At 44.3% G+C, this 288358-nt stretch overlaps 1 protein-coding gene, 1 long non-coding RNA gene and 2 pseudogenes across 4 annotated transcripts; 1 reads left to right on the top strand and 3 right to left on the bottom strand.

Moving 5' to 3' along the window:
• Positions 1-49395: 49395 nt before the first annotated feature.
• Positions 49396-49563, bottom strand: LOC119818387 (annotated as a pseudogene).
• Positions 49564-92188: 42625 nt separating this feature from the next.
• LOC119819971 lies at positions 92189-92959 on the bottom strand. The gene is made up of 2 exons (XR_005286308.1): positions 92844-92959; positions 92189-92549 (listed from the first exon to the last, which is right to left on the bottom strand). It is a non-coding gene; the product is annotated as an uncharacterized LOC119819971 (long non-coding RNA).
• A 216-nt stretch (positions 92960-93175) lies between these two features.
• Daam1 (dishevelled associated activator of morphogenesis 1) lies at positions 93176-255388 on the top strand. Of its 3 annotated transcripts, none has more exons than XM_038336157.1 (25): positions 93176-93291; positions 157684-157904; positions 178747-178836; positions 203032-203103; positions 208533-208627; positions 210483-210816; positions 211658-211768; positions 211883-211986; positions 213334-213400; positions 213632-213749; positions 214101-214239; positions 214505-214563; positions 218101-218288; positions 218767-219066; positions 219352-219459; positions 225981-226087; positions 233399-233483; positions 237582-237688; positions 239206-239294; positions 240073-240241; positions 243352-243459; positions 245177-245237; positions 248293-248424; positions 251889-252059; positions 252687-255388. In XM_038336157.1, the coding sequence occupies exons 2-25, from the start codon at positions 157722-157724 to the stop codon at positions 252894-252896; spliced, it is 3207 nt and encodes a 1068-aa protein (XP_038192085.1). In that variant the 5' UTR covers positions 93176-93291; positions 157684-157721; the 3' UTR covers positions 252897-255388. The 3 variants fall into 3 exon arrangements, with proteins under 3 accessions (XP_038192085.1, XP_038192086.1, XP_038192087.1); XM_038336158.1 differs by having other exon boundaries at positions 93195-93427; XM_038336159.1 differs by lacking the exons at positions 93176-93291; positions 157684-157904 and adding an exon at positions 168485-168638.
• An 18636-nt stretch (positions 255389-274024) lies between these two features.
• On the bottom strand, positions 274025-284554 carry LOC119819915 (annotated as a pseudogene).
• Between the last annotated feature and the right edge of the window lie 3804 nt (positions 284555-288358).

Raw genomic sequence — 288358 nt, 5'->3', positions numbered from 1 at the left:
CCCAGTTGGTTCCCACCATGACATCTTCAGCCACCATGACTAAATCACGGTTGTCTTCTGTCCATGTGATCTCTGGTTCTCTCCAGCCAGCACCCAGTTCCCTCCTCCGACTCCACAGCCCTTTGCTCTTCAATACTGCACTTTCTTATTAGGATGCAGTGGCCACACTGAGATGACGGGAGCAGGTGATACAAGTCAGTGTTCTGTGCCTAGCAGGGCTTCAAAACGAAGATGCCAAGTTCATCTGCATTATCTTGTGCTTTTCTTACAATATTTACAGTAGTCATGGCTTAGAGACATTACTGTGTGAGCATTGAATATCCAATTTGCAAGTTACTTTTGTAAATTATTATGCTATTGCATGTCTACACAGTGGTACTATTCTAGTTCTTGTACCAGATTGATGAAATGGTGTGCACAGAGCACTTAGCCTGTGGTCAGTCAACTTTTGCTGTTCAAAATATTTCCAGTGCGGCACTGGCAAGGATTCTTTGCTTGACTAAACTTTAGTCGGCCTTCTGACCTTTCTCCTCTCACCTCTGCATTCCCTCATAAAATACAGCTTTAGCAAATAATCCTATGATGTGTTGAGCCAGACACCCTTTCCTGGGTGTCTAATCAGGCTCCTAATCCTCACCACAGCCAGGTGATTCTGATCAGTTTGCTCTCTCTTCAGGATCAACCCTGCTAGACAGATTTAGCCAGACTCCCCCTTAGCAATGTCCCACCCAAAGAAACCCACACAGGCTCCTTAGTTCTGCGCTGTCCTTGGCCATGCAATTGGGGCCATGGGTCCCACTCTCTTCCTGACTTTAGTCCCATTGCAGTGGCCCTTGTACCTTCTCAAGGGTCCTAAATGATGTCTTTCCTACTATGTTTGAACAATTACCCCTGGATGTTTTCAACAGTACAAAATAGGTATTCATTCATCTGCATCTAGTATCCATCACTGTGATTCATGGTCATTGATACATTGACTGTATTTCATTCATGTTACTCGCTGTGTTTGAAACAGTCACACAGCCTATGCTCTCAATTAATTAAGTCTATGAATCAAAAAATATTAAAATACTTAATATAGCTAAGAAAGATTTTTTAAAATAAAAATAAGTAAAGCAAAGGGCTGGAGCCCTGGATTAGCCTTCAAGAGTGCTTGCTTGCTGCTCTATAGAAGACCTAGGTCATTCCCAACGTCCACACTGGGTGGTTCCAGCTCTGGGACATCTGACACCCTCTCCTGACTTCCTTTGTATACGTGTACTCATAAACATCAATACAAAGAACTATTGAAAAGAAAACGCAAATTCAACCATGAGCTTCTGTTTAAGATAAAGTGAAAAGAGGAGCCATGACTGGCATTAGGATGTGACTTTACCACAGAAAGGCTTTGTCCCCAGCTGACAGAACCAGTCACTGAGAAGTGCTCAGATCATGGTACCTCTGCTTGAGTCTTAATAGGATGGCCTTATTGGGTGGTCTTGGTAACCAGTGTACGTTGTGGTAACTGTGCTAACTAGAGGCCATGGAGCTATTGGAAGGAAGAAAATCCCCAGAGATTTCCCTGGAAAGGTGTTTATCATCCCAGTCTCCTCTGTGTGCCTCTCTGCTTAATGGCTGCCCTGAGGTGAATAGCTTTTTCCTGCCATGACCCTTACCCATGGTGATTCTGCCTTCCCATGGGCCTGAAAGCAACAGAGCCAATCAACCATGGAATAATCCCTAAAACTATCCGTCAAATTAAACCCTTCTTCTTTGCAAGGTATTTGTCACACCCAAGAAAATTCTGCATGAGTGGGGAATGATATGTACAGCAAACCCAACAGATTACAATCCAGAATGTACTGAAAAGAATGCAGGTGGGCAGTGGCAGGACACGCCTTTAATCCCAGCACTCCAGAGGTGGAGGCAGGCGGATCTCTGAGTCTGTGGCCAGCCTGGTCTAATAAGAAGTCCCAAGCCTATGTGGTAAGACCCTGTCTAAAAAGAAAAGAGCAAGGGTGGGGTCCAGCATTTGCCTATAGTCATATTCCCAGATATTGAGGTTGAGGCAGGAGAATTGCTTAAGCCCAGGATCGCAAGGACTGCCTGGGAAACACACTGAGATGGCACCTCTTTAAAAATTAAAGGATGGCCTCATAATTACGGATATAATCTCAGTCCCTAGTGTCATCAATAGTAACCAGAGCTAAAACTACAGTTTGGTGTCATTTAATACGTAGCAGATGAACAAAAGTATGCAGAGCAGACAAAATCAAGCAAAAGTAGGGAGTTATGGAAACTCATATGTGCCTCTGTTAATGGTCAGAGCTGGGCAAGTTGTTTGGGAAATGAACTGGGGAGCTGTGCAGGATGCAGGATGCAGGATGCAGGATGCAGGACGCAGGATGGATGTGAGCCAGGAGGATGGAGCTGGGAGAGGCAAAGAGGTCACCTCCGTGTGCTTCTGTCAGCCTGACTTCGTCAGTCACACAGTGGGCTCAAGGAGAATATCACTTTAATTTGTATGACCACACAAATTATTTTTAATACATCACATATAACAACATGGGAAATTTTGAGAAAATGAAAGGTTTGATGAGGATGATTGAGATTTTGCATTTTCAATTATGTATTACATTGTAAAACAAAATATAATTGCAAAGCTTTGGAGCAGCTGTGGCTCTGCCTCCATGGCAGGCTAATGTAGGGGAGTTCCTTTTGCATTGTTGTGTTCCATAATCAAAAAATAATAAAATAAAATGATCCTGTTACTCTTTGATAGTTCATGTAGAATAAACCAAACTATGAAACTTCCCAGGTGAAACTTTCTCCCTGATATAACATTTGGAAAGCGATCGCTCTTTCGGGACATTTTTTTTTTTTAACTTCTGCAGGCAAACCCAACAGAAGAGCATCCCAAGCAAGACCAAAGACACAGCAGGCTGTGAAGGGGAGGACGGAAATTGGCAGGCAATTCCAAAGGAATTTATATGAAAATGCAAAATCTAAATCACATGAAGTCAGGGAGGGATGACTTTCCTTCTGCTCTCTGTCCATTTTCATACTGAGCACATCTGCATGAGCCGACAGAAAGGGCCCCATTTAAATTCCAGTCCCCGGTCACAACTGTTAAAGCCCAACTGGAAATTATCATGGGGCCCTTCTGAAATGACTATCATATTTAATAAAAAGAAAATATTCTTGTGGTTTATTATTAATTCAGTTTTTTAAAATATTTATTTATTATGTATACAATATTCTGTCTGTGTGTATGCCTGAAGGCCAGAAGAGGGCACCAGACCTCATTACAGATGGTTTTGAGCCACCATGTGGTTGCTGGAAATTGAACTCAGGACCTTTAGAAGAGCAGGTAATGCTCTTAACCACTGAGCCATCTCTCCAGCCCCTATTAATTCAGTTTTTGCCTGAGTTAGCAACTGATTAGGATTTTCAAAATATTTTTGGCCTCCATCCTTCTCCAGTAAATTACTGCAGTATTTATAGTTGTAATTGTAGTTAAAGAATCGTTGAACTGTTGGGAGGATCCTTGATAAAGGCACTGGCCACAGAGTCTGATAACCTCGGTTCAGTCCCCAGGACACAGGGAGTAGGAGGAGAACACTGACTCCCACAGTTTGTTCTTTGACTTCTGCATTTACGTCAGAGCGTCACATATGCACATGCGTGTGCACACACGACAGCTAAATAAATAGCTAAATGGAATAAAATGTTGATAAAACTGAATACTGTTGATTTTGTGACTGTGGGTGCTAGGTTTCTTCTCTGAGTAGTATCCGTAGACTTATCTGTATCACACAGCCCTCAAACCCCACAATGTTTAAGGTGATGAATATGAACTGAACCCTTCCTTGGACATCCATCCCTCTGTAGATGAAGATCTCTGCTAGCAGCAGAATGAAGAATAGGAACAGATAAATCTGAATTATTTCTAAAAAAAAATAATTAAAGTATAGAAGGAGGAGGGGAGAAGGAAAGTGGGGGAAGGTAGAGAGTTAAGAAGGGAGGGACAGTCAGTCTACTAACGTGACATTCACCCTTTACAGACCGTCCACATGAAGCTCTCACGGTGTTGCGGGAGCTCCTTCCGCTCCTTCAGCCAATAGCCGCTGAGATACCTGCTCATTGGGGCGTGGTCTCTCTTTAAAAATGCAGCCACTTCCCTCCACTCGCTCTCTGGCTTCCCTGGCTTCCGGCTCTGGCTTCCCGCAACTAGGCTCCCTTCCTGATTGCGCAGAGGGCTGTTGTCTGGGACGGTGATCTGTAAGTTTTTCCCCTTCAAATAAATAACCATTCCATTAATCATAATTCCAAACTGGTGTGGGATTGTTTGTGACTTACGCCTTCATCACGGTGCCTCCCTCCACTCTCAGAGTTACTTCCTAGTGCTTCCTGTTGATCCACCTCCACTGTGAAACTCCGTGGCTGACCTTCTTTCTTCCCTTCTCACTCTTCAAGCGTTTTGTCTTGTCTCATGTTTGAAGTGTTCCCTTCTGTTTTCTCTTCACTGTATCTGAAGCTTTATTATCTATTCCCCCTCCCTTAACGGTGAGTCCAGCTGGCTGTCTGAAAGGATGCAGCGGGCAAGTATAACCTGCAAGTTCAGAATACCAGTTCGTAAGCCAATCATCTTCGATCCCGGGACAGTCTGGTGCCTCCAGTGTCTGTGTTTCCTTTCTATTAGCCAAAAGTTCCATCCATAACTCTGTATTTTATTAACCGATCTCATGCTTTTTTATGACACACTCCAAGTCTTCACAACATCACACGCTCGCCCATCATTCATTCATTTAGCAGATGCCCCTATTAGCACCATGGGAGATGTTGATGATGCAGCAGAAGGATAAAAGACAATTTGTCCACGGAGGATGCAGTTACATAGGATCTGCCGGTGAGGGTCGGGGGGTAGATGACCAACCCAGTATTAGCAGTACCTAAGCTTTTCTCCATAGCACCTCACAGAAGACAGGCATTACGCCAAGGGCTTTTCATATAGGTTGTAGCTATTTAAGTGGGCATCTTGGTTTGAATATACTTTGTACACTGTTCTCAGCCTGTAGTACTACACTGAAGACTGTAGAACTTTTAGGAAGTGTGGTCTGGAACGTGGCGGTAGAGCACTGGGGGCAGACCTGGGAAGATCTGTATCCCTCTTTGGCTCTGATGGAAGTTCTCCCAGCTTCCTGGTCTGCTGTGACCTGGGCAAGACCACCTTTCACGCCTGCTACCACTGAGTTGCCACCTCTCCTCCCTGCAACAGTGGACTGGAATCTTCCTGAAGCCACGGCCAATGCTTGGTCTGTCGGATATTTCGCAGACATAACCAATATACAAAAACGTTACATAAATATTTCCTTAAATTGTAGCACTTATATCATGTGCCTATTATAATTATTATGCAGGACTATAGGAATCTCAGTAGTTTCTCAATTTCATGTGTTATATAGCTGATGGTTAAGTAACCTCGGTATAGAAAAAGCTTTAGCCTAGAAAGTCTCAATCTTTTGTCAGTTTTTTTTACTTGAAAACTATTTCAAACATAGAAGTTCTATATGCTTTGTTATTGCCCCAGAGTTTTGAACATAGAGACTTGTGATCAAGTTTGGAGATGGGGAAACCAGCTACCGACAAACACATCTGTGGCAGAATCAAGAAGAGTTGCAAAATAGTGGAAGAAATGGAAGGTTGGCATTTAGTATATATCTGGGAACTTCTAAGAAATGCTTAGAACAAGGGGAAGTTGATGCTGAGGCTTTTGTTCTGTGGTAACCGCTTTCTGTTTAAGTTTGTGGGTTGGTGGCAAATCCAGAAGTCTGTTTCCAGTAGGTTTTCTTTCTTTCTTTCTTTCTTTCTTTCTTTCTTTCTTTCTTTCTTTCTTTCTTTCCTTCCTTCCTTCCTTCTTTCTTTCTTTCGTTCTTTCTTTTCTGTTATCTGGCTCACTGACAGAACCCCATGAATCCCATGTGGGAAATTTGTTTAGACCCTACAGCGTATATCTCTAAAGTCTGTGATACACATGCAACTGTGACCACGTACAGACTTTGAAAGATAATCACCGTGAAACAGCTGAACCTTTGGCCCTAGACATAATTACAAAAGCTGATGGCTACAGACAGCAAACTAGTTGTGTACTATCACTCTCAAACCAGTCAGTGTGAATCCAGGAGAAGGGTCCTATCTCCGTCACCAGCATCCACTGAAAAAGTCATTGCCAAATACAACCTGGTCCTAAGCTCATGACAGACCCACTTCCTGGTGGCAGGAAGAACGAGGGTGTGGCTGGTCTTGTCTTTATAGAATCCCTTCCTGGGAGGACTGGATTGTCAGGAATGGGCTGCTCACCCCGTCATCTCTGTCTCATCTGGCCCCACTATGTGCTAATGACTTTCCAAACAGCTTCTTCTAATCTCACATGCTGGAGGAACGCCCTATAATCTGTGGCTTTAAATAGTTTCTTGCCCTTACCAGGGTCCAGAGCGCTGTGAGACAAGAGGGCCCAGGGTCTGCCATTAGAACTCTTGAATCCACAAAAAAGTTCCCCCAAGAGACCCCAGGTGCTCAGTTGTCTTAAACTTACCTTGTAGGTTGATTCAGAGAAGCAAATAAAATGCCTGTAAAACTGTACTTAAATTATAATATTCTGTAACTATTTTTTTTTTTATTGGGCAATCCTGCTGTTTTCCAAAGACAGCATTAGAGTTACTTCGGTCTGAATAGTCTACTCTTGACCTAAGAGTTTTAAAAATTCAACAACCACTTCAGCATGGTATTCTAACCCGCACCGTTTCATACAGAATTTATATTTGTTAATAAGGTTAAACAAGGCATTAGACTCAAGACTATATCTCAGGCACCAGAAGCAAGGTGCACATCAGAGTAGCGACGAACATATTAAATATACAGTAATACAGAAAGAACAAGATATATAATACCTACACTTAAACATGCATTGTACATACATGCTCATTTATAGATATGCATATAGATGTATGTGACACATACATACATTCCTTTGGTTATATGTTCAGCAAGAGTTTATTAAGGATGTGTACAAGGTAAACCAGTATACAGAAGAACAAAAACCATCACTTCTTCCAGTTCTGCATCCTAAAGGTGTTTCCAAAGTCCTGGAAATGGGCATGATGATGCATTATCTGCAAAGTTCAAGAATATCATCATTTGCATGATCCCTAGTCAAGTGTATATGACACAGACAATCTGGCCAGTTGGCATTTTGGGGGAAATTGTCCTGAAACCTGATGGACAACAAGACAGGAGTTTATTATCTCCATCCCATGACTGTTCCTTGTGTGCACTATCGATGGTTTTTTTTTTTTTTTCTTATTTGGGGAGGGATTACTATTTTGTTACAAAAACCCCAGCAGCACACAAAGTGAACTGTAAGATCCAATCAGTTTATACCCAGGAATTTTCTTCAAGAAAATGACAATGTGACCAGGAAAACGAGAAGTCTTTGAGAACGTCACGGCAATGCTCTGTCATATTGCGGGAGAATTGCTGGTAAGGACGACATAAGGAAATTCTCTGCTGTCTTCAGACACTGGGGAAGCATGAACCATGACGTGGAAAATTAAGCGTCACATATTAGAGTTTTAGAAATGGCTCTTGTGGATTTTGCTACAATGTTTATGAGGAAAAGGAAAAGAAATGGAGAAATTTGCCACTTAGCATAGATTTAAACTTGAATGATATTCTCTGTGTTGTCGAACAAGCCAATCCCGTCATGTCAATGTGTACTATCCTGTAGCACAAAATTATTTTTAAATTTTATCTTCCCAAGTGTGAATTAGGGTTGTGTTGTGAAAACATAAAACATGTGCACATATGTAACCCATAACTACTGACTTAAATAAATGTGGCTGTTCTACGTCCATTACTACTAAGTTCCAAAATACTCTATCATCCTCCAAAACATAAAGAACAAAAAGTAAAAGTAAAAGAGTGGAGGAAGGAGGGAGAGGGAGAAGAAAAGAAGACAAAGAAAGAGATGGGAGGAAGAAAGGTGAGAGGGAAGGGAGGAGAGTGGACAGAGAAATAAAGAAGGAAGGAAGGAAGGAGAGAGGGGGAGGGAGGGACGGAGGGGGAGGGAAGGAGGAGAAAAGGAGGAAGGAAGGAAAGAAGGAAGGAAGGAAGGAAGGAAGGAGGGAGGGAAGGAAGGAAGGAAGAGAGGAAGGGAGGAAGGTCTTACAGTTCTTCGTGGCATTAGCCCAAGTTCCCTTAGTTGCATACGGTTAATAATCATAACACCTTGACAAGTCAAGGCCACTCTGCCTGAGGAGTTCTTGCCCATTTGAAGTCAATACCTAAACTCACCATGTGAAATTCAGTTTCTCTTGACTCACAAGCAACTAAGAGAAAGGATTGCTTTAAGAAAATGCCTTACAGCTGAATTTTACGGAGGCATTTTCTCAATTGAGGTTCCCCTTTTAGATAATTCCAGCTTGTGTCAAGTTGGACTAGCCAGCGCATCCTTGTTAACTGGGCCACTGAATGGGGATCCATAGCCTGAAGGTAGGATCCTTTTGGTAAGCTGGTTGGACCCTCCGCCAGCTGGAGTTTCTCACTGGGCTCATGTGACAAGAAGCCAACCACCACCCGTCTACGTGTCCGTGACTCTGCAAGGCTGTGCACAAAAGTGATGGAAATCTGCTCTCTGCCTTTACCTTCTCCAGGGGAGAAAGCACAGGTCACAGTGGCATGCCAAGACTTTACTTCATGTGAGGCCCTGGAATTTACGATTCTTCCTGTTCTTTTACTGAAGTAATATAGCCGAGGATGGTTTCTTAACAGAAAGGACCACACTGTCTGGGAATTTGAAGGGTTCCATTTCTGGGGCTATGCAGCCTCCTTTGATTGACAGAAACAGATCTAAACATGCTGTGCTCGACAATACCTGTAATCACACATTAACCTCTTCTGTCTCCAGGAGACAGCATCCTGTGGCATTCTGGAGTCTCCCACAAGGAGCTGGAAAGACAGAGACTGGGACCCATGCCAGTGATTTATCTCCTCCAGTTCAGCCTGGCCTCTAGAGACTAAACTTTGAATGCATGAGTACTGAGAGACATTTAAGATCTATATCATAGAGATGTTAACACGTTTATCTGGAATTTAATTAGAACTTAGATTAAAAAAAATAAAAACCTCTGTGGTTCAAAGGCTCAAAGTCACCATAGACTTCCGAACATATACAGTTCTAAGATATTTTATCATCCACTGAGCCGTTGGGGTTTACAACGAGAATAAGCATAGCCTGGATTGCTGGTTGAGGAGGGTCCTTAGGATGCTCTTGGGATGGACACTCTAGAACTGGAAGTAGTAAAAGTGAGTTCAACATAGCTTATCACTGGAGAAATGTTTACTCTTGGGCTGAAAATATATCTGGTTAATTGGTTTGCTTAACTTAAGGTACTTGATGGACTATCCATCCACCTTGAGGTCCTTTCCAGTTCTCCCTCCTGGGTCCCACTGTGCTACTCAGTATGACTCAATCGAACTTTCTTTCTGAGAAGCTCTGTCTCTAACATTTCCACCAAGGAATCCGAAGGATGAGCTGGATTCCCAGGAAAGTTCTTCAGCAAGACTCTTGATTTTTCTTGAGATGTCCAATCAGAGCAGTGTTACCTGCCCATCAGTTTCTTCCATCATAAACTGAATCTCACTTTGATTACAGTCAAAATGATGAGAAACTCTTTTAAAAGTGCATAGTGGCCGGGCGGCGGTGGCGCACGCCTTTAATCCCAGCACTCGGGAGGCAGAGGCAGGCGGATCTCTGTGAGTTCGAGACCAGCCTGGTCTACAAGAGCTAGTTCCAGGACAGGCTCCAAAGCTACAGAGAAACCCTGTCTCGAAAAACCAAAAAAAAAAAAAAAAAAAAAAAAAGTGCATAGTGAAGTCATTATGCCAAGGATAATAAATGTACCAGTATGGAAATAGATTACAGCCAGGGGTTTCTTTATATGTTTTTCTTCAAATAAATATGTATTAGTTTCCTTAGCTATCTTTGTGATGCAGTCTATGTTTACTGCATCTGCAGCGGAGCCCATGTTCCAGGAAAATGCAGTTGCATAGAATTCTTCATACCGAGGCCAGCAGAACACACAATCAGAAGCAATGTTAGTGTTACTCGTATTTCCTTTTTGGGTGCAGTTTGCATCAATGTAGCATAGAAATTATAGACTCGGATGACAAACTAACTTTCTTAACTAATTTCACCCTTTATCTGAAATGTAATCAAATTGATAAAACCAGGAAATCTCTCACTAACGAATCTGTGAGAGGGGAGGTGATATTTAAACAGCATGTTCAAGATTGCGGACATATGATCAGAAGGCTGGGAAGTAAATAATTAGCAACTATGTATTTTGTGATTGTGCGCATGAGCCTTGATGTGTGTCTACTTAAAATTTTAGGTTTTCCAGGGTGACGTTTATAATAAAACTATTAACAGAAAATGAAAAAAATATCACACAGAAACAAATTGCAATCACAATTTTCCACTCCTCTGCCTGGCAAAGGCAATAGGAGAGCTAGTTCTGAGTCAAATAGAAGAGACTATGGCTTAGGAATGTGGATCCGGTATGTCCTGAATGGTGTGTTCTGCAGTGGAAACTGTTACAGGGACATCTATAATCACAAAGTAAAGGAAAGTCATAAATCAATGCAATTACTGAATACATCATAGAGGTGAGAATAAACAGAGGAAAATCTCTGCTATCGATTTCAGATGCTATCTAACGACATGCTTGTCTTTTGACTTAGTAGAAGCTAGTGGTCTAAGGTAATATATTACCAAATCGTCAAAAGGATGATAGCTCAGACATGGAGTGGGTGATGGATGATTACTAGGGGAACTGAATATAGCCTAAAGTAATTTTGGTTCTCTATTGGCAACATTTCAACTCTCCACAAATGGGGCATTCTAATCAGTCAATCCGTCTGCAGATTCTTCAACATGGGCGTGTCTTTCCCAAGAAGCTTCATTCACATTTCTGTCACATTTGTGCATGGTGGGGTCCAATATGGCTTTATGTCCCATGACTCTAAGAAGGATTATTTCTAGGATCCAGAAAAGATGGGTTCAATCAAAGCAGGAGTCTTTGATGTAGACAAGATCATTTGGTTTTAGCTCTTGTTCATTCTATTCTTCCTCTGGTAGAAGCCCATAACATCCACCTGAGGAGACACAAAAAGCCTTTTTTAGCATCTAGCATTGATCTAGGGGACTCTCTTAAAGAAAATAGATCACCTTTGGGGTCCCACACTAGGTCACCAACACAAATACATTGGCGAGGGTGTCACATAAGCAGGTGACTATAAAGTTAGGAGAGCTCTTGCATAGGTCCAGTGCTCTCTGATGACATTCTCAGCTTTGGATCTGGAACAAGCTAGCTGTTTTCCAAATGTATCTGGAAAGAACCAGACATGAGGATGATCTGAATGTGACACCTGTCGCCCCATTGATCGCTGGGATCGATTCAGCTGATCTGGATGGCTAGGGAGTTGTCCCCGGCCTCTCTCACCACTCCATCTGTCTGTCTCTCAAAGCTACATGCCAGGTTGAAGAGGATGGCCTTCCCTGAGTAGAGGAGGGCCAGCCTTTGGTAAGGTTCCGCTGGTGGGACCTCCAAACACGCTCACAAGAAAGAGCAGCTTATGTGTTAATTAAGTACTGATTGGAAATTTGGCCAATCTATCTGTGTGTAGGAAAGCTATGTGTCATGTAAAAGAGACGTGCGTGTGATTGTGTTCCCATTGGGATTACCTGTACTAACCAGTGTGCTTTGGTTTTGACCCTCCTTGATAACATCTGACAGAAGGAAAGAAGGCAGAACTCTCACTGATGTATCTTTTGCTGCTCATCTCCAAGATAAGAGACTTTTAAAAACACCTTTGGGTCAGAGGAGTGCCTGCCGCCTGTCTAACCCAGGTCTTAGGCTGTGCTGCTGTTTCTTTCAACCAAATCTGCTAGGCGTGATTTCAAATAAAGAAAAGATTGATGCAAAGGTGAAATACAAACATAGGTCGGGCTGGAGAGATGGCTCAGAATTAAGAGCACTGGCTGCTCTTCCAGAGACCTGAGTTCAATTCCCAGCAACCACGTGGTGGCTCACAACCATCTGTAATGAGATCTGGTGCCCTCTTCTGGAAAGTGTATATATAATAAATAAATTAATTTAAAAAAAAAACCCTATGATCTTTAAAAGAAAAGAAATATAAATGTAAAGATTTCAATCTATCTTACCATACAATGAAATACAATCACTTCTGTTTATGATCCTGGATAATTCCTATTAGGGCCGTATAATAAATAATGAATAATTTCTGAGTTCCTTTGGCCTGGTTGCCTGTCTACTACTGCTGACTCAGCTTCTCAAGCAGATCCAGAGGCTAGAAATGCTGCCTTAAGGGAGAACTTGATCTCTGTAGAGTGGAATCCTAACTGCATAGCCTGAATTTTGAAGACTTTCTTCTCATTTGACTGGTGACCTTGCCCTCTCTGCAAGACACCCAGGCTTCCAGTCTGAATCACTGTCTAACCGTTTTCCCACCCCTTTGTGAATGTGAAGGCAAAGGATTCTAGAAGACACCCTTCCATACCCCAGTGGACACGCTGTGCCTCCAAAGGTTATAGACCCTCTAGAAGACACCCTTCCATACCCCAGTGGACACGCTGTGCCTCCAAAGGTTATAGACCCTCTAGAAGACACCCTTCCATACCCCAGTGGACACGCTGTGCCTCTAAAGGTTATAGACCCCCAAGAATAAAAATTGGCGAAACAAAGGTCCTTTTGGCCGTTCGCTTTTGTGGGTAAACTTGAGATTAGCGGTAACAGTTGAAGCAGAACTCAGTGGGTTTCTAAGTCTTACCGTGTGACAAAAGCCACAAAGCCCTTGGTTTAAAAATCTCAGCTGAGAAGCTGGGGGTTCTTCCAGTGGAACCTGGGGGATCAGCCAAAGTTCTTCAGCAGAAAAGCGAAGCTGACCCAGCCTAATGCCAAGCAGCTGCCTCAGGCGTGCACTTGGCCTGGGGTCTGTTTGCACAAAACAAGTCAGAAGAGGGTTGATTTTTGAATTTTGGAGTTAAATAAGAAGAGCTTCATGCTTTTTATGTGCTATTGTTTCTAAGAATTTATATTTAACATTTGTTCGCTCTTGTTTGGTTTTCAAATTCATTCTTGAGCGTTCCAAAAGAACTCTCAACTTGGGACTCCAAATGTGTAGATTTAATATAAACCATTTGGTCTTTTAAATGGCATTTGAAGGTATCTGAATTTTGAAAAATAAATGTTTCTGTTTGGAAAAGATATATTCCAAGCCATCAGTTAAAGTGCTTGAGAAGTCAAACCTTGCATATATATATTAGAAATAAACTATTTTTTCAAATGCCTATTTGAAAGAATTTGTATAAAGGGTTTTCTTAAAACCTGTATAAATACATATTACATTTCTCACTTTGGGAATAAGTTCCTAATTAGCTCATTAAATTCATAATAATAACCTGCTTAAACCAATATATTTGTTTCACACCATACATTTACAGGAAAATTAATTTAATTCCTATGCATTTATAGACTCACGGCATGCCAATCTACATAAAGATATAATCTTACATGTGTAAATTGGAGTTCCTTTTCAGCTATCCATAATAGCAGTGCCATAAGTGAGTGAGGGAGAAAATGATTTACTCTTGTATGTCAGTCTGGAATAAGTGGTGCATGACGGTGTAGAAGACTTGATTTGTAGAGTTGAAAGGACTCAAGCGCCAATCTGGTTTTGACACCATCTCTAGAAGGCTTGTGTCATCCAACAGTCCAAGCCGGCCAGCATCCCACCCTCAGTGGAAGCCAGGTAGGACAAATGTGGAGTCAGGCACACTTGTTGCACTTGAAAGACACAAATTCAGGGGCTGAGGAGATGGCTCAGTGGCTAAGAACCCTTGTTCCTTCTCTGGAGGACCTGAGCTCAGCTCCTGGTACCCACATCAGAAAGTTCACGACCATGCGTAACTCCAGCTCCAGGGGATCCAACACCCTCTTTTAACCTCCAAGGGCACAAACGTACACACAGTACATAAACATAGATGTAGGCAAAACACTTCTACATGCAAGTGTTTAAGAAGTGGGCAGGAGTCTCATGGAGCCTCCACAACAGGCAACCAAGGAATTCTGAGGAGAGGGTAACTGGTCTTCCCTGGGAACTCATCCTCCAGTTGGTTATCCAATACCAACGGTCAGACCTGAAATCATATGCATACAAGTAATATTATGTGAGCTGATCAGGTTGTATTTATATACACATACACACACACACACACACAAAAAAAGAAGTAAAGTCATAAATTTGAGAGAGAGCAGGGAGATTGGAGGGAGAAAAGAGACGGGGGAAAGATGTAAATTATGAAATATGAAATTAAAATTATATTTTAATTTCAAAAATAGAAAAACTAAGGGACAAGAGAAAATGAAGTAAAAGTGACATGAGTCTAAAGTTGTGCACAGCAACATCACCCTGGGCCAGGACTTAGTCTCACAATCTCATCTAAGTACACAACAGGCTTCCTTTCATGGAGATCTGGTGAAAAGTCTAATAGCGCTAAGAATAGAGCTGATATTGGAGAAAGTTAATAGTGTCTTTCATAGACTGCCCTCATAACCACCCAAATAGCCAAGTACCCTTGACTTAACAAGCGCTTCTCCCTATAGAAACATTAATAAGTGCAAAGTCCAGGACATCTTGAGTGGGTCTGACAGTTCTTCCCCTTGTATGGCTTCCTGTGTTCCGATTACCCAGCATCTAAGAAAAGGTTCCTTTCCAGCCTGTGATGAGGAACTTGGAACAGAAAATGGAGGAAATATGCCAAAGTCACAATGGTTGTTACTGTTCCATGTGCTTTCTACGGAACTTTAAATGATAGGGGTTTTTGTTAATAAAATTTTATTGGAACTATTTTGTTTTACATGTGAGCATTTTGAGTTTCATTTTAAGGCACAGTGTTTACATGTTTCTATATCATTGTTTGAGAATTTCATACACGTATATAATATGTTCTGATCAAATCCACCACCCATTTTTTCCCCCTCCAATTTACTCCCCATCCTCCCACCACCCCTTTTCCTTCCCTATTTCATGTATTCTTTTAAAAAAACCAAAAGTCCGCGCTGTGCTCACGTAGTGCTATCTGTATGTGCACAGACGAGGACCAGGGTACGGGTAATCTCTCAGAAGCCACATCTGAGAAGAGAACTGACTTTTCCTCCACAGAGCCCGCAGTGGCCAACAGTTCCTCAGCTAGGATGAGACGCCATATGTCCCTCTCCCAACACTGCTAGAATTCTGTTTGCTTGACCTTGGCAGGTGTAGGCACACACATAGCTGTGAGTTCACAAATGTCACAGCACTGTTGTGTGGCTGGCAAATGCTAGCCTTCAATAGGCTTCCCAACTTAGAATGATCTAGAAGTAAATGCATGGACAAGATATCACCCACGTAGAAAACCAGGTCATGGCCGGTTCAGACTGGACCAAACTGGTCCAGAACAGACCAGGCTGGACCAGACCAGTCTCGACCAGTTCAGACCAGTACAGACCTGTTTAGACCAGTCTAGGCCAGTTCAGACTGGCTTTGACTGGACCAGACCAGTCCAGACACAGTTCAGAGCGGTTCAGGCTGGTCCCAGCTGGTTCAGACCAGTCTCGACTGGCTCAGACCAGCCTAGACCAGTTCTGACCTGTTCCGACCAGCTCTAACTAGATCAAACTGGATCAAACTGGTTCAAACCAGTTCTGACCGGTTCAGACCAGTCCTGGAGTTCTAGAAACCTAAGCAAGGAAGAAGTCTGGATGGAAATGAAACTTTCCTGCCACCCCTAAGTATGGCCATGAAGGCCAGCCAGAGTCTGCCAGTCCTGCAGAGTCTGTACAAGATTCCCTTGACTTCAAACAAAGCTTCAGCATTCTTGGTTCTGGGCTCCATTTGGCTGTTTTCAGGCCAGTCCAGTAAATCAAGTCTCAGAAGGAGAAGTAGCAAGGTATCAGCTGACACAGTGCTCAAGAAAAGAATCAGGAGCCCGAAAGCCGGGACTGCATGGCTCACTCTGCCTTTTCCTCACTAACTCTCTGCCTGGCTTTTATCATAATTGTCGCAGCTGTTCACATCAGCGAAAGTGGGCCACTAGCGCAGAGACCCACACCTCAGCTGAACTGGGTGGAGAGCAAGGGAGGCAAGAGATCTGTTTGTTTTAACTTATTTTAGTAACTTGGGGCCTGTTTCCTGTCTCTGGTGATGTTGCCTAGAAACCCGGTGATTCTGATTTGAATCCAAGTTACTAATGGAACATTTGGCAAACCCCGGGAAAATGCTCTTGGATCCCTGTCATCATGCAGGGAACTTTCTCTCCATGTTAACTCTGCGTGTGTCTCACACATATGTGCAACTGGAGAAATAAGAGATTGTGTCCTTTTGGTTGTCAGCTTGGGTGTCATAAGGGGGGAGGGATATTTCTTCTTTTCCCCAAGCCCCTGCCTCAGAACAAGGCAGCACTTCCACTAAATAGACAACGTTGGAAAGAAACCCTTTGCTTTTCTTGCCTTCATTTGCTGTCCCAGAGAGGAAGAATGATTAAAACTTGTAAGGGGACCTCACTTGTCTTGGTGAAGGCTCAGTGCGTCAGCAATCAATGCCCATGTATGATCTCATTCTTTCTCTCCCAGAGTTCTGGGTGAGGGCCTGCCATGCAGGGAAACGCCAGTGCTCATCGGTCTGCGTTGCCAAGATGAGGCCAGCACAGCTCAGAGCACGCAGGCCCAGGACACAGGCGCTGCTTTTCCAACTCTGCTCTAAGCCCGCAGCCTCCAGCCCAGCTTCGTCAGCAGCAAAGCTGTTGTCTTGGTTTCATGTTCCTATTTGACGGCCTGCCAAGAACTGGGGGGAGAGGTGTGGCAGACTCAGGCTGCAAAGGGTTACTATAACCAGATGGTGGAAGAGGGGCATCTTCTTACCTAGGGATTGGAGGAGCCTGGTCCAACAATTCCTTCTAAGGAATTCCCTATGAGCAAACAAACCTTGGAGGCAATTGGCATCTTGCCCGAGTTATAGGCGTAGTGACCGAGACAGGGACTTACTTACCTACGGAGCCTAATCCAGTGACTTCTCCATGACCGTTATTCAGTGCCAGCCTTGGTCACATCCTTGACATCTCTTTATCTGTCTACTACCATCATCTCAAGAGACTTCAATATCCAGAGAGACATCAGGTCTCTGAGTTCAGATTTTGCTAGCTCCCATCAACCTTTGCCACCACTCCCTCACTGGAGACAGTCACCACAAAAGTCTCGCACAGCATGGTGTCAACAGCTGAAAAGGTTCTACTTCCAAGACTTTCTTTCTCATTTACACTGGGGACATGTTCAGAAGGTAAGGTGCTTGCTGGGTAAGTGTGAGGATGAATTCACATTCCCAGAACCCACGCAAAGCTGGATACGCTAGTGTCCCAGTACTCCTACGGCAAACTGGACACAGAGACAGGAGACTCCCCAGAAACTGTCTGCCAGCTAGCCTGGTGTGTATGGCCGGTGAGTAAGATGCTCTGCCTCAGACAATGGGGAATGGTTCCAGAGGCTGTCTTCTGACCTCCACTCTTAAGCTGAGACATGTGTGTGCCCCTCACACATCCACACATCTATATTCTCTCTCTCCCTCTCTCCTTCTCTCTCTCCCTCTCTCTCCCCCTCATCCTCTCCCCTCTCTCTCCTTCTTCCTCTCCCCTTTCTCTCTCTCTCTCTCTCTCTCTCTCTCTCTCTCTCTCTCTCTCTCTCTCTCTCTCTCTCTCTCACACACATACACACACACAGAGGGATGTTTTAAAATCCATTAATTTAGAGACTTGTCTTTCTTCCTATCCCTCTCTCCTTCTCTACCTAAATCCCTGTTTCCTTGGTCGCCATTTTCTGCCCATTGTCTGCTTTCTTTCCATTGTCCAGCTCATGTCTGAATGTCAAGCTGGGATCCTAGGGCTCTTCATTTTCATTTCTCTTCTTAGGTATTTCCCGAAGTCTGCAAACTTTTTGTCCTTTCCTGTGACTTTAGCAAGAGCAGTTGGGAACCATTTTTAACTGACTTATAACCATTTTATATATTCCTAGGTTATGGTAGGATAATTCGTGTGTATTTAATATGTAATGAAAAATTCAGGAACATTGGTATTTCTTTCCTGAATACACATCATTTTCTGTGGCTGGAGAAATGGCTTATCAGCTGTGAGCCTGCTGCTCTGTCATGTAGACCAGAGTTACTAGGATCCCACTACCCACATCAGGTGGCTCACGTATACCTATGATTCCAGCCCCAAGGAACTGACTCCCTGTTCTGGCCTCCACAGTTAGGTACACACACACACACACACACACACACACACACACACACACACACACACACACACACACTAATGATGATGATGACGATGGTGGCGGTGATGATGATGATGATGATGATGATAAATTAGTTCTTTGATTTGGGAAGCTTCAAAGTTTTTGTTACTTTATAAAATAAGTGACCAAGTGTGGTGAACTCCAAGTCTCTTATTGACTGCACTGCAGAGAAACTGACTCTTATTGAAGAAAGTTGTATAAACAGGAATACCAGTACTGCAGGGCATCTCTAGGAAAGCAACATTACCTAATAATCCTTCTCACAACCAAGGAGCCCACTGTCATCCTAGATAGTTTGTCAAGGGATGCTGGTCCAGCAACACAATATGTACTGGGATATATGCACAAGTATGCTGTTCTACTGCTCATAAAGAGCCGACCTCTCTGTAGTAGATTATTTTAATAATAACTTAAATACACAATTTCTATACTTAACGTGAACACACCAGCATTCAAGCAAATGCTTTCTCCACCGCAGATTGCATCTCTCCCATCCTCCTTTCTCAAAAAGATGCTTACACCCTGTCTCTTCCCCATTTCCCTCTGCTCTGCACTGTGGCCCCTCGAAACAAGCAATCCTAGCTAACACTCCCTTTTTCTCCTTTTGCCTGGCCAGTCAGTAGGAGCTCCTAGTCAACCATGGCTCCCATTCTGAACATGAAGATGATGTGGCGCTGTCTTCGTTTTTCCTGACTGTCAGCTTCTCCATCCATCTTTCTTCTTGGTTCTGATAGATCAGTTGCAATTGTTTCTCCCAAATTCAGGCTACCTTATTTTGATACATTTCAACTGGTGTTGTTCAAATCTGTGGGCCTCAGGATTCACTGCCACAACCAATGGGCAATGAGGGACTAGACTCCTCTCTCCATATGTGTCAGTCAATATAATTTCATTCTGAGGATACCAAAATTGGAGTCAGATATGAGTATGTAGCCCAATTTTACCCAGCAAAAAAGAAAGAAAGAAAGGTTTTTCTTGGAACTTTTAAGAAAAAAATAAAACAGTTTCTGAGGAAATAATAAACAAATTCTTTTTTTTTTGTTGTTGTTCTATGTATCATGGAGAGTAAAGACAGCCACCTTATAGCTTCATAATGGAGTCAGCCTAAAAGGAAGCTTGTACCACATAAAAACAGTACCTGGATGTGGAAAGAAATGTGGAAATTGATGGCATTGCTCAACTACTGAATCTAATCAACCCTGAAGCCTGCACTCTCCTGGGCTAGCCCATCACATAAAGTGCCATTTTTCGGGCATCTTTATTTGAGACAGGGTCTCTCACTGGCCTGGAACCAACCGAGAAGACTATACCGCTTGACTGTTGAGTCCCAGAGTCTACCTCCCTAGAACTAGGATTTTAAGTATGTGCCACCATGCCTGGCTTTCTTTTTTTTTTAAAAAAAAAAAAATGGGTTCTGCAGATTGAACCTAGGTCCTCATGTTTGCAAGGCAAATGCTTTACCAGCTGAGCCATCCCCCAGTCCCTACTACATTACCTTTTGTTCTTCGAGGAAGTCTGGGTTTCCCTAATTATATATAACTAAAAGCCCACTGGCCTTTAACTTTTGGATTTAACGTAAACAACTCTAATCATTCTATTCCTCCTAATTATGATTCTCCTGGCCCTGGAAACCATTGTTAAAGGTAAAATTTCTATCTGTTGGCCTGACCTTTCTTCTAAAGGTTGAAAATGTATATGCAACTGTTGACTGACATTTTCTCCTATCTGCTGAATGTAGCTCCAAGTCCTCCCATTAAGTCTCCATATAATAAGTAATCTGTTCCTTCTATAGGGATCTCTGGCTCGATGAATGCACCAAGCAGAAATTCAGGAGTCTTTTTGTGTCTTCCTTTACCCACCCACCCCCATTCTCTCAATACCAAATCCTGCCATTTCTGTTGCATGATGCTGATAGATTAGTTCTTTATAGCTTTACCTTAACCCAAATCTATAGTTTTGCCTGCAATATGCAGTAGAAAAAAGAGCAAAAGAGGGGGGATTTAAAATGGTCTCAGCACAAAGAAACAATAGGTGATAGACTCAGCAGGTCCACGCACATACACATGTCAAAACAGCACACTAGGCCTCTCAAACTAAGTCTGTGCAGAAATAAAAACCCCAAAGCGTCTTGAATATTTCAGGAGCTTCCTCTGACAGCAGCTGCTGTCATTTATGGTGTTTTGCATAGAAAGAACTTAAACACAATAGATTTTAAGCAGCACTGGCAAAAACAAAACAAAACCAAACCTAGAGAATTGATGCCCTCATTTGAGAGCGGTGTGGTTTTTAGAGGAAATGATTCCTTGAGGTGAGAAATTTGGGGTGCTCCTTGCCTGAAACAGACTTCAGGAACCAGAAGGAAAGGTGCACATTAGTAGAGGCTCGACCAAGCTTTGAGGAGATGCAGAAGCGGCATCTAATGGAAATCAGAGATGAGCAGGTGTTTCCAGCAAGGGAACCATGCAGAGCTGGCGCAGTGCATGCTCCTGCCATAGTCAATCAAAGCGAACCCAGAACAGTTGCAGTCAGAATTGTCACCGAATGGAGGCAAAGAAGTATCATTTATCTTCCAAGGGGGGGGCGGGAGAGGACGGGGCATAAACGAAGTCTGTGTTAAACAGCTGATGTTGCCAGATGTTGCCCAGTTGGTGGATATTTACACCAGGTAGCTCTAGATTTTGTAGACCTGGAAACAATCCGGCTTGAAAGTGGGGAAAAGCTTAGATCTGAGCCCCAAACAGAAGCAAATCAAATACCTCCATCAGGTAATGGTTACAGTGTGGTACTTTCATTCCAGGAAGGACTACTCAGCAATATAAACAAGCAAACCCTGGTGAGTAGCACAACTGTCTCCAAAAGAACTAGCTGTATTTTGAAGGTTAATTATGAAAAGTTATGTACTGGATGACCTCTATACCCGTGGCATTCTTCAAATGACAGAATAGTACAATAGAAAATAAAAAATACTGCTGGAAGAAATTAAAGACTCAAATAAGTAGAAATCCTTCATTTGTGGATTGGAAGACTTAATAATGTTGAGACATCAATACTACTGAATTAATTCAAAGATTTAATGTAATCCCTGTCAAAATTCCAATGGCGTTAGCGCTCTCTCTCTCTCTCTCTCTCTCTCTCTCTCTCTCTCTCTCTGTAGATGGAAGCGAGCGGCAGGGCTGTGTCCCGCCACCCGGCTAGCTTTGCCCAAAATAATTACACGGAAACTGTATTCTTTTAAAACACTGCCTGGCCCATAGTTTCAGCCTCTTATTGGCTAATTCTCACATCTTCCTTTAACCCATATTTAGTAATCTGTGTAGCACCACGAGGTGTGGCTTACCAGGAGAGATCTTAACCTGCATCCATCTCGGAGAGGAGAAGCATGGCGGCTGCCTGAAGCGTCCCCCCAACTCCTGCTACCCAGCATTCTGTTCTGTCTACTCCGCCTACCTAATTTTCTGTTCTCTTAAAGGGCCAAGGCAGTTTTCTTTATTAATAATGAAAGTAACACATAGACACTCCTCCATCATCTCTCTCTCTCTCTCTCTCTCCTCTCCTCTCTCCTCTCTCTCTCTCTCTGTGTATGTGTGTGTGTGTGTGTGTGTGTGTGTGTGATTGCTAGGAGTCAAACTAAGGACCGTCCTTGTGTTAAATAAGCGATCTACTTTTGAACTCATCCCATCTTAAAATCCCTATGCACTCTCCAAGGATATCGACTAGCCACATGACCAAAGCTGGAAGTTACTCAACTTTTTATCTCAGAATTTCTCACAGAAACTGAAAGGATATAAACAGTATGGTACTGGCATAGAGATGTTATATAAATTGAACAGTTAAAGTGAATTGCTTCTCTCTCCTACATCGTACATAAAACAGACTCAAAATGATTGAAAGGCTGACAATAAGACTGAAATTGCGAACTTTCTAGAAGAAGACACGGGGAGAAAGTTCTTGACACTGGTCTCGTTTTCGCACATGACACCGGAAGCATGGGTAAGAAGAAAAACCTGGACAAATGGGATAAGCCAGGCAAGGACTATGAGGTCTCAGTACATGAAGAAAACAAGGTAAGCTATTCGTCTACCCTGAGATGGAAGCCATGCTCCCCGAGGCTTACTTCTGCAGCTCATAAATGTCTCAGCCACACCTCTCCCTACTGTCATTATTTGTTTATACGTCTGTTCCCCTTGTTGAACTGGAAGCCATTTAAGAACAGAGCCACCTTTTGTAGCCCCCTGGTCAGCTTGGGCTTTACTGCAAAGCTGCTTTCTGAACTAGTTACAATCGACCAACTGTCCTGCAGAAGGATTTTGTTTGTCCTTCCAGGGAATGTTTCCTGGCATAGGGACTCTTTAAAATGAAGCAAATGCATGTATTTTATTGACTGAGACTTAAGTAGGAGCCATGACCAGAACAAAGCCAAGTTCCCTGACAGGACTTTAAATCAAGGGTTCTGTTTCTGAGAAGCCATTCCGACCTCTGTTTTCTTGGTCCTGGTGATTGCTTAATGCTCTCCAGCTGTCTTCACGCCTTCACTTTTAACTTCTTCTTCCGCTGACCAAATGTCCTCAACAGCTACATTATAAGGAAGGAGCGTTCTGAGTGGAGCTATATTCTCACATCTACCTCCTGGTTCTACAGCCTTATCTCTATCTCCCTTAAAACTCACACTGTCTATCTGTGATTCTATCCCCTTAGACACCAACACGAGGAAGGGTTTCTGAGTAATGGACCAGCTCAGCACACATGTCCTTCCCAAGGCTTGTCGGTTGCTGAGGTTGTTTTTATTTTATCTTCTGTCTCATGCCTTCAGTGCAATCAATTGACTCACGTTTTCCATGAAAACACCCCCAAGGAAGAAAAGTCCAACCATTCTCTTCAGGATAAAGGCAAATAAATGAATTAGCCTGAAGGTAACATTGCTCAAGTCCTGATGTTCCAATAGAAAACATTCTCTTAGCATGATAGAACGTCTAACCATCCTGATCAAACTGTATTCTCTTTGAGTTTTCTTTATGTTGGGCCAAGGCTCACAGTCTGAAAACAAGAGCAGAGGGACAGAAGGAGAACTCAAGGTCAAGCCACCTCGTCCATCGTCATTGCACTTGGACTGAGGGGGAGAAGCCAGAATCTGCACTAAAAGCTCTTGTAGATAGTTTCAAGAACCGTGATAGGTCTGACGTTTGTCCTTCTTGACATCTAAACAGTTGGCTTGTCACAATGTCATGGATGCTGACAAGAGGCAGCCATCCTGATCAGAGACTAAAGACTTTGTTACAATAATCACATTGCAATCAACCGAAGTGTGGCATAGTGGCATGGGCTTCCCTTGCTGTCAAGTTGAATGGAGCAATGAATTGCTATTTAGAAGAAAAACTCTCTATTCAAGAATCGTAAATCTTATTGTGATGGATAGCACGCATGCTGCCTTTGTTCCGGAAGCAGACATGTTCTCCATTTTTTCCAAGTCAGATTGCTATGTGAACATGCTCCGAAGACAGAGGCCAGAACAAAAGTTAATTGATGCTTTGTGCCTACAACATGTGGAAGCACGAGGGATCCATGGAGAAATGTTGCCTGGCACTTGGCCACCCTTACAGCCATCTTTGTAGGGTGGATGTAGGATAGAAACTGTGTTTAAATAGAGAGAGTCGTGCATTGTAGACACCTGCTGGATGTTGCGCTATTGTGTGTGGGGCCCAAGATCACACCAAAAAAGAGGGAAAATAGACACATCTATTTAGATGTATAAATAGAAAACATGGACACGTGTATCTTGCCAGTTTTTTTACCTTGTAATGGCCAAGCCAGTCCTCAGCCACGCTTAGTCTCTAGGCTGATGGTGAAATCTTCTCAGCCTGCACCCTAAGCCTGACCAGAATCCCAGAGGATGGCGAGGTTCCACCAAGGGAAGAGCAACAGTTTGAAGGTTACCCCCAGAAGTGGGCACAATGGTGTGTGCCTATGTCCGTGTCTCTCCAGGTTTGTCCTTGTAGTGGTTGGAATGATGTGCCCACAGTCTCTAACATTTGAATACCAGATCCCCGGTGGGTGGTACTGCTGGGAAAACTTAGGAGGGTGGCTTTGTTGGAAGTAGCAGTCACTTCAGGCAGCCCTTGAGGATTTAAGGACTGGAGCCATTCCCCGTGTGTTTCCTGCTTGTGGTCTGAGATGTGAGTCCTCGGCTTCTGCTCCAAGTCTTCCATTTGATGCTTTGCTTTCCTGCCATGGCAGACTCCTATCCCTCTTAGCTTGTGAGAAGCGCTTTCTTCTAGGAGTCGCCTTGGTCATGGGGTTTTGTCACAGCAGCAGAACAAACACCAACACGGAGCCCAATCAACCTGCAAACAGGTCACTGATTTACTTAAAGCTGTCTTGTGTGTCTCATGAACTCATGTAAAGAGAACTCGCTCAGCCTGGTTATAGAGGGGAGGGCCTGGGTCCTTCCTTGGAGCAATGTGCCTTACCCTCCCTGAGGAGTGGGTGCAGGTTGGGGGATGGGTGGAAGGAATGGGAAGAGGGGAGGGAGTGGGAACTGGGATTGGTTTGCAAAATGAAAAAAGACAGTTTGTTTTCTTTTATAAATAAATAAATAAGAGGAATGAGCTGAGTGTTTTAAGCAAAGGCTAGAAATAAAAGAAGCAGCAAAAAATTGGAATATATTGCAAGTGAATGTTTGAAAGTAATTAGCTTTTTCCCCCGGTCTCAGAACTGGCAGAATTTGTGCATTCCCTTTTGCGGTCTCAGGGCTCAAGCCCTTCTGTAGTCTGTAGTAAGCCAAACAAAACCAGTTCCTTTCATGCCCTCTACTGGATATCGGAAGCTAAACATCAATAACAAAACAAAGTCAGGAAAACGAACACATTTAAAGCCTAGTTAAGACTTCTCAGCAACGGTGACATTCCAGGCATGATATGTATTAGTCTACGTGGTCCATCTTCACAGCAGCTCTACTTCGTCGTCAAGGAGACAGAAACCTCAACAGCATCACAAGAGCCCACAGGAGTCCTAGTCGGAGGAAAGCTGGAACGTGAAGCAGAACAGGCCCAATCTGAAGTCAAATGAGTACTGATGTTCACACAATAGTTCAGACTCAGAGACAGTCTAGGGTAATCTGTAGACCCCGAGGGTCCTTCCAGGAGGACAGTCCTATCGCTTGTGAAGAGGCAGGACCAGTAGGTAAGCATGGAGCCAGCCAAGGGGAGACCACCCTGAGAGACGTCCAGTCCTCAGTCTCATCTGCTCCTCTACTTCAGAGAGGGCCAAGGTTCTAGACATTGGATTGCTTCCGGTGTGACTTCTCAAAGCCCCAAATAGAACAAGGCTGCACGTTGACTCTCTTGGCTTCTTTTTACTATTGCTAAAGGGTCTTTGAGAGGAAAACAGTATAGTCGTGATTCACCTGTACGTGTTAAGCTTACATTAAACTCTTAAGCGAGAGAACAACGAAAACAACACCCTCAAATAAGATTTCATCCGGGGCCTACGAGACGACTCAGCAGACAAAGAAGCTTGGCCCCAGACTTGATGGTCATGCGTTCAGTCTTGTGTCCCACAAGGCAGGAGGGCAAGTTGTCCCGTGATCGCCTTTCGCCTCCACATGCAGCTCATGGCACATGTGCACTCACAAACACACAGGCACACACAGAGAGACACGCATATACACACGCATGCACACACGAGCGCGCGCGCATGCACACACACACAATAAATTAGTTCTAAAATGGTAATTTTAAAAACAGAGTCAAAGCCTATCCTAACCACTCAATGTAAAATCCCATTAAATAAATGTCAAGTGCTTCCATCCCAACAGATGGAGAACAGCAGAAGTCATATATAGGCAGTGGTAGCCTCTACAGACAAGGAATTCTGCAATGAGTGGGCAGATGGGAACAAAAGTGGTGCTTTTCTTGCAGCCAAAGTGGAAAGGAAGCTGGTTTACCCTTCCTTGACCCTCAGTTTATGTATAAGTCCATAGGCATGTTCCCACGGCTATCAGTTTTCCACATGCTAATGTTAATTAAACTAATTAAATTAATTAATAATTAATTAAAAATAGCCTAGTCGATGACTAAGATACATATTCTCATAGATAATCCTCAGAGGCCACAGCACGACTTTGGAAACATATTCATCTTGTGTGCTTATCCCAGTGTCTTCCAGGTCTCCCTACATGGATCAAATAGAGGAAAAGAAATATTATTGTCCCGTGAGCACTTCCGTTTCCTGAGGAGAGACTGTCACGGAGTTTGGATCAAGTGTGGTATGGGTGACAAATGGAAATTTACTTATAGGCCAGCAAGGTGTTTTAAATTTTAAATATTTTAAATGAAATATAATAAAACAAATATATTTTCATTTATTCCCATCTTTATTTCTTTTTAACTATATTTAGCGCTCATGTGTGTGTGTGTGGTGTTTACACAAATGTGCACACACCATGATCAAATGGCAGCTTGCACAAGTCTGTTCTTTCTTTCCACCATCTATGTCCTGAGGACTGAATTCACGTCGTCTGGCTTTGTGGCAAGCGTTTCTGCCTGCTGAACCTCTTTGCCAGTCCCCCAGTAGCTCCTTCCTCTGAAGCCTGACTGTGTGCCTGGATCTCTATGGAAGAATTCCCTGGGTGAAAACAATGGTCCCACGTGACTTTCCAGAAAACGAGTCACTTGGAATCAATGCCAACTGAAAGGAATTACATAAGAATAAAATTCCCATCCACCTGTTTGTTGCTTAAGCAGCTTTGTGACCAGCTGGCTTCGCTGTATTCTCCATCGCTGTATAATGTATCTGTGATGGTTTTTAAACCACACTGTCCCCCATTTTCCCATCATACCCAACGCTGAGAGACTATCCATTGTCCTTTTTAGTCCTACGGAAGCAGATTTTACTTATGTAGAGGAAACTGATTGGTATGCAGTTAACCCAGCTTGGTGGCTACTTTGCTGGCCTCTGCCCTTTCCAGCTTGGCAATGACAGCCAGAGACTTTGAACCCAAGACGTTGTCTCACAGGTGTCTTCGGTCCCCATCCTATCTGTAGTCGTGCGTGGCTCCTTGCAGCTTCTTCCAGTTCAGCCAGAACACCTTTGTCTTCTGAGCTAAGCCGTGAAAGTGATGGAGATGCATTTCTTCCTGAGAACCAGCCACTCCGGTCTGTCCTTCCTCCTAATGGCTCTGTAGAGGACCCCATCTTGTGAACGCAGGGCAGTCATGAAGACCAGCAGTGAGATGCATCTCTGTCACATGTCACCACCACTGCGAAGACCTCTTGTTTTCCACCATGGTAGTGACAGCATTGGCCCCTGCTTGAAAGCTAGGCAATCTCGGAGTGCAGAGAGACCCCGTCCAGCAGTTTTCTTCTCCCCGGGGCCAAGAGTCTCCACTCCTTCTGTCACCCTGTCTCTTGCAGGACCGTGCTTGGGCACGAGCTAAGGCAGCGCTTTGACAGTTCAAGCTGGCTGAACTGTTTATTGCGGGAGGCTCTTCCAGCCAATGGTAGAGGACGGCCCTTTACTGCTGTAGACAGAAGTAGCAGAGCTGTTCAACATGCTGGTGAGGTCTCATTTCAGCTGGATTTCCTGTTCAGTGTCGAGGTTCTTGGGCCTTAAAAAAAAAAAGAAAGAAAAACCAGAGGCTTCTGATCTCTCACAAGAGAAGGTTCAGAGCCACCTTCCTCCCCATGGCTTTCTCTTCTCTCCTCTGGACAGAAAAGGAAAACCCTGTCAGCGCCCCCACCAGCCTTGACTCACTTGGAGCAGTGTCCGGCAGTTAAAGTTCAAAAAAGTAAGGGACAGCCCTGGTGTCCTCTCAGCAATCTTAGTGACAGAATCCTCACCGTCTCCTAGGACATGGGCCATATTAAAAATCTATTTGAATGTTCTAAGAAAGTGGACTGGAGGTGTCTCTCAGTTGGCAGAGCACTTGCCTGGCTTACACAAATTTCAGGCTCAGTCCCAACTTCAAATAACCCGGGTGTGTGGAGCACACTTGCAATCCCAGACTGAGAGGAGCGAGCAGAAGAATCAAGTTCAAGGTCATCCTCAGGTACACAGTGAGTCCCAGACCTGCACAGGACATGATAAACAGAGTCTTGTGTATCTGGAAAGTACTAGATTTGAAAAACAACACCAAGAAGGCCTCAGCTAAGATCACTGATATCCAAATGACATCCCTCTCTAACAACAGAGCCAGCTAAGGGCCCTCTGTCTTCAACCTCTTGGTTGACTTTAACAAAATTCTCTGAGACATTGTCTAGACTTCACTTAAAGGTTTCTAAGTTTCAAATCAAATTACATCTGTTCTCACAGAAACACAAATTCCAGGGGAAGAGAGCGCCATCAACGGGCAAAGAGGACGATGACATGACTCTACCAGAAGGTGGCAGTATTGCTTTTCCAAATATCCCTCAGGGTGCCTGGACCGCGAAGCTGAGGTCGTTTTTTTGGAAAACTACTGGGCCAGGTTATTGACACTTCCGGTTCTGCATTCAGGGAAGGCCTTCTCCGATAAGGAGTGTAGCTTTGCTCTGTTGAACATTTCACCCATAGTAACCCTCAAAATATGAATATTGACCAAACCATTGTTCTTCTTTTAAAAGACATCAGTCAACGGTCTCGTAACAAGCTGTCCTTGCAAATTTTCCTGATGAAAGTTCTGAGCAGGAATCTGAAGTAAAGGGCCTGGGGCCTTAAGAAGACTTGGGTACAGATCAGAAAAAAAAAAAAAACTATTTATAAAAATCAACAGGATACCTGCACTTGGAACTCTGGTTCTAGTTTAATTGGATGTTTCTGAGTCGTTTTGCCTCTTGGACACCAAGTAGATCAATCCCATCCGACCCATAGATCTCTCTTCATCTTTAGTTTATTGTGCGAAGTTTACTTTGCTCTTTTGTTTGTTTGACTTGAACTGTCTCAACACCGTACGTTTGTGGTGATGATGACAAAGAATTAGCCCTTCTCCCTGGGACATTTTCCGTTAGTTTTTATTGTTGTTGTTGTTTGCTGAACAACCATGTAGCTCTGGACTCTGAGGCCCTGCTATGGCAGCGGCTAAGGCTTGCAGGTCTGCAGAGGTGTTTCTTAACAGGCTATTTCCTACAGAGAGCCCAGAATCCTATTCACAGGGAACAAAAACTGTGTAACCAACAATTTGAAAGGAAAAAAAGAAAAAGAACAAAAGGGGAGTGGGGCTCTCGTTCCCCACAGTTCTAGCCCCGTCGCAGACAGTATGTGGCATACTTACTAATGCATTATGAGAAAGGACAGAAAGTATTCTCTACCATCCTCAGCTTTCTGAGACATCACCGGCACTAATGACAATCAGTGGCCTGTCTCGGGTCTTTTTTTTCTCTACGAAGCAGAGGCTCTTGTTCAGTTACCATTCAGCCCAAGTCGCTTCTGGAGCACGGCATATGCTCGGGTCCAGGAAAGCCGCGGAGGCCCGCATCTCTGGCACACTCTCATCGACGGTGGAAACCACATTGCAGGAGTAGGAGGGGCGGCTGGCTGCCTGTCGTATCATTTTACTGTGTTTACAGGGCAAAGGGGAGCAGTCAGTCCACACCTTCCGCTCACTCCTCTCCGACGTCTCCGGTTTGAGATCCTTTTCCCAGAGTTCATTTCTGCGAGCACAGAGGGGGAACGCTGTTGAGAGAGACCCAAATCTGGACGGTAGCAGCTGCTGCCACCTGCACCTATCCCCCCAGATGCCTGCTTTTCAGCTTCAGTGGGCTTCAAAAGTTAACTGCTGAGACAGGGCTTGCCAAGAAAACTGACCACAAACAGAAACTACACCGTGGCTAAAATTAAAACTGCATACCAGTCATGCATTTTTAACGGGAGCGTTTATGGAAATTGAGCCCCAGTGTTTAGACAGCCTTTTACTTCATTGGTTATTTATGATGCTTTGGACACGGAAACAGGAGCTCGACAGGAAGGCCAGGAAGGGGAGGGGCCGAGCTACCAACAGCCTGTCCTCTTGTAAATGAAAATAAAATTCTTGCTTTCCCCAAACTGCAATCAAATTTAAAAAAAAAAAAATCTTCAAAAGAATAAATTACTAGGACTTCAGTACTCTTTTTCCATTTTTTTAAAAAAAGCCTTTTCGATGAACAAGAAAAGCTGATTGTTCAGTGCCTTTGGTGGGGCAAAACAGCTAACAGGGGAGATATATTATCATAAATAAACAGCAACAAAAACTTAATACAATGGATACACTGACAAATAGATTTTGTTTATATATTAAGGATTATTGCCGTTACAGGTTAATTTATTTAACTAATAAAATGGGTATTAGCATAGCGTTTGATTTGAGAAGTGGGGAAAATAAGGCTTAAGAACCCCAGAAATAGTTATCCCCAGAGATGTTCCGTTCCCCACTGCTGATGCAGGATTCCGCAGCTTTCAACTGACAGAGGAATCTTTATTTAAAACCTGCGTATGAGATTCGTATGAGATTCACTGGGGAGGGGGAATGTTACAAATTGCCTGGGCGTGGGTTTCTAGCAACAGATTCCCCTATACAACAGTGAGTGGCTGCACCTGGGGCTGAGTCTCAGCAGACGGCCATTACTCCTTTGATTGTAATCTCTGGAATTAAGACCTCAGTCCTAAACAAGCCTCCAAGATGACCAACTGGCTAGCCTGCTGTCTTCAGAGAAGCACAGAATGCTGGGCTATGGGTCCTGAAAGCATGAATTGGACTCCTCACTCACGTTTGAGACCGTATCTAGGAATATGGTAATCAAACTAAAGGTGCCTGGAACAGGTAGGGAAGCTGGAGCCTTCCGGCAAGAACCAATGGGACAGCCCATTTGTGTTTCAGGAGGAAGCCCCTTGAGTCACACATCACCATTCTGGAGCCTAAGGAAGCTGTTCCAATTTCTGTCTCAACAAAGTCAGATGACGGAGCTCCCAGGGTAACTGAAAGGCAGCAGTCAAGACACCAGCCCTGCCTTGATTGGCCTCACTGACCGGTTTGCCCCTGACAACACACAGGCTTCCCTCCAGTCAGTGGATACCCGAGGACATTGCAATACTCCAAGGAGATTTGCTGATAAAGGCCATCTTCACCTAGCCCAGACAGATTCAGGCCCTGTTGGCTCCTACCTTTCCCTGAGTCTGTTCTTTCAAAAGTGAAGCTGGGGCCCTGAACCAAGCTGAGGTCAAATTTGATAAGAAGAGGTGACAAGGTTGATGGAACTTACAGGAGCCATTGCATCCTTTGTCACATAGACTCATTAGGCTGGCCTGACGGGCAGGGCCGCTTGTCATGACAGACCTTCAAATACTGTGTGTACCTCTTTCCTAAGGACTCTGATAAGAGCAGTTAAAACATCTTCAAAGGGCTGGGGCCGTATCATGGTGGTAGAGTACTTACCTGGCAAGTGTCAGACCTTAGTTCCATCCCCAGCAACACACACACACACACACACACACACCAGACAAAACCCATTTTTGGAAGCGTACTATAATCACATACTTAGACTTGGTGCTAGCCACCTTCGGCTCAGCCTACTACCATGAATAAATGGTTGCATTTTCATAATATAAAGCTACAATGGCTTCTTATGGTATGAAAGTATCCACTTCAGATCATACACAATTTCATACACCTCAACCAAAGTTGCCTTATTTAAAAAGACAGGATAATTTTCTGTGTAAAGGGGCCAGCTAATTAAGGGCCAACTCCTGCCACATACTCTTTTTTTAAACAACTTATGAGCTGCAAATGATTTATATACTTTCAAATCATTGAAAGAATTTTGAAACCTCCAAAGAGAGATGGGGATGCAATTCAGTTAGTACAATTCTTGTCTGGCATGCATGAGTCTCTTGGTTCGATCCCCTGCCTCAGGCCTGTAATGCCAGCACTAATGAGGTAGAAGCAGAAGAGATCAGAAGTTCAAGGTCATCCTTGTCTACGTAGTGAATTCCTGGATTGTATAAAATTCTCTCTCAATCAAACCGACTAAACCCAAAAGAAAAATAATATTTTAAGGCATTTGAAAAGTTTATAAATTTGCTGAGGCTCAGTGGCATTCCTCCCTGCCTGTACTGTTTATGGCCTTGGAGCAGGGACTGCAACACACGTGAGCAGCTGAAACATACACAGCATCACTAGCAGAGCCTATAATATTTATGCTACTAGTATGTTATTATACATGTAAATATATGTATTTGTACCTGGCCCTTTATAGAAAATGTCAGCTCACCCCTTTTCTGGATTAAAGGGCAAAGATAAGGGCCAATCAAATGCAGTAGCGGCTCCGACTTGTTTGCTTTATTTCCTTGCTTTCTGTGAGATCTAAGGTTGGGACATTTTGAGTCACAGTTTTTGCTGTGTAGTCCAGACTGTCTTCTGGTTTGTCATTCCTTTGCCTCAGCCTCTCTATTATTGACATTACAAGCAAACATGCAGCATCACTATGCTTGGCCAGTATATGATTGGGGTTTTTCCCCTATAAATTTTATATCAAACAAAGATTTGAGCATTCTAGGTACTTAGCAACATCCCCAACTGGCGTGTGATTCCTGTTGGACCTAGGTTGGGGAGAAAGGGAAACTATAGAAAACCCTTTGGGAAATGTGTATTCTGTGCAATTAAAAAATGCTAAATCCCTGATGTAGTGATGGAATTGTGCCTACGTGGGAGGGCATCTTTTCACTTGGAAACTATATTCTGATGTATTTAGGGCAAAAGGGTTGAATAGCTGCAACTTTCTTACAAGCGATTTGTTCCTATTATTTTGACATTTCTATGGGGCCGAAAATGTTCAAAACAAAAAGTTGGAGGAAATAAAAGCAAACCTAAAAACACATAATTTGCACAGGAGTCCCCGGCGAGAATGTAAATGAGCCATTAATGGGCACCACACGCTGAGGGTCAGTCAGTGAATGCAGGCAGTTTGAGGTTTGCAGAGAAACCTCCTTGGCAAGTTGTACTTCAGAGTGTCATCCATTGGCCCACATCGCTCCTCTTTGTGGCTGTGTCTAAATTCTCCTTCCTATTTTTCCTGAGTCTGTTCCAGAGTGTGAGGGGTTGACCAAAGATTTACTTGTTTTCTGATCTCCACACTCAAAGTGAATATGATAGTCAGTGTTTAGCCTGTCTTTCAAGAAATAGTTTTCAAAATACCTCCCATGTAAATATATTTTGGGGACTTTCTTTCTTTGTTTTTCTAGTGAGGCCTTGAAATCTATCATTAACTGCCTCTTAACCTTTTGAAAATTAATTGCAGGGCTGAGGAGAGGTCTCAGCTGGTAAAAGTGATCGCTGAACAAGCATGGGACCTGAGGTTGATGCCAGGGTACGGGATCCTTGACCTATATTTAAGCTCTAGGGATCCAGAGACCAAAGGATCTCCAGGGTTCACTGGCCAGAACCAGCTTAGCCTTGTCAGAGAGCCCCACTAATCAGAAAGCCCTGTATTCCAGTGAAAAACTCTCCCAAAAGACAAGGTAAGTGGCTCTTGTAGAACAACACGCAAGGGTGATCCGGATCTGTGTGTGCTTCCACACACATTCCACACACTCACCTACACACTATCAGGAAAAAAAAATAATTTTCTAAGATGCACCATCTCTTTAACCAGAATAAACTCTTAACACACCCACAATGATCAGATCAATATGTACCCCTCGTTATTTTGCATTTTCTGCCGCTCTTTCATCCGTGTATTTTTTTTGTCTGTGGACAGTTGTTTTGGGGTTCAGGCACCAGCTGGGCTGTAAATTGTTTTCAAAGGCTGCTTGGAGGTCAGTAAGGGCTTTCAACTCAGCAGGCAGGACCCACGAAGCAGCATGCTGCCAACCCTGCCATCACTGTGACTCTTCAGAACCGTGACTCCCTGTCAGGTCGGCTCATTGTAAGATAAAATCTATGTCATAGCATTGGTTTTGTCTGATTGTCAAGGAGAGATTTTGCAGGCTGTCGCTCCTCGAGGGAAGCAAAATGGCATTTGTTTTATTAATGGAGCCAATGGTTTCTTCAAAGCAAAAAATGCAGATTAGAAACAAATTACTCTTTACCCACTGGCTGCGATTTAAAACAAACCCCCCCAATGGAGACAGAAGTGAACCGAGCCTAATTCAATGTAAAACGCATGAACCAGTTTCTAAAAATAAAATTGGAAGTGCTTTGGTTGTAACGAGCTTCGTTCCAGGAACCTGAGTTATATGAGTGTCATATATTGTTTTATGGAACTTGGAGATTAGAATGATTTTTGGTAGACATCGCGTCGGCTTCCTATTTGAACCAGTCCAACACAAAGCTGAATAGAATTATAGAGGAAAAAAATGAGTGATCGTTACTGGCAGTGAAACAGCCAGACGTTGCCAATATCTTTTAAAACACATATACATGCACTTTACCTCCCTTTCAGCTTTTATTGGCTGTGTCCGCACAGACGGCGAATTCTCCAGCAGCGGTACCTCTCAACCCTGATTCCTGGACTGTTGGAACTGCTCAATGGCAAGATCCACTCCTGGGTTTGGAGGAAGGGGAGAGTGTTAAGCGATTTGTGACCCTAGTATTCCCAACTGCCATTGGAGGCTAGCCTTAGCCTCTACTTCCAAAGACATTAAGGTCCGGGAGAAGCGAATGCTTGATGAGCCTTGCAAGTCTTTAGCAAAAAGGAGCCTGGAAGTTCAACAATCAGACATTTTGTATTTTATATCTTTCCCCTTTGGTAATTTCATTTTATTTCCCAGTCATTCTAACATTTATGCTGAATGTTAAGGCTGGGGCTGGGGCCCATTGCCCTATGAATGGGAAACATAAAAAAAAACAGGAAGAACAAAAGAATGTTCTAAGGGCAAAGCTCAGAAATTTGAATTGAACTTCAAAATGAGTTCTACCTATGATGGTGGGGTGGTAGGAGTGGGGTTGATTCTGGAGGAGTAAAAGAAAATATCGTTTCAGAATAAAGCAAAAGTCCCATTGGCTCCTCCTGCCCCACTATCCACCACCCCAAAAAATAAAACAGAAAATTCGAGGGTAGGAGCAAGAAAGAGCCGCAAGATACAATGGAGGCCCTGGTGAGAAGTTTCCAAACATTACTTGCTCTTGGTTCAAAACTCGAGGAAAAGATGATGGGAACTCAAAAGGAGAGATGAGAGGATAGGACATCAGGAGACTTCCAGTCTGCAGTGCTGAGAAAGTTGAGCTTCCATGGTCCCTCATAATAACCAGGAGTGATCTCCACAAAAATACTTCCAGGCAGGGGCTTGGGAACCGGGTATCACACCTAGGGAGCCTCCAAATGGCCCTGGGGTTTGAGAAAACGTGGAAAGAATTAAACTGCCCTTGCCGAAGAGAACAATTGTCTCCAACCGTAAAGTTGTGGAGGGTGGGACAGCCTTTGTCAGCAAAGGAGAAAATGTCTCAGGTCCCAGGGGCTCCTCAGGAAGCAGGCATCCCAGTCACAGTCTTGCAGGAGCCGGCGGCAAAGTAAGTATTTGCATACCGGAGGTTTCTCACAGGCTGCCAAGATTACACATAAAATCCCTGAAGCCTCAGCCACTCCACCGGAGGTGAAAGAAGGGGAAGACAAGAGAGAAAGCAGAGGGGAAACAGGAAACATAGAGACTAAGCACTCCTGAAGAGACAGTTTCCCCTAAATGCAGCCGTTCTCAACCAGACAGGAAAAAGCACATCTTCAGTCTTTCCTAGTTGGCATACCTAAAAGATGAGAGTGGCTGACATCTTGTGGGTGGAGGCCAAGGATGTTGCCTAGGACACTCAGGACGAAGAATTATCTAGCCCCAAATGTGAATGGGAAGGGTTAGCTTCAGGGAGAAGTCATGCCTCCTCAGCCAAACAGAGTGAACAGTATTGACACTGAGAAACCCTGTGCCAAATAGTCAAATTATTATTAACAGCAAAAATCAGAACAAGAAGTGTTTTAAAAAAAAATAACACTATCTATGCCTGCATACAGGGCACGCATCTGTCTTCCCAGTACCGAGGAGGCTGGGGCAGAAAGACTTCAAGTTCAAAGCCCGCGGAGTCACTAAAGTGAGGCTCTTGTCTCTGAAAGCGGTTTTTACACATGCGTGTTTCTGTAACAATTAATACTGATGCAGATGTATAAATGATAGTGCAATGTTGGCAGTAGGAGAGAACGAGGGGCCGGGAGATGGCTTGGTCAAAGAGTTTGCCATGCAAGCATGAAAATCTGAGCTCGGATCCTCCACGCGCACATAAAAAGCCTTGCACAGTGGAATACGCCTGCAGCCCCAGTGTGTAGGAGGTAGGAATAAGATTTGGGGGGCTCACTGGCAAGTTCCAGGTTCTGAAAGAGCCTATCTCAAAAAATAAGACGAAGGGAGATTGAGGAGGGCAGTCCATGTTGACCCCTGACCCTCACAAACATACACGAGTACATGTAGCTGCAGCAGCCAACAGTGTAAAATGAGCCAAATTCATCGAATAACAAAAGAATATAGATCTTTGAAATTCGAAATTGAACTTCCTGGATCAGGGAAGAAGAGATAAGAGCCAGAGAGCACAGGGAAGGGTGAGCTTCAGGTAGAAGTTGTGCCTCCTCAGCCAAACAGGGTGAGAAGAATGGACACCCCACAGGTAGGTTTGCGGACAGTATTGCAAAACGTGGAGAATTTCTATTCTATCATAAAAAATAAAACTGTGATGTGTCCCAGGACGAGGAAAACTCGCCTGTCCAAACTGAGAGGAAAGAGAAACCAGGACGCATGAAGGATTTGAAGTAATTCTGAAAGAGTGGGCAGGGTCAGTCAGTGAAGACACTTGGCAGACACATGGACGACATCCAGCTCCCAGCTGAGATAAGGGACCACAAAACTCTCGAGGTGACAGCAGCCTGTAGTGTGACAGCTCCCCAGCACTTCTCAGCCCATGCAGTCAGAGGAGAGAAACAACAAATAGGCAGACACGAGGTTAGGGTCTGAGCAGAGGCTCCCTAAGCAGAACCTCGGTCAGAGTCACAGGGGGAGCACTTCAGAAACTTTCTTTAAGGAAACTGAAACATCCACACACAACGGAGGACTCCGTCCCAGAGTGTCTCCACAATCTGGTGGTTGTCCCCATCAGAAGTTTCAGAGGGAGTTCCCCAGTGATGCCCAGCCTCCTTAGCCACCACTAGACACCACCAGAAGACCTCTGCCAAGGGGGAGCTGGAGCTGTGGGCTGGGCAGGAGGGTAACCACACTGCTGTCACAGACCTGGAACTACAAAGAGCGAAGCTGACAAGGTCAGGAAGTCAAACAGCATGTCCTGTGTGGAGAGAGCTGACAGCAGGCCTCAGGGAAACAGAGAGGTTTTATGGAAGGGGGTATCATTTCTGTAAAGCTGCTTTCTTCTAAACAATGGTCCAGAAATGCTTGCCATTTCTCGGATACTAATTAAACACTAATATTTCCAAACACCAATTGCATCGCTTAATGCTCCCTTACCCGCAGGAGTTCAAGGAACGGTAAACTTCCTCTGCTATTCAAAGATGCCACCCCATAGCGTGAGGAGTAAAGAAATGAGCCAACCTTGGGTGTTGAAAAAACGAGGCCCTGAAGGGAGAGGCTGCTCCTCACTGACAGCTCCCTTGGTTTTCCCACACCTCTGCTTCTTGTCATCTGGCCCCTAAGACACAGAAAAGGAGACAAAGCTGTGAGAGCAGTCACACAATTCATAATTTTCCAGTTTCCTGTAGGCTTATATTTTTAATTGTTTTTAAAGTAATTCTTCTAGGACGGAAGGAAGATTTTATTCCCAGTTCAGATATCAGTCTGTGTGTAGACTCAGTTTCACCCTCTATAAAATAAGACACTAGCAATGGAAAAGCTCTGTCCAATGGGTCTGATCTGGCCCTGGGCACATGAAGACATGCGTACTGTGTGTGTCCTGCTGTCCACCCACCCACCCCCTCTGCCTCTGTCTCTCTGTCTCTATCTCTGTCTGCCTCTCTCTTACACACACACACACACACACACACACGCACACACGCACACACACACACACACACGCACACACACACACACACACCCTGGTGCCTGGCTGTTTAAAACATATTAATTGCCACCAAAAGGCCAGATGATCTCTAAGGTTTCTTTCCGGTCTAATAAAATATGAAATAAATTAACTCTAAAAACACAGACTCAGGCAGATGGCAAATGTTGCAAGATAGGCATAAAAGCCCTCGGCCTCAGGTACCAGAGGCCCAGTCAGAGAGAACAAACTTGACACCATGGAGACCTTTGTTAAACAATCAGTTCCCTTGACTGCTCCCATCTGGCTGGCGAATTTGCTGCTGCCTTTTACACTGCATTTTAGAAGCCGTTAGCATCATCATTTTTCTAGAATGGCCTGCTTTCCCCCATGAAACCAGACTGATTTTCTCCACAGAACACTTGCTGCTTTTGAAGCTGTAACTCAATGGTCAATAGTCCTTATGTTCTTTCCTGAATGACAACGTACCTGAGAGAGAATGGAGTGCTAATCATTCCTGTTTGAACACAGACCAGCATCTGCAGAGAGGAAGCCTGGAGCCCATTTCTCTCAGTCACTTGATTCTGACAGGACCGTGAGTGGCTGGCATTCCAGCCCACCCTGGGGAATCTTGTCCAGACTCCATAGTCTCTGCACACCTACCCCTGGCATCCATTAGCTTTGACAGAACGTGCACGGCCTTCTCTTTGACTAAAGCCCATCCTATCTTGCTCTTCTATTGAGCCTTTTGTGCGCTAAACTATTCCCTACTCTGGTGTGGTGGAGACAGATCAATCATCCGGTTTGCTCAAAGAGAAAAGCTCGCGACAGCTGCGTGGAGGCAGGGGGATGGACGAGACATCCTCTAAAGATTCTAGCATTGTTGGTTTTTTTCTCTCTAAGTCGGATGCGTTAAAGGACTGTGCCTCATGCTATTCCACGAATAAAATATATTACTAAAAAAGAAACGCAATTGGTCTACAAAGACATTATAACCACCCCCACCCTGTGTCCAATGGAAACAAGGAATCATTGAGAATATACACAGGGAGACACCAGTTTCTGGACATCAAAGAAGAGGTCAAAGCAGCATAGGCTGGAGGAGTGGTGCCAGGAGCTTGGAGATTATGTTCAGGTGATGAACTGCACAGCTCCGGAGGCTCCAGGCCTGGGACACTTGAAATGATTAATGACTGAGAGCTATCTACAAGAGATCTTGGCAACAGAGTAAGAAAAGAAGAACTCGTGACTCAAAAACTACTTAGGGTTCTCTGCGAAACTGTGAAGGCTTGTTGAAATTTATAAATAATAATATGAATTTTTCTGACCTCCAGAAGTCTTCTGCAGTGCATATGCTCTGACCGGAAAGATGGGGTGGTGGTTCGCATAATCAGGATGATGGATGCTCTCTGCTCACTCCATTTATCTGAAAATGATTTTCTTCTCTACAAAGTATATTTGGTTGGGAAGTGTCTTAGCTAAAAGCTTTGTATCCCATCCTCGCACCTCAATAACCGATCATCTATACAGCAGACAAAACAGTCAACCTGTTGGCAAAATGTCAAGAGATTGAAATGAGGACCTGGAGAGAGAGCTTAGCGGTCAAGACCACCTGCCGCCCTAGCAGAAGACCCATTTTGCGTTCCCAGCACCCACATGGTGGTACCAATATGGCTGCAGCCTCCAGTTCTGGGGATTAGAAGCCCTCTTCTGGACTGTTTGGCACTGTACCAACGTGTTGCACTTACCTACAGAAAGACACAACACTTTTACACATAAAAAAAAGAAAAGAAAAAAACAGATAAAATAACATTTTAAAACATCAAAATGAAAAAAAACGCAACAAAAGGAAAGAGGAGGAGAAAAGGAGAAAACAAGGAAAAGGAAAAAAAGAGGAGGAAGAAGGGAAGGAGGAACAGAGAACTCTTCCAAGCGGGTGTTATGGAATGGTCTCAGGGAGGCAGACTTCCATCCCTCAGACTGGGGAGGCTGAACTAGCAAGTTGGAGAGAGGTGTGCTTAGCACCACATCACACACTTAGCACCACATCACACACATAGCTTGAGCCCTCCCACAATCCCATCATGTTTTGCTAGAGAAAATGACTTGCTGGGAGTGACTTTGAAAGGAAACCCTAGCTGGTGCATCCATTGTGAGACCCGCTGGTGGCCTACACACCAGGGAGGCTAGGAATGCAGTCCAGCACGGACCTGTAAGCTTGCCACCTTAGGAAGCTTTGGCTTTTAACTTGATTGCACAAGTGCCAAGCATGAACTTTGTAGATGACGGGGTTGGGCCACAAGGTGAGAAGGTTAGATCCACCTGCCAGGTGGCTGCTAAGACACCTTGGCAAAGCAAAGCTTACCATAGTTTCCTTTCTCACAGAGAGTGGTAAGATTGCTAAATTGATAAACTAGATTTACGAGGATGCTACTAAGACAAAAGGGAGAATTTTTGCGATATTCTAGCAGTGGCGACAGTACAATCAAATCTAAAATATATGTTTATACTATGATTGAAAAGGTGGACAGGGGAGGGTAGAGGGAAGATGAGTAAGCGTGGTTGAACTCATGTCTTCAAGTCTGCAGCCTGAGAAACACTACTGGTGGGGGAAGGAACCTGGGAAGGCGGAAAGGCCAAGGGCAGAGCAAGTAAGACATCTGCACTCCATCAGTTGGAAGTACAGAGCTAAAGATAATTATGGGAGTTAGTACCATATAGAGAGAGGCTGAGGTAAAAGAAGAAGGTTTGTAGAGTTAGGAGAAAATGATCAATAGCTAGAACCCTGTGAAACACGGGCAGTTAAGGCTTGGGTAGAAGGCGAGCAGCCAGCAAAAGCAGAGCTCTGAGAGTGATGGAGGGGGCCTGGAGAGAGCTGAACCTAGGACCAACGGGGAGGGGTTCCAGCAGAAAAACACAGGGAGACGCCAAGTAAGAGAGGTTCTGATGTAGCTCTTTGCACTTAGCCATTAAGAAGCTCTTAGCAAGGATACCAAGCAATGGAAGTCAATGTCACTTCGGAGTGAATATGGTGACTCCTCGTGTTATTCAGTCCTCTGGGACTTTCATAATGGAAAAAGGTTGTCGATGTCTTCCTATGGCTATTAAAAGATGTATGTAGGCTGGGAACGGAGCTCAGTCGTAGAGTGTTTGCCTAACTAAGCCTCGGTTTGATCCCCAGCATGGCATAAGCCAGGCAAGATGACACAGGCCTGTTGATGCCCCACCCTGGGGGTGCAAGCTGGGCAACCAGAAGGTTATACCCTTCTGTGTAGCAGGTTCCACACCGGCGTGGCCTAGGGACTATGGCTTGAAACAAAGCAAACAAAAGACTCATGCTAAAAGACATGGTTTTTGTACCTAAAAATCCAGCACTATTTACTTAGCTAGAGTCAAACTGTTGCTATTGCTTCACCCCATGTGGCTATTTAAGATTTATTCATTTATTATGTATACAGTGTTCTGCCTGCAGTCCAGAAGAACACACTAGATCTCATTACGGATGGTTGTGATCCATCATGTGGTTGCTGGGAATTGAACTCAGGACCTCTGGAAGAGCAGTCAATGCTCTTAACCTCTGAGCCATCTCCATAGCCCCCCTATGTGGTTATTTAAATTCAAAGTCCCAAAATAAGAGTTCTTCAGATAATGAGCAACTAACAGGACTTTGATATCCCCCGAACCACTCCTGTAAGACAAAAACACATTACATATGTTCTGAGACCTTGACTTTTCCATTCCTACATTGTTTTAAGACTCATGTCATTGAGAACCAACCCTGATGGGAGTGGGCAGAATATGTTCTTATTTACCAGCTGAAGTGAGCCTCTACATGCCCGGAGAGAGTGCCAATAACGCACAGGACTCAGAAGTTTTGAAACCATGTTATTTGTGACCAATTTTTAACGCAAATTTTATGCATCAAAGAACTTTTATTTAAGTAGAGGAACTTTTGCCAGCACCATTGGCTCCTAGTAACCCCCAAATTGCACCTGGCAGAGTTAAATGATCAACACTGGCAATGAAGTGCTGATTTACATAAATCTACTTTTTCAATAAACTTCAGATTTGCACATCCTTCATAGAGAGCCATTTCAATTTAAACATGTGTGCAACCTGTGTCATTAAGATATACTTTAATTCTTAAATTTAATTAAAACATTAATAGTCTTTAAAATTACAAACTCTATTTGTAAGCCATACTATTTTAGAGGCACATAACTTGAATTCACATCAAATGCGCCCATCTATCACATTAATGTCATTTTTCATGTTAATGCCTAAAAGGACTTTGGAGAAGTTAATAGCTGATTCATTTAATCAAGTGCACTTCATTTATTGTTCGGCCTCCAATATGAGTTTTATACAAATATAAGTTGTATCGTCTTTAATCAAAATATTAGTCATTTAATGACACCTTGCTGTTTAATATATTCCTATAAGAAACTGATTCAACTTGCAAGGTATCTGTATTACTTTGAGTTAGATTCACTTTGACTGGGCTTTTGACCCAATCATGTGTTTTATGTGGAAGGCACATATTATTCTGCTTAAAATTGAGATGCTGGATCTCTGAGAAAGTGAAAGGTACAACTTGAATTATGAGCAGGACAGAGATTAAATCAGACAAAGAATGAACAAAATGTCCCCACTTCCAACACTAATTCTTTCTTCTACCACAGATAGGATGTCTCCATATTTACTTGCTCTCACCGTGTGACAGAATTATGTTGTCTGAATTTTTTTAAGGAGGTCCTTGCTTTATCATTTTTATCCGAAGGAAGCACTAAATCAATAAATCTTACAATACCTCCAACTAGCAATATCTAGTCACCAGAAAATTACATAATCCAAAAATAGATAACAAAATGTGTAATGAGTCTGCATGAACAGGTTCACGAAGTTAACATCGACTGCAGATAGAGCAGCTACATGAAGAAAGCCCAGCCCCAAGCAGCTCACAGTCTCAGAAAGGGAGGAGGGCTCTTTAAAATTGGGAAAACATTTCATTTGGGGAGGTCTTAGAGAAGGCTTCAGCAACAGAGGCTGAGACAGCAGGGGAAACCAACTTTTCATTCGCGTTCCAATTATGCAAAGGCCAGATCCCAGCTGATGAAGACTTGTGACAGCCAAATGGGCTCGAACAATAGAGCAGAGTGCAGCGAAGGCGTTCAAGTTCGGGGCTTTAAAACCAGAGTCGAATTTTCTTTAAGGTCCTGCCAACAGCACATAGCCTGCTTTTGCCCTGCTTCTTCATTGCCTCTCCTTTCCCTGCAATGTTTCAACCCTTTGTCTATAGAAATCAGAGAGGAAAATCATTTGTAACATGCTTTGTGCAAGCGAGGTGGGAATAACTGCGTGTAATAAAGAACACTGGTCGGCCCTAGCTGGAGACAAGTGGACAGACCAGACCACCCAGAGGTAACAGGGTAAATTTCCAAGAACCGATTATCTTCTTTCTTTATTTCACATTTCAGCATGGGAAAAAAAAAAAAAAACTACGGAAAAAATTAAGATAAAGGAAATTCATTCATAAGTATAAAAATCATCTTTTGAAATTTGGTTTGTTTCCTTTCAGGGGTGCTATGTATATGTGTATGTGAAACATCACTGAAAAGCATATTCCAGAAAACAATTAGGAAATCGCAAGCATATTGCTCATGGTACTGTGAAACTACCACTATTCATTCACCAGAGATCATCAGCACTATCAAACAAATGACTGTTGAAGACTTTTGTCTTGATCATTATTCTGTTGAATGGTCATGATATTAGTTATTTAATCAGTCCTCTCTGGCTAAATGTTGAGATTATTTTCAACTTTTTTGCCATTATGAATCAAGCTATGTGAAACATCTTTAGAGCTAGGCACAATGCTCATGCCTACAATCACAGCATTCAGGAAGCTGAGACAGGAGGATGAAAAATTCAAAGACTGCCTGGCCTACATAATGAGATTTTGATACAAAAATACATTAGAATAATATTTTGGGTCTTTATACATAAATACACTTATATTTTAATATAAAGTTATATACATACGTTTAAACATAGATATTTATATTTTATTATGTCATTTAGATGAAAGAAACTATATTTATCGAATGAAAGGAGAAAAATCACGATGAGTCTTGGTGTGCATTCTTTATTAGTTTTTAAGAGCAATTATATCAAATTTCACTTTGGTCAATATCGAGTGAGAATGTACAGTTCTCTAAAATTTCTCAAGTAGTTTTCTTTTCGTTTTTCTTGCATCACTAGTAGTTGATAACAGGGATTGTTTAAGCTATTTGTTTTTCCTTTGCGATGCCAGGGGTTGAATCCAGGGCCTTATGCATGGTAGGAAGCACTATAGCTGAGGAGCTACACTCTTAGTCTCTAGTTTATTTTACGTATTAGATGGTGAACAGGAAATGCTAATGTACTAAGATATTAAATGCATGCAGCCTTACCTGCTTTCTTTCTTGCAGCTCACTTTCTCCTTTTTTAAAGAATATTTTTTTATTTATTATGTATACAATAGTCTGTGTATATGCCTGCAAGCCTGAAGAGGGCAGCAGACCTCATTACAGATGGTTGTGAGCCACCATGTGGTTTCTGGGAATTGAACGCAGGACCTTTGGAAGGGCAAGCAATGCTCTTAACCGCTGAGAGGTCTCTCCAGCCCCACTTTCTCCTTTCTTAAACTGTTTAGTTCTCCTTGCCTTGGGAAAGGTGCTGCCCATAGTAGGCTGGTCTTCCTACATCAAATAGTAATTAAGACAATCCCTTATTCCCTCAGGCCAACCTGATCTAGATAATTCCTCATTAAAACTTGCTTCCCAGGTAATTCTAGGTTGTGTTGCATTGACCATTAAAACTAATTGGCATAGTATTGAATCTCTTAATCTTCAATCTAGAAGATAAAATCCTCCATCCCATCAAAAGAATGTTTTTTTTGTTGTTTTGTTTTTTTATAAGGCAGACCTCTGACTTCTTAAGGAATATACAGAGGGACCAAAAAATCTCCTAGGGTTACACAGATATCTATCAATGATCTGGGGCAAGGATGCTAAATTCATGTATATTATCCTTTGTCCTCCACCTCCATTATTTGAGCAACCTATTAAGCCTTTGAAAATCCTCATGTCTCCATGTCTTCTTAATTTCAAACACTTCTTAAGGTATTTGGTGTTGTTGGTCATCTAGCAATGGACCTATCAGGAGTGTGCATTAATTAGTAAGCCTTCCTCTTCTTTCAAGATCAACAGAAATTCTTCCTCTAATATCATTCAGCTACATTTTCTCTCCCATCCAATCCTTTTCTAATTTAATGTTTTTTTAAAATTCAACTATGGTCATGTTGAAGGCCAATATACTTATAAAACACTTAAAAGCTTATACAGCATCTTTAGAGATCAATGAAATCCTTCCTCCACAGATTTCATCCTGGAGAAAGAAAGCAGCAGCTGGCGAAGAGTGAGTAGTGGCAGCTGTGGAGAACTGACACCAAAGGAAGATGAGAAGTAACTTGTCAGCCTTTCTTGTGGCAAAGCTAAGCATGGCTCCTGACTTTGCATCTTTCTACTTATAATAGTTGGGATTATTAACAAACCAAGCCTGATATTAGGAAGAAAGGATTTTAAGACGTTTCAGTTCCACTTGGGAGTCTTTACATTTGGCCTTGACCTTGGGCATAAAAACTGTTGGTAGCATCTCACATGTTCACTCATTTGCTTAGTCAGTATTTTGGGATGCATTTCATAGACCAGATACAGCAGAAATAATTCTTCTCTAAGGAAAGGCCAAGAAGAGTTTGGGAAGGTTTTGGCCTATGATCTATATTAGCACAAATAAACTTCCAACTTTATTTTATAAAGCATCTCTTACAGGAATTCTGGAGCAATGTCTAGTCTGATCTCTGTTCTCATGGAATCATGGAATTTACACATGCTTAAGACCAACAAGCAAGCTGGCAGTGACAGTCCAGCACTACGGGTGCTCTGACAGTAACACAAAACAATAGTGTGGATCAAAGAGAGGCATTAAATCCAAAAACTTTGCATCCATGATGAGTCCTGTATTGGTAAATTTTGTCTCAACATGATTGAGTTAAAAGATATCTAGGTAACTGATAAAAATATTTTTCTGAATTTGTCTGTTAGGGCATCTCTAGATGAGACCAACATTTGAATCAGTAGACTGCATACACAAAGATTCAACCTTACCACTGTGGGTGGGCATCATCAATCCTTTGAGATCCTGCCCAGATCCAGCAAACAGATGAAACAAGGGTAAATTTTTAATTGAGCTAGGACATTCATTACCTCCTATCCAAGAACATCAGAGCTCTTAACTCTTGGCCTGCAGACTCCAAGATTTACAGCAGCAGAGTTCACCCCCACCCTTCCTCGGGCCTTTAACCTTGAACTGCTGTTATAAAAGCAGTTTCCTTGGGTCCCAGGTCTTTGAACTTGAGCCAAACGATCCAATCAACTTTTTTAGTTCTCCAGTTCATTAATGGTCTTGAGGACACCACTCCACTCCTTAGCATCTCGAATGTCAAAAGGAAAGCATGCACGCCATAGCCCAATATCTTAATGTTAGTCTGGTAGGGCAGAATATGAGGACTGAAGAACAAGAAATGTAGGAGACAAGTAAATAGAGAGGAGGCTAGAGATATGGATAGGACCAGCTGAGAGAAGGCCACTGCCGTGAGGTGGGATTTGAACTCTCGTCTAAGAGAAATGGAAGCAAGAAAAAGACAGCTTGGGGAACAAGGAAGGCAGAGGAGGGAAGTAAAGCTGGAGAGAAAGACTTCATCTGTACACTTCATCTGACAGAGGGTCTTGGGCTGAAGTCCTGCTGGTGGCAATGGGAATGGAGGAAGTGTGTGAGCTAATTTGCCCTAATGTGTCCTAGTCTGAAACGCTGCAGTGACAAACTGCTATCAGCAGGATGGCTTAGCAACAAGGGGTTTATAGCCTCCCAAACTAATCCTTGAAAATGGAGGTCTTGACAGGACTTTGCTTCCTCCAACAACTTGAGCAAAGAACTTCTTTAGGCTTCCTGTAGCTTTTGGGTTTCTGTGGGAGAGGGGGTATGTGTGTGTTTGTTTTCATGAGTGTGTGTACATGTATGCAAATGTGTGGATACCAGGTGCTGATATCGGATGCTTTCCTCCAACACACTCCACAAGAGATATTGAGACAGGGAGGGATCACTACACCTACCCAGCATTTCAGGGCTCACTACACCTGCCCAGGGTTTTAGCACACTCCAGGGATCCAATCTCCAATCTTTGCTCTTGTACAGCAAGAACTTCACCCGTTTTTGGAATCTTCTAGTAGTCTTGATGCTCCACAGTTTTTGAGTACAGCATGACAATCCCAAACAATCTTCTTGCCTGTGCCTGCTCAGACTCTTCCCTCTGTACGGCTGTGTTTCTGTGTTCAAATGCCCTTTTGTACAATGCTGGTTAGATTGAATTCATGATAATGACTTTATTTTAATCTCAGCATCAACCATGCTTCCAAATAAGGCCATATTCTAAGATGCAGAGGCCTGGGAATTCAATATAGTTTTGGAAATAACATAATTCAATCCATAACAGGCGTTCTTCCATTCAGGCTCCAACCTCTGCCTGTTGCCCTGGATGCCTAGAGATTGTGGCCCAGAACACCAGGTCACTCCTGGTTCCTCCTCATCCTCCTCACCATGGCTAGACTAGCCTTGGCCTAGGAAATGAGATCATTGGACCCTTCCTGCAATCGCTCTCTAGGTTTGCTCTCATAATACTGTCTGCACAGTGTTCCAAGGTCATGGCATTGCTGTTGCTGGTGGTCATTCATAGCGTCACTGTGACCTATTTTTCAATCCACGAGACCAGGGTATCTCAAAGGGTTATGTATAGATCACTAGCACTATAGGTTATCAACAGATGTAAGTACATAAAGAGACTTTCAGAGTTCAGCTCCCAAACGAATTTTTACAATTGTCACTGGCAGAAGGAGCTTCTAACTCTGTTTAATCACAAGAGATCATGTGCAGGGCCCTGTGCAGAAGCAACACCTGCGGGGTCCAATAAATAATTGATGATGTTGATATATTCTTGTCCAAGGACATTGCCCACAGAGGTCTAGAGGAAGAGCTTTCAAACGGTTTGTTCTCAATTGTACTAGAACTTGCGTCAGAACTTTACTTGTAAATATGTAGTATGCTGCGGTGACAGAGCGTTTTCTAAGCACGGGTGCCTTCCAGCTATTTATAGGCAAATCCTCTGTAGAGCAGCCGTAGGTGGGAAACTCCAAGGGAATGTGTGGGTTGGCAGGATGACTAAGCTCGCACCTACAGTAACGGAAGAGCTAAAGTCATTGCAGTAGAGCGAGCCCAAATAAACCATTTCGTCTTCTGAAACAGTTACTGAAAATGTCCTATCAGGTGTTTTTGTCCATTTCATTTGCCACTTTATAAGGACGGGCCACCTTTGTGGCACTGCTCACAAAGACGATGCTTCTGCTCAGTTTCCTTAAGCCCGCTCTTGCGAACAGCAATGACAACTATTAGGAACAACGAGCCTGGGCTGGGGAAGGAGCTCAGTAGTGAAACTTAGCATGAATAAAGTTGTTCTGTCCCAACACATACACACACACTCACACAGTTATCACATACATATACATATATGTGCACAAATATACATACATGCACACATGAATTCACATGCACACATGTACAGTATACACATGGGTGTACCTGCACACACACACATACACAAAACACACACATTCACCAGATTGCATGAAGCCAACCTTTGCTCTGTCTTATTTACCTAATCATTTGTTTGTTTGCAGGGATGAGAATGGTGTTTAATGAGACAGGCATCAAGATATGTCAAGTGTCTGTCAACATAGAGCCTTCCCCCGGTGCTAAAGTGTCCATGCTACAGACCTGGGTATGCTGTTCCTCAGGTACCCTGTGGTGTGAAGCCACAGAGACTGGAGGAGGATTGGCTATTTAGTCATCCTTCTTAAACTTGCCACTGATGCAGGACACCCAGACTGGGATCAGCTGCCAGTCCATGACCCCCAACATCCCCATGGCATCTATAGAACCCTACATGGCTGTAGGGGTCCAGTTCCTGGGTGATTCACAGTAGCATGGGCCCAGGAACCTGCTCAGCATTGTGATCAGGTCTGAATACTAGGGTCACTCTGATCTGTGGCTCAACAGTAGCGTCTTAATAATCTGTTTTCACGCTATGTTCATAATTCCGAATGTAAACCCATCTCCTGATTTTTCTGCATTGTTACAGGTAGCTTGTTTTTCTTTGGGGGAGGGATGGCAGGTGCTAGGGTTGAACACAAGGCTTTGAGCAGGCTAAGCATATATTCTAGGGATACTAGTCTCCCAGCCCCCGCAGTCTGTTGATGATGCCAAGGTGAAGGTGTTTTGTAATGAGAGGCAAAGCCAGGAATTGTTGGACCTCTGGCTCTACCCGACACTGGATAAGATGATCTGGCTAAGGAGTCTTGACTGCTGCCATCTCGTCTGGCACATGCACAACACCACACTGAGCTTGGGTCCTCTGTGTGCAAAGCCTATTAAGGCTTCACCTAGAGTCTCAGGTCCTCACTGTCACCAAGTATCCATGAAGTTAGATGTATATAATGCTGCCATTATCACTGTTCCCACTCCACTTCAAAATACTTGCCTTACTTGGGAATTTAAATTTTGTGATTGATTAAAGTCATTCACTTTAATGTTACATTATAGAAGAGGAATGTGTTTGGTTAAATGCAAAAGGAAGAAAAAGCCAGACATAGTAGTATGGACCTGTAATAACAAAAATAGCAGCACTAGGCAGGTGGAGGCAAGAGGATCAGGAAGGAGTTCAAGATCATCCTCAGCTACATAGCAAAGCCAGCGTGTGCTATCTGAGACAGAGAGAGAGAGAGAGAGAGAGAGAGAGAGAGAGAGAGAGAGAGAGAGGCAGACACAGACAGAGTACAGAGAAAGAGAGAGAATATGAGTAAAGTTTTCAGCGGCCCTCTACATGGCTACTTCCACATGACGTATAAATAGGAGTATCTTTGTCATTTTTTGTTGTTGCTATTGCTTTTGCCAGTTACCCAAGACTAGGCAACTTACCTAGAAGAGAAGTTTATTTCCATAATGGTTTTGAGTCTAAGGAGTCCAAAGAAATGCCACTGGCAGTTGCTTAAATCTGGTGAAGTGAATTACGCTATAGTAGAAAATGGGAAGACAAGAAGGAGCCAGCAAGAGAGAGAGGAAGACAGGATGAGCTTCATTTTACGGACTCTAGCAGTAAGTGGCACTCTTTTGAGACAACATGATAAGCTGATTATCAGGATGGAGCTTCCATGCCCATTTATTTGTTTTCATTGGTTAATCAATAAAGAAACTACTTGGCCTGATAGGCAGAACTTAGGTAGGCGGAGAAGACAGAACTGAATTCTGGGAGGAAGAAAGCAGAGTCAGAGAGAGCCACCATGGAGCCACCAGGTCAGACATGCTGAATCTTTCCCAGTAAGCCATGACCTCGTGGTGATATACAGATTAATGGAAATGGGGTAAATCAAGATGTGAGAGTTAGCCAATAAGAGTCTAGAGATAATGGGCCAAGCAGTGATTTAATTAATACAATTTCTGTGTGGTTATTTCGGGTGTAAGGTAGCCAGGCAGCTGGGACAAACAAGGGGCTGCCTCTCCTTGTAACAATTTACTGTCTTTTAAGCCCCATCTCCCTCCAATGCTACACTGGGCACCAAGTTTCCAAAGCACAGGTGAATTTGTGGGTTGCCCACTTCAGTTTTGAAAAGATGCCTTTCCTCTTCTTGTTGATTACATACCTTCCAATCCACAGTTCTCTGGCTCTTTACTCTCAGCCTTGCAAATGTAAACACAGTGCTTTGATGGGCTTATGTGTGGACCCCAGGGAGACCCGGTCTTTCATCTCCCACCATGAAAGTGCTCTCCGAAACCCAAACAGAAGGTGAGAAAGCTTTGATCTTTAACTCCACTTCATCTTCTCTTACAAATATAAGAATTTTTGTTTTTTAAATATTACAGGTAGCTTGAGAGTCCCAGGCAATATAAATAACCACACTCGTCTCTAGGTTCCAAATAAACATACATTAAACCACTTCCTCAAAAGATTTCTTAAGGACTGGGGACATGACTCCATGGATAAAGCACTCACCACCTAATTGTGAGGACTGGAATTTAGATTCATAGCATCCCCAGAAAGCTGTTGGGAAGCCAGATTAGGCTACCCCAATCCCTGTATTCGGGAGGTGGGGATGGGGGGGGATCCAAAGCAAGCTGTTTAGTTCTGGGTTCAGCAGAAGACATTGTCTCAGTAAATAAAAGTGGAATATGACTGAGAAAGATACACAATGTCCACTTCTGTCCTCACACACACACATTTGCACACACACACCTGAACACACCTGCACACACATGCGAACAAGTGTGCACCATACACACAGGATTCCTTTTTAAAAAAATACTTCTTAATGTGTCTAGGTCTTCAGCTGTCAAAAAACAGCCCCACTGGAAAGACAGCTCAGTGCTTGCTATACAAGCATGGGGACCTGAGTTCAAACCTAAGCACTCACAAAATGCTGAGCTCAGCTGCACTCGTGCCCATAACCTTGGAGCTATTTGTGGGTTGGCAGCAGGAGGATCATAGGGCTTGCTGGTGGTTGGCCTAACTGCAGATTCTGGGAAGACCCTGTCTCAAGGGAATAATGCAAAGAATGATAGACCACCACACCTAATGTCTTCCTCTGGCCTCTATGAATGCATAGGTTTGAGCACTTGTACACACATGTGCACATATCAGCACATACATGCACACACACACACAGACACACACATGCAGCCATAACATGCCACTAAAATCTATATTGAATGCACAGAACTTCTGAGAGGCAAGCAGAATGTTGTTTAACTTCAAGATCAAAGCGCCTGTTTCTTGGTTGAAGAGTGAGTTGCTGTTGTCATTGCAGGCTTTGCAAGTATATGATTTCTTTTTTGAGACAGGGTTTCTCTGTAGCTTTGGAGTCTGTCCTGAAACTAGCTCTTGTAGACCAGACTGGCCTCGAACTCACAGAGATCCTCCTGCCTCTGACTCCCAAGTGCTGGGATTAAAGGTGCAAGTATATGATTTTAATCTGATGTCCATTCCATTTCTTTTGCTTCCAACAACATATTCACGCTGAGCTAAAGTCGAGTTTTAAACGTGCTTGAATCTATAGAAAATAGATAAAAGCAAAGGGACCTCGATGCTGATTCCAGGCAAACATCAACGCCAAGAACAAGACTCACAAAACTGGCTCAGCTCGGCTTCAGGTCAAGCTCAGTTCAAAGACATTCCATGAAACTGAGTGATCCAAGTACAAACTGTGTTCAGCGAGGCAGCCTTTTGAGTGTTAGTCTGAATTATTATAAGACAGGACAGTCTTATAATTTATGGCAGTCTCCCTAGCCCCCTGCCGTGACCTTTGTGGAAGAACTCAACTATCACTGACAGATGTCCAAGGTTATGGAAGAATAAGAACCTCACCTTATAGATGAGCAAGTCAGCATTTCAAGATGCAAAGAGAGGAGAACAGAAGCAGCAACCACTGTTACTCTAGAGCAGTGGTCCTCAACCTTCCTAATGCTGTGACCCTGTAATACAGTTCCTCATGTTGTGGTGACCCCCAACCATAAAATGACATTATTGCTACTTCCTGACTGCAATTTTGCTTGTGTTATAAATTGTAATGTAAATATCAGATATGTAAACCCCAAAGGGGATGCGACCCACAGGTTGAGAATCACTGCTCTAGAGACCGTGTTGATCCCGAATCTGGTTAAGGAGCGACACATAAAGCTGAACTAATAAGTGTCGTGCCTATAACTAGCCATGCTATTAGCCGACAGCAACATCTTCCCATTAGTAATAGTGGTGGTTAGAACACAGCCTTTGAGAAGGAGAGGTGAGTGTCCTGTGCTAAGTGGGTGGCTCTGTTCCAAAGCCGTATTGCTTTGGTTTTGCACTTGCCCACTCTGTGTAAACATACGTCACCTCAGGACTGATGGTATACCCACTACCGGCACCAGCTCCTATTCCAGCTTTAAGGAACAAGTAATGAGAAAGTAGAAGGCAGGATACTGTCTCATGAGCAAGGACATCTCTAGAAACTCCATGTGGCACATTTGCTCGTGCTTCTGGGAAATAGCATTCTAACAATGGATGGAGAGTACAACTTAACAGCATCCCTGGTCCAAGGGCAATGGATACTGGGCCTACCAACATTCTCTCCCATAGTAGTTAAGGATCAGAAGGTCCAGAACATATGCCCACATGTTGCACAAGTGCTCATGTATGAACATTTTTTAGAATCGTTGGGTGCTCACAAGTGAGATAATATTGCTGACTAAGACAGACCAAGCACAATCTTTGACGTTAAGAAAAGCTGAGTTTGAGTCTAGCTATCCCAATTATTATATCTCTAGATCCTGAAAGCACTAATTTTCTTAACTGTAAAAATTTTTTAACTTCATCGTATACTTTGAGGGGAAAATTAAAATAATATTTACTTTATGAAAATATAGGATTTGCCTTTGGAATTTCCCAAGAGTTTGAGGTATCTTTATATACATGAGCCCCTCCCCCGAGTCATACATGAGTTTATAGTAATGTAGAGGCCGATGATGAGGGATGGCTGTGAGGAGAGCTAGTCGTGTATTAGAGGGGAAACCTTTGAGTTCGGCGGTTATCAGCCCAACCTTCTGACCTCTTGGGAGGGGAGGGGGCTCAAGATTGAATTCAGTCATGGGTTCAGCTTCAGTGACTCAATAGGTAAAAGACACCAGAGCTCAGTGGTCTTCCTGGATGGTGAGTGCATTTATGTGCTGAGAGAATTCCACACCTGGTTCCATGGGGACTGTGTATGGGACCTCCACTCTTGAAACGCTCCCAGACAGTCCTGCATGTCTCTTCATTTGCTTAGTCCTGATTTCCTTCCTTTGTAATAAAATCATGGTCACAAACACAAGGCTTTTGTGAATTCTGTGAGCTGTTCTCGTGAATTATCAAACCAGAAGGGGTCATGGGAACCCCCAAGTTTATAGCAAGTCATTAAGAAGTGTGGGCAGCCTAGGTCCTCAAAAGTAAAGTTAGCATCTGAATTTGGAGGAACCTTTTAAAGAGGTGAACCGTCACCTTGTTAGTTTTGAACCATTTTTTGGTGACTGAAATGAGCTGCAGTGCCCCGATTGGGACCGGAATATTTTGATTAGGTCAATGAACCTAGGAAGACCATCTTTAACTGTGGGCAGCACCATTCCTTGGGTCTAACTAAGGCCCTGGGCTGAATGAAAAGGAAAAGTCAAATCGAGAACTGGTTTGCTCTGTTTGCCTCTGAGAGCAGACACAGTGTGATCACACTGCCTTGAGTCTCCTTCACCTTGATGGGTTGTACCCTTCTTTCCTTAAGGTGTTTAAGGTCAGGGAATTTCGTCACGGTAAGAAGCCATGTAACGCACATGATGAGAGCTAAGGAAAAGCTACGTTCTACGGCCATGTTCTGTTATTTCCTTCATCATTTTATCCATCAAGTTACCATCACTTGAGTAAAATTCTGGAATATGCATTTGATGTGGGATTCCCCTCAGTATGCTGTGAATACCATTGGTTAATAAAGAAACTGCGTTGAGCCTATAGCAGAGCAGGGCAGAATGGAGCTAGGTGGGGAAAATGAAACTGAATGCTGGGAAAAAGAAGGCGGAGTCAGAGAGAAGCCATGGACCTGCCAGAGACAGACATGCCGAATCTTTGCCAGTAAAGCACAGCCACATGGTGATACACAGATTAATGGAGATGGGTTCAATTACGATGCAAGAGTAAGCGAATAAGAAGCTAGAACTAATGGGCCAAGCAGTGATTTAATTAATACAGTTTCTGTGCGGTTATTTCAGTTCTGGGTGGCTGGTATGAAGAAGTAACCTCCTACTACATACATTGAAACAATATTTCACTATTATCTGACACCCTTTTTAACCAGAATTTTATGTAGCATCTCTCAGCTCTCTCTAGCAATAGAAAATGAGGGTCTGCCCTACCCAGTTATGGAACCATCCAAACCTACTATCCTTGCCTCAGCTGAGCAATAAACTGACTCTAGTTGAAGGATCCCACCTTACTCCCCTTCCAAAGTACAGAGGGGATGAGACCTGTCTTTGCAGTCACTGGTACAGGTGGATTTTCAGCCAAGCCAGGAATCCTAAACCTTGTGTTTAGAATCTGAGGATTGCTACCGAGACAAAGGGCAGGATTCCCCACTCACGAGCTCATACTTGCCTAGCTAGTCAAGGCATGCGCTTTATAGCAAAGAATAGTTATCCCCAGCTGGGCAATACAGTCCTAGGGAGGCTTTTTCAAATGTGTAAGTCTAGAAGAAAACATAAGGGATTTGAAGTCTGACAACACTGTGTTCATAGCCAGTCTGTCACTAGCGAATTACGTAATTAACAGTAAGGTTTTCTCATTCTCTGAAATGCAGTTTTCCTCTTCCGTAAAACTGGACACTAATGAGCCTTCCATGAGATTGGGAAGAAGCAATGAGACAACAGTAGGGGACTGCCCACTGCAGTGCCTGGGGTTCCCTTAGAAAGCAACCAAATGCATTTGCCATCTTCCTTCCCTTCCTGGAGAGAGGCCATGGGGGTGGGGGTGGGGACAACCCTTCTCCTCACTGTTTTAAAAGCCCAGAGCAGAAAGCTTTCTGGGGTCAGGTTACCGCTTATTCCTTTCCTGAAAGGAGAGTCTTGGGTTACAGTTACTGTAAACATCTCTGAAACACCGCAGGCAGAAAGATCAAGGAGATTTGCAGCTTTAAGAAGGACCTGAGGTGTCCCGCGAATGGTTGGATTTCAGGACCTGATGGCAGTCTCTCATGGGAAGGGCTTCCTTCTCCGTGTGCCTTCTTAGAAGATGATCTGACCTTGACACTTGACTCCCCCAATTCATCTTTTTGTACAAGTAGCATTTCTTTCTGTCACTTTGGTGCCTGGAGAACAGTTTTCTTGAGCATTCACCACAAGGAACAGGGCTGGACTTTTCCATTAATAAAAACATTTTATCCAGTCAGATCTTTAAGCTTTCTTCTCCCGTCTCTAGCAGAGGCTAAATTCCTAACTGCCGGGGAAACGAGGTGGCTGTAAAGAACAAGGTCGTGTTCAGCTCTCTGGGATGTACCACAGGGTAGAGAAAGGAAAGAGCCTCCAGAGTGTGACCCTGATGCTGTACAGTTTACTAGACTTAGAAACACCACTAGACTAACACTGGACAACCAATAACCATGTATTTGTATTTAAGAATGTGTGCAAATGTTGATAATAAAAACGCAATTTTCAACATTTCCACTACATAGAAAAATTAGACACAAAATGAGTATACAACCCACAAGGAACTAGTTAACCTGAGTTATTCAATTGCTTGCTGGGCAAACACCAGGACCTAAATTTAGATCTCCAGCACCCACTTAAAGAGTCTTATGTGGCTGCCTATGCCTCTAAGCTCAGTGCTGGGAGGTGGAGCCAAGAGACTCCCTGGGGCTCATTGGTCAGCCAGTCTATGGCTCACTGAGAGACCCTGTCTCAAAATATAAGGTGGAGAAGAAGTTGAAAAAGATACCCAAGAACATTCTCTAACCCTCGTATGCATGTGTGTCACACACACACACACACACACACACACACACGCAAGGACACACACACACAAAGAAAGAGAGAGAAAATTAGTTAGGTGTTGCGTTCAATGTTACAGATCACCATTTAGTCACTTAGTGTGAAGCTGTAGCCAGGAGTGTCTGTGCTCACTGGCCGCCTCAGCACTTGGGAGACAAAGGCAGGAGGAACTCAATTCAAGGCCTGCCTGAGACACATAGTGAGAGTCTGTTTCCAAACAGGCCACCTGAAATCATTTAAAAAAAAAAAAAAAGGGCTGCAGAAGGCCATTTACTAATACATTTACATATTAGCAATCTATATGTGTAAAACATAGAGTATAAAATTATATGTGGGACAGTCTCATTTTTATGAAAAGAATGAAACTACATGTTCGTTTTATGTACACTATGAATAGGGTAACAAAAATATCTAAAAGAGCATCATTAAGATGCAAATGAAAGGTGGGCATGGTAGCACATGTTTGTGCTCCCCAAAATGGGAAGTTGACACAGCAGGACAGTTCCAAGTTCAAGGTCAACCTGGGCAACATTGTGAAAATGGAATCCAGGGCTGCAGAGCAAGGCAGTTTCAAAATTAAAAATGGCAAATGATACAAATAGAGTTGGGTTTGTTTTCTTTCTTTTTTTTTCTGGAACATGGTTTCCGTTTTCCCGTCATTAGTACATATCCTTGCATGGATTTTAATTATTTGGAAAATAGTAACTTTTGATCATCATGATAGGCATGATGAGATGCAGGGAAACACGATAAGAGTTACCGTGGAAAAAGAAATAGTACACAGAGCAGCAAAACATGACAAGAGACAGAAGGGAGAACACGCCTCAGCTAGGATTCGTGTGCAACTCACCTCTGTCCAAGGAATCGCGGGCAAGCCACATGCTTTCCCGTGCAGTTCTTTTCTGTGGAAAAGCACGATGTCTTTCCACATCTCAATATGATGTCATTAAGATTGGGTGCATAGCTCGGACACGCTCTGGGTCACAGCAAATCTCAGATAGGGCCAGCACTGGATTTCCACTACTGATGTGGTAATGGGTTTGTTGGAGTATTTATTTAGAATTTCTATTTATTTTGCTATTATTAGATTATATTCTGGAAATCTTTCCATGCATCATGGAGAGCGGATTCTCTGTGGGAACTCCTAAATTGGTAATCATTTCCATCAGGGCCAGAGGGGCCTCTTGCCTTTTTGCTTCTCTGTGAAAGCTGAGGTCTTTGACAATTGCCCCTGTCATTCAGTTTTGCAGTATGGGTTTTATGAAAGCAAGAATATAGCTTTTGCAGCGTATGGCTTCTGGTCATAGAGCAGTGTAATTCACTGGAAAGAGAGCTAGGAGTTTGTGGTGGCTTTTAAGACAGTGTATTGGCCACAGAAGAGAAGTTATAAAATACAGATATACCCAAAGGTTGTATAGACTGCTTTTCAGCTTGTCTGGCCTTTGTTACTCTTCCCTGCTACTCCACAGCTTATGTTCAAACCCTTGCAATGTCTAATGACATGGAAGACTGTTCATCTAATCATTTAAGAGGTATAAAGGGTGATTGCTATCCATTGTTAATTCAAATTAATAAACCTGGCATGGAGCATCTGAGACTGAATAAGTGGCGATGCTAATAAGCTTACAGTGTGCTTCTGAGGTTCTCCTCCTGATTAGTTCTGCTCCGTGCACGCTTCCATGTCTGCGGAAAACTGGAAAGCTCAATCTGGGGCTCGTTCTGAGAATCATTGTCAGGTGCTTAATTAGGCTGCATTTTCAATCTCAGCTTAATCATGGGTTAAGTAGGTGGTCCTTGACTTGACATTCAGTGCAAGCAAAGCTAAAAAGAAAAAAAAGGTACACAGATCTCCGCAAAAGCCCCTGCCCAACGCCTTTGTAGTCATAGCTTGCAGTAGCTATAGTAACCAGCATTTAAGACACAAACACACAAAATCAAAGACCCGGGCTGATGCGACTGCTCTTGAGTGACTTTGTTCCACATCTAAGATTTCCCTTCCTCTTTCTGCATCCTATTTCACCCCAAAGCCTCAAGGGACAAGTGTGTAGCTCAAGGTGGACATATCAATATTTAGAGGAACAAAAAGACAGAGACAGGCTAGAGACAGGCTGCATTTAGGCCACCTGCCTGTGAGAGAAAATAAGAAGATGCTCAGGTCCATGGTGGCTCATGACACTCAGCTCACTCTGCATTCTGCGGGCAAAGAACGAGCCCAGCCTGCAGCTGAGGTGTGAGAAGTGCCCCTCCATAGGCGGGGATGGAGTCAAGTCTTGCCACTGACCGGTCACAAATTTAGCCTAACCTTTCTGAGGCAGGCAGGGGTGGAGTGTGACTTCTACATCTAGACTGAAAGAGAACAGATGAGTTTCCAAGTATCGACTTCTGCATGAACAGAGAGGATGAGAGCAACGTGGGAGGGGCGCCAAGCACGGGAAATGCACCGGGGCAGCAGTTTGTAAACATTCTACTTCATCTCGTTTATTTCGGCAGCAAACGAGTGCAGCGTGTTCAAATTGAAGAAGGGATCGGGGGAGGACGACCACATTCGGGCAGTGGCATTGCTCCAACATAAAGGGACCCTGGTAAACCCCATCCGAGACTCGCTCACAATCCTCATGGCACACTCTCAGCATACCAGCTGAGGGAGAATGAGTGGCTCGTCTCCCAGCTGAGGGAGATGGCAGATCACTCCTCCGGAAATTTCCTTCTTGAGACAATAGAGATGCAATTACATCACAGGGCATATTACCTAGGCTGGGATATTATTTTTAAATTTATTTATTTAACATCCCTATCACATTTTGCCCTCCCTCCTTTCCTCCCACTCCCCCCTCCTCCACTCCTCCTTTGTTTCTGTTCAGAAAGAAGCAGGCCTCCCCCATGGGTATCAACAAAGCATGACATATCAAGTTGTGGTAAGATTGAGCACTACCCCTCTGCTCCCCCATATTAAGGTTGGCCAAGGCAATCCAGTATGAGGAATAGGTTCCCAAGAGCTAGGTATAAGTGTTAGGGACAGACCCTGCTCCCGTTGATAGGTATCCCACAAGTAGACCAAGCTACACAACTCTCACATATATGCAGAGGGCCCAGGTCAGTCCCATGCAGGCTCCCTGGTTGTTGATTCAGATTCTGTGAGTTCCTATGAGCCAGGTTGGTTCTTTCTGTGGGTTTTCTTGTGATGTCCTTGACCCCTCTGGCTTTTACATTCCTTCCTCCCTCTCTTCAGCAGGATTCTCCTAGCTCGAGCTAATGTTTGGCTGTGGGTCTCTGCATCTGTTGGCATCAGTTAAGACTCTCTGGTGGCAATTGGGGTAGTCAACAATCTGATCACAGGAAATGGCCAGTTCAGTCTCTGTATCCACTATTATTAAGAGTCTTAGCTGGCCTCATCTTGTGAGAGTTTCCCTTGCATCAGGTTTCTACATAACCCTGAAATTCTCCCCCTTTCCAGCCATCTCTTTCAGTACCCTCCCCCCCGCTCCACCCACCCTCAACCGGATCCCCCTATCCCCACCTGCCCCCAGTCCACCCACGAGATCTCTTTTATTTCCCCTTCCCGGGGAGATCCATGTGTCCCCACCTTGGGCCCTCCTTGTTCCTTAGCCCCTCTGGGTCTGTAGATTATAGCATGGTTATCTTTTACTTTACCTGGGGTATGGTGTTTTTATACATGAACCCTCAGGTGGATGACAAGCTAGTCACTCTCAAAGCATTTCTTTAAAAAGGTAGTTTGGTGTTTTGGCTAGCATATGTGCCCAGAGGAAATATTATGTTCATAACACTTACTTTTAACATGTTCCCTTTCTTTATGAAGTCAGATGTTTTGTGGTGGATTAAATTCACAATTTGAAAAGGGAATGAATACATTTGAGTTTTTATGACTTACTCTGTCAAAAGAATACCTTTAAGAAGCCCTGAAATAAACCCTGTTTCATGCCTGAGGGAAAAGCTGAATAATTACTGGTTTGAGAAAAATTATTATGTATAATTTTTATAATGTATAAGGTAATAATTCATTAATTAAATGTGGGAACATGCATGATGTCACTTAGTTAGCAAAGATCTTAACTGCAATCCATTTAAAAATAAGTTGGATCCAAAGCCCTATAATGTGGGAATAAAAATTATTAAAAAAAAATATGACTCTCAAGACAAATGCTCCTGAGTTCCACTGCATCTATCGATGAGAGCTCTGGTCCAGCTACATGGAGATACAGTTTGGGAAAAAACCCAAGTTCTAGAACTTTCCTGCATGTGTTACTTATAACACTTAGGCCTGCAAAGCTGCATGTGAGTTTAGCTCTCTGGCCAATGCCCATGTAAGGCCCAGGTAAGGTGAGGCACTGAGGGGTCCCATTCTGCTTCCTTCATCTGCTATATTGGAATAAACTCAGGAAAACAGTATCTGCAGTTAAAGAGTTACAGCTACAGACAATGCTTCATCTTTTTTTTAATCTTTAGTCAGTCTGTAGACTAGTTCGATGGTACTACTCAGTGCGAATTAAGATGAGCACATGCCACTGAATGCAGCCTTAGACAAAAGAAGGTGTGTCTATTGGTCACTGCAGCTCAGAACTGTGCTCCTGAAGAACGAAGCTGGTGCTGGTTGTGAGCACTCCTTTAATCCCACGGAGGAGACAGACTGGTGAATTGCTGTGATTTTGAAGCCAGCCTGGCCCACACAGCAGTTTCAGGCCGTCTACAGCTACATAGTGAGACCTTGTCTTTAAAAAAGGGGGGGGGGGACTGGAGAGATGGCTCAGTGGTTAAGAGCATTGCTTGCTCTTCCAAAGGTCCTGAGTTCAATTCCCAGCAACCACATGGTGGCTCACAACCATCTGTAAAGAGGTCTGGCGCCCTCTTCTGGCCTTCAGGCATACACACAGACAGAATATTGTATACATAATAAGTAAATATTTTTTTTTTAAAAAAAGCAAAGTAAATAAATAAAAACGAAGTTGACATTATAAGTTACTATGCCCTGAACACTCAGACGCTTACCCGGGTGGAAATGAATCCATGGCAAGGAGTTCACTGAACAGTGGTTTACTGAAACTGGCTCTATAGAAAGCCTGGCCTCAAACATGAGCTTCTCACTACAAAGAAGGGGGAGTTGGTGAGTTGGGTAGCAACTGTCCTCTAGAATTGAATATTACTTTTTTTGGTGTTGTTGCTCTTTTCAGACAGGGTTTCTCTTTGTAAAAACCCTGGCTGTCTTGGAACTATTTGTAGACCAGGTTGGCCCATAACTCACAGAGTTCCACCTGGCTCTGCTTCCCAAGTGCTGGGATTAAAGGCGTGCATCATGACCACCTGGGGAATGCTAACTATTTGATCTTACAGAGAACGCCAAAGCACAAGGTTGGGGTTTGGAAAGACCTAATCCTAACACGAAATTGTGATCTTAGATGAATTACTTAATCTCTCTAGGGCTCAGTTTCTTATCTATAAATCAATGGATTTTTTTTTTTTGAAATGACTCTAAGGATAAAAAGTAGCTACTTAGCACTAGGCCAGGTACATGCTAAGCCTTCGTCCTTGCTAATCAATCTTGATCCCCTGCCATTCACCTTTCTGCTCTGGATGGACATATAAATATGAAGATTGTTCTTTGGCTTATCAATACTTGCTGAATATTTTATCAGTTTTTTCTGATCTTTGCACAAGAGAAAAAGAGCCATAAAAGAATGACATAGCATTATTGTGAGGATACAAATGCACCCATTCCTATAAGACAGTTAGTTGGCTGAGGTCTCTGACTACGTGGAGAAATGCAGATAAAGTACATACCATCTTTGTTTGTTTGTCTTCTGAGACAGGGTTTCTCTGTAGCTTTGGAGCCTGTCCCAGAACTAGCTCTTGTAGACCAGGCTGTCCTCGAACTCATAGAGATCCGCCTGCCTCTGCTTCTGCCTCCCAAGTGTTGGGATTAAAGGCGTGTGCCACCACCGCCCGGCTATGCAGTCATTCTTTACAAAGCTAATCATTAGGTGCCTTTAAAAAAATTATACCTTTAGGAAGTTAAAATTTTAGAATCACAGCTGCAAGAGCTGAGAAAGAGAAACAATCTAAAGAGAGAAAATAATCTTACATTAGGGCAAAACTGAATGAAGCCCATTCCAATGACATAGATCCCAATGTTTCCTTAAATATCTACAGGTGAGAACTATGCCCAAGGCCCAGACAGCTGACAGGGAGATAAGCAGGGAGATCCTATGGGAAAGGGGGTGGTAAGAGTGTAAAGATAAGACGACATTCCTTTTCATCAGTCGAGAGAGGAAAACTGCTGTCTCCCGTGCACAATGTTATATGACCAAGGAGTGCAGGGTTCTTTCTGGGGTGTGTGTGTGTGTGTGTGTGTGTATGTCTGTGTGTGTTTAAGAACAATCTTCAAGGACACAGAATCATAGCTCTCATATGAGTATAAAGTAAGCTCGTGAAAACATCTATTTAACTCATGGTTTAATGAGGGAACCAGCAAGATACTACAAGCAGTTACATAACATTCATACTACTTATAGTGAGTCTTAGGACTATGGAAATGATCATTTGGTGAAAGGCTGGATTCATTTATTTATTTGTTTTAAAGGATGCTTTTAGGTATTCTCTGAGAATTTCATCCACATAAAAATGTATTTTGTTCATATGCAGCCCCAACTCCCCACTCCCACTGTCTGAAGATACTCTCAACATTTCCCCTCCCCCTTTCATGTCCTCCCGTTTCCCCTCTTGGTCACCAATGAGTGCAGTTGACGCTGCCTATTGGAATGTCGACAGTGCTTATTGGTTTGATCTTATGCAGGTCTTAAGCAGTAATTGTAACTGTTCTGAGTTCCCGAATGCGATGGCCATGCCTTGTCCAGAAGACAGCATTGTGGAAATGATCTTGAAGGGCAAATCCAGAAAGCAGATTTTGTTTGTCTTGGTATATAGTACCTGAATCTGAACACTAAATAGCTATGGGCTATGTTAAAATTGTATTCTTGTTTTCATTTATGATATAGGCCTCTGGATCCTTTTAATCATGTTTCTATCTATGTCTGATTTAAATTTTGTCATTGCCTCTATCTTAGTGAGGCTTCCCAGGGAACTAGAACCAACAAGACACCCCCTCCCCCAACCACACATACACATTATAAAGAAATGAGTCACAGAATTCTAGAGTCTGAGCAGTCCCACGGGAAGAGAGTGTGAGCTCTGCCTCATTCAAACACTGTAGACGGCAATGTATTTTACTTCCTTTACCAAGTCAAACATGGACATTTTCTAAATATACCCTGTCAGATACACCCCTGACAGTATTTAACCAAGTAACTGAACCAGATAGCCTGGTCAAGTTGACACATAAAATAAGCCATTGTGTTCATTTTGATTAGATTGACAAGAAAGTATTTCTCAAGCACACAGTCTTATTTTAACTAAATAACCAAATCTCCTATAATGACTTTGGTTTTTGCCTGTTCCAAAGTGGCCTGGCCCTTGATAAAACTGGTAAATGGTGTCCCTCGCTCCTCCAACTCCTTCATCTATATTCTTATTTAGGCAAATGATTTTCAAGGATCTAACACCAGGAAGTGCTTGTGCATTGCTGCACACTTGTCCTGCATCCAATTGCTGAAGGTATTTCCTGCCCCCAATTCACCTACGAAAACTGCCTGTCTGCGTTTCCTTCCTTACAATTCCTATTACTTTTAATTGGGTAATCTGGTTTATGGTAACAAGTAATGATGTTCTTTTTCCAAAGATCATTTGCATTTGAACCTCAGAAAACAATGGAACACAAACGCCCCCGAGCTCCATTCTCTGGATGAGCATGCTCTGGTCCAGCTACATGGACATACACCCTGGGGAAAAACCCAAGTTCTAGAACTTTCCTGCATGTCAGAAGTGTTACTTCTAACATTTAGGCCTGCAAAGTTGCATGTGAGTTTAGCTCCATAATCAGTGCCCTAATAAGGCCCAGGCAAAGTGAGGTACCAAGGGGTCCCGTACTGCTTCCTTCTTCTGCCATATTGGAATAAACTCAGGAAAATAGCAGCTGCAGTTAAAGAGGTACAACTATGAAAACATGTTTGTATTGAGTACTGCTTTGTGTTGAGCATCACGCTCTTCCTTTCTCATCAGAAGGGTCCTATTCTGCAACCTGCCATGTTTATGTTGTACTAAATGAAGTGGGTGCGGTAAAAGCCGTGGTGACATTACATAGGAAAGTCCCGGAACTCCTTAACTCTGTGTTCAGTTGATTTTCAGAAAAGGTAACAAGTCAATTCAAGAATCGTCATCTGCTGGGCATCGCATCGAGTGCCTTTGATTTCAGCATTCATGAAGCAGAAGCAGGTGGAGCTCTATGAGTTTGAAGCCAGCCTGTTCTACATGGCAAGTTTCAGGACAGTCAGGACTATGCACTGAGACCCTGGCAAAAAACAAAAAAGTCATGTTAGCAAATGATATTGGAACAAATGCGTATTTACAAGCAAAGAATGAAATTGGACTTCTATCTCAAACCATACACAAAAATTAACTAAAAACTGATCAAAGATTTTAATGTAATACTCAAACTATAAAACTCCCAGAAGGCACGGGAGTAAAACTTCATTGCTTTGTGTTACCCCTGAAATCCCCCTAAAATCTCAGCCCAAGGGATAGCATCACTCTTCCCATGTCAATTAACTGAATCAGGATAACCCACAACAGGCGTGCTCAGAGGGCAACCTAAGCTAGCTAATCTCTCACAGGTGTGCCGGAGTCTTGTGTCCTACAGGATGCCAGAATCTGTCAGGTTGATAACTAACACTAACCATTACAAAGCTGTAATTCCTCCTCTGACTGCATTTGGAGTAGAGCCTTTAAGGAAAAAAAATGAAATCAATAAGCATGTAGGGTGGGGCCCATATCTGAAACTATTCTGTTTAAGAAAGAGCCTCCAGAGATAACTTTCTGCACACTTGGGCCACGTGAGAACAGAGTGAGGAGACAGCCAAGCCACCTAACTGCCACAAAGAAGGGTCATAGTCCAAACCCAGCTCCGTTCTAGCATCTTGACCTGGCCTTTAGAACCGAGGAAAAATACTTCTGTGTTGTTTAAGCCTCCAGTAGTTTGTTATGGCATCCCAGAAGACTAATGTCCTAGGTTAAGCAAGGCTTCAATAGTTACCACCACAGCAGCAAAACAACCAGAGAAAAAAATAGGTAAGTTTGACGTCATTGAAATGAAATAGCTTTGTGCTTCAAAGGATGTCATCAAGAGAGCGAAATGGCAAGCCATGCGATGAAAGAGGAGGGATTGTGAATCCTCTAGGGCTGACGAGGGACTTGTGTCTGGACTATGTAAAGAACTCTTGGATAGACATTTCTCCAGAGAAGACGTCTAAACGGTCAACAAGCACATGAAAAGACGTTTGACCTTCTCCAGTCATCAAGGAACTACAAATGAAAGCCATAACTCAATACCCCATCTCATGAAGTAGCATCGCTCTAATTTTAGAAACAGACAATAACAACTGTGGGGCAGGATGTGGAGACACTGGATTTTTTGTACACTGTTGGGGTGGGGGGGTGATGGAAACTGGTACAGCCGCTCTGGGGAGCTGTGCCAGTTCCTCCAACATTTCAATGGAGCTGCTATCTGACCCAGAAATTCCACTCCTAGGTATTTACACAACATAAATGAAAACATCTGTCTAGACGAAAACTGTACACAAGTGTTTATACTGACGACGTTCATTATAGTTCCGAAGTGGAAACCACCGTGATGTCCATCAACCGGTAAGAGGATAAACACATGCCAGAACATCTAAAGTGTTGAGACTTGGCACAGCACGGATGGTGGACCTTGAAGATACTATGTTGAGTAAATAAAGTCAGTCACAAAATGTCACATGTTGTAAGATCTCTCTTCCCGTAAAATGTCTACGATAGTCAAAGCCCAGAGAAAGAAAGTAGATTGGAGGTTGCTGTTGGGGTAAGGATAACAGAAAGTCAGCAGTCAGAGCTCATGGGGATGGGACTTACCAAATGCTGCCAAATTAGACCACAGCAATAAGCGCGTAGCTAAAAGCCACTTTAAACATGCAAATTTTAAGTTCTGTGTGGCATTTCTCAATAAAAGTGTATTGTCTGTGAGTACCGGAAACAAGAGGGCATGTTTGGATGAGATGTGGGTCCAGCTTTACAGAGAAACTGACATTTGATCTGTGTATTAAAGCGTGGAGAGAAGAGTTTCGCATAAAGAAAGATGAAAGGGCTTGGCCTGTGAACTCCCTGGTGTTTGGGAGACGCATGCCCAGCATGTGATGTAGCTGGAAGGTTAGTGCAAATGGGACCAGGAAGGAAAACGAAGGCCTGAATCAGCCAGAGTCTTAGGAGGAAGAGAAAAGCGACTGAAGAGGAGAAACTTGATTGACAATCTAATAAAGGATTGTCTACAGAGGTGTGAGTTGAGTTCTGTGGGCCCTTGCCTAGAACCAGTAACATCCTAGGTCATTATGATCCATTGGCCTGATAGAACTAATAAAAGAGAAAATGGCCAGAGATCAGTAAGTACTGTAACTGCAGGGAAGAGCCCAGTCTGTATGAACCTTAGGGATAACGCCATTGTGAAATACCAGAAGCAAGGAACCCAGGGAAAATAGATGATGGCATCTTTCTCGCCTACCATCCTCTTCTTGCCCTTCACAGAAGGCGAAGGACCCGTTGACAATGTGCAAACAGTTCAGCATCCTGCTTTAAAGAGCCAAGGAGTCAGCGGAATCCTCAAGAGTGGATCTGGAGAAAAACAGCTCAAGGTCAGAGCATAAAAGACTCGAGTGTCTTGCCAAGAAGTCTGGACTTTGTCCTGTAGACAGGAGGAAACCATAAAAGGACTTCAGCTGGGAAGTGACTGCAGTATGATGGTTTGCGGGGAGAAAATCTGAGCCACTGATTCTCAAAGCCTGGTCCCCAGGCCCAGCAGCATCTGCAGCATCTGGAAAGTCGTGAGCGAGGCAAACCCTCGGGTGCCACCAGGACCTGCTGGATCAGAAGTCATGGGGCTGGAACAGACGATCTGTGTTTTGGCTAGACCTTTCTGGTAATTCTTATGTGCCCTGGAGTTAGAACATTGTTCTCTGAATCACAGGATCAGAGAGATTACTGGAAGACAGAAAGCACATGTAATTTGATTATGACCCTTGGGTAGACTCGGATGGATGGTAACTGAGGACGTGGGGAAAGGGCAGCAAATGCTGCAGCCCCAAACCCTTAGCTTACTACTCAGGAGCACAAGGTTAGGCCATTCAATATGTCAGTAGTGAGGCACACTCTCAGTTTGGGGTGTGAAACTGGCACTTGTTGAAGACAGCCTACTTTCTCCCTTTGAGAAAGGACTATGTGCAAAATATTGCTTGCCCTGTCCAGGAACCAGGCATTGGCAAAAGTCATCATAGTTGAAAAGAATTTAGATGTTCAAAATTAAGAGATTGGCTAAACAAATCATGGAAAATTCTTAAAAGTAGTACCATGCAAATGTTATAATTAAGATTCATTAGAATGCTGTCAAACAATACATTAGCTTCTGTGTTACAAACTTTACAGGAGCCTGGACACAAACTGGGGAAACAGACATGACATGTTGATGATTATCTCTAGTTGACAAAACTACGTGACCATTATTTATTCTTTTAATTTATTTTTATTTTAAAGTTTTTCATAATGAACATTCTTTTTGAGGGAATAAATACGAGTTATTATTAAGCCAAGCATGCAAACACAGACCTACAATCCTAGCTACTGGAAGCTGATGGCAGAAGGATGTAAGCTGAAGGTCTTCCTGGGCTCCAGACCAGGCTCAAGGTCAGTCTGCGTGAATTAATCAGACCCTTTCTCAAAAGAATAAGTAAATGTGGGACAATAGTCAGGTTAGGTAAACCTGAGTTGGAAGCCCAGAATGCACAGTGGAAGGAGAGAGCCAACTCCTGAAGGTCAAATATGCCAAAATTTAAGTACTAAATGTGAATCTATGTGCTGATCACATATAATAAAATTGACATTAACAGAATTAAAAGAGGAATAAAATGGGAAAATATATGCAAATTACGCGACATACTAAGTAAGTAGAACAAAGTAGTATATAGAAGAAGGACATAGCAAGTAGAAAAAGGACTTCTCATCATAAGAGTTGTTAAGATTGGCTAAGGAGGTGGCGCACAGTGTAAAGGTGATTGCAGCCTCAACCAGACAACCTGAGTTGGAAGCCCAGAATGCACAGTGGAAGGAGAGAGCCAACTCCTGAAGGTTGTCTTCTAGCCTCCAATGCACACTCTCACACATGCGTTCACACCTGTACTCATACATGCATGCACACTAAAGATAAATTATTATTTGAAGTATTGCAGGCGCTCAGAAGTTAAGAGCACATACTGTTCTTGCATAGGTGGGCAGCACCCTTGCTAGCCAGCCCTCAAATGCCTATAGTTCTAGCTCCACATGATCCAGCACCCTCTTCTGGCCTCCACAGGTACTGCACTCACAGCTATACATAACCAGGCACAGACATGCACATGCAAACATAATTAAAGATGAAAATAAAACATTTTTAAAATGTTGCTAATATAAAGTATGATCTATAAAGAAAGTATGACTGTATTATAAATAAATAAAAAACTAAATTTGCCAGTAAATATGAAAAAAAATCAAACAGCATAAAGTTTTCACTTCTCTGATCAATTTGTAATAATAAGATTAAAATGAGTAATCAGAGATTTAGGATAACATGGAAAATAGGTTATTTTATCATGGTTTTACAGGATAAAAATAGTTACAAAAATTTTTAATGGAAAATTCTAAACATTTTCTGAAACCTTTAAAATGTAGTCTTTACCCACAAAGGAACTGTTTCTAAGATTAAAATTAGAAAATTAATATAGAAAGAAGTATATATTTAGTTAATAAAAATTGAGAAACTCACTTTGCCTCATTACGAATCCAATAGTGTAAAATAATATGGTATCTTTTATCTAGAAGTCAACAACTTTATTTTTCTAATAGCAAGCTTTGGAAATCTGGAAATGAGATATGGATAATTTATACTGCTGACAGAAAGCTACATACACAGATTGAAAGATAAATGTACTATCTAGTTTTCAATTGCCGTATTCAACTATTTTACCCAATATTTTTGTCCTGTTGTTGGGTGTTTAGGAAAACATGCATTCACAAAGAGAAAGACAAACGATGTGCACATTGAGGTTACAGAGATGTTTCAGTGGTGAAGAGCACTTGTTCTTGTAGATCTACAAGTTCATGGGGATTCAATGCCTTCTTCTGACGTTCAGGGACACCAAACACACATTCAGAACATAGACATAAAGGCAAACAAACTTTCATATACAAAAAATAAAATAAAGAAGGTTTTTTTTTTAAAGATATCTTTAAAAGGGCATGCATGTCTGCATATCACTTGTAATATATAAATCCATTGTGGAGGAGGGGCAGGTTAAATTTTCCATATGTAGGAAATTGGCAAATAAGAGATGGTAAAGTCATAACATCGGGGGCAGAGATTGACTTATAGATAACTGAATGAAGGTAGATTTAAGAACATCGCTTGTAGGAGGGGGCTGCTCATTCGTTTCCTGACTACTCAGACTGGAATAGTCACACAGAAACTATATTAATTACAACACTGCTTGGCCAATAGCTTATGTGTATTCCTAGCTAGCTAAATTAACCCATTTTTATTATTCTGTGTATTGCCACGAGGCTGTGGCTTACCGCATAAGGCTGCAGTGTCTGTCTCCTTCAGACATGGTGTCTCTTTGACTCCACCTGCTTTCTCTATGTATCTCTTCCCGCCTGGCTATATTCTGCTCTATCATAGGCTGAAGAAGTTTCTTTATTAATAAATGGTAATAAAACATACTTACAGCATTCAGAGGAGAATCCCAATCAATCAGCAATACGAAGAACAAATTACAGAATGGTGTAAGTAGAACAATATTATTTCTGTAAAACAGTACAAAGTGTTCCTGAATGTTTTAACACATATATTGTACAAACAGATAATATTAGGTTCTGGGCTCAGTGGTACTGAACACACTTTTAACATGTTCCAGGCCTTGGCTTAACTCAAAGCACCACCAAAGCAAGAAAAAGTCTTAAAAGTTCTAAAACGGAGGGTTATTTCAATTACACCTTAGGAAACCTGTAGCTAAACCAACATGGAGCAAGGGCTCTGGCTCAGTAGGTGTCCTGACTTCCCTGCTGTTGCTGTAATAAAGCCTCTGACCCAAAGCAGCTTAAGGGAGGAAAGGGTTTATTTGGCTTACACGTCAAGGTCATAGCACATTATGGAATGAAGTCAGTGCAGGAACTTAGTTAGGAGCCTACAGAAGAAAACCTGAAGTGCTGGCTCTCTAGGTGGCTTAGGCTCCTATTCAGAGTCTTCATTCGGCCCAGGACTACCTGTTATACCACCTACAGTAACATAGACCCTCCCACATTGCTTAACAACTAAAACAACCCTTCACGCACAGCCCAACAGCCAACAAGATAAAAAAAATAGTTATTCAATTGAGACTCTGCGGTGATTTTAGGCATTGCCAAGATGACAGGGGATGCTAATGAGGACAGCAGGTTACAAGAAAGCTACTTGCCTCTCAACCTGATGATCAGAGCTCACTCTCTGGAGCCCACATTACAACAACAAACAGAGGCAGTGGGATGCATCTGTAATCCCAGGGATCCAAAGGCAAGATGAGAAGTAGTGGCAGAGTCACCCAGAAGGTTCTAGGCCAGCTAGCCTGGAGCACACAGCACTGCAGCAGACAGCAAGATCACCCTGCCTCAGTGAGGTACAGAGTGCCAACCAGTCTGGAAAGCTGCCCTCTGACTTCCACATAAACGTGCCTACATACACACACGCATACACATGCACATGCCTACACACATGCACATGAACAATTTAAAAGGCAAAATAGAGACAGACATGTGTAAGCTTACAGTAAAGCTTGAGGTAATTATTAAAGCTTAAGAAAGGCAGATGCAAACAATGGTTATGTTAGGGAACATTCAAAAGTGAGCATTTCTGAGGAATTAGTTTATGGGCAACTTCCTGTTTCTCTGTATTTTCTAACTTACATAAAGAGAGTTTTAGCAATGAAAAATAAAGTTCAAGTTAATGAGCAAAATAAGAACTCGAGTATGCATAGAAAAGAAAGGTCAGGAGCAAAGCTCACCTCCCTGACTGGTGCTTCGTGTTTCCACTTAGTACACACGCTGCTCTCATTTCAGAAACACTTGCCAGAGGCTCTTCCTTCCCACAAGCAGACTGAATCTCATGCTGCCCAGGCAAATCCTCCAATGGGCAAAAGAAACTGAACACAAGTTTGTGGTAAAAATACAAGGCCAGGCGCAAAGTTACAGGCACCACGTGCGGGAACCCGGCCTCCAGTCCTCACCAGTATTTCTGAGCTGTAAATAGGGAGGCCGCTTGGCTCAGAATCAGCAGAAATCTGTGTTAAACATGAGTCTCCACGTCAGGTGTGTTGGCCAAACCTTTAATCCCAGGAGCCAGAGGCAGGAGGATCTCTAGGAGTCTGAGGGCAGGCTCTTCAGCACAGTGAATTCCAGGCCAACCTGGGCTACACAGTGAGACCCTGTTTCAAACAATTAATGCTGCTGTTGATGATAAGAAGAGGGAGATGAAGAAGAAAAGGAGGAGGAGAAGGAAAGTGGGAGAAGGAGAAAGAGGAGGAAGAGGAAGAGGAGGAAAAGGAAGAGAAGGAGAAGGAAGAGGAAGAGGAGGAGGAGGAAGAGGAGGGGGAGGAAGAGGAGGAGGAGGAAGAGGAGGAGAAGGAAGAGGAGGGGGAGGAAGAGGAGGAGAAGGAAGAGGAGGGGGAGGAAGAGGAGGAGGAGGAAGAGGAGGAAGAGGAGGAGGAGGAAGAGGAGAAGGAGGAGGAGGAGGAAGAGGAGGAGGAGGAAGAGGAGGAAGAAGAGGAAGAGGAAGAAGAGGAAGAGGAAGAAGAGGAGGAAGAGGAAGGAGGAGGAGGAGGAAGAGGAGGAGGAGGAGGAAGAGGAGGAGGAGGAGGAAGAGGAGGAAGAGCAAAAGGAGGAGAAGTTGCTCCAGAGGGCACAGCAGTACACACCTCCGATCCTAGCACTTGGGAAACTAAGGTAGGATGATCATAAATTCAAGGATGCCTGTGTTACACAGAATACAGTGTCCCGTTAGGTTTCTATTGCTGTGATAAAGACTTTAACAGGGAAAAGTTTATTTCATTTCCCAGCTGGCTGAGGGAAGCTAGGGCAGGAACTCAAGCCACAGGTGGGAACTGATGCAGAGGCCGCAGAGGAATGCCGCTCAAGGGCTTGCTCACTCAAGACCAATGCCCAGGAGCGGCACTGCCCACGGTGGTCTGGGCTCTCCCGCACCCATCATTAATCAAGAAAATGCCCAACAAACTTGTCTGCAGGCCAGTCTGATGGAGGCATTTGCGCAACTGAGTTTCCTCTTCCTGGACTGTGTTACATTCACAAACAAAACCCAAATTTACCAACAACAGCTGGGACTCGTGTTCAAGACTGCATGAACGCCCAAGATGCTGTCTCGGGAAATAGATGTGATGAATTAACTAACTGATTATTTTGAAAACTGGAGCTGCCCACAAGGCCTGGCCCAGGTCTCGGCACCCTCACAGATCCCTTCGTATCCGAAAATGTGGAAGCCTTTGTCAGAAAGTAGCCATCGGATACCTGCACTGTCTCATAAACGCGGGCTCTTCCTTACGGTGCCCATCTCAGCAGACCGCAAAGCGTGGTGCGCAATGGTGCCTGCGAGCTGTCTTGGCAATGGGAGAGATGGAGTCTACTGTTCTGGCTTCCACTCTTGAGGAAGAGCCTTGGCCTTTTAAAGAAGACCAGAGGGGAAGGAAAAGCTCCCAGAGCACATTATTTCAGGAGGTCCCATAGAGAAAGAGTAGCATGGATTAGAGAATTCCTCTCAATCCAAACCACAGAGGGGACGGTGCAGACAGCCAGGCCCAGGCCTCCCGAATGGATGATGAGCCTGAGAGAACATAAATCAGATTCCCCAGAATGCAAAGAATGCTTCTGATCCATCACAGAGAAAGCCTGCCTTTGACAAAGGACCCCTTTGAGTCCCTAAATTCCTTTGATGATAGCAAGTGTTGCCTGACCATTCCTTGGAAGACTGAAAACTTTTAGGAGTAAAGAAAGTGGTCCCTTCCTCTCTGCCACCAGTTTCTGGCTATGGCAGGTGGAAAAGGAACTGTGAAATACCTAATATCTTCAGTAAGTGTGAGTTGTAGTACACACAGTACCCTGAGTTGAATATTCTAGATTAGCCCCGCTCCTCATGGAATACTGGCCTCATGTATTTATTGATCCCCTAATAAGGTTAGTCTGGACTGAGATATGTTATAAGTGTAAAATATGTACTTATTTTGAAGACTTTGTATAAAAACTGCAAATTATCTACTTATTAATTCTTCAATTGTATGTTAAAATAATATCATGTATATGGCTAATTAAAATGTTAAAGTTGAATTCTCCTGTATGCATGCTTTCAAATTAAATTATTAGCTTAATTTAATCATGTTTATTTTAAAACAAAATCAGCTTAATATTAGGGCAAACTTTAGATATTTGTTGAGGCTAGAGAAATAATCTGCACTATTAACTTTGAAGATTTTTATTTATTTCTATTTTATGTGCATGAGTGCTTTTTCTGTGTGTATGTAAGTATATCAATATACCCAGTATGTGTGAAACCTAGAAGAAGGTGTTGGATCCACTGGAGCAGGAGCTGTGAGCTCAACAGACAGTTGTGAGCTGCTGTGTGGGCGCTGAGACCTGAGCTCAAAACCTCCGTAAAAGCAGCTAGTACTCTACTGAGCCATCTCTCTAGCCCCAACCTTAGCTTTTGAGAAAACCTAAATCTACAAACACATAAATTATTTGCACATTAATGGGCCACCACATAATGTTTGCCTGTATGTTCAGGCCCTGTTGGTATCTCCTCAAACATACATCAGTCCTTTCCTTTAAAGAGAAATTTCATGGTTGATCATTATGTATGCTTGATGTGTGTATGGGGTGGGTACATCAGAGATTTGGTCCTCTCTTTCCACCTCTATGTGGCTTAAACCCAAGCTGTCAGTCTTGTTGAGCAAGTCCTTTACCCTCTGAGCCATCTCCCCAGGCCCTGTGTGATCTCTTGGTAGTGAAAATTCTTCACTCATATGGTGACTCATAGCATGTAACTGTCGGTCTCCACTCTGCAGCGGTGCACTAGCTCTTCGCACCTAACCTCAGCCAAGTGTCCACTGTCCAACAACTCCCCCCTCGCCCCCTTTGCACCGTTTCAGATATGGCTCCTCCGAAGGCGTGAGTCCACAGGCATCGGCTTATCTTTCATTTCTAGATCAGAGAGTCATGCTTGAAGAATGGAACATAAGCAGGTGCTATTGTCTTTTGATCTATTTTAAACAGGACAGTTTCCATTTTCAAAATACCTCTCTCTAACTTTCCCTGAGGGGGCTAAGGAAGTTCTCTGTTGGAGTTCCTTGTGGCATAATGAGAGGGACTCTCATTTTGATCTTCTTAGTCTCTCAGTTCCTCAAGGTCAGGGCTACATTCCGTCCTATAATTTGCGTGGCGGCTTGACCACTGTGGAGCAAATACCTCTGGCTTCCTTCAGAGATGATCTGTAGCATTGCCCATCAATGCCAGCTCCCTTCTGCTGGCTACACCTGGTGGCTGTCCATGAGTGTTTATGTATTTTCATTAGTGTTTATGTTTGTAGGTGGGTTATCATCACTCATGGGTGAACACATTACTAAAGAGTGAAGGCTGACCTCGGGAAGACAATAGAGTTCTGGCTATCCCTGAACAATGATGCTAAAGGAAACACAGTATCAGAGGCGCTCTGCTTTGCAGAAAACTTCAAGAAGTGTATTTTCTTAAAGAAAAGGGAGCAATGGAGTTAGAATCATAAATAAAATATGCATTCAATATTCACCACAAGGAAAAAAACCTTTGTCTATGAAGGGAAATTTGGACAGAAAAAAATTGAGATGTGAATATAGACTTATTTTTTTCCTTATTTTAGATTTGGTCTCATATATCTCAGGCTTAGCCTCTAGCTTGCTATGCAGCTAGGAACGGCTGTGAACTTCAGACTCCCCTGCTCTTCCCCCAGAGTGCTGGGATAACAAATTCACATAACCACACCTGTTGTATGCACGGCTGGGGATTGTGCTCAGGCTCTATGCAACCTAGACAAGTATTCTGCTAACTGAATATAGATTGTAGAGCCCAGTAAGACAGAATCTGAACTGGGCAGTACTAGAACCTGTTAGGACTCTTGGTACGTTTAACTTCAAATTGAGCTTGCATGCATAAATCTGTAATCTACCTCCAGCGTTTGTATGTACATACACAATTTGATTTAATCCATCCTTTGTGGCCAGAAGCTTTCCAACGCCTACAAAAGAAAATCTTTGTGGGGAATATGGGGATTTTAACATATAAGCCTAAAAAGGCTTATGAGATTATAATATTTAATTTTGAAATACTTCTTCCTCTGTGGTTGCTTGTACCAGTGGGCTATTATCAAAACAAGGATTAGCTAAAATCCAGCTTTGGTCAGTTATAGAAAACCTTTGGGTCAAAGGAAGGAATTTGTTAAAAAAAAAAAAAAAAAAAAAAAAAAAAACCTCACAAACACATTTTGAAGGATTAAGCAAGTCTCTAAGAGTATGGCTCTAGGAATCCTTTACTTTTCTCTATTCCAATATTCTTTCCCCCCAAATGCTTTGTGAACTTTCATTTCATTTCCGTAAAACAAAATGTAATAAAAAGATAAACACCATTGTATAATATTCTGGGAAAATCACAATATTTCATTTGCAATGTTTAGCAAAGTCTCAGCATATTTCATTACAAAAGAACACTTAGAAGTCTAATGGCTGGATGAGAGAGGTACACGTCTACAATTCTGGGGCTCAGGAGTCTAAGACAGGGGCAGATCATCGAGTTCCAGGCCAGTCTGGCTTACACAGTGAGAGCTTGTTTCAAAAAAAATGAAGCTAAGGGCCAAAAAGATGACTCGTCAGTGATTGAGTCCTTATTGCCGACGACCCAATAGTTCTATCCCAGAATGTCGAGTCTTGAAAATGATACAGCCACAAGAAATATGAAAATGACATTCATATGGGGCTGAAGAAATGGAGTGTTTGTTCTTCCAGAGGACTGAGGTTCTGTCCCCAGCAACCACAAAGTAGTTTACAACCATTGGTAACTCCAGTTCCAGGGGATCCAACACTCTTATTGTGACCTCTGTGGACACCAAACACTTCTGGTATACATACATACTTGTAGGCAAAATGCCGAAGCACAATACAATTAGTACCAATAATAATAATAATTATTATTATTATTATTATTATTATAGTAGTAATAATGAACTTAAAGATCAAGGTTCCACTGGTGAAGGCGCCTGTCAAGCAAACCTGGCAACCTGAGCTCAATCTCCACAGCCCACGTAAAAGAGAAAGAAGTGAATCCACGCCACAAAGTGATGCTTTAACTGCCATGGCACACGTGCCCCCACACTTACATCACACGCACACACACACACACACACACACACACACGCACGCACACATGAACACAATATTAAACAAATAAAATCAGTAGCAAAGATGTGGACATTCCACGGAAGAGCAAAGGAAGGGACAGAAGAGAACGAAATAACACAGTGACGGCATAGATATGAAGAGGACCTGCCCTCACAGCTACGGAAGTCTTTGAAGGTTTGAAAATCTCCTGTCATATTGCCAGTTAAGAGCAATTTATGTCTGCAATATTCCTAAAATAATCAAATGGTTCTGGAAAACTAGGCATTTGTCATTCAAGCATTTGCATAAATTTGTTCAGTTGCACCTAAGGTGAGCTGTGTTGGAAGGGTGAGCTATGACTTGAAGGGAGGGAGCGAGCAATTTTGAAAACCTGGATGTGTACTGGCCTGCAGGCTGCTGTAGCGGAGGACGCCCAGTGCTATGACAGCGGGTCTCTAAGAGCGACAGGAATGGGGCTGTGAAGCAAAAACACGAGGACCAAGCCGCCATTTCCTTGGCTTTAATGTCAACCGTGCTGACATTACCAAGTGCTGAGAAAATGAGCCATAAGACAAGAGAGGTGATGAAGGCAAACGTCACCTGAGTGAAGTCCCCTGGGTGCCATCTATTGTCTCAAGTGAGGGTCAACCTAAAGTCTTCCCCTTGACCCCTCTTTCATTCCTTCAAGGACGGACCTGTTCCTGCCAACGGACTCCTAAGGTAGCCAAATCATCTCCATTCTGTTAGGGGATGTATTTGCTTTTCCGGTCTGGTCTGGGAACTTGACTGCCACTTATAACATTGATATTTTTTATTTTTAAAGAAAGAAGGGAAATAATACAAACGGGGGAAATGGGCTCAAAATGGATTTTGGGGAGACAATCAATTTTAGGATAGAAACTAAAATGGATAATAGATAAATTGATAGGTTCACCAATAGATAAATAGATGCTATAACTGCATCCTTTAAGAGACTACAGCTTCTTGTAAAGTTGTTTTATTCCTCAAGGTAATTAGCCTGCCCCAGGGTAAGCAACACTCCCTTATGTGGAAGCATTTTGCCTGATAAAACTCTTCACGCTCTTCTAAGTATGGCGTGGGGAGCCCTTTTCTAAGCTGCTCCGCGAGCACACAGCTCAGCGAGTTACAGTTAGTTCAGAATTTGTTCCATATTCAGTCTGATACCCACCTGCACCACGCCCAAGCTGATCTGCTTCTCGATGGCTGGTTTGAAATCTCAGCAGCCTCCGCTAACCTATCACTAGAGACTCCCCTTTCCTATAAGAAAATCCTGACCTTCCAAATGCAGTGAGGAACTGGGCTCTCTTGGTATGTAATCTAACACTACCCTTACTTTTGTCTACATGTGTCACGCACGGCGACACACTCTTGGAGTCTCCGTTTTTACACATCAACGGCAAAATGAAGTCATGAGAGAAAAATGCAGATAATGGCATAGCAGTAAGATGAGGTTTATACTCTTCATTAGAATCTTGGGGATGCAGAAGCCAGGAATGTTGAGCATTGGATCTGAGGGGAACTCTGACTTGTAACATTTACAGATTTCTGAGATGTAACTGTCCCAGTCATGATAGAGTCTGTACTACCAATGTAATGTCACTGAGCGTAGAGGTGACTGGCTCTGGGAGACTACCATCATTTCCGATTCAGAAGGAATGGCAAAAACATTTAATGCAGTAACAATGATCAAGCAGCAACTTTGGAGTATTCGTTACTTCTGATTTTGATAGATGGAATTGTTATCATCATTATTTGTGTGTGTGTGTATGCCTGTGTTCACATGCATGCAGATGTGTGTGTATGTGTGTGTGCAGGTGTGTGTGCAGGAGTGTATACATGTGTAAGGAGGCCAGTGGGCAATGTCTGGTGTTTTTCCTCAGGACCTTTCCACCTGGTGTTTGTTTGGTTTGCTTTTAGACAGTCTCCCTCTAGTCTGGAACTCACCAAGTAAACTAGACAGCCTGGCTAGCAAGACCCAGGAATGAGCATGATTTCACACCTCCCTAGGACTGGACTACAAGCCCATGCAATTTTTTTGTTGTTGTTTGTTTTGTTTTAAACGTAAGTCCTAAGGGTTATTTTTTGTTGTTGTTTGTTTTGTTTTAAACGTAAGTCCTAAGGGTTAAGCTTAAGTCTTTGTGCTTACAAGGGGTACTGGTTAGTTTTTATAGTCAACACAATGAAGACCTGGGAAAGAGAGAACATTAGTTGAGGGGTTGCCCGTGGCTATGACTGAGGAACTATCTTGACTGATTATTGATGTAAGGCCCAGTTCACTTGGGCAGTGCCATACCTGGGCAAGGGTCCTGAGCTATATAGGAGAGCTAGCCGAGTGGACACCCGACAGCAAGCCTAACAGTCTCCATGGTTTCTGCTCCATGTTCCTGCCTTAGCTGCTCTCCGTGAAGAATTGTAACTTGCAAACTGAAATGAAGTCTTTCCTTCCCGAGTTGCTTTGGGCCGTAGTGTTTATTTTTCACAGCAACAGGAAGCAAACTAGAACACAAGACTTAACTACTGAGCTTTCTCCTTGCTCGTTATTACCATCACCACCACCACCACCACCACCACCATCACCACCTCCACCACCACCACCACCACCATCTCTACCACCACCACCACCACCACCACCACCACCACCACCACCACCACCACCGTCCACATCACCACCACCACCGTCCACATCACCACCACCGCCCACCCCACCACCACCACCACCACCACCCACCACCACCACCACCACCACCCACCCCACCACCACCACCACCAGCACCACACCACACCACCACCAGCGCCATCACCACCACCACCACACCACCAGCGCCACCACCACCAGCACCGCCACCACCAGCGCCATCACCACCAGCACCGCCACCACCAGCGCCATCACCACCAGCACCGCCACCACCGCCGCCACCACACCACCGCCACACCACAAACCACCGCCAGCACCACCACCACACCGCCAGCACCACCACCACCACCACCACCACCGCCAGCGCCACCACCACCACCGCCACCACCGCCACCACCACCGCCACCACCACCACCACACCGCCACACACCACCAGCGCGACCACCACCAGCGCGACCACACCACCACCACCACCGCCAGCGCCACCACCACCACCACCGCCACCACAGCACCACCGCCACCACCACCAGCGACACCACCAAGCGCGACCACCACCACCACCACCACCGCCAGCGCCACCACCACCACCACCGCCACCACCACCACCACCACCGCCACCACCACCACCACCACCACCTCCACCACCACCACCACCACCACCACCACCGCCACCACCAGCACCACCGCCACCACACACCAGCGCGACCACCACCAGCGCGACCACCACCACCACCACCACCGCCAGCGCACCACCACCGCCACCCCACCACCACCACAACACCACCGCACACCACACCCACCACCAGCCACCACCACCAGCTCCCCCACCACCGCCAGCGCCACCACCACCACAGCATCACAGCACCACCACCAGCACCACCACGCCCACCACCACCACCACCGCCAGCGCCACACACCACCGCCACCACCACCAACCACCACCACCACCACCACACCACCACCACCTCCATCTCCACCACCACCACACCACCACCATCTCCACCACCACCACCATCTCCACCACCACAACCACCACCACCATCACCACCACCACCACCACCTCCATCTCCACCACCACCACCAACATCACCACCATCACCACCATCACCACCAACATCACCACCATCACCACCACCTCCACCACCACCACCACCACCTCCATCTCCACCACCACCACCTCCACCACCACCATCACCACCATCACCACCACCACCACCACCACCATCTCCATCTCCACCTCCACCACCACCATCACCACCATCACCACCACCACCACCACCATCACAAAACTGGGGATTTAATCCCAGGCCCATGCAAACATTCTACCAAAGAGATTTCACTTTCCTTCCATGATTTCCATTTAAGACGTGGTCTTACTATTTAGCACAAGCTGGGCTCAAACTTTCAATCTTCTTGCCTCTGCTTCTTGGGTACTGGGATTCCAGGTATGTGTTACTACTTGGTTATTTGTTTAATTTTCAATTTTGATTTTCCTTAGCGACTGATTCACAAACCTCCTGAAATCTGACAGCCGCTCTTCATGGGCCGGTGCCACGATAAACCAGTGGTCTTTTCACACCAATTTGATCTGAACGGGGGCTCTCTTACCATCACATCAACTAGGGATCTGTGTTTGGGAAAGATTTCCTGAAATGATAGCTGAATAGGATCTGTCACTACCGAATCCAGGACACAACCAAACTTTCTTTAAAACTCCGTCCTCATCTCTGAACCGTCTGGGTTTTCCTGGGAAATTCCCACCCTAGTGTTGACCTTACTCAAAGCTACCAGACTCTGCAATGCTGGTAGGCTCGTCGCCAAAGGTAGCATAGCTTCGGATGTAGTTAACGTACATGCAGAAGTCAAGAGGGAGATGACCCTGTTATTCCGAATCACCAGTTCACATATGCAAAAAGTAATGAGGTTGTATTTTGCTTGATTTAACCATGTTTAGATTTAAATGAGAGTAATTTTCTAAAACAATAACATAAATCCCAGAGAAGAAAACCTGTCACTTGCAGCAGACAGAGCCAGAATAAAGCATTCCAATGCCCGCCCCTTCCTCTTTCTCTGGATGGCTAGTCTTCTGACAATCCAAAATATTATTTTAGGAGTTTGAGACACAGGGAGAGGGCATAGACAATCCCAGGAGGAAAGGTTACAATCACAGTTTGGTGAAGAGAAAATACTCTCACAATGATAATATGCTGTGACATATTGTATTAAAGTGTGGCTTTTCCATGAGAAATTTCCTGTCATCGGGTTCTCATGTAGGACAGGACTAAAGTCGCCCCTAATCTTCAAATCCAGTGCCTAAATGCTAGTGTGACCCGCTGTGAAACATAGCTCTCATACAAATCCTGCACACTGTAATATTTCTGAACAAAGCTGAACACATCTGCCAGGATAATTCCCAGCAAAGAGAATTACAAAAACCAAAACAAAAGTAAACAGAATTCTTTCTCTCCTCTGGAAGCTCAGCCTATCTTCAACTTGATGCCAAGTTCTGCTTCACACAGACTGTCCACGTTAGGGTTAAAGAACCCCTGCGGAGGCTAGATGCTTAAAGAGAAAAAGAAAATGAAAACTGTATGACACCCTCGGCAGGGGATGTTTTGAAAGCTAACTTGGAATGGTTTGTTTAAAATGTACAGCCAGGGACTTTTCACCATTAGAAGCTCAGCTGAGCTTCATCTGAGGATTCCTGACCAGGGGTGGCAGGACTGTGTACCTGGAGGGGGAGACCCCCACCTTCAAACCCTTCACACTCAGCTTTCAGCTTCCACATCATCTGGGTGCGCTGTGCAAATATTTTCCCTTTCTGTTATTTATGAGAAATTTTAGGTGGCTGTTTTCTGATTTTCGATCGCATCATCATGATAAGACTCTACGGCTCGAATGTCTGTGTGATTATACCATTGTGATTTGGGTTTGTTGAAGGCTGCAGGTCAAATTCTGTCCCCGATCTTAGAAAAAAAAAATGACCTCATCTTATACAACTAGAGTCATTATAAAAGGAGTGAACTTGGCCACAGGGACAAAAACACACGCATAGAAGACAGTAGGATGAGACAAAGAGAGGATATAGCCAGCAACAAACTAATGAGAAAGGGTAAAACCTTAACCTTTCCCCACGCCCTCAGGAGCAGCTATCTGTAGACAGGCGTTGACTGTGTGTGGCAATATTACATGATGTTTTGTTTCCCACCGTAGCAGACTAATACACCCGCAGGGTCGAGAGGGCCATGAAGCGAGGCAGTATAAGGAGTTCTTCCCTTTCTCCTGGGCATCTGTTCCTTCCCAACTGTTCTCTCAGCTGCTCAACCACATTATAACTTGTCTCAGCTGATGTTTCTTCTGGGACATAACTCAGCTCTTTCAGAGAGGATGCCGAACCCACATGGAAGGTAATGGGGCAGAGCAACCTTAACATCCATAAGTAATGTTGCGAATATCTGAGTTTTGGGGCAACAGAGTTTTAAATGGAAATACTTTGCTGTTGCTACTCTGTATCTCTACTTCAGAGGACAAAGCATAGCTTGATACAGTGGACCATGTCTGTGACCCCTGCATTTAGGAGGTAGGAGAAGGAGGATCAGGAGTTCACCGTCATCCTTGGCTACATGTTGAGCTCAAGGCTACATGAGACCTTACCTTGAAAAACAAAACAAAAAAGACAAAAGAGTTGCTGTATGATACATACTGAAATTATTGATACTGCCTAAGAGTTAGAAATAGTTCATAAGAGATGACCCTCACATACTAAGATGTCATGTAGGGGGATCAAGGACTAATTATGTTAAATTCAATAAAAGGAATGGAGGGGAGAGGACATATTTCTTCCTGATTTGGAGGCTTAAAGCTTAAATAGCAGTGCTTTCTAAATTCTCTGCAAAGAACACAAGTAACTGTCATAATTAGGAAAACCCAATGAACATGGATCTCATAATACATAAAATATTTTTTGTGTACAGGCAATGGGTAATCGGCAATGTTTATTCCAAACATTTTCTAAAACACTATTGTTATCTCTAGGGACAACAACCGAGATCATCTGCAGAAACTTGGGAAATGTGCACAGAATTACGGCGACAGGAGTAATTAATTGAAGAGGATGAGTTTTGAGAGACTCAGAACCAACGGCATCTGGGCCAGGAAGGCCAGAGGCATCTGAGTAAGTCTCCGCTCCTGTAAGGGCAAGTCCTGTGGCGCTCACAGAACACCACAGGTGCTGGTTTTGGAAGGCTTAGGTACAGCACAAGGATTCTATCTGCCTACTTGGCTACCTCCCCTGGCTGAGGTCCCATCAGGCCAATGTCACTCAAGTCCTGAGTGTCCAAAGTTCTGCAGCAAAGAGTATGAAAGTGAGGATCAAGAGTCTTGAAAAATCATTCCTATACATGACAGTCCAGTAGATTTACCCGAGACAATCTCTCACACCGTCTGGAATTTGGGGGCCTTTATTTTCCTGGTGGCAAGACTTACAGGTTCTCGTGGACTCTGCACATGAAGTAATTTTCTTGTTTTTCTGTTCTTCCTGCTCTTGTCCCTCTTTATTCCCCTTGTTCCCCTCTCATTCTTCTCCTACTACCCCCTCCTCCTCCTCCTTGACAAGGTCTTGCTGTATCTCAGACAGGCTTTGAACCTGTGGCTCTGGTTGAGCCTTTCAAGGGCTGGGGTTACAGGCATGCCACTAGACCTATCTTTTCCACAGAGTAATTTCCTGAGGGAATAGCCTTAGAGTAATCTGGCATAGTTTTACTTTGTGCAACGTTTTATTTTCATATAAGGTACATACATTAATGTGGATAAGCCATAAGTGTACAGCGTGAGGAATTTTTACGAGACATAAACAGCACTCAAATGACAAGCTTGAAAAGTTTCAGCAACCCAGAGTCCTCCTTCATGGTCCCTGCTCTATGCACTCTCTGAAGATAGCTTTACTTCTTCATATTGTTTTATTTAAATCCAATCATATTAATATGTAGCCTTCATTCAGTATCACTTTAGAAGGTGGATCCATAATTTTCATATGAATATTGCTTGTTAATTTTCAATTTTATTTCTGAATAGCAGGGCTTGTAAGACAGCCTATTATTTTCAAATGAAGCTTTATGGGGCATATCTAAACTTGTTCCTTTATGATATCAGTTAGCCTTGTGTATTCTCCAATTTGGGTCTTTATAATTCCCAATAATCTTGAGTACCTCTGAATATGTATAGCATACAGGCATGCATGTGTGGCGTGTGTGTGTGTTTCCTGCACAAAGTCACTGGCCATTTTCCTTTGGAGTTCTGTGTCTTTTTAGTGGTTTACTAGCTAGTCACTTATACATGGTAAATCTTAAAATGATAAACTGGCTGTGCAGTGGTGGCGCATGCCTTTAATCCCAGCACTTGGGAGGCAGAGGCAGGCAGATCTCTGTGAGTTTGAGGCCAGCCTGGTCTACAGAATAAGTTCCAGGACAGGCTCCAAGGCTACAGAGAAACCCTGTCTCGAAAAACCAAAGGCGTGTGGGGGAGAAGATAAGCTGGATTTTTTTTCTTTTCTTCCCCTCTCCATTCCCTTCTGTGTATCAAAAAAGAGCAAGGTAAAGGTAAATTTTAGTGTGATAAGATTAAAAATTTGTGGGTAGAGGGCTGTAAAGCAGTGCTATCCACTTTAGAAACGATGAGAATACATGTTAGGTCCAGTAGAGTAGCCACCGGCCTCATGTGGTGATTGAGAACATGAAAGCATGGCTATTGTATGTATGTATGTATGTATGTATGTATGTATGTATGTATGTATGTATGTATGTATTTAACTGAGGAACAGTTTTTGTTTGTTTGTTTGTTTGTTTTGGTTTGTTTTTTGGTTTTTCGAGACAGGGTTTCTCTGTAGCTTTGGAGCCTGTCTTGGAACTAGCTCTTGTAGACCAGTCTGGCCTCAAACTCACAGGGATCCGTCTGCCTCTGTCTCCCAAGTGCTGGGATTAAAGGCTTGTGCCACCACTGCCCGGCTTCGAGGAACAGTCTTAACATTTATTTTATATGTACGTGTGTTTTGCCTCCATGTCTGTGCACCGCATGTATGCAATGCCTGTAGTGGCCAGAAGATGGCATCAGATCTCCTGGAACTGGAGTTTCAAAGGGTCTTCTATGTGGGTGCTGGGAATTGAACCTGAGTCCTCTGGAAAAGCAGTCAGCACTTGTAACCACTGAGGGGTCTCTCTAGTCCCTTTAGTCAATTTTAATTAATTTAAAGTAGTCATACGGGGTCAGTTGCCAAAAACTTAAGCAGTATTGGTTTTATAGATGGGTCAGCCATATAAGAAGCAGCTGGCTAAAGGGGGAAGCTGAGATATCGAGGGGGGGCAGGTGTCTCCCCAAATGTCCTGGGACCATCCAGAGACTGACCACGGGGTTTTGGCTGCCTAAGCTATTTTCTCCTCCCTCTTACTGTGCCTGGCGGTATCGCCACCACTGGTCTTGCCTTTCCACATGATTCCATTCCCCTTGTTCTGTCCTTCAGCCTTTCTAGTTCTCCATGCTCAGTGGGATGAATATTTTCCAAATGCCTTTGAGGAGGCTAAATTGAGTTTTTGGCTCAGAACATTACGAAGTCCTCTTCCCTCGAGAGGAAGCACATTTTACCATAAAGAGCCTGACAGGTTTACCAGCTTTATTACACAATGTCACCTGAAGTTATCACGAGGTTTATGGTGCTGCTGGCCTTCTCGGAAGGCTCCCAGACACGCAGAGACAGGCCCTGAGCTGTCACATCGGAGTCACACCATCTCCTCACTGTAGGCGAGGTGCGAGAGTAAAATCATGGATGCTTGTGAAGGGTGGTGGTGGCTGGTGGAGGTATTTCTACATCTCCTGAGCTCGGAGATGATGACAATGTTGTTGCTCTGAGGATCCACACCTTGAAAACCATGGCTGTGGGTAGTAAGCTAGGGATAACTGCCCTGAGACTGGGCAATCAGTCCCACTCAGGAATCCTACATGTGGGACAAAAAGGCACCAAGATGAGGGCTACTGGGGAAGGTCTGGAAACCCCCATTGCATAGCCCCAAGAAGGAGCTAGTCTGGTTCCTGTTCCTTTGGATAAACATCGCTATATGAGTTCTTCTTCTTCCATAAGCTACCCATAGAAAGTTTCTGTTGTCTGTTTCCGGAGGAACTTTAGCTAAGACGTGAGAACATTAGCCTTTCATTAGAACAATTGTCCTTCTAAAAACTAGAGCAATTATGGAAGAGCGAACTGTAACAAAAGACCTCAGAAGGCTAAAATGGAGCCAAGAAATCATCAGCAGGAGGCCCTCCTCATTCCTAGACTGGAGGAACAGAAGGAGAAAACTATCGTTAGTCCAGGCCAGGGTGACCTAGAAGAAGCTGGAACTTTAACAAGGGAAACACCATGACTTCCCACAGAAATGTCGTCCAGAGCTTCTTGGGGAGGAGGAGAAAGGATGAAGCTCTCCCTTCTTTCTGCCTCCAGTCTCAGAAGTGCCTCTCCAGCTGGGAGGCCTGGGAAAGGCTCCACTTGAGACTGAGGACAGCTGGGCCCTGTGGATGAAGAAGTCACAGATTTAAGAATGGGCCAAGGATCAGCGCAATTCCACTGTTGAGTTCTCTCTCTCTTCTTTGCCTACTTGTAACTGAGGGTAAGATAGGGGGTACATATAATATAATTCCTAATCATGTGTTATCATGAATAAGAACTGACTTAAACGAGTTTTTATTAACTATTTCAACATAAGGTACAGCATAGAAAATTGCAGTTGACTGTAAGAACTAAGTTTTTATAGTTCTCAGTTTCAGAAGTGTTTTTCTAGTGTCCCTCTCTTTTTTATAGAAAATAATTTATTTCATACATTATATTCTGATCAGTTTCCCTTCCCTCATCTCCTCCCATATCCTCCATGCCTTCCCACCCTTCCAATTCCATGAAGTCTCTCTTTAGAAAACAACCAACAACCAAACAAAAAATAACAAAGAAAAAATCACAAAAATTGATAAAATAGATATACATGTAGACAGGCAAACACACACACACCATAAAAACACAAATTTGGAAACCATAATATATAAGCAAAAGACCAGTAAGGTCAAAATGCCCAAACAAAGCCATATAAGACAGAAAGTATACAAATTACCACTGAATTTGTTTGGTCCTGGCCATCAACTACCGGGCAAGGGGTCTGCCCTTAAATGCGGTTTGTGTCCCCAGTGAGACCCTATGGGAGAAAACCAATTTTCCCTTGCAAGCTGGTGTCAAATAGAGAGTTTCTTGGTTAGAGATGGGAGGTCACGTCCACTTCTCCGTCTCATTCCTGGAGCTCGGCTTGGCTTGGACCTGTGCAGGGCCTGTCCATGCTGCCACAGTCCCTGAGAGTCCGTGTTTTCTTCAGTCCCCTTGTGTCTGGAAGACACTGTTTCCTTGGTGTCACCCATCCCCTCTGGCTCTAACAATCTTTCTGCTTCCTCTTTCCCAAAGCTTCCTGGGCCCTGAGGGGAGGGGTTTCAGAGAGGACAGCCCATTCTGGACAGAGTGTTCCAAGGTCTCTCACTCTCTTGTCCAGTTGTGGGTCTTTGCATTATTTTCTATCAACTGTAGGAGGAGGATAATGGCTGGGCGAGACACTGATCTGTAGGTATAGGACTCATTTATTGCTTTGTTCCTTTAACAGTATAACATTAGTCATTAGGAGTCATTTTATTGCTATGCGCCTTTAGCGGAATAACAGTTTGGTTTTCCTTTGGACTCTGGCCTATCTAGTTTCAAGCTCATGGCCACCTGAGCAGTTTCAGGCATGGGTTTCATCTCATGGTGTGGGCCTTAAATCCAATCAGACAGTGGTTGGTCACTCTGACAATGTTTATGCCAACATTGCACCAGCATAGCCTGCGGGCAGGCCATCACTAGAGACAGAGGGGTTTGTAGCTGGGTAGCGCTTGCATTTCTTTTCCCTTTGGTAGCATGCAGAGCATCCTCCAGATCTGTGAACATTAATCAGTAGACGTGAAGGTTCTCCTTAGACAGCAGCTTGACTTCCCTGTGTTCAATGAGACTTGTAAGTGTTGTGTCTTCGGCCGTAGGCCCTTATCATCAGTTTGTGGACGGCAGCCAATAGCCTGTGGCAACTCTCTATTGAGGATATTGCACTCACGTCTGAGTAAGCCTTGGTTTCTGCTGCTCTTTATGAAACCCAGGCCCTTGCTTTCAGGTGTGTCCTACTTCTTCCGAGAGCATGCCTTTCTCTCTTTTTTTTTTATTTTTTAAACTAATTTAATATATTTAAAAATTTCCATCTCCTCCCCTCCTCCTCCCCCTTCCCTCCCTTCCCCTCCACCCATACCCCCCCTCCCTCCCTCTCCAGGCCAAGGAGCCATCGGGGTTCCCTACTCTATGTTAAGACCAAGGTCCTCCCAACTCCCCCCAGGTCCAGGAAGGTGATCAACCAAGCTGAGAAGGCTCCCACAGAGCCCGTCCATGCAGAAGAATCAAAGCTCAGCGCCTTTGTCCTTGGCTTCTCAGTCAGCCTCCACCGACGGCCACATTCAGAGAGTCCGGTTTGGTCTCATGTTCCATCAGTCCCAATCCAACTGGAGTTGGTGATCTCCCGTTAGTTCTGTCCCACCGTCTCCATGGGTGAACGCACCCCTCATGGTCCTGACTTTCTTTCTCATGTTCTCCCTCCTTCTGCTCCTCATCGGGACCTTGGGAGCTCAGTCCGGTGCATGCCTTTCTCTTAACCCTCACGCTTAAGTAGATTTTAAAACATCTTTATTTAACACCCAGCTCTGCTTCTCCCTCAAAAGAGTGTTCCTACATGTCTCATCTAGCACCCCAAAGCATTCTTACTACTTCTATTGTACAAGTGAGGAAACCGAGGCTCAGAGAATAAGTTATACGTGTAAGCAAAGTTGCAGGGCTGAAAATAGTAAAATGGCCCAATCCCAAACCCAGGCTCGGCATAAAACCGTAACTGCTGTGAAATACCAGGCTGTTACATGGCAACACGTGTAAGGCGATAAACGTTCACATTCTCTGTTGGTGTCTTATTCCCTCCCTGAGGTAAAACCTTGTAACCAGAGACTGGAGATGTTATTTTGAAACATCAGCAACATGCCCCATGATGCCTTTGTCTCCCACCCTCCTCATAGTGACAAGTCTATTCTCGATGGCTCCAAGTGTTCCTAATTAATAGTCGGTGATTGTTGGGTGATGTGGAGTCTTTGTAAGATAATTCTAGGAGAGGATCGGTTGTTTAAAAATAATAGGGAGAAAGTAAAGAAATCTTTTTGGCTTTGAGTATAAGTTAAGCTAGAAAGAATGAGGGCTTTTTATTGTTTTTGAGACTGAGTCTCACAGAAAGAATTCAATACAGACATATACGAGTGTGTGCCTCTGTGTGTGTGTGTGTGTGTGTGTGTGTGTGAATATGAGATCCTCTATGCCATCATGGAAATGTTTAGGCTTCCACTGATTTCAGGTCTACAGATGGCATTTCTGATGCTAAAGAGCCATCTTGTTTCCCTTGGTTACCAATGCAACAGTGTGCAGAGATCAGTTTAAATCCTCACCACTCACAGAAAGCCATTTTCAAACACCATGCCATCTCTCTGTTATCTATATTTAGAGTTGATTGACAGAAATCTCACATCTACACACACGCGCGCGCGCATGCATGCACACACACACTTCCCTGTTTTGTCTTTTGTGCAGACTCTCCTTATATATGTGGAGATCAGCTATGCCACATGACACACCCTGTAGCACTCTTATAGAGAATGGATCCTTTTGCTTTGGGCAAGAGTCTATTCCTTTTCTTTATTGCTGAGAGCCAAGAGAGCTTGCTGAAAGCCGATTTCTTCTAGAAAATTATTTCTCTGAGCATGCCTTAACAACACGCTGTTATCTACAAGGGTAAACCTTCCCTGATAGAAAGGCTCCACGTTCAATTTATTGACTCAGTAAATTTCAAGCTCACTGCCTATGTTTCCACCTAAAAGCTTTCCACATTTATAAGACTGGAGGAGCCTTTAGAATCATCCCAGGTCGGGTTTCTTTCTGAATCTCTTCCCACAGCGAACTGTGCAATACATTAAGTCTACCCATTAGCTAGAGCAGCACTGCTTGTTCCCTTGGTCTGATGGCCAAGGGAACATTTGTGTTGTCTGGGTTCCATTTAAGATAATATTTGAGATGGACCGAGTAGATCAGAAGAGCAACGGCGTTATCCTGCTTCGGCTGAGGAAAATAGTCTGGTGTGTACGGAACAGGCTTGTCAAAAGGAAATGGGAATTCAGCAGCAATCCTCCTCTTTCAGAAACACTTCCCCTCTCCTCCACGGCCTCATCCAGCTCCAAGAATGTATTTCCCTTGAACCTTACCGTGGGGGTGGGGGGAGATGAGTGATGATAGTCCACCAGCAATTAATTAGGTGAAAACTTGTTGGAAATTTTAATTGTCAGTCTTCATTTCCTGAGATGTGAAATCTTAACTTTGCTGGTGAAGTGGGCATGTGAGTGGATCACAGCAGTACCACTGAAAGTTGAATAAAGGAATTTTTTTTTATGTAAAAAGACACCCAGAGATTTGTGTCCCCCCCCCCCGCGCCCCTTTAAAATTTCATGTTTGGTATTCATTGAATTTGATAACGACCCCGAAAACTTTTATGTATTAAAACCAAAATCTGCCAGAAGGGTCAGAATTCCACACCATTTGAATATGCATTTAGGTGTCTGAAGATCGGAGCAACCCTTAAAGGACACTGTTTGCTTTAAGGTCTTTAACATTTTTGTATTTTTAAAAGGAAATGTGTGGTGAGCAATGGTGGAGGGAGGGTGGAGGGTTGCAGATTATCAATTTTATGAATGCATCATAATTAGCTAAAATTTTTAGACATGCATGCTGTCTTCGGAAGAGTTGAGAGCCACCAGAGCGGGAAGTCCCTTCAGGGATGAACAAAAGCATGGTTGAGCGATAGTACTATCTCCACAGTAGCAGGCTCGCGGACTCTGGGTTGTGGTGACTGTGTCTCTGACTTCTATTACACTGCACTTCCATTAGTGACAGCCGCCAGTTTTTCTGTCAGGTCAGCCGACTACCCTGTTCCCGGCTTTCTTCTTGGCTACTCGGTCTTGGTTAAAAAGGGGGAGAAGGAAGAGAGACCGAAGGTGAATCGAAGCGAGTGTGCTGCAAGGGGATTCCTTCCTTCCATGGCTGGCATTGCTTGATCCCTGGGGGCGGGGGAAATACCGGCTCGGTATTCAACCCAAAACCCCTGGAGTCCTGTGAATTAGTGGCTTTGAGTAGGGAAGGCACAGAAAAGCTTTTATGGACCCTTCCCAGCTGGGGGCAGGAGAGCCCAGTCGATCAGAAGTGCCTAGTAGGTCTGCGCGAGCTCAGGACGCCCCTTGGTCCCGCCGCCTACCCGCTAGTCCGCAGAACAGAGGTCAAGTCAAAGGGCACGGCCGCTGGGTGCCCCTCCCTCTCGGCCAAGCAGTTTGCTGCTAGGCTTCTGAACGACCACCGCGGGCACTGCTCGACTGGAGGGCGGGGAGGGGGCGGGTCTGGAGGGGCGGGGAGGGGCGGGCACAGCGGGGAAGAGAGGCACTTTGGGAACTGTAGTTCTTGCTGGAGAGGATGACGAGGCTATTTCGCCTCTGTCTTCAGGACGGAGACTACAACTCCCTGAATCCTAAGGGCCCAGCCAGGGCGTCCATGCGCAGTGGATGCCACATTGTATCCTATCAGACGAGGCGTGGGTGATGTCACCTGCGAGTTGGTAACCTACGAGCGGCTTTGAAGGGAACTGTTTAACCGGATCCCATTGTACCGGGAATGCAGAGCGGCCTTTTCAGCATGCAGCAGCTGCTCAGGTGAGGGGACGCTTCGGCTCGCCCGCCCTACTCATTCATTAGCGGTATCGCACCGTGGCGCGGGGTGGGCGTGCTGGTTCCTCGCGCTGTTGGCTGCGCTCCCTCGGGCTGCTTCCCGGAGCTCCCGGGCCAGTAGGTAAATATTAAACTCGTCCTTCAGGTTGGATCTGGGTGGGAACGGGACCGAGACTGCTACGGGCTGCCAAACTAGGCTTTGGAAAATGGCTGCAGCGCGGCACGGTGCGAGGCGAGCCTGAAGGAAGGCGTCCCCTAGGATGGGGTCCCTCCCTTCTTTCTTTCCTCGGCGCTCTGTGGCAGTAGAACCGGCTGGGTATAGCTCGCCTCCCGGCCAAGGGTTCCCCGGGACCAGGGCTGCGGGAGCTGCGGCAGCGGGTGGCGTTCCTGGGCCGCTGGCTCTGTAAGATCGTGGACACTGCGGTGGCCGCGGGTCCCCCACCATCCCTGGCACCTTCGTGTCAAGCCGTACTCTTTAAAACAGAGGCAGTGACTGTAATCCAGGCAGTGTCCATGCTTACTGTGTGCCCAGAGAAGAGGGAAGCCTGGCGTTGCGGAGGCCGCGAGCCGGCGGCTGGCTGCGGCGCGGGGAGATACGCCTCCCGGGGACCCGACCGGGTTCCCCGCGTCCTGCTTTGGAGGGCGCATCTCAGTCTTGGCTTTGCCGAATCGAGCCCTGCAAAGGGCACCTGGGCGGGGGCTTAAACGCCCTCCTTAGAACCCTAGGGGTGACGGGGTGGCGGATAACCTAATGATAAGGTTCGCTGTGGGGGCAGGAGGCAGGATAATCGGGTTTATCCAACTGGTGCCCTAAACCAGCTGTTTGTGATTGGCTTGTCTCCTGACTGGAGACTAGAGCGAGGCGAGGCCCGGTCCGACAACTCTAAAGTCCTCTGGATTTTCTCTCCCTTTTCTTCGTCAGCTTCATTCGTTCGTTTACTCATACATTCATCAAACCCTTCTAAGGTCTTTTGCACGTTGCTTACAGGCAAGGTTTGAGGCGTTGTGTCCCCTCCCCGTAACATGTTTTACTGTGCTGAGGAATAGATTTTTTGCTCTCCAGTCCCTCTCTCCCACCTTCAACCTCCATAGAGCATCCATAGCAAATGCTGCCCGTGAGCGTTTTGCCCCCATTGAATTGGTAGTTTCTTGAGATTCGAGCCGGACCTAGTGAATTGAAGCATAGTTTGCCTGCAAGACGAATCCGGTTGCCATGGCGACTTTTGCCTTCGGAATCTTAACAGCTCACACTGGTGTTTCAATTCGTTGTGGCTCTGCGGGCAGCTGGGAGGGCGTGGCCGGGGGTGTGGTCAAATGTTTGCCCTAGGCCCAGCTGCTCCCTCTTCCTCACCCTCTGGCATCTCTGGGACACCCCCCTATTCTCTCCTACATAACTTGGACACCATTCTTGGACCCCCTTTTCCTCCGTCGTGCCGATACACCATCTCAAAAGAAATTGTCTGGGGCTTTTGTCTTAAGGCAAACTAAATTTGGAAGATGTCTTTCCTCCATCAAGTGAACTGTATCTTTCCACCATTATCATAGTTAATAGTGTTGGAGGTAGTTTTCCTAACAAGGTCACTCTGTCCAGGCCTACACAGCTCCTTGGTCAGAAATTAGTCTGAGGTGCCATTACCTGAAAATGACAGGACAATTAATAACTGAAGTTGAAGTGTGGGAACACAGTTGTCGCAATAATTTTCATAAAATCTAAACGCCAGCTGTTGAAGATTTTTAAAAGTGAAGCTCTGGATGCTGAAGCTAGGAGCCCTAAGTCCTGTGCCAGCTCTCTGTGTGCTACCCTGCCATGGGTTAACCCATTACCTCTGGGGGCACCTGCCCTCTCATTGATAGTGTGGACAGGCAAGTTCAAAGAATTCCTAACTTTGATTCTACGTTTAAAGTCTTGCAATTCTGAAAATGACCCCTCCTCCAAATAACACAAGGTGTAAACCTGGCTCTGACATTGTAGCTTTGTTTGTGTTGCTGACCCCCAAAACCAAGATCCTTGGGTAATGTTAAAAACGGACAAGGCAGCTATAAGTATTATTTTTAAATTTATGATATACTCGATACTACTATTATCTTAAGCATCTGGACTTTTATGTACATAGTCACAATTAGTTGTGTAGATTTTGTGGTTTGTGACTCTTATGAAGGCAATTAAATTCTAAGATGTTTGTTTCCCATCATCTGCTTGCACTTTATTCCAAGTGCATTCTCTCTCAGGAATGGGGGATGGTGTATACAGGAGTGTCTATGCAAGTGCATTCATGTGCGGGGTAATGCGTGGGCTGTTGTGCCACGTGGTTAACACTCAACACCTTGTCTTAAGTAGGTGGTTACATCCCTGTGAGAAAGCACCAGCAGAGGTTATCAGTCTTTTATTTTTATGTATATATGTATGTATTTTTTGTATTTGTCCTAAGAACTATCATAATGGGAAAATGCCCTTCATTTATTAGCATATTCATCTTTGCTTCTCTGTGCTAAGCTTTTTGAAGGCAGGCTCTTTGTCTTCTCAGTCTTTCCAGAATGTGGAACAGGTCTTCTAATAAGCGTTTGTTAAATGAATACTAAGGAGGATTGGTAATCCAGGGTCTGTATTCTGTCTCCTGATAGTTATATAACTTGTAATAATTCCCCTGCTGGTTTTTGTCAACATATCTTGCTACAGTTCTTTTCCATGAGTGTAAAAATGATATATTTTGTTACTTTATAATTGCTTTTGGAATCCACTCACCTACATAGGCTATTGGTTTTCTTGTTATAATTTCTTGGTACCCTAAACTAGATACTTTTATGAGTTGTACTCTCCCTCTCCTTGGCCCAGATAATTTTCCCAGAAGGTGTATGGCGGGAAGCTGAGGAGAAAACCGAAGGCAAAGATAGCTAGAGGCTTTTGTCAGTTCTCAGTGGCTCCTGGGGTTGCTGGGAGACAACAGTCTTGTCACCTGGGGCAGAGTTGTTCTAGAAACAGGGTCTGTTCCAGGTCCTTCCGAGGAGAGGACATCTGTCTGGTGTCGGTGAAGGTGTTGTGATGCAGTGGGCAAATCCTGTGGGTCTAAAGTGTGTACCATCTTGAGCAGAGGAATAGAGCGGCATGGTGTGTCAGTCACATCCCCGAGTGGAATTTGAATCCCCTCTCTCTGTCCTTGGCAGATAGTTTTGAGTTTTGAGAATGTGCTTGTGGATGGTTTTATTTGAGCTACTTTGTTTAAAAAGCTCCCTTTAGTGTTGGCAATATGGTTCTCAGGACAAACAGGTGTTTAAAAACAAAACACAGTTAAGACTGAAACAGTTTCATTTTGTAAATATTTAGAGTATAGCTTTGGCTTGAGACTCTTAGGTTCTTCTGTGAAAACACTTCAAAGTTATAGCAACATCAGAGGGAACAGGCCTTTCCCACAAAGCTCAGTACCACTGAGTTTCAGGTGTTTGGTTCAGAAAATGATCCACAGAGCTTGTCACTGGGGTGGGAATCTTTCCTAGCAACCTATAGTCGTGTGCTTCCAAGTCTTAAGTCTCTATTCTAATAGTTCAGGAAACAAACCAAAACAAAACTTTGCCAATTTTGGTTGCCAAACTCATTTTCTCTACAGGCACTTCACTTGAAAAGTGTCCCTTTCCCCTGCCCCTCTTTGGCCAAGGTTGATAATTGCCGTCACTTGTTCTGGTGCTAACTCGGCAGTGCAAGAAAGCTTCCCAGTTAGTATCTAAGTTAATACTCACAGCATCCTTTTTTTAGGCGCTCAAAGGATTGCATAGGTACCATTTCAGTGGTCCTTTGTTTCTGTTTGAGACTTATAAGTCTGTTGGCAGAATGCCTAGGGCAGGCTGAGGTGAGATGGCTCTATCGATTTTAAAGTTACCTAGTGAGTGCACTGTCTTCTATGTATATTGACGGAGAGACCCCGTCCTCAGCTCATTAGCATCCCCATTGAAAGGAGGACAGATGAAGATGAGATGGCAGCTGATCTCAGTGACCTATATTCCACCTTGCAGATGGCAGAGAAAGATATTGTCCGCTTTTTAGTTTCTGGGATCCTTCCCGCTGTCTCAGGAGCAGAGAACAGAGCATCAATTAGAGGGTTTGCTTTCATAGTGTAAGAATGGATTGAGTTTGTTGAATCCTCAGAGCATAGCAACAAGGGTCCTGTCCACCCCTCACCTGTGCCCGCAGGTTTGATACAGAGTCTCATGGATCCCAGGTTGTCTTCTACAGTGGAGGGCAGGCTTGAGGTTTTGATTCTCTTGCCTGTCTCCCAAGTGCTTTGCTAGAGGCCTGCGCTTCTCCAGTTGGTTTCTGCCTGGTTCAGCCAGGTCTGAACAAGGCCTTTGCGCATGCCTGAGAGGCCCCTTGTCAGCTGAGCTACAACGTTCAATGCCACATTTAGCATTTGAATGATAAAGCTTTTGAGTTTCCTTTTTTTTGCTGTATTTCATAAAAACATGTATATTTCATGTAGACAGTATCTGAAAAAAGGAAATATTTTTATATTCTACATTTAAATATTTTTTTGGAGATTGTCCAGTTTTAGATCCTATTTGTGAGGATCATTTTTCACTGGATTGAGTTCTTCATCTGGGAGCAGGCTTTTCACCTAGTAAAGGGCAACAGAGGCCTACTTCAACAGTTAAGAGGCCCCCAACATCTCTGTTTCCTTCCCTTTTAAGGTAAACTTTGAAAGCTCTTTTAACAAAAAAATAATAAAAACTTGAGCAGTAGTTAAGCATGCAATCTGATATTTAACATCCTTAGGCATTAAAATAACCCTTTCCTGCTCCCCCTGCCTCAAAAGAGAGACTCATTATAATGTAGCAAATTCAGAGCCAAGTAAACAGCTGTAGTTCTTAAACCACAGCTACCATTGTGAATTAAATGTGGAAAACGAGGGAAGTTTGCTTCACTTCCAGTGTAGTTGGTGTGACTTCCTGACGTTCTCTCTTGGCATTGAACTCAGTATTGTGCAACATTGACGATATTTGATGTAGACAATTGACTAAAGAGAAACTTGGCAGTTTAGGGGAAGAATGGGAAAGCTGCACTGTAATGCAGAGATTTTTCAGGAAGAGAAAATGCAAGCATGAAGCCTGTTTGCCATTAGGCTACTGAAACATAATACTCCTTTGCCAGACTTGGGAAGCTCCCCTGCCATCCGTCTTGCTGTGTTTCCTAAGTACGCCATTCACCTTTAGCAAGAACCTGAGCTCACTCCTTCTATAAACTGCCCTAGGTTTGGTGTTGAAAGTTGCTTGTATTCCTGCCAGGCATACAATTAGGGTCACCTATTAAGCTGGTGTTTGTCCCTTTCACTTCAGAAGAAAATACTTGCAGTGCAAATGGCAACAACTGCCTGTCTGATGGGCGCTTGGAATTTAAACTTCCAAAAGTAGATTGCCCAGGTCTTAGCTTTGAGCTTTGCTGGGGGGAAGCAGAGGCCCATCTTTTGTATTTTAAAGATAGGCTCTTATTAAAGTCTAGCTGTATGCTAGGCTTTTGTCGTTAGAGAGGTCAGGCCAGGTCTAGAATATGGTTAGATTTACCTTAGTTTTGAGCTGTGCACCTGTAACTCTAGTCATGGTGTGTGTGTGTGTGTGTGTGTGTGTGTGTGTGTGTGTGTGTGTATGTGTATGCTCACACTTTTGGCTACAAAGGAGACTAAGACTACACAGTACATCACAGCTCTTCACAGCACAGCCATCACTGGCAGGGGCAAAACAAAAGGAAGTGTCATATTCTAAAATGAACTGACAGCATTTAGTTTCTACAGACCCTATAGAAACTAGAGGCAAGGGTTGCCAGTGGTTTGCCAAGGAATTATGTTAGTTGTCCTCTTGCACAAATTGGGTCAGAACTAGAGACAGCTCATTAAAAGTTTGCCAAGGGCCGCAGTCTGTATTTTTCCTTTCCCAGAGAATGACCAGGTATTAACAGTATGCTTTGGTGCCGCTTCTAGGCTTTCCCTTCCCCCTGAATTCCCTGGGCCTGTAGAAGTTGCCCACCACACCCTGTTGTCCCATAAAGCTCCTGCAGACCTGTACAAGAGAGGAACTGTGCTTAGTGGCATTTACCAGGTGAGCTAGGCTGTCCCTGTGTGCCTAGACTTGACACAGCTAAGCAGTGAATTAGACACGCTGCAGCTTTGCCATGGGAAGGGCCCTCCTGGATCCCGAGAACTTACTACAAACTGTCGTTGAGAAATATTTTTTTAAAAGACTGGACCGGTGAGGTGGCTCAGTGGGTAAAGTGCTTGCCAGAAAGCCTGAAGCCCTGAGTTCCATCCCTGGACACAGAGAAAGGCGGATATAGAGAATGCCATAAAAGAGTGATCTGTTCATGTTCAAGGCCAGCATTTAGACTTTAAAAAAAAAAAGACATTGGATTAATGGCTATAATTAATTCAGGATTAGTGGCTTTTGATTCTGGATGATGGTGCCAAAAAAATTGGACAATAATTTATGTTTTATTCCCCCATCCTGTTTTGTATGTGGCAATCTTATTTGTACCAGAGTGCTCCCCACATTGCTTAGCACTCAGTGGTAAGTGAACTAAAAGTCAGGAAGGATGAAGAATAAATAATGCTTGAAATTGAAGCCAATGACTGAGGCTGACTGTAGAGTGTTCTTTGAGGATTAAACGGACAGGCCTGCTTTTATCCTTTTGTACTTTTAATAAGAACCAATGAATTTGTTTATGTGTGCCTGCATGTGTTGATGTGCACCACGCACATATAGATGCCTCTGGAATTCAGAGGGCGTCAGATCCCCCGGGACTGGAGTTACAGATGGTAGGGAACTGTCATGTGGGTGCTGGGTCCTCTGCAAGAGCAACAAGTGTTCTTAACTGCTGAGCCATCTCTACAGCCCCGTTTTTGTGTTTTTGAAATGAAGAATAAAGACTAGATTGAACTAGAAAAACTGTGACCCAGTTAAGGCTTCAGATTCTGAGTAGGTAACACTTGTAACTATAGAACTCCAGGTCTGTGGAACTGCTTTGCCTGGGACATTTTCTGTCAAGGGCTGATTGAAAGTTAAAATCAGGCTATCTGTCTGTCTGTCTGTCTGTCATATATCTATGTCTGTACATATCCATCCATCCATCCATCCATCCATCCATCCATCCATCCATCCATTTTCCTCTTGGGCCACAACTACCCTATTCTGAGGGCCATGGGGCTGCCTTCACATGGCCTGGCTCAGTATCAGGGGAGCCACGGTCTCTGATCTTTTGAGAAAGTCATCCTCCCAAACCCTGAGTCTTGCAGCCCAGAACAGGGGGCTGAGTGGCCTCTGGGAGCACAGCTCACATTGCAGCTCTCCCACTAGTGCCCAGGTTGTTTTTCTGCTGGAGCAAGACGAGGGAAGTAGGTGGAGGGAGGATCAGGAGTTATTGGATTCCACTTATCTTATCACTGGTTTCCCTCTGGATTGCCTTTATTTACACTGTGTTCTTGGGCCAGGAATTCCTCTAACAGAGAGCAGCACACACATTCTCAGGGATATGCTGCCTTCCTGGAGATGCACACACTCAGGGACAGACAAACCAGGGCACCCAACAGAGAGTATGCAATGCACATACTCAGGATCGATCTAAAGGGGCCAAAGGAAACAGATAACTATAAGTAGGTTTAAATTTAACATCTATATATGGCTTATATTTGTTTGGCAGGAATTCAGCATGAATGTTTGATACCTTGAATGGAATCTTTTTACCTTCCTTGTGCTTTGCTGTCGCACAAAGTTAAAAAAAAAAGCCAACTGGTGTGGCATTCAGATTTGGGTGATCCCAGTGATTCCTTTACACTTCTTGGGCCTCCTTTTCCTCATTTGTACAACAGCATGTTCACATGGAACCCTCCTGGGAGGAAATTATACGCTGTTAGGAGTGGAGTGTCAGCAGAACAGTAATGACCTAATTTCTATGGCACTGTGTAATATTGGTTTAATAACATCTGTTGGGCTTGCCTGTTCAGTTTCCCATCCTGCCTTTTGCCCTGGGACATGGACCTGAGATCCTATCCTGTTAACATGCTGGACAGAGCCCACTCCTCTGGGGCGAATGCCAAGCTCTTAACCACAGGAAATTCCTTGGGCTATAAAGGATGAGGCTAGGCAGTGTCTTTGGGTGATAGTCCATTCTGTTTAAATTGGTACTCTCTTTAAGCGAGAGTAAGACCAGCAGTACTTCATGGGCTAATGCTGCCTGTGAACGTTTTAGCCAGAAATGTTTTTCCGCCTTCTGCAGGGGGTTGCTTCCTGTGTCCCAAGCTGGCCTGAGATGCCTATGTAGACAAGTATGGCTTTGAGTTTCATCCTTTCTCTACCTCAGAAATCCTGGATTACTGAGGTATCCTACCTCTCCTGCTTGACACAGTCCTGGGGATCAAATGCATGGCTTTGTGCATGCTAGGCAAGCACTCTGTCAACGAGGCTGCATTCCCAGCCCAGCAGAGCTCTTCGGCACGGAAGGGCTTGAGCATCTATTCTCTGATCATCACAGATCTCACCATGCGCTCATGTCTCTGCATGGCCATTTACCATCAGTGATATCTCTTTACTTCTTTGGCCTTGATAATGTTAAACGTGTAACTCTTTAAAAGTGTCTTTACATTGTTTATAGCGTGTGTGTGTTCTGGTTTGTCACCTGTTGCCGTGATAAACATCATGACCAAAACAACTTGGGGAAGAAAGGGTTTGTTTCGTCTTCTAATTCCATGCCATAGTGTGTCTTTGAGGGAAGTCAGGCAGGAACTGAAGACAGGCACTGGAGCAGAAACCATGGGGAATTCTGCTTCCTGGTTTGCCCTCTCCTGCTAGTGCTCAGCCTGCTTTCTATCAAACCTAGACCACCTGGCTAGAGGAGGCGCTGCACACGGCGGGCTGGCGGGCTGGGCTGCCTACATCAGTTATCAACCAAGAAAATGCCCCCATAGACATGTTCACAAGCCCATGTCACCGAGATTCGAGACTCTAATCCCCTAATCAAGAGTCCCTCTCTAACTCCGGGCTGTGTCAAGTTGGCATCTGAAGCTAACTGGAGAGGGATCTGGGGGAGAAAGGAGAGAACGAACTTGAATGCAAACTCCATCATGTGAATGTGTACACGTGGCGGTCAGAGGACAATTTTTGAGAGTCCTCTTCTTCCATCTCGTGAGTCCTGGGGCCTGAAAGCAGGCCGTCAGTCTTAGTGGCAGGTAGCACTTACCTGCAAACTATCTTGGTGGCAGACAGCTCTTAGCTGTGGAGCCATCTCACTGGCACTGAGGTGAGTTTCTTCAAAGGTTTATCCTGTAGTACTCTGGCAATGGTCCTGTCTTCTTCTCTGATCCCTTGTTTCTTAGCCTAAGCACAGCTGAAGACTGGCCTGGACAATGCGGTTGCAGGGAGGTCTGCTCTGTGCTCTGCTCAGCAGCACCCCTGCCATGTATCCAGCACTTGCCCACGGCACCCTTCTCCACTGTTGCAGCACAGTCCCAAATGTCTTTGGACATGGCCGGCCAAGTACCTCCTAGAGGATAAGCTTGCCCTTGTGGAGCAAGAGTTACCAGATTTTAGATGGTCCAAGAGCTTTCAACTTTGAAACAGGCTTTCATGTTTAGGGATAAATTGATTTCATTTGGGAATGGAGCTGCCCCTGCTGGTTTTATTTATTTGGGCAGTTGGTTAAACTCAAGTAAAGGTCAGTGGATTAGCCCCATTGGGGTCATTTCTCCATTCTTCCATGACCACAGCCTGGGAAACCAGCCACATTTTAAGGCTATGTCCTTAAGCACAACAGGGGACCCTGTGAGACACTGGTGCGGTGTCAGGGGAAGCCCACCAGAGCCAGTTAGTCAACGGCTTTGAAGCCCATGGCCTGGGTTTGTAGGTCAGTCACATTATCTCTGGGTAAGGAAGATAAGGCTTTGTGGAAAGGAGAAGCCAATGCTGTCATCATTGTCAAAGGCCAATGCGCTTTAAAGAAGACTTTAGCCTTTAGCTACTGCAGCTCTTCGCAGGGTAGGAGGAGCCCTGGAAAGAGTTAACACAACGATGTTCCTTTTATCATTTTCTTCCTCAGATGAGACTGTCCTAAACCTGTCACAACGAGCACAAAGTGAAAATGCTGGTTTTAATGAACTGACCCATGATCCTCTCTTGAGCAGCTAAGGTGGAGATAATGTGGAAGGGGGCAGGCAGGCTTTCAGTTAGACAGTAAGCCAGGGCTTAGGGAGAAGGCTCAGTGGATGATGGGCATGTCGGGCAAGCCTGGGGATCGGAGTCTGAATATCTACACCCACCTAACACGGCAGACACAGTAGTCACCTGTGGTCACAGATGGGGAAATGGAGACAGGTGCGCTCTAGATGTAGTGAGAGACCTGCTCTTAATATAGTGAGGCGAGAGCAACGTAGAAGGGCGAGTGACCGTGACCTCTGCCTTCACACGTACGCGCGTGCGTACACACACACACACACACACACACACGCATGCACGCACGCACGCACGCACGCACGCATGGACGCACACACGCACGTGCACACACCCCTACCTACCTACCCATATGTACAGGCGCACATACTCAGATGAATAAGTATGTATATGATACACACAAACCACACACAGAATCAAAAACAAGTCAACCATAGCTCCTTGTCAGGGCTAGGTGGGATTTTTGAGGTCTTTTGTACCCCTCCTCGAAGTCTACTGTGTCCGTTCTTTTAGTTTTCTACCTCGGCTAGGCATTGGAATTTCCCGCAGCTGATTTGAGAAAGGGATGCATTGGGAGACTGACTCAGAACACGTAGGGCCCCAGCTCCAGGACAGTCACATTCACCCCAGGTAGTCCTAACATGAAAATATGAGAAGATAGAAGGATCTTGGGTTTGGGAAGTGCGGGTCTAGTGTGTGCCAAGCTGGGTGCCAGGCTATCTGTCTGTCTGGTTAAATGTCTAACTTTAAGAGTTTCGCATTCATATTGTATGAACATTGTGAATTTTTTTATTTAGAATTTTGCATGTGTAAGGAAGGTTCTTTTTGTGGGTGGTGTAGTGCATATTGTGTGATATGCTGGACCCATTGCTTTTATTAAGCTTGGAGCTTTATGGTATCTTGGCAGATGTAACTGAAAAACCTGTAAGTACATGGAAGTTATCTTTTCCCCAAAATGTTTCCCGGGGAGGATTCTGTTTACTTTAATCCATTGTTATAGGAAAAGGTAACAGAAACCACCTGGTCACAAGTGCCTAACACTGAGCTTCTTTGAAATAAAACTGGCAGGAGAGTAGTCACAAGTACACTTCCTAGCCTCTGTTCTAGAAGAGGCTCAGAAGTAATCTCGAAAGGTGCTAAGTAATTTTGCAGCTCGCTTGGGCTCCGAGGGCTTCCTAGCTGACTCTGGCTCCACAGAGCAAGGAAATCTGGCTCTGCTTCCCCAGCTGGTACCTTCCCAGCACCACATCCCCATGGAAGAGCTTGTCTTTGTCTCCGGGTTCTAAGAACCAAGTGTGTGTATGTCGGGGAGCATTCATTGATTGATTGATTGTGTCTCTGTGTATGGGGTCACATGCATGTGTGTGTCATGGTACACGTTGGGAGGTCAGAGAACAACTTGTGGGAGTTAGTTCTTGCATATTGTGGCTCCCAGGGATCAAATTCAGGTTGTCAGGCTTGATGGCAAGCAATTTAACCCACTGAGCCATCTCCCTAGCCCTCAAGTGGCTTTTAAAAAGATAATTTTCAGATTCAGATTCCTAAGCAAGCATAGCCGAGACAAGAAAACAATTAACTTTTAGGAATAATATGCGTAATAATTTATGGGCCCCATTATAAACTGTCGAAGCCACACCTGAAAACATTCTCTCATGTAGAACATGTCTTTGGTGTTGGCTGTGGCTATTTCAGAATGCTGTTTTATGGTCTTATTTTTGTAATACAGAAGTCTTGCTCTACTTAATCAAACCTATGATTTCTAAAATAAACAGATGACCTTGTGCGGGAGGGCATTTCCTGAGGGGAAGGATCGTTTCCACTCTGAGAAGTCTCATGTTTTGCCGATTTGGAACATTCCCAGCTCTCCTTTTCACTTATTTCCGCATTCACTCGCTTATTTTGTGTGTATGTGTCCGGTTATGTGTCATGTGAAGGTCATAGGACAGCTTGCAGGAGTCGGGCCTCTCTTACACTGTCAGTGTTCTTACCTGCTGAACCATCTGTCTGGCCTACATTTCCATCATTTCGAAGGAACAGCCACAGCCATGTTTGCAGGCTGACTTCTTTTATAGGACTGCCAGCCTGCAAATACTGACACGGAGAATTCTTATTCGTTACGAAAGCTTGGCCTTGGCTTAGACTTGTCCCCAACTAGCTCTTATAACTTATTTAATCCATATATTTTAATCTATGTTCTGCCACATGGCTTTTTTTTTTTTAACCTCTCTATACTGCATGCTTGTTTTGGGCGTCTCCCATGAGCCTAGATTCACCCCTCTGACTTCCTCTCTTCGCCTGGGAATCCCACCTATCCTCTCCTGCCTAGCTATTGGCCATTCGGCTCTTTATTAACCCAGTCAGAGTGACACATCTTCACAGTGTACAAAAGATTATCCCACCACAGATGTTTATAGGAGACTATAGTCTTTAATCTCAAATCAGGTTTTTAAGTGTTTTTTATGCTTGCAGTTCTTCCACAATGGTGATTGAGACTTGCATGGTCAGGATTTTCTAAGGAGATCTCAAGAGGTTTGTTAGCATGACATGGTACTTGAAGGAAGAATGACAGCTAAACAGAGCATGAGGCTTCTTCTGGAGGATGATGAGATGTTCTGAGAATAGTAATAGTTACATGATTTATTAGTACAGCAAAAACCACTGAGCTAGGACATTTCAGGGAATGCAAAGTCTATCACAGTGAAGGTCTTTAAAAAGCAAACTAGATTGGGGGGAGGGGAGACACAGGGAGGGGAGCAGAGAAAAATGTACAGCTCAATAAATATCAATTAAAATGTATATATAAAAAGGCAAACTAGAAAGCCGGGCGGTGGTGGCGCACGCCTTTAATCCCAGCAGTCGGGAGGCAGAGGCAGGCGGATCTCTGTGAGTTCGAGGCCAGCCTGGTCTACAAGAGCTAGTTCCAGGACAGGCTCTAAAAAAGCTGCAGAGAAACCCTATCTCGAAAAATCAAAAAAAAAAAAAAAAAAAAAGGCAAACTAGAAGCAGTCATGTGAGGAGAACCTCAGAGCTCAGAGGTACTACTTAACATTGCAGTTGATGAATGTATCTGAATGCTTCCTCTACGCAGATACATAACATGGACATCAATAACTGGTAGCTTCAGAACATTTATAGATCATCTGAAATATGAAAGACTGCTAGGAAGACATTTTTTGCTGTAGTGGGACCTGGCCTGTATCTTCTAGTCACTGTCTGTTTCTCACCTACTGCAATGATAAAGTTGGCGATGTATTTACTTTAGTGACATTTGCTTGTTCCGCCTGAGAATTCTGCACGATTTTTCCACCGTGGAAATTTCAGATTTGAGTTCTGCAAAGGAGCTGGGTCTTGAATGATGGGGTCATAAAATTGTTGCTTTTTAAAATTAACTGTGGCATTGCTTGCTCTTGTATATCTGTAAGTTCTGCAAACACACGTCCTTTGTTCTCAGGGACATGACAGATACTTTTAAAATCGCAGCATTTATGTTAATGGATTCATTTTATATGACAATCACTGGAAGATGAGGCAATGCAATTTAAACTTCATTTAGGAAGAAAATAACCGTGAGCCGAGGTAACGAAGAGCTTAGATTAGAGAACAGAAAGCTCCCGTGAAGGGCAGCTAGCGTGTATTTTAGGCTTCTTAACCTGTGTTGGCCTTGGCAGCTGGGTAACTACCATTGCAGTGCCAAAGTGCCACAGATAATATGTAAACAAATGGGTATGTGTAAGTGGTGGCTGGATTGGGCTGGAAAGGAGTCTGCAGGACACTGCCTTAGAAGACTGTGGATTCATTTATGTTTGCTGTCCCGTGACTAGTTGAAATTACGTGTGCACACACACACACACACACACACAGACACACACACACGTATGTATGTTCAGTGTTTCATCTGTAATCATGAGTATTTAAAGGTAGGGTCTTTAAGGGGAACGTTATAAACTTAAAAAAAGTTTATTACTGTATAAAAATGCAGCTAATAATTCAAAAGACAAGCACCTTTTAGACTAACTAATTTGGCAGCATCTCAGTTTGTAGCACACTCCCAGTGTGCTAATGTATGAATGCTTGCAAGGCCCAGCACAGGGGAGACACCTAGCCTGAGCGGGAGGAGGGATGGAGGGAAGGAGGAAGGAGAGGAAAGCCTTTTACATTCCATGATGATGCAGAACCCAGAGTGATCCCAGAGTGATCCCTGCTTCTCCCAGTGCCTGTAAGGTTGCCTAAGTTTTTGTGCATCTGGCTATTTCATCTATAAAATAAGATACTGACATTGTTCTACTCTTATTCCAATAAATATTTTTCAGAAAAGTAGTAATAAAGATTAGCGCTACTGGAATGTCATCTGTTAACTGCAGAAACTTGCTTAAATCAAACTGCTTCAAGGAAGAGACCAGTAAGGAAGAGAGACCATCCCAGCCTCGTGATGACTCGATGTGCAAACTTTTGACTCTGTGATAGTGTAAAATCAATACACATTCAGTAGAAAGTGTACTTTGAACTTTGGATGTTGATCTTTTTCCAGGTTAGCAAGATGTGCTGTTCTGTTTTTTGCCCATTGTGTGTAGTAGACGTGAACCAGAGATCCTGGGCCCCCATAGGATCAGGCACAACCTGCATTTTCTGGTGTGTTTGTTACTCAGCCATGGCACTTGTAGGCTCTGCATAGCCAGTGCATTTCAACATACAGCATTCCTCTTGAAAGGGTTTATCAGGGCAGCACCTCATCATAGGGAGTGCCGCTTGGTGAAGTGAAGTCTTGGTTCCGAAGTTTTTGATAATTCACTTTGTACTATCTTCAGTTTGGTCAGAACAAAATAGTACACTAGAAGAAAAGTAGAATTTTGACTGCATCTGTTTATTGAATGAGTAAAACTCATTGTCATAGATAGCACTTATTTAAAAACATAATTTAATTCATGATCTAATTAGTTCCTCTCCTTAATTTTTATTAATGTTATGGTCTCTCAAATTAGATCTACTTGTACTTAGCTAGTGAGAAAGACAATTTCCAAAGAGCTAAAGAAGAATTCGATTCACAGAATTGAAAACACATGCTAATAATTTTGTTTCTCTTACTGATTAATGAGGAAGCCAGTAAGATGTTAGGAGCAGGTCATAGACCACTGGATGAACAGGTGTATGCCTATCTGTCCATTCAGAAATGCTGAAGTATATTTGCTAGTATATACAAAACTGGTTAATAGCCTAAAGGGTCATACAATGCTATGCATAGGACCCATTTTGTCACCATGTCTTTTTGTAAGTCAATTCCTGTCCCCCCAGAGCTGTGAAATTGCCTGGTTCGGCAGATTCTCAGGATTTCCAGTTTTAAGTCTTTCACCCTATTAAAAATTGAAGACTTCAAATAGATTTGCTCTTGTAATATAAACATCTTGTTAGAATAGACAGACTTTTAAACCATGCAGTTATTTTCTTTAAAATACCAATAATGAAGTCCATTTCATGATATCATCTGAGTGATGACTTAATCATGAGCACTGAAAGTTCTAGAAAATTCTATGGGTCTTTGTTTAGAGAAGGAAAATTACAATTACAAATAGTGACCTTGTATTGTTATTAATTTTGAGCTTACAATGAAAAGGTTTGCCAGTCTCTAAGAACATGCTTGGACGCCGAAGTTATATGAGCATGGGAGAGCTGTCCCCATTACTCATCTGTCAAGTGGTGGCATGGGCAGGAGAGACGCGTCCATGTCCATTCCCCCCCGCCATCATCCTCACCCTTCAACTCCTGAGGCAGGAAGGAGAGCTGGCCCTGTCCCCTCATCAACTGCCTCTGGAGAGTGGCCCCTATACCATGCCTGGGCAACACAGTAGAGCTGGCCCTGAAGGTGTGGGAGAAGTACCCCGAGGATGTATAAACAGGAGAGCCGGCCCCTCCCCTGCTCATTGCTGCAAGAGGTGAACACACCAGGGCAATGCAGGAGAGCTCATCCTGGTGGTGAGGACAAGGGAGAGCTGGTGTACTGACCCACCCGGGAACTACCCAGGTCCAGAACCAGGGTCATGGGTTGGCCCACCCATATGTCCACCCCATCTGTGGTCTGCTGGAGCACATGAAGGGACTGGTTCTGCAGGATCTCCAGGACACAGAGCAACAATAGGATATCTAAGAGGATCCTGTGAGGACCCAGCATCAATAGTGTAGCAGAAACCAGAGGCCTTGAGCCAGGCCAACAACCCTGTAAGTAAAGGTGTGTGGATGAAAGGGCTCATGTGTGACTCACTGGGTCACCACAGCTTTCATGATGAGACTGGTTTTTCCTTTCCTTTTTTTTCTTTAATTTTATTTTGGGGGCTGGGGAGGTCACAAAGGCAAAGGGAGGATACTAAGGGACAGAGAATGGATGGGATAGAGATGCATGATGTGAAAGACACAAAGAATAAATAAAAAGTTAAAAAAATATGTTTGGAGACCACTGGTCTCATTAAAAACAAAAAGGTCAGAGGTAACTCTGGGAGGATGTGTTAGACCACAATCCACTCTCCCTGAGAGAGTGCCCAGTAATTCTTGTCTACTTAATATTTTCTTTTCTTCCTAACAGTAGCCCCTTTTCTGATAAATGTTTCTTTTTTTTTTTTTTTTTTTTTTTTTTTGGTTTTTCGAGACAGGGTTTCTCTGTGGCTTTAGAGCCTGTCCTGGTACTAGCTCTTGTAGACCAGGCTGGTCTCGAACTCACAGAGATCCGCCTGCCTCTGCCTCCCGAGTGCTGGGATTAAAGGCGTGCGCCACCACCGTCCGGCCTAAATGTTTCTTATTTTAACATGGGAAATTTTCAAGGTTAGTCTGAGACTAAGTGGGAAAATTACTTTTAATTTTTGTTATAAAATTAATGTAGGCTCACTGTGATAAAAAGTGGAGAAAACAAAAACCAAAGCCAATTGTTCTGGCATCCACCTGTAGTTCCAGTATGTGGAGGCCAGAGGCGCAGGGAGATCAGGAGTCCCAAGCCTTTGACTACAGGAGACCCTGTCACAGCAAAACAAAACAAGAAAGTGAAGAACAAATGAAAACACACACATTTAGAGGAAGTCTCATATTTTTGTGACTGTCTGCGCTCTTCAGGGTCTCTCCTCCAAGTAAAGGTCAGAAATACATTTCCTGTACTTAGAAAGGAAACTTTTGAGGTGGTAGTTTCCTCTGTCTGTAGCGTGCCCGGTGGTCCTTGCTTTCCTGGGACAAGGTCTCCCTGAACAGTCCTGGCCCCCCCCTCCCAGCGCTGGGATCACCTGCATCCCTGGCTGCATCCCTATGTTCCTCATTCAAATTAATTTGTTTCAGCCTTTAGTTAAATTTCTCAGAACAAACTTTTAGAAATGGAGCAAGAGGTGTAAGGGTTTGAATATTTTAAATTCCTGCAAAACTATTTTTCAGGAAGGTATTATCTGTTGCTAACAGTAGGGTGTGAAATTGCTGCTGTTGCCTACAGCACATGGGTGCAGTCTCACAGCTGTCTGCAGTTAACAGCCGTCAAACACTTCTACATTGTATTCTAATTTTCATATATAGTTTTTGTTAAATAAAACTTTCCTATGTCATTTATATTTTTCCTTTCCAAGATTTACCCATTTATCTTTTACTAATTTGCCTATTTAATTAAAAAAAAAAAGCTGCCTAAAAAGTCACTTTGGGTTGGGAGTTGAACCCAGAGCCCCGTGCCTTCCGCTGAGCTAGATCTTAAGTCATTTTTGTGTTTTCTTTGTTGAGACATTCCAGGCACTGTGACCTTGTGGTCCTCCCGCCTCAGTCTCCAGGTAGCTGAGATTATACTCCTGTACCAGGGGGGCCAGCAAATCTGTTTTCAAGGTGAGCATGAAAGAGATTATTTTTAACTTCTCATAAATGCAAGGAGTAATCCTGAAATCCATGGGAAGGCTACTTACAAGATGTCTGCGTGCTCATGAAAGACCTGAACTGTTTTCCAGTGCTGAAGGGTCTCAGGCAGCAGTTTGCTATAATTAGTCATTCTCACATACTCCTTCCCTTTATCTGAAGGGTAGCAGGCCAGCTCCTGGCGCTCTATCACCAATATGCGTTTCCTGGAGGCTGCCTTGGTTTCTTGTTCTCAGCGGTTTTCTGCGTGGAGGATGGCCACAAAAGGCTGTTCTTGAAGGCATGGCAAGCTGGGGGATGACATAGAGTTTTTCCATTGGACTGTACTCGTCTGGACAACTAGGAGGCAGAACAATGAAATAATCCAAATATTATGAGGAGAGAGGGAGAAGTTTATATTACAATGGTTTATGCGATAAAAAGAAATGTTATCCTGCTACACTTTGTTTAGAAACGGTGTTGTAAAGCAGATACTCACATGCGTCGCTAAAAGATCTGCCATGTTGCATTTCAGCACCAAATGTCACAAGGTCCTGGAGCCATCAGTGTTGAATGACCTTTCTGTCAATACATCATAAGTCAGTACCGTGGGGGAAGGGGTTTCCTCCTACCTGAAGACAAACAGTAATATGTCTTCTTCCAACCACTGGGTTTTTTCAGTATTACCATTCTGATTAGATACTGTTATTTGACTTTATCCTGTTTCTGTTAAAAAGAATTAAAGCATGTGCGTTCTCTCTCTCTCTCTCTCTCTCTCTCTCTCTCTCTCTCTCACACACACACACACACACACACACACACACACACACACACACAGTATGGCTTTGGGAGGTGTGCATTGACTGGCACAGTGGTTGTTACCTGAATATTCTTTGGATTAAGAACTACTTAATCCTTCTGAAACAGTAAAACATCTTCTTGGTAATCAGGGGGACGGGACCCAGGGAAGGTGGGGCAGATGTTTGTCCCTAACCTATCCATTCCCCACTCACATCCCAGGCGAGCCACAGGCTTTATAAAGTTACTGCAGCAGCAGAGTTCTCAAGATTACCAAATGCTGAAGTGAAAAAAACAGATAAGACATCGTACTCACATCCTGTGAGTAAACACAACCGCCGTTGGGTGGACCACAGAATGTTGTACCTTTCATTTCTATGTTCTGACCTGCCAAAATTGAGTCTTGTAAACTGCTCAAGTATGGAATGAAATAATGTTTGTCTTTTTTTCTGTGCGTGGTAAAATTGTAGATTGAACAATTATTTTTTTCTTACTCAGAATAGAAATGTCAATCTCAATCTCTCTCTTTCTCCCTCCCTCCCTCCCTCTACATGTGTCTCTCTCTTACTGTTTTTTTTTTTTTTTTTCTGGGGAGGGGAATGGGGTAAAGATTGAGCCTAAGGTCCTGCACTGGCTCATGCCAGGCAAGCATACTTCTGTTGACCCTAACCACAGGCTTTCCTTGTTTGGAGGAATGGGGTAGCACAAGAAAGTAGGTTTTATTCTAATATAAGCTTACAATTGTATGCAGTTGTTGACGAAAGAGATATAAAACACTCGTCTGCCAATTTTCCATTCAAATATCCCCTGTTAATTCTTATTATAAAACTTAAGGTAATGCTGGGGGTGGTGTTACATGCCTTTAATCCCAGAACTCGGAAGGCAGGGGTAGGAGGATCTCTGAGTTTAAGTCCAGCCTGGTGAGTTCCAGGACAGCCAGGGCTACACAGAGAAACGGTGTCTTAAAAACAAAAAACAAGACAGAGTGTTAAGATAGAATTTATATTTTGTAACTTTGTATAGGCTTAGTTTTTTAAAGGACTGTCTCATTGAATCAAGCTTGACACAGTTTTGAAAATACCACATCATACATTTTAAAAGAGGTGGATAGTTGTTCTTTTGTTTGTGTTTATCAAAGGTCTCAAACATATAGCTTGTTTTCTTCTGTTGATGGAACATTTTAAATATTCAGGCTTAAAAATAGCAAGTGACATAGTATAGAGGGAATAATAAAACCACAATTCATTTGGCACTCTGTGGTTGAAAGGCATAAATTCTTTTAAAGTGAGGCTTTTTTTTTTTTTTTTTTTTTTTTAAGTTTAACAGAGCGCTCTTGTGAGGAAACCAACACAAGAAAGAGGGAGCTTCAGAGCTGTTACTGCTGATGTTGTAGGAGGCTCTCAGGTGTCACAGTGTGGGGAGAGTGAGTCAGAGCTGGGGTCACCACTGGCTCTCCAGTCTTGGATAGCTGCTGGACATTGCCTGGCATGTCAAACACGAGAGACACATGGCGCTTCTCCGCTTTCTAGTGCCCTTAAAACCCTGTGACCCCTGCTTGTCAGACATGACATTCCTCCCTAGCCTTGAGAGGCCTCAGAGCCCTTCTCTAAGCACATTCTGAGCCACAGCAAGTAGGCCAGTGAGTTCCATGATTTGGCATTAGAAGTGGCAAACTCTAAAGTTTTTTTTAAAGCTGTCATTAGAATTTAAGAATCAACTTACCCCATTTAATCCAAGTAGAATATTGTTTCTTTTTATTAGCCATTCCCAATCTTTTAGAGTAGGATAATTCTTTTTTAATTAAAAAAAAAGGTCAGATCCCCACATGGCCGTGAAGTCTATAATACTTTAATGCATTTTTATTTTTTACCAATCACAGCATATAAATGTATTTGGAAAAATAAGCATTCTTCTGTGTAGGAGATATTTTTATACATATGGATGCAGAACCTCTTTTAATGTTTCTTAGTTAATGTCTCCTCTCCCACCATCCTCTAGGACTGGGATTAGGAACCACTGCTTTCTACTTGTTCATTTTCCCTTGGTTTCAGTTATGAGTCTAAAGAGTGTTGGACTAAAAGCAGCTGAAATTTCCACTTCAGAGATAAGGTCAGTGTTTTCGTTGCCTGTGCTGTGGAGTCTCAAGATCATGTCTAGGAGGCAGTTCTAGAGAGACCCTTCCTGCCCCCGTGGTGTCCAACATAAAGCTGCTTGTTGGCTTTAAATTCATGTCTGTCTGTCTGTCTGTCTGATCTATTATCCATCTGTCATTTTTCTATATTTATATTGGGACTTCTGTGAAATTTCGTGTATGTGAAGGATTTCACAGCAAGACTTAAAGAAAAGAAAGAGAAGAAGCAACACCATTAGAACTGGCTGGTAATCCTCTGGTTGAATGTAGTAACTGGAGGATTTAGGGCTTACCCTATTATATAGCCTTGAAGCCAGAATTATCTGAGTTGCAGCCACTCTTTCTCGCCTTACCTGCTGCTGTTCCTAAGACTACAGGGGGTGTAAACTGACCCTCACTCCAGCTGTGAGAGCAGCAAGTACTTAATAAGAAAAATGGTCTATCTCAGAATGTCAGGGAACTCAAACCTATTTCTTTGCTTGTGTCAAGGGTTACAGGGTGTGCGTACCCTACTTGTAAATGTCTATCTTGGCCAAAAGTGCTCTTCTTTCATTGTTTACGGTAGGTGGATGATGGTGAAGCTTATTGTTAGCTTTAAAAAAATCTTTTAGTTTCTTTTAAAGTGTGAAGAGCTTGTACCATCTCCCCAATGCGGCATGCCATAACTTGGTCTTGTCTTGATTTCAAGCTCAGTTGCTCATTTCTTTCCTGGATGATTTCAGGACTCAGCAGGGGCTCTGTACTACAGTCAGTAAGTGACGCTGCCTCAGGACTTTAGGATACCTAATGTACTTTGGGCTGTCTTTCCTTCCTGGCATGCTAGCACAAAGCCAGATATTCCTGGGACGTTTACCCTATTGCTTGGGTTGTTTACCTCTGGAGACTGGGCCTGTGCATGATCCAGGAGGACCCCAGATGTCTGGTCATGGTTTACAAGAGTGCTCTGTTAGGTGCCTGCTCTTCAGAAGGGGTGTGTGTGTGTGTGTGTGTGTGTGTGTGTGTGTGTGTGTGTGGTACGGGGTGGGGGGCGGGGGCGCTCCTTTCTGCAACTGCTGGTTAGTTTACCTTCTTTTGAAGTCGTGTGGGATGGTAGTAAAAGCTTTCTGTTTAGATTCTTGCTGGAGCTGGGCACTGCTGGCCCCTTTGGCTCTTGAGAGCCTTGGCAGTCAAGGTGGTCATCTCACTTGTAGAGAGTCTTTTCTGTTAACTCGTCAAGCAACATGTTGCCTTAAGGTAAGAGCTTCAGCTTCATATCCGGTCACCCAGTTTAACAGATTTGCCCCAGACCCATGCCAGCCTCACTAATATGCATTCTATCTATATGAATTGACCAGTTCAGACCATTTTTAATAAATGGAGTCATGTAATATGGGCTCTTTGTTACTAGCCTTTTCATCTTACGTTTTTGAAGGTTTATCCATGGCCTGGCATGTATCAGTACTTCATTTTTTAAAAATATGTTTGTTTATTGATTAGTTTGTTTATTTTATTTATTTTGTGAGAGAGGAATATATATATAGTGTTCATCTGTCCCACCTCCAAGCTCCCAAATCATGACATGGAGACCTATATTAGTTACGAAAGCTTGGCCGATAGTTGAAGCTTGTCCCACTAGCTCTTATAACCTAACCCATATCCTTTAATCTATGTTTCTGTTACGTGACTTGGTTACCTTTATTTTGTACTGTTCATGCTGTTTCTTCTCTGTCTCACTGGCGACTCCCTCCTTCTTCCCAGTGTCCTGTATACCTGAAAACCTTGCCTTGCTATTGGCTGTTCAGCTTTTTATTAAACCAATCAGAATGACACATCTTCCCAGTGTATAAAAAGATTATTCCATACTCACTATGTGAGTTCTGATCTGGAACTCACATAGACCAAACTAGCCTTGAACTGAGAGATCTGCCTGTCCCTTTCTCCTGAATGCCAGGATTAAAGGTGTGTGCCACCATGCTTAGCTAGTATTACAGAGTTCTAGTCCATTTTATGGCTGTAGCGTACCTTGTTTATTTGTGCACATCTGGGTACTTCTGCTCTGGTTCTTTGAATAATGTTGCTATCGGCATTTGTTTAGGTTTTGTGTGAACATATGTTTTCGGTTCTCCTGAGTAAGAATCTAAGTATGGAGGAGTGGGATCAGGTGGAGTCCGTGTTTTACATTTTGGGAAACTGCCAAACCATCCTATAAAGTTTGCCTCACTACTTTTTATCCCCACCAGTAATGAACGAAGATTCCTCTGCATCTCAGATGGTTCTCGAACACCGTGTTTTTGTTGTTTATTGAGTGTTTCTTCTTGTCTATGTGGCTGAAGGGTAGGGTTCTGGATGATAATTTTGGAGGAAATGAAGCAAATGAAAGTCGGATGCTTTTCTGATTGGCTCAGTTGTAGCTCTGGGAACTCTCAGCCCCGAGCCTAAGGACCTTCCTGTTTGACTGGATATGACATTACCAGCAATTTTACTTTCCTGGTTTTTTTCTCTCTCTCCAGAATGGGTTGTGTGTGTGAAGCTTTATCTTTTTTGAAGCTAGACATGGAGAATTTGAACACACATAAAGACCCCTGAGTTATTAAAGCTCCACAGAACATGGCTCGGTTTATGTCAGGAATCATTTTCTGGGCTCACTCTCTTGATGCCTCCCCTTGCCATTCTCCACCAGAACGTAACCCAAGAGCTGAATCAAGGTCTGTTCAGTGGGTGTTTGGGAAAGAAGCAGTGGCTGGATGCTGGTCAGCTGACTTGGGCTGTCGGCGGGCCAGCTGCAGCGTATGCTTTCCTGCAGGCAGCAGCATCTGCAAGCCGAGGGCGTTCTGTCCTGTGTCAACTCAGGATAACAGGACCTCTCGTAGGTCACCGTGGTGGTAAACAGGCAAATACAAGGTTGTCGAAATGCTCAGTACCCCAGCAGCAGGCAACCCCCTGCTCCCGTGCCCTGCACAGCCGACCAGGCGGGTGAAATGTTGTTTCTGATTCACAGATGTGATAACTCCTACTGTCTGCTGGCCACAGTTGATTAGTTTGGACACATGTTGGCAGGAAGCCATAGGTCATTTGCCTGCTGGAATGGCAGTGTAACTGAGAAGCTCGGCCTGGGAAGTCAGTCTTTCTGGCACTCCTCTCCGTTTTTATTCCTGCAAGGCTTTCTGAAAGATGGTTTGTTTGGTTTGCTGCTCACGAGGGCGGAGCCCTCCTGGTTTCTCTCACAGCCTGCACTCTCACACCTGGTCCCTCTCCTGTGGGTGGAGCTTGCTTCACAAGTAGGGCCTAGGCGGGGAGTGATGGACTCCAAGCCCTCCCTTCCCTCTTTTGACCACCTCTCTGCCATTCATTCAATCCCTGCTCTGTCCTACCTCCATGCCTCCCGTTCATCTCCAGAATGCCTCAGGTCAAGAGAAGACAGATGTTCCCGTCTCCTCTCCACTCACTGCCCCTCTCAGGCCTACTTGTTCAGTCGTCTCCTTCAGCACTCTCAGACCAGTATCCTCCTGTATTGTAGGGCTAGTGTGGAGCAGCCACCTGCCAATCAAACCCTTGGAGATTTCCCCTTTATTATATCTATCAATTTAGTACATCAATTTCAAATCAAATACAAAGAGTTAAATTACGGTCAGACCTAACAGCTGATGTGTTTTCTGTTGTGTGGTTTCCATAGTAATTGATGCATTCAGCCTGGTTACTTCAATTGGAAAACTAAGTAATTGGATCTTAAATGCATTGTATGTACATATGATACACACACACACACACACAGAGGCTTGTTTGTGGCCTAATTAAAAGTAGATAATACCCTCCCACATCCCCTGAGATTAGTGGGCATTATTTTTGAACAGATACTTTCGAAACACACTCTTTATCTTCCATTGTATTTGACCTGATCTTGGGAGAAAAAAAATTGTCTGAAGAGGGCAGGTTCTTGTGGGGATGGGGCCTTTTTGTTCTGACAGCAGAAGGACTTAGAGTTGTTTGGCATCGGGCATTACAAACAGCTCTGTCTTCAGTGCTGTGTGAGTGATTGTCTGCACACAGTTCCACCACAGAAAATTCCCTCTGTGCCTGTTGAGGTTCTAACTAATCAGCAGTCCATCCTCTCAGGCACCAGCCCACCTTTCAGGTCTTCATTATCCAGAGGTGACCTAGCAGCTGCTTACTGTATTGGATGTGCAGGAGAAAGCATTTTCACCACGCTGGAAGTTCTGCTGGACAATGCTGGCTGTGTGCTCACTTGTGAAGACGGTGCTTTTTCTCAGTGCTGTGACCAAATACCCAAAAAAAGCAACTTAAAAAAAGGAAACATTACTGAGGGTGGAGACACCTATGATCCCACTCAGGAGGTGGAGGAAGGAGGATCGGCTATTTGTGCTCATCCTCAGCTACGTAGTGAGTTCATATCTAGCCTGGACTACGTGAGAATATGTCTCAAAAGATCCAGAAGAGGAGGGTGGAGAAGAAAGTTATTTTGGCTTGTGGTATCATTGTGGAGAATGCATGGGGGTGGGGAGGCTCAGTCTGTGCCAGCAGGAATGTAAAAGGACTGGTCATGGTGGAGGTTGACCAGGCAGTAGAGGACAGGACTGGAAACAGAGCTGGCTTATCAGCCTTAAATCAACACAGTGACCCACTACCCAGGGCCTGCATCTTGAAGATTCCACAATCTTCCATCACAGTTCCACTAGCTAGGAGCCAGGTGTTTGGAAACATGAGCCTGTGAGGGCCTTTTTACAGGTAAAACACGGCAGGCTGTAGTGAGACATTAATCACAGGAACACACAGTTTACCAATGTGAGGCTGGGTCCTGGAAAGCCGATGCCGCCCTTCCCAGCCTAGAATGAGGACAGCAATGGACATGTCATTTTGCTCAATTTTCCTTTTCTTTAAAACAGATATTATTTGTGTGTGTGTGTGTGTGTGTGTGTGTGTGTGTACATGTTAAGTATGTGTCCTCCACTTTGCTGGCCCAGTTTTGTGTATTTCAGTATGCAGCCTTTCCTTAATTTTGTTTTTTTCCTGTACCATTCACTGCTGAGACTTGCTCATAGGTTCAAATGCAAGTTAAAGATTCAGAAACAGTGCACTAATGGTTTCTGACTTAGAGGTATCAATTTGTGATTCATTTCACTTTATTATTGGGCTTAGCAGGGTACCATATACTTTTTGTCTTTTTGGTTTTTTTTGAGACAGAGTCTCATTTGTAGCATACTCTGGCCTTGAACTTGCCACGGAACTAAGAATGACCTTGAACTCCTAATCGTCGCCTCCATCTTTCAAATGCTGGATTTAAACGAGTTTGAAATGCATCTTGACTTCTGAATATTACCAAGTTAAGATGGGTTAGGTGTGTTAGAGCTCCATCTTAGCTCGATTAGCATGTGTATAAATAAGTTTTCTCTACCAGTCTTACCCATTAGAGTGGTATGAAATAATTAATAGTATGATGAAATTAGATTATCACTATTGCCCTACTTTCTAATGGTACACACATGTATGAATTTCATCTTGCATCAACTTTGTCCTTTTGGAAAATTATATTTCATTTTGTCTTTAATGCATTCTTGTTGGCTTCTAGTTCTTTGAAGATATTTTTAAGTCTGGATATTTACTAACTTATTTACTATAAAATGTGAATTTATAAATGTATAAAAAGAATTGAACACAAACCTCTCCTTTCCCCAACTTTCCACACATGACTGCAAAATTATTAAACACTTTTGGGCGTTTGATGTCCAACAGTTGGAACTGTGTGTAAAACCCCTGTGACACACGCACACAAAGGAAGCTTCTAGTAAGAAAACAGTGCTTTCTTGTCTATGTGAAATTCTTTCAGTTTCACTGGCCTGGGAATTCCTACCTGTAGACTTTCTCATGCTGTCTGACGGTGATGGCGCAAACACTGAAATTCTATCTGGATTCCTCTCCAGAGTTGGCCCTGCTCCACAGCCAAGCAGAAGATGCTGAAGAGGCATCCACACCCCTGTCCCCACTTCATCGCTAGCTGATGTCCAGAGACCTCATAGGTGAGGTCGTGCGGGTTAGCTGTCTTTTTGCCCGCCCTTTCCCCCAGTAGTCTTTCCCAAGGGCTGGAAGACCTTTCCCATAGTGCTGAAGCCAGCGCTTGGCCCACCCCTGTGGGGAAGCCTCTACTGAGTATCCTGGTTCTTGTCCCTTGTTTTCTTCCTGGCTGACCGATGCTACAACAAACATACTCACTGTGTGGGTCATTTTTTTTTTATTTGCTCTGTGTTTTGCTAACAGCTCAAGATGCTAACAATAACTTTTGCTTGGTTTTTAGATAGTACCTTACAATTTCTTCATTAGTCATACTTAGTATCGCCTCCAACAGCACTGATTAGTCTGGGTTCTCCAAAAAAAACCCAACTAACAGGAACCAGTCAGCTACATAATAGATTTATGCTACCTAGAAGCCAGAGAACCAGGAAAGTTGGTGGCGTGAGTTAGCCCGAGTCGGAAGGCCTAAGAACTAGGAGAGGCAGCAGGAGTAGGGGCAATCTGGACTTCTGAGTGCCTCTTATGTAATTTATGATATGCTATTTATTATCAATAAATCTGAGTGACCATGCTTCTTGCTCACTAGGGCCAATCGGCATTATACCATCAGTAATGCAGTGGAACAGTGTGATACCTCGTGGACAGGAAGGCTCTTAAGATCCCAGGGAGCTCACTTCTAACGTGGGTCTGGAGGGTTGCTCCATCACCGAGTGGGACAGCAAAGGCGTGCTGCTGCACTTTTGTGGGCCTGGAGGACAGTTTGGAGAAAAAGGCCTTTGCCCAATCTGTAGCCGCAGCAAGGTACCGGAAGACATAACATGTTCTCAGGCAATGAAACCACATTTACTACTACAACTGTAATCACCACTTGGCTAAGACTGTGGTGATTTCTTGTCATTATCCAAGGTTTGTCAGATAGGCAGGCTGAATGTAGATAACGGTGTGAATGGAGCCTTGGCACCTTTCTAGTTCTGGCTTGCTCTGCCGCCCTTCCACTGCAGTGAGGCATCTGATTGGCTGTTCCCCTGCCAGAGGCGTTCTCTGGCCTTCACTTGCTGTTTTCCAGCAGCAGAGCTTAGACACACAGAACTTGTTTGATTGGATAGACTCAGCTAGAGGCCGATTTCCCCCAGTCTGCAGTGGACCTTGAGTCTCACCCCCATTCTGAGTTTGACTACACTGAAGTGAGACTCTGGCCTGAGGCAGTTGAGTTGCTGCGGGACCTGGTTAACCCTTTGAGACTCTTGGGAAGAATGCATTTATTTTGTATGTGAAAAGGACGTGAAAAAAGAAAAAAAAAGCAATGAGCATGAATTTAGGGGTTGGGATGTGTTAGATGAATGTTATGGTCCTCTCAGATTTCTCAGTTTTGAAGCCTGTGAGCCCTGATCTCCTCAGAACCGAAACACTCACCCATGCAGATTCCGAAAGCTGCTCCCTCCCAGGGAGGTCAGTGACAGTTGCTGAGGGGAGAGGCTTCTTCCTTGGTGTGTGCTTCCATGTTGGTGTGGGCTTTTGGTGAGGCAGCTGCCTTTGAGTCATCCGTGTTCCCATAAGTTGCCCCTCACCTCTGCTCCCTAAGCAAGCTCAATAGCCGTTGATTGGTTTGGCCAGTTGGGCATAATAACGTTGGTCTCCTGGTGCCCTGTCTGGGGAGAGTCCCAGTGGCCCCAGGGAGTTGCATTGCCCCTCTGCCTTGGGAGTAGAGTGAGCATTTCATGAGGCAGAGAGCAGGCCTTCACCAAATACTCAGTCTACTGGGACCTGGCGTGGAGAACATAGTCATATGTTTCCACCGAAAAGCTATCATGTAAGGTGAGCCTCCGCGGAGTGGGCTATTTACTGTCAATCTATTGATCACTAATAGTTCCTAAGCTAAAGCCAAAGATGACTGTGGGCCATTAGGCCACTTTGATAAACAGTCTTCCCCCTTCTAGTCAAAGTGGCCTTTTGGGCCTCCTTCTCTTCTTTGTCCCATCTTTCCCCTGTCCTATACAGCTCTGTTTCTTCTGTAATGGTCATGTGGGTTTGAGGGTTCTGGATTTGGTGGAGATGGGGTTGCCTTGGAGTACAAGGTCTGGTGGCAGAGGGCTTGATTTTAGCATGTTCTTGGACAAGTTTTACCATTGCCTCCTCTGATTCTGTGGAAGGTTTGATATAGTTTCCTCTTGTAAAATGAGTGTTTTGTTGCCTGGCTTTCTCAACTGCCCAGAGGGGCCTCTCTGAAGGTGAAAGGAGAAGCAGTCCTCCAAAAAGAAAAGTTCAGGACCTCTCACCCAAGTTCTCAGCGTGAAGGAGCTGTGTTTGCCCTGAGGGACAGAGGTCAGGGAATAAGAGACAAAGACAGGAGATAGAGGATGAGGGAGAAGGGGAAGGGAACCAGGGACAGGGGTATTTGTCCCCAGGGGAGATCAAAGGACTGCCTCTGGACAGAGAAAAGACAGATGTGGCACACAGGAAAGGCAGCTTATAAAAGTACAAAAAGAACTCCACGTTAGGATGAGGTGTTTAATTTTAATTAATCATGTTAATTAGGTGAGTCAAAGGGGACTTTTGATTGCTGGGCTTCAGTACTTTGATAACTGGACCTTGGTTGTCAGCCTCAGGGGGAGGAAGTGGCCAAATAAGGGAAAAGATCTTGGTGGCTAGCTTTAGGAATGTAATCTAATGGTTTTCAGCAAGGCAGAGGGAAACAGGGAGAAGGGCAAGCAAGGCCTTCCAGAGCCGTGCTCACCACAGTTGAGCTGGCCAGAGTCCCTTCAAACAGAGACAGTTTGCACAGTACTTTGAATTGTGGAACCCCTGCTTCTTAAAAATCGTAGTAAGTTGCCCATGCATACCTATGGATTTTGTTATCTTCATTGAACTGTCTTATTGGTATGAGAACTGACACCCAGTTCTCAAGGCACTGGGCCCGCTACCAGCAACCAAGGCGTCAGAGTGTGTGAGCAGTCACACTGCTAGGAGTGTTTTAGTTACCTAACAGTGACTTTCTTAAGACATTCGAATGGTCAACTTGGTACTTTCTGTTGCTTTCAAGTAGTTTGTGTCTGGACTTCAGGGCATTTTTCAATTAAGTGATTTTGTTATAGTGTTCCCTGGGGCCCCCAGATTGTAGACAGGCATTGCTCTCCTCCTACTTCTGTGGACTTGATTTGTTCCTCTGTATGAAGAGCCTTAATCTACAAGGAAGGCTGGAGAGCAAGGGTGGCTCCGAGGATTTAGTGTTCCAGGGAGAAAGTGTACTTGGCCCATCTCAAATCTGCTTAACATTAGCACATTTTAGGTAGGATCAGGGGAGGAGTGGCTGTGACAAGAAAATGCTGGACAATTCCCTGTGAAGTCAGAATGCTAAGGAGGCCAAACCAGTATGTTTCAGCAGGGTTCTTAGTTCTCTGAAACCAGACACGAAGTTGGCCTTGCTTACCCTCAGTGTGAGAGTCTCCTTAACTTTTTGTTAATGGCAGAGCTGTTGAAGTTGATAAATCTGGGTTATACTCTGAAAGTACATCAGAAGGGTCTTTCCTTAGAACCTGGGAGTGGGCCATGGCACTGAACAGCTCCCTATAACATCTTAAAGGATAGTGAGAAGCTCCATAGGACTGGCCCTGCCCAACTCTGGTTACATAGGCATGTGGTAAATGCCCTCTTTCTGGGGAGGTGGTTAGACAGATATGGTTTCTATTTTGCCATAAGATCCCTATTTCTGTCAGGTTCTTTTTATAACCCCTCCTCCATATGATTTTATGTATGTGGTGTACGTATGTGGTCATGTGCACATGTGTATGTGCAAGGAGGTCACGTGTCAACATCAGATGTCTTGATGTCCTTAGTCTATCTCCTCCTTGTTTTTGAAGCAGACTCCGTCGCTGAACCTGTAACTCACCAGCTGGGTGGAGAACTCTTCCCTTTCCCCAAGCACTGGAGTTGTAGATGCACGCCATCCATGCCTGAATGTTTTATATGGGTGGTGCATATCTGAACACAGGCTCTCAGGCCTGTGTGGGAGGCATGAGATGAAGCCATCTCCCGAGTCTCAACTTTGCAATTTCAGTTGATGTAGCATAAGTCTGTAGGATTAGCAGTAAAACAAACCATCATTTTATATTAAAACGTTGATCTCTCCAGAACTGAGCTAATATAGACCTTTAAAGTCTTGTGTTTTCAATTTCAGCTTCTGCTTTTGTTACTTGTGGATATTGTCATTCTTTCATAGAATGACCCTCACTGCAGAAATGGGTTTGCATTTGAGCAGAGACCCTGGAGAGAGCAACACTTTAATACAAAAGGTGTGATGTACTTTTTGTCCTTTCATAAGATGACTCTGCAGAAAAGGGTTTTCCTGAGCATGAGGAGGGTGTGACGCACCTTTTCGTTGCCTTGTCGCTGTTCCTTACGTCTGAACGTCGGCTGCAGGGAGAAGAGAAGAAGCATTGCCTAAGTCCCCTCACAGGCCATCTGGGGAGGCCACCTTCTACTCATCGTATATACTTTATTTATTTATTTATTTTTTTGATTTTTCGAGACAGGGTTTCTCTGTGTAGTCCTGGCTGTCCTGGAACTCGCTCTGTAGACCAGGCTGGCCTCAAACTCATAGAGATTCACCTGCCTCTGCCTCCCAAGTGCTGGGATTAAAGGTGTGCGCCACCACTGCCCAGCTTTCATTGTATCCACTTTAACCCAGACAGCTGGCTGTGAGAATGCAGGATCTGTTTGTATGATAGTTCTAAAGATCTTGTTTGGGATGGCCAGGGATTAGGAGTGGAATTTGCAAATTCAGTTTGTTCTAACACCCAGCATTCCTGTAGTGTTTGTCCAGTCCTGTAAAGACTATGCAGGGAAGCTTCCCACGTAGGCCTGGAGTCCCTCCATGCCTCCCTGACATGATGTCTGATTCCCCTTGGTTCCACTTGACTTTTTCCAGTGCCTAGAAGCTGCTCATACTGAAAGCTCTTTCACTAAATTTCATCTTGAGGGTAGGATGTACTTGTGTCAGCGCTAGACATATAGAGGATGTATGTATAGCCAGTATATATTGGGTTCCATAGGGCACCCCTATGCACAGATGTTCCAGGGGCAGGTTGTCCCAGGGGGCTCTATGAATCATTTCCACTGTCTTCTGCTTCTGCCTCTTCCTGAGGCAGCTGAAGCAGGATTGCTGTTCCTTCTTAACCCAAGGACCCCAAGGCCTTAGAGTTGTAGATCCTTGCTATCTTTGTTTGCTTCGATTTCTGGAGTATCACTGGAGTTGTTTGATTTAAAGTAGTGCAGAAAAGAAAGGAGGGAGCCTTGCATCTGCCACTGGGGAGAAGCTTTACGGTGTAGCTGAAGGTAACTTAGGACATAGATCAGAGTAATTAATAGGCACCTTTTCAAAAGAAATGATAGAATTGTGTTTAATCCACAAGTTGTTTTTTTCTTGCAATTTAAAATTTAATGGAACAGGAACAAAAAGAACCTTAGCAGTAATAATGAAATCTTCTAAATTCCTGGCATGGTGGAAAAATATAATCTCAATATCAACATTGCGTTATCCTCTGCTCATTTTTATGGAAAAAAAATCACAGTTTTTCACTGACAAAATCCCAAGATCTAATGTCTTTGACCTAAGTTAGACTTTGAGATGTTTTACCAGGAGATAATGTCGGCTTCTCATCAAATTTAGCTATCCTTGTCTGGTTTTGTGCTGTCTCCCCCTAAACTTACAAAAGAAAAAAAGAAAAGGAAAAACCTAAATGGGAGAGGAAATTGTCTTCTTACCGTTGGCTGAAGAGGGTTCCAAGCATCACGTGGCTGTTGATGAAATCTGGAAATTCACTTAGTTCAGACTGTTTTGTCCTTCCCACACATTTGGAAGGATGCTGAGAAGAAAACACCTCTGTTGAAGCAAAGGGGCTATTTTTAGATCACACTCCTATTTTGAGCTTCAGTGCTCAGAATTTTTCCCCTGGGGTCCAAGGCCATATCTGTGTACCACGCCTGATGACTTTTCCTTATTCTTCTCTGTCTTCTCTGTACCAGAACTACCTGCAAGTCAGCACACGCCACACACATCAGTTCATCCTCTGAATAAATTGTGTGTCGTCCCTGGCAACTGTGTTGGACATCCTGTGTTGACCATATGTTGGAGATCAAAAGGTTTCCTTATTTTGGACTTGTGTCTCATTTCAGGAATTTGTTTCTCCTGGTCACTAGTACCAGCCCATTGGTAGGGTGGACTAATTTTTTGCCTCAAGAAAGCTTGTTTAAAAATATTAGAAAAGTAACCGCTCTTATGAAGATTGAATGATGAATGTATAGCTCCAGTTAGCCAGTAAGTACTGAAGCTATGTAGTATCAAAATACAAAATCATAACAAATTTAGTTATAGATCTAATTGCTTTTTCCCTCATAAATTAGGCAGTATGCATTCTACACAATAGAATGAGAGCTCATTGATTAATAGCCTAAAAGAGGATCTAGTACAATATATGAACAAGGAGACAGCGATAGGAAACAGACTGATCGACATCAGCTCATTCCAGTTTCCTGTTTTGTAAAGCACTGGGGACTTCCTTATTCAGGCAGATCCTACTTTCCGGAAAAACTGGTCTGTTTGGGCCTTTATCTGCTTCCTATGCTTAATATATGATTATGGGATTGTAAGCAGGAGCGACTCCATTTTGGTGTGGCCTAGGCTGTTGAAACCTGTGGGAGGTCAACCTTAACAGTGGCCTCTCACAGTTGTATCAGAACATTTAAATGGGCTGACCTTGAAGAGTTCTCTCTGTGTTTCTGAATGTTTTGGTGCAGCTTGAAACCCCAGCAGGTATAGTGTCCTTAGTTCCAATCCTAACCCTATAGTGTCTACATGCCTGATGATGCTTTTGATAGTGTGTTTTCTGTTACATTTAGAGGCTTGCAGGCTGATGTGTTGATTAGCTGTTGATTAGCCCTGTTTCACTGGTATCCAAATTTACTCTCATCCTGAATAAATGCTAAAAATTATATGTGTACCAAAGAACTACTTTAAAATAAATTTCTTTATAATTTATTATCAGCAGATATTTGACTTGTATACTTATGTTGTATATACTTTGGATCTCACAGAAAACGTCTTAGTGAAATACAGTCACAAATGGAGAAAGTTTTAGAAGCCCCTTTCTACCTTAAGCACCTCCCTGCATAGCCTAACATACATGACAACTGTTTAGTCATGTGACTTCATGACACAGTGAAATCTGTAAAAGTCTATAAAAACCTTGACTTAGAAACTCTCTTCTACATAGCTGCTTATGGGGGTGGTGAGGGGACAGAGCTAAGAAAAGAAATTAAAGAGAAGACACACATTTACTTGGAACCTGGCCCTTCATGGATTTATTTGAAGTATATCTCATAGAAAGAGTTCTCCATTTTTTTACCTACTGAGAGATAGGTGGTCACCAATGTATAGTCTTTAGTTCTAAAATCGTAGTAAGAGGTATGTAAAATTTGCTTAATTATATCCCCTGATAGAAATGAAGCAGAAGGAGGCTTAATCCCATGTTGTGGGTTGGATTTTCTTCGGAGCAAGCCCTCAGAGACCCTTTAGGGATATGTGACTCTGGGCCGTGATTCCATCCCCATAAACTTCCCGGGGTGCTTTTCAACCTATATTTAGCAATTGAGTTGAATAAAAAAATAAATTTCTGTCCACCGCCACCCATTTTAATAGTAGGATGTTTGAGGTAATGGAATGGTAATATGGGCAGATAACAGCACAATATGGGCAGATAACAGCACCGGTCTACCTAAGCAGTCCACCTTCCTTGTTTTTAAATCCCAGCCCTGTGCTAATTGACTTTTACCCTGCAAATAGATTTTCAGCTGTGGTGTAGATGGAACCAACCTCAGGGCAAATTGTCATTTCCCAGTTCCTTCATAAAAGAGCAGGTGCTGGCACAGTGGTTCTTCCCAGGCCCTTAGAGGTGAGTCTCCCTGGCCACAGGGAGGCTGAACTGGTGTGGATAGCCTTCTCAGCTGCAGGAGTGACTTGGGGAACATGGAGACCAGTGTTAATGGGAGGGGAAAACCACTGCAGCTTAGAGGTGTAGCATGGCAGAGGCAGAGGCAAAGCAAAGGCAGGTGGATCTCTGTGAGTCTGAGGCTAGCCTATTCCATAGAGCTAGTTCAGGACAGCCAGGGCTACACAAAGAAACCCTCTCTTGAAAAAAACCAAAACCAAAACAATAAAAACCCCACCACAGGCTTGCAGTTAGAACTTGGTGTGGCATTCTCCTGCAGAACTCAGTGCTGGTCATACAGTATGCACTTTACAGACACCAGCTGCTGGCATATTTCTAGTAGGTAGCTCAGGGGAGTGGCCTGAATGCATGTGTCTCTCAAACATCTTACTTTTGAAGTAAGCTATCAGGAGGCAGCCAGTAAGAAACTCGTCTCCATGGTCTCTGCATCAGTTCCTGCCCCTGGGTTCCTGCCTCGGCTCCCTTCACTGGTGGACTGTGATGTGGAAGGATAGGTACCCTTCTCTCCCAAGGAGCTCTTGGTCATGGAATTTTATCACAGCAACAGAAACCCTAAGGCACCTGGAGCCAGTACTATTTTCTCTGCTCTCTCTAGGCAAGAACGTGGGGAAGCTGTGCCATTGCTTCCAGGTCAGCTTTCCAGCATCTTTTCCAGCAGAGTTTTCTGTAACCAGCAAGAATCTGCCTCTACCTGGTGTCTCACCACACAGGGCCCAGCACTGCTTGCTGTGCAGCCCCAGGGTTCGGAAGCTTTGGTTCAGGCCAGTGGTTATCTTACCCCTAGAGCCCTCACAGCCGCTGGTCTTTGTAAAGTTAGACCGCTTGCTCACTGGGAATCCGAGTTTAGTCAAAGCAGCTCTGCTTGGGCTTCTTCCGAATAACCTTGATTTCGTTTATTACTGAATCTAAAGATGGGAAGTTGTCCTTTCTGATCAATAAATCACCTAAAAAGGAAAAGGACATTAATGAAGGAGACTGAGTCGGTGGCTAGTCACCAGCATGTTGACATTGTCTCCCTGAGAGCTCTTACATTTAGTTTGAATGTGGCCAGCTGATCCCTATGACATGTCCCTTGGGCCTTCAGGGACACTTCCTTCCAGCCAAAGCAGGCTGATCTCTGAGCCAGCTGCTATGAAAGAGTTGAGTGGACCATGCATGCATGCAGCTGGTGCGTGGGGTGGGGTGGAGACAGACCTTGCTTCATTGAATGAGTAGCCCCATGGGCTTAGGAAAATAGTCTTAATTAGGTTTAATAGGGGGAAATTCTCTTTCATGAAAAGAGTCCAATTTAAATGGTCAATTTGTGCCTTTACTGTGAGAACTTCTTCACTCAGCTTCCCTCTTTTTTCTTTTTGGTGCCTGTTGGGGTAGGGCTATTGCCTCCAGCAGTAACTGTCTGTAGCAGGGCTCTCTTCTTGAGCGTCTGGGCCTTGGCAGTTCCAGGTAGTTTTCAGCAGATCAAGGGAAAGAAGTTAAAGCAGAATGTTAGTTTTCTGTCCAATAGGATTTTTAATCAGCTGAGACCGAAAGATGAGAAGTTGCTTTCTTGCAGTGTTGGGGATCAAACCCGGAGCCTTGCTCGTGCTAAGTAAGCACTGTCTGAACTTAGCTACAGTCTAACCTTTAAGTGGGACATTTATTCTGACTGTGATTCTGCTAGCTGCTTGTCATCGCCACACGGCCTGGCCCTTGCCCATGCCTTTGATCACGGATCACACTCCTTTTTCCTGTCCATGGTTTTCTCGAAGGTTTCAGGTACCTTTGCTGCCTTTGTTTATGAGCGCGTCTAGCTTTCCTTTTCCTCAAGCCTTTGGTCTCCGGCTCTAACAGTCTTTCTGTATGTTTTTGCCTGGCTGCTTCTCATCCTGCATTTCCTATGGATCTTCCCAAGTGTGATCTTCATGACTTCGCATCTTCTAAAAAGGCACTATCTACCCCTCCAGCATCCTGCCACTCTCTAAATAGCCTGCTCTTTCCATCTGAAATTTCGAGTAGTCATGTTTGTCTCCTTTAGCAAGGGCTCACGCTGTCTGACTCCTTGCTGGATCGCTGTCTAGAGCAGAACCAGAACCTGTCCCGTATATGATTGTTAAGCCAATGGAGTACTTTATAAGTGGTTTTTAAGATTTCCTCAAGCTTCTCTTGTGTTTTTAATGTACAACAGAAGTTGACAAACTTTTTCTATAAGCTGCTAAATAGTAAGGGTATTAGGCTTTAGAGGAAAAAGATACCTCTATGGCAACCAACCAACCACTCAATGCACACAGTGGCCTGGCATTGATCCAGTAATACTTTATTAGTAAATATTGTTGGAAGAGTTGCCGGTTTAGCCTGTTTGCCCACCCTGCGTGTTCTCCATCATATTTAACCTGTGTGTTCTGGGTTGTGAGAAGGGTGTGGGTTTGAAGAGCTGCTCTCTGGCTTGAGGCCCAGTTTACCTGGTTTACAACTGAGTGGCTGTATCTATTCCTGCTCTACTTGGAGAGAAGGAGAAACACAAACTGTGTGTAAACATATAGACACATCCCCAAAGAGAAACGTCTCACAGGTGGTAGAGCATAGGCTGTCACAGAAGAAAAGAACAGGCACCGATCAGATGGTGCAGAATCGGGGAGATAACGGGAGAATCTAAATTGAAAAGGCTTGTTGGCCATCCTTGGCCAAGCTAAGCCTATGTAAGATTGTGTTTAGGCTACTCTGGATTGATTTGCATAAGCAGTACCTTTAGGAAGGAACACCATCTTAGATCATAGAGGGCTTTGCATGGCTCTAAAGGAAGAATGAACTCAGGGCAGATGTATGATGCTTCTGAGAACTTGTTTACAAAATGTGTTGAGAACCAGGACTGACACAGGCCTTACTGTCTTCAGCAAGACTTCACCACACATCTGAGCTTTCCCTAAAGCCAAAGAACCCTCTCTTTTTCCCATGCCACTCCCTGGAGCAGGAGCCAGCTGGTCAGTGGGAAGAGTCTCTGGCATGCTGATCAAGACATTTGAAGAATCGCAGATTCACAGTCATATACCAGGGAGTTTTCCTCTGGAGTTAATGTTCTGCTTCTGCAGTTAGTTCTTCTAGACAGTCAGAATTGGTAATATAGAGCACTAAACAGCATCATTAGAAACCAAAGGCATGGGGATTTCAGTTGTTGTTTTTCTTGTTTACCAACTATAAATTAGTGTGTATGTGTGTGTCCCCAAAGCTATATATAGGATTTTGAGGTTTCATTTACAAAGTGAGGCCTCACAGTTATCAAGAATCTGTTCGGAATTGCTCCTTGCATCTCATTTAATTGCTGTGTCTTCGAATTAGTATGTGCCTTGGAGGAAGTGATTTAACCCCTCATGGCCAAATCTCTGCCTCTCCAGAGTCCCTTTTGTGATGTGCACTGTGTGGTGCTTTTTACCTGAGCTAGATCACTTCAGTTTTAGTGCAGAGGTGAAAAGTGGTGGGGCCTATGCAGTCTTCTGGAGCTGTTGGTATACTTTCAGACAATAGATTCGTAACTTGCTTCTGGAAAGTTACTGGTTTCTTAGAATGACTCGGGAAGATGTCAGTGACAGTGAGTGCAGGTGTTTACTAAGATTCCCCCACCCAAGACAGGGTTTGTCTGTGTAACGGCCCTGGCTGTCCTGGAACTCAATCTTGTAGACCAGTCTGGCCTCAGACTCACAGAGATCCTCCTGCCTCTGCCTCCCGAGTGCTGGGATTAAAGGCGTGAGTGACCACGGCCTGGCCTACTAAGATCTTGTTATCAGTGAATGTCTGGCCATTTAGAGACAAATCTAGAGACTTGAGGGTTCATGTTACTGTTCCTGGCCTTGGTAAGATGAGCATCTGAGATGTCCTTTTGCAGTTGTTCCTTTTCCTCCCCTTCTTCCTTTCTGACCTTGTGGATGAGGGACATTTTGGAGGTTCCCCAGGTAGAAGTCTTTCTGTACCTGCTGTGAGGGGCAGGCAGCTGCCCTTGCCAGTTCTCGTTCTTTCTGCCTCACTGAGGCCTAAGCAGTCTCTGAAGCGCCCCTCATGGTTTGTCTTTTCCAGAGCCTCCTGAGATCATCCTAATTGGAAGTGCCCCCTTTACTCTGAACCTCTCATACTTAATTCCTCTTCCGCGAGTTGCTGCTGTGTCCGTCCCTGTGGCACCCCCTGGGAGGCTGTCGGTCTCTAATGACTGAAGCCCAGTGTGGTTTCTTTTGTTGTCATCCACCCTAGGTAGACAGCCTCAACGTCTGGCTCTCAGTTTCTCTTTCCTCTGTGGTCACCTGCAGGCCATCCTCTTCCCCTTCTCCATGCTGAGAGGCTTCAAGGGCACAGGTGTGACCTGTACAGTTCTTTGTTTCTAGCTGGGGCCATTCGGCTGCTTGTTAGATGGACTGAAGCCATCAGCAGCAACACCGAGGCTGTCTGTCTTCACAAGAGTGCGCTTTGCCCTAGTAGGTACATCTTAAACATATAATGCAGCGCACCACCACAAGAGTATGTGATGGCACAGAGAAGCCGTCCATTGCAAGGATGTTCTGCCTGATGTTTCTTCCATCAGAGCCTTGTGTCAAGGACACTCAGCTCCCCGTTGTTCAATCATTCTACAGTGGCTTTTTGGTGTATAGAATACTGTGGGAAAATCCCTCACATTCTTGTCTCCGCTACTTTGAACTGGAGAGTCTTGTGGAGCCACTTTAATGCTCAAAAGTAGTTACTTAAGGGCTGGGGAGATGGGTCAATAAGGTGCTTTTTACCAAGTCTGTTGACCTGAGTTCAGTTCTCAAGAGCACGTGGAGGTAGAGAATCAACTCCCTCCTCTCACCTCACAAGTGGGTTGCTGTGCATGAACATGTGCTGCCCTCCCTAATAAATGTAATTTTTTAAAAGACAGTTACTTATCGCAAATGGAAAATAAAAACAGAACCCAACATCTGTACCTCTTCCACCCAAGATTGTAGTAGAATGCCTGCCTGAGTTCTGTGTTTGATGCTCAGCTCTCCATTAATTGGGTGTTCCGTGTCTGCGATCCCAGTCCTGGGAAGTAGAGGCAGGAGGATCAGAAGTTGAAGGTCATTCTTAGCTACTTAAGAAGTTCAAGGTCAGCCTGGGTTATGTGAGTCTCTATCTAAACAAACAAACAAACAAACATGTAAATAAATAGCCTCCCGAAGGGATGGAATTTACACTGTTAAGAAATCAAGTGGTGCCCTTTGTTAAACACTGGGCATTTTAGTGGTTATATAAAATACTTAATCCAACCTGTAATTAGGACAGTTGTCTGTTAACCCAAATAAGGGTCCCTAATTCCACCTGTCATAACCACATTATAAAAACAGGACAGTAATGCACAGTCACACACAGTGTCCCGCTGTTATGCTTAGTTGTTTGCTAGATGGGAGAGGGGTGTGGCTAATGAATTTTACACCACAGCAGAGCACAGCATTCGCTTGCTGTGTCCTTCCCTTTCCAGTTTCTTACCTTCCTCGCCTACTCTGACACCTTCCCTGTGACATTTTGCAGCTTTGATAGTGGAAATCCCAGACTCTTGATGTCGTCTCTAGGTTTTGTCTTAACGCCTGCTTGTTCCTCCCTGTTCTTGTTTTGTTTTTTTTTTTGTTTTTTTTTTTGTTTTTTTTTTTTTTTTTTTTTTGTTTTTCGAGACAGGGTTTCTCTGTAGCTTTGGAGCCTGTCCTGGAACTAGCTCTTGTAGACCAGGCTGGTCTCGAACTCACAGAGATCCGCCTGCCTCTGCCTCCCGAGTGCTGGGATTAAAGGCGTGCGCCACCACCGCCCGGCCCTGTTCTTGTTTTGTGTCACATGCCCTGACCTTGTCAAACCCTGTGCCTTTGTGGAGTTAGGCATGCGTGGCTAACCTTTCACGTTGTAGCCTGTCTAAGAAGATGCCCAGTTAGTATTCTGTCTAAAGATTCCCTAACTAGCAATAAAGGTAATGTTCACTTTTGAATAACTTAAAAAAATCTTTTGAACACCATCTGTACTGAAGCTTCTGCTATTTCTAAGCTTCAATGAGTAAAGACTGGAAAGGCATAAGACTCTTGGAAAGACCTGGCAAAATTTACTCAACCAGAAACTGTTTGAGTAAAGGGCTGTTACATTATCCATGCACATTTGTGATAAGCAAAACCTTTAGAACCCTCTATACAACGAGACATTCATGTTTGGGTTTATGGTTCCATGGTTAGGTTGACTGTTAGGTTGATCCTTAGAAAACAATAAAGCTGTTGCTTAAAGGGATGGGATCTTTCCTTACTGTCCTCACCCCCACCCCAGCGCCAGTTGTGGGGACCATACCCCAAGGCTTTGCATTTGCTAGGCAGTTGCTCTGCCTCTACACTACTCCCACAGTCTAGGCTCTTCCTTATTATAAATCTATGACATCTCCCTCTGTTCTGGTTATTATTATTATTTGTCAGCTGACATAAGCTAGAGCTTTCTGGGAAGAGGAACCTCAATTGAGAAGATATTTCCCATTAGGTTGCATGTAGGCAAGTCTTCAGGGCAGTTTTTTCATCAATGACTGATGTGTGAGGTCCCGGTCCATTGGCAGTGGTGCCATCCCTGTGCCTATGGTCCTGGGTGGTAAAAGAACGCATGCTGGGAAAGCCTTGGAAAGAAAGCAACTCAGTAAGCAGTGTTTTTCCCTGGGTTCTGCTTCAGTTCCTGCCTCCTGACTCCCCTTTGAGCTCTTGCTCTGCCTTCTCTTCGTGGTGAACTACAGTTATCAACTGAAATAAACCCTTTCCCCTCCAAGCTGATTTCGATCATGGTTGTCACAGCAATAGACAGCACACCAAACTTGTTACCGTGACTGCAGAGTTGGTGGAGGTGATGGAAACTGCCCGACCCACATGGCCTCTGACATTTGGGAGATGTGCAGTAAGTGCTGGTTCTAGTCTGCCTTAACCAAATGGAGCATAAATTGGTGTCTTTCTTTTTTCAAGACACTTATAGGGGGCAGAAATTCCATTTACATTGGCCCAAAGAGCCAGGAGAGGGAGTTCACTGACTCATGCAGTGGGAAATTCAGGAGGCGCCTGGCTTGAGCTTATGTAGAGCTGGTAGTTAAATGATGCACACAGACCTCACCCCTCTTCCCCTTTGCTCCATCCTGCTTTTATCTTTACTGGCTTCATTTGGGCATAGTTTCTAATTTATGTTAGAAAAGCAGCTACTGTAAATTACAGGTGTAGATGGCCCTTAATTATTGTGATTCAAGGGCAAAGCCACACTCTCCTCTGTAACATTCATCTGCCTGAAGACCTCTAAGTCTTCCTGGGTTCTCATGCCATCTCTGTGCCAGTCACTCTGCCCAGGGCGAGGTGATTGTGGGCATCCTTGTTGTTGGAGAAGCCAAGACCATGCGTCTACTACTTTGATTAGAGAAGCATGGGCCATCTGATTCAGCTCATAGATGGAGTCACATGGATGAGGGGATAGCCATTCCCACAGGTGTGAGGTCAACAAAATGAGACACCCCCACCTCCTGTGTGTGTGTGTGTGTGTGTGTATGTGTGCACGTGCTTCTGTACTTCTTTCTCTCTGTGTCTCCATCCCTCTCTCTGTCTCTTTCTATGTTTACGTGTGCTTATGTACTTGAAGAACTCCTTCAGTTGGTTGTGCATGCTTTAAACCTGAGTTCTTGGTGTCCAGGCGCATGGTGTCCTGTAGGGGTCTGAGGCCTTCTGGAAGCCACACACATCACTTTGTATGTACTTACAGAAAACTTTTCCTTATGCTTACAGAAATTTTTTTCTTTTTGAGCTCATACTGTTTAACATGCCCTTTCCAATAAAACTGGCAGTCTTTTCACCTTATAAGATTCTGCAGAGTTTTTGGCATGCCTTCTGCAAAGTGTTGGGACAGCTGGTAATTTCTTCTCTCAGCTGTGCCTGCCGTAAGAGACTCCTGATTCACCACCCCCCACCTCCAGTGTCTTCCATTGGAACCTCTCTTGAAAGAATTTTTTTCAGAAGAGGAAAATGATTTTGGAGAATTGTCTAAAATTCTGTGTCTTCAGCAGTTGGAACCAGTTAATTTTGTGAGGTTTTGTGTTTGTAGTTGGATCTCTTACCAACTGTGGTGGTACTCATAGGCATAATGGGTGAAATGAAGTACCTACTTCCCCATTTCTTCATGATTCTTCCACGAAGAATTTGTGTAACACATTACCCATTTTCTTCCCCATGTGTAATTGTGGGCTAGAGAGAATCCTAATTCCATGCGCGGCTGTTCAGACCCGGGTGCCAACAGGAGCCACTTCCCTGTTTCCACTAAGTATGCTGTTTAGCTTTGAAAGAGGTTGCCAGCAATGGACAGAAAGAGTTGGACTTAATTCAGAGGGATAACTTTGGCGTCCTTGGGGCTGGCTTTGACAGTTCTGTGCACCCTTCTTGCTAATCCTGGGTTCAGAGCTTCCTTTTGGGGATCACAGACTGTCCTCCTGCCCCCCTTCCCAAACATTAATCATTTTATATGGAGGGTTGATTCTCTGATTGCTGTATTCTTGCTTGACTGCCTAAGTAAAAGCAGGCGCAAGGTGCTTGTGAAATGGACCCTCTGACTTCAGAATGAGGCTCAAACAGGGCCACAGAACACCCCAGGAGCAGGGATGGAGCAGCTCCAAGTTTCCGTTTGGACCAATGTTCTTTTTATCTAGCTAGACCACATTTCTCAGGCAACATTTTAACAGCTCGTCCCTAAAGTGTTGATTTTCTCATTACACATCTCATGTATAAATTCTCAGGGCAAAAACCAAACTGGTCTTTTTCTCTGTTAAAACCTTAGCAGCATTTGTAGCAGTGGACGGAATAGTGGCAATGACGATGATAACAGTAAAGCCAATATATTATTATTTACATGTATTACTTAATCTGAACAGTTACTGTTGCCTGGATATTAATTCTTATTTTACAGATTAGGAAACTGAGGTCCAGACATATAGGCTTGAAGTATATGTGGAAGGTCCTCAGTAAATAATTGTTGAGTGGACGCTGACATGGCCGGAGTTCCTTGACACTCTTATGTAAACAGATGACAATTCAAAGAACCGCCTTTCTCGGATTACAGAGTAACTTTGAGAACCTACAGGAACTGAGAGTAGGGAGGTTGGGAATTGCTCTGATTGTGACCTTCTGACTCTGCTAGTGTCATCACACCCTTAAGGTCAGTGTCCAGAGAAGCTTGGAGGCGGCTCTGGTTGTACATTTACCTATAGATTGGCTGGTGCAGCATTCTCCACTACTTCATGTAGAAGCCGGCACCGCTTTGTACAGGAATTTCCATGGAGAGTGCTGGACCCCGTCCTGACAAGCAGCTGAGTTAGCTGGGGTAAGAGAGATCCTCTTGAGCCTTCTTGGTCTAAAGTGACCAGATGGAGGACCCTCTGAGGGCTAATGGTGTTACTCATACTGGTCAGGGACTGTGTAAGTCTCAGGCCTTGCATGCAGATCAGTACTCATTGTCCTGTGTTGGAGTGGCTTCTCTGCTCCTTAGCCGTAGCTGTGCCTTTTACCCCTCAACTCAGCATTTGGTTTGGGTTTTTCTGCCCTGAGCTGTGTCCTGTCTCTTAGCATCATCAGCACAGCTTCTGTCCAGCTGCTTCATACACTCTATCCAGTGTTCTGCTTATGTGTATGGGAAGTCTAGTGTCTTGTCTGAAATTCCAGACATTGTCTTCTAGAGGTACCTCTGTGCCCTCCGGTCTCAAGAGCACAGGGTCCCCTACTTCTCAGTGCTACATATTTATAGAACCTGGAAGTTACTGATGAATGAATTGTTATTTAAATAAAACAGAATATTTTTTCTTGCTTACTGAAGTTGAGGGGCAAATATGAGCCCAACAGCTCTTCTTTGAAAGCCAGCTGGGATAGAATAAAGAAGTCCAGGGTTCAATGTGGCTGGGAACTCAAGTCTATAAGAATGAAGTTTACATCTGCCTCCTTCACTCCTGTGTAGCAAGACTGATTAGGGGAGCAAGGACCCATTAGCTCCATGCATGAATCAGTGAACGAAGGGTGAATGAATGAAGAGAAATTTGCGAATTATCATCTCATATTGAATTGCAGTTTAGGAATTTGTTGTATGTATGGAAGGGGATGATTCATGCCTGCCTATAATTGTGCCTGTGAAGAAAAACTAGTTTGGTGTTTGTGTGCGTGTGTGTCTGTCTGTCTGTCTTTATGTTGGTGGAGTGTCTGTTGGCATCCATCCTGGTTGATTTTCCAGTATGAGCAGGTACAGTTGTTAATGAGAATATTTTCCACTGGCTTTTACCAGGCACTCCCTAGTAAGGTGGTGCCAGGTTTCTAAGAGCAGTGACCTAAAAGGCCAGCATCCAGGCAGGAGCATTTATCAAAATTCTCTTTGCTGTGGACCGAGGGATCCCGATGGAAACAGACTGTCCTGGGGGATTATTTTTATGGAGTGGAAACTAGTGCTGGGAACTTGAGGACTTCAAGGTGAAAGCAGGCGTTCGGATCCAGAGAGTAGGTGCTGCTATATTTACTGAAATCAAGAAATAAGAGTTAGCCGCATTTTTCTGTGTCGTATCTTCAAGTGGGTTGGGTGCTTCCTTGAAATGTAAAATCCAGCTTTCTCTACTTTGCTATTTTGAAGTCTTTGAAAATTATACCTCTCTTTTATTTGGGTGTTAATTACTTGAGTGTTATTTAAAAATTGTTTGCCAGTGTTTGCCTTTATGTTTGTGACCAGCTGTTTCCACGTGTTGCCTTTTCTAACTCACACTTCCCATGACTGTGTTTGCATGCCTGTTTAATGTTTTCTAACTCACACTTCCCATGACTGTGTTTGCATGCCTGTTTAATGTTTGGCCCACACAACAGGATGCAGTGTCTGCTGTTTCTCTGGCTTTTTAAGGGGTTTCTAAGAAGCACGACTCTGCAGCTACTAAGTGAATTCCTGTTGGGTCATACTCACTGATTAAAAACTTAAGCAGAAAAATTCTCTTATTTCATATTTCTAATCCTGACTGCAATGTCCCTGGGAGTGGGTACCCTGAAGAAAAAGATACAGTTTTTATTTCAGGAGCAATGATGCACTGACATAGGGGTCCTGAACTGTAGAATTTGGATGGAAGTCCAGAGCTGTGAGTCTCTCACTGCAGTCACGGTGACACTGGAACTGGAACTGTCTTCCAGTGAGTGGCCTGGTGGTCTTGCTTGCTCTGCCTCTTCATTCTGAGCTGGCTAGAAGCTCAAAGGGAGAAAGTCCTTGCTTGTCCTTGTGTCTCACTGTTGAGCAGGTTATTTTCTTCCCCAGGACTAGCATTTTGATGTTGAGTGAGAGGGGAAATTGCAGAGATGAAGGTGTTCTGGAAGCGCAGTGGGGGAGGGGCGCAGTGGACCGGTGTAGGGGCTGTTTCTCTGCTAGTGGGGATAGTGAGAGCCGAGCTTATCAGAAATGCCTGACGTGTTGAGGAGGCTTGATTGAAAATTACCTATTTTTTAATTACCATGTTTATATTCCTATTATTGTGACACCAATGTCCAACACTTATTCATCTGGTCGAACTAGAAGTCCCTATTCACTAAGCCAAAAATATTTCCATTTTCCTCCACCTTCAGGCCGACTGCACTCTCTGGTTCTGTGAATTTCACTCCCTTAGCTTCCTCATACATAGAATTGAAATCTTGCCATATTTGTCATTTTGTGAACGGTGTCTGTCACTCAGCATGATGTTCCGTAGGTCTAGCCCTGTTGTAGCTTGTCACAAGATGCCCTTCCTTTTAGAGCCTGGTTAATATTCCATTGTTCATGCAGATGCCCGTTGGTTTCCGTTTCCCTGTTGAGAACTTTTGGGGTACTTAACCTCTTGGCTATTGTGAGTAATGCTGCTGTAAACATGGCTAGAAATTGTTTGTAGGAGGCCCCGCTTTTCTTTTGTGGATTTTCCCCTCCAGTGGAACGGTGGGGTCATGTGGTGGTTATAATCTGATGTTTAGAGCCTCCTACTGTTTCCTTTGTTGTGTTGTTTTATCCCACCAGCTGCCGTGGAGGAGGTCCAGCCGTGCCACTTCCTTGCCACTGTACTTGCTGCTTTGTCCCTGTTTCTGAGCAGTAGCCATGGGACAGTTGTGTCCACGATACTCATTGCTCTAAGCTTGGTGCTGTAGTTAGCGACGAGCGTGTTACAGTCATGTTATCGCTGCAGAATATTTATTCAAGTCCATTGTCTATATTACAGCCGATTTTGGAGTTTTGGTGGTGGTACTGAATTGTAGGAGTTCGGGATGTTAGCTTCCTACTGGGTTCTACAGGCCGCGTCTTCACTGCCCACCACCTACAGACTCCAGGGTTCACAAGGTGCCCCTTGTCTAGTTTTGCTTCTGCTGTCTCTCGAAAAAGAGTTATCAAATCTAGTATCATAATGGGCTACACGGAATTTTAATTGTTTTGCATCCCACATAAGACAGTAGCCCACATCTGTCTTCTGCAGGTGGCTGTCCTGCTTGCTGTGCTAGCTGATGAAGACTGTCATTTTCCATTGATGGTTTTGGCTCCTTTGCTAATGAGCATGCATTGATCAAGCGTGCGAGGGCCACCCAGGGCTGTTTTGTCTAGTCTGTGTCCGTCTTTGGGCAGTGCCATACTGCTTTATCTTCGCACTCTGGTTTAGAATTAGGAAGTGTAAGATCCCCAGTTTTGTTCTTTGCCCTCCAGAGTCATTTGATTGACTTTCCATATACTATTGATTTGATTGAGATTCCATATACTATTGGAATGGCTTTTTCTATTTATGCAAAGAAAAAAAAAATTGGGATTCTAACAGAGATAGCATCGAACCTGTTAATTGGGTGTTATACCAAACCAGTACTAATTCTTCTAGCCTGTGACTCCATCTACATGTCTTTTCAAATTATTTTTATAAATATTTTGTAGTTTAAAGTGTACAGGACTTTTATGTCTATAGTTGAACATTATCTCATATTCAAAGGCCTGTACAGAAACTGGAGAGATGGCTCTCAGTCAAGAGCTTCATGCTGTTCCAGAGGACCCAGGTTCAGTTCCCAGCACCCTCGCGGTGGCTCAACAACTGCACTTCTGGGGGCCTGACACCCTTTTCTGGCCTCAGTGAGCACTAGGTGTGCCCCATGGTCACAGACATAAGTGCAGCTGAGACACCTATACACATAAAGTATGAGGAAATAAATCTAAAAATACTTTAAAGCATATGCAAATATACAAAATGTTTATAAAGTTTCAGAGATATAATGTTATTTATATTTGATAACTGAAGAGGAAAAAAATAACTCGTCTCATGTCAAAGAAAAATTTGGATCAGGGACCTGAGAGAATAGCTTTCCTTTTTTTCTTTGGGTCCCTTGTCATTCTCCAGAGAGAGTCACTTTTGACAGGCTTTGGTGTTTATTTTATCACATGCTAAACTTTGCATCTTGAGCTAAACTTTGCATCTTGAACAAACACATCTGTTTTATAGTTCTTATGTGACATGTTTATTATGCAACTTGGACTTCAGATTTCAGTTAGACCATCAAAGAAAATTGCCAGAAAAATGTATCATGTTTTAAACTAAAGGTATAGTTTACAAGTTAAAATTATATTTATATATTTATAGTATATTAGCATTATTTTAAATGTATATTCTATTCTGTGGAGGTAACATTCTTGCATTTATGGTTCCCATATTTAGCTACTAATAACTTTTGACTGTTTGATAAGATTCCTCAAAATCTGGAGTGTAAAATATTAACCTTTGTTCAAATACTCCAAGCTTGGTAATGGCATCGGAATGGCAATTTAAAACAGAGCTTGTGTGTTATTTCATTTGGAACAAATTTTGCAAGAGAGACAGTCTCTAGTGCCTAGTCTTACTGAATTGCCCAATAAAGCAATTAGTGTTCACACCTAATTATTTTGAAAATTACAGAGTTGGGTGGAGAGGACACACTGGGTAGTGTCAGCTTCCTCTGCATTTCCCTTTGGATGACTTTAGAAAGGCTTTTATTTTGCTTTGTTTTTGGTCCAGGCCAAAATAAGAGTGTAGTAACCCACGTACAATGCCGAAAATCTAGTAAAGCTATTTCTTCCCTTATTGTTTGGTTACCGCAGTTTCAGGAGTGTTTGTTTAGCTGTATAATTACCTTCTTGAGGATTTAGCACACAGACAGGAATCTCCATTGAGAAACACGCTCCTTCTTGCCACTGCTGGCTATTTCTGTGTTTATTGTTTAATGGAAAGAGATGATACGTGTTAATCAGTCCGCCCCACCCACGCACGAGCTCTTCTGCACTTGGAGCATGTGCACCAGACTCTGACTTGCTTCTGCCCTTCCCCTCTTCCAGGGTCTACATCCTATTGTGTCAGAGATTTTGAGGTGTGTGTTGTGTGTAACGTGGTGCCTCCTTAAGATTCTACTGTTGGCCGGGTATTCGTGTGTGTGTGTGTGTAAATTTGTTTGATTGCATCTTAGAATCATATCAGTAATCAGTCATTTCAGCCATGTGGGTGCATCTTGAAGATTCCTTTTCTAGAGTACATCTTGAAATTCTTAGAATTTCCCATCCACCATAGAGCTGTGCCTGAAATGGGGCCAGATGCAAAGTTAGGGCACTTGCCGCGTTCTCGGAGCCACCTGGACAGCTTCCACCACTGTGGCTTCTGTGAGCCGGAGACGTTCTGGGGAGATGCAGAATTGAAAGCCAGCCTCTCGCGGATCTTTGTTACCTTGTTCCTGTAGCTGGTGAAGCCCTGAGAACATGTGTCTAATATGTCATCACGCTTAGACCTGATACTGCATTCTTTAAAATTTTTTTATTTTTTTAATTTTTTTTAGGTTTGTGGGTCGCCGCTCTGGTAGATCTGTAAGTCACAATATTAATAGTGGAATGGTGAAAGTGTCTGCCTTTATGGGCCTGCGTTTCAAGTATGCCCAGAACACAAGCACGGAAGAGCCGACTGAGAGGCCAAGGGCTTATGCGGTGTAGACATGAGTTTTAATGGGGTTGGGGAGGAAATGCAGACACGCTGTAGTTTCAGCAGCTCACTGACAACGCTATCATGTTCTTCCCAGCTCCCTACCCACTGCAAACTCTTCCCAGAGGCACCACAAAGCAAACTTAGAGCCACATGGAAGTAATAGTTGCCAATTATTGAGCAGATACTTGGCTAAATACTGAAGCCATATGACCGTTAATTCTTGAAGCAGTTCTGGAATGATCTCTATGTGTCCACATACATAGTGTGTTTAAAGGCTGTATGTTGAAAAACTGTGTCTGTCTTGTGAGAACTGTAGTTCTCTTCTGTTTTCACATTAAATTAAATTCCGTATCCACACCTTGTGGCATTACTTGACTTCCATCAGGTGTGTGTCTTTTTGCCCGTATGTTAGCTCTTTCATATCAGCGCCCATGGCCTTAGCGTGTCCTTTGTAACCCCAGGTGCAGGGTGTCCAAATGCTAGCTCTCAAGTTAGCTGTATGGTAGAGTCACCTATGGGGCCCTGAGTTCTTCTCCTGGGCCCCAGGGACAGCACCCCTGATTTCTTTGGTGCAGTATGGACATTTGATATTTATCAGAACATATATGAATCTTTGTTATAAATCAGGAGCCCTCTTTCCTTTCTTTCATAAGATTCATTGACTTTTCTGCATGTATCTATAGGTTAGATTCCTAAACGTGGAAGAGTTGAGGGTTCTTAGGTGGGAGTTGCAGAGTAAGTACATGAAAAATAGGCTGTCAGTCAAGCTGCTGACCATTGACAGCTCAGTTGACACCACCCACATCATATCAGCTAACCTACCCCTTTGCTTATCTCCCTGCCCCCAAGTTATTTTTTTTAGTTATTTTACTTTTGGGAGGTTTTTGTTTGTTTGTTTTGTTTTGTTTTTCTTTCTTCCCCTTAATTGTTTGTGGGCATTCTCAGTGTGAAAAGAGGTTGGGGACAGCCCACGTCAAAGCTTCATTTCATTCAACCTTTTGAAATGCTTTGCCTTTGGAAATAAGTCCTGAAGACCAGCGTGACAAGGTAGTACTTCCTCCACGTGTAACCGTCCGAGGGAGTGTGTCTGCTGAGGGTTTGGTGCAGTTCTGCCGAAGAGCAGCAGGGCACCCTTTTCAGCCACACCACACCCAAACAGGGCAGAGTAGAAGCTCAGGGTTCTTTTTACTGCCCCATTTCTAGACTTAAGCTTGCATAAAATTGAAGCCTCTTTTGAAGTTTTATTATGTAAAATTTGCAAGTGGAATTTTTGTGAAGGGCTGGGTGACTCTTTGGGAGGGAGTTCTGATTTCGTCCTGCTACCGCGTCTTCTCCATGTGGCTTCTGGGGGCTCCTCGCCCCATTTTGCTCGTCTCAGGAGGAACTCAAGCACAGATCCGGGGCTGGCGTGTACAGAGTTCAGTGTTGTCCCATGAGCAGTAGGTTGTAGGAAGACAGATTGGAAAATGATGCTCCCCACTCCCAAACGTGAAACCCAGAAAGAACCAAAAATTTAGTAACTTCCCATAAACATTTTTGACATCTATAATCCCACATGGTGGCCACATCCACATGTGTTCAGAATGGGCTTTCTGAGGCAAAAGTATAAATTCCAGTGGTCCCGGGTTCTGGAAAGTGGGGGGTTTACAATCAGTTTTCTGTCTTGGTGAGCAGTCGACAAATACTTTTCTAGGCAGAGGAGATGCCTTCAGAGTTAGAGAATGGGTAGTGCGCAGATGAGGTCAGTGACTGGGGACACTCTGGAGGGGTCGGATGGATCCGCGCTGCCAATGTTAGCGTCCTAGTCGTGACTCAGCGGGGTGTGGTGTGCAGTTTGTACGCAAGTGGTTGGCTGGGGGTCATAAGCGTTTGACTTCTTCACAGCACGTAGCAAAGCTTTATTTTAATTACCCTTTTCCACACTGTCCCCCAAACCTCAGAGAATTTCCCACAGTTAGCAGATAAGCTGACCAAGCTCCAGAGCTCTTGGTTTAGCGAGGACAACTGCCCTGTAGAGATTAGGGCAGTCTCATTCCAGGAATGTTCTGCTGGTGCACAGGGATGTCAGTCAGCTGCTGCTGAGCTTAGTTCCTCAAAGCAGCAGCTACCACATACAAGTCCTCCCTCTGACTTTCTCATCTCATTTCCACTCCATGTCCATCGAGAACCACCTGAGCATTTGGAGATGCCAAACACTGCGAGGAGGCAGCACACATCACCCATGCTGCCTTCCGTCCGATGCCTGTGAGCAGTTTCTCTGCAGAGAAGGAGTCTTCCACAGGACTGAGATCTACCAAGTCCTTTAACCTGGGAGTGAGAGCTGCACCACCCACTTGTTTTCCTCTTGGAAGTTTACGCCTTAGGTCCTCTAGCTTCTGTGGGCTTAGGTATCGCCTGTGTTGCTCTCTAGACTCTTTCTCATTGTTTCTCTTAGTTTTGTGTTTAAGGGTTTAACTTGGTTTTAATAATAAAATGACTTAATTTACATTTTATTTATTTATAGGAAATAGAGGAGGTAAAAACATACATAACTTTCTTTCATTTCTTTGGATGATAAAATTGAGTCAGGAAATACAAATGTCTTTCCTAATGTTCTGTAAGAAGTGGCTAAGTTAGGATTTGAACTCAGGTCACAATTCCAGAGCTGCCAGTACCTCAGTTGCCCATAACTGAGGACGATGGGACCCTTGTAGGAGGCTAAGTTTAACTAAGAATCTTTGTTCTGCTTAGTGTTTCTGTTTCCTCCCCTTGCAAATGCATTAACGCAACTTGGTGTGAAAACAGATCATAAAAAGAAGGGAGTTTTCAGATTTGCTTTCTGTAAACATGAAGGTACAAGGGCCTCTGGGCAAATCTTTCTTCAATTTTCATCCAGTGAATCATGTTCCACAAGAACGCTGGTATCTGTTTTTCTCTGCTGAAGCCTTTGTAGAAATATAGATTATGTGTTTTTGATAAACTTTGATTATAATATTGAGAAGGGATAAGATTGAGTGGCTTCTGGCTTAGGCGCATTGAGGATTGGGAACAGAAGTCACTTTTCTGGGGGCCAGGGCTATGACCTCACTGGGATCTCCAGCATGTCTTTGTCTGGTAAACTTGGAAGTTTTAGAACATAGTCATGGGGAGAGAATAAGTCTAATATGTAATCTGTTCAGTTACTCTCTGAGAATTGGCCAGATTATTTTCGTATTAAATTTAAAGACATGGACAGCGTCTCCTTTTCAGCCACCGTCATGGGGTACCAGGTGTCTTCTGCATGGCCGACACCGCTGCCTCTCTGCTTGTGTACAGTGATCTTAAAGTTGAAGTATCTGGAGCGCGGTCCCCATGGGGCTGTTAGTTTATTGTAAAGATGACTTCAGGAGGACACCCCATCACCACATACCAGAGCATGGAAGGAACAAGTGTGTGCTGGTGTCTTACAACACGTGTGTCTTTCCCCAGTGACGAATGGTCTTGCCCTGGGGCTCTTCCTGAAAGCTCTGGGGTGGATCAGGACGCTACATCCTTTTGCTTGTTAAGGAATAAAACTTGGCCTCTTAAACAGCTGAGGCTTGGTGTGACACAGCTGGCCAAGAAGCCTTAGCGTGTGTTTTCGTAACCTCCACCTTTAAAGGTGTCTTATCAGTGGGTCTTTTAGAGGCGGTGAAGACGGACACCCCACAGGAGAAAATGGTCTGTGTGTCTTTGGCCTTCACTTCCAGCTTGTTTATGGGCTCCACTCCCAGGCTAGCGCCAGGTCTGCTGCCCAGCGCCACAGCTCTGTGGTGAGGCTGACTCCTCTGGTGGGAGCCCCAGTGACACTTTTGGTTTGGCTCTTCTCCCAGGTGATTGAGCTGTCCTGGCTTCCAGACGCCGATTTCTGTCATTTGAGCAGCACAGACGTCCTCACCAAGAGCTGTGTTCTATTGGCTTTAGGGATTTATACTGCGAATTGGTTAAAATATTGAGTCATGCCACGAGACATGCCAGTTTTTCAGGGTGACAATCTAGAGGTGTCCTTGTCTCCTCTCCCCATGAGAGGTGGTGAGGGTGAAGGGGAGCAGACAAGGACACCTTGGGAGAGGTGGCAAGACCTGGGGCAGGAATGTGGAAACACAGTTGAGAGTGTGTATTTACTAGTTGAGTCCTGGGCTGTCCTGAAGGTGTTTGTGGGGTGCCTTTGGGCCCCTTCCTCCCTCACCTAGGAAAGAATGAAGGAAGGAAGGGCACAGATTTGGATTTCCGCTTTGCACTCCTGTGCCTGTCCTGGATGACCAGTGGACACAGAAGCACTGTTTTTGGGGGGTCCTTGGCTTTTGGGGTGTTTAGAATTTGTTTTCCCTGTTGCCTGGGTGGGGCAGGAGTGGGATGTCCTCCCTGTTTTCCTCTTGCATCAGAGACGTTACTGGGATGAGCGAGCACTGGCTGCTGAGTGACTTTCCCAGAGCCACTCCAAGACGTGCCCTGTTGGAACATCCTTTCGGGATCAATGTGTGGGAAGGGCTGGGCTCCACTGATGCACGGAGACACGCCCTTTCCGTTTCCTGGCCGAAGGGATGTTGAAACCTGCAGGCTTTCAGATGCTTCTGCTACCTTTGACTGTATCCCATGATTCTTTGGCACTTGGCGTGCTTGAGAAATGAAACTAGACAAGAGGAATGTGAGAGGAGAGAGCTGGCCAGAGGGAGAAGCAGAGCTATCTTTCCCTTTCCCATTCTCTTGATAAGAGGCCTGGAGCTGTGTGGCTGTGGCCCCAAATTACCCCCTGGATAAGTAAACGGTGAGGTGTGCCTAGGCTCTGAAAGCAAGAGGTCCCGGCTCTTCTCCCTGAGGCTCATACCATACAGAGTTTGCCCTTGTCCCTCTGTGCATGCGGCCAAAATTCAGTTTGACTCAGAAATTTCAGAGGCCTTTGTTGTACAGAAATAATTGTAATTTGGTGTCGAGATTTTTTTAACTAGAGAATTGACTATGAAACGCTGTGACTTGGTTAAAATACCTCCGGTCCCCACTGAACTTGTGAGTTCATTTGAAACTGTTGGCGCTTAGGTGAGTGGGTGGCTAGCAGGAGCTTTGTGCCTCTTGCTCCTTTCTTGGCCCCAGCATATCTAGCCTAGGGTTTCCTTTGTTGTTCCTAATTTTCCTGTTAGGGAAAAATCCTTGAGAACACAGCTAGGGAGTGCTGCTCCCTTGGTATGGTCAGCCATCTTTAAAATATGTGACAGAAGTCTATGATGAACCAATTAAAATGGTGTACAAATCAATGCAAACTTAATTTTGTCATTAGAGCTCTCACATTTCCCCCAAACATTGGTTACTCATTGTGTCTTGCTTTGTGGAAAGCAGGTGTTACCTATCTCCTCTGCTGTGACTGGCATTATCAAAGGAAAAGCGCTAGGAAGGGTGTTCTTACAGACTTGAAACTTCTTGCCAATTAAAAAAGAATCTCAGTCATCATCTTCATCATCATCATCATCTACAGTCCCCAAAACTGGCTTTCTTTTCTGACCTGTGCTGTGTTGAGAGGTTTTGTTTGTTTTGTTAAAGAGCAGTACAAATGACTCTGACTCTGAGCTAGACCACAGATGGATTGAGTTTCTTACCCTTTGCTAAGCAAAATGCACCTGCTCCAGACTCTTAAGTAGCTTTAATTGCTTCCTTGTGCGCAGCATAGCAATAGCCATCTGTAATGTTATAGATGGATTGCATCGGGATGTCCCAGAGGTGACTTCTTCCTCTGCCCTAGTGCCAGAAGCTGAGGTTAGGAAAGTGTTCTGGTTGAGGGCCCAGCTGTCATGGTGGAATTAGTCCTTTCTTTCAGGCCGATCTCATTAAAAAGGAGCAAAAATGTGACACAGAGGTTCCTGGATTCAGGAACCACATGTGCTCTCTCTAGTCAAGAGAAGTGCCAGCTCTGCTGGTCCCCACCCATCCCCACTAGGATGCCCCACTGTGAGCTCCCGGAGTGGAACTCCATCTATGTCTCCATCTATCTGTCTGGCACATTGAGGGGACTCAGATAAGGACAACCGAGTAAAAGGATATTTTCTTAAGCAAAGTATTCTTTAAATGCAAGGAATTTGGGAAATATCTAAAGGTTTTTGCAGTGAGTCTGCTTCCCATGGAGCCTGTTTGTGAATTAGGGATCACTAGTTTCCCCAGAAACCTTTTGCTCTTTCTGCTCCAGGGAAACTGCAAATACCCTGAGGGTGAGTTCCATCTGCGGAAGCTATTGACAGCATCAAAAACTTGAGTAGTGGCTCAGGAGCACCCAGTACTTCAGTTGGTTAATAAATGTTCTGGTGGCTGTAAAAACAGATCCAGGGACAACTGTGGGAAGAACACAGTCACATGCCCGAAATTCAGAGGTCGGAACATCTGTTCACTTTACGCTTTTCATTCAGCAAGCATTTAGAATATACCGCCTGTCGGGGACTATATAATACTGAGTCCCTGCTCTCGAGGTCCCCGAGTCTAGTGGAAAAACATACTATAAATGCACTCAGTTATGTCTATATATAATAGTTGTGGCAAGAATGTGTACCCATCCCTGGAAAGTTTAAGGCCCATAAACATGGTGTTATCGTGAGCCCTGAAAATGGTCAGATAAGGAAGGAAAACGTGGGCTATTGGCTTGCTGCTGATACTGATGACTTGCATTCAGCCCTGGAACCCAAGGTAGAAGAAAAGAACTAATCCCTACAAGTTGACCTCAGTGTGTGCACATATATCTGTTCATGCCTCTGTGTGTGTGGGTGTGTGTGTGTGGGTGTGTGCACTCAACAGTACAATTTACTATCAAGGTGTGACAATGGCATATGTCCACTTGTGTGTTGGCCTAAGCTCAGGCAGTGTTTGAGAAGTTGGGAGATGAAGGCGGAAAATCCTGTCACCAGGGCCAGCACTGTAGTGTATGAGCCCTTTGAGTTTGGGCCTCTGCCCTCTCTAGTCTCCCATTACTCACACCCTGGGCTTCTCTCTGACTCAAATGTGCCAGTCTCCTCCCTGATCCAGCCCAATGCATACACTCCTCCTGCCTGGAATCCTTTCTCCTGACACTGTGCAGGGCTGCTCCTACTTTGTCCTTTACATCTTAGCTAAGCTAAATATCACGTATCAGCTGGGATCTTCCCTGAGCACTCTCTGAAAGAGCTCAGTAGATTAAATGGGTGCATTTGATGTAGAAGGGCAGCCGTTGTAGCCTGCAGCCCAAGGGCCTGTATGGGCATGCCACCTGTTCTTTTGGTCTGTGATCTAAGAGTGTTTTTCATATGTTTGGTGGTTGAAAGCAAGTTTAAAAATACTGTTTACGCCGGGCGGTGGTGGCGCACGCCTTTAATCCCAGCACTCGGGAGGCAGAGGCAGGCGGATCTCTGTGAGTTCGAGACCAGCCTGGTCTACAAGAGCTAGCTCCAGGACAGGCTCTAAAGCTGCAGAGAAACCCTGTCTCGAAAAACCAAAAAAAAAAAAAAAAAAAAAATACTGTTTACGAATATGGTAAAACACCTTTAAAGTTTTTTTTAAAAAATGTTGTTTGTTTTGAGAGAGAGGACCTCACGTAATTGAGACTAGTCTTAAACTCACCATGTTATGGTTCATTATCCGGGAACTTCTGATTCTCCTGCTGGAGATGCACAGATGCACACCACCAGATCTTACTTTGTGTGGTTCTGAATGGAACCCTGAGTCTGCGTGCATGTTAGGCTGCATACCACCAGCTAAATTATACCCCCAGCCTTGGATATTATAAAGTTATATGAAATTTCTGTTTCCCTTTCTAGAGTGGAGTTTTATTAGAACTTGGGCTCATCATGTTTACATATGCCTGTGACTGCTTTCATGGGAACATGGCAGCACTGAATACTTGTAACCAAGATCATATTCCCTACAGAGCCTACAGTATTTACCCTCTGGTCATTCACAGGAAAGGTCTTCCAACACCTGGCCTGCAAACCAAGGGCCAGGGAGAAGAAACTGCCGAAATCATTCTGTTGGGAGGTGAAAGGTGGCTGCCTAAGGCCAGCACCCTGTCGTTGGAGAGGGTGGGGACTGGATTCCAGCCTGTCTTCTCTGCACACCCACACCCCATTCCCAGCTGGCCAGACTTTTCTGCATGAACACACCTCGGCTTTACCAGCAAACCAAGCCTTCCACCAGCCTCTCTTCTTAATTGGCTCCTGCTTCCTCAGCTTCATCTTTCTCGGGAGGTGATGGGAGGAAGTAGTGGGTGTGGTGTGCTTGGAGGGCTCAAGGCAGCTGTTGGGATCACTGTGGTCAGTGAAGCCTTGCGGTGGAGGGAGGCCCGTGGAAATGGTTTCTGCCTCGGAGAAGTCAAGTGGATGATTGTTTTTGCTTCCTGTTTTGATCTGTATCTAAGAGATGAGGCTCTGAAAAGTGGCATTCCAAATATGTGTATGAAATGGCCGCCCCTTGGACATCTCAGCCGTCCCTTTGCATGATGATTTAAAGGTGCATTTATTCAGTTTTGGTTCCATTGAGGAACTAGCATGAAATCTTGACCTCTGGGCCTTACTGAAGCTAAGCACAAATGCCTGTCACATGCTCCATACTAAAATTATTTCTATCAGGTTTTTACCTGTAGTAGACTCTGTAACTTACTGCCCATGTTAGAATGAGTCACACGTCCATATTCTCTTTATAGGATGGTATGTTAAGATTTAAAGACTGCTTTGGACTGAGCTTTAGGTCCTAACACTATTCCCTGGCTCTTCAATACAACCAGAATGTCGTATAGCTTGAGTTTCTGTGAAAATAACTCAGAAAACGCAGATTTTCCAAATTGTTTGGTCAACAACTTGTACGTGAGGTGTTCAGCAGCATGTGCCTTGGGCGTTTGTCCTCACGGAGTTGACTCCTTCAAAGAGGGAAGAAAGATCAGCATCACAGATGACTGTCAGCTCTGCACTGTGGCCTCCTGAAATGCTCAGAGAATTCAGACCGGTTGGGTCGTTAGCAAGTCTGCCTGCAAGAAGTGGCCAAACAGGAACTTGAAGCCTGCCTGACCTTGGACCTTAAGGTCCTCTGGGTGTTGCCCCTTATAGAATTCAATCTATTTCATTTTCCTGCCTCTATTTCCCAGAAGTCTAAGTACCCCACCCACCCTCCACCTAACCACACAGACCTTGACCTGAACAGTCTCTTAGTTTACTGTTAATGGGCTCTGCAGGACAGTGACCTGGCTTTCAAGAAGACGTGGCTCCTGCCCTTTTGACGTGTACCAAGGACAAACACTGAGAGGTGCAGTTTAATGAGATAAGTCGTGACTCCCTTGACCTAGTGTGCAGCAGCTGCCTATCTATGCAGAGGACAAGATCTGAGACTCCCGAGAGCAGTGGTTCTCAGCCTTCCTGATGCTACGGCATTGTAATACAGGTCGTCATGTTGTGGTGAACCCAACCATAAAATTATTTAGTTACTACTTTATAACTGTGATTTTGCTACTGTTATGAATTGTAATATAATTATCTGATATGCAGGATATCTCCTATATGACCTCCAAAGGGGTCATGACCCAGAGGTTGAGAACCGCTGACTCTAGAGACTTCCACAGTGATTAGAGGTTGCTGAGATATTTGTGGTGTGTGTTATAAAAATGGCCATTTGCAGCAGATTACAAGAAAAACAACTAGTAATTCCTCACAGTTAGTTTGGCAAACTAGTTGTACAAATCATCAATCAATAGCCAATCAGTTGAATATTTTCTTCCTCCTCTTTGTTCTTTTAGCAGCACTAAGGATGGAACTTGGGACCTGATACATTTCTTAAGTATTTTTAATAGGCATTTTTTCACACTTACTTCCTTCTTCTAAAGCTAACAAATAATCACATCAATTTTTAAAGCTCTTTTAACTAATGGTGCAAATAGTGTCTTTTTATTATAACAATATGGGCATACCAGAGGCTTTGTGTCTTAAAAAATCAAGGTGATCCGCACATATCAGAGCCAATTGCTGCTGATACAGATAAATTTCTCCCATTCTTCTCATTCTTATGTGCATGGATTTTTAATAAAAGTGTGATACTGTATACTACAGTTATGAGCATGTCACCGAGTGTCCTCTTACAAATATCTGCTGCTGAACCGTCGTGTGTGTGTGTGTGTGTGTGTGTGTGTGTGTGTGTGTGTGCGTGTGTGCATGGTGGGGGACATCTTTGGATGTGTCTCTGAGCATTTAAGGAATATTCCCAGGAGCAGAAATACTGGGTCAGAATGTGTGCCTGTTTTAAGGTTTTGATAGCTGCTTTAAGAAATGCTGCTCCAGATTCCAGTTGCCATCACCACAGAGGTGTCTCGGCTGCCTGAGTGCTCAGGAGACTGGTACTGGCAGGGCAGGAGGAAGTTCACAGAAGTCGCGAAGAACAGGGACTACCCAGGTAGAAAATGACAGGGTACAAGACAATTGGGGGGTGTAGGAAGTGGCCTGTGAATAAAGTAGGACATTAGTACGAACTGGAAAAGATGGGAACATTGGACTAAAATCCACTTTGGAGCACTTGAAGCCAATTTAGACTAGTACTGAGGGAACCGTTAGCAGATTCTTGAGCAAGGAAATGAGAGCCCAGGGCTTTGCCATTGGGAAATTGAGAATGTGCACTAGACTGCCTTGGGCTACACAGGTGTGACACCCTCTGTGCCCCTCCCCTCATTAGTACTTGTGTTATCCCCTCTGCCTGAGCACTTCTTTCCAGCTCCCTCCGAATCTGCTTGTCTGTCAAGGACTGTTTCCAGATCTTACCCTGATTTCCCTGGAGCTCTCAGGCAGGGCATGCCATATTCCCTTTGTTTTAATGATTTGATTACTACTGTTCCCTGGCTCTGAGTTCCCATTTTTGAATCCTTAGGTGCTCACTGTGTATGGGACATAGCAGGTACTGATAAACATTTGTCAAAGGACTCCTAGGTACTGCATGTGTGTTGTTATACCTTAGACCAAGGAATGCATGTTCTAGTTCAATAAGATGGTAGATGTCTAAGCTGCCTTTATTTCAGAGCCAACATGGGTGCCCCGCAGGGCCATGCCCTCCTCCCTTCATGCCCCAAGGCTTTGGAGTTGCAGATGCTCAGAAAGCATGCACATTCCCCTAACCCCCCCAGACAGTTAAGGCTCAATCCCAGAGGTGTTGGCAAGCCATAGTTATGTATAAAAACTTACCCAAAATATTGATGAGGAAACCAAAAAATCGGTGGCAATTTCTACAGTAGGGTTTGCAGATGATCTGTGTCGATAAAAGTGAGTTTCGTTCTTAAAACTTAAGGACGAAACCAAAGACTAAAATCTCTCCAGAACTGTTTTAAAATGCAGACACACTCGTTTCTAGTCTCTGGCCTGTGTTTCTATTTGTTGTTAAGTACAGCAATCCTGTATAATACATTGTTCTTTAAATGCTGAAAACCTTAAAGGCCAAACTTAAGAGCCCAACTCTCATCTTCATTCATGCCCCAGAGTTTTTAAAGTTTTTGGAGTAGAGTCCTTTAAAATGAGCTTGAATATTAAAATTTAGTATTCCTCAGTTATTTACTATCATGGCTGCTACTTCATAAAATAACCACATAGGACAATTACAACCAATGGCAAGTGCTATGAAGAACTTCACTGGGATGGAAGAATAATGCATGAGATCTGGAAAAAAATCGTTGCTGTAGACAATCATTGGAGGTGGCCTCTTGAGCGAGTCCTAGAGCCTTTATCATGAGGATTCAGCCGTGCACCCATGTAGACCTAAACACACCAGTCTCTGACATTGTTGGTGCAAAGGTCCTGAGGTCAAAGCCCACATAATCAGTGTGCTTTAGGTCCAGTAACCCAAGGAAAGGTGGAAAGGCAGATGGGGCAGATTGTGGAGGCTCGGGAGATGATTGGCTAGCTTTTATGAGATTGTTAGGGCATGTTATTGCCCTGGGCATTCCGAAGAGGAAAGTGGTTTGGAGACAACAGTGCCAGCCAGGGTCTCGTTCCCTCTACCCTTATCCCCTGCTCACAAAGAGCTGCCTGTATCTCCCATAATTGTAGCCCATTGACTCTCAATTCCACCTTTTCTGAGCCTGTTTTGTATATCAGCCCCAGATCTATTCCAGTTGAGATAGATGCAGGCCTTCTCCTCCCCCTTGGGCCTTTTCATTTTAGGAAGTGCCTGCCACCTGCTAGCCCTATGTGGGAGGACAAACTGCTTTGTCCTTAATTATCAAACGGAATCAGCTGCCTATTCCCTGGGAGGGGCTTTGCATTCTCTTTAGCTCTCCAGCAAGTCACCTGCCCACAACTCCAAAGTGTGGTGAGCCTGTCACCTTTCACCTTGCTTGAGTCTTGTCCCTTGTCTCTTGCTGCATAGGCTAGCCTAGCCAGTGGAGAGCATCTAGCTTCTCCTGTCAGCCCCCATCTCCTGGTAGGGGCACGTTGGCATTATAGACCTACCTGTTGGCACTACTGCATTTATATGGGCTGGGGCTCTGAATTCAGGCTGGGCTTGCGAGGGAAGCTCTCCACTCAAGGAGTGACCCCCCACCCCCCCCCCCCCCGTGCTTGCTCCCCTGCTGATGAGATTGCTCTTAATATGTGCTGTGGAAGCACTCAGGACGTGGGTTTTCAGGACTTGGTTTTTCCCTTGATTGTATGTATCACTTGGAAATAATTCCAAGGCAAAATATAGTTGTCATTCAAAAAAGTACTCAACGCCTTAAAAACACATTTATGGTGAAAATTCAAGGGAGTACAAGATAAAAGGCATAGTTCCCCAACCCTTTTTATGCTCAAGGCTACTGCTATTAGTGTCTTTGTATGTATTCATAAACCTTAACATGTTCAGAAAACACCCTGTAACCTTGCAGCTTAAAGTGTATGCATTATATAGCTTTTGAACTTTTTAAATTTACATATTTGGATGTCTTGTTCTGTTTAATGAATTCATAATATTCTGTTGTGTGACCTGCTATAATTTATTTCAGTATTTCCCTTATTGATGGACTCTTGTCTTTCTGTTTTAAAAGCCCTAATCCCTAAAGCTCTTGATTTGCCATTAACTTCAATTATGTTAAACATTTACAGAGTGACTCCTCTGTTTCTGGCACTAGACAAAGTACTCTAGGCCATGTGCTTGAGTTGTCACTAGCTGACGGAGATGCAGGCCTAAGGAACAGGGCTGCACACGTGCCGGGACAGAGAGGCAGATGCCTGGGCGTCTGTTCAGTCTAAGTCAACCAAAGGGAGGTGACAGAGAATCTGGTTGGACTTTAAACGATATGGCTTAGCAGAGACTGATCACCAAGCCTGATGGCCTGAGTTCGATTTCAGTACCAGGAACTTTCATGTTAGAAAGACAGAACTGACTCCCCGAAACTGTCCCCAGATGCCACACATGCACTGTGACACAAATCCCCCTCCCACAAATAAATAAATAAGTGAAAGAAAAAAGAACATAAAGCTTTAACTTGTAAAAAAATAAAAAGATAATGAGATTTTTCTAAGGACCAAAGAAGAAACAATCATTCATATTTTTTTTTGGTGGTTGGTGTTTATTTTTGAGGTTATAATATAATTACAACACGTCTCCCTTCCCTTTCCTTCCTCCAAAACCCACCTCCATAAACCCTTTCCCACTCTCCTTCAAATTCTTGGCTTCTTTTTCACTAAGAGTTATTGCATGCACATATGTATTTTCATGCGCATATATATTCTAACGTGTAACCTGTCGAGTACCTATATTGTTGCTTGTATGCATGTTTTCAGAGCTGGCCATTTGGCACCAGTCAACCAATTGGCGTGTTCTTCCCTGGGTAAGACCACCTCTCCCACTCCCAGCATTGCTTAGGTGCCTGTGGATTTTTGTGTAGTGTTGGGGCTTCTGGGCTTTTCCCTGTCCAGTTTGGTTTGCTCATTGGTGTCCTCCTTGTTGAGCTCACATTTGGTCAGTCGTGCTGGTGAGACTTCATGGGTGTGGCTTCTGATGCTACTAGGAGACACAGTCTCACAGCAAACTTTCTGATCCTCTGGCTCTTACAGTCTTTCTGCTCTCTATTCTGCAGTGTTCCCTGGGCCTTAGGTGTGGGAATGTTTTGTAGATATGTCTATTGGGATTGGACTCCACAACTCTGCATTTTGATTGGTTGTTTTCTGAAGTGGTTTCTGTCTGCTGCAAAGAGAAGTTTCAGACACAGTCATTTCTGAGGAAAAGGAATTTCGTACAAAGAATGGCCATCAGCTGGACTAATCAGATTGTGTTGCAGGGCGCAGTGGCTGGAGCTGCACTTTTGTACATAATTGGCCCAAGGAAGCATTCAGCAAATGGATGGAAGGACATGGGTTCTTTCCCAGTTAGATGCCAGACCTCCCCGTTTCCTGTAGAGTCCACATGTTAAAAAGCACAGGAAACGCTCTTTCGCATTGGTTTGATTTTTCAAAGTTTTTTTGTCTATCATACTCAACCATGTCATGTCTTCTTTTCAGAGTTTAGTTAACATCAAGAAATAGAAGAGAATTCAACCATGGCACCAAGGAAGAGAGGTGGACGAGGGATTTCATTTATCTTTTGTTGTTTCCGAAACAATGACCACCCAGAAATCACCTATCGGCTTCGGAACGATAGCAACTTTGCACTTCAGACCATGGAGCCAGCGCTGCCCATGCCCCCTGTGGAGGAACTGGACGTCATGTTCAGTGAACTTGTGGTGAGTCCCGGATGTCTATGCTGTCATTCTTGATAAACCAGGGGAGAGGAGGAAAGGCGATGGCTGGGTTGGCTTGGCTGTATCTGAGGTCTTTACTGTCCTCACTAAGCTGTGGGAAAGTGTGTGTGTGTGTGTGTGTGTGTGTGTGTGTGTGTGTGTGTGTGACACACTGTGGTGGTGGGTATTAAAAAGGGTAGTATGACTTTACCTCTAAGGGTTTTTTTGGTGCTTCAAATAGGCAGAGGGATTTCAAAGTTGGGTGTTCAAATAGTGGTAGGGACTGTATCCTAACTTGCTCTTTCTAATTCATCCTCATTCTTGCTCAGGTCTGCACATAAGTATATAAGTCCTGCATCTGCATCACACCTTCAGGGATGTCTTAGTGCCCCCATTCCTCTCCCAGTCTGCAGTATTAGTGCTATTTGGAAATCAGTCCTGCTTCCCAACTCGCCTTTGAACTTCGGCGAAAGGCTTTAGGACTCAGGTGCAGTGTCATTACTTAGACTAATGATGGGATTGGAGTGACAGCTGCTGTGGGAACCCTTTTATAGATGCCACCACACTGGAGAGGTCACTGTCCTCAGATGGGATGGTGCAGACCGTGCAGGACCTGTTCATCAAGAGGACTATTTACCTTTATGGTATGGTTTAAAGAGAGCTAGTATAGAAGCCAGCAACCGTGCTTCAGTTCACCGCCCTGAATTTGCCTACTCAAGTAGAGATGGTCCCAGTTTCTGAAAAGTGTAACGGAAATACCTCCTCTCAGGATTGCTGCAGTGTTTGAGCCAGAGCAGGCCATAGTGAGTAGGGTCCAGTACCTGACCCTTCAAGGTGTTCAGTGCAGTCACAGCAGTGCTGTATCTTCCTTTGATCATGGCCAGCGTTTCCTAGTGGAGTTTGTTCTCACTGGACCATGTCATTGTGCGGCAGAAGCTAGACTGGGCTTTTGCTTGATTTTTAGGGCAGAAAGTAGGCGGTGTCACTGCCTGCCAGGAGACTGACAATGTTGTTCCAGCTACAGATGAGAATTCAGAGACGGAAAGATGAGTCTGCAAGAGTCTATGGAGCTGAGGTTTGCATTTTGGTCTCCTGAGGGGGAGAAATGAGCCTATTTTTGAGCAGAGTTGATTAGGATAAAAAGAGAGAGCTTATGATTGCATGTTTATACTTTATGATACTGAATATTTTATCCCGTCTCCATTCTCTACTATGAAGAACTTTATTTTAGATCTCAAACTCAAAAGCTAATCCAGCTGTGATGGGGCATGCCTTCAGTCCCAGCACTTAAGAAACGGAAGTGGGAAGACTGGGGATTCAAGGTCATCTTCGGTTCCCCAGTGAGCTCCAGGCCGACCTGGGCTACACACACGCACACAGGTGACTCAGGGGATGGCTCAGTTGGTTGGGTTCCTGCCTAGCATACAAGATACCCCAGTGTGTGACTCATCACTGTAACCAACCTGACACAGCAGCTTAAGGAAAGAAGAGTCTCTTTGGCATTAGTTCACAGTGACAGGAAGGCATGGCAGCAGGAGTATGGCACAACCATTAGTCATACATGTCTGACTTCAGGAGGCAGAGACAGATGAGTGTGGCCTCCTTGGTGTCAGCCCATGGAATGCTGCTGCCCCCATTCAGGGTGGGTCTTGCCTGATCAGGAAATCTTTCTGAAAACACCCTCACAGACTTACCCAGACTTGTATGTCCATGGTATGTTCTGAATCTTGATGAGCTGACAATGGAGATTAACGATGACACCAGGATTCAGTCCCTAGCACTGCATAAACTGAGCACGGTGACTCAAGAGGACCAGGAATTCGAGGTTATCCTAGGCTCCATAGCAAGTTGGGGCCCACCCTGGGATATATGAAACCCTGTCCCAAACAAATCATACGAACACAAAGAAAGTCAGACTTGGCTTTCAGAAGTGTGATGAGTTCAGTTGCTGATAGCAGCGGAGGGGATCGACCGCGGTTCCAACATCACCAAAGGTACAAGCATAAAATTCCCCTCCAGGGATCATATGTATGCTTTTTGTGGGAATATGGTGAGGGATATGGTCAGGGAAGGCTTTCAGAGGGCAGGGAGGTCATTTTAATGGCTGTCCATCCTCTCCAGCTGACTTCTGCTCTATCAGTGAAACCAGCCTCATCCGCTTGAGAACGCGGAGTTAGAAAGTGTCATTTTTTTGTAGGGGTTGGCACCACTAGCCCTGTGGCCAAGACTGAGGTCATTGAGATGGTTGGGGGCGGGGCACTGTGAATCATGTGCCGTGTGGCTGTGGAGAAGGGCAGTAATGGCGCCTTTATGGCCTGCTTTTATTTCCTGCTCAAACTGCTTTACAGTCAAACCTGTACCTGAGGAGAGGCGTGCCACTGAACACTATGAAGCCGGGGAAGAGCTGGTACCCCACATCTTCTGCATCTGTGCTCCCTCCAGCACAGACAGAGACTCTGTCAGATTCCTGAATTGAAACCTACCCAGGAGCTGGCGGTGGCAGCTCTGTGTACATCTTGAAGAGTGCTTGTTACTTTGCATTCAAGAGGGAGAAAATTCTACTTTCTGCTTATTGATGTCTCTATTGTGTGTGAGAAAATTGCCTACAGCTGCTAGTTGTTAAAAAAAAAAAAAAAAACCTATGCCAAACCAGAACTTTAAGCCAAAACCATTGGAAAACAAATTATCTTGAGGTTTGTGTCTGTCCTGGTGAGTGACGATGGATTTTTGTCTACTCTGACTTCAGGGACTTAGACCACAAATCCTTCCAATTGCCAGGGGAGGCCTGAGGCTAGAGAGGTGGGCTCAAAGTGCTGGAAGCTTCTTCTCTGGGCTCTCCTGAGCAGTTGTAGAAGTAATACTGCTGTGTCTTTGTACTGGGAAGGGACCCATGGCAGAGAGAGCCTGGCTCCTCAGTCAGCAATCTGGCTGCCTTCAATCGAGGGGAATTTCTTTCAAGGCTGGGTTGGTTTGAATTTGAGCTTGATTTTTTTTTTCTGTACTCTGAGGATTCACACCTTCTCAGTGAGAGAGTTGATGTCAAGATTAAAGAAAATAATTTAAAAAGCAACAAAAACCAAACACAAAATTCTGGCATCTACCAGAATCTGATATTACAGGCCTGAATTCTCAGCTCCTTGGGAGGTTAGGACAGGAGGATCATAAGTTCAAAGCCAGCCTCAGTGACTTAATGAGACCATGTCTTAAAATAAAAAAGTAAATTGAATGCTTTGTATTTAGCTCAGTAGTACCGATTAGCATGTGTGAGGGCTTAGGTTCAATTTCCAGTACAGAAAGAAAAAAAAAGAAAAAAGGAAGGAAGGAGGAAGGGAGGGAGAGTGGGTTGGCACGTAGGAGGTGCGTTATAGTCTACAGCCAAGTGCAGCAGGAGTGATGAGAGGTGATTCAGGTTCTTTCTGAGGACAAAACTCTCAGCAAATATTCAGTTTTCCCCTTTCTGGGAAACTAATCTGCTTGCTGTGAGCTCTGTCCAGCTGGCCCCTCTCGCTCTGCATCTGCTGGCAAGCAGCGTATCAGAGCGGGTCCTTGTCAGGCCTGCTTCCCTTATCCTGTCTGATGAGTCACTCTGCCGTTTTTAAAAGTGATACCAAATGACGTTCCTTCAGAAGCATGTATTGCAACCATATCATCTCTTTAATAAAACAAACCCGGAAGGAGGGTGAGCAATTGAATCTTTAAAGAAACAGCCAGAAAGGCGTGCCTTGTCCTACAGTCTCCCTGACACAAACAGGGTAATTAGAATTGGAGGCACTTGGCCACATCTTTTTTTTTTTTTTTTTATGGTGTTGGAGATCAAAGCCAGGGCTTTGTATTTGCTGGCCAAGGAGTGTTGCTGAGTTACGTCAGCCTACCTATAGCCCTTAAACTCACATAACAAATTTACCTGTCCACCATGTTCATCTATGCAAAACACAGTTCTGTGGCCTTTAGTATATCCATAAAACTGCAACCGCCACCAAAATCAATGTAGGCATTTTTGCTGCCCTTAAAATAATCCTCATATCCATTGATCATCACTTCTTATCTATCCGGAGCCCCATCGTCCCCTGGCAGCCCCTAAACTACCTTATGTCTCAGAAAATTTGCTTTTCTCAGACAGTTTGAACAAATGGAATCACAACATATAGACCTTAGTAACTGGTGTCCTTTATGTAATATCAAATTTCTCCATTGTATGGATGCTAGTTCTTCATTTCTAATTACTGCCAAATAACATTCTATAATAGAGATATTTTAGGAACCTTTCAACACTGATGCATATTTTAGAATTTTATTTTTATATTTTGCCAGTTAAGGATACTATAAACTGCTATAAACATGCATACGGAACGTTTTACATATCAATATGCATGTGGCTCTCATGGGTAAAGACAGACATACTAGCAAAAGTGCGGGGCCTTAAAGAACGCCGAGTTTAACTTTGAGAGCTGTCAGACTGTTCCAGAGCGGCCACCCTGGCTCTCATTACCACCAGCAGCCTATGAAGCCTGCAGTTTCCTTTTTAAATTATTTACTTGTGTGTGTGTATGTGTGTGTGTGATGTGTATATACGGGCACAGATGCCACACATATGACAGTCACAAGACAACTTTGTAAAGTTAGTTTTCCCCTTTGTGTGACTTCTAGGAATTGAGTCTAGGTCATCAGGCATGTGCAGCAAGAGCCGTTACCTTGCTGAGCCATTTTGCCTGATATATAGATATAGATGTAGATATAGATAGATGGCAAAGTATATCCCAATTTCTTTACATCTTTGACAACACTTGTGTTCATCCATCCCTTCCTACCTGCTCTCCAGAATGTTCTATTCTACAGTGTGTATGTTTGTTGTCTAACATAAGGGTTCCTGGTCATTTCTAACTGCTATGGATTATTACAACTAAGTCATTGACGTATCTGATCAGTTACTGCCAACTGTGTATTTTATGTCATCTAACCATCATACCTCCCCATAGTCTCTACCCCTGCTTGTTCTCTCTCTTCTCCTTCTCCCTCCCCTCCCCATCTTTTTCCCTCCACCCCCTATTTTTTACTCTCTGCCTATATCAAAATAAAGAATATGGGCGGTCTGTGACTTAGCATTGGTGCCTTAAAATCAGAAGCACCCATGTTTGTTCCAGAAGCACTTAGACTCAGATGATCTCATATAATTTATTTGGGAAGCACTAGACACAACAGCCCTGTAAATTGTCTTGCTCAAGTAACTTGTATTACGATATTTTCAATAGGTTTCTTTGAGAATAAGCAGACAATGTGTTACTCACCATCAGACTGATTATTCTGATGTGAGTGTGTGGTAAGTGCCTGTCTGTGCTAGATCCCAAGGCGACACAACACCATCCTTGATGAAGCTCTAGAGCTGCTGGTCAGTGAAGACAGGCCTCTAAACATACAATCCTGTCTCATGTGACCTAGAGCTAAGAGAGGGGCCACTGAGGCTCAAACATCCATTTTTGAGAGAAGAGGATTTATATTCACCTAGTATTCAAGGGAGGTTCTCTTGGAATAAAACCCTCAGCCTCTCTTCCAAGGCATCACTGTTCTTTGGCATACTCATAACTCAAATCTTTCCTCCTTTCTCTACCAATGTGCATTTGTACCCAATTTCAGAAAATAACCTTCAAATCTTTTAATTCATCTTTGAGAATTTCATACACATGTACAATGCATTTTGGTCATGTCTACCCTCCTTCCAGTTCCTCCTGGATGTTTCCCCTGCGCCCCCTCCTTCTCTGAGCTCCAGGTCCTCTTTTTATAACCCCATGAATCTCATCATTTGGCTATATGTGTGTGGCCATAGGGCCATCCACTGCAGCATGGTCAGCCTCCTTCCCTGAAGAACACTGACTTTCCTTTCCCCATAGCTTTGGATTATCAGAGATCCTCAGCTAGAGATGGGCCTTCTGAGCCCCTGCCCCATCTATGCTGGGATTATGTCTGGTTTCATCTTGTGCAGGTCTTCTGCAGGTTTGATCTTGTGCAGGTCTGGTGCAGGTTTGATCTTGTACAGGTCTGGTGCAGGTTTGATCTTGTGTGGGCAACAAAAATCACAGTGAGTTCATGGTGCAACAGCCCTGTCGTTTCAGAATATAGTTTTGTAGTAGTCCTCCTGTGCTGGCTGTTGTTTATCAACTGGACACAAACCTAGACGTACCTGAGAAGAGGGAATTTTAATTGAGAAAAGACCCTCATAAATCTGGTCTGTAGTCAAGACTACGGAGCATTTTCTTAGCTAATGATTGATACAGGAGGTTTCAGCCCTCTGGGGACAGTAACACTCCTTGGCAAGGCGGTCCTGCAGCATATGAGAAAACAGCTGAGCAAGCCAGCAAGCCGAATTCCTCTATGGCTTCTGCTCCAGTTCCTAGTTCCAGGCTCCTGCTTTTGTTCCTGATTTGACTTTCCTCAGTAATGGGGAAACTTACCTGGAAGTGTAAGATGAAATAACTCATTCTTCCATGAGTTGATTTTGGTTATGGTTTTTATCACAGCAACAAAAACCTAAAGCTAAAACACCTTCCAATGTCTTGCTCTTACAATCCTTATACCTACTCCTCTGCTGTGTTCCCTGAGCCATGTGGTTAAGGAGTGTGATATAGTTGTCCCATTTAGAATTGAACATTCTATAGGGGTTTTACTCATTCTGTGCATCTATATTAGTTGCAAAACCAAGTTTTTCTAATAGGATTGAAAGCTATACCATTGTTATGCAGGTAAGTGTGTTTAGAAAGTAGTTTGATGCATGTCTGCTTAGTAAAATGAAAGTAGGTTCTCCCGTAGGGTCTTATGACCTCCCCGCCAAGGGTTCTTGGGCAGGATCACAGTACCAGACGTAAGTTCTGCTCTGTGTAGTAGGCCTTATGTCCAATCAGAAAGCACTTGGTTACTCCTGTAACGCTACTATTGCACCAGTGAGCATATTTTACAGACCAGGTGTTACTGTAGCTCACAGAGTCCATAATAGGTAAGACTATCGATGACTTTTGTCCCTCAGGAGCCTAGCATTTTTTGGCACTATGAGAATTAGCTATTTGGGAAGGAAGCTTCTAAGTCAGTACCAGATTAATTTTCTTATGTCCTATAACCCAACTCTCTAGTGTCTTCAGTAATAGGGTCTTTCCATCATGTTCTGGTGAACATCAAGAGCGATGACAATGAGATGTTTCATTTGGGGAGTCATGGGACCTTCCAACAACTTAATGAGTAGTGTGGTATATCTAGAACCAGGCTTTAGCATTATACTCCCATGTAGGTCATTCTTTTTAAACTGGGGTGTGTGTTTTATTTTGTTTTGCTTTTAGAAAGTTTTTTAGACTGTAGATTTTGTTCTGTTAGCCATGGGAATTGTTACCTCCTTTTTTCAGGCTGTTGAAATAATTTCTTTTATTACTGGGACTATTATAAGACCTCTTTAATAATAAAATTCTTCTGTTATCGTCAGAATCAATGAAAAATTTCATCATGTTTTAGCTCCTTATTTCTTAAAATGTGCCTTTGTACTAAAATCACGGCTAAGAATAGAAAGTTTCTTATGGGAGCTATTCAGTTCCTGTCTCCATTGGAAGTTGGAAAGGATAATTGGGTAACAGGAACATGCAATTTTTAACTGATAGAAGCAAAAACAAAAAAGGAAAAAAAAGCTCTGGTTGTAAGGAGTCTGGTTATGATCTTTTGTTTTTTAATTAAAGTATAAAGGATTTCTGGAAACTAAGAAGAGGGAATCAGACTTTTATTCTAGAATAGCTTCAGAGTATTCAGTTGCTTGGAAACCAAGAACCAGAACTGAATAAAGGAATTGGTATTAAGATTGTTCTAGTTCCATGAAGTTTGTTTTCATGTGATAGACTCATAAAAGACAAAAGAGAATTATCTTAGTTAAAGGATACTATTAATTGACAGTAAAGGAAAAGAAATATTGAGTAGATCTTCCAGTTATACTTTGCATTTTTGAATAAGTTGACTTGATAAGTTCTTGGGCAAAAACTGCTCAACGCTGGTGTGACGATAAGCACTGTAGTAGGTAAGGGACCTGTGTGTGTATGCAGTGCCGAAACTCCTGTGCAGGTCGTGTGAATGGATGCCGGTGTCCAGTCAGTTTAAAGGAACAATAACAATCTCAAATTCAGAACTTGAGAAACAAATTGCTCTAGCCCTGGTTTATAATACAGGCTAATGTTAATCTGTGTAGCTTTCTGTGCCTGTATCTGTTATGATTTTTTTCAACAGAACATCGTATTGCTTCTAAAATCTGGCAGCAGATCTTTATCCCAGTAGATGCCATGTATTTCTTTGTACTGTCTTAGACCCTGTCTGCTTAAAAATAGTTCGATGGTCAGAGTGACCTGTAAGTTTTCTTCCAGTCCTCTGATTTTCTAAAGCTCAAGTGAAGGTATTCCTTTCAATCTTGTGTGTATTTTGTCTTATCAAGATCACTCCAAGTCCTTTCAAAGTAAGCTGTTAAATTTAGATTTTTGATTTCATGTTTGGTATGGTGTTGTTGCTTTAGTTGCCATTCATCTCTGAATGCTTCCTAATGTTAGATCAGAGAGATGGGGTGAGAGGACATGAGGACACAGGATGAAATAGGAAGTCTCTTTTTAAATTGAAACAGTCGCTGGAGATGGTGGCACCTGTCCCGTACCTGGGGAGAGAGAGGCAGCTCATCTTTGACTGTATAGGAAGCTGGTGGTGAACCTTGGGCCACGGGAAAATGACAAAACAAAACAAAACAAACAAAAACAAAAAACCCTAAACCCTGTGAATTAACGCTGCTGTGAGAAAATGGCTTTAGATCCCTTTGGTCCTGATCAGTTCTATTAATATAGAACCTAAAGAGGCCTTGAGTGGTGATAACTGCTTACTGTGGGACAGAATGACGATCTGACCACTTAATGTTGGCCTTTGGCTCCCAGTCGCAAATTACACAGTCAAGATGCTGTATTGACTTGCCACCCTGTACTTGACCCCACTAAGCCAGCTTTAAGGGTAAAAGGCCAGGGGGCCAATTTGATCTCTGTAACTAGTAGGCTTTGGGTAAGCTTTCAAGCGTAATTTTTTTTCTTGTACTTAATTTTGTTTTATGCTGGTTATTTGACAGTTTCACACATGAAAATAAAGCATAATTATTTCCCCACCTTACTTTTTTTTGACTAATTATTTATTTATTTACTTTGCTTATATTTTTTTTTCCTCATTTTTTATTAAAGATTTCCATCTCCTCCCCTCCTCCTCCCCCTTCCCTCCCCTCCCTTCTACCCATACCCCCACTCCCTCCCTCTCCAGGCCAAAGAGCCATCAGGGTTCCCTTCACTATGTTAAGTCCAAGGTCCTCCCAATTCCCCCTAAGTCCAGGAAGGTGAGCAACCAAACTGACAAGGCTCACAGTGAGCCCGTCCATGCTGTGGAGTTCATGTTCATTGCCGTTGTCCTTGGTTTCTCAGTCCTCCTCCACCGTCAGCCACATTCAGAGAGTCCGGTTTGCTCGCCTGTTCCATTAGTCCCATACCAACTGGACTTGGTGGTCTCCCGTTAGATCTGTCCCAGCGTCTCAATGGGTAAACGCACTCCTCACGGTCCTGACTTCCTTGCTCATGATCTCCCTCCTTTTGCTCCTCATCAGGACCTTGGGAGCTCAGTCCGGTGCTCCAATGTGGGGCTCTGTCATTTTCTCCATCCAACGCCAGGTGAAGGTTCTATGGTGATATGCAAGATATTCATGAGTATGGCAATAGGATCTGGACATTTCTGGTTCCCTCTCCTCAGCTGCCCAAGGAGCTAACTGGGGGCGTCTTCCTGGACACCTGGGAACCCCTCTAGAGTCAAGTCTCTGCCAACCCTAGGATGGCTCCCTTAATTAAGATATATAATTCCTTGTTCCCATATCCACCCTTCCTATATCCCAACCATCCCATTCCCCCAAGCTCTCCCCATCCTCCACTTCACACTCCCACCTTACTTTTTAAGATGTGCTCTAGTAGCGCTAGAGAGATCTGTTAGTCTGAACGTATAACTTTATAACTTCCTGAACTTTATGTTGATGCTGTCGGAACCGTCTTAGCACCTTCACCTGGTCACACTCACACGTGACCTTACCCACGTGACCACACACGCTTCCGACCGACTGTGGCTGTGCTCACCACTGCACTCGGAGCCTTCCCCACTAACCTGCCTGTCCAGAGCTCTGCTGCTGGAGAAACTTCTTGATTCACTCACTGGGAGCTCAGTGGCCAACTCTGTCTTCAGTTATGCTTTTTCTGGCTCATGGCTGAAGAGTTGGAATTTTCTTTGTTGAAAAAAAAAATCCCCCCTTTTAGAAGCTGCATATTTTTCTCTTATCCAGTTTTAAATGGATTTATTGAAAACACCCTACAGCTGCCAGCGTCTTACTTTTGCACATTGCAAAATTCAAGAACAAAGTTCAACTTAGTGACTGAAAGCCAGCGAAATAAACATAGGGGTTGTTTTTTGGAAAGATGGGCAGCTACCAAATTTAGGAGCCAGAAGGTCCTTTCCTGTTCCCTAACCAGTAAACTTGAGTTTATTCTTCAGTGCATAGCTCTTCGTGTCAAGCCTGAGATGCAGATGCACCCTTACAGTTTCAGAGAGCAGAATGGGGTGGCATCCCATGCCTCTGCCATTTCTAATGGCATCTCCTGGGCCTGGAGCTAGTGTCCAGTCCAGAGAGGGTTCCCAGTGCATACTTGGCTGGATGCCTGTGTGAGCAGATACTGTTTGTTAAAGTTTAGTGTGTGAGATGTGCATTAAGTATTGGAGGGAGTGTGTGTGTGTGTGTGTGTGTGTGATCTGTTCTGTGACTCATCCTTGAAGGGGTGACAATAAGGTTGGACTGATGCTGTGCATCCCTGTACACCCCTGCCCCCTCCCCCACCTGCTGTCGTCTTTTCTACTCCTCTTTCTCATTTGGCTGTTTCTATGGGAACATCAGAAGGACCTGCAGGAAGGGGAACAAAGACGAGGAGGTTTAAGAAATCATTTTACTCTTAAGCTCTCTCTGCCAGGGGTTAGGTTGATGGCTCAGTCAGTAAAGTGCCTGCCACATAAGCGTGAGGGTCTGAGTTCAGATCTCCAACGCCAGCATGAAAGCCGGGTGTAGCCGTGTGCACCTGTAACCCCAGCACTGGGGAAGACTGGTGGACTGCCAGAGAGGACTGCCATAGCTGGCCAGTCTCCCTGAATCAATGAGATCCAGGTTCGATGAGACAAACGCCTGCAGCCACATGTCCACATGTCCACATGAACAGCACCCCCACAACGGAGAACGAAGCTTCTCCAGCGTGCATTACGTGGTGAAGTAACTATGTAGCTGCGCTGTGGGAAGAGACTCTGCTAGATTGTCTTTTGACCCAATTAGTGCTGAAATGTGTCAGAGGAGCTGCCAAACAAGTCTCTTGAGTGTGTGGGAGGGGCTGGGCTCCAGGAACAGAACTGGCATGAAGGAGGGACCTGCCTGAGCCCTGGCTCCAGTCTCCAGCAGGACTGTGGGGTGTCTTAGCAGTCTGTCCCTTTGCAGCTGGCTCTGTCTCTCCATTCAGTTAGAACTTAGAAGTGCTCTGTGTTTCACGTGGTCAGCTGAAGTTGCACTGGATTATAGTTCTGAAAACTGGTATTCGGGGAAATGATTTCACTACTTAGAACAGTTGATTGGTTTGGAGGACTGGCAAGCTGCCGCTGCTTCAAATTAATTAAAATTTTGTTCAAGTTACCCTAATGAGTTTCTAGTCACACCACAGAAGTCAAAGACCTCTATAGGTTCAGCTGTAGAGCTTGTCTAGCAAACAGGATGTAATTTGTATTGTCTGCTAGTAAGGGAAAGAAAGGGAATAGACATTAAAGCATTAGCAGTAAGAATCTAAAGGTTCTGTTAGTCAGCCTTTGCTTGTGGGGTTTCTCTATTCTTGTTTGTATGTAGCACAAGAAAACACATCTGTCAGACACAACATTACCTAGCAGGTGAGTCATTCTGTGGTACTCTGTGTAATGAGCAAGAGTGCTGGGAGAAAGGCAGCCGGCTGGGAGCCTTCAGGATCTGTCCTCACACGCCCACCCTTTCCGGGTGGGTAGCTGTCTGCTGTTGACCATCTCAGGCCTTCTTGACTGGAGAGGAGCAGGAGTATGCCTCCAAACTCTCTAAAATCTTATCTGTCGTGTTTCTATCTACCGCCCTAAGAATAAAAGTGTTCTCAGGCTCATTTGTGATGCAGTTTTTTTTTTTTTTTTTTTTTTTTTTTTTTTTTTTTTTTTTTTTGGTTTTTCGAGATAGGGTTTCTCTGTAGCTTTTTGGAGCCTGTCCTGGAACTAGCTCTTGTAGACCAGGCTGGTCTCGAACTCACAGAGATCCGCCTGCCTCTGCCTCCCGAGTGCTGGGATTAAAGGCGTGCGCCACCGCCGCCCGGCTTGTGATGCAGTTTTAAGAGGTGTTAACAGCTCATGACTCTTGGGCGTGATGGTTGCTTGTCTTGGTGGGGCTGGATGTTCATAATGAGTTTATGTTTAATGAGTTACTGAAGCTTAATGGTATATTCCTCCATACCATCATAAAAGTGATTTTTAATTTTTTTTTTTTTTTTTTTTTTTTCGAGACAGGGTTTCTCTGTGGCTTTGGAGCCTGTCCTGGAACTAGCTCTTGTAGACCAGGCTGGTCTCGAACTTTTTTTAATTTTTTATTTTTTTCTCTCAGAGTATCACACCTCAGTAGCCACATTCCTAGTCTGGCCTTTCCCACTTGATAGGTACTTGTCTTCTGACATATTCCAGTTCCTGACCTCTCTAGAGGTTTTACTCCAGGTATTGTGGAGTTGCATGATGGGAGAAAGGGGTTGCACCCTGAGAAGACGGTGCTGATGCTGGTATATACTAAGGTAATCCAGAGAATGTTCCAACCCCCCAGATTGTAGGAAGCCTGGATGGGGCTAGGCCCCAGGAGTTGGGCCTGTTTGCCACAGGCAGTTTTGTTGGAGGAAAGCAAGGCTTGGTTGAGTAATAGGCTTGGGAATTCTATGGACTCTACAGTAAATCAGAGGGAAGGTTAGCTTGTCAAGGGCCATTAGAAAGCAAAACAAAGCATAACAAAACAAACCCCCAAACATAATAAACACACAAAATGTTGAATGGCTGAGCAGGATACCCCAAGGGCCTGTGTTAGCATCTCCTCCCTTGTTTTCCTACTCTCCACCTCTGCTCAGGACTGTGCACATGCCCTCCTGACCTCTGTCTAAAGGTCTCTTCGTGTGTATGTGTGGGTGAGCTGACCTCATTAGACATAGACTATTGAACAAGGCCAGGAACTCTGGGTAGCTCTGCTGCCCTCCATGAGCCAGCGGGCTGTCCAGTGCTGCTTAGCACATTCATACACAATCTTACATTCAGTCTCTTAAAATCCCCGAAAAGTTTGTTACAGAGGACTAATCTTTCTACTCGCTCAAGACCTTTATTCTTTCAAAATTCCTTCCCTTGCTTTATCTAGCAAATCAATGCATTTCCTTTGATTGATGTGTCCCGTGCCGATTGTTTTCTGATTTATGTGGGTTTTTCTGTTGCGCTACTTGCTCACGCCAGAGTGTAAGTGTAGTACCAGTGGGAGCGGAGGCTTAATAATACGTTTCGTTCTGGCTTCGCCTAGAACCGTGGTTCCCACAGCTGAGCTTTCCGCGAGCTCTTTTCTTCATCTAAAAAGTCTTTAAGATATTAGAAACAATACATACTCTATAAGAAGATGAAAGGGTGGTTACTCTCTTCTCTGAGAGGAGCTTTTATGTTTGTCTGTGGGTTTCAGTTTTTAGTAAATCGGCTTTCTAGGGAGAGAGGGGTGGTGCTGAGTCAGCACAGTGCTCTCTTGTTACTCACTAAGTCATTGTCTTTTAATTACCTTTCAAAAGAACAAGGTGAAAAAGAAAAGTGAGGTGGCCAGGGCAAGTAGCCCATCCAGGCTAAGGGATGCTGAGATGCATAAGCAGCCTAGGTGTTCCGGCTCGCTGGCTATATGCCCTTGTTAATTTTATTAAGCCCAATACCCCAGGCCCAGGACCAGGGCTGCTCATGGTGCCACTGCTAGGAACAAAACCCAAACGCAGGGCTGAGTAGAGGTAGAGCAGCAGGGCTGGCAGAGTGCTTGGCTAGCATGCGCAGAGCCCTGGGCTCAGTCTCCAGCATCTAGTACTCCTGCGTGGTGGAACCCACCTATGATCCCAGCACGCCAGAGGTGGAGGCAGGAGGATCCAAAGTTAAAAATCGTCTTTGGTGACATAGTGAATTTGAGGTGAGACTGGACTGCATGAACCCCTTTCCCCAGTAGCAGAGCCAACAACTCTAACCCAACAGAAATAAGAAGGTCCCAAAGGACTTCTTGTTAATATCAATGCCTCACCCAATTTATTAAATTAATTACTAAGGGGCTTGGAGAAAGGGTGACCCAAATGTCACGTATACTAACAGAATTATGAAATTTTTCAAAGAAACAGTGAAGGTGTTTCATGGAAGTGATCTGTGGTGTTGAGCGAACGCTGTGTAAACGGTAGACTTGGCGCTTACTCTGAAGGACACACAACTTCCGTCCCTCTGTTTGCAGTCCTCTTCCCCTTTAGAGCTCACTCAAGGCTTCAGCCCTATTGTGTCAAGTGTGCTGTCCACCTCTGCAGCCCAGAACTCCATTTGATCTTCGGTTGTTCCAATGGCACACTTGATTTTTGTGTTTCTGAAGTTTTAATGAAATATTACAGAGCAGTTTGATGAGTTTTAAAAGATGTGTAGTTAGGCAGCCTGTTGCTATCCTAGGAAAACAGGTTTTTCTAACAAAAGTTCCTCAGTGAAGATTTAGGTGCTAAAAAACCTTATATAAACAGGTTCTATTTGAAATCTAAAATGTAGTGATTTCAATTCCATGGTTGCCTCTTTCAGTAGTTGGAATAATTATCAAAATGAAAAGTCTTTTGTAACATTACCTTGAGGTAATTTGAGAGCTTAAGTAAAACAAATTGACAGTATGATTTTTTAGTTATTTTGTATTCCAGTTGCTTGCCCTTCCCCATCAAATTGCGCTTTCTTTCCCATCATTGAAGTTTTATTTATCCCCTTCTCTATTAGTGTGTCTAAAGAGGAGACAAAAGCAACCCAGCTGCTTTATAAATCATAATATTAAATGGGCAACTCAATAAAAATAGGCAAAATAAGAATGTGTAAGAGCAGACGGGAAGTGAGATTCATCAGTAGTGGTCATTAGGAAAATATAAAATAAAACTTCATGAGTTAGCACCTGACATAAACTAGGATTGCTCGCATTGAAAGGACATGGCACAAAGTGTGGGTGGAAACATGAAGCAACTGGAGTGCCTTATTTGCACTTTAATGAATTAAAAAACAGCATTCTTAAGATTTTTACTAGCCAAGCACAGTGGCTTGTGCTGTAATCACAACACTTGGGAATAGGAGGCAGGAGGATTGCTACAAATTTGAGACCAGTCTGGGCAACCTATAGAGTTCCAGGTTAGCCTGAAAACCATAGTAAGATCCTGCCTCTACAAAGAAATAAGCACTAAGAGTAGTTTATTTTGGTGTGTGTGTGTGTGTGTGTGTGTGAGGGGGGGGGGGAGGGGGGGGGGGAGGAAGAGGGAGATGTGTTCATGTCTGTGTGTGAGTGTGTGGTGGTCAAGGGTATGTCCTAAGGTATGTCCTCACCTTCCACCTTGAGACAGGTCTGTTTTTTTCCCCTGCCCACATACCACGATGGCTCCTGAGGATCCTGCTGCCTCTACTTCCCCTCTCGCTGTAGGAGCACAGGGATGTCAGCTGCCGGCCTCTGTGCCCTGCTTTATATAATAAGTTCTGGGAATTCACACCAGTTCCTTACATTTGTATGGCAAGTGCTCCACCCACTGAACTGTCTCCCTAGCTCTAGGCTTTAATCTGTAAAACCGATTGTGTACACTTTTTTTCCCTCCAACTTCCCCACTGTCCTTCCTTTCCTCCCACCTTAATTTTCCCTCCTGCTCCTGTGCTCCTCCGGCGTCATATTGTTTCAGGTACTGGCAAGTGCTGCAGAGAGGAACAGAGCAAACTGAACTATTGTCCTCTAGGACATGCAATAACCAGACCATAGTCATGTGAGAAGTGCTTCAGAGCACCGAGGAACTGGCCCTCCCTGGACGGTCAGACCAACCATTTGAAGTGGTTAGCTATTGCTTTGGGAAGACTTGGATGACTAGCATGAGTCTTAGATGGAGTGGGAGGAGCCCACCTGGAAAAGAACACACTAGATGCCGAGTTTCAGAAGCTGGCGAAGTGCTGTGCTGGAAGGTGCTGCTGGTGAAGGGGGTGAGGTGAGGCGGCTCAGCAGGGCCCTGGGAGGAAGCACCTAAACTGCTTAGAAACTGTCCTTTCTCCTGCAGAGAAATTCAACTGGAGAGCCTCCTAGTCATCTTTGCAGAGAGGCTATAAACACCTTGAAGCTGGGGTGTCTTCTACATCTTTGCATTCTTTATGTGGCCTGGCTCTGGTCCTAGACTAGGTAGGCAGTGCTGATGGATCTCTTAAGGTGCTGATAGACCCTTAGAATAACACATTCTTACCACATCATTAAAATAGGATGAGTCAGAGCAGAGAGACTTTCGAATGGCCAGGCCAGGGTCTCGTCATATCCTGGACATTGTGTCTCAGCACTCCTGAGTATAAATGATCTGCTTTAATCTTTGTTTCCTTGCTTGGCTGGGAATCCACCACACTTCACCCTTGGTGACTCCGAGGATAAAGACCAAGGTGACAGTGGCTTTCACAGCCGCTGTTTCCAGTCTCCAGTGCTTTCTACTGTTTAGTTCCTATGACCCCATGAAGCCTTCACGGTACCAACTTTCCCACAACAACTTTAGCACGTGATCATCCTTCAGCATGAGATTCCCCTTGGGTCCTCATGCAGAGATGATGCCCTCAGCCTCCCGAAGCCTACCTCAGTGCCTGACATTCAGTAGATACTCAACACAGAGTATCTTTGCTTCCATGAATGAATTCCTGAGGTGACCAGAGGAGTGCATTATCATTGCGTCTTCAGATGAAGGCATTGGAGGTCAGAGGCCACATCACTTGCCCAAAATGCATAACTGATAAAAGCCAGACCTACACTCAGGGACAGCTGCCAGTAGAAGCTGCCTCTTGCTTCTAGCAGACACTTGATGGATGCCTCTTCGTGCCTGTTTCTGTGACATGAGCCCACCCACCTGCCTGTGGGATAGACAGTACACAGAAAGAGCACAGACGCTGCAGTTGGATTGTGCTTAAGTCCCGCCCCCACTGTTTGCTAGCTCTGTGCCTGAGCAAGGTGCTCATTCATTCTGTGACCCAGTTCTCTAGAAAAGGCTTAGTAACAGTCCTCACTTGGTGGGGCTGTTGTGAGTTCAAACAAATCAGCCCACATAAAATGTCACTAATAGACACGTGGGAAATGTTAAGCAATAGTTATCTGTCACTTCCAGGATACAGTTATCCTGTTCCATGTCCTTATTGTAGATCAAAATTTCTGTGGGAACACTACCGCAATTTGTTTTTATTCTGTGAATATTCTCTCTTGGCCTTCAGACGTCTGCCCCAGCTCTGTGTTCTCACAGTTTAAAATAGGTAATAAATGCCTGCACCTCAGCCAAACCGCACACTGCTTCTCTCCTACTGCGAATTTTGAAGTTTGAGGATTCACACGTTTCTTCACACGTACACTCAGAAAAAAGCTACGCTGTAGTGTATGTACACGTGTGCCATTAGGAATGCAGCTCCCTTGAGTCAGAACCATCCCCAGACTAAGCTAGAGACTGCTCAGCAGTTTGATTAACTAAGCTGGTTGTTGGGAAGTGATTTATGTCACCCCTGTTTCCCCTGTTTTTCAGAGCAGGTGTGACTTACAGGAAACTTAAAAAGGAAGGAAGATAATTATTTCCCATATATAAAGTTGTATGCCAGAATTTTGGTGTTTTAAACATGTTCTCTCATAATGGAATTTTCTGTACAAGTTCTTCGCTTCTCTGGTTGTTTATTGTTGACATTATTAACAGCTTCTTTTGGTTAGAGTATGATTTGTGTGTGTGTGTGTGTGTGTGTGTGTGTGTGTGTGTGTGTAGTTTAGTAACTTCCTGTTTACCTCATCTTAAAATAAGCAAGCAACTGATTTGTGTTCAAGTGAGAGAAGTAACAGCTGTACAGTTGCCACCCTGTACCAGGCATCACTGCATGTTTAGCTGTTGCCTGTTCTTGTAAGAGGAATGGTCTGCCTGCTCTGGAGAGGAAGTAGTGACTTGATGGGATTCAGAAGGGAAGCTGGCCTGTGTTAGGCTCTGGAGGGACAGGTGGTATTGGGATGTAGCAAAGAGTTAATTAGAAGCGATTCTGGTGGGGGAAATGGAAGACTTTGAGAGGCCAGCTGAGGAACGAGTAATTAATTTTTCAGGCATTGTGGAGGTAATGAAGGCTCTGGATTGGGTGTTTGAAGCAGCACAGTGCTTATTTTCAGGCGTGGTTTCTAGGCCAGAGCATCAGCAATACCTTGGAAACCTAATGAATTGCAGACACCACACCTCCCCGATGGCCTACACATTGGTGGTTAGTGAGGTTAGACGCTCCCTGATGCTCACCCCACATTGAAAGCAAAAATGCCTGAAGAGAATTGTAGGTGGGGAGCACTGGGATGTCAAGGAAGAAGAGTGAGGGGCTGTGCCAGAGGCCCTGGGAGTGGTGATGAGGACATACGTTTGGGTGGTTCCATTGTGAATGAAACAAAGGGAAAACCATTGCGAGGAAGATAATGGGCTGTGATGACTAAGTAGCCGTGGGAGTGTCAGATGGAAGATAGGAAGCCAACGATCTGTGTCTGTGTATCCCCAAGTGTGACTGACAGCAGATATACACACAAGCCGTTCAGGAGGGGAACTTCCCTTCAGAGATCAGAACCTTATTGAACCTTAATTTATAGCTTTTATCTTTAACCCACACCCAGTCATCTACTCTTCTCAACTAGATAACCTTCCCTGTGGGAATGAAAATGAACCAGGCACTCGATACCAATAATCACATTAACAGCAGATGGAGTTGCTAAGTGCCAAGATGTTTTCGCTAAGTACTTCGTATTCATTATCTCCTTGCTGCTATTCATTAGTTATGAATGTCTGTAAGTCGACTTCCCAAGCTTCCACCACTGTAGGCTTAATGTTTCGAAGCACTGATCTAAGAGGCTAAGAGTCTGAACTCTGGGGTCACACAGCTCTGGGCTTAAAATCTAGCTGCTTTGTTCAGCAGGTGTGTAGGCCGGAGGAAGTACCTTGCCCAACCTTCACCCTAAGTTCCCCAGCTCTCTTACAATGGAGACTATTATTGTAAGGGGATGTAATCAATGAGTGGCCCTCTTTAGGTTCATTGTGATAACTAAATAGGAAATGCCTGCCTGCATATAAAATCCTTAGGAAATATTAGTTAAGGTTTATGGTGATGATACCAGGCACTTGCACAAAACTTCATTGCTTATGTTGCCAAAACCAAAAATTACTCAAAAATTTCCCAGGGCTGGAGTGATGGCTCAGTGGTGAAAAACACTGACTGCTCTTGCGTTCAGTTCCCAGCTCCCATGTGGCAGCTCACAAGTGTCTTTAACTCCAGTTCCAGGGGAGCTTACACCCTCCTCTGGCCTTCCTGGACACCAGGTATGCATGTGGTGCACAGACATAAATGCTGGCAAAACACCCATGCATACAACAACAACAACAACAACAACTAACAACAACAACAACAACAACTACTACTACTACTAAGCTCCCTAGCCTGGCACGTCGGGCCTTCTTCAGAGTGGTCATGCTTTCCCTCCCATGATGTGTGTAGCTCAGTACTTCACCTTCACTGTAGAGTTCAGCTCTGGCCTCCCCTATGCACCGAATCTCTTACCCAAGCCTAGTCTTTGATTTCTGTTGCTGCCTTAGTCAGTTTTTGTCGCCATATCAAAAACATCTAAGATAATGAACCTATAAAGAGAAAGTTTATGCCACCCCACAGTTTGGGAGATTCCATGTCATGATCCTTGGCATCAGTGCTGTGGGCCTGGGCCAAGGCAGCGTTTTCATAAAGGGAAGACATGGCAAAGCAAAACCATTCACACTAGGGCCAGGAGACAGAGGAAATGGAAAGGGCCCCTCAATCCCCTTTGGGGGTACACCCTAATGACCTAAAGTCATCTTCCTTCTAGTTCTACCTTCAAAGGGGTTCATTAGCTTCCAGTAGTTCACCCTGGGAACAGATCCTTAGTACATGGACCTCTGGGGAACATCCAGAATCTAAATTATGGCGGGCCATTTACAAATCTGTTTTTGGATAATGATTATAGAGAGTGAAAAGATCTTGGCTTTAGTGAGAACTCTATCTGTAGTCAGTGTTAATGTGGGTATTGAGTGTCTGGTACATTTTCATTCCTGTCATGTCTGAGTCATCTAGTGCTCGCCTGAGTTCATTTTTAATAATTGCTGTCTTGTCTGGAAGATTTTTAGCAGCAAACTCTCATCTTCAATATGATTAATTCTGAGTTCCCGTGGTTCAGCGCCCTTACAGCAAGGGTCCGGCCTAGCCATTTCGCTGAACCCCTGTGCCTTGCCGACCGTTCCGTGCCGCTGCCTGGTCCTGTGCCAGGTGACCCCACATTAGTCACAGGGCAGCAGAACAGGGCATGAAAGTGGCTCCCGTCTTTTTCAAAGTATGTGTTGGTGAGCTGGTTTTCTCCTTGGTGGTACTGGCAGTGTTCTCTATGGGAATACCATCGACCTCTGTAATACTAATCATTTGCTTTTCTCCTCAGGATGAACTTGATCTCACCGACAAACACAGGGAAGCCATGTTTGCACTTCCGGCGGAGAAAAAGTGGCAGATCTACTGCAGCAAGAAAAAGGTAAGCTGCTCCTCGTGCCCACAGTCGACCAGAAGCCTTGCTCTGCTCCTCTGCTCTCAGTCTCAGCAGCAGGACCAGAAAGCTCTTTGCGGTGTGGAAACCAGCTTGGACATGTCATGGTGTGGCCTTGCGGCTACACACAGTAAAGTGCTGCTCCTCAGATGGTATTTTTATGAGCAGGTCACTGGGCTGCTCTGCACCTGTTCCTGTTACTCATAACTAGTGTAGCTGAGACCTAAAGTAACAAAGGATTGCTTAGATAGAAGTATCTTGCCGGGCGGTGGTGGCGCACGCCTTTAATCCCAGCACTCGGGAGGCAGAGGCAGGCGGATCTCTGTGAGTTCGAGGCCAGCCTGGTCTACAAGAGCTAGGTCCAGGACAGGCTCTAAAAAGGCTGCAGAGAAACCCTGTCTTGAAAAACCAAAAAAAAAAAAAAAAAAAAAAAAAAAGAAGTAAAGAAGTATCTTCCCTGCTTCTCACATAGCAGTTTGTATGATTGTAGATTAGGGTGAGTTATCATGGCTCTATGTTTATATAATGTAGTAAAACCTTACATTTTGCTGCCTCTATAGTGTGGCTTCAGTGACCCCATAACTTAAATGCTCTTCAGCCATTTCAGATCCAAAGTGAAGAATGGGAAATGAGGCAAAAGGAACATGCTCTCCCCGCCTACTTTTAGGGACACAGTTTAATTCGTCGTCGTCGTCGTTGTTGTTGTTGTTGTTATTATTATTAGTGTGTGTGTGTGTGTACCACGGTGCATGTGTGAAGATCATAGGACAACTTTTAGGAGTTATGCCCCTCCTTCTGCCGTGGGTTCCAGGGAATGAAGTCAGGTCATTTGGGCAAGTGTTTTACCCGCTGATCCATGACACTGGCCCTCACTTCAGGAGTTCTCCATCCCTTCAAGCTCATCGTTAGGCAATGATTGTATTTTGTACCATCATTCTGGGCAGTCACTTGTGAATAAAAGCTGATGCTGTGTCACCTCAGGAGATGGCAGAATGACACTGGGGTCAACGAAGCCACTAGAACCCTTTCTCTCTAGCATGCACGGCTCTGGGCATCACTGGATGGAGAGGACTGAAGTAAAGTTCATGCTCCCGTTTCTTATCCTGCACCAGATTCTTAGACCATCCCCATATGTGTTTCCCTCTGTTCCATCTGACATTTGAACTAGGCGAGTTAAATGTCCAGGCCAGAGTGGGCACCTAAGAGAAAGTGTGACCCTCCAAGGAGAATCGCCAAGTCTCAGTAACCAATGAGTCCGCTAGACTCACACATCTCCGCCCCTGTGTCACTAGTGTGACCCTCCAGGAGAATCACCGAGTCTCAGTAACTAGTGAATCCGTGTGACAATGCTCAAGTTGACAGTGGGTACCTGTGAGGCACCGTGCTTACTGACTTCTGCAGCCGTCCTCTGCACTGTCCTCCACTGGTACTGTGACTATTACCACAAAATTTAAAGCTTATTTAATTTCCCACCATACAGTTAAGCATGGTAAGGGGTGTGTCAGATTTCTCTTTGGCGGCCTTTGCTGAAAGATCTGTCCTGCTCCAACATCTCAGGATTGTCCTGGAGTCATCAGATCAACCCCAGTTATAATCCTAGAGTCCTCATCCTTCAGTAGCTCAGTGTCTGTCAGTCAGTGGGTCTCCTCGTCTGGTCCTTCACGTTGGACACGTCCTACCGATCATGGTACCCGTGATGGTCTGAGAGCATCTTGCGGGAGCTGGTGCTCTCCTTCCACCATGTGGGGACCAAGGGATCAAGTCAGATTCTCAGGCTTAAGTGCGAGTGCTTTTACCACTGAACCGTCTCTGTACACAGAGGGCATGGTCGAGTTGGTTCGTCCTAGTGTGGATTTCCTTTCCCTCTAAATTGTGAAACATCACAGTTCAGGATTTGACGGATATCCCAGAGGATGGGAGCAGCTTACTGGGAAAGGCTTCTTCTTTCTCATTTTATCACTTCCTTGACAGCAATTAAAAGTTAATCATGTAAACTACTGCCCCTTACATTAGAGAAGGCAATCACTAAAAAATAGTAATGACGTCAGACTTACAGCTGCCGTGTGTGTGTGTGTGTGTGTGTGTGGTGTGCTATTCTTGGCCTTTCGTGGGAGCGTGGATATGAATGTGGCCACTGGCTGTGGAACCCTGTTTTGTACAGGGTAGGCCCTTCTTGCTCAAACCTGGCTACACTGCACAGACTTGCACATGCATTTCTAGCTCCTTTCCAGGAACAGTGGCTTAGCTCAGGTGGGAGACCACTGGTTTTGGAGATTCCCTTGGACTTACAGGTCTGGCTTATTTAAAAATGAATGACTGCATGGATCAACTACAGATGTTTGTTGTGTATGTGTGTGTGTGTGTGTGTGTGTGTGTGAACATTCAGTTCTGTTCTCAATTACTTTGTCTTATTTTCTGAGAGAAGGTCTGTCTCTAACCTGGAGCTTACTGATTCTGTTCAACTAGCAGGCCAGCAAGGCCTGGGATCCCCTTGTCTCTGCCTCTCCGCTACTGGGACTCTTGGTACAGCTGCCATAGTTGGCCCAGTACCCATATGTGGGTCCTGAGTGTCTATGCCATGGACCTTGTGCATGCGAGTACAGCACGTTCCTGACAGAGCCATCTCTCCAGCCTCTTGACTACAGATTTTCTTGACTGGAACTTCTCACATTGTTAAAATGATATTGTGCCTGTGGTCTAAAACTGGGGATAACTCTAATAACATAAAGACCTAGCCAGCGAAAGCTGTTTACCTCATTTCTTACCATGTCCCTTAGAATGGGCTCCACGGAGGCCATCCTTCACCTTAAAACACAGTATTTCCCTTGACACCCAGATCTTTCAGTTCAGGCTCATCACCAGTAAGCCAAAGCACATCCGTTTCTCAGGCTGAGGGCAAGCTACACCTGTGACTGCTTCAGATCTCCATCGTTCAAGATTAGAACGCAGGGCAGCACAGATGTTCCCCCATGCCCAACAGAAATAGACCACAGGAGCTATGATAAGCAGGCTCTCTATGAACAGAAGTCGTGGACTCAAACAAAGCCAGAACAGAGCCTGGGGCCAGGCACTGCTCAGCCAGCTGCCTTCTCTCCTTCCAGCAGAACTCAAATCCCAGCAGTGGCTCCTCTGCTTATCAGCTGTGGGATTAAGGAAACATCTATCTGAGCTCTGGTTGAAAACTTATTTCCAGAGCCAAAATGCAGGCGGTGGAAGTATTTCTGGGGTGGAAATGATCTGGACTCTTGCCTGATTGGCTGCCAGGGTGTCAGAGATGGATGTTGTGGCCTTGCTGCAAATGCAAACACTTCTCACAGTTGCTGCACTGGCTGCTCCATCCTGGTTTGCGGACACGGCAATCCGCTGTCCAATTCTTAAAACGTTCATGAAAGGTCCAAAAAGAAATGCCTGTTGGTGGAGTTGGGGGTATTTTCAAATAGGAAATGTTTGTGGTTCTTATCTTTAGAGGTAATTCCCTTTTTAGCTCCAATCACAACATACCCTTTTGTTTAAATGAGGTTTTTCCCAGTCTCTAGCCAGAAACTGCGTCTGTTAACAATCTTTGGATTTTAGGCTGGAGCTTTGAAAACAATGAACCAGCTGACCATGGACGGCATCTGGCCGTGCTGTATTGACTTATTGTTCACATGCGTTTTAAATCCTGGGAACAGGAGGGAGTAGTTCTTCAGAGGTGACAATAAAGTGTCATTCACTGCTTTATGGTGACCACAAGCATAGAAAGAGGTCTGTAACTTCTGGTCTTGGTGTCATTCAGCCAGTGTTGACTATCTAGAAAGTGCTCTTATCCCTCTCCAGAATTTGCAAAGCTGACAGGGCTGTAGAGACCTTGAGGTGCAGAGGCTGCAGATTTCGAGGGAGAGAGCAAGCTTTCACAGGTATGCCTAATCTTGCCTGCATTACCTCTGACCCCTAAAGCCTCAAATCTCATGATTTGAGTCTCCATGTGGTGTTCCCATATGTCTTGTGGAACCACTTTGGAAAAGGTGAATTTTCACTACTTTCTCTCTCTCTCTCTCTCTCTCTCTCTCTCTCTCTCTCTCTCTCTTTCTCTCTCTCTCTCTCTCTCTCTCTCTCTCTCTCTCTCTGTGTGTGTGTGTGTGTGTGTGGTGGGTGGGTGGGTGGGTGGGTGCATATGCGCGCATGCTTGCTATAACTTAGTTAAATCATTCTAGAATCTTCTCCATCCTGGCCATGGTTTGGCCATTGTGATCTCTGCATATTGCTTATCTGGTACTGGGTACATTTTGAGGACACATAGGGGAGGTAAATTTGACTTGTGCTTTTTATTCCTTTTATTTGGTTTGTTTATTCTGATTGGATCAATCCCCATTTCTTGGAATTGCTCCTTTCAGTAAGCGTGCACGGTGACAAAAGTTGTGCTGTGGTGGCCAGGGGTGGCTGTCCCTTCAGCTGCTGGAAAGTGAGAGCAGCCAGTGTTTGCAGTGCAGAGAGGGGACAGTTTTATCAAAATAGGACTTAGGGGAAACATATGCTGGGGTCACGGAATTAAAGACAAAAGGAACTCTCTGCTTCCTACATAGCTGTCAAAGTAGCCAGCTGAACTGGGAGGCAGGACGAGCTACTGTCCTATTGCTGGTGCCTTGTCCAACCACAGGCTCTGTACTGGAATGGAGTGTTAGGGTGAGATTCCGTTTTCTTTCGTTTAGTTTGTTTGCTCACTGTGCCGAAGACTAAGCATTGGCTCTTCAAGCACCCACTCTACTAGATGTCAGGATTTGGGAGAGGGAGCCAGCAAAATAACCCCAGCCTGGTGTTGCACCTGTCGGGGCTGCCCTCCACCACTGGGCCGTACCCTATACCCAATTTCTGAGTGTCTATAGAAGTACTTGATTTGTTTTCAGCCATTGAATTTTCAACCTGTGATGGTTAACTTGGTGTTTGTGTTGTAAAGTGATAAAGGCCTAAAGAAAGTGGCAGAAGCCATCCTGTGAGAAATACAATCTTCCTGTCCTTCCCTCCTTCCACCCTTTGCAGAGTTCATGGGGGACACGATAGCACCCATCCAGAAGCAGCTCCAGCCTCCAGGCTTTGGGAATGTCTGTCCTGTGTCTGTATGTCCCGTCGAGAGAGGAGTCTGTAGATAGTCCCTAACTGTGAAGCAGTAAGACATGACAGGCCCTGGGTGCCTGGTGCGTGGCTCAGTGAAGCGATGTAGTGGTGGAGACCAGGTTGGTGTGCAGTTAGCCAGTGCACAGAGCATCTGCTCTGGGAAGACTCGGCAAGATTCTGCAGTGGTTAGACAAGTATGTCAGATTTGCTAGCGCAAATGGTTTTGGGAGAAGCCCATATTAATCAAACCAAATGATTGTTATCTTGTCATAAGCTCCATAGGAGAGGACGGCTGACAAGCTGTGGGGCACAGAAAAGGGAGACCCACCTCTGTGGCTGTGTCAGGTGATGTCCCTCACGACTGTTGGCTTCACCAGTGAGAGAGATGACACCATGCTTTCATCCGTCACCAGAAATGGGCCCTTTCGGCATCTGAGCTGTGTTCACAGGCTCTGTTCCCCTCCCCTCCCCTCCCCTCGCTAATTTGTTCTTCAGGCTATTTAAATAGTCACCTAAGCTGTTCACCTTATCTGATGTCACTGACCAGTTAGGAGATCTTTAAGAGGCTACAATGAGATGGGAACTTAAACACAGGTGTGAGTTGGGCATGGCTGGGTGAAGCCATGGGACCCATTAAAGCATTGCCACAGTCCACTGGATAAAGAGGAGCTGCCCCAAGTTCTGCCACTGAAAATCACCTTGACTGCGTGTCCCTTCCCACAGGGCCCACTGTCTGCATGCGTTAGGGACTGAGAGACTTGCTCTTACCTTGCAGAGCGAAGCAATGTGCACAAGGTGTCACTGGCTTTCACTCTTGCTTTATTACTGAATATGAACTTTAAACAGGACTCTAATTCAGAGATCCTGATTGGCTTGAGAATAGCTGTACAGTTCTTCAGTGATGAATATGTCTGCAGAGCCACTTCACTTCCAAGTGATGTGAGAAGCAAGGAAAGGAGAGAGGGCTGAGGAGAAGCAGCAAGCAGAGAGGGCTGAGCATTTTCTTTGCAGTATCTCTAAAGGCAATCTGAAAGTGACATTTCCCAAGACATTTTAATGATGTGAGAAAGCACTCAGCATTTAATGTCAAGGTTAAAAAGCAAGATCTAAAACCGTGTAATTAGTATGATCACAAGTTCTTAGGGTGTGTAGACAAACGTGTGGACAGACAGCTTGTTAGGAAAGATTGTGGGTGATTTCCTTTGATGTATTTTTTCTTTTGTATACATATTTCACAATTTTTCTATAGTTCTTTATTCTCTGCCTTACTTTGAAATAACTTTGTCTTGCTTTTCAAAACAAAATTACTTTGTTTGAGAAATATAGAAGATGGTTTTGAATCAGTCAGTTTTCAGTAAAAGAAATAGGACCCATAAGGCACAACTTGTCTGCCAGTCTCTTTTGGATTTGCCATAGGGGATTGTTCATAAGCAGAAGCTGGAGAAACTCTCTGAAAGGCTATGTCTTTGCATCAGGCGGTAAAGCTACATATCCTAGGGCCGGAGGGAAGGGACCATGGAGACTGACAGCTGTGTCTGGCCTCACTGCCTCTGACTTTGAAGTGCATGTCCTTTTAAAACTATGGCCTACTGACATTGCTGAATACACATGCATGTCTGGCCCAAGATGATGAAAGAGGACCCAGGGAAAGGTCTCTAGAGCAGTGACTGACCTGCCACTGTCCCACAGCAGCCAAGGGAGCCAGTGGATGAACTGCAGGGTGTAAAATCTATAGAACCAGGGTGACTGCTGCTCCAGCTCCTACGTAAGTGCTGTCCTGTGAATGGCCTATTAGGAACCATGCAGGCCAGCCTAGCCTATTAGAACATAACAATGGCGCCACAGATTTTATTAAAATTATATGTTGAAATGCAAATAATGCTTGAGTTGTCACGACAACCCTGGCATTATTTCCTTCTTGGAGCTTCAGGGTCCTTTTTCCTCTCCTCCTCAGTTCTTCACTCCTCTCTGGGAGGTTTGAAACCAAGGTGTGTATGTGTGTGTGTGTGTGTGTGTGTGTGTGTGTGTGTGTGTGTGTGTACTTACCAGACATATAGTGCCTTGCTCTACCATAGACTTTGTTCAAAGCTATGACATAATTCAGTCCTGCAGAATTGTGTCTGAAGCTAACAGGCAGGCCTCCGTGCTGCTTGGTGATGGTGAAAGTGTGCTTTGCACATTTGCAAACACTATTTTTGTTAGACTCCTAATCCCATCACCAGAGGAGACATTCTAGCTTTTGATCAATCACCTTTCTCCAAAAATCTTAAGAAAGAAAATGATAGCCTTCTCTTCAAGTCATGAATTTGTCCATCCATGGTGCGTGTCTCAGCAGCACCAGAGAGGCCGTACTGCTTAAGGGAGGGGAAAGAATATTGCACGGCCTGTCCGTCACTGCTCGAAGTCTGAATGTTTCTGTTGCAGAGGAAGCCATTGAATGCTTCACTTTCCCCATGCGTCTCGCAATCCAGTTGAAATTAAAATCAGTAGAAGGCATTGCTCTTTGGGAAAAAAAAATCCAAGGTTCAGGAAACAAAAAGCATTCCATTCAAATACCCATGAAGCTATAGAAAATCCAAAGTATTTCAACTATGTAAAATGGATACTTCACTGGAGACTGTTTCTTTGGTTTGACTACAAAAGAAGTTACTCTGTGTGGCTTTTACTCTTGCTCCCTTTAGACCTTCTTGTACTCTCAGGTCTGTACCCAGGCAAATTGTGTTTCCATCTTTAGCAAGCTCTTGACTGATTGGCACCATTTTGAAACATAAGAAGTTGCTCTGAGGCATGGACCTCTTCCCACCATGGAGGTGCAGGATCAGCATGTGCACACATAGTGTGCCCACTGGCTCGGTCTTCTGCTAACAAAAGCCAGAATCTTAATCTTGACCATCTCTTTACAAAAGTTCTGAAAACCTTTCCTCTACCTCCTATTTCTGTTCCTTGGCTCCTCTGGATTTTTAAGAATTGAGGAGTTGGGCTGGGTTGTCACCCAGAGAAAGTAGAATGCTCACCTGGCATACTTGAAGCTATGAGTCCAATCCTTAGCCTCCCATAAAGTGTAGTGGTGCATGCCTTCAATCCCAGCACTTGGGGCTAGCAGCAGGAGAATTGAAAGTTCAAGACCACCAATTGCAGTGCTCACATGTAAAGTTCCAGATACTTGGGTGGTTGAGTAGAAGGGCCATTGCCTGTAGGAGTTCAGGGGTGTAGTATATTATGTTGATAGAGTAGACTCACTAAGTTCAGTGGTGATGTGGGATTCCCCTCTGTATACTGTGAATATCATTGGTGAATAAAGAAACTGCCTTGGCCTATTGATAAGAACTTAGATAAATGGGGAAAACTAAACTGAATGCTAGGAGAAAGAAGGGCGGGGTCAGAGAGAAGCCATGTGTTCCCTACTGAGACAGACACTGGGAACTTTACCCAGTAAGCCACAGCCACATAGCAATACACAGATTACTAGAAATGGATTAAATTAAGATGTAAGAGTTAGCTAGTAAGAACCTAGAGCTAATGGGCCAAGCAATGTTTTAATTAATACGGTTTCTGTGTGATTATTTTGGTTCTGAGCTGCTGGGTGGCTAGGAAATGAACAAGTGGCCCTCCTCCAACACAGCATCAATATAGTGACTTCCCAGGATAGGCAAATGGAGGTTGGGGTTGGGGAGAGGGGCTAAGATTGCCTAAGAAGGGATGAATTGGCCCAAGTCAGGAAGTTCAAGTTCAAGGTCATCCTCTGCTAATAGTGAATGTGAGACCAGGCTGAGCTGCAAGAGACCCTGTGTTAGGAAGGAAAGGAAAAGACGTTAAGGAGGTTAACTTATCTGCCTCTCAAGCCTAAGCCCTGAGCTTCCTATGACCATTCCATCCTCAGCTTTGGAGGTTGTAATTCTACAGTCTGGTGACACTTGGTTCTCACAGTATTAGAAATATAGAAACAGACATCCAACTCCTTTGTGGATTCTGTCTCTCACTTATGCTTCTCAATACGTTTCTTCAGCAAGTAGCTTTGCTTTACTCTGGGTCCCCATAGCTAGAAAGCACCAGATTGGAAGAGGATGGGGTGGGAGCCCCTGTATTTGTTCATTCACAATCATTCAAACATTAACAGAAATACCTAAGGAATGTGCAGCTAAGGAAAAGTGACATGGCATAGAGGAACGACTTCCTATGACGTCTCCTTCTGCTCTAGACATCGCTAGAGAAGCAACTACCTAACTTTCCCTCGGCACACGGCCCTACAGTGTGAAGATTGCTCCTGCCTCAGCTCCCACCACTGGAAGAGACTTAGAATGTTGAGTTTGGATGGAACACAGGAGATCAGTTATGCTCACTGCCCCAGAATAGCTGTCTCTGTGCGCCAAACCATTAGCTCTCTAGCAGGTTCCTGTGACAACACTGGTACAAGACAGAGTTGACAGTGTGTCAGATGCAGAGGCTGTGGGGTCCTTAGCTGTGTTAGAGCCCCTCTATCTGCCATAGAGCACTTAAGGGCAAGGCTATCAGGGAACAGCATTCTAAGTGTGACTTCAGGGCATTTGGGGAGCGTCTCATCCATGCACATTGAAATACATGTGCACACTTCATTTTCATACCCAAATTTCTGCAGCTTGCAGGTGTGGAATTTCTTTAGGAGTGAGAACACACTAGTGACCTGTGGAACCTAGGGTATGTTTGGGTAGGAAATATGAGCAAATGGTCCTAGTGACAGCTTATCTCTACAGAAAGGAATACCACATGAATCTGTCAATTCTGGTTACCACCCTAATGAACCCCCAAGCAACATGAAGCATAGGAGACATGCCAGACCAGTACACACCGTCTGTATGACATTCCTTAAAACTGTAAGTTTAGTGTGAATTCTAATTGGTCTTCATAATAAAAACTGGAGTTAGATATGAGGATAAATGCTGAAAGGTCAGAAAAGTAAAGGAGCCAGCCACTAGAGAGACTTTTTACCTCTACTGAATGCTCAAACCAAAGGTCTGAGCTCCTGTCTCCTCCTGCCTTATATTCCTCTCTCCATCCAGCCATATCACTTCCTGTCTCCATCTCCCTAGTGCTGGGTGGGATTAAAGGTGTGTGCCTCCCAAGGCATGAGATCCCAGGTGCTAGGTCAAAGGCTCGTGCTACCACTGTCTGGCCTCTGTGGTTCACTAGTGCCTAGCTCCACCCTCTGATCCTCAGGCAAGCTTTATTTGTTAGAACACAAACAAAATATCACCACCTGTAGGTGGATGGCCTACAAACAAGTTCAAGTGTAAGTGAGAAAAAATGTATGCTAATATTGAATAACTGGATATAGAAGTCTGAAGCACTTGGAGAAGGATTCGGGAAAGATGAGTAGTCTCAATAAGAAATGGAAGTAATTGATTGGCGGTATCTCAAGCGACTGTGATGGGGGCATATGCAGCCTGCTCTAACCTCCAGGCTCTTCCGGGCTCCCGACTCCAGTCAGATTTAGATAGTATACACCATGCTTTTCATTTGGCCGCTCCCTGGTTCTCTGTAGACTCTTAGAGCTCTGGCCCCCGCATTCCAAGACAGACCGCTCAACGTATGCCTGACTCACCCGCTCCAGGAAGCAGGTCCACGAGAGACATCAGTGCCAGGAAGTGGCCCCTTTGGAAGATAGAGGGAAAGGAAAGCTCTTCCTGTATCTGTTTCTTTTGTTTTCTCCAGTGGTCAGGCACACCTGCTGCTGCGGAATCCTCTCTCCTCTGGAAAGGAAAACGGTTTTTGTGCTTCCCTGTAAATTAGAATTTGCAGCTTCTAATTAGGGGTTCCCCAAATTGCTCCCTCTGTACGAACCCAGTGATTTGTGGACTCGTTTTGGATCACTGTAGAGAATCCACTGGAGGATTCCACCCTCAAGTTTCAGGTCCTACACTCCCTGCCATTCTTCGAAGTGCAGAACAGCTTTTGACTTGAGCAGACTTAGGATCTGCCCTGCAGAGAAGGAATGGCATTTTGTCTCCTCTGTTTGTATACTCTACTTCTCCACTTACCCACATATAGGGAATTCTGACCAAGGGATAGCTTCCAACAGAGGCTTTTTATATTTCTGTAGTACCCCTCCCCCAAACGCCATCCTCAATTCAGTAGTACATCAGGACCAGTGAAAGCTTAAACTTCGAAATGCAGTTCTGATTCCGCTAGGGGACAGTGAGCCCCGCATCGGTGGTGTTGATAGCCATGCAGAGGACTCCCTGGGTGAAATATGCCGTTCTGTGCTGTTACCCAGATTTGCTTCTCAAGTTAATTACTGTTTCCAAGGGCCCTCTCCTTCTAGCACATGTTAAACTTTATACTGCAAATCATAAACACCCTCTGTTTTCCCAGAAGCAGCTTACAGAACTCCAGAGCCTGCCTGACAGCCTCTTGAAAGCTTGTCTAGTAGCAGTAAGTCTGGTCCCGGGATGTGGAGCCACAAAGGCCACAGACAGGACTCAGTGCCCAAGCATGCTTCTTTCCAAAGCAGACCACGTTCTGCTTGGGTCTGTAGCACTCCATGGTGACATGCAGGTCAAAGCTGACTTTAACAAGCTCTCCTGAAGTCATTTGTTCTGTATTATTGTACACCATCGTGTCAAAGGGGAGTGTGGACCTGCATCACTTCTGAAAATAATGTTTGCACAATGTTTCTTTTTCTTTGTCATGAAAATGAGAGGAGATTGTCATCCAAAATTGGGTTCAGATGTTGGGCTTCTACCTATTGAGCTTCAGCTGTGTTCCATGCTCTGGAGTGCTTTCCCTAAGAAACGACTTGTGAAAATAAATACAGCAAATGGCTCACAGTCTGGGAAATAGACTGTAAAGTCCCTCCTCTCGGGTTTAGGTACGGATTGGAGGCTGTTTTCTTAGCGCTGTCAGCATGAAATGTTTCCCCACTGAATTCAGCAGCTTGTGACTTGTGAGCCCTCTGCCTGGTGCCGTCAGCTGGGCCTTGTTTAGGAACCTGGGGTGGGGGGAGCCAAGGGCACTTGAGGTGTCTGAACAATATAGGCATCTTTTTTGTGTTGTTGCTGCTTACAGTTACTAGACCTCTCTAGAGGGGTACTCTTGTTGCTTTTCTAGGATGCATAATTTGGAGGAGTTGGCTAAAAAGTAATACCAATCTCATGAATTTTACCATAGTAAATATAGTCAGCATGTATAGAAAAAAAAGAATGTATCGAAAAAAAGAAAGTGCGTGCGTGTGTGTGTGTGTGTGTGTGTGAGTGATTTTATGTTATCAAGGAAGTCTCAAGGCTTTCTTTCCAGTGGGCTTCAGAAAGGATTCCAGTTATTGTTTTGAATGAGAAGAGATGTTGATAAACAGTGGGGCTTATTGAAAACATGGGTTAATTATATGGGACTACTGATAGCACGATGGTAGGAGAGAGTTAAATATACAATAGGTACAGTTGTTGATAGCACTTGTTGCAGAGACTTAGAGCATATTGTCAAGATGAGCTTGCAATCTTCGTTTTTGAAAGACTTGTTTTTGTAGTGTGTGAGTATATACGTGTGTGACATGTGAGCCTCCTGGCACGGGTGCTGGAAACCAAACTCAGGTCCTCTGAAACAGCAAGAAGTGCTTTTAACCATGAAGTTGTCTCTCCAGCTGACTTGGTGATCATCTAAGAATCACCTCTCAGTCTGAGGTTTAGAAACACTAGTAGAAGGCCTAGTATGGCCCATGTCTCACGTTTGTGGATCCTGATGAGAAAAACAAAGTACTTGGTTGTTGTCTTCTAGAATAATGCTTGCCTCAGGAAAAATATATTCCTGGTGAAAAATAAGAATGAAAAGACAAGAACAAATGTCTTCTTAGATTTAACACAGTATGTGGATTATTAATATGATACAAGGAGGGGGCCTGGAAATGAAGCTCAGTATTGGAGAGCTTGCTGAGCATGTGCGAGGCCCAGGTTCAACCCTAGCATCAAAAGATAGAAAAAAATTCTGCTTGAGTGCCCTGGTCCTCGATTCAGCAGAATAATGTTATTGTTCCTGCAGGGCTTGGCTGTCTTCACAGATATTTGGGCTTAAGACTTGCCCTGTCCTTTGGGGGATCTAGTGCATCAGCTGTGTCTTACTGTAGCTGACATTGGTTCCAGACCATACGGAGAGAACCTCTTCTCTGGAGCAGCCTTCTCTTATGTTCAGAGGACCCAAACCCATTGGGCATATAGCTGTATTGGATGCCTAGTTCTGGAAGGTGTAAATATTACAAATATGTGAGAATAAAGTTCTGGGAAAGGCTAGAGGGCCAGGGACTTTTTGCCAAGGAACGTGGTGGTCTCACATGAGAGGCTTCCGTGCATCCCAGACGTGGCAGCAGAGACAGATAGGAGTGAAGCGGCTAGAGGGGGGATATCTCCAGCAAGAATCCTGGGCAAGTCTGAACCTTTCGTTAGTTTGGGCATAAGGAGCCTGCAGCAGAGTGGCCTGCACTGTGGCTTCCTTGTTACACCCTCACAGGTTGTGTCTCTCCTCCAACCAGGAAGTGCTAACCACGACCACGGGTCTCTTACCTTGCCGAACTGCAGTTAAAGGGGTAGGGGTGTTTAATATATAACGTCCTTTTATAGTGTCCCGAGCCTTGTCTCTGCCCTGTTTTGCAATATGTAAAGAGCGTTTTTTAAGAACCTGATAGAACATTAGATTCCACCCTCTGAAGTTGAGATGTATCTGCTGCAGTTGGCTATTGCTCTCTAGCAGGGCCTTGCTCTCTTTATTCATTTCATCTTGATGACAAATACGTATGTCCAGTCTTTTGAACTGACAAACATTTTCCAATTTCTTCACTTACTAATGAGCTCAGTTAAACCTTTGAGAGGAATTCATGCTGACATTTTATGTTCTCAAAAATCTGAACACAGACTGTTAAACTTAGAGAACAGATGAGGGGAAGAAATGTATCCGGACTGGTCTGGGGTCTTTAGGACTCTTATTTTGGAATACAGGACAGGTTAGCCAGAGTCTCTGTGGGAAGATGAGATCTTTCATCTGGCCTCAGCTAGACTTTGTCCTTCTGCTAGACAGAAAAGGGAAGAAGTGACATTCCAGGGATCCAAAGAACCCTGGAGTCAAAGTCAGAGGCCTGGGAAGCAGAAGACGTGGATGACATTCATGGTGTATGAAGGGGCACATGTTCAGGAGAGCAGAAACAAAATGAGAAAAACATTCCCCGTGGCTCATACCTTCTCTAGTCTCTCGCTCAGCAGTTAGCCACAGTAGTGATCCCCATGCCACCCATGTTTTGTTCTGCTAACTTCAGATTTTCGTTTCAGAGACAAAGCACCCTCGTTCTCATGATACACTAGTTCCACGTGCAGTTTATGGCCTGTTTTATTTTTTAAAAAACCCGATAAAACATGGACTGTCTTGTTCACCCCTACTTTGTACCAATGCCTCTCCTCTTTTAGTACTACATGTTGTTGCTGGGGACTGTCAGGAGATGGGGCTTGCTCTGATTCTTCTGGGAGAGAGATTTTGATTAGAAATCCTCCCAGAGACTTCTCTGAGTGGCCCAGAGCCCTTTCAGGGAAATTTAAACAGATATGGGGAGTCCTGTCTGCAAATAACAGACATGCAAATCGGATGCCATGCAAGTGAGATGAACGTAGGGAAGCATGTGATTAGTTCATGGGCTGAGTGAGATAAACAGTGCTGTGCAGCCAGCAGGTGGACGCTGACTGTCGAAGAGAAGGTTGGGGGGGGGGGGGGAGAACATATAGTCACGTGTCCAAATTGTTTAGATGCCTGCTGGATTGTTGTCCACAGGAAAGGTTAGGCGTGCTCCAGGCAGTTCCTCAGAGGCAAGAGTAAAGCCGGCAAAGGTATGAGGCTCCACGTGATTCTCTATGAGTCAATTATGAGGGAACTGGCTCACAATTCATGTGAGTGCTGTTTCTAAAAGATGGTGCATGATTCTGAAGCCCTACCGATAGTAAGCAGTCACCTGCTATTAACTCTACAAGGGGACCCTGAGAGAGGAACCTTCATTAGGGTGTCTTTAGGGTCAAAGACCACCCATATAATTCCTTAAATCATGGAGATATTTTATAGCATCTTGAAAAGTCATTGTCTTCACAAGTCATCCTCTTTTCAGAAGAATACTTGATGTTCCTAGGCTTGGGAGATGCTCGGTTTCCTGGAGGATGGAATGGCCCCTATTCTGTAATCATCCTGTGTGTGGGTCCAACCAGATTTTGCTAACAGATGAACTGATGTGTAGCTGTGGCAGTGGCCAAAAAATATAACCAAGTGTGCAGTGGCAGGGACCACATGAGTATCTTGTGCTGTGACAGCAGAGAGATTGTTTACTGAAACTGACTGCCTGTCCTTGGCAAACTTCATGTAGAGTATGCATTTTGTTCACGGCCAGGAGTTGAAGGCAGGCATTGGAAGGACCAAAGAAAACAACAGTCCAGGGAGCCCAGCTTTGAGAACCTCTTAGTCCTCTTCTTAACCAAAGAGTAAACAGAAAGAGTTAGAGATGTGCATAAGAATTTGAAATAACTAATGATACTATACTGTTTTAAATGGTTTTTTTTCCTGAAATATGTATTTATTGTAATTTTAATTAAACTATAATTACATCATTTATTCTTTCATTTTCCTCTCTCCAACTCTTCCATACTCCCCCATCACGCTGTCTCAAATTGATGGCCTCTTTTTCTTTAATTATTGGGGTTACAAGTACAAACATACACTCAAATTACATGCATACATATATACACCATATACATATATCCATACTTTCATACATGCATACATATATACATATTGCATAAATACAACCTGCTGAGTCCGTTTAGTGTTACTTGTGTGTATATGATTTCAGGAGTGACCCTTGTTGGCTAACCAGCTAGGGGATTCACTCTTCGTGGTGGTTGGAATGAAAGTGGCCCCCATATGCTCATCTATTTGAATGTTTAGTTTCCACTGATAAAGTATTTAGGAAGGATTAGGAGGTGTGGGCTTTTGGGAGGAGGTGTGTCACTATAGGAGGGCTTTGAGGTTTCAAAGACTCTCATCATGTCTAGTGTTGCTCTCTTTGCCTCTGTCTTGTGGATGAGATGTAAGCTCTCAGCTGTTGCTCCAGCACCATGCCTTCCTGCCTGTTGCCAAGATGGTCATGAACTAATCCTCTGAAACTGTAAGCAAGCCCCCAAGTGAATGTTTTCTTTTGTAAGTTGCCTTGGTCATGGTGTCTCCACAGCAATAGAAACGTAACTAAGAAACCCATGGAAAAATGAGTTCTCCTTCTCCCAGCAGTCCTCCATTGCCTGTAATTCCCTGTCTGGAGGTGGGGTACAGTGAGATTGCTCCCTTCCCTGTTAGCGTATCTATTGGTATTTGCATTGTTCAGATCTTGCGTAGGTAGCCATATTGTTGCAGCATCATGTGTTCAGGCTCCCTGTCATTTCTTGGAGACACAGTCTCAAAGCAGACTTCCTGGTCCTCTTGCTCACACAGACTTTTCATGGCCCCTACCAAGATGTTCCCTGTACTTGATTGCCAGAAGCTGTTACAGTGTTTGTAAAAGTAGGGTTGAACTTTTTCAGAGAACACTGAGTTTGGCATTGAAGTAGACTTTATAGACATATAAGTCATGCTTCCTTAGAAGATATTGAGGTTACTGGACAGATTTCAAACACTTTATAAGTCGATCCTAATCTACAACAGATATTGCAGAGGTAAAGTAGCCTCAGGGAGAGGAGAAAGCTTAGGAGGTAATTGGTGACCATGTTGGTATTTTGATGTGTTTCAACCCTCCTGAAAGCCAAGTTTCAACTAGCACACATGTCAGCAAGATACTCCTAGTGGGCCTCGTCAGTCAGGTCACCCCTTTGAAGACGGACGCTTAAAAGAAATCCCACACTAGCTCAGAACTGAGCATAATAGAGGGTTATTTATTTAGGGGTAGACTCACAGATTACAGTCCTCCGCTCGAACGGGGAACAGCACCTGAATCCTGCAGCTAGAAGAGAGGCCGGTGCGCTTTACATCAGCATTTATAGTATAAGAGGCTACACCCAAGTGGGTGGGTAACTTAAAGGCAACTGGCGGTAGGAATTCCTACAGCACCCTTCTTGTAAATACAATATTTCTGAAACATGGCAGTTTCCATCTTTTTCCTGTTTTTGTTAGGCTGCTTTTCTCTCACACAAGGGCCAATGAGCAGCAGTGGTCTTTGTTGTGTACAGCCTGAGCTATAACTGTCAGGCCTTTCAAAGGAGTTGAGTAGGCTGTTGGCCTACATGTGGGCAAGCTCTGAAAAGGTGCCATTGGTATTCTTTTTACCTGGAAGAGAGATCCAGCAAAGTTATTAGCAACGCCTCGCACCTAGTGCTTCTTCCTTTCCATATAACTCATCCTTCTGTTCATTCGGACTTGTTATTCATTTGAGTTTTCTCAGATGCCTGTATCATGGAGGCAGACTAATAGAATAAATACCTTAATCCTTCTCTCCTTTTCTGCCTTTTTTTCTGTTAAAACTTTTAGACACAGAGTGGTCTTACTTGCATCTGCTATATTCATTAATTTATAGAACTGGGTCCATGAAATTAGAAATAATAATGGTAATTTCATGCAATAGGGTGGCTATTTTGTTTGTTAATAAGAGGATTTCTTAATCCTATGTGGTTTCTAATGGCATTTTCCTTACACATAGTATAGGTTTGGTTTTTGTTGTTAGTTGCCTTTCCTCTATAATGGAGACCATTGTAATAAAATTTACTTCAATTATACTGACACATCCTTTGGCTTGAAACTCAATTGATTAAACTTCAACATATCTCTACTCCCGTTGAAACAACCGTAGTATTGCACATTGCTAGATGATATAGCTACTCTAAATAGGGAAAGAGTGTGTCTTTTTTTCCTTTACAAATATTATTATTGAACCTCCTGGGTTTTTGACAGCTGCCTTGCAGACTCCTGGCTTTAGTTGACTGAGTAAATGTTGCTTGAGCCTGTGGTTAGTGGTCACGATTGACTATCCTTTTGTACAGCCTATTCTGGGACTTAGTAAGAACATCTTACACTGAAGAAAGCTCTAATATCTAGCACTTGTATATTATCATTTGTGAAACGATCCTACTAAAGGACCCTACGGTTGTTTCAATGAAATTTACTTATACTTTAAATCTTAAATTTGTAATTCTTACTTAGAATTTTCTTTATAAAAGTGAAAGACTTCAGCTGCTACCAGAGATTGATGGGTAGATAAATAGACAGACAGACAGACAGAGAGAGATGGATGGGTGGGTGATGGAGAGATAGATATCTCACACAAGTTTTCAGTTATGTGAGTATGGAAGTATAGAAACTTTTAATGTGCTTTGGGCACATAAATCGTCACAAATGCACAGTGGATACTGAGGTCAAAGTGTGCTTTAGAAATAGAAAGTCCATGAGAGATGACAATTGCAGATATTTGTTGCTGGAGGAAGAGAAATGCAGGGAAGGAGAAGACAGAAAAATCCCATTGCAATCAAGGTCTTGATGTATTTTATATCACAGGGATCATCAGAAAAAACAGGCTCTTAGTTAACCTGATATAATCCACAGTACTTTTGAACTGACTTCTGTTTAATTGTGGAAATAGTGCATGTTCACGAGAGGATAAAAGTTAGAACTGAGCAAAAGTTTATCATAAATGACTTTCCCTATTGCTAGCCAGAGGGATGCAATGCATTTTATTGTATATCTGTTCATCCCTATAACTAGGTAATAATAGCTCAATGAATTTGACCATGTTACTACATTGCTCTGTTTTTTAGTTGCCATATAGGAATATATTCATGTCCCCCCTTCACATATTTGCCCCCTTTTAATTATTCATATACAGTGATGTAATTAAAATTTTTGTGACACACGTCCATACAGTTGTGAGTGTACAGTATGGGCTACATTTCTGAAAATATATTTAACTGAATTTTTAATGCTTCTTATAGTTGAACAATTACTGGCAAAATGATCTTGATTGATCCTTTTGTTGTTGTAGTTTTTCAGTCCCAATAATAAGGACTAAGAATGGCCACAACTAGAGACGGACAGTGTCATTATCATCATCATAGCGCACATTTATTGAGCTTGTTCTGTGTGTGCTTTTTCCAGTGTTCTCCTGACTTGTATTGCCTTTCTACATCCTCACAATGACAGTATTGTGAGGCCGTCATTTGCAACTAAAGTCACATAGCCAGCCTTATAGTGAGTAAGCAGTGAATGCTTCAGCCCCATGTCTAGAAGAACACAGTCAAGTTGGAGGTGCTAGTGATAGACAGGTCAAAGATGTAGCTTTGTGCTTATCCCCAAGTGAATGAAACTAAGAAGCCAAGCCAAATTCATTCTTCTGTGCAAAGTGATTGATGTTGACAAAAACAAGGTCACGTGTGCATTAAAAAGAATGGAATAAGATTCTAAAAAATCTTCTAAAGAACCTACTGACCTGAAATTTGAATGAAAATGTACCACTTGGAGATGATGTAAGACTGAAAAGGATGTCTTTACCCCCTAAGGAATCTGGATTTTACCACACACACACACACACACACACACACACACACACACACACACACACTTAGGGCAATAAGGGAAATAGGTTGAACAATAGTCGATGCAGGCTGGAGGCAAAGTCTCAGAGGTGAGTTATGCCCAGCAGGAAATCTCAGCCATCGTTACTCTGCTGTTGATGTCTGAAGGCCTCCCAACGTGACAGGAAGAACTGGATTAAAGAAAGCACAAGGTAGCCAACACTTGGGTGGCCACCGAATGACTGTTGAAGTAGCTTTTGAAAACGAATAGTTCTACAACTAAACCACTGGACAAAGTAAATTTTTCAAGTTATTGGTGTTAGAAGTTAAGAACAGTGGAGGTTGTGTAGGAACTTCAGAAACATTTGACCTCACTCTCCTCTTTCGGAGAAAAGGAAAATACTCCAGATATATTCACACTTACCCAAACTGCCAGCCGAGTGAATAAAAAGGAAGGTTCTAGAATCCCACCTTTAGGTGGCTGAATTGGTGGCCTTCCCATCATACCATATTTCTAAAAGTTAGTGGCATATGTACATATTCTATAAAAAAAACAAAAAAGCAGAGAAATTAATAAATCCAGACACTTATTTCTGATCTAATTATCTAGCAGACCTGAAGATAATTCCCATAAACTTAAATGCAGGTAACATTTTCCAGGAAGAAATGACCTGCTTTCATCCTGGTGTGTCACATACCAGGGCAGAATGCAGCTTTGGAGAGGAAAGGTTTGTCTCAGTTTACATGAGGGTAGTCAAGGCAGGAACTCAAGCAGGAACTTGGAGGCCGGCCTGCCTGCCATCCACACAGCCGTACCTCTGACCCAGAAACTCACTTCAGAGGCGGAGGTGTGTGATGGGTCTGGGGTTGCTCAGAGATTCACTATGACCCTGAGTAAATTTTATTTACTTATTTGAGGCTTTATTAGATACCGTCCAGGGCCATACCCAGGACTGAAGATTATGTGCTGAATTACAGTAGTCAGGGGCTTATGGAGGCAAAACTCACCAGGCTACGTACTTCCTGCCTACATGTGCTCAAGCACACATCCTGTGCAGCTGGGGCAACCAAGTTTGTTTACAGATACGAAAACACATGGTTTGTCATCGTTTGTGAACAACAGCCCCCAGCACTCCAGGAAGTTGTCTGTCCGTGGGCAAGTGAAGCTTACAGGTTAGAGGCACTTTTGTAGCTTTAACTTCAAACGTCACGTTAGCCATCACAAAGGTACAGCGGGAACCATAGTGGAATGTTGCCTGGTCGCTCATTCTCAGCTAGTTTTCTTGTACAGCCCAGGACCACTTGCTCAAAACATGTGCTGCCCATAGTGGGCTGAGCCCTCGGGTGTCAATTAACAACCCAGGCAATCTCCACAGACATGTCACAAGCCAGTTTGATAATAGGGACTTGTTCAACTCGAGTTCTGGGAGAGTTCTCGATTGTGTCAAGTTGACAGCTAAAGCGATCTGGAACACAAAACTAAATTTTAGTGTGAGTTCTCTCTTCTTTGGGTAGACTAGAAAGAACATTTTTTAAATTTTTATTTTCATTAAACATTTCATTGGCAACGTTGACTGTATCAAACAGACATTCTTGAGAATGGTGGACTCTCTCTCTCTCTTCCTATCACAACAAAAGCGTAACAGGAAACGCAGAACGGAGAGGTACTGTTAGCATGTGACCAGCATAGCCTGTGGGGTTAATGCCTTCACCAGGTGAGGGGCGCAAGGTGCCCTTGGCTGCATAGAAAGAACATTTAATATGAATTTACGTAAGACTACTTTTCTCAGTGGCATGAGCTGTGGTCAATAATCTATTTTGGGGGACCTGTTTTGTTTTTGAAACAGACCTTGCTGCAGTTCTCAGACTGACTTCAAACTCAGGATCTTTTGTTTCAGTCTCCCAAGTACTAGGGATAAGGGTTTGATCTACAGTACTACAATAATCTATCTTAAGACAGGAAAAAAAAATCTTCTTTTTCAGGCTATAATAAGCTCATATTCTTGCTTAGATAAATGTTGTAATGGGATTGACAAAGAAGGTGGCAAAAATAAGGCTAGCTGAGTGATTGACGAAGGTGCTTGTCTACAGTACTAGTGTCAGAACTGCATGATTAAGAGCTAATTTTAAGTTTCATAAAGAATTCCCTCTGTAGCACAAGGTCTGTCAGGTGACAAGCTGTGTAAGTGCTGCGTGTTGTCACTTCCGTCACGTTTGCTGCATCTGTACAGTCCTGACTACCTACCCACGTCCCTGGAGTCAGATAATAGAACTGAGGTAGGCGGTCCAAAGAATAATTCATGTCAGAGGCACAGGATATACCTTCTCTTCGCAAGGACACATGTGCCATCAGGAGATTGTATGCCTTAGAAGTGTCTTTTCCTTGATGTGTCTCAGTGTCCTGGCTCTTTCTAGGATGCCCCTCCCCCCTGAAGAGTAGGCTCGCTGCTTTCTGACTGCTCAGTGTGAACGCGAGTCTTTTAACAATTGCTCACACTAGAAGGAGAGCACTGATCAGACTGCATACTTCTGTCTGCAAGGACGGGGCTCCACAGGCAGCTCAAGATGCTTGGCCAAAGGGAAGAGCTCTGAGAATCCCGGTGCCTCCTGCTGCCAGAGCGTAGTGCCCAGCAGTGCATGCGCACACATGACATGTGTGCTCTTCTCAGCCCTGAAGCGTGTGAAGTGAAAAGAGCCCCATTTTGACTATAAGATCTACTCTAACTGCTAGTATTACTAAAACATTTCAAAAGTGCAAAGTCTTCTTTCTAGTCACTAGTCTTTAGTTTCTAAAATAATCTCTGTTTTGTATCCAGGACTATGCTCACAACAGACAGGCTCTTGTGGAACCTTGGACATGGGACTTGATTTTTGTTTGCTTTGGAAATTTGCCCTAGTTTGGAGAGAATAGAAAGATCTGGCACCTTCTACTTCATTTTATAGGTTCAAATACCATTGAATATCACTGTGGGTTTTGGCTTGTTAAATACATTGGTAACAGCAGGGTTTTGCTAATTTTAATGCTCCTTTAAAGGGGAAAGCTGGGTTCAGCATTTATGCTGCCGCCATAGCTCTTTTATTCACACGTTAAATGAGAACCAAGGGCTGTTCTAAAAACTCATCAGACTTCCTGAATGTTTTTAAGTCACAAGAGTGTGATCCAGCCCAACCTCAGGGTCACTGCTGTTGCCTTCCTTGGCTCGTCTGTGACTACCGGCTCGGGTGGCCTCGTAGACAGCCACCTGCCCTCGTGTTATGACAGCTTGAAAACAGTTTTGATTTATATTTTTTATCGTTTTTTATCACGCCTAAGTAGACCCACTTGGAAGTGTGTGTGGGTGAGGGGGGTAGGTGGTGTTAGGTGTGGTGACTCACAGCTATAATCTCTGCATTTTGGAAACTTAGACTGGAGGATTACTCTAAAGTTGGGTTACAGAGACAGGGAGAGAGGGAGAGGTTTTTAAAGATAAAGTCTAAGACTGAAATTAAAAGCTCTACCTAAATATCACTCTCCCGAAAACCAGTATGTACACATGTGTCTAGATAGGTTGCTGAGACTAAGAACACTGAAGGAGGTGCTAGCCACTCAGCAGCACATGGCAGCTGTGTGTCCAGGGCAGCGTCTGCTCCAAGGACACAGGGCTAACCGTTGTATCGGGCGCTCTCCGAATGTGAAGAGAGGGAGCCACCATGCAGTTTCTCAGCCCTGCTGACACACACAACTCACAGACAGAAAGGTGTGCAGAGATGCGTAGAAATGGCGCACAGTGTGCCTCTTGGATGAGTGTGATGTATCTGCAACAGAGACTACAGTAGGCAGATGCTTCTGGGGGTTTCATTCAGGCTTGTCAGTGACCCCATCCATCCATGCCCCATCTGTTCTGGCTCCAGGTCACCCTGGTTTGGGAGTGGGTTTCTGTTCTTTTTTTTTTTTTTTTTTAGAAACGCAATCTATTTTCTACCAACTTCTGAGCTAGCTCAGCAGGAGAGCTGTGCCTGGGACTAGCATGTGTTCTTTTCATTATCTCCTCCCAATGTCAGTAGCCTATTTTAGGCCACATCAAATGAAATCCTACTTCAAAATCTTTAATGTCTGCTGGACTCTGAGTAACACTGAAAAAGTCTGGTCACCAACTGGCCATGCACTCTTGAATTTTATACAGATATGTAGTCCCAGTATAGTCCTCAGTGTGACATGGGGCCTAGAATGCCCTTCTCAGTGTCATAATGCCCCTAAAGGAAAAAAAAAAACTGTATCCTGATGTAACTCAACTCCCATCTAAACACCTTTCCTCCATGGGTTAGAACATGTCCTAGTCATACCTGAAACTTTAGTTCTCTCTCCCTCCCTCCCCCCACCTTCTCTCTCTTTCTTGTTAGATTGGAAAGACCGTCCTAGTCAAGGAGATGACCCAATATTAAACATAAACATCTCCTATATTCCAGTGGCTTTGCAGACCACTGTCCTGAGGCATGGCACAGCAGATTTATTGCTATGTGTGGACCTTTGCAATGTTTTTGTTGTTTCTGACTTTCTTTTTTTCGTTTCTTGTAGGACCAGGAAGAAAACAAGGGAGCAACAAGTTGGCCTGAGTTCTACATTGATCAGCTCAATTCCATGGCTGCTGTAAGTGTAATTCACATCCTGTGACAGTTAAAGCTAGTACAGAGTACACAGTTACACAATGAGTTTGATTGAGTAAGACCTTCTGAATGCCGTTACCTTTCCAAACTCCATTCCCAACACTCTATGTTTGAGGTGTTGGGGACAAGGGGGCTGAAACGTTGCTTAGCAAAGTGATTCTTCTAGCATGTTTTAAATAGAATCTACACATACTAAAATATGATTGATTTTAATGTTACAAGATGAAATAGCATTTGAAACATGGCTTGTATTCAACTTGAACTTGCTGTTGATGTGGCTAAGTGTCCAGAGCTTTGCAACCTGTAGTGGAAAGGAGACTCATCTAAAAGTCGTGTGACTGGACCATCCCAACGTTATGCCCTTGCCAATGTCTTTCTCACTGGGAACCTGCCTTCTCCCTGAAACGATGCTCCTTTCCCATAAAAGTCTATAAAGCGTCACAGTGATTTGCTGAAGTAGTATAGTAGTAATATATTGTAGGGAAAGCTTTGGTCCATAGTTTTGGGGTTCAGCTATCAGTTCAAATGCATTTCCAGTGTCTGAATTCTGGTCTCTGAGATGTTAGCATTCCAGGCAGCTTGAAGATCACCTATTAATCATAGCTAAAATTTACAGAAAATAAACCACCCGCCTTTGAGCCTTACCAGCTTTAATCACATTGCTGTTAATGGAACTTGAAGACTGACCAGTTTGCCTCCGTAGCCATGCCCATGATTTTAAGAATTGTTTGTATCCAACTTTAAGTTTATAATATCAAATAGAAGATAGCTCCCAGAATACTCCACCTCTTTCCTGCCTTGGCTTGCGGAGAATTTTCTTCTTACTACTCCAAGCAAGCCCTTTAATATGCTTCCCCTGCAAACATTAGAAACCAATCGAAATCCATGCATTGCCTGCTCTTCTTTAAGCCCTGAAGGTCCTTCACTTTCAGTCTCTTCCTCTTCTTCCTCATTTCTTTCTTATTCACTGTTCTGCCTTGAATAATAAACAGCCCAGTAGATGTGCCCAGGGCTGTATAAATTACAGAAGAAATCACATTAGCTTTTGCCTCGCAGCAAAACATATAAGAAAAGAAAATAACCACCAAACCCCATTCTGTATACTGCACCAGAGATGAGGAAAAGGTGACCTCAGCCTTTTTGTGTGGATATGCCAGCAAAACGGCTGATTTCTGATGACCACCAGGGTTTTTTTCCGTGCATCTACCCAAGCAATAATAACTTGGAGCCATTTATTATTTCTTGCATGCAGAGGTTGTTTATGAGTTCTTGTTCCTGACTACTGGGAAAAAGGAAGTGTCAGGCAAACTGTCTCTGGGTATAATTAAGTTGGCATTGTTTGATGTATAACAAGAGATATACTTAGTTAATGAATTCCCTGCCCTGAATGAAGAAGTACTCTAGATTTTTCTTTCCTTAGATGTTGGGAAGTTTTATTAATTTGCCCTTTAGTGACTTTTTTTCTGCCGTGTCTAGGCTTATCCTTGAGGTATAGGGTCCTTGATAATTCAGGGTGTGGCCCTTCTTCAAACTCCCTTCTTCCTCTTGTCCCCTAGATAGCTCTTTGAAGCATTGTTGAGTGGTCTATACTTTAACTGTTTGGTTTCTAGCCCAAAGTCTTCTTCAGGACATCACAAGGCCATTAGATTTGTGATTTTGCTGCCCTTTCTGTATCCGATGCCTAACAAAGTCTTGAAATATGTCTTCCTTTGGGCCTGAGCCATTGTCTTTCTAGGGTCAAAGAAGAAGGGTGTCAACTGTCCGTGTGTTAGCCAGGTCTCAAAACGTTGGCATCTTTAAAGAAGCAAAGAGCCCAGTAACAGCATAAACTGTGCTGAATGCTGTCTCTCTCTCCGTCCTGGTTGCTGCTAGTCCTTGCATAATTCTGGTTGACGTGTGTGCTAGAGACTTCCCCACAGAACACAGCAGAAACCCTGAGACCTTGTCCCCTGGGACGAGGCTGGTACAGAGTTCCTCCAGACCCTTACTGTCCCAGGAGCAGGACTCTGGCTGTTGAAGAGGCGTTTGTCCACGTTGTCATCATCTGTCATCTGCAGCATCAGTGGCAGCTACTACTAGTAAATGTGCCTCATGTGACAGGCAGTACATTCAAATCCCGGCAGTCGTGATGTAGTGCCTCTGCTATTCATAGAGCCTGTCTGGAGGGAGGTTACCTTACCCAAGGTCATCAAATTGAGAAGTGGTCATCTAATTAGGAATTTAAACCATCTGGCTGAGCCCAAATATATCTTGCAAGTAGCCTTTCACTCTTGCTTCTGAAATCTCACATGTGGTACCTGAAAGAGGCCCAGGGATTGGACACTGTCTACAGTGAGCTTTTGGGGGAAGGGAAGGCTTCTGCTTTCTTTAATGCCTCTAGAGTCTGATGAAATAGTCCAGGTCGAGAACAGCCATACTTGCTGTGAAACCAGCCTTTTGTGGAACAAATTAAGTTACTTTACATAAGCCTCATACTGAGAACGCTTTGTTCTTTAAAGGATCACTGAGTTATTTGTGTTGGCTTTTAAAAGTCCAAAAAAAAAAAAAAAACACTATATGATGCAGAATGACCTAATAGGTCTTAGGATTGGAGCTTTGAGGGAACATGGGAGGTGACATTCATTTTACCCAGTTCACACCAAGGAAATGTTTCAGACCAGAGCGGTTCTGGTCCAGTACACTGTCTCAGTGTGCATCTCGGAAGCTTTTCCCAGAAGGTCCTTGCCAGTGTGTGCTCTATCTTCTGCTGGCTTCTTATGTGAGCAAATGCTTATGGCTATCACAAGGCCCATTCTGCTTGTGCACCAGTGCATACTACTTGTGTGGCTTGGAGAGTGACTCTAGAAATGTAGGCTTATCTTTCTTATCAGCTCTAAGTTGCAAAGAAAACTTCTAAAGCCTGAACACTTGAGTCTTTCTATAAAAAGACTCAAGTCTTTTTTATAGAAAAAGATAACGGGTTCATTTCTGTCACACAAATGCAACCTCAGATCCAAATCTGATGGCTTCACGTTGAGGAATGATCGTGGTCCTCCTGCTCTAGGGGAGATCTCCCTGCATCAGGAAAGGGAGTTCCAATACAGTTTTCTGTAGCACCTCGTGAATATCCCAACTCTAAGAAAGACAGAGACATACCGCCATCTCTTGTGTTCAGAAGCCTTCTCCATGACTGCCCAAGTGCTAAGTATACAGACCTTCACCTAGTGTCAGTGACGCATGGTAAAATGTGTAGTTTGAGTTCAGGATGGTCATATGAAGTTCATCTCCAAAACAAGGAGTGATCCTCAGGGCAAAGGCCTGATTTGGAGCTACAGATTCGAAATAATTGCTGAGACTCTAGAGGAGTTCAGCTGCCACGGCGACTGAATGCCCTTCACTGGATTGACACAGTTTTCCACAGGATGGCTTTCATACCGATCTGGAGGAATTCTTTGGCTATTTCTGTGCATAGCTGCTTCATCTACTATCCTCTGGTGACAGCTGTCGAAGCACGTCACCAGCAAAAGGGCAGCTTTAGCAGAACAATAGCAACTTAAGAAGAAGAAGATCCTAACCCCCCCCCCCCCAGCTGCCATAAATGACTTTGGTTATGCATTTGTTTTAGGCTTTATACTTCTTTCTCATCAAAAGGTCAAACAGGGTTTTAATTAACATTTAGTTACTTCCTGTTGGTGCTATTGATTTAGCAAATAATAGTAAAGTCTCCCATGATGCTTTGTGAGCCTGAGATAAAAGGAAATACTAGATCATTGAGACCCGTGGGTAAGGGTCAGGCTTGCTCTCTCTGGAGCCACCTCGCTGTTCCTTTTGCGGAGTTGGTAACTGATAAGGCCAAGGAGACAGGCATATGCGTTCAGAGCAAGGAAAGGAAAGGGTCAGCGGCTCCTCCATGGACGAAGGCTTCTGGGCTAGACAAGGGATAGGAGGGCTGTTCTGGCACAGCTAGGTGATCATGGATGTAAGGAAGTGAAAAGACAATAAGCCTTGTGGCTATTGTGACTTTATGTCACCTAAGGACTCAGGAGAGAACATATTTATTGTCACTCACAACCCAAGGGTTCAGGCTGTCGGTCACATGACAGCCTCAGTGAGGAGCAGGGAACAGTGCCCCATTGACAGTCCCGATATCCTGCCCAGGGGACTGCCCCACTCTCATCAGTGATTGTAATCAAGATAATCTCCCACAGGCGTGCCGAGAGGCCCTCGCCCAGGTGATTATAAATCCTGTCATATTGACATTTAACAGTAACCACCACAGATACAGAACATATCACACACAACCTTCAGAGACAGTGAAAGACCCTCGTGAGAATATGGCAGCTACTGGCTGCTCTGCCAGAGGACCCAGGTTCGATTCCCAGCAACCACATGGTGGTTCACAACCATATGTAACTCCAGTTCCAAGGGATCAAATGCCTTCTCCTGCCTTTTTCAGGTATTGTACACACATGGCATACATATATGAGGTAAAAGAACCATACATATAAAAATGAAAATAAATAACTTTAAAAGAGAATATGATAGAGTGTTACAAAGCAGGATGCTCAACAGTTATTCTCCCCTGTTCACAGCACCTGCCACTCACATCCATGCACACAGTTTCGCACTCACACAAGCATTAAGTAAATAATTAATGTCACTGAGATCTGCTTCCTAGAGCCTTGGCTCTGCAGCATCAACATTGCCTGGAAATTTCTGTAGGAGTGTAGCATCTCAGGCTTCCTCAGAGTTGCCTAGACAGTCAGCTGGAGAAGCACTGCCTTAGCAGCTCTCTGGAGTGTGTGTGTGTGTGTGTGTGTGTGTGTGTGTGTGTGTGTGTGTGCGCGCGCCTGCCTCCTCCCATGTCTCAGTCTCTCTCTCCCTCCCCTGCCTTTCATACTGCGATTTCTAAGTAATGTTGGATCATAATTAAGAACTAACATTTTCTCAGAGAGTAGAGACCATCTTGGTATCAGATTCAATTTAATTGGTACTTAAAAAAATTAATGTAAAGAAAGCCCTTTCATCTTGATTCCAGTTTCAGCTAATTCTAGTGATCACATGGAGAAGTGGCTGTGGGTGTCACCTGGCCCTGTGAATGTTTTACCTTTAGTTGCCAAAAAGTTGCTCCCAGCTAAAGGCCCAGCTTCTTCTCTGTCAAATACAAATGGTGTTATCTGCATCAGGGTAATAATTGTACAAACACTTTGTGCAACTTAACCTCTTCTAAAATTTCTAAACATTTTATTAAAATGTCATTTATAGTTTGAAAGTCTAACTTGCAATACAGATGAAACTTTACTGAATTATTGGTGGCATTCTGTGTTTTTGCTGGTACTAAATCTTAATCATAGATGCACTGATATTTTGTAGAAATTATTTACAATATTTAAAATGCAGTAATGAAGAGGTAACTTCTGTTTTCTCTTGTAGAGAAAATCTCTACTGGCTTTAGAGAAGGAAGAAGAGGAGGAGAGGAGCAAAACCATCGAGAGTCTAAAGACGGCACTGAGGACAAAGCCCATGAGGTGCTTTTCTGAGGCAGCGCAGCCACCCTCTCCTTGCCTGCCTTTCTTCTCCTTCCTTGTCCTTCCCCATCCTCCTGTCCTTCTCCGTACCCCCTGCCCTTCCCCATCTTTCCTCTCCTCTGTCCCCCTTCTTCTTCATCCTCCCTCTCCTTCTCCGTCCTCCCTCTCTTTCTCTCTCTCCCTGTTTGCTGCAGTGCTCAAACCATCCAGGGCCTCTTACATTAAAACTTGTAACTGAACCCTGGGTAGCTACTTTGATCTCTGAGCATTTGGTAAGTGCTTTCCTGCTTTTAAAGGAGAGGCAGACAGTGACTAAGATAGACGGCATTTTTAAAGGAAGAGAAAAGGAGGAAGGAGAGAGAGAGAGAGAGAGAGAGAGAGAGAGAGAGAGAGAGAGAGAGGAGAGAGAGAGAGAGAATGGATAGAGCACAAGGATGGCCAGACCATTTTTTTCATCGCTCTTGGGAATGTCTGTGAGCCATCTGGAAATGTAGGGCAGCTAGTTCCTCACAGTGTGAACCATAATGTCACCATAAGACCCAAAAGCTGTCCTCCTAGGTATATAGAGAAGGAAAATAAAGATCGACTCCCAAACACTTGTGTACAAATGTTCATTATCAGCATTATCCCAAATAGTTTTGTTGTCATTGTTGTTTTAAGTAGAAAAAACCCTCATCCAACTGGCAAATGGAGAACTAAAAGGTAGACTATTGTTTGGCCATATTTGTGCTCCTTAAATCAATGAATTTTATGGCATGTGAATTATATATAAGTAAAACTATTATTAAAAATAAAGACGGGTTGACTTTCTGGCAAGGAGTGAGTTCTCTCTAGTAAGCATTTCCACTCTGGCCCTTCTTCCACCATCACCTTCTGCTAAGGCCTCTCTCCAGAAGTTGGTGAGGTGCTGAGGCCCTTACAGGGCATCTCATTAGCACCAGTGCCATGCGTGAAGGGTAATGTGGTTGGTGGGATGGCTAAAATAATAATAGTAACAATTATCTTTATTTAGTAATAAAATACAAACTTTAAAAAAAGTATTGACGCATAAAATGCACTGTGCAAGTGTTTGACACGGGTCGTGCAGACCATGGGGACAAACCACTTGCTTCTTGGTCTGGTGTGAACTCTGAGCTGAGGTATCAGAGGTCCTAGGGTAGTCAGATAAATAGGTTGTTCTATCTGGGCCAGTCAGCTTTCATAGCACACACACATTGTGAATTGCCGTCCTTAACAGCAAAGGTTATAAATATCGATAAAATTAATTCACAATAATAAACCTTTGCTCTTATCTGTTTGTATATTAGAATTTCCTATAGAGTGCTATGTATAAGAAGGGTTTTGTTATAAACACCCTAGCAATAAACTCTGTCATTTGCCTGATAGGCAACAGACTGAAGGATGCTGCTCTTTGACGTGTAGGGACCATGCTTAGGGCCAGCACACACCACATAGGAACTGAATGCTGCAGTCACTCAGATCAGCAAATAACTTTTAACCTAGCACAGGACCGATATCATAGGGAAGGGAGTATAGCTCAATGGCAGAGAGTTTGCTTAGCATGTGTGAGGCTTTGAGGGGGTGGAGATGCGCACCCTAAGTGACTGCAAGTCCTGTTGATTCTTTGTACCAGCTGAGGTAAGCTTGCCTCAATTGGAGATTTTCTTTCCCAGTCTGACTTAGACTGACTGTTGGGTCTGTGCCATGGAAGAGGCAAAGACTTACAAAGACCTTGATTGATGTAAGCCTTTGGGTTCTTCAGGAAGTAAGTCTACTTCCTTTCCCCTGGGCTTTTCTATTAACGGTGGTTCCAAAAGCACAAAGGGATGAATCTGATCGCTTCTCTCCCTGACAGGTTTGTAACTAGATTCATCGATTTGGATGGCCTGTCATGTATTCTCAACTTTCTGAAGACTATGGACTATGAGACCTCTGAGTCTCGGATACACACCTCCCTCATTGGTTGTATAAAGGCACTAATGAACAACTCTCAAGGCCGGGCCCACGTCCTGGCTCATTCTGAGAGTATTAATGTAATTGCTCAGAGTCTGAGCACAGAGAACATTAAAACAAAGGTGGCCGTACTGGAAATCCTGGGCGCCGTGTGCCTGGTTCCTGGGGGTCACAAGAAAGTTCTGCAGGCTATGCTGCACTATCAGAAGTACGCCAGCGAGAGAACCCGCTTCCAGGTAGGTGCTTCCCACGGGCTTTACATTCACCCCACTCTTACACAAACAGTGCCCTTCCTGGCCTGCAGGGGTTGCTTGATCGTGCCTGTCAGTGCTCACCTTTGTCTTCAAACATTCCCTTTCTCTGAGGTTCAAGAACCTGAAAATAGACTATGCTTCCCACCGTTGGTCCTTCTGGGGTCTAAGATAAACTGAATTCAAAACTGTGACCCTGGGCTGGAGTCTGTGTTGCTCCTACAGAAGGCCCGGGTTCAGTTTTCAGTGCCCACATGGTGATTCACAACCATCCATAACTCTAGTTGCAGGAGATCTGATGACTTCTCCTGACCTCTATGGGCACCAAACACACATATGGTGCACATGCTTATATGCAGGCAAAATACTCATACATGAAATAAAATAAATTTAATAAAATAAATTCTAAACTAAAAAAACTCTGACTGCATCCTATGTATTACATAGCCCGTATTTCTTGAATCCACTGAATGGAATGTTCTCTGGAAACTTTACAGGTCATTCTTCTTTATTTAGGATCAAATAATAATAAGATTATATCATCTTATTTTTACTTAAAAGTAAAAAGCAGGTAGAGACAAGAAAGCAAGTTGTTTTTTGTTTTTTGGGTTTTTTTGTATTTTATATACACTTGCTGGGAACACATCTGGAAAAGAGTTCGTAACCCCAGTCCTGAGTTATAAAGGAGGCTTCTGTGAATTAGTGTAATTCCGACTAAGTGAGCTTTTAAAAATTAATTCCAAGCATTACAAAAAATTCTAAAATGGGCATATGTAGGGTTGTTAATGTTTTAGACCCTTATTTTTTCTATTTTTATAATTGACAGACGTTAATTAATGACCTGGACAAAAGCACTGGGCGTTACCGGGATGAAGTGAGTCTCAAGACTGCTATCATGTCCTTCATCAATGCAGTGCTAAGCCAAGGAGCCGGAGTGGTAAGAACTCTGCCCTGCAGTTTGACGCAGACAGCATTAAGAGCGCTTTGCCACTGTGGGGACTATACAGTTAAAAAGCTATAAATTTGTTTTGTGTGCCCCTTTTATTTTCAGGAGAGTCTGGACTTTAGACTCCATCTTCGCTATGAATTTCTGATGTTAGGAATTCAGCCTGTTATAGATAAATTAAGGGAACATGAGAATTCAACGTTAGATAGGTAAGTCATACGGTTACAGCTGGAGAGGGCCCATGCAGTGTCCACCATGGACTCAGTGGCAGGTGACGTGCCATGGGCTGCTTCCAGCCTGCCTGTCACATCAGGGGCGTGCACAGCCTGCTACTAAACTTCGTCAGTGAGGGAAGCAGCATGGCGTACAGAGAGCTTCCTACGGCCCACATCTGTCCTGCTATAGCCTTGCCTCCTCTGTATTCTGCTCAAGTTAGTCCCTGCTTCTGAACTCTGCTACTTTTAATATCTATAAAAAGTGGTAATAGTGGTGATGACAGCTGGACTCTAGTTCTGTCCTAAGGACTGCCTGCGAGTCACTTAGTAACTTTAGTAGCATTCTGTGAGTGCCAGTGTTCAACCACTGTGCACTTGTTACCACTTCTAGGGCATCCCCACCAGCTTGCTGATGCTTGCTGCGCAGCTGCCTCCCTCATGCACACACCCCAGCAGGCTCTTCCCCTTGACAGTCAGTGGAGGTGCCCAGACCTGCTTGCCTCGTACCCTTGTACGTCGTGTTTCTTTGGTTTTGAACACCTTTCACAGATGTTCTGACCCCTTGGTCCCTTACTCTGCAGAGCACCCCCTTCTGAGCAGTTCTAGTCTCTTCTCTGTGTTTTCTGTCCCCCCAACCATTATGTGTTTGTCCTCATAGACCGCATCATCCCTGGAATGCAGAACACAGAGTAGGAGGTTAATCAGCATGCACACAAATAAATGGATGGCATGAATATTTTCTGATCTGTAACTCAACAGCAAGTCAAGTGTGCGGGAGTGGCTTGTTTTTCCATGAAGGAGTCAGCTAGTGGAATCTGGAGGTTTTTTAGATTTGACAAGCATTTATTCATTTGATAATTGCCTACTATGTGCTATGTGCCCTGGGTTTTCCATTTTTTTCTGTTATCTATTTAACTCGTGTTTTGTTTTGTCTTTTCCTTACAAGGAACATGATTAAGCAAAGGCATTCAAGTTTTGTTACCATGTTTCTTTTGTAGACAGCTCTAAAAATCACGAAGGGCCTTTTAAGTTTTCTTTACTGGGCTAAGGGTCAAGCCCAGGACCTTACATGTTAATTGCCTTAATTACATGGCAATTCTTCCCTGTTGTTCTACATCCCCTGCCTTTGTTTCTGAGACCAGCCCTCACTCTGCAGCCCAGGCTTGGTTGAACGAGGGCTGCTCCTGATCTGCCCCAAGTGATGGCATTATGTCAGTACATCACCACTGTGTGTCGGGCCTGTACTTGAACATGCTGTGTGTACTTGAACATGCTGAGTCCTTTGTGCTTGTGTTCGTGAGATGTTCCACTTTTACTAATGTTTGTTCAATTACCTTTCAGGCATTTAGACTTTTTTGAAATGCTCCGAAATGAAGATGAACTAGAATTTGCCAAAAGATTTGAACTGGTATGTATTCTTATAATTATTCTGATGTGACTCATCAGATCATAGGGTTTGCCTCCTGAAATGTATGCTCCATGTCGGTGTGGACCAGTGCAGCTTGCGACCAGAGTCGAAGCCTTGTTCTTGCTACCTAAGGAGCAGGATCCACTTGTATCTGCATGGCGTGCACTCCTCCTGTGTCAGGGGAATTAAGAAATTGATGTCTAATTCAGATTTGTTTTTCCTATAAACTAGGTTCACATAGACACAAAAAGTGCAACTCAGATGTTTGAGCTGACCAGGAAGCGGCTGACTCACAGCGAAGCCTACCCTCACTTCATGTCCATCCTGCACCATTGCCTCCAGATGCCTTGTGAGTGCAGGGACTATGGGCGCCATGGAGCCGGGGCAGCATTCAAAGGGCTCTGTCTTGTCCACAGCACTAACTAGACTGGGTGCATACCAGGGACCCTAAGCCTCAGCTTTGTGGCTTCCCAGTGTTTGTTTCCTCACAGATCAGGGGCAGTTATGAAATCCTCAAAATGAAACGACCTATAATTTACTTTGATTTCAAAATAAATGGATGCCTCACAACAGTGTAGAAAGGGAGTATGGGGCGTGCCTCTTGATCAAACCTGGGCTCCAAGGTGCCCACAGCTGAAAACTGCCCACCCTAATTTACAGAGAGCTTGAAGGTGGTCTCTCTCCCTCTTTTCCGCTCTAGACAAGAGAAGTGGTAACACAGTTCAGTACTGGCTGCTGCTAGACAGAATCATACAGCAAATAGTTATCCAGAACGACAAAGGACAGGACCCCGACTCCACGCCTTTGGAAAACTTTAACATTAAGAACGTCGTCAGAATGTAAGTCTCTTCTCATCGTGGTGTCTGTGCGATCATGATGGCAGCGCGAGATGCTCATTTGTCCTGCCTCAGAAAGACAGCTGTGATGAATGGAATGTCCTGGGGACCAAATGAGTCACAAATAAGCACATGAAATACGGCTTAATTACACCTGGGTTTCGCTGAGGATTCTGTGCAGGGCACTATTTGTGTGCCCAAGGAGAACACGTTTGGCAATGGACTTGTTTTGTTCTTTGTAACGAGTTTCCCTTTAACTATTCTACAGGTTGGTTAATGAAAATGAAGTTAAGCAGTGGAAAGAACAGGCAGAGAAAATGAGAAAAGGTAACCGGCGAGGCCCTGGCAGGTGTGGCTCTGCTTCGGTGGCCTGGGCTTCGGGGAGTTGGCATCGTGGCTTCATGTTCACTCGGGGCATCAAGTAGCTTTCCTTTTCTCACACCTCAGGGCATTTCGTATCGACTCTTTCAAATCCAGCCATTTAGTTTTCTTGCTGTTTCCCAGGTACTTCATCCTTTTATTATCCCCTAAGTATTTTAGAAAAGATTATAGCATTTGCTATTCCAAATTCATTAGTTGAAAACAAAGAAATAAAGTGTGGGAGTTTTGGTTGTCATTTTTATAAGGGCCCTTACAGTGGCTCAGCGGGTAAAGGTACTTGCCACCAAGCCTGGCAGCTTGAGTTTGATCCCTGGGACCCACATAGTAGAAGGAAAGCACACACACACACACACACACACACACACAAAATAAATAAATAACAAATAAATTTAAGTTTTTAAAAAGAATTCATTAGTTCAAGATTCTTTAAAAGTTCCTGAGCATGCAAGCCCCCACCCCACAGCTGCGCTTCACTTGAAGAAGTATTTTGGGTCTGAATAAATATAACAAGAAGCCTGGGATTTCTTCAAACTCAGCACAGAAGCCCAGGCAACTTGGTATGGCAGTTTTGTTCTCTCCATGGCTCTAAGGTGGCCAGTCCTAGAAAGAGACATTATGCAGAAAATCAGTAGCCGTGGTGGAAATATGTGGTGGATATCAATGTATTGGAATATGCCTTTGCCACTATCCCTCAGTCTCTGACGGGAGAGACGCTGTGTTCCTCCTGGTGCCAGCCACTTGCAGAAGCATGCAGCTTCCCTTCTCCTTCAGAATCTTAGCAAATTAAAGTCACCTTTGGAAAAGCAGTCACCCTCCCCCACTCCTCACCTCACTGGATGAAGGACTCTTCTTCCCATCAGAGTCATCAGTCACAGCCAGTGGCATACAGCCACATTCACCCAGCATAGGTGTTCCGAACCAGGTGTCAACCGCATTTCCTCAGAGCCACCAGGGGAGTCAAGGGTCGCTTTGCCCCCTGTGCGCTATTTGCCCACACTGCTCTCAGACAATCTTTATAATACATCCCAGAATCCACTATGGATGGAAAGAAGAGAAGCACTAAGACTAAGATAAAAAGAGAGATTAAGCTAAAGAGAGCACAATCTGCATCTAGTCAGCTTTAGCTGCCAACCTGACCCAGCCCAGCATTATCTGAGGCAGTCTCAGTTTGGGAGTTGACTCCATCAGATTGGCCTGTGGGCATGTCTTTGAGGTGGTTTCTTGATTGAAAATTGATATGGGCGGGCCCAACCCACTGTGGGTGGTGCCATCCCTAGGCAGGTAGGCCTGAGCTGCATAAGAAAGGCAGCTGACTGTGAGCCTGAGAGCGCCAGCAAGCAGTGTTTTGTGGTTTGCACTTCAAGCTCACTCATTGATTGTGACCTGGAATATAAGACAGAATGCACCCTTTCCCCCATAGGATGCTTTTGGGCATGCTCTTTACTCCAGCTACCGAAAGCAGATGGGAGCAGTCAGCAAGTAGATGGTTAAGAATGCACTCTAGAGTGTGTAGGTTTACGGGGGTCACTCGGGTCATGAGCTTTTGACTTGTCCAGCCATGCATTTAAGGGACACCTGAGCATCTCTGGTGTGTTGAACTGTGCTGGCTTCTCAGTGGGAGTCTGAACTCCAGCCCCCTACCTGTGAGCAGTGACATCTCCTCTCTTCCCCTCTTCACAGCACGGGCAATGAACCTTACTCACAGGTTGCTGTGAAGATTAAATTAAAAAGAAACAGAAAGTTAGCATAGTGTCGGGCACATATTAATTACAAAGCAGATGATAGAAGCCATTACAGTTTGGGTGGTAAGGTGCCATGGGAGAAAATACTCAAGGCTGATGGGAAGAATGGGGTGATGAGTGAATCACCATACAACAGAAGAGAAGAGAAATTATAGATAAAATGGGTTCTCTTCTGGAAGCTTCAGCTGGCAAAGTTAGATCGAATCCTAGACAATTTCAAAGGAGGAGATAGGAAGTTGGTTGGACCTGAAAGTGGAAGAATAATTGAGGGAGAAGTCTGTGGAGCACAGGACTCTGGGAAGATGTCAATAAATACTCAGTGAATGGATAGGATAGTAAATGACGTCAGTTTGGGAGACAGTTTTCAGGCTGGCGATTCCCAGACCTGCCCTCGCCTCAGGATCATCAAGGAGCCCATTCTAACCTAAGCCCTGCCCCCACCTACTATATAGACGGCTTGCAGAGGCTTTGGACAGTGGTCTTGAGATGTTATGACCTCACACTGAATCTGAGGCATAGCCAGATTTGTCAAAGCCTGGTGACAAAAGAGGGAAGGAACGTTCCTAATCTCTTCATTCCCAGTGATGAATGGAGTGGAGATAGAAGAGGGGAAGTGGAGCACCTAGGTTATTCTAGATATGGACTGGAAGTCAGGCGTCAGGGGAGTGGTGATTGTGATTGAAGGTTTGTCTTCTTTTATTTGGAAGCTGACAAAATGCAAGGATTTTAATGGCTCACACCTTCCTGCACGTTCCAATTTGGGGAGCCACAGAAGAGGGAGGGTCCGAAAGAGACAGTAAGGGTTTGAATGTGTTATCAAGTTCAGAAGTAGAGACCAGCTGTGAACAGTGCAGTCCCAGTGGGCTGTATCCCCAGTGCATGTGTTGATAGAAAAAGAGGCATTGAGGGCAAGTATTTGAAATAAAAATCTGCAGCCTAGACTTTATCATTTCTCTTGTGTGAAGCCCATCACTCCTGCCAACAGGCTTATATTCACTGGCAAGATGAATTCATTACACTGAATTAAATGCCTCTGTTCCATGACACCACACCTGGGGAAGTCAGCAATAACAGCCGAGAGCTGCTTTATGCCCTCTCAGCCCTGTGGCCCCCATGCCTAAACAGCACTACCACCCTTCAGATACTGAATACAGAGACAGTAACATTGGCTTCGACTAATTTTGATAATTGATTGCCAGAAGCATCAGCCTTTCAACAGGGCAGGGAGGCATCACTCAGCTTCAGAGTGCACACCAGGCCTCCCCCAGCTGTCTGCAAGCACAGAATCTTTCTCCTGCTGGCGGACAGCAGCTGGCAAAGTTCATTCACCAGTGCTGGCTTCTCCCTGACCCTTTTCTAATTTGTGAGAAGGGGCCTTCTCTTAATAGCCAGTTCCCCTAGCATGGCTGTTAGACCACCTCTGTGCCAGGACTCAGAAGTAAGATACCATTCTCCTTGAGAAGTTGCTCACACTCTTTTTTCCTCCATCTTTAGAACCATAACTTGAGAACCTCTTCTTTAGTCTTTACCAAAATGTCCGTTACTAAATTTGTTGTACGAGGCCTTTTCCCAGCATGAACACTGTTTCACTCTTGAGTTGCCCCTCCCTGGGGAAGAACATTGATGCCTAGGGTAGACTGACCCACAATCTCTTCATCATCCTCAGCCCATTTTTTTTTTGTCTTTTAAAGAAATTGCTCCATCTCTGAGGACCATTTTCATGTCCTGTTTTCTCGTATAGAGCACAATGAGCTGCAACAGAAGCTGGAGAAGAAAGAGAGAGAATGTGACGCGAAGACCCAAGAGAAGGAAGAAATGATGCAAACCTTGAATAAGATGAAAGAGAAGCTCGAGAAGGAGACGAGCGAGCACAAGCAAGTCAAGCAGCAGGTGGCAGATCTCACGGCGCAGCTCCATGAGCTCAACAGGGTGAGCGAGGGCTGAGACCTGGCCTCCTGTCTGCAAGGGGGTCAAGACCCCCCTTTCTCCTGGGGGTCTCTGTTGCCCTGAAGTAGAAAGTAGGAAAGAGCTCTGTAATGTTTCACAGTTGATCTCAGTAGTGGACTCCAACTACCAACATCCTGTGGCTTAGGCAGCAGAGGTGGTTTGGGGTTGACTTTTGACCATGAGTCCTGTCCTAAGAACAAAGGAAACCACATTAGCTTGTTAGAAAAGGGCTGCCATGGAGAGAGGGAGAGAAGTGGGGGGGCTCCATAAATAAGCACTATGTGTCGAAAGGCATGAGGGCCCAGGAAGGTCCATGTGAGGGATTCACCCTTGAAACCCACATTCTGAGAAATGTGCTCAACGGGTGCTCTGTACATGTTTCTTAGATGAGATTAGATTCTTAAAGTCATTCGATATATATTTCTTCTCTCATTGATTCTTCTTGATCTTCTTTTTCCAGAGAGCTGTCTGTGCTTCAGTCCCCGGAGGACCCTCACCTGGAGCCCCAGGGGGACCCTTCCCTTCCTCTGGTCTGGGATCTCTTCTCCCTCCCCCACCACCCCCACTCCTTCCTGGTGGGACACTTCCTCCCCCACCACCTCCCCTCCCTCCTGGGGGTCCTCCTCCTCCCCCAGGGCCTCCTCCCTTAGGGGGAATCCTGCCACCTCCTGGTGCTCCTGTAAGTCTGACACTCAAGAAGAAAAACATCCCCCAGCCCACCAATGCGCTGAAGTCCTTCAACTGGTCGAAGCTGCCTGAGGTAAAGCCATTTGTTCACGTTTCCCATTAATGGGTCAGTGGATGGCACCTGCAAGTCAGTGTCCTGGGGGGGGGGGTGACCCTACTGCTGGATAGCCTGACCATCTCGTATTCTCCCCAGCTCCTGGGCTTGTCGGTAATGTCTCTGAAATAATTACACATGGTTTCAAACCAGTTCACTAAAGCATCCTGTAGAATTAAAAATTTGGAATAGTAGTACTTAAAAAAAACAACTGTTTTTCTGTATGACTGCCAATCATAGACCTTGTGAACTTGATGTTTCTAGAACAAATTGGAAGGAACAGTATGGACCGAAATCGATGATACCAAAGTCTTCAAAATTCTAGACCTTGAAGACCTAGAAAGAACTTTCTCTGCCTACCAAAGACAGCAGGTAACATGCCTTCCAGATGCCCCAAAGTTCTGTGTCCTTATGCATGATCCCTGAGCCATCTGCCAGAACCATGATACACGAGCACGTTAGTGCTCATGCTGTTTGGTGTCCCCTAGTGTGTTCCTACAAAGCAGCATGACTACATGTCCCTGTGTGTGTCCAGTAGCCCATCAGTGTGTGTCAACCTAGGGAAATAGTGTCACCTTACGGTATTTGTTTCTGAAACCATTCTGGGCTGAGTTAAATATCAAATGGCTAGTCTCAGAACCAAAATGCTTTTGGACCAGATGGTCTCTTTAGCAGTATGGGGTTTTGTAAAAACTTTAATTTGGCAGCTAAATAGAATCTACAGAGGCATTTTAACCAAACATTATAAACATTATAGATTCGCTAGTAGGGCTTCACAAGCTGAACAAGTGTGGAAATGTCAACGATACAGGTAGAGCCAGAAAAGCTACTAACACTTCCATAATGGCAGCAAGAACATGCGGTGTGGTGCCCCCTGCCTACACCCACTGATGAGGCCTAGTGGGTATCTTCCTTGTTACATCCATATAGACTCGCATGTTGCTCTAGAGGGCTTCGCCCAAAGATCTAAAGCATAGTCCAAAAGTTAGGACATGGTAGCTAGATATAGAGAGTTCAGGGGAACAAAGAAAAGGTAAGGCAAAATCAATCAGAGTTCCAGACCAGGGAAAACTTAGCCTGGGAGTATGAAGAAAAAGATTCTTAAGCCAGACTAAAGGACCTGTGAACAGTGCACACTGCATTCAGATGGGCAAACACAAGGGCTTGGCATCTGCACAGGGGTTTCCTGAGGGCTCCCCCTGGCAGCCTGACTCCTGCATGAATCATGAGCAGGGTGGAGCATCCTTAAACAAGCCGAAGACTTCCTGATCTGCCCTCTTGGCTCAGACCCTCAGAAAGACTGTCTCGAAGAAGTGCTAGGCACCAACGAGATGGACAGAGGCTAGAGAAACAAGGCTGGGATTCTTCTCAAGATGTTTCCTGGTGTATCTTCCTGGGAGGTGGGGTGTTATTCACTAAAGGACTCTGCTGGAAGAGAGGGCGAGCGTCTGAGCAGGGAAGTAAAGTCAGTTGCCTGCCATGGTGTTAATGGAGCCTAAAGCCGAAGCCCTCAGCAAGCTCCTTCATAAGTAAGAAGCCGCCGTGCTGACACTGAGTGCTGTATGCACAAGGTTAAGAGGAGGTGACGAAAAGGGAGGTGAGGGGTTGTTCAGAGAAGAGTTCAAAGAACAAACGAAGGTGTGTTGAGAGCTCTTGTCCTGTAGCCACTTTGCCCATATTTGTCCCTGATTGGCTGTTGTGTGTGCCCTCTCTCTCTCTCTCTCTCTCTTTCTCTCTCTCTCTCTCTCTCTCTCTCTCTCTCTCTCTCTCTCTCTCTCTCTCTCTCTCTCTCTCTCTCTCTCTCTCTCTCTCTCTCTCTCTCTCCTTGGACTGAGACCCCTGCATCTTGGCATAAAATTTTAGTAAATTTTCAAATAATTCAAGTAATCCTCAGATCTGAGCACTAGTACCATTTCTTTTGCACTTCAGGCTGAGGTGAAGGTTTGGAGACTCAGAAAAGTGGATGAGGTGGAGAGAAAGCAGCAAGTATTCCACACAGTGCATCTCAAGTCTGAGCATGCCAGTTGCATTTGTGAGGGAGGCAGGTGCTTGAAAGATCCGAGTTTACAAGCCTCATAATTAACTGGCTTTCAGCAGAACGTACAGAAGGATGCTGCCAAAATGCTCTGGGACAAATATGTGGACAGTTTTCAAGAGTTCTGGGAGACACAATTGCAGAAAGCTCTGTAGCCAAGTAACTGTCTCCTAGCAACCACCACTGTTTAAGTAGTCAGTAGTCATCCCTGACAGGATGGACCAGAAGGTTTCAGTTCTTCTTAACATGGTTAGACTGGTGAAGAGGATAGGGCATCACCATTTCCAGCAACACACTGCTCCACTTGAGAATTTTAAATGTTCCTTCCTGCTATAAAAATAGAAGATAAACCATTGCTATATTTTTCAAATGAGGGTAACTTGAGCCGTTTCATTGCATTTGCATTGTTGAGAGTCAGAAAATGAAAAGCTGCAGGCATTTTAATTATAATATGTAGATCAGAATAAATGAGGTTCGAATGCCTGTCACTGGACCATTCCCTCATCCTAGAACAGCAACATCAAAGACCTGCTCATGCTCATTCCAGGCATGGCAACACATTGTGCAATTACCACCACATTTAAACTGCTCTTATTTTTAGTACCAAATGAATACCGAGAACCCATCTTTTTCTTTGGCATCTCTTTCCTTTTTATAAAGCTATGGAACTGGTCAAATTCTGGACTTCAGCTACTTGTTTGTGTAGGTGAATCTTTCCGGCACGCATAGGAACACACAAACATCAGTACCTAAGACTCTCAGAGCCTAATTTTAGGATAATGCAGCAATATCAAATTAGCGTAACTTAAATAAGGAATAACACTTTGAGAATGTATACATGCATATATATATATAAACACACATCTAAATAAATATATAAATTCGACTATATTTATATACGTACATACAAAATATGTCAATTTGATTTGAGAATTATTATATCATTAAAATTTAGTGTTTAGTTTGTCTCCTTTGTGTATGAACTGTGTCAACAGATTCAAATGCTTCAGTGCATTCAACCTTTACATAGCTAGGCCCACAATATAATTATAGTATAAGGCAGAGATGGAGAAAATTGTAACTGTCATAGGGACCAAGATGGTGGTCACTGTTGAAACCTGACTATGTTTCTGGCACTGGGTATGATAAACAGTTCCTAACACATCAGCTCTGAAAGTCAGTGCTCAGGGAGCTTCTGTCCTTCTCTTACTCAGTTCTCACCTCGGCTCTAGTAGAGACATGCCACTCTTACGTCACAGAAACTGAAAACAGGACTTAGTATGTAGTTGGGATCCCAACAGGTGACACTCAGGTGCAGAGTGCAGAGTTCTCGGTTTCCCTTTGTTCTCTAATCTGTGGTTTATTCATTACCATTGCCGGACTGGAAAGAGTGGGTTTTTTTTTTTTTAAGTGCATGCATTAAAAGTGTAGAGAGCCGATTATGTAAGCTTATGCCTCCCATGAAATGGAGTTTAATAGCAGGCCGCTATTCCCCTGTGCACATTCTGCAAGTTCATTTGAAAGTCAATTCCTTGTATCTCAAGACCTTTTCCTCATTGGAACTACATTAAACATGATCTCTGGGTCAGCCACAAAAGACTAGGTTTTAATACATAACATTGGATGCTGTGTAATAGTTTTATTAAGATACAGTTCAATGTCCTCACATCTGTAAAGGGAAATATTCATCCTGACATGCTATCAATTCATATCTGTGCAGTTGGATAGAGGGAAAATGAACTAAAGATACTGCATTTGCCTAAAAGGAGTATTGCTCTCTAGCCCCCACTGGCAGCTCACAGTGTCTCCCTCCTCCTTGCCCTTGCCTGAGGACAGCTCTTCTTTTAGGAGCCTATGTTCACCACATAGTGTAGCTTTTCAAAGCCACCATCCTTTGATTTAGAGAACAAAGGAAAGCTACGGGTCCAGGCTCTGTTCTCCTTTCTCCAACTTTACTGCTAGAGTGTGGTACTGTAAGTCCTTCAGGGTCTCATTTGGAATAATCAGGTGATCTGCAGATTCCTTATGCATGATCAAAGAACTTTTCCTTTCTATTTTTATTTTTTAAAGTTAAGTTAATCTGCATCTAATTTTCACATTGAAAAAATGCCATTTTTTTCTTCAACAATGTCAGTTTTCTCATTTTGCCTTGGCGTTGCAGTACTGGAGACAGAATCTAAGGCTTCATGCATACATACTAAGCAAGTGCTCTACCACTGAGCTATAGCTCCAGCTCCCGGCCATCACAATTCTTAGAACTTAAAGCGGACTGGGGAAGTGACTTGCCAGTTCTAAAGCTAACATAATTGTGTCTTGTGTTTGCTTCTAGATTTGGGGCTCATAGAGATGTGTCAGGTACTACATAGGAAATTTATCTTCGTTATCACTTTTACCATCACAATAGTATTAGATGAGTAGACCGGTTCAGCCCAGAGCATAAACTCAGTAAATGACTCCATAGATTGGGGACCAGAGGTCAGATGTCATTTCCCAACAGTGTGAATGAATTTAACATATAACACAAGTTGCCAGAAGCTTCATAAAATTTCTTTTTTGCAGAATAGACAATAAGAACAGTATCTAATCAAAAGTAGTACTTTTCCCTTTGGTTAAGTTGACTTTATAGAGTTCATTTTACCATAGCCTTCTGCCCCTAAAACTGCTTTTACTGGAAGAATCCTAAAGAGCTTCAGAGTAGAAAATCTGAGTCATAACAAGGGAAAAAGAGAACTGGGATATCAGGCAGAAGAAAAGGTTCTTGCGGTTATCAGCTTACTTTTTAAATGCCTTTCCAGAGAAGTAGTCCTCCCAGCGTGGGCAGACCAAGGGGAGCACGCCTTCTGCTTCCCACTAGAAGAATTAAGTGAAACAGTTCATCTGTATAAAATCAACGTTGGCAGTGCTGCCGAGACCAGGGAGACCTTAAGGAATCTGCTGAGCAAATGATAGTATATACACAGTTGGCCCGAAAGCTGCGACGTGTTTTGCACACCGAAGCTTTGCTCATTCCTGCCCCGTAAAAGTATGGAAGAAAAGCTGCTGCTTTCTTGTAACATACCATTAGCTCTTCCTTCCCGTCGCCACTCTAAGACTTCTCTATAACTCCTTCAAGAAGCTGCTGACCTGTGTGCTTGACCAGCCCAGAGACTGCCGAGTCACGCCTACCAATAGCTGCACCAGCGGCTTCTCGATGGCATGCGCTGGGCTTTTCCCCATGCCTCCCACTGCACCTGCTGCCATGGTTTGAACCCTCTAGGGTACTTGAGTTAGTCTTACTTAGGTTGCTCCACTTGCTTTTCTTAACTCTCCCTTATAATACAAGAAGACAGGTCATTTCCCTCAAAAGGAGAACACATTTTCTATAGCAGTAGCAACTGTTCAATCATGCTACTTAATTTAATTGACAATCTTCTGCTTCAAGTAAAACTTCAGCGTGGTGACTGGGACCTTGGTGGTTGTTTTAAAGAGGACTTGTTGTATTCCTGACTTGTCCTTCCAAGCCCTTTTCTTTTCTGAATTTGATTGGCTACCACTTGAAATGGTATATAGCAAATGCTATCTGTTGTGTTACTTTACACAATGCCTTGTACTGGGATCTTCCTCCATATCTTCAGCCTGACTGGCTCACTTGTGTTTGTGACTGCAAGGCAGGAAATGTCTCCTTGCTCTCTTAGCCTGCACCACCAATTCCTTGACTGCCCTGACTTTCCCTGTTTGCTGCTGTCGTTTCTGAACTGCATGTATCTGATTTGCTTTTCTATGCCTCTGCCATGGCTGTAGGAGTTCTTTGTGAACAGTAACTCCAAGCAGGTGAGTAAGCTACTGTGTAACCCTTACTTAACATAAATCTTTGGCTCACTGTAAGCTTGAAATCCCCTGGTTATCTTGTTAGATAGTGTAATTCAATACCTGGGTGATACGATCTTTGGGATTCAACTCTGGACTGTCTAGAAGTATGCCTGAAATCTGAGCACAAGAGACCTTTGCTGTTTAGCCTCATGGTGCTCCATTATTTGTTCAAACTGCCTTTGCTTCCTAAACTGTTATACAGTTCAAAAGCTTTCTAGTTTATTTATATTTTTAAATGTCATAATACATTTTTTAAAAGTTCCTAACTACTAATAAAATAAGTTGGCTACTTACCAAGTTAGTCTATATTTTCACCTTGAAGTTTGCATTCATATGATACATTCCCATTTATTTTACATTGTTTTATACCTGTTTCACTTAGTTATGTCTGGCCATCATGAATGAATGTGCAAATAAAATATGCAAGTAGTGTTTGATTGTTAATTCAGATAACTGAACCAAAAGCCTGCTCTCCATTGTCCTGCTGTCAGGCTTGGGAATTGCAAGGTGTGTTTGGCCTTTAGAAACTCCTGTTACACGTGTTTGAGGGTTTTATTGCTCAGCTTTCTTGGCTCCTAAGGATTGCAAATGGTTCTGGGGTGAATGGGCCCTGCAAATGACTGGACCAGAAATAACAAGACTCTGCTGAGCTTTATTCATGGTGACAGTTCTCTTGTCTGCTGTCCATAGAGATTTGAGGAACAAAGGGACAGCATCCCTCACTGATAATTTATGCACGGTTAACAACTTCAACTTGGAAGCATTTTGTTCTTCCAAATAACTCTCTTTCAAATGTGGGTGGTCAGCTTTTCTTATTTTCTTTGTTGAGTAGAGAGAAGCCTTTGTTTTGGTTGCACCACCTTCCCAGCGTTGCCTCATCATCTCAGCTCAACCCATATGTGTCTGTGAGCATGGTGTGTGCGGGAACAGAAATGGGGACGAAGAGTATGCGTCTCAAGTCTGAGTGTCCCCGTTTGACTCTGATGGATTTCTCTCCTGTTCTTTCCAGAAAGAAACAGATGCCATTGATGACACACTGAGTTCCAAACTTAAAGTCAAAGAACTGTCAGTGATTGATGGTCGGAGAGCTCAGAATTGCAACATCCTTCTGTCGAGGTACTGTTGGTGCTGAATAAACATTACCGGTAGGACCAGCTTTTCTCCTTGCTCAGAACCACGCGTTTGTGGTTTTGCCTTATTCACTTTGTACTGAAGTACTGGTCATTGAAGCCGCGCTGTTAAAGGGGGAGCGACAATTCTTGGTGTTACTTTTCCTGGTGAGGTCTCTCGGGCTGGATGCCAACCTTGGTGTTTGCTTTCCAGAAGCCTAAGAAGTGAACTGCCGTACATTGATACTTCCTAATTGTGGAGACAGTTTAGTCCTCAAGTGTCACCGTCACAGAGTCAGGAGCTGGGTCGATGCTTTCCTGTTTTGCTCTGTAATGTCACCTTTTTATATTTTAACATTACTCGAGTTCATTATCTTTTTGAGTGTTTTTGTTTTATAAAGATAATGTAATCTGAAATCTCGGCGAGGTATTAACTTAGCCAATTCAGGCTTGTTCAGAAATCTTTCTTATAACTTATAAATTTTAAGACCTTAAAACTTGAAATGAAAAAAGGAAATTGGGGGCCTTAATTATGATTGCAACTTCCGGCAATGTTTTTAGGTCATTCTGTGTTGCGAGTAGCTTTCTGGTATGTAGTTAGGCAAGGATAACTAATGCTGTTGAGATGCAGGAAGGTGTAAGGGATGCTGATGTTGGGAGCTAAAAGGACGAGCTAAAAGGACGAGCTGCAGACTAAGAAAAATGTTATATGTGCCTTGAGGCTGGGGTAAGGTGACTTCTCTTGGAGGGTGTGAAGATGAAGAGTAGTCTTGTTACTTAATGGGCCATACACTGAGGCTTTGAACACAGAGAGCCGTGGCTTGGGCTCAGCATAGAAGCCTGATTGTTGGCCGGGTATCTATTACTTTAAGGAGCAAATGTTTCCTTCAGTGGAAGAGAAATTGAGCCTTCATGAGATCCTTGAATTTTAATGCAACTTGTAAGGTAACTTGAGCCACCCCATTAGCATTTCATCTCTGCTCTGGCTGGAAGCTATAGATATGGCTAGGCTTTGTATTTATCCTCACGTGGGCTCCGTGAACCATGCTTAAGTTAGATGAAGTATCTGCTTTAAGACAGCACCACTGCAAGGGCTGCTTACTTTCTTCCATAGTACATATAATTTATTTTGTTACCATTTCCCAGATACCATTCCTGATTAGAAAATTAAGTGAAGAGTTGGGAAAAGGTTTTGTTTTTTTTTTCTGTTGTTGTTGTTGCTTTGTTGTTGTTAAGATTTATTTTATGTGTTTCAATGTTTTGCCTGCATACATGTCTGTGCGCCATATACAGGCCTGGTGCCCATGGAGGTCAGAAAAGGGTGTCAGATCCTCTTGAACTGGGATTGAGTGGTTGTGAGCCACCATGCGGGTGCTGAGAAGCAAACATGGGTTGTCTGGAAGAGCAGCCAGTGCTCTTAACTGCTGAGCCATCTCTCCAGCCCCAAGTTGTTGTTGTTGTTGTTGTTGTTGTTGTTGTTTTGATCTGAATATCTCTGCCTATACCTTGTGTGTTGCTATCTGGAGCACTTTCAACACAGCTTGACAAAGGGAGACATCACTCTGAATCTCGATAGTGTTGAAATGCTTGGAGAGTACGAGCTGAGACCTCGTTCCTTATAGACAATGTATTTCCCATGCTTAGTGCCCGCCAAGATAATTACCCTAGCTATAGATAAGGTTACAATTCTCTCTGGCTAATTTCCCATTCTATTATTGAATGAATTATATTGTGTCTGTGGTATATAAATCCCTGCACCTCAAACGTCACAGAGCCTAAGGTAAAGTAATATAGAACTTGTGTGTGTATAATGTCTCCTTCCCCTGCAAGACAGTTTTCCTGGAACCTACTTAGATTACCTATGGAAATTTCTTAATATATTTTTATTATGAGCACAACAAAATGGTGTGATGAGGATAACATCATAATTTTGAGTCCCAGTAAGCGATTTCATATTAACTAGGTTAGAGCCCTATCTCCTGCAGGGATGTCTAAGCAATGAAAGGGCCACCATCACACATTTAACAATAAACACTTTTCTGTTTGCTAATAATTGTTAAACCTCACAGTCTCACATGTGGCTGAGATGTTAAATTTGCTGTGGTAAAAGTTAAAGAAATTAAAGTCGTTTCATTTAATTTGTATTTTGCTTCATTTTCTACTGAGTTAGGAGATTTTATTCTCTTTCGTTGGCATTCATATTACATACAGAAAGTAGTTAGGGACTTAAGCAGTGGGCATGCCCAAGGGCGTGTCTGTACTTCTTTCTAAGGCAGCCGGACTGTCGGGCATTTGCTTGCACACCACTGTGCTGGGTGCATAGGACAGAGCAGAGCTTAAGGTGCTGTTGTGGTTTTGATATCTAATGTCCTCTAAGATTCATGTGCTGAAAAGTGGATTCCCCAGTGCACAGCTAGAGGTGGGGCTTTCAAAGCCATTGGAACCTGAGGGTTCTGAATGGATTGCTCTATTGATGGATAATTGGACTGCAGGGGAGTAAAGTAGGGAGAGGACCCCAGCTGGAAGAAGGAAGCCACTGGGGGTGCATCTTTGAGGGGCATGTCTGTCTCTGTCTCCTTCCTGTCTGTCTTGCTCCCTCAAAGACCTACCATGACAGAAGCCTTTGCTTAGCATGCCCCTCGTGATGTTCTGCCTCACAGTAGGCCCATGATGATAGGGCTAAGAGGCCATGGATGGCGACATCTGAAACAGCATGTGTCCTCCTCCTTTTACCACCTGTACAACAGGTAGTTCATCCCTGCGAAGAAAGCAAACTAAACCTTGCTGCCGCCCTTGAGAGCTCAAGGTGATTGGAGGAGAAAAACATTGCTGGTGAGAAAACATGTAACTCAGGGCTCTCTGGTCTCAACTGAAGGATAAAGAGAGTTCAGTCCCTTGAGGGAGGAGCTAGAGAAAGTGGGTGCTTCAGAGTGTGTGCACCAGAGGTGCAGGGGAGTAAGGAAGGCAGCTCTCAGCAGCCTTAGACTAGTAAGGCAAGCCCTGCGGGAAAAGGAGAGCAGAGGGTTAGCATTTGTGGTCAGTGAAGCCTGGCGGGATAGCTGAGGTTCACGACTGAGGCCTCTTAGGGATATGCACGAGTTGGCCTAGAACCAAGTCATAAGCCCTGTTCTATAAAGTGGAGATCATGGCCATCGTTCTGCAGTAGGCAAATGAGATCCGGCCCCAAGGGCCTGAAGCCCCTGTGGCCATTGCTTGACTAATAGCCAGTTATATATCATGGTGTCAGGAATGGGGTTTGGTCCCAAGGAGAGCAGTGTGTGTTTTAATGTGGTTTTAAGTTTGCTTGTTTTGCAGAATAAGGTGGAAGGTTGCACAAGAGACATCAGAACAGGATTCTCTTTCTGTTGTCCAGGCGAGCCATGCAGGGAGCAGAATTGACAGAGATGGAGAACCTTTGATAGGAGTTGACACATCATTTTGTGCTTAGGAGCAAAAATCAGAAATATTTCAAAGATTGTGTCAAGATTCTCTATCTTTCTACACACAGTGTCTTTCCTTCCTGCTTGTTTTACTCTTGAAGGCTCCGTCCATCTACTCTCTTGCTGATGGGGATTTGTTTCTCAACGATCATTATACCAATGTCTATGGCAGTGAAGGGCTGGGCTTATTCCATGTGCTGTATTTTCAAATATATGCCCACTTTAGATATCCTTTATGGCTTCCTTATGAGCTACAAAAGTTAGGTAAGGGAACCTGCTACCTCTTGGCTTAGACTAAGCCCAAAGCAAGTGACTCCTGTGTTATGCCTGCTAAGTGGGTTTTCCCAAGGTCACTTGAAGCTCTTAGGGGCAGAAGGAAGAGATGCCGCCCTGCCCTGCCTGTCACCTGTGTGAGAATATGGGAGCGGCCATGATGTACCGCAGAAGAAGACACCATTAAGAACTGGCCTCCTATCTGTTTATGTATTAAAATCCAGTTTAATTAATTCTTTAATAGGCCCTCATCAGCACCAGCAGCTTCTCTACAGTGTGTATGTGGGTAACATGGAGCAGTCTAAAATTCAGACTGACTACTTGATCACCACAACAGACCTACCCTCCCACACCAGGGGAAAAAAGAAACTCAGAGGCAGGTCTGTATTGCAAAATGACCTCTTCCCGAGTACAGCTGTTGTTGTTTCCCAGTTCCTCTCTTGACATGGCAACCAGGGTGTCATAAACCACAGAAAGTTACTTTATAAAGTAGGAGGGTCTGGCTTAAACCCGCTGAAAAAGAGCCCAGGCTGACCTAGCCCTTCCATCCCTAGCTTGTTCTAAATATCTCTGAATGGTCCAATTCTCTGAGCAAAGTTTTTAAATCCCCGAGCAGAACAAGCCAAGTTAAATACGATTTTAAGGTGGCTGCTTTATTCCCTGCCTTGAAGAACAGTGGAATTTGGTGTCTCAAAAAGTTGTCACCCTGCTACACTCCAAGAGCACTGCCCAGCTCTTAGAGCAACGGCAGGGCTAGAATCCACAGGGTCCTTGAATTACAGAGATTAAAGGCTCATTCTGAGGGTGACAGATGACACCAAAGACTTCGAAGGCTGTAGAGCCACACTGGAGGGCAGGCACTCCCCGCCCCTTACTCCCGAGGTAGGGTTTCTCTGTCTGATCCAGCAGGCCACGTGCACGGTGTTCTGTTAACAGGTAAATTTTCTAAGTACGGTTCATTAAAGTCTCGAGTCTCTTTGTGGGCCACATGAAGAGAATGTTTCGTCCAGACAGCCTCTGGAAATTGAGAAGCATAAATATATACAGTTTCAAAGACAAGCCCCTCCATCAGAGTAACTAGTGAAATTAAACCCCGCGGTGGACTCTTGTTCTCTCTCTGGGTTTCAACCCCTTTGTTTTTAAATGCAAAGCAGAAAGGCTCAAAATAATTTCTTCAACCAGGTGTGAAAAGACACAGAGCTCATTTAGTTTTCTCCTATGAGCAGGATTGGGACCCCATTGGGGTCTCCCAGCCTACGAATGAGCATTCAGTTCCGGGGATCCACACGGCGAGGGAGAGGTAGCTCCCACAGCTGTCCTCTGACCTCCACGAATGCGCTATGGCACGCATGCGCACACGAGCCCAGGGATGAAGCAATGAAGTCATAAAAAGCAAGGCCCTTCTAGTGGTTTCCAGCTGGCTGATTTTTAGTGGTGGCAATTTTAGTCTCGAGTTACTGTCCTTTCCTTTGCCTTGTGTGGCCACACTATGGTACCAGAGCTTAAACTGACTCAAGAGCCTGTAACGTCCTAAACCCAGGGCTACCCAGCGCCTTGACAGCGAAGAGAGCTGGTGCGCTGTGTTTCCTAGGTATTCTTCACGCAGACCAGCTTAGCTAAATTGTTCCACTTCACTGGCGTGGATTTTCTATCGTGTTATTCTGGTGAACATGCTCGTGAGGCAGTGACTGTCCCAGGATGGCTGAAATAGGCTGAAGGATTCTGCCAGGGCCAGTCTGCCTGTATTCAGCACGGGATGAAGATGGCACCACAGCCCAGATTTGGGGGGGGGGGGGTTAAGATGGATTGTATTTGTCCAATGGACAGTTCGGTAGTTTTGCCTAGATGATGTATTTTGATTTGAGAGCATGCGGTGGAAGACAGTGCTGTTTGAACACCAGCACCCGAATTTGTTCTCTCTTTACTGCTCATTGGTGCGTGCAGCGTGCAGCAAGTGTAGCTGGCGTGGCAGAGCGGGCAGGTTTAATTAGGACAGGGTCTTTATGCTCCATCCATTCACGCCGCCTTGCAGGTCGTTTGTGAGATGGGTGGAGTGTGTGCCTTGTGTCCTAAGAGTTTTGCTGGTGATATCCCAACCCTCCCAAAAATTATAATCACCTTGGAGATAGGGATACATATCCCGGTTCTTTTCAGTTCTCTTGGGCCTCATTCTGTCATGTGTAGGGATGAAACTTGGGTGGAATAATGTGGATACGAATTGAGAAGTGACAGTGGCCACACAGAGTACTGCTTAAATGATCTGCTCACAGCATGTGCGGGTTAGGGTTACAAATAGTATCACTTTTTAGAATGTCTCCAGGATAGAGGTCTGCCTTGTGGAGTACCCTTGAGCCCCTGCTGTGTCCAGGAACCCCACCGAGAGCTTTCCGTGGATTGTCTCACCGGATACCCCACATTCTCTCACTTGTGTAAGGTTGGAGGAGAAAGACATGTGACGGTTATGTGTACAGACAGAACAGACAATTCCAGATTCTGTTGTTCCAACCGAGAGAAGGATTTTGCCCCAGTTATGACTCTTCTTATATTGAATAGAAACATTCTTTATGTTTAAATTTCACCACGGTTGTGTTTTAAAGTGAGTAGTTTCTTATCCTGACTTAAAATACAAATTTCTAATTAAATTATTATAAATCATTTGAATTTATGGGCAGACAGAAACAAGAACAGAAAGCAGTTTCGTGTTTCTACATCAGCCCTTTGGTGTACGGTGCTAACTAGAAGAGGGCATTTGTGCTGTGAAGCAGCTGTGTGATGTTGATACGTCACCTGCATTTTGTATACGTCATGTGGAGCTAATGTGGTGCGTCTGTGGAGTCCCCTCCCACCTTTCCCAGGCTCTGGGCACTTGGCTCAGATCAGCAGGCTTGAGCTCGCTTGCCTTCTGCCGCTGAGCCATCTCATTGGCCACTGACGCCATCAATTCCTATCTGATCCTGAGCAAGTCGCTGGCCATCTTGAGCCTATCTAATTAGAGCAAACAAAAAACAGACTGTCACAGCTACTTTCACAGTTAAATGAGATTAAATATATGAAAATTCCTTACCTATGAAGTGATCACGAATTTCATTTTATGTATAATGCACTCAACTCTGTAAGCACATGTATGGCTTCCAAATGTATCAAAATCTATTTTTCATCTGGCAGCACCCCTGGAGCTCCCCTAACATGCAGTAAGGTCAGAGGCTGAATTCTCTCCTCTTACCCCCAGTTTGTGGGTGCTGGATGTAAGACCATTATTCCCACTTTCCCCCACCTCCAGCCTTCCCTAAGGAAACTAGCGATAAAACGTGGCAGCTTGTCCCCGTGGTAGATGATAGAACGTGGCAGCTTGTCCCCGTGGCAGATGATAGAACGTGGCAGCTTGTCCCTGTGGCAGCAGAACATTAAAGAGCCCTGAAAGAATGTTGAAGCTGTTTCAGAATCCTTTTTTAGTTCCCTCTGTTGTCAGGAAATAAGCCTTGGCTGAGATTTTGAGAAAAACCATACTTGAAAATCGGCAGCTGGTGTAGCAAAGTGAGTCGTCTCGTATTAAATTGTAACAAACGCAGCCATGTTATTAACAGAATAAAATATGCTTTCTCCAGGTTGAAGTTATCCAATGATGAAATCAAGCGAGCAATTCTAACAATGGATGAACAGGAGGATCTGCCTAAGGACATGTTAGAACAGGTAAGCTGCCAGACAGCTTTCAGAGCCTAAGTAGTACTATCAGCTGCCAAGAAAATACTGAGAAAATCTGCTGTTGCTAATAGATTATTGTCTCATCTCTGAATTGAGAAGGCCAAACCTGACCCCCATGCATTGCCATAAAGGGTCTTTATTCTCTCATTGTTCCCAGAATGATAGTTGAGAAAGGAAGTTTGCAGGTTGTGAAATGGGGATAGAGAAATAGCTCTGAGATTAAGAGCTCTTGCTGCTCTTTTAAGGACCTGAGTTCCCAGCATCTACAATGAGTGACTAAGTCACAGTCACCTGTAACTCCAGCTGAAGGAGACCCAGCAACCTTTTCTGACAAAGTCTATCCCTTAAACTTCATTTAAATTATTGTCTTAATATCTCATAAAAAAATCTGCTGGGGTTAGTGGGAAAATGTGTTTCACCGAGTGTTGAAGATTTCATGAGTACTCTGAAATCAAAAACTACTCTGCAAACTATTAATTACTAAATTTGCATTTTGGCTAATCATTTTCATAAGCACAAAAGCCTCTACTAAATCCCTATCGTAGCCACCTATTCTACATAGTCACACCTGTTCTACTCAGTCACACCTGTTCTACGCAGCCACACCTGTTCTACGCAGCCACACCTGTTCTGCGCAGTCACACCTGTTCTGCACAGTCACACCTGTTCTACGCAGTCACACCTGTTCTGTGCAGCCACACCTGCTCACACCTGTTCTACAGTCACACCTGTTCTGCCCAGCCACACCTGTTCTACGCAGTCACACCTGTTCTACAGTCACACTTGTTCTGCGCAGCCACCCATGTTCTACGCAGTCACACCTGTTCTACGCAGTCATACCTGTCCTATGGGGACCGAGTTGTTCCCTGAAGCTAAGTCATGTCTCTTTCATATGTGGCATCTTGTATCATAAATGGCAGTAAATCACAACTTCAGGGCTAGCCTGTGGTAATTACACATAGGTAGCCCACATCAAGTGTTCCTGGATATAATGGGTGATTTGTTCTGCTGCATTTCTGCTTAGCCACTCTGACTATATCATGTGTGTCTGACTATATCATATTCCAAGAATTTTTATCTGTCTCTGTCCCCCTGGTCCCCTTGGAACTTGAAAGTGTCTGAGCTTTGTGGTAACCAATGGTTGTAAGGATATTCTTCCTTTCTGTCTCTTATCCTTGGGACACAATTGGATTTTGAGTGATCGGGTCTAAGGTCTGTGTTTGTCAAAACCAGGTTCACTGAAGGTCATTTGTGGGTACCAGCAACCATGACTACAGGCTGACCATGGCAACCATGTGCATACTCAGCTCTGAGAGTCTAGGCTGTCTTGTGTCTGGAGTGGGGAGATCATTCTTCGTGGACTGTCCCTCCGTCTTTGTGTGCATTTTGCCACTGAAATGGAAGACAACAGACTCAGAACAGGATAGAACCGCCACTGGAGTGAGCTGTCCCGAGTGAGACCCTCACACTTGGCAGCAGAGCAACTTACCAGGCTGCCATTTAAATTTTTTATTTAATTTTCAAAATAGTTAATGACTCTTTCCTCATGTCTCCTGTGATTTCGTGTGAATGCACAGTTTAAAGTACCCCCCACTCCCAGTTCAGAGGTGTCTCCAGATCCCTGTTTTTCCTCCTCTCACCACACAGCTGCCCCAGCTTCCAGGGGACCCCACCTTCAAGTCACTTCTAGGGGTGAAGAACTGTGTGCAAAGCTGCTTTGGTCCTTCTGCCTTAGCCTCTATGACAAGGCCATGTGCTTAAAATTCTACAGGGTCTGTTTACTGTGAAACTGCATCCAGCAAAATTCCTCCTAGAGGGAGAGGATTGCAAAGCTCTGCCAAAAGGGCTTGCGGTGCAACTAAGACACACTCCAAATAAACAAGGGAGACAGTCTGTCCACTGATGCAGCATCTGGCCAAGGACATTTTTGACCTGGTCTCTCCTGATAATTCTGTGAGCTTCTTGCTCTCTGGTCCGCTCCCACGCTCTTTCCTTCCCTCCTCTTTATAATGTCCTTCTGCCTGGTGTTCTTCCACGTACCTCTCTTTGAGACCGATGTCTGTCCCAGCATCTTCTTACCTTTACATGGAGCCTGCAAGAGGCATTCCATGCTGCATGCTGCCTTTGTGTAGGGCCTGCATTAAGGCCACAGGCATTCCATGCTGCATGCTGCCTTTGTGTAGGGTCTGCATGAGGGTCACAGGCATTCCACGTTGTGTACTGCTGGTGGCTGCTGTGTAGGCCATGGCTGAGGTCAGTGAGCCCCTCTTCTCAGAATGCATGTTTCCCGTTTCCAGGTGCTTTCCTAGCTCCGTTCCCCTGGGAAACCACCCCCATGCAGTATGTCACTTGCCTCTGCTTGGCAGAGGGCTGAGGCTTTCCACATGCCTCCTCCTGTGCTCTTGGAAGTCACAGAAGACACAGAGTGGTGGTGTTTCCCTAATCATAGACCAGCTGGGAGCCTGGCAAAGGGGAGAAGGGTGTCTAAACTAGGAGTGAGGTCCCTAGCTCAGAAGACAAAACCCCAAACTAAGAGGAAAGGAACATCCCTTCATCTTCTTTTCTCCTTGCGCTACAACCTTCCCTGTGCAGAGGAAGAACAAGAAGCTATGTCCTGTTCGGTGTCACCATTTGAGCCTGGGAACAGAAATGCCTAGAAACATACCTGGCATCTGCTTTCATTTATCGCCCCTCTGCCCCTGTAGGCCAGGGGAGCTGTCCTTCCTAATGCCCTGACACATCCATTCCTTCTAGTCAGGAGCCCATCTGGACTGGCTGCTAGCTCCCCCTCTCAGCTCTCCGTCTTTAGTGAGCGCACACAGTGCTACTGTCTCTCTCTCCCTGGTACTCCAGGTTCTGGACAGCCAGTCCATCCTCTCCTCCTGTCCACTCAGTCCACTGTCATTCGTCTTCCTCACCTCCCTTAAACTGCGATTGCTGAAGACATTGCAGCTTCTCTGTCGCCCAAGCCAGAGGACGCTTGGCAGCTCTTCTCTTCTCTGGTTTCTTGTCGATGTCCGACATGAATGCCACTTACTCCATAGTAAGCATTGTCTTAGACAGACATGTGATTCCACATAGCTTCTCCAACTGAACCTCTGTTGCCTCCTTTCCAGGCTCCCTCCCCCCCTTGTCCTCATCCCTTGAGTACGGGTTTTCTTCAGCTCTGAACATATTCTTAGTGGAGTACCGCCTTCCAGCTTCACCTTCTTCTCTGTAATGCCAATTCTCCTTTTCTGCGGGAGGCTCCTAGACCAACTGCCTTCCATGAGTTCCAGCTCACATCTGAAAGCCTATCAAATGAGGCCCTCAAGTCATATCACGTTATGTGGAGGATCTCATTTTGATTCGGGGGGGGGGGGGGGAGCATCTGATCTAGAAACCAGCATGCATGCACATCTGCACAACAAACACAACCCTGCAAATGCGTGTGCTTTGAACAGCAATCAGACACACAGGCTAGTAACTCAGCTTCCCATATTGTTGCTCTTTCTCCCATTTCTCATTCTCATCCTCCAAAATAAAATATGAAATAAAAATATAGGGTTCCCTCACTGAACTCTACCTGAAACAATAAAGAAGGTAGAATTAGAGGAACCGAAAAAATAAGCAAATTGAATGAAAAACACAAATGTAATTATTCATTCCACCATGATATAACAGAAAAAAAAAACGTGTAGGACTCTGGGAGTCAGAGACCTGGGTTCTTTTCCTGACAATTATGTGCACTTGCCCTGTGCAGGCTGAGGGCTGACTCTCTCTCCACAGAGACTCAGTTTTCTGGCCTTCTAGTGAGAGGGTTGACTCCCTAGGGCCCTGCTAAGCATCCAGGCAAAGCAAGTCCTAGTGGGAAATGTCAACAGTTCTTATTTGGAAGGCGCTAGAGACTAGAAAATGCTTCTTGGGCCAATTTAAAGCTGCTATCAAGTCAGCATGTAAATCGCCATTCCTTATGCCTTGATCACCAGCTAGCAGGGCTTGTAACCTCAGAAAATGTTAGAGTTTCATCTTGTAGCAAATTGGCTGAAAGGATAAAAACCTACTGCCAAGATTTCGTTTATAACCCTTTAATACTTGCACTTTTAGCTTTTGAAATTCGTTCCTGAGAAAAGTGACATTGACCTTCTAGAGGAGCATAAACACGAGCTGGACAGGATGGCCAAGGCTGATCGCTTCCTGTTTGAGATGAGCAGGTGAGTTGGAAGACCCTGGAATTGAAAGATGCCCTTTGCCTGAGTAAGGAACTTACTTCTAAACTTCAGTTCAAGATAAACAGCTTGGCCCAGTTACAGCATGGTTTAGTTCTAAAATCTTCCCAAATTGGAGCTGTGTGGAATGTGTTCTTTGTTTGGGGGGTTGTTCTTGCCCTGGGTGAGCCAGTATCCAAGTGTTTTCGCAACTGTCCTTGGGGCCTAGTAGGCTCATGGTGCTCTGGCTTTATTGTGTTGTGAAGTTCCCTGGGTCATTCTCACTAACACTTTGATGTCTTAGGATAATAGCTCAGCATCCTAATACCTTGACTTCTCAGGTTTGTTGTAAAGTTAGAGGGGAGGGGATGACAGACTCTGGCAATGTCAATAATGAGCCCCCACAATGAATAAGACATAGGCAAACATCACTATCAGTAATGGTACTCTTCCCATGGGGTCTCAGCAAGCTTTCTGAACACTTTTCCAGGAACTCCCTGGAGCAACCCCTGCTCTGTAATTGGGTTTGGTGTATGAGCTTCATCTCTTTGCCATTTCAGGTCTACTGATGAACTGATTCCATGCTAGAGAAGGGCCAGGGGTCTGAAATCCGGAAGCCTCTGGGGCAGACTCCTTCCCCTCTTTGCCAGCAGCCTAGAGCTGGCTCTCATTCTGCATTCCTGCTGTGGCTAGATTTACTTCTGTTATCCCTCATAACGTGCCGTGTTGGAGGCTACTGTTAAACAAAGGATAGCTTTGGAATTTTGAAGCTACACCCCGCAGCCCTCAGTGTAGACAAGCCAGTGGCCACCAGAAATAGCTCTTGCTTCTCAAGCATGTCCAGATCTTTCCAGGTGTTCTCGCATGTAACCTTCCTAGCAGCCCTGCCTCAGGGGCTTCCACCTCTCTTCTTCTACCCACAGGGAAAAGGAGACTCAGGTGGACCTTTCTCAAGATCACCTAATAAGGGGCATGTCTGGGCTGCAAACCTAGGTCTACTGGAGGAAACAGAATGGTTTGAGAGAAGGGGCTGATCTCTGGACACTCTACTGAAACTTCTATCATGAGCTTGTTAAACATGTCTCAGAAGTTTCTTGCGAAGGCACTGTGACCCCCACTAGCAGCAGCAAGACTCTTGTAGTTTAGGCATAGATCAGAGACCAGGAGGTTCCCTGCTCACTGTAGGTGCCATGGTTGCCTGCCTTTAGGAGACTGGCTTAGTGGGCGGATGGCAAGACAGAAAGGTCTGGAAGTGGGTCCAAGGAGTGTATGACAGACACAAGTCTTTGTAGTCTTGCCAAAGGCCAAACTTTATGAAAAGTTAAGAGGCTTGAGAGGAGTGGGGGAAAGTGAAGAGTCCACATTTTTACTCCTTTTTATCTCTTCCGTTTTCACAAGAGCTGTGGGTATTGGGAGCGAAGTTTGAAGTGAAGGGCACCAGGCAGTTGCCCAAATACCCCATGCAGGCTCTAGAGAAATGGTCTTTCATCCTGAGTGTTAATCAACCTACCTCGCTCTTACAGGATTAATCATTACCAGCAAAGACTGCAATCATTATACTTCAAAAAGAAGTTTGCGGAGCGGGTGGCAGAAGTGAAGCCCAAAGTGGAAGGTAAAGCCCAGACTCTCCGCAGGAAACAGTGTTTGTCTTAAGTGCCAGGTACAACTTTGAGCCAAGTGCACAGAGTAAACAGAATGGCTTTGGTGGTGTTTAGCTAGAAATCTGTTGAAATTCCAGTGGGTGGTCGTATAAGGTCTGCACCTGACCCACTTTGGCCTGGCCTAGGCCCTGGGGCTCCTGCACACCTCCTGAGCTTCCCCAGGGAACCACCGTTTTGTGACCAAGAGACGAATTTGCCATTCCTAGCACTGAGCCTATGGTTAGCATTCCCACATCAGTGCCTTCCTAGGGTCTTCTAAGTGTAAGTTTTAGGCTGTTATGTTTATAGATATTTGTGATGTGGGTGGCACTAAAGAGCAGTTACAGAATGTACAGCAGAGTCAGTCTGAGCTCCGATCTCTGGTTTAGTACCCACAAGCCATCAGTGTAACAAATGGCCAGTTCTCGGTCAGCACATGAAGCAAAGGAAGGTTGCAAAGGAATGCTGGCAGTGGAGTTTCATGCTGTGTATTCTATTCCTAAATGCTTAAGGTTAGTGAGTCAGCCCTGAGAAGAGCCGAGAGAGGAGAGGAATTCTGCCGTTCTCTGTGGGACCTCTTACATGTTAGCTGTTAACTGTGCTTCTCTTTTGCATGTTTTCAAAGTGCTCAGTCACAGACCAGGGACATACCAGAGACACACACATTGTCTGTGAGGATATTGGGTTCAGGACAAGCATAAGTGAAAGCCTTGGCTGTAACTATTGTACTTGGTGTGTTTTACTCTGAAGCGATCCGTTCTGGCTCCGAGGAGGTGTTCAGGAGCAGCGCCCTCAAGCAGCTTCTAGAGGTGGTTTTGGCTTTTGGGAATTACATGAATAAAGGACAAAGAGGCAATGCATATGGATTCAAGATCTCCAGCCTCAACAAGATTGCAGACACAAAATCCAGTATTGACAAGTAAGAGCGGGACCCTCCAGCACTTGGCGCGCCTTGGGGGGTTTATAAGACGTGACTTTTATGGTGTCCACCCAGATACCACAGTCTCGGGCATTCAGGATACAGGCCTGCTCTTCCATTCCCTCCTGTTCCTCTCGCAACCCTCAAGTTCCCAGGGATCGTTCTTCATCCTTCATCAGTGCATAGGGACACCGTCTATTCCATTGGTTCTTAACCTTCCTAATGCTAACACCCCCTTAATACAGTTCTTCACATTGTGGTGACCCAGCCTAAAATTATTTCTGATGCTACTTCATAACCGTAATTCGACTACTATATTTGAATCATAATATAAATATCTGTGCTTATATAGTTTTAGGTAGCCCCTGTAAAAAGGTGGTTCAATCCCCCAAAAGGGTTGCAACTCATAGGTTGAGGATCACTGATCTCTTCCAAGGGTTTTTATTGTTGGCTGTCTTTAAAATGAGTAGATGAATAAATAACTCATGGGGCTGGTGTGATGCTTCGGTGGGTAAGGATGCTTGCCACAAGACTGAGGACCTGAGCTCAGTCTGTGGAACCACCTGACAGAAGGAGAAAACTGATTCCCACAACTTGTCTTCTGACCCAAACCAACATGTCATTTCACGTGTGCATACACACGTGCACAAGTACACAAATAAGTCAATAAATCTAAAATATAATTCTAAGTATAGTGTAATATACTAAAGAAGAGTCATTGGTCATAAAGATGGAGCTTGTTGGCCCTCTATACAACCCAAACCAAGACCCAGCCCACCAGCTCCAGATGTCTCATGACCTCTCTAACCATACACACAGAGAGAACTACACTTTGGAGAAAGGAAAACACTTGACAGGCTCAGGCTAGTGCTAACAGCCACATGAATGAATGCATTTGCCTGCTAATCTTCAGCTGCATGGCCAAGGCTCATTAAAATGTGTCCTAGGAAGTGCGCAGCGCTGCCGCTGAGGTGAACAGAGTCTGACTAGAGGCTCTGAGGTGCCAGCTCCTGTGTCCTTAGCAGGTGGGGTCATCACGCGCATTAACTTGGGTTTTCCCAAGAGCTTTGTTTCTCTGAGGTTCTCGCTGGCTTCAAAGGAACTGGTACAGTCTTCCTGAGGTACGCTCCTCAGAACCAAATCCTTTTAGCATGACGAATTGTTCTCCCTAATTACTCCTGGCTAATGAGACTTTTTCCCCTATATTTTCTATAGGGTTAGTGAAGCATGGTGCATAACAGCTCTGAGTCATTGAAAAAAGAAACAAGCCATGCGTTAAGCTGTTATTTTTGCATCCTAGAGACAGAGTGACGAGCACTGTTGTATTAGATAAAACCCTGCCATCCTCATTTTCATGGGCATCCCAGTCTCTTTCAGAGCCTTCCACGTATGTCACGATAGCTCGTCAGTACATAGACCAAGGGACTGAGCACATGTTGTAAGATAAGAAAACCAAGGCAATGTCAAGTGGCTTAACCCCCACCGCCCCCGCAGGTCAATTCACAGTGCTGCTCTTTGCTCATAGGTGTGTCTTGTTGTGGTTGGGGGGACCTGCAGCCTCTTATTTGCATATAAGGAGCAGCTGTCTTTGAAAGGATGCCATCCCTTCAACTGCTTACTTGCATGTACACAGACACATGCAAAATCAAACGTCTGCCCATCCCCAGGCCTTCTGATGACTTGGTACTTACATTGTCATCTGCCTATTAAAATGACTACAGGATTTACATGTACAAGCTCTTTCAAAAGAATAAAACTATTTCTGATCTCTTTCCTCTTCTGTCTGCTTCTGAAGGTGGTCCCCAGATGTAGCTCCACTACATAAAGTGCCACAGTTGCCTGGTGGAGTGGTTGGCCCGTGAGCTGCCTGCCGCTTGTTCACTTGAGTCAAACTAAGTGGCGGTGCAGTCAGCACCAAGGGGCTGGTTCAGTAGCCACCCGGACTAGTCTGACGCATGGCTGTTCAGTCATGTTGGGTAAATGCGGTGTTACTTGGATGGCAAACAAATGTGGACACCTAGTCTGACTTTAATTCTTAAAAAAACATACAGTCCAATTGAGTTCATGGAAATTTCTCTAGATAAAGAAGCATGTCTCTAAAATAATGAAGAAAATAGCATTCTTGTGATAGTTTCTAGCATTTTCCTCCCTCCCCACCCCTTAGGAGAGAAGCCCAGGGCTAAAAGGCAGGTTCTGTGAACTACAATACCAACCTCTGATTTGCTTTGGTGGAAATTGCTTCCTAATTATTGACAGGAACAAAAATAAAGAGAAGAATCTATTTGAGCCCTTGACTTGGGAATAGGATTGTATTGTCCGGGTAAAGCAACAGGGTACTGAAATGCTTTCCATTATTATAGAAAATTGATAGGCGACTCTGTCTCACTTTGGTCTAGGTGGGATGGGGGATCGAGACTTAGCCTTGTGAGTTAGTAAACTGCCTAATTATGGAAATGTTACTGAAAAGGTATATCATCGTTGGTAGATTAGTAGTTCTTCAGCTAAGCTAGACTAGCCAGGGAATTTTAACAAATAGCCATGCCTGGCCCCACCTCATCCCAGTGAAATGGGTCTCTGGTGTGGGCCCAGGCATGTGGAGCCCAGGTGACTGTAACTTGTAGAACTGGTGACAGCAGGATCAGACTAACACAGCTTTGCCTGATAGCATTATCGACGTCCCCTTCCCAATCAAGGTCAGTCAAGGTTCAGCTCTGCCGCACCAGACAGGGAAATGCAGCAACAGCTGTTAAAACTACTAAGGGTCATGCAGTCAAGAGCTGAAGAACCTGCTAAAATTAGAAGTGGCCTCACAGCTGCAGGGACATTCTGTATGTGCTGTCACCGTCTCAGTCCGCTTCCCGCATCAGCTCTGAAATAGGGAATTTCTGTCCCACCACTCTCCGATGAACAGGAAGGGAGCGTCACCATCACCAGTGACTACAGCAGCAAGCCGTCCTAGCCTTGCATCCAAACAGCTGCTCCTTAATGGGTTAAACACCTGCTCCTACGCCACTCTACCAGTCCTTAATGTATTTTGGTTCCTGTCCCGTGAGTATGTACATCATCCACAGATTAATCATGTTGAGTGTTCTCCTTTTCTTTAATTTTAGGAACATTACCCTTTTGCACTATCTAATAACTATTGTGGAGAATAAGTACCCCAAGGTCCTCAATTTACATGAAGAATTGCGGGATATTCCTCAAGCAGCAAAAGTTAAGTAAGTACAGTGGCAGCTTCCTTTGACCAGCTTGACGTGCAGCAGCGTGGGACGCTTAGCTGGCACCGCCTTGCCTTCATGCAAATGTGTGAAGTGGCCCTTCTCTTTCCTTCCCTCTGGACACTGTATGAAAGAAAGTTTAATCACATCCAAATTATTCAAATGTGTTAAAGGACGTATATTTGTTCAGGGTCCTTTGGAATACTCACCACCCCATCCTCTAAAACTTGCTTTTCTTAGTAACCAGCACATAAGCAGCCAGGCCTGTTGGCTCAGACCTGTAATCCCAGCTTCTCCAATCCCAGAATACAGACAGGAGGGCTACAGGTTTGATGCCCGCCTGGGCTACAAAGGGAGGTCAAGACTGGCCTGGACAACTGAGCGAAACTGGCTCAACAAAAGTAAAAACAAAAGTAAAACAAAGGCTGAGGATGCGGCTAAGTGGCAGAACATTTGAATAGCATGTAAGGCCAAAAGTTCAGTCTCACTAATGCTTTTAACAGCAGCCCTGTTGAACACCGGGAACCCTGAGTTAGGGAGGACACGTGGCAAAGCAGATAGACTCTTCCCTGCGAGGGAGCCGCCAGTCATTATCACAGATACACACATTCCTTGGAACCAAGCAGCCCTTTAATGGGAAGCAGTCTTTATGCAAATCAAGAAACTAAAAATAAAATGGAAAGTCGCCAGACTTTCCCCACAAATCCTGTGCTATGTTTCAGAGATGGAAACAGGCAGCTTTCCTTGCTGTTTCCTCCCCCTCTTTTTGATACACATATACTTAAGCTGGCCTTTTGCAGTGAATTTACAGCCTAGAAGGAGTAGGCTAATTATCTCCCTTTATAGAACTTGGCAGGAAGTAGTAGGTATCACAAGAAATTAATCTGTAATAATGAAGTATTGGTGAGCTCTTCGGTATGGTGGAAATTGTAAGAATTGAGTTTTAATCTTTAATGTTTAAAAGCTGTGAAATATAGAGTCTTTCTCCACTAAGAGCAAAGAAGGCAATGAAAATGAAAAGTAGCCAGGACAGCTCTCAGACAAATGCCTGCGGAGTGAGGCTAAGTGTTGTCCACTCTGCTGCGGCCATGGTGAGCAGCAGCGTCTGGACTGGAGGGGTAGGGGTCAGCCACTGTCTTAGAGACCCTGCTGTGGCTGCTGCTCCTTTCTGCGCAGCAACGTGCTGAAGCACAGGCCCTGTGATTCAAGCATCAAATATTTTTTGCACATGGGAAACATTTTTCTTCTATTTTTAACCTGTAAAATATACCTGCTGGCTGAGGAAAAAAATGAACAGAAAAATTATACACATAAGTCCCATATTTTTTAATGATATATAGCCTTTTGTGGGATCTGAGAATAAAAGGGAAATTTTTTTCATTTTATCATATGTGTGTGTGTGTGTGTGTGTGTGTGTGCGTGTGTGTGTGTGTGTGTGTGTAAGCATGTATCTTGACAAGTCTTTGGAAGTCCTAACAACTGTGGACTTTCACTGTGTGGGTCCTGAGGAGTAAACTGAGGTAGTCGAGCTTGCTGGCACTGAGCACCTTTGCCTACTGAGCCATCTCACCGTCCCTGGATTTCTAAACATTTAAGCTAAACACACGCATGCGCGCACACAAACACACATTCCCAATCCGAGCATGAACTCTCAAGCCACAGTGTATGACTCCTGTAAGCTTCATGCTGCCTGCTAAAATGTTGCCCTTTTCAACAGCATGACTGAGCTGGACAAAGAGATAAGCACCTTGAGAAGCGGCCTGAAAGCTGTAGAGATGGTGAGTACCTGCTTCCCATGGTAACCACCAACCTCTTCACCATCCTGCTGGAGTTCTGACCTTGAGCAAGCCCCCTTGGCCTGTGACCTGCCCAGGATAAACCTGGTTCCATAAGATAGAATGACTAAGAGCCAGTGTGGCAACTTAGTTCTTTGCAGCCAAATGTCCTGAGTGGCTGACTGCAGTCAGAACTGGAAGTGGGCCTGGGGGGCCACCGATTCACCTGGGAAGTAGGCCTCCTTAGGACGAGTGGGCTGCGTGAGGCAATTTCAAAGACCCTCTCGATTTCCATGTTTTGTTACTGTTTGATGTTGACTTTTTGAAGACTGATGTAACTTCTCTGTTGTTTTTTGAACTGGCCCTTTGGGGAGTCCTTACCAAACACACACTCAGACATACTCTGCCCACGGCACTAGGTCACGGTGACCCAGAGTCCCGCCATTCGGTGCTGCAGTGGCGAGAGCAGCCGGTTCCCTCGGCAGGGCCCTGTCTAGATAAGCATAGTGGTCAAAGAGGAGCATGGTGGAAGGGCGCCGGAGAGACTGAACATACCGAGGCCTGTGATTGACTGGCATGCGCTGTGCTCCTACTGGAGGAGGTGGACTCCGGCTTAGAAGCAGGGTGGCGTGAGACGGTACCCAGGAGGAAGGCTGCCCAGGTGCAGAAGATGAAAAGGAACCACAGGAATGTGTCAGAAGACAGAGAGGAGTCAGAATTTAGCAGGGCTGTGCTAGGACACCACCTTGGGAGTGCCACATGAATGCAGCCGCCTGCCGCAGAGCAAGTCCAGGGATGAGAGCCACCACTCACAGCCCCTCCTGGTTGGCTGGGTCTGTACTGGGTGAGGTTACTGATTCAGAGGCAGGCGGAAATTTTTCCCTCCCTTAAATACCTTGCGAGTCATTTATCACTAAATGCAGTGGCTCCCCTGTTGCTTTTGTTTTAGTCACAGACCTAGACACTATTGAGTTAATTAAAGACAGTACTGATAACAATTTATTCCCCCCCCCACCATAAGATTTAGGAGCATAAGATTTTTGGAGGGTTAGGGACTAAAGTGAGATAAAAGAATTGTGTTCTAACATCCCTCCCTCCACAGATCTCAGAAGGCCCTGCTTTCCCAGGGCATTTTTGGCCAGGAATGCTTGATTAACTTCGGTGGTCACCTTTTCCTTATCAGGTAGACTTTCTTGAGACTCAAGTGGCAGTTGTGCCATCCCTAAGACAGGTGGTGGTCACTCTTGAGCCCTGTGTCCGAGTTAGCACAGACCAAGACCCGGTCAGGGTGTCCCAGGGATGTGCTGTATCTTTGCTCGCTAAAGCAGCTGCACTGTGTCTCCTGGGAGGCACATGGTAGCACCATGCTCTTACTAGGAAAGGGACGCAGAAGCTGTCTTAGGGTTTCTTCCTGTGCTTGATACCATGACCAGAAGCCACTCAGGGAGAGAAGGGTTATGTCACTTATATTTCTATACCACAACTCATCAGCAGGAGTAAGAGCAAGAACTCAAGACAGGAACCTGGAGGCAGGAGCTGCAGCAGAGACCATAGAAGAATACTGCTTGCTGACTTGCTCCTTATGGCTTGCTCAGCCTGCTTCCTTATACCACCCAGAATCATCTGCCCAGGGCTCTCACAGTCTACAAAGAGCTGGGCCCTCTCATATTGCTCATTACTCAAGAAAACACCCTGAAGACATGTCTACAGGCCAATCCAGTGGGGACATTTTCTCAACTGTGATTTCTTCTTCCCAGATGACCCCAGCTTGTATCCAGTTAACAAAACCCCAACTAGGGCAGAAGCTTTCTCTGCTACTGGCAGCTGAACTATCTAGCTATAACTGGACATATTAGTAGGCAACAAAGCTTAACTCGTCCAAATATTTGTGTATCCTAATTGTTCTTTGTCCTAGTCAGTGATGCTGTGTGAAGTATCAGAGAGAAATCGGATAGTGATTGGATAATGACACCCTTTAAGATGCTTCCCCATCCCTGCACCAGCACACACACACACACACACACACACACACACACAACACACTGCTAGGCCGAAGTACTGAAACTGTGGTGATGTCTTCTAGTCAGAACTGTTATGGGCTTTTGCTTATCCTGGCATTGATTGTCAGGGTCACATGGACATTGCCCTTCTTTCACAGTGAAAGGCAGCAAGGTCCAGAGTCGTCTGCCATCAAGAGCAGGGCCAGTGGTAGGCTGAGAGAGCCCATAGCCCTTGGGCACAACACTCCTGCTGAACAGTGTTTGCCACAGACAGGGCAGGAAAGCTTGTGACCATCAGGCAGTCAGGTGGCACTGAGCATAGTTATTGCCACAACTGGGGCAGGCAGACTGAGCTCAAATTCTGCCTCTCTCGTTGCTCAGCTCCTTGGCTTTGAGCAAAGAATTAATTTCCTCTAAGCTCTGTGTGTCTGTGCAGTGGGGATAGTGATGCTGGATACTGTGGCTGTTCAGAGTGTGTGTTTCAAAATGGCTGGACTTCAATAATCTATGAGATCCTTACCATGGAGAAAACGGAATAATAACAGAAGGTTCGTTTCCCTACCTGTCTATTCACCAAAACCTACTGGTGTGGACAGGAAGAAGGGAGAGGGTGGTTATGTTGCCAGATGCTGCAGCTGCAGCTCTGCCGACCGAGATACCATGGTTTAGGAAGTAAATAGAATTGGTAGAAGTGGGGAGGTGGGGAACCAAGACACCAGAATTCTGCACCAGAACGTCAGCCTTTCCTTCATAAATCCTTTGAATCCAATGTGTTCTTACTGTTTGAGCTCTGTTGAACTAAATGTTAACTTGCTTCTAAAGCCAACGTGAGAAATCACCCTGGTATAATACTCAGAAAATTCAGTAACTGTTTTCAGTATTTCTGTGCACATGGCATGAACTTGGTGTGGACAGGGGAAGGATGGGGAAGTGGAATAACATGAGAGCTTTTAGATGTGTTTGCTATCTGAGTTGTTTAACTTGAGTCCTGTGGAACAGGAGACAAATTGTGTGTGCGTATGAAACCTACTCCATCAGCATCTGCTTCCCATTTTCAGGAGCTGGAATATCAGAAGTCTCAGCCCCCTCAGCCTGGAGACAAGTTCGTGTCTGTTGTCAGCCAGTTCATCACTTTGGCTAGCTTCAGCTTCTCGGATGTAGAAGATCTGCTGGCAGAAGCTAAGGAGCTGGTAAATTTCCCTGTGCACTTACTTGTGTGGTCCTTCATGCCTGAGCTCCCATGTGCTGCTTAAAGCACCAGCCTGTTTGGGAAAGGAGTCGTAGTATGAGACCATCACAGTCAGGAAGTGCAGCAGGAGATAATTGTTTTCCAGGTTCTGCTGTTGCATGGAGCAGTGGTATTTTTATCCTCAGGGTAGCCCTTAGTGTCTTAGCCCTGTGTTACCTTTCGCCTATGCAAGACTTTGAAGGTTTGGGACCGTGGCACCTTTCCTTTGGTTTCTACTGGATTGATAAGCTCATCTCTGAAAGCAGGAGTACATGATGAGTTCGGGGAGCAGGTGTGACCAAGGTCACATATCTCTGTGTAGGATGCTCATCTGAGTCAAAGCCTCCAGGGACAGGATGCTGCCTCTGCCAATGCACAGAGCGGGCTAACAGATGCCTTTTACTTCACGGCATTGTAAATGGGAGCGGCCGGCTGCTTCCCGCCACCCGGCTAGCTTTACGCAAAATAATTACACGGAAACTGTATTCATTTAAACACTGCCTGGCCCATTAGATTCAGCCTCTTATTGGCTAATTCTCATATCTTGCTTTAACCCATATTTAGTAATCTGTGTAGCACCATGAGGTGGTGTCTTACCGGGAAGGATCTTAGCCTGCGTCCATCTCCGAGAGGAGAGCTATGGCGTCTGACCTCACTGTCTTCTTCCTCCCAGCATTCTGTTCTGTCTACTCTGCCTACCTAATTTTCTGTCCTATTAAAGGGCCAAGGTAGTTTCTTTATTAACCAATGAAAGTAACACATAGACAGATGACCCTCCTCCATCACAGCATCACTACAAAGGGACGTTATTTTAGTATAAGACACTCTTTTGTGATTCTTCCTATTTAAATTTGTTTCCTAATAACCTTTTGTTAGGTAATAACCAAGACTTCTAAGCTTGCTCCCTTGGTGTATCTTCCCTCAGGTACCTTCTTACTATTCATAGGTGGTATTAGGCCCCTTCTCTACCCCGGAGTTCTACACTGTCCACCTCTGAGTGTGCATTCTTGTTGCTGTGCTAAAAAGACCTAAAGCAGCGGGGAGAGGAAAGGGTTTATTTGGCTTACAGGCCCCAATCACAGTCCCTCATGAAGGGCAGTCAGGGAAGGAGCTCAGGCAGGAGTTGAAGCGGAAGCCAAGGAGGAGTGCTGCTTACTGGCTTGCTCCCCACAGCTTGCTTCTTCATTCAACCCAGGACTGTCAAGGGTGGCACCACCCATAGAGGGCTGAGCCTTTCAACATCAGTCATTAATCAAGAAAATGCCCCCCCCAGACTTGCCCACAGGCCAGTCTATTGTAGGCAGTTCTTCATCTGACTTTCCACTCCTCCCAGGTGTGTTTAGTTGACAAAACTATCAGCACAAGCTTTCGGCCGCCCCCCTACTTCTTCCACTTCAGTCTCTCCTTCAAGCTTGAGTAGTGGGGATCAGGTTGAAGTCTTCTGTGTGGTTTATCCATCTCAAGTTCTCAGGCTGTGTTCACAGACATCAGCTAATCTCAGTACTACCTTCCCGCTGCACCAAATAAATAAGGAGACAGATGTGCCCCACGGCTGCCATTCGGGGTCCACCTCTGACATAGCACAGCGGGAACAAGACAAACAGCATGGGTGTGGTCCAAACTCACTCTTGTGTTTGTAAAAAAAAGGGGGGGGATCCCTACTCTGGAGTCCTAACAGGTGACCTACCTCATCAAGGAGCTAAAATACAGAATCAACTGGGTTATTTTTATTTATTTATTGAAACACACATGCAGAGAACTCTGTGATTTTGTGTGTGGGAACATTAATCAGGCCCAAAGTTCCTTCGGATTTCTAAAACTAAAATATACATGACTTCATCATCACTAGAATTCCTAGATAAAAAGATCATCCGTGATGGCTTAAAGTGCATGAACTTGAATATTTTAGAAGCTCAGCTGTAGACTGTTTATTGCTGTTTCGTTCATTCCAGAACTTTTAGAAATCAGCTTATAAAACCATGAATCAAGTTAGACTACTCTAATGTGGTGTGAGAAGAATGTTATGTTTTTCCCTAAAGAGTTTTTGTTTTGTAATAGAACATTTCCAAATAAGTAAAACTTTGAGACTAGTTCCACATTAAGAGAAAAATGGTCGAAAATATATTTTAAAATAGGCCAGTTCATTGAGTGAAACTGCTTCCATGCAAACCTGATGACCCGATGACCTCCCACCCGAAGGGCAGAGGTGACTCTAAAAGCTGTCCTCCCACATGGGCACACATGCACCTGCACACTTACATGTGTGCACACAATAACTAAGCTTAATAAAGTAATTGTGAAATGTGTACAAAGATGCATACCTTAGTCGAAATTGTCACATATAGGAACATGGAAAACATCTTCTTTAGTGTCATAATATTACTAAAATATCAGAAGCTTTGACAGTATACGTAATGCAAGAAAAACCAAGTCAGTCAGAAACTATGGAATTAAAGATGATACAAGCTTGCCGTGATCTGAATATGAAGAAAATAGAAGGTCTGATCAGGAAGCAGTTGAGTAGCACAGGAAAGAGAATTCAGTTGACTCTGGAGCCTGGTCTCTGAGCTAGGCTGCACAGGGCCAGCATCCCTGAGGCCCTTCCCAGCATGGGAGCTCAGAGCTGACAGGGTGATGTTGAGGGCGCTAATGCTGAGAGTTGGGATGGCAGACTCTCCGGGTTACTAAGAAAAGCCCTCAGAGCTAAAGCAGAAACAGTTAAGAGGTTGGAAAAGAAGTTGCACATACTATTTTGTTTCTGTATATTTTGTGTAAATTTTAAAAATTATCCCTAACATTGCACTTGTCAGCTTCAAAAAGAGACATTAAATGGATTTCTGAGACATTGTAGGATCGGCCTAAAGTAATCGCAGGCAGAAACGGGATGGCATGAATGACTCCACAGTCAGTTATTGTTCCCTAATTAGAGCTGGGGGAGCCTAAAGACAATATTAACATTATTTATAGATAAGAAAAAGCAGCTGACAAGTCCCGGGTCCCATTTCTTTTCCATTTTCACCATATGGCTCTAATAAATGGCATTAAACTCCTGCAAAGGACAGCTTAAAGCACAAGGTTTCCAACCCCCACTGTGCTTGCTGTTGGTCTCTGGGTCTTGGGTGTCCTGGCCTGCAATGTTCTGCCATCTCGTGTTTACTGTTGTTTAGTTAATACAGAGTCATAGGAGGAAGTCATAGATGTTGAGCTGAGATGACGGCAACGGGGTACATGGCTTCAGATGTCAGGGATATTTAGTTTCCCGCTTGGGAAATGATGGGTAGGTGCGCGCGGCAACTTCAGGTAAACAGGCTGGCTAAATCCACCAGTTAGAGCTGCACTTTCAGCCTTCTTGGGAGAATTTAGTTGGACGGTGGATATCAGTTCTCTTGGAACACCGAGGTCTTTTTTCCAAATCTTTTTCTCCAGTTCACTAAAGCGGTGAAGCACTTTGGGGAAGAGGCTGGCAAAATCCAGCCAGATGAGTTCTTTGGGATTTTTGATCAGTTTCTTCAAGCCGTGGCAGAAGCGAAGCAGGAGAACGAGAACATGAGGAAAAGGAAAGAGGAGGAGGAGAGGCGGGCTCGCATGGAAGCTCAGGTGAGAGAGAGGAGGCTCACTCAGCAGGTCCTCCCAGAAGCTCTCACCGCTGCCCTGTTTTCTGTGGTTCTGCCCCTCCCTTCTGTGGTCCTGGGGACCAAAGCCAGGGCGGCAGGATAGACGGGGCTCTGCTCCAGCACTCAGCTCTGACCCAGACCTAGGCCTTTGTCCCCAGCCCTGTGCTGCACTGTAATGGGGGGGGAGGGGGGTACCTGTGGCGTCTAGAGCGACTCAGACAGCTTAGATCCGTACCACATTTCTCTTCAGCCATTGGGCAGTGTTTCTCCAAAGATTGGAAAAAGCCTGTCAACATCCCATGAATGGATCTCTTTAGAAATTACCTTTAAGAAATGATTATAAGTTTTCAAAAGGACATTTGCATCCTTTCTAATCGCCCTAAATTACCTATTAACTGCCTCAGATGCAAAGAGAGAAACTATAATGACTTACCTAGAATTGGTAAGGGTGCATTTTCCTTGATTGTCCATTGTCTTTACAGTTAGCCCTCACATCACACACAGGTTAGTAGCCATGGCTGAAACATTCACTCCCTCCCACTTGGCACAGAATTCTTCTATGATGAAAACCAAATCACTTTAACCCTAAGAGGATTCTCTCTATGTGCAGCTCAAAGAACAGCGGGAACGGGAACGTAAGATGAGAAAAGCCAAGGAGAACAGTGAAGAGAGCGGAGAGTTTGATGACCTGGTCTCAGCTCTACGCTCGGGAGAAGTGTTTGACAAAGACCTTTCCAAACTCAAACGGAACCGCAAACGCATTTCCAACCAGGTGACGGACGGTAGCCGGGAGCGACCAATCACAAAACTGAATTTTTAATTTTCTTGCATCCTTTTCTAGAAAGTGCAGTAGCAGCCTTCGGCGTGACTAGAACTTTACACTGCCTTGCAATCCAGACAGTGGCCATTTCTTCTCTCACCTATGAGTGAAGTGTGAATGTGTGTGTGTAAATGTATGTGTATATATGTGAAAATGTATATAGAAGTCTGCGTGTTGTCCAGGGACCTCTGTATGCTTAAAAAGTTTATGTTAATGTATGTGCTCAGAAACTCTCTGTGTACACATTCATATTGAGTGGGACTCGTTTTCTTTCCCTGAACACCATGGCTGTTCAGAAGCACAATACTCTCTCCTGAAACAGATAACAGACATTCCTTAACATTAAAAAAGAAAAAAAGAAAAAAAAAAGGAAGAAAAGAAGAAGAAAACAGGAAGTTAAAAAAAAGAAAAGGCTTGTCTTGTGAAGTATTTTGGTTTCCAAGGTTGGTGTAGTGAGACAATTTTCACTGTAGAAATGGAGTTGGAAATACAGATGTGGATGAGTTTGGTGGCTGCCCGTGCGACCCCTGCTGCCTGCATCAATGACTAACATGGAAGAGCAGCCTCGCGTCCCGATGCTACTGCCGGGATACAGTCTACAGATGTCTGTTGAGAACATCTTGCACACATTCATATCATGTAGAGTGTCAATCACAATTCTTCTGTATGTTTAAACATAAACGCCAGGTTTCTCTAATTTCATCCATTTTCCTGCCAAGGGCTCTTGATTTCTCTCTCTCTCTCTCTCTCTCTCTCTCTCTCTCTCTCTCTCTCTCTCTCTCTCTCTCTCTCTCTCTCTCTTTTCCTTTTCTTTCTTTTTTGAAAACACGATTTCTCAATAATGCCACCTGCATCCTGGTTAAAGGCCAGAATTGCCAGAACCTTCTTGTTGATCTAACAATACAGATATGTAAATCTGGAAAATGAAATTTCCCACCTACGACTTAGTGGAAGAACTCCCTGAAGATTCTTTATGAAGGCATATGGGGTGCTTTGTGGGGTGTCTTCTGTCTCCTGTGTAGGCCATGCTGCATGTCTTGGGATAAAGGACACTTACAGTGGACACAAAATGTCAACAGTATCTACAGGGATGCTCAGATCTATTTATCTCAAAGAATATTTGAAGCGATTGCTGTTACATGTTGTCATTTTAAATTGTGTGTCACTGACGCTACCTGTACAACTTCAGTCCAAAAAAATAAAGCTCTCAGGGAGAAATGAAACAATGAGCATTAGAAAATAAAACATAGATGCTTACCACTCACCTGCCAGCTCTTAGTATCCTTAAATTATGTGATATGTAAAGAGGACTGTTACTAGTTTTTTCTTTTGCTTTATTTATTTGTACTCGAGTGTGGGGAGGGACTAGTTTTCTGTGTTTTCCACCTATCCTTTTGTGGTTGGGTTTCCTGTGGAGAGAGTAGTTTTTCCTATTGCACTAGAATATTATTTACTCACTAAATTGAGTTTTTCAGTCAAGTATCAAATATTTATTAAGCCCTTACTATGTGCCAGGCATAGTAGAGCTGTAGTGGTAAGCGAGACAGAGTCTCTGCCTGTCCAGGAGTTCACATTTTAACGGGGTTTTCGGGGACGGTAGAATACCAACGTGCATAGTATACAAGGTTCATACTATTTAAAAATAATCCGCATGAGCTGCGATGCTTAGTGCAGGGTGACGAGGGTCTGTGCTGTGTGAATGCTGTGAAACAGGGCCCTAAGAGTCGTCACGAGCCGTGGCTTTTTCCTTTTCCTTCATTGCAAACGTAGCAACTTTCTACCCATTCTGTGGAAGTGAATGGCTCTCCAATAAAGCAGTCACAGGTACAAAGCAGAGCTACCTCCCAGCCCTGAGCCACACAGTCTGCAAACCGCCCCCCTCAACCCCGGGCCGTGGTGCTGCTGAGGGAGACTTGGCTGGAGGGGAGGAGTGGGATGGAATGGTGGCTTTCTCTGTCCCTGATTAAGTAAGTGCCTCTGTGTATATTCTTTTCTATTCATAGCAGGAAAAGTTTGGCTCAGCTCAGTTTTGGAACTGTGGGAAGAGACTCGCCACAGAGAGCAAGTTTGTGTAGCGTGTCCCCTTGCCCTGTTTAAAGTCATCCTCCCTTGGGTGTGGCCATCCTGGTAGGCCTTCTTCGCCATTCTCAGTTTTGGTTTTCCTAAAAACTGTGTGCAGTTAATTCCATGTGCCATTGTTACAAACAAACAAAATCTACTTTTTAGACTGGTGCTGGTGTAAGTAGCCACTTTTCTCTCTTGAGTGTGTATTTTAAAGATTTTTTTTAATAATGCCAAAAAGCAAAAGCATTATAATTTTTAAACTTAATTAAATGTCTCGTATCTTATTAGCTTAGTAGTTGGAACCACCTAGTCTTTAGGTGCAAGACTGTTGTTACAGAACCGAGAAAAAAAAAAAAGATGTTGTGTGTTATGAGACTGTACATTTTTTAAAATAGCAATATGCAATAAAGATGACTTCATTGGGTGTACATATGTGTTTTCTATGAATTATTAAAATAGCATCATTAAACTTCGTAGTGCATTTCACCATTGAATTTAAATGTTGCAAATCAGTGAATCAGAACTATAGTGTATTTTTAAAGGTGTTCGTGCCAGAGCTAAAGGACGTAATTTCCTATTGTCACTGTGTTCCGTGTGTCCAGACTATGTTGCTGCCTCTTTGTTTACTTGGTCTATGTGGCACACCTACGCTTCTGAGTTAGGTGTGCTGGAGTGCCAGTCTGCAGGGTCAACCCCTTCCCGTTGGGAGGCCGTCCTGGTGTGTATCAGTATGAGAAATGCCACCAGGGTAGCAGAAGGCAGGTTTTACTAACATCCTGGACCGCAGAGGCTTCCTGCTAGTCTCCTTTCACCTCAATCCAGTTTGAAGGCAAGCAACTCTCAAGCCCTCCGTACCCTGACCTTTCTGATCTTTGGAATAGATTTAGTGTTCTGATAACTGTGTCAGTTTTGTTTTCTGTTAAGTTACTGGACAACTGCATATACCCAAACCTGTTTTCTGCAGCCGGTGTTCAGACAGGAGAGACATCTGCATATCAGACAGCCTATCTTGCAAAGCGAGCACACTTTTCCCTCTTATCTCTGAGTGTGGAGCTACATCCAGAACGGAGCCTTGCTTGCCTTGCTTGCCCTCGATGTATAGATAGGGACATGGCAAACTGTGAAGGCCTTAGATCATTATAGTCAGTTTGGCCTTACTTACCCAACTGTAGCAGTAGCTGGGGAAATGATCTCTTCTAGCAGAGTGACATCATGTGCTCCATCTAGAACTTGACCCCTTTTTTGATGTAGGTAATGATTTGTCAAGGCGGGCTTATTGGTCCTTCTCTGGTGTGCTTGAGTAGAGATAGAGAGTGTATTGGAATCTCTGGCACTTGCAGTTCTGCTTTGAGCCTGAAAGTTCTAAAACAGAAAGTGGACGTTACAAAAATAAATCCCTGTGTGCATGGCAAAGAAAAGTGCACACCATGTTCAGACTCTACATACCCAACCACTCACAGCATCCCAGCTAAACTAACTTGGGAGATTTTTTAAGCCCTTGACTTTTCCAGCGTATCTAAAAGCGCAAAGCCAGAGTCAGGATGATGGCTCAGCAAATAATGGCGCTTGCTGCCAAGCCTGATGATATGATTTCCATCCCTGGATCCCCCTTGTTGGAAGGAGAGGACAGACTCTAACAAGTTGACCCCTTTACCTCCACATGCATGCCATGGCACCTGAGCATATATGCCCACTGTGTGTGTGTGTGTGTGTGTGTGTGAAACATGTATGCTCACTGTGTGTGTCTGTGTGTGAAGCATGTATGCCCACTGTGTGTGTGTGTGTGTGAGGGAGAGAGAGAAAGAGAGAGAGAGAGAGAGAGAGAGAGAGAGAGAGAGAGAGAGAGAGAGAGAATGAGGGGGAGAGAGAGAATAGATTAATACACAAATGCAAAGCGCGGTGAAGTCGCCTTTCATCCGACCTCAGCTGACACTTGCACAGCTATTTTTCAAGTTGTTGACCCAATCTCTAAAACCTGATTCTCCCATTGCTGAACTCTTTAGAAGCCAAAAGAAAGAAAAGAGTGGCTTCAGGTGCGCCAGGCACTCTCGGGCAGCTCAATGCACAGACCTTTACAATCTCCAGTGTTACAGTGCAAGGTCGGCTTTGCAGTCGGTATCAGAAGACCCTTCCCTCCCTCCCTCTCTCCCTCCCTTCTCAGGTTCATTAGTGACTGTCCATCAGAAAGCCTTATTATTAGGGGTACCCTCAAGATTCCCTTTGTGGAAAACAATCCTCAACTGCTGTCTTGCACGTGAGCTTCATGACTCTGAGAAGTGGGGCTGTTCTGTGAACTGACATGTACGTGGTGAGCTTATAGGAAAATAAAGACATTGACTGGCCTTTCTGTCTATAGACTGTGGCAGAGACCCTTACTATCTGGAGCTACCTTTGCTTCTTAAGGATGGCCCACTAAAGACTGTCCCACCCCCACTTCCCTTCTGCCTATCCCATCCCTTTGCATGAACATCTCAGCACCACAGAGCACCTAAGAGCTGAGTTCTAGAGTTTTCTCTGCTGCTGTCAGACATGAGCAACGAAGCTGTATTAGTTCCTCAAGCATCTCTGCCTTCCATCCTGGAAGCAGAAAAGAAAGTTCTGGAAGTTCCTGCAGAATGCTGCCACCCCTCCTCCGAGGGCCCTCTGGTGCTGGGAAGTCCGTAGCAGGCAACTTTCTAACTGGAATTACACGAACCCTTCTGATTGTGCTGTTTATTAACCACCACCAAGAAACCTGGCTTCTTGCCCCGCATTTGTGAAGGGAAGGATGGAAGGGCAGTTGCTGAGACCATGTGATGTTTCGGCAGTGATGAGGTGTATTGCAGCGTTCCTGTCATTAGACCACAGTCGTGACACTGATCCTTCAAGGCCCATCTAGACTTTACCAAAAGCCCAAACATGTCATCACAAAATCTGTTTGGATCATGAGCATAGCTTTTCCGCATGGAAGTCACTGTGGTGACCTAGGAATGAAGTAGGTGGAGGTGTGGGAGGTGGCAGCCTGATTGAAGGGACAACTCCTCTGCCTGGCCTTGGATTTTAAAAGGGCCAGGTAAAAACGGGCTCTAGTGAAAAGGTCAGCAGCTGGACAAGCATCCACTAACGAGAAAACATCAACAGAAGTTTGCAGAGAAAACTTATCCCAGGATCGCCTGTGGCACTCAGCACCATGTAGGGTATCCAGACTGGCAAGATGGACGCTCCAAACTCAATGACCAACCATCCACTACTGTGAGGACTCAGTGGCCATTAGTGGTGATATGTTTTAAGATTTTTTTTTCTTTTTCTTTGAATGTATGTGTATATGCCTGTATAGATATGTGCAGTGTGTGTTGCTGCCCAACAGATAATCTCAGAGCTCCTGGAAATGGAATTATAGGCAGTCCACGCAACCTGATGTGGCTACTGGGAACTGAACTCAGGTTCTCTAGAAGGGCAAGTCTCTCAAGTACTAGCCATCTCTCTGGATAGAGGTTGGTTTTTTAAATAACTTTTTATTGGGATGAAATTTTATACAAAATGTTGTAAAGTAAAGCAACATAAAGAGCCTCCCTTTGCCTAGATACCTGCTGTTAATATGTTATTATTTCATTTTAATATGTGTCTATGTGCATCTTTTTTTCCTGGACCTTTTGAAAGATTATGTATATAAAAGGTCATTTCACTGAGAAGCCAAGGACAAAGGCGCTGGGCTTTGATGATTCTTCTGCATGGACGGGCTCTGTGGGAGCCTTCTCAGCTTGGTTGATCACCTTCCTGGACCTGGGAGGAGTTGGGAGGATCTTGGTCTTAACATAGAGTAGGGAACCCAGATGGCTCCTTGGCCTGGAGAGGGAGGTGGGGTATGGGTGGAGGGGAGGGGAGGGAAGGGGGAAGAGGAGGGGAGGAGATGGAAATTTTTAAATATAAAAAAACAAACCATATTAAAAAAAATAAAAAATAAAAGGTCATTTCATTTCTGAGTGCTTGGGTAATATTTCCTGAAAGTGGAAATTCTGTACTGCAACAGCCTCCAGAACCTAGCACAACTGACACCATACTAGAGGCACCATTCTGACCTTAAAACCCAGCACGTGGGTCTTAATACCTGCCAAAATGGGAAGAAAGACTTCATCCATCCAAAACCTAATCTATAGTTCCAAGGAAGTCCTCAAAAAGCTTTGCTTTTTGGCTTCTGTAGTTCCTCTTCTTGCTAACTGAAGTGCAGCAACCAGGGTGTGGTTTTTGTGTATAAAGGACAAAGGGTTCTAAGGCTTGGGGTTGCATGAGTTAGGCAAATTCCCCATTCATTCGCCTGCCAGAAATAAAGACTTTTCAGCTTTAAGAGTGTCAGTGTGGTGGGCACTGGTGGGCTTACTTCAAAACATTATGAGGCCCAGCAAGATCCCCAAAGACTGAGTCCCTGGGAGTCTCATCCCTTCTGGGGCAGTAGCAGGAGGAAGATGGACACTTCCTGGAGGGCATGCACCTGAGACATTCCACAGCCCGTGAACTCCTCCCACCTCTAGTCCTGCCACCTCAAGGGCTTGCTATGCCTCCACCCTAAAACAGGAAGTTACAGAAGTCACCTGAATCTGTTGCCTCCAGCGGTAAGCCTGTTTATTGCGCCTTCTGAATACCATGCTCAGGAAAGACTGGACACAGCCCTAATTCCAGTGGCCAGGATTCACGTGAGATATCACCAGATGCCCTGGTTTAAGTCTGTGTGGTGGCCTCTGTTTGTCTTTATTATTTGTCTATCTGGGTGTCTCTGTATGTCAGTGGCTCTCAACCTGTTGATCACAAGGCCCCTTGGCAAAACTCTATCTCCAAAAATATTTACGTTTTGAGTCCTAACAGTAGCGAAATTGCAGTTATGAAGTAGCAATGAAAATAATTTCATGGTTGGTTGTCACCATACCGTGAGGAACCGTATTTAAAGGTCACAGCATTAGAAAGATTGAGAACCAATGTCCTATGTGTTTCTGTCAGTTCTGTTGGTTGAAGAAACATCTAGAATGAGAGGAGGGGTGAACAGTCCCAAGACAGCATTGAAACAGTGTCTTCCTTTATAAGAAATGCCATGGTCATGGCGTCTCTTCACAGCAAAAGAAACTAAGACAGTTCCTAAACCCCTACATCCTCCTAAATCTCCTGCCACCAGAAAAACAAATAAGAACTTTAAAAACAAATCTGAACTTAAAAGATGCTTTCTTTTGCCTCCTATTGGCACCTATAAGCCAGCCCATTGCCTTTGAGTGGACTGATCCTGAAGGAGGTATAACAGGACAACTGACCTAACTAGGTTGCCACAAGAGTTCAAAAACTGTCCCATACTCTTTGATGAGGCTTTAAGTCCTGACCTCCTGAATTTTCAGCAGAGTTATCCAGAGTGTGTCCTGTTGCCACATGTGGATGAACTCCTCATAGCTTTTAAAACAGAGAAGACGTGTAAGAAGGCCACTGCGGACCTGCTAGAGACATTACAGGTCTTTGGGGACCGAGTCTCAGCCAATAAGACCCAACTATGTACGTTCTGCATCACTTACTTTGAATACAACTTGGGAAGAGGCAAACAAACACCATCCCAGAGCTGAATCTCAGGCATCCTATGGATTCCTGCACCTAAAACAAACAAGTACAAGACTTTCTGGTAGCAGTCAGGTATTGCCTCTTGTGGATATCCAGGTTCACAGAGCTACCTAAGGCACTAGCACCAGTGCTACCTAGCCACTACAATGGACAAGGAGCTTGAAGATGGCCCTCATCTCTGCAACAGCCTTAATCCTCCTGGAAATCTCTAAGTCCTTCTACTTGTATGTGAGGGAGGCCCAGAGTGTTACAAAGTGGGGTGTTTGCCCAGGCACCAGGTTCCTGGAAAAGTCCAGTGACCTACCTATCCAAAAGACTTGATTCTGTTTCTTCCATTCAGCTAGTTTCTTTGTGGGCAGTTGTTACTACAGCTATGCACTATAGTGAAAAATTCTGATCTTGGGTCAGGAAGTGTTCCTAACCACCCAGAGTCTATAAAGGCCCTCCTGAGGTGGACCACAGAGAGGTGGGAACCCATGTTAGTGAGAGTTTCTATTGCTGTGAAGAGACAGCATGAACATGGCAAGTCTTATGAAGGAAAATATTAATTGGGGCTGGCTTACAGTTTCAAAGGTTTAGTCCATTATTGTCATGGTGAGAAGCATGGCAGCATGCAGGAAGACATGGTGCTGGAGAGGTAGTTGAGAGAGTTCTACATCTGGATCCATAGGCAGCAGCAGAAGAGATTGCTGCGTCTAGGGGCATCCAAAGCTTCTGAGTTACTCAGGCCCAGGGATTGCATCCCTCAACTAAACGTTTTTGTCAAAGACATTGTGTTCAGATGAAACACTTGTGCCCATCCCAAAGGGTGGTAGGGAGTCCTGGAAGGAATTTGTGCCTAAGGAAGCACCCTCAGAAATAATGGGAAAATGAAATTTACAGAGATAAAAATGCATGGCTCCTGAGTTTAAATACTTCTTAACTTTCATAGATACCTTCTCTTCATAGATGGGTGGAAGCCTGCCCTACCCAAATGGAGACAGCCTCAATGGTCACCAAGAAACTCCCAAACATTGATTCCTAGGTTTGGATTGCCTTTCTCTCTGGGATCTGACAATGACCAGACCTTCATCACCAAAGTTTCCCAAATCTGACAAAGGTCCTAAATCAGAAAGCACTTTGGGCCTATTGGCCACAGATAGAAAGAGTAGATAATACCTTAGAGGAAACCCTAACTAAATATGTCCTTGAGACTGGTAAAAATTGGATCAGCCTCCTGCCCTTTGCCTAAGGGACAGGTACATCCCATATCATGAAGGTTTCACCCCATTTGAAATTATGTTTGGAAGACTCCCCCCCCTTAAGCCAAGAGATGTTCATAGGTGGGGATTACTAACCGTTCTTGTCTCAAGTCCTTACAGGCCCCACAACAAAACCAGAAGACCATTCATCAGAGGATTTGGGAGGCCACACCCTTGCCCATGCCTGATCCTGCCCACAAGTTCCAGTTTACACATAAGATAAGGAGCATCCTGACCCAGAGCCTGAAGTCAATACACACTCTGTGGTCCTCATCACCCCTAAAACAGTTTACCCAGGGATTCCTTTAATAACCATGGGATAAAGATTCGGAAAGCAACAGAAGCCAACCCTCTGTGCGCAGGATGCTCAAAGGAGTATATCAGTCCCTTAACCATTCTCAATTGGACATAAATAAAGACTGCTGGCTATGCCTACACCCCAAGTCATATTATGCTGGGATTAATCAAACAAAAATCCCAATCCCGACAGCTGTAAATAGGATCAACCTAACTTACTCTGGAGGACCTCCAAGGAGAAGGTACATGCTTAATGTCACCAAGATACCTCCTAGATAGTTCCCTCTTTGCAGACTCCTAAAGTTATACCTGACAGGTTAAATCCAAGAACTGTGGTCTAGTGTATTTTCAGGCCGCAAAGACTGCCGTGTTTGCACTAAAGGCTTAGCCGAGTGTACATCTTCTGAATTGCTTGCATTGAAGGAAACCACACTCCTTTATGTCCTTGTACATGTCATACCACGGGTATTCGTCTATAATGAAAAAAAAAGCAGGGTCTGCCTGGATCTAGATTCTGGGCTTCTCCATGCGTGGCAAGTCATGCTCTTACGTATTCCCATTAAGAGGGTCAGGCATCACAGGCTCACCTGCAATTGGCCATCAGCCCTAACTGGGGAGAATAAAACTCTAGAGAACTTAGTGCCCACGTAGACATAGACCTAGGCTATCTGGACAGTCAATTTCCCTTCTGAAAGCCCTAGCAGACTCCTTAGCTGAGCTTCTCCTAAGAATCCCAGAGGGCTGGACCTCCCCTTCATGAAACAAGAAGGTATCTACATTACACTGGGAAAAGCTTGTTGCTTCTAGGCCAATCAGTCAGGGATAATAAAAGAAAGTTTGGCCATGGTCAAAAGTAATCTTTAAAAAAGAAAGAACAGGAAACTAACCTGGCAGCTGGTATCAACCCTTCCCCTGGTAAACTAGTCTACTTCGTCCATTGCTGGCTTATAAATCCTTCTGTTTCTAGCCCCCACTACAGGACTCTGCCTGCTCAACTGCATGCCTAACTATGTAAAACAAGGAGTAAATTCTGCTAAGGCCTTAATGTTGAGGGTATGATAGAGCCCTGCCCTAAGACAAGTCCACGATTTGCCTCATGCCCATAAAATCACTGGGGAATGTATCCGGCCCCCAGCTCTTAGCACAGCTAAGGCTATATTAGTAGCACAGTTCTGGACTTAGAGCCCAAACACATAGGCCACAACACCTGCTGAAACAAAAGCAACAACCTAATCCATCAAAGACCTAGTCCAGAGCTCCAGGAAAGCCCTTAAATGGACTAGCCTTGCTTGTCTGCTTCTGGATAACTGAAGCGTGACAAGCAGGATGGGGGTTTTGTGCATACAAGACAAAGGGCTGTAAGACTCGGGGCAGCATGACTTGGGCAAGTTCCCTGCGTAGCAGCTGACCGGCCACATAGTCTTTCCTGCTGACTCTAAGAGAGTCTGTGTAGAGGTCTCTGGTAGACATACCTCATAAAAGTACATTTATCAAATTTATAAGTGCATCTTAACGCTTTATCAGAACACACCATCATTTGGTCAGTAGGTGTCAGGATGAGGGTCCTCTTCCTTCCCTCCGGAAAGGAACCTAAAATAATAGATCCTGCATCCGGTTGTCATCGTTCCTCGGTCTTTTATGATCTTTAGTATTGCTGGCTTTTATGGTGCTGATGTTTTTGAACAATAGTTCTCTGGTACATAGAATAATTACCCCCCTCCACACACGTACAACTTCAACCATCTGTGTTCAGCTCTGAAGGCCACATGACAAAGAACATGGGACAAACATGTTACCTTCCCTTATAACGGAACATCACAGATGTGATTAAGGATCTTCACGTAGGAAAATGAACTGTCTGGGTTACCAAGGCAGATCAGACACAGCTCATGGGGAAGATCTCCTAAGAAGGGAGGAGGGTCAGAGAGAGATTGCACAAGCGCAGGAACAGAGGGCAGACTCGGGGGACTGTCGCCTGCAAAGATGGAGAATCATGAGCCCCTCCTCCCTTCTTCTGTGACTCGCTTTCCTTGGTTTGTAATTGGTTGGTAGTTCTTTTTATTAGATTGAGCTTTTTTTCCTTTAGTTTTGGTTTTAGTTTTCGGTGTCAGGATGTCCTAACCAGAGGCACGTGGGGTTAACTTGTCCTCGTGGTGGGGTACTTTTGACCACTCAGTCCAAGCCCTGTATAATTATGGAGTTTTCTTTTGGTTTTTCACTACAATTAATCAGTGGTCTACTCCTCATATGGAATTCCCCTAGGCTTAGCGCCATCAGATGATGCTTGTCTGAGCCAGGCTTCCCTGTGGTTGCAAATGTTGATTATTCAGCTCCAAGCTCCCTGTTTACCTGGAATCCATTCATAGCAAGGCCCCTCACACTTCCTCCATCGACTCACCTGCCATCCATTTTTACACCAGTTTATAATTTACTATTTAATTACTTTATGACCAAACTGTTCCATATTTAGTAAAGACAACCCTCCATCCACCCCATCCCCCAACTTGCATGTGTGTTCTTGTAATATGGTCCCACTAATTATTTTCCCCTAAATTTCTGGAATGGCAGCTTTCCAGGTTTACCCATCCTTCTGCAGCTACGGAGCCCACATTTTCCTCAAGGAACTCTGAGCCCTTTTAATAGGAGATGGCAATATGAACCACTATTATCTTTGCTTCTGATCATTTGCACAGAGTGAAATCTGCATGTGTGTGCATACATATAGCACATGTGCACACAAATGTGCAAATGCATGTATCCAAGAACCAAACAAGGATATCAAATTCTGCATTAGAAGTGATATAAGCAGGTCAGGGGGAAACAGGTAACTGTAAAGAATACTTAAAGGATAGATAGGTCAATATGCTGTGAAGGAAAAAAAATGAACAAATAGAAAAGGTAAATCCAAATACACATAATTATCACTGAAGGGAAGTCAGAAAAGTGTTAACGAAAGACACCATGCTGAGACAAGGTGTCCATTAGTTTCCCATTCCTACCCGGCTCAGTCCTCACACCTGGACTGGCCGAAGCAGCACCAGCTGGTTATCTCAGGATTCTGTCAGTCTTAAGTCTAAAGCGGATCTCCCTGAGTAAAAGGAAGGTGTCAGCGGGGGTTTCTATTCTGGAGACTCTGAGAACAGATATGTTTCCTGGCCTTTACCAGCTTTAAAAGGCCGTCTATATTCCTTGACCTGTAAACACCTTTTCTTCCTCACTCCCAAAGCCACCATGGCACACTGAGTCTTTCTTATGCTATGGTCATAAGGTCCTTCCCTCTTCGCCGCAGCCGAGGCTAGGGCATATTCTCTGTTTTAAAGACTCACGCCTTCCGCTTCAGTCCAAGAGACAACATGGAAACCTCTCGACTCAGCCATGACCTTAGTCATGTCTGCAAAGTCCCTTTCTGCACAGGAAAGGGCAGATTCGGGGGAGAATGCCTCCATGAGACCATTAATTCTTTCTACCAAGAACTCCAAGACCAAATCAAACTATACATTTCAAAGACTCTTTTAGTTAGAGATAAAATTAATACAGATCAGAACATCAAGACACGTATTTTGATCAAATTTCTTAGCTTTAAGTGGAAACGAAAAAATAGTCAGTAACCCCAACTATTGTGTTTTTGGTACCCAAATTATCCCACACAGCAACGTGTATGGCCACAGCCATCCTCTCAGCTCGCACAGCCTGCTCAGCCTCCAGGCAGAGGTTGCTCCATCACTTGCACATTTTCTGAGGCTTAGCGCTGGCAATCTGGCTGCAGGTGTGAGAGAACCGAGAGGGAGGCTGCTGTTTTGTCAAGGGTTCTCATGGCAAGCAGTAGTCCCCAGGCAACTAGTCAGTAGGCACTGTTTCATGAGAGCAGACGCCTAAGGCTTCACAATGAATGCCACAGCATCCAGCCCCCACTCCCCACAAGCTCAAGTCTCACCGAGTCCTTATGCTCCAATGGTCACTCCGGGCCACAGAGCCTCCTGGCTGCCTCTTGACTGTGTAAACCTCAGAGCTTTTTCTGGGTCACTCCCTCAGGGCATATTCTCCACACCCCAGTTAGCTCTGAGTTTTCCTTTTGTTCCCTTTCTGGGCTCCCTCCAGGAAGTCTCTCTCATCCTGGTCTATCCTTTCCTGGTCACCCCATTTCATGACCCTCTATCCTCACAAACTCAGTATTTCACACCTCCCTCTATTCCACTAGAAGACTTTCTAAGATACTATTACAGTTTATTTGTGTATTTTGTATATTATCTGTCCATTTTATTTCCATATGAGAGAAGGAGGATTTATAAATTTTGTTCTAAAGTCAGTATTTGGAAAAAAGGATCCAGTAAGTGTGAGGTTTGTGGGATTAATGGATGCATGAGTAGCAACTACACTCGTGTTTGCTTACATTTGAGGTGGAACACGGCTGTGTTTCTGGAATGGCAGGAACAACAGGATTGGTTAGTAATTTTCCAAGCTCCTCCTTGACTCTCACAGTTGTAAGACACTTGTGTTAGAGGAGCCCCAGAGAGAAGGGATGGAAAGTGAGAGAGAAAAGGATGCTGTGGACAGAGGGTCCAGAGGTGGGGGAGGGGAGGATGGAGGAAGGCATTTTGCTGATGCTGTGACCCAAAGCAACTTGAAGGGCCCTGCCAACCTACTTTCTAGCCTTCTGAACACCAGTTGTGGTAGTTTGAAAGAAAATGGCCCCCAAAGGGAGTGGCACTATGAGCAGGTGCCGCTGTTGGATTGGTATAGTCTTGGTGAAGTGTGTCACAGCGAAAGCAGGCTTGGAGGCCTCATATGCTCAAATCACACCTAGTAAATCCAACCACTTCCTGTTGCCAACCTATTAAGATGTAGGACTCTCAGCCCCAGCACCATGTCTGTCTGCATGCCACCATGTCACACCATGGTGATAATGGACTAAACCTCTGAAAATGTAAGCCACGCAGTTAAATGTTTTCCTTTGTAAGAGTCGCTGTCATCATGGTGCTTCTTTGCAGCCGAAGAAACTCTAACGAAGGCACCAAGAGAGCCTCGAATCCTGGTGACTTTGTATCCCCCTACCCAAACATAAGAGAAAATACATGCCTTTTACTTTTTTAAATATTTATTTATTTATTTATTTATTTATTTATTTATTTATTTATTTATTATGTATACAGTATTCTGTCTTTTAAAGGAGCAGTTCTCTCCCTTTCCTGGTTTTCGTGGAGGTTACGTGAGATAAAAGCGAAGGCAATCTTCATTCTTCGTGAAGCATAAGTCACGAGATCCTCTTGTTTCTATGTCTAAGTTGGAAAATGGAGTTCAAGAAATTTTTTCTAACTTAAATGTTTATACTCGTAAAGTTTTGAAATCGTGTATGTACATGAGGTTTTAAATCATGTGTGTGTATTTGTGGGTTTGTACCTACTCAAAACTCACATATTTGTGTATACAGTCCAGGCCTCCAGATTCCTACAGCCAATGTTCTACTTAATGTCTCTCTTTGTAAGCAGGAGATATTTCAGACTCAGTAGGTGTGCTGCTGCAATGATCTGTCCTTTGTGGCGTGCTCGGGTGATAGACTCCATCACCTTCCCTTGCCACATGGCACATACCCTCTCAGGTAGCCACTCGCCCCGACTCTGTCTTCAGAATTGTTCTGTTCTTATAGTAGCCTTCCTGTCACCCAGGCTGAAGTTTCAGCATTTTCTGACTGTTTGTTTGCCTTTCTTCCTAACTGGCTTCTTTATCAGTCTTGCTCCCCTGCATCAACACCACCTCCACCACCACCTCCACCACCTCCACCACCTCCACCACCACCTCCACCATCACCTCCACCACCACCTCCACCATCACCTCCACCACCACCTCCACCACCACCTCCACCACCACCTCCACCATCACCTCCACCACCTCCACCATCACCTCCACCATCACCTCCACCACCACCTCCACCATCCCCTCCACTACCACCACCACCTCCACCACCACCACAACCCACCACCACCACCACCACAACCTCTTCTTCCTCCTCTACCACCACCAATACCTACACCAGCATCACTTCTACCAACTACCCCCTAAGTCATGACTACCAACATAAGTCAGCATGACATTTTCAGAACATATGTAAACTTTACTGGGCATTGTGTTGTATGCCTATATATCCCAACACTCAAAAGGCAGAGGCAGGAGAATTTTGGTTTGTGGCACATTTAAAAGCAAGCCTGGTCCACGTAACACGTCCAAGGCCAGGGCTACATAACAAGATTCTGTCAAACAAACAAAAAGAAATAAAACAAAAATAACCCAGAAAATAAAAGTTCATATGGTTCTATTTAAACATTTAAATTCTCTAGAGGCTCCCAGGTCACTGGAAGTCATTTTTATAACTCCCACAATGGCCTCCTTGACATTTGTGATGCTGGCCCATCACTCTTTGACTCAGCCCCACCACTCTCTCTCCTCCTCCTTTGGTTTAACACAGCTACTTCTTCTCTTCTTCCTTGAACGTGACACACACTGACCCACATCAGAGTCTTTACACTTCTGCTTCCTATGAAAAGCTCTGTGCCCTCATGGACCCTTCACATCCCTCTCCTCCAGATCTTTGTTCTAACCACGTAACCTTATCAGTAATGACTTCCCTTCCCACCACCCCAGCCATAGTTACAGCACACAGCCATCCAAGAAACCACACTCAGTCACTGCTCCATTGCTTTTTGCATAATACTTATCATCATGCATTTGGCACACAGTATTTTCATTAAGTCTCCTGATCCTACATCGCCCATTAGGATATGAGGTACATAATTTTAAAAATGATTTGTTTTGTCCTCTGAGTGTTCATTCTCATCATTTGGAACAAGATGTAGCATACTAGAGGACTCTTGATAAATGCTTAAGCCTTTAATCCCAGCACTCAGGAGGCTGAGGCAGGAGGATTTCTGAGTTTAAGGCCAGCCTGGTCTACAGAGGGAGTTCTAGGACAGCCAGGGATACACAGAGAAACCCTTCTTCAACCTCAACCTCTGCCTCCCCCCCTCAAAATATACTCAGGCACATTCACTTTGGTGACTTAGGACTGTCCGTGACCTTGACCATGGTCCAAACATATTGTGCAGTGTCTGGAAGTTACTTCTGGGCCTTGCAAAGACAGCAGTTGCTGCTAGGCAACTCTGAATCTTTCATTAATGTACCCCCGCCCCCGTGCACACTGACAAAATTATAATTTTGTCTTTCAAAACACTGTGTCCCTGAACTTGGGCACCAAAAGACTTTCCAGAGGTGTGAGCCCTGTCTTGGTCTGGCCATTAAATAGAGGACTCAGAATTTTTAATTGGGTTAATTGGCATGGTTTTCAGTAATTATATAACATGGACTATTTCAAAATAACAAGTGTAAATTAAGCCTGTGTGAGAAAGCTCCACTACACAGAGAACACAGCCAAAGAGGCAAAGGCATAGTTATCAATGCCTTTGATTCTTACAAAGAAAACTGAGTAAAAGGGAACTAACAGTTTAACTCAAAAATTAGAACACAGGGGCTGGGGAGATGGCTCAGTGATTAAGAACACTTGCTACTTCCTCAGGTTTGGTTCCCAGCTACCTTTAACTCCAGGGCATCTGATGCCATATTCCGAACTCAGGGGCATCAGGCACACGTGTGGTGTGCATACATACACACCAGCAAAGCATATATATAGAACAGAAGAATACATCTAAGCAAAAACAATTTAATTAGAAAACAACAAAATAGAAGGAAGGGAAACAAATGTAAGTAATCTAAAAGAATTTCTTACAACTTGATTAATTTGAAGGCAGAGCCTTGCCCTCTCCATATGGTCTTCCAGTAGGATTCTTGCTGAAAGTCTTTTGACCCTTGAACAGAGCTGAGTGTATTCTAACAAAGCTGCACATTGCTCTACACTAGATGCTCAGCCAGTGTCTTCTGCTGCTTGCTGTCTTTTCCCTTTAGATACGTTACTGAGCATCTTTACTGCGATGTGTGAGGCCAGTTCAGTTTTGTCTAGAGCCCTTTATTTCTCTCTGTGTGTATTGTGCACACACTCACTCACTCACTCACCCAAGTAGGTGCATGTGGCCACCAAAGGTTAATCATGTCAGGTGTCTTCCACAATCACTTCTTCATCTTAATTTTCTTCAGTCTCACTGAACCCAAGGATTGCCATTTCAGCTAGACAAACAAGCTCTCAGGATCTTCCTAGCTCTTGTAATCCCAGGTACTGGGATTAACTCCAGGAGCTCCTGGTAGTCCTCCTTCCTCAGCCTCTCTAGTCTGGGATTACAGACATGAGGTACTGGGATTACAACCCTGAGTTTTGTTTTTATAAGTTTTGTTTCTGTAAATACTAGGTCTTTGAATTCAGGTCTTCATGTATGCATAGCAAATACTATATCCATTTATCCATCTCCATGGGTCCAGCCCCTCATCTTTTAACTAGAGGAGACTTCAGTCATTATGATAGACATTCTCACTTAAATTCTTGATTTTAGGAAGAACCTAGTTCATGCCCACTGAGTTGCTAATTAGGGTAACTAAGAAACAGAGTCTTAATTTCCCTGTTATACATGATGCTGCAGTAGTCCAAGCTGGACCCGTAAGATCTAGGCATTCCTTCCATCATTTTGTTTTGTTTTGTTTAAGTATCTTTCATTGTAGCCCAGATTGTCTACAACTACAGGAGCTCCTGGTAGTCCTTCTTCCTCAGCCTCCCTAGTCTGGGATTACAGACATGAGCCACCACTCCCGCCAGAACCTCTGTGTCTTTTGGATGCTCCCAAGGAGGTTTCTGTGCTTCCCTGGAGGTACTGACATCCTAGTGTGCATGAAGGATCGGGCTGTGAGGGTCTGGCCTGCCTAGAAGTAGCAGCTCCGTCCACAGACTTGGAGAAGCAGAGTGAAAGCAGGCGGGGCCTGCTGTTTGTGCTCTGGCTACTGCATCACTTCCTAAACAAACTTCTTATCAGCCTGACACCATTGCCAAATCTCAATTTGGAAGAGGAAAATACTCAAAAATTTCATATAGTATTTCCTAGAGTGATAAACACAGGATTTCCTGCATCCGAAATGATACCAACAAATGGCATGTTTCTCCAAAGCTGGCCCAGCGACAGATTTTGGGTCCCGTGCCTTAGGTGAAGAGACGCTCGCCGATGGAAATCTGCAGCCAAGGAAGGGTTTACTTCCAGCTCCTCAGCTCCGTGGAGGAGACTGTGAGTTTTCCTTTCACATTGCTCTCCCCTTGGTCCCTGGAGCTGGTTGTAGCTCTGTGTTTACATCTTTTTTATCCCACTCTGAGAACACAGCCTCTGAGTTTGGGAGTTGCTCCTCTCTTCTGAGAACTCAAGTGGGCACACAACCAAGTGAGGGATAAAAACAAAGATCTGGGATGGGCAGCTTTTGGCTCCTTGATTTCAGGACGACTAGGAAGGGAGGCGTCTGGAAAGTTGACTCTGAGCTTCTCGAGGCTTCTGGTAGGAAAGAGTAAACTTTCAACTCGACAGGAAGGAACTGTGCTCTGCCAACAGTAGGCCAGGAATCCCCCCTTCTTAGACATAACTCTACTCACACCAGGATGATCTAGAAGTCAAAACAGAAACAGTTCGTCTCCACTTCCCATTCCTAATAATGTGCTGGTGATATACTAGGTGAGCGAAGCCGTCTCCGCCCCTCGAGGCTTCAGTCACCCTTTGTTCTAAAATCCTCTGTGGTGACTTGCTTCCGGGAGCATGTGGCTTCTTAATTCCCAGTCGACATCCTTGGCCTGAAACCGATTTACACCTTAGTCATCACAGTCATGGACCAGGGTCATAGTGACCACCCCAGTTTGGCACAGAACCAAAGCCAGACAGGGTGTAATCAAAATTGGACGGAAATGAGTCTTTTGTGTCGTGGTATGGACAAGAAAACGGCAAAGTAAAAGCCTGTCTCCATCTTCAGAGTGAGCACCAGGAGGCTCTTCCTCCAGCATAGTCTCAGGTGCAGCCAAAGGCAAAAGAAAGCCGAGCACCTTGCATTATAACTGTATCTTTGCAGTCAGGGGATACAGATCCACAGGGCGGATCATGACGCTGGTCATTTACTTTGTTGATCACTTTGTTGATTCTATTTAGAGCCCACGGAAATGTATCTCTTTGACACATTGCCAAGTTTTACTGAATTTATGAAAAAGAATTCATTAAAACATAACCCTATAAATTCCTACAGTTGGCACTTGACAGGAAATTCCCTTTAGAATAATAACATTAGCTACCATTTATGAAGACCAGGCATTGTTATAAGCATTTCTCATATAAAAATCTATTAAGGACTCAAGGAGATGTTTTTTCTTATATACACGAGAAAATGAAGGCTTGAAAAAAGGAAGACATTTAATAATTGTGACACAGAATCCAACCAGGAACTGATGAAAAACTCCATGCTTTTAACAAACACTTAGAGAAAACAAAACCATACACACACACCTACACACAGCATGCATGCACACTCTGCCATTTTTTTCCAGCATTTTTGTTTCTTGTGCTAATGCTGCTATTCCCTTCTAGAGTAACAAAGCTAAAAAGGAGAAGAGAGCCTACAGCGAGTTCTCTGCGACAAAAGCCACCCTGTGCTTTGTACATGATAATGCTCTAGCAAGGGACAGGACAGCCATGGGACAGTCACAGACTCTGGGTCAGAGGGTCTGCCAAGGTCCTCGTGTCCACAGACGGCTTTAGCTTCTGGGTGTCCGTCTCTGCTTCTCCTGTGAGCTGTCTAGCTGTCCTGCAGATCGAGGGTAGACACGTGACGCCGCAGGCTGGCAGCGGTAGGGAACACCAGGGCCAGCCCGGACGGCATTATCTGACGACTTCTTTTCATTCTTACCACATAGACGCCAACAGCTTCCTGGTTCTGATTTTCTTTCTGAAACACAGTCTTCGGCTCTCCCCAGCAGCTCTGAAAACAAAAATGAAACTGGGTTCATTCCTGGAAAGAGCCTAGCTAACCTGAGGCTCCGTGGGAAGAAACCAGACACCTGAAGCGCTCATCCTTCACTTCTCATTAAGCACAAAGGGCTCGGTTTGAGCCAAGGATTTTTTTTTTTTAATTAAGGAAAATTTTGCAATGTCATTAACCCAGTCAAAATCCTTGTGTCTCAAGCTGGAATTGGCCAACCCAGTTCCTAAACCTTTAATTCTTGTCTTCTTCGTTTTGCGAAGGAGAAGGCAATACTTAGGTCCCTTTCATTGTGTGACAATTTGTGCTCCGCTAAGAGAAAGTACTGGAAATCAGTGTCACTCAGTTCACCTCCTGTTGACATGCTTTTCTTCTTTTTCTTTTTTAAGGAAGTAATTTTGTTTTATTCATTGCTATCTCCCAGTACCTAAAATACTTAAATGTTTGATGATCAAATGAACATGACAAATGGCTGAATGCAAAATGACTGATGAGCTGAAGTCTAGCAAGAAAAGGCATATTAAAGACAAAATGGGATCATATGACAAGAACAGAGCCGCTGTAAACAGCAACATCATGGCCACATGACTTCTCTTATGAGTAGAATTCCAGGCTAGAAGCCACAGCTTGGTAATCAGTTGATTTCAGACACGTCTTCGGCATGTACAAAGAAAACAAATATCCCCGTCTGTCTGAATGCCTTTGTGCTCACTTTCATAAAGGCTGTGGATGGTCATCACATTTAAATATTTACGATGCTTCTGAAAAAGTTTGCAGGAGAAAATATATAAATAAGATGTACAAAGTTCTTATTAAACTAGTACTTTAATCTATTAGAAGCAGAGCCAGTGGCTGGATCCCGACATTATGGGCTTTTGAAGCAATCATACGGCCACACCGCAGTCGTCCCCAAAGGAAGAGATGGGAGAGACTCAGGTGCAGTCAAGAAGCCATCCTCCAGCTACTACTTCTACCTGGGGTTTAGAAAGTAGCTGAGGAATGTCCACAACATGGCTCTTCGTTCTATGTGCCTTTCTTGGCCTTGACTGTTAATTTTTCTTTACTTTTTCCCACATGTTTAGGAATTTTACTTTTCCTCTTCTCTCTCTGGGATTCCTTGACCATCTTTTTTTCTTCCCTTTGTATCAACATCAGGGTCAGCAGTGTGTTTTTTTGTGCTGGGCATTATCTCCCTGCTCTTCGGAGTCTGTGTCAGAGCACTGGGAACTTCCAGCATCTTCTGAATCCAAACAACTCTTTCCCTTAACTTCACTTTCTAGGAGTGCAGGGACCTTCTGGACTCCTGACAAATCTTCTTTCAATCCCGTGTCAGTCTGGTGTAGAATATTATCCTGTGGAGTACTCAAAGCCGTGTCTTCTTCCTTCAGCCTCATCATCTCATCATGACATCCACATCTCTCTCATAAGTTTTCACTTCATTCAAGGTTCTGTGAATATATGCTTGCCTGAACACCTCTTCGTCCACGTGATCTTGGCTAGTCTTTTCTTCCTGGTCCTTTAGGATGCTGTTTCCATGGTCTTTTCAAGATAAGCATCCATGTTCCCAAGGGTGATGGATGGATCCGTGACAAACTCGAAGAGCACCCGAACAGTCGTCACAGCGACAGCATATTTGACAAAGAAACCGTTGACATTGGCACAGTCTTTTCCCAAGACCTCCAATGCGCGTGGGTGATCGTGCTCCACAGACTGAGAAACATATCAGTGATGTACGCATCTCCACCACGGTACAGCATGTTGAATTCACTGAGCTCCATGTGGACAAGTCGAGCGTCCTGATACATTTGCCTCATGTACTGAATGATCTGCAGGTACAACTCCCATGCCTTCGATTCTGACAAATGGATGTTTTTTCAAAAGTGGAGCAGTCATGTCATCTTGGCCAATGGAGCCCATGAGAAGGACATGACTTCTTAGCTTGACTGGTTTGGGACACAGTATATTTGCTGTTGTTAGCCTGGATAAATTCCTCATTTCCTTCTCTGCCCATGTCTTCACCATTTTTATAGGGTTTCCTTTACAATAGCCACGACGAAATCTAAATTCTCCAGTTATATACTTATCACGATCGATCTTTGAACACCAAAATAAAAGTTTTGTATATTTTGATTGCTCTGCTCTCTCCACTGGCTGTGGTAGCATAGTATATATTATGCTTCTTTTCCAGTGCTAATACAGCCATGTATCTCTGATATGTCTTTATCATCCAACATCTTGAATAAAATCATTCTTGTCCTGAGATCCAAAACCTGTTCTACAGTTGCTCTGTCGGCCTTGTCTTTAATGCGAGACGATTCTGCTTCTTTTTTGTCTAGATTTTACAGTGACTTTATTTATGTCAGAATCAGTAATATTCAATTTATTTAGATTGATTTTGTTTTCAAATTTTCGCAAGGACTTGTCAATTGGAGCAGACATTTTGGCAGAATTGTAGGTAGAAGTCTGATGATTTGCCCAAGGGTTACTGTCTCCATTCCTGGTACAACCCTTGGTGAGTTTTCCAGGTCCATCATTCCAGTAGCGACCACTGTCATAGTAGTCTTCCTCATCGATCTCACCTTCATCCTTCACCTCTGTCACCTCATTCTGAAGGTTTTTAAGTAGCATGTCATCTTTTGCTTGAATTGACTTCACTCCCATGCTTTCACGGGCTTCAAATGCCTGTCTGATGTATCTGCGTCATCCAACTGCCCAGGGACCACTGCGACCATCCTATCCTAAGGGCAGTCCTTGGCGAGAGAGGTGAGCCCTCGGGTCCCCGCATGCCACAGGCAGAAGAGACGGCTTTTCATGTGGCGAACCCAACGGTGTCTCTGCGATTCCTGCCTTAAACAAATTGCTCGGCAACTGCCAGGCCCAAAGCAGCAACCAGGCGCCGCGGAGTAACAGGATACACAACTTCTGTAAACATGCCACCAGCCTGACATGCTTTTCAAACTTGGTTCCAGATCACATCTGAACTTTCCTTTATGAATATCAGTATTAATTAGTAAGCAAAATGAACAGTAGATGGCACATTTGTAAATCGACATGCTCAATGTTAATAACCCTTTATTATTATTTGTATTCCATGTCTGCCAATAAAAGGATCATTCAATATGAATTTATAAAATTTTAAGAGAAGACTTTAAAACCCAAGCACAATCTAACTGAAGATATAGGGTGTAGCTCAGTGGTAAGGGCCTTAGTTGGCATGTGTAAAGTCCCTAGGTTCAACCTCTAGTGTTACCAAAAAGGAAGGAGGTAGAAGAGATGTGTGTGTGTGTGTGTGTGTGGGAGAGAGAGAGAGAGAGAGAGAGAGAGAGAGAGAGAGAGAGAGAGAGAGAGAGAGAGAGAGAGAGAGAGAGAAACCAGGCTCCTGAGGTAGACCCTTTCTCTTCATACCGTGGCCATCACTCAGTATAAAAGGAAAAGATTTGGAGCTCTGTAGGAAGTAGAGCCACCCATCTGATGTATAAAATGTTTGCTTCAGACTCAGTGGAGTCAAATATTTCACAGCAGACACCTGTTTTCTCCAAATTATGCTAAGACTGAAGGTTTCCAGATAATTGGTTACATGAGAATAGGGGTGAAGAAGTCCCATATCCCAACAGACAGCCCGAGAATGTGGTGACCCTGTGGATGGCTGCCAGGAGAAGAATGGAAGAATTCTGGAAGATAGATTACAATTCACCGTTTTAAACCTGGAATAGAGTTTTCGTTTCCATGGGGAAGCACGTTGGGATGATAGCCATGTCTTCAGATTTTGCCTGCCAAAGGTTCTCAAGCTATTGTTTGCCCAATCCAGTAAAGGTGTGATTGGAAAAGCATAGCAGGATTTCTAAATGCAGGTACCACTCTTGAGTTGGCCCTCCCTCTATCTTCAGAGAGCCCCTTTGTGCCCCTAGATCTCCCTGGAGAGCTCTTTCAGGCTTTGTGTACCCTAGGTGTACAGCCCTCGGGTCACTTGGAGTGCAGTTATCACAGGAGCTTATCAAAAGAAAAGTTACTGTCCCCCATCTTAGTGCTGGGCATTGTGTGTAAGGTTATTGTCCCCATCCCAGTGCTGGGCATTGTATGTAGGGTTATTGTCCCCCATCCTACTGCTGGGCATTGTGTGTAGGGTTATTGTCCCCCATTCTACTGCTGGGCATTGTGTGTAAGGTTATTGTCCCCCATCCTAGTGCTGGGCATTGTGTGTAAGGTTATTGTCCCCCATCCTAGTGCTGGGCATTGTGTGTAGGGTTATTGTCCCCCATCCTAGTGCTGGGCATTGTGTGTAGGGTTATTGTCCCTCTCCCACGTGCTGAGCAAGTCTTCTGCCACAGAGCTACATCCTCAGCCAGCAAGCACCCCCCCTTTACTTTTTTCCTTTAAGTTACTCACGATGACCTTAAATTCACAGACCCCTGCCTGGCCTCCTGAATAGCTGGAACTACTGGCAGCCTGATCTTTGATGTAGACTTTTCTAGAAGTAATCCAATGACTGTTCTAAGCTCCCGGGTGGTTCAGGGGAACACATGTATTGTTCTTACCTCCTGATTCCCCCCAAGACCCAGGTTTCTAAGCCTGCAAACTGGCTGAGCACAGCTCCAGAGAAACGGAAAAGCATGAATACGGTTTTCTGAAGGTTGGGTGACAGTGTCTCAGGAGTTCTTGTTTCCCCATCTCTCCCCCACCCCTCTACCCTTTCTCATACACTTCTCATTCCTGTGGGGACTCTTGACCTAAACATAATCATTTTTAACAATGGAGTGTATTTCTCTTCAGATAGAGGTGTTTTTTTTTTGTTGTTGTTGCTTTTGGAAATTGACCTTAATATTTTGAATGAGTTTCACTTCTTTATTTTTTTATTATGTGTAGGTATGTCTGTGTGGGTTTTTGAGTGAGAGTACAGTGCCCCCAGAGGCCAGAAGAGGACATCAGATCTCTTGGAGCTGAAGTTACAGGTGTTGTGGCTCACAGTGTGGGTGATAGGAACAGAACCGTGGCCCTGTGGGGGAACAGCCAGGGATCTTAGCCACCGAGCCATCTCTCAAGTCCCCACTCTATTTTTTTAAGCTTAAAAAGATATACGCTCTAATTTATATGGGATTTTTTTGTGACAACTGAATTTTAAATACCTATTTTTTTGGCAATAAAATAGTCCTTTAATATTGGTTTTTTTCTGTCCCATACCAGGTGAGTCTTCTGACATGAGACAGAAACCTTGGATTTTCTTCTAACAAACATTCTTGGGAGTTTGGAGAAGGAGAGAGCAATGTTCCAACATCAAAGTCAGCTTTAAATTTAAAATGAATCCAGACCAGAAAAAGACACTTTGCTGTATGTGTCTATACAGAACAATAAAACAAACATTTGGGAAGGTTTATGAAATTTTTTCTGTGATAAATGTGTTATAACATTAAGTCAGTTTACTCTTCTTAGGACATTTTGTCTGGATGATTTATCCTCCTTCTTCAGAGGTCTTATTGATCCAGTGCTCTTCAGATTCTTTAGTTAAATCCTTTTATTCTCCTGGAAAGGCAAAAGTAAAACCTGTCCCAGTCCTAACTTTGGGGAGTTTCCCTCTTTTGGTAGGATATGTCTGATCAAATGAAAGCCATCCATAAGTCTTATAAGTTAATTTAGATGAAGTGGCCTTGTAGTTGATGAACTATTGCATCTCCTAATCAAGAAGCATCTCCTGTTCAAATCTAATCTTTTTTTTTTTCATGGTTTATTTTTTTATATTTAAAAATTTCCACCTCCTCCCCTTCTCCTCCCCCTTCCCTCCCCTCCTCCTCCCCCTTCCCTCCCCTCCTCCTCCCCCTTCCCTCCCCTCCTTCTTCCCCTTCCCTCCCCTCCCATCCACCCATACCTCCCCTCCCTCCCTCTCAAGGCCAAGGAGACATCAGGGTTCCCTACTCTATGCTAAGACCAAGGTCCTCCCAACTCCCCCCAGGTCCAGGAAGGTGATCAACCAAGCTGAGAAGGCTCCCACAGAGCCCGTCCATGCAGAAGAATCAGAGCCCAGCGCCATTGTCCTTTGCTTCTCAGTCAGCCCCCACTTTTGGCCACATTCCAAGAGACGGGTTTGGTCGCATGATCCATCGGTCCCATTCCAACTGGAGTTGGTGATCTTCCATTAGTTCTGTCCCACCGTCTCCATGAGTGAACGCACCCCTCACGTTCCTGACTTTCTTTCTCATGTTCTCTCTCCTTCTGCTCCTCATCAGGACCTTGGGAGCTCAGTCCAGTGCTCCAATGTGGGGCTCAGTCATTTTCTTCATCTATCGCCAGGTCGAGGTTCCCTCACTGTCCTGACTTTCTTTCTCATGTTCTCTCTCCTTCTGCTCCTCATCAGAACCTTGGGAGCTCAGTCTGGTGCTCCAATGTGGGGCTCAGTCATTTTCTTCATCTATCGCCAGGTGGAGGTTCAGTTCAGATGGAATCCAAATCTAATCTTTATCAGTCTTTATAGCATACATAGCTTTTCTTTTCCTATGGAAACAAAAGGAATTGAAGAATAGATAGTTATAATTTTCCTTAGTTACGCTAAAATATAAAGTAGATATAAATGTTGTAATTGTAATTCTTGCTTGGCGCCTGTCTTGTTATATGTAATTTTACTATATTAAAGTTAAAACCTTCCTTTTTCTTTAAACAGAAAAGGGGAAATGGTGTGGGAAGTCTTTCTGTATATATGTTGCTTTTATTGGTTAATGAATAAAGAAGCTGTCTTAGGCCTGCACATGGCAGAATAGAGATAGGCAGGGAAGACTAAACTGAATGCTGAGAGAAAGAAGGCAGAGTCAAGGAGATGCTATGTAGTCTTGCCAGAGAGAGACGCCAGACGGAACCTTGCTGGTAAGCCATAGCCACGTGGTGATACACAGATTAATAAAAATGGGTTAAATTTAAGATGTAAGAGCTAGCCAATAAGAAGCTAAAGCTAACAGGCCAAGCAGTGATTTAATTAACACAGTTTCTAAGTGGTTATTTCGGAGCTGGGCAACCAGGAACAAACAAGTGGCCTCATACAACAGTGATTCAGTTAATGAACTCTTTATAGCATGGCATTCTCTTGCTTTCTTTAATAACTAAAGGAAGGTCTATTATGGTGATTGATTTAAAAGATTGCTTTTTAAAATACCTAATATTTAATCTTTATGAACTTGACAAGATATCTACCCAAGAAACATCATCACTGTAAAAACCAGTGATTCTTATAAATGTGTGTGCTTTTTGAGTGTTGTGTAGTCTAGGCTACCCTTGTTCACTGCATATTGAAGGATAAGCATAAACTCCTTGTTCTCCTCCCCCTACCTCTAAGTACTTGATTACAGGAACAGCATAATGCCCAGCTTTTGGTCACGATTCTTTAATATAAACCTTTGACAGAATTTCTCATTTTTTCTCTGGGGGTTAATTTCCAGAAATAGAATTCATAGCTTTCTCGTTATAGACTTTGAACAAGAACCTTCTGGGAAACATCTTAACAATTCACCCCCAGCTGTTGGCTTCAAGAGTTCCCTGTTAACCACTCCATCATCTGTATTAAAGCAACCACAGGCTTAAAAACTTTAGGCACATTTTTTTTCTTTTAAAAGGAAAGAATTATTCATGTTGTAACTTTAAGGAACAAAGATAGATAGATGATAGATAGATAGATAGATAGATAGAGATAGAGATAGAGATAGATAGATAGATAGATAGATAGATAGATAGATAGATAGATAGATGATAGATAGATAGGGACTAGAAACATAAGGGCTCAGCTGTGAGTTGACTGGTTGCATTGACCTGCTCTAAGGCAGCTCACCAGGCAGCTGTCTAAGGCAGAATCTAGGTAGTCTCAGCACTGCACTCTGTGGAGAGACCCAAGCCTGCAGGCCTCTATGCGCCACACATGCGGGAAGGCTAAGCTGCTCTTGAGGCCTTAGACCAACAGAACTTCAGGTGATGCTTCCTTTATTCCAGGCAGTTAGTGTTGTGGCTCCCACACTGTAACATGCATAAGAACTGCTGGACACAAGAATTTCTACACTGACCCGGAGGCTCTAACTCAGTTGGCACAAGACTGGGCATAAAGTGTGCACACTTGATGGGGGAAAAAAACCGCCTTAACTAGATGTGATTGGTTGACAGGTTTCCCCATTACACACTGATTAAGAATCCCTAATGCGTAACCCTAGGAAGCCTCGTGTGAAGAAATAAAACCCTAAAGCAGGGATGAGCACCTCTTGGGTAGCCTATCTTAACTTGAACTTATTTTACCCCTGGAAGTGACTCCAAAGGCTACTCTTCTGTCCTCTGCAGTGGTTCCCCCTGTTTGACAAGCTGCTGCAGCCTGCTTCACAGCCAGGCCAGCACAGAGACATGCCTTCTGTTGGGCACGATCTTCCTTTGTGAAGTGGGACAAAGACTGGAACTGGCCAGCTTCTCCTCTCCAGATATACGGATGATGCCAACCTGGTTTGCAACAGAGCAGTGCTAACCATCACAGTGCTGGTGGCATTGTTATGGGTACCAAACAAATCCAGGGAATACAGACTGCAGAGTGCAAGCTCAGGCGGCGTGTGTATCTTTTGAGATCCTGGAGGAGGCCTGCTGGGTTAGGTCTCTCCGTGAGTGAGTACCCAGGCTAACTACAGTCTGTGTTAGTATCCAGGCTCCACATTTACTGGTTCCAAATGCTATCTAACTGTGTGTGTAAAGAGGCCCTGTCAACACTGATTGGATCTAAAGATCAAGTTCAGTGAGTTTCTATTGCTTAAGTCAAACAGTCTGTGTTGCTTTGTTATACAGCCCTAATAAGCAAATACATCCATGATTGTATGATTTGAAGATTATCCCCAACACACACCCATCTAGCCACCCCATCCACTCCATCACTGTGCCTGTCATATTCCCAATAGACTGCTGGTCTTCGGCTTTGGCTATTCACTTCAATGGTCTTTTCTAAATAAAGCATGTGCACATGTACACACACACACACACACACACCAATCATGTATTTTTCTTATCTCTTATGGGCCAAGACTCAACTTTATATTCTCGGGGCACATATTAGGATCTTGAACTTGTGGAATCTGAAAAACATTCATTAAGTACTTAATGATATACCAGTCATGCTAAGTGATGGGAGTTTAAAAATATATCTGCTATAATCCTCGTTTTTTGAAGCCCTCAGTCTTTGGAGGGAGAATCAAGCAGTTTTAAGGGCTGTGCTGGAGACAGCTTTAGGAGTGCGGAGGTGGGAAATGAGTAATTTTGCCTGAGGGAACTGGGGAAGCCTTGAAGACAGGGGAGCTTGAGACAAAGAGTGGGAGAGGGGAATTCTGGCTCAAAGGAATGATACACTCCAAAATACAGGGGCAGCAACCAAAGCATGGAATCATGGACTTTGCTGGGGAGAAACTCGGTCTCATGTGTTGTGCTTGGATAACATGCAAGGCAGGGCAAACCCCTCTGCTGGGCACACAGAGGCCAGGGGATGTGGATTCTAGTTTCCTTAGACTCTCTGAGTATCTCTGAAGCAAGAGGACGATCCCTACAAACCAGAACCTCCCACCCCATTTCTGCGTGTTCATAGAACAAGTGGGGATTCCCCATATCTCCTTTCTCCAGGCCCAGCTTTCTCCTCTTTGGAAAGCTGAGTGGAAACCGGAGAGGGAAAAAGGAGTTTAAGCTAATTCCTCACACCAGCTTGGAGAAGGTTGTCATCTTTACACACAGAGGTCATTCTGCCCAAACCATACCCTGATGGTGCCCTTACACCTTTCTGTGTGGCCTCTCTAGTATCTGTGTTTTGGCTGATAATTTCCGGCCTTCCTATTTATAGACTGCTCCTTGTGTTATTCACTTACAGGGTTTCTGTGGCCCAGCGTTCTGTCAGATCCCAGCTGGTCTGTAGCATGTAGCAGCCATTAACACCACAGATGCTTTTTACGGTCTTCATCCTACAGCCTAGCTCAGCACTCTTTAGTGAGTTTAAAACTGTTAGCTTCAGACACATATATCTGGGAGAGGGGATGTGGGAATGCTCGCTTGTGTCAAAGGTCTTTCAAAATTAATACAAAGAAATAAAAGTCCCCTACTAGACAAATGATAAAATATTCATTTTTGCCTTTTCAAGATTCAGAATAGTGAAGAACTATTCAGAAAAGAGCATTTCCTGATTGATCTAAACCAGTCATGGTTTAATGTTTGAGAAAAGCAAACTTGTGGGGACAGATGGAAGAGTGGAGGCCCCATTTCCCACCCACCCATTGCTTACTTATAACTCATTTTAAGATGGCCAAAGACTGTTATCCAAATACCGAACTTCTGCTTCCAGACAGAGTTTTTAGCATCCTCTGTAACCACTGGCTAAGGTATCTCCCTGTTCCGTAATAATCTGCTCTGCCCCTTTGACAGCCTTAGCAAATAACAGCTTCCTGGAGCACTAATTCCCATCCCATAGAGCTCATTCCTTTCACAGCCTGCAATTCAGTGGCTCTGAGCATGCTCGCCGACCGTGGCTCTCCAGTGGCACAGTCACCCAGTGCTTGATACTCGGGAAGCTCATTTACTACACGGAGCATCTATCACCACAGTCTGTATTAGAATATTCAGGATCCCAAACGAAAACTCCAAAACGTTAGCCGCCACTCTCTATTCACACCGAAAGCCCTCCTCTCAAGCCCCAGGCAACTGCTGACCTGCCTTCTGTGGCTATAGTTTCGCCTCTTCTGGCTGTGTCATGTATGTAGCTGTGGGCATTTGACTGACTTCTTTCACTCTGCAGCGTGTTTCCACAGCTGATCCCTGCTCAGTACATAGCAATACATTCGTTCTTTTTATTACTGAGAAGTACTCCATCACACGGTCATATCACTTCTGTTAATCCATTCTTAGTCAGTGGACTTTTGGGCTGTTTCCACATTCTCAGCTTTAAGTTGAGTGCTGGGTAAGCTTTCCTGTGTGTGTTTTCATGGGTTTCCATGGGGCAGGACTTCTTGGTCATGCCATCTGTCTAGATGTTTAACATTAGATAATGATGGCCCCAGATTCCATAATTGATTGCTTATTGTTCCTCCATAAACTCAGATTAAAAAAAAAAAAGCCAACATTACCACTTAATTCTTTTGCACAATGCAAGAACTGATTTTCTGCCCTGGCGATAAACACTGATGTATGTGTTGTATAGTGTTTCCTCTGAGATAAAAGTTTCCATCTTGTTAAGACTTAGGATGTTCCAAACGGGGTTGTGAGTGGGGAGACATTGTATCTTTCAAGGAAGCTCCTTAAAACTCAAGCAGGACACAACTCAGTAGCTGCAGGAAGTCCCTGAAACTGATTATCCTCTCCCCTCCCAATCTTATGTAAGTAGTAAAAGCTGCTAAGGGACACTCTCAAACCAGGCAGTCTGCCTGGAAGAGGTACAGATCTGCCCAGCTACCTGGGAAAAGACAATCCCCAACTTATTGAGCAGCCTGCTGGTTGGTCAGCTGTCACCCATGCTGGAGTGAACTTTTGCTGCAGCTGCCTTTGAGTCATGTCTGTTCCTGCAAGTAAACCCTTACTCATACTCCTGTGAGTTACCCCAATAAACTGATTGGTTCACCAAGCTGGACTCTGGGTGTACCCATACTTTAGCCTTCCGTTTCCTATCAGCGGTGAGTGGACCCTTGGACTCATCTTTCCAGGAATAATGTCGCACAACAGTACAGAAGTACAAGATGGGCGGCAATGGCGTTCGCTCATAACCTAAGGAAAAATCTGTGTTAGTCAGAGGAACAAGCCACATGAAGTATTTCATGTCAAAACTAAGCTTTAGCAAGAGGCTTTCTAGTTGGTGTTGTCTTACTCCTTGAATATTACGAAAGAACACTGTTGTTTTCAGGAACACACAGGGACTATGACACAGGGCATTCGAGCCACTCCTTGCCAGTACTAATATTGTATCTTCCATCTGTGTTTGTAGGCCAGTTTCTTATTCTAGTAATAACTAGAATAAGAAGGACTCACTCTGGGTTCAGCAAAGGGGTCGGATAGAACTGAGACACAGTTACTTTTCTTACAAAGCCCATGACCTGGTGATGATGAGCCTGGACACCTTTAGCCAATCACTCATGCCAGGAATGTATCTGAAAGTAGCCATTCAGAGGAAGGGCACAGGACCACCAGAAACAACAGGAGACATCGGAAGAAGAAGTGGTATTTGACATGTCTTGGCCAATGAGTAAGATTTTGATGTAAGTTACACAGAATGGATATTGTAGAATTTCACAAGAAAGAAAATATATGAACCTATAAACCAAGAAGGCAAAAGCCCTAAGTAGTTCAGATTTAAATTTCTTCAATGCTTCTTATAACCATAATTTTTTGGCAATTTAACTGAGTGTTTAAAGACAGTTTTCTTCTTTCAAAAATGGACAAAATACATACTATCAAATGTTATAAAGATTAACTGGTAATATGTTAATAAATAATCTTGAAAGTGTCTAAAATAGTGCTCAGCAGAAAACTGGTCTCAAAGGATTTGTCTGCAGTGTGGGGATCTAAGGGAAGAAGGTGGAGGTTGGACCCATGGGACAGAGGCTCTTGATGTGGTCAGGAGGCTGGGACTTTGTTCACAATGTAAGAGGAAGCACAATGTCACCAGAGCTGTGTACGGATGGGAGCACACAAGCTGGCTCCGTGCTCGCAGTCATGGGGGGGGCATCTTGTGAATCTGAGATGAGACAGAACATACAAAAATTAAATAAGGAGTCTCTGCAAAAGGCTTTATGCCAACTGGCTATCCAGAGTGTCCACCAACTCCTTACATTTGGAAGACAAAAGGCAAGATGATATGTCTATGTCTTTGTAGCTGAGAGAACAGTAACGCCACTAGGAAGACAGGGTTAGCAAGTCAAGAGCACACCCTGGGATCTTGCCGTATCTGGGAGACACCTGTGTGGAGTTGTCAAGGAGAGAGAAATGAAGGTTGTAGTGTACAAAGAGGTCCAGGCTGGATAATCTGCCAAGTCACCTGCCAAGAATGAAGGGTGACAAGATTTCCACGGGAGAGTTGATTGGCCGTGAAGAAGAGAAACAAAAATGTGACCAGTGCGGCATGTCTAACAAGGCTTGAAACACGGAGATCCATTCGAGTGTGTCAAGGACTGCTGAGACTTCAATTGCTGTGAGCGGGGGGGGGGGGGGGGGGGGGGTGAAGGAGGGCTGCTGTGGAAAAGGCCACAGGGAGCCTTTTACTAAACCAACAACACAGCTGTGAGTCTCTGATAGTTCCGATACACGTACTTGAAATGAGCCCGCCGCCAGGCATTTAGTGGGACTTGGCAGTGAAGGACTGAAAGCCAAGCGTTGTTAACCAGAAAAGCCGCTCTCATACGCTTCTCAAGACTAGGCTGATTATTCCAACTTCCAACTGCTTTCTGAGCTGGTTTTTATTTTACATTATTCATTCATTCATTCATTCATTCACTCATTCATTATTCATGTGTTCTATGTAAGTGTGTGTGTGTGTGTGTGTGTGTATGTGTGTGTGTGTGCCATGGCACATATGTGAAAGTCAGGGGATGACCTGCAGGGAGTCAGTTTTCTTCTACCATGTGGGTCCCAGAACTTGGGTCTTCAGGCTTGCTGGCAAGTGCCTTTACCCACTGAGCTTCCTCTTTAATGCAAGAAGGGTTAATATTCTTTTCACGTCCAGGACAAGGTAAGTCTAGAGGAGTGACTTGAAATACTGTTATGATCCATCATAGAAATGCCTTTTCACAACCAGGAACACAAAAGCAACAATCAAGCTCCACCCTAGAAATATAGAAATTAATAAGAAAAAAGAGAAAAGAAAGATATTTTAGTTGCTCATGAATAATGCAAACATGAGCACTACTTTTGTAAAATATATGACAAATTAGAGTAAACAGAATCTATATATAAATTGATTTACAAATTTAATAGCTTTCTTGCTTCCCTTAAGCAATATGTTTTTTAAAAGAATCTCATTTGCCCTGGGGAGTTACCTATGCATATATGTAATAAAGCATGTCTGGTGAGATCTGCAGTTTCGCTCAAATTAATCACTACTTGCCAACATTAAGGGAAAACAGTAATTTGTAGGGCTACAGTGAATACAAAATTTTTAAATTATGGTGTGTCCTAAGGGGAAATTAGCCACATAAAAATATATTTTCAATAAAATAGATGGGAAAGTACGGGATCCTGGTACTTAGTAATTTTAACAGGGGAACAATATTTTTTATCACCTTCATTATTAGCTTGCATGAGGGTGCTTATCAGAGTTGGTCTCGGTCTGAAGAAACTGAAAGTAGGAAAATAATGTTCAAATCAGACCTCCATTATTACATGCCCAGTTCTTTAGAGTTCTCTTGGTTCTATATCATGCTGCCCACAAATGAAGTTCCTTGCACAGAAAGAATAAGAACTTAAAGCAGACAGATTCCGAAGCCTTTGGATGACAGGGATCTGTAGCATAGGTCGGATGGAAAGATGAGCTACAGTGGTTTTGTTGAGCAGGTTCAGACAAGGGCCCGCTCTCCGTAGGGGGTTTCTTCTCTCTGGCCACAGCATCTTTAAAAGCATTTCTCTGAGCAGCTGTAGATAATGGAGGGCGTCAAACCCAGCCAGCAGTCCCATGATCACAGCAAGCTCTGCGGTTTCTGTGGGAACCCCTCCCTGACAAGCCTCACTTCGTTCTATGAACATCAGCTCACGAGCTCCTGGGTTAAGCCTGCATCTACTCATACATGTCCGCACCTTACGGATGCCTAACAGTCTCCTTCCCCACATTAATCCCACTGTCTGACTTTTTAATGCCCTGTTAAGGGCTGCTGTGTCTTAATGGTAAAACAAACAAAAACCTACATCTCATCACGTGGACAGGGGTAGCCCGTGTCTATTCACTGACAGCTCCTCCACTGGCCTTGTCTTGTCTCACACCGCCCTTGACCTGCCCTTGACTTCCCTTCTCCTACATCCTCATCAGAGGCTATTGCAAACTTCCTCTCCCTCTATCAGACACATGGCCTCCCCACCTCTGAACACAACCTCCCATCAAGGCTATTGGCTCCTCCCCTACCTTTATCCTCTTTATCTTTCCATTCCAGGGGCCTAGAGCTGCCCCCACCACTCTCCCCAGGAGTCTTGAACCATTAACCACTCTTCTCTGGTCTGAATGTTCTCTTTTTCAGTCTTTACTTTTGTATTCGCAAATATTAATTGCGCTATGGAACAGCATGGCATTTCCACACATGGATATAATAATGTGTCATGACCATATCCCATCTTTCTTGTTCTCAGTTCTCAAGATCTCCTTCCTCTTCCCAACTGGTCCCTCTTTGGCTTCTTTATTTTAAATGACTC

Source organism: Arvicola amphibius, chromosome 7, assembly GCF_903992535.2.
Source record: "Arvicola amphibius chromosome 7, mArvAmp1.2, whole genome shotgun sequence".
Classification (NCBI taxonomy): domain Eukaryota; kingdom Metazoa; phylum Chordata; class Mammalia; order Rodentia; family Cricetidae; genus Arvicola; species Arvicola amphibius.
Note: the sequence above shows the minus strand (reverse complement) of the source record. Positions and strands in the feature narration are given on the sequence as shown.

Excerpts from the sequence above, each read along its gene's own strand:
- Daam1 (XM_038336157.1), top strand. The coding sequence starts at position 157,722 with ATGGCACCAAGGAAGAGAGGTGGACGAGGGATTTCATTTATCTTTTGT. Across the intron at positions 178,837-203,031 it reads TCTACTGCAGCAAGAAAAAG|GACCAGGAAGAAAACAAGGG; the intron begins GTAAGCTGCTCC and ends CGTTTCTTGTAG. Across the intron at positions 213,401-213,631 it reads TTGCCAAAAGATTTGAACTG|GTTCACATAGACACAAAAAG; the intron begins GTATGTATTCTT and ends CCTATAAACTAG.